This window comes from Centroberyx affinis, unplaced genomic scaffold, assembly GCF_046629955.1.
Source record: "Centroberyx affinis isolate AG114_WGS23_722 - 3 ecotype Tasmania unplaced genomic scaffold, CSIRO-AGI_Caff_v1 ptg001111l_1, whole genome shotgun sequence".
Taxonomy (NCBI): domain Eukaryota; kingdom Metazoa; phylum Chordata; class Actinopteri; order Beryciformes; family Berycidae; genus Centroberyx; species Centroberyx affinis.
In genome coordinates this window covers 1-288,358 of record NW_027279653.1, presented here as the reverse complement: position 1 = coordinate 288,358, position 288,358 = coordinate 1, and the positions used below count along the sequence as shown (strand labels likewise).

At 41.2% G+C, this 288,358-nt stretch overlaps 12 protein-coding genes and 1 long non-coding RNA gene across 19 annotated transcripts; 9 read left to right on the top strand and 4 right to left on the bottom strand.

Annotated features, from left to right (window-relative positions):
• Positions 1-5,036: 5,036 nt before the first annotated feature.
• Positions 5,037-6,197, top strand: htr1d (5-hydroxytryptamine (serotonin) receptor 1D, G protein-coupled). Its single transcript, XM_071523740.1, has one exon. The coding sequence runs from the start codon at positions 5,037-5,039 to the stop codon at positions 6,195-6,197; it is 1,161 nt and encodes a 386-aa protein (XP_071379841.1).
• Positions 6,198-31,730: 25,533 nt separating this feature from the next.
• ppp2r5ca (protein phosphatase 2, regulatory subunit B', gamma a) lies at positions 31,731-56,710 on the top strand. Of its 6 annotated transcripts, none has more exons than XM_071523710.1 (16): positions 31,731-31,757; positions 31,874-31,939; positions 33,614-33,764; positions 45,642-45,841; positions 48,580-48,690; positions 49,087-49,179; positions 49,448-49,578; positions 49,754-49,813; positions 50,125-50,233; positions 50,383-50,436; positions 50,707-50,877; positions 51,084-51,211; positions 52,003-52,104; positions 52,275-52,347; positions 52,985-53,101; positions 53,718-56,710. In XM_071523710.1, the coding sequence occupies exons 1-16, from the start codon at positions 31,731-31,733 to the stop codon at positions 53,850-53,852; spliced, it is 1,728 nt and encodes a 575-aa protein (XP_071379811.1). In that variant the 3' UTR covers positions 53,853-56,710. The 6 variants fall into 6 exon arrangements, with proteins under 6 accessions (XP_071379811.1, XP_071379810.1, XP_071379813.1 ...); XM_071523709.1 differs by having other exon boundaries at positions 31,874-31,954; XM_071523712.1 differs by lacking the exons at positions 31,731-31,757; positions 31,874-31,939; positions 33,614-33,764 and adding an exon at positions 38,738-38,880.
• Positions 56,711-108,323: 51,613 nt separating this feature from the next.
• Positions 108,324-109,711, top strand: dio3a (iodothyronine deiodinase 3a). The gene has a single exon (XM_071523733.1). It carries the CDS (start codon positions 108,358-108,360, stop codon positions 109,141-109,143), a length of 786 nt encoding a protein of 261 aa, XP_071379834.1. The 5' UTR covers positions 108,324-108,357; the 3' UTR covers positions 109,144-109,711.
• A 9,022-nt stretch (positions 109,712-118,733) lies between these two features.
• On the bottom strand, positions 118,734-122,627 carry LOC139647790 (protein delta homolog 1). The gene is made up of 5 exons (XM_071523769.1): positions 122,576-122,627; positions 122,289-122,352; positions 121,602-121,732; positions 120,343-120,484; positions 118,734-119,517 (listed from the first exon to the last, which is right to left on the bottom strand). The coding sequence occupies exons 1-5, from the start codon at positions 122,625-122,627 to the stop codon at positions 118,734-118,736; spliced, it is 1,173 nt and encodes a 390-aa protein (XP_071379870.1).
• Positions 122,628-165,296: 42,669 nt separating this feature from the next.
• Positions 165,297-186,494, top strand: LOC139647783 (brain-enriched guanylate kinase-associated protein-like). The gene is made up of 6 exons (XM_071523763.1): positions 165,297-165,379; positions 167,488-167,649; positions 169,721-169,787; positions 179,098-179,205; positions 182,466-182,549; positions 184,911-186,494. The coding sequence occupies exons 1-6, from the start codon at positions 165,309-165,311 to the stop codon at positions 186,492-186,494; spliced, it is 2,076 nt and encodes a 691-aa protein (XP_071379864.1). The 5' UTR covers positions 165,297-165,308.
• A 3,768-nt stretch (positions 186,495-190,262) lies between these two features.
• Positions 190,263-209,175, bottom strand: wdr25 (WD repeat domain 25). Its single transcript, XM_071523764.1, has 7 exons — positions 209,077-209,175; positions 207,759-208,550; positions 202,329-202,476; positions 195,183-195,313; positions 192,938-193,108; positions 192,244-192,384; positions 190,263-190,521 (listed from the first exon to the last, which is right to left on the bottom strand). Exons 2-7 carry the CDS (start codon positions 208,536-208,538, stop codon positions 190,300-190,302), a joined length of 1,593 nt encoding a protein of 530 aa, XP_071379865.1. The 5' UTR covers positions 208,539-208,550; positions 209,077-209,175; the 3' UTR covers positions 190,263-190,299.
• A 344-nt stretch (positions 209,176-209,519) lies between these two features.
• On the top strand, positions 209,520-214,521 carry LOC139647770 (tryptophan--tRNA ligase, cytoplasmic-like). The gene is made up of 11 exons (XM_071523744.1): positions 209,520-209,582; positions 209,961-210,084; positions 210,237-210,453; positions 210,651-210,759; positions 211,340-211,459; positions 211,610-211,792; positions 212,583-212,683; positions 212,934-213,046; positions 213,193-213,366; positions 213,469-213,609; positions 213,813-214,521. Exons 2-11 carry the CDS (start codon positions 209,971-209,973, stop codon positions 213,969-213,971), a joined length of 1,431 nt encoding a protein of 476 aa, XP_071379845.1. The 5' UTR covers positions 209,520-209,582; positions 209,961-209,970; the 3' UTR covers positions 213,972-214,521.
• An 868-nt stretch (positions 214,522-215,389) lies between these two features.
• Positions 215,390-221,560, top strand: LOC139647771 (tryptophan--tRNA ligase, cytoplasmic-like). Its single transcript, XM_071523745.1, has 10 exons — positions 215,390-215,617; positions 216,865-217,039; positions 217,193-217,301; positions 217,729-217,848; positions 218,099-218,281; positions 218,678-218,778; positions 219,021-219,133; positions 219,942-220,115; positions 220,269-220,409; positions 221,147-221,560. Exons 1-10 carry the CDS (start codon positions 215,537-215,539, stop codon positions 221,303-221,305), a joined length of 1,356 nt encoding a protein of 451 aa, XP_071379846.1. The 5' UTR covers positions 215,390-215,536; the 3' UTR covers positions 221,306-221,560.
• A 133-nt stretch (positions 221,561-221,693) lies between these two features.
• Positions 221,694-226,063, bottom strand: slc25a47b (solute carrier family 25 member 47b). Its single transcript, XM_071523749.1, has 6 exons — positions 225,785-226,063; positions 225,519-225,562; positions 225,341-225,412; positions 224,915-225,094; positions 224,068-224,335; positions 221,694-223,346 (listed from the first exon to the last, which is right to left on the bottom strand). The coding sequence occupies exons 1-6, from the start codon at positions 225,819-225,821 to the stop codon at positions 223,069-223,071; spliced, it is 879 nt and encodes a 292-aa protein (XP_071379850.1). The 5' UTR covers positions 225,822-226,063; the 3' UTR covers positions 221,694-223,068.
• A 2,821-nt stretch (positions 226,064-228,884) lies between these two features.
• Positions 228,885-237,506, top strand: slc25a29l (solute carrier family 25 member 29-like). 2 transcript variants are annotated; one of them, XM_071523748.1, is made up of 5 exons: positions 228,885-229,267; positions 231,194-232,012; positions 232,911-232,954; positions 233,243-233,326; positions 234,447-237,504. In XM_071523748.1, the coding sequence occupies exon 5, from the start codon at positions 234,447-234,449 to the stop codon at positions 235,215-235,217; it is 771 nt and encodes a 256-aa protein (XP_071379849.1). In that variant the 5' UTR covers positions 228,885-229,267; positions 231,194-232,012; positions 232,911-232,954; positions 233,243-233,326; the 3' UTR covers positions 235,218-237,504. The 2 variants fall into 2 exon arrangements, with proteins under 2 accessions (XP_071379849.1, XP_071379848.1); XM_071523747.1 differs by lacking the exon at positions 232,911-232,954 and having other exon boundaries at positions 231,194-231,237; positions 234,447-237,506.
• Positions 237,507-237,930: 424 nt separating this feature from the next.
• On the bottom strand, positions 237,931-285,057 carry fancm (FA complementation group M). The gene is made up of 25 exons (XM_071523755.1): positions 284,358-285,057; positions 284,104-284,276; positions 283,925-284,002; positions 283,298-283,456; positions 260,278-260,409; positions 259,054-259,186; positions 258,681-258,773; positions 258,329-258,433; positions 257,494-257,654; positions 255,850-256,056; positions 255,470-255,710; positions 255,072-255,220; positions 254,218-254,382; positions 244,928-245,638; positions 243,319-244,879; positions 243,113-243,195; positions 242,516-242,584; positions 242,181-242,304; positions 241,597-241,749; positions 241,207-241,313; positions 240,476-240,978; positions 240,294-240,387; positions 239,744-240,110; positions 238,968-239,262; positions 237,931-238,543 (listed from the first exon to the last, which is right to left on the bottom strand). Exons 1-25 carry the CDS (start codon positions 285,055-285,057, stop codon positions 238,417-238,419), a joined length of 6,690 nt encoding a protein of 2,229 aa, XP_071379856.1. The 3' UTR covers positions 237,931-238,416.
• On the top strand, positions 268,820-280,439 carry soul3 (heme-binding protein soul3). Its single transcript, XM_071523737.1, has 6 exons — positions 268,820-269,257; positions 269,296-269,364; positions 275,543-275,637; positions 277,008-277,149; positions 277,340-277,523; positions 277,753-280,439. Exons 1-6 carry the CDS (start codon positions 269,131-269,133, stop codon positions 277,922-277,924), a joined length of 789 nt encoding a protein of 262 aa, XP_071379838.1. The 5' UTR covers positions 268,820-269,130; the 3' UTR covers positions 277,925-280,439.
• Positions 285,058-285,402: 345 nt separating the features above from the next.
• On the top strand, positions 285,403-286,132 carry LOC139647744 (uncharacterized). Its single transcript, XR_011695539.1, has 3 exons — positions 285,403-285,458; positions 285,736-285,879; positions 285,965-286,132. It is a non-coding gene; the product is annotated as an uncharacterized lncRNA (long non-coding RNA).
• The last annotated feature ends 2,226 nt before the right edge of the window (positions 286,133-288,358 follow it).

Below are 288,358 nucleotides of genomic sequence, written 5' to 3'. Positions count from 1 at the left end.
TATTACATCCCGACACATCCAACTGGCCCACACGATTCTTCCCAGTTCTCTCGATAAGTCATGTAGGCCTATGCGTTTTGACAACAGCACAAAGAAATTCTGTGCCCTCGAGGCTACTTAAATCCCCCTTCACTCAACTGCTGTTATTGGTTCTTGCTGTCGGTCAGGGCCTTAAGGCTCTCTTCCACCTCAATAAATGACTGTGGAATCTCATCTGTGAACCTCTAAGTCACACCTTACCTTTGCTACCGTCAGATGGGGCTTTATTCAATTTAACAAAGTAATTGAGGAGAACAGAGAGCTTCTGCCTCCCCCTAAATGTTCTATATGATGAGATGTCGACACATGGGCCTCCTCTCTATCTCTCTTACACCCTTTCTCTCGGTCTCTCTCTCTCGTTCTGCCTCTGTCCCCTCTCTCTCTCTGGGACAATAGCTTCTATAGTACTTGAGTCAACAGTTTTCTCCTCTTGGAAAATACACAGAGGACAAACATATATGAAGCTGGATTGGAAATAAATTGAGTGTGGGCACCCTGAGAGACTGGTGTATACAAAACAAAAGATGAAAAAAAAGATTTATTGCGCTCCTGAAAACTGTGAATTGTGTTTTGCTGTTGGACAAAGGTGGAAACAATAGTGAAATATTTTATTCAAGTGAAAGCACTGCCACGAGTCACATGAGTTTAGTAATATTTTGTTACTTGTGAAGAAGTGAAATCATTATAATTTTGTGCACATTCCAAAAAACTCAAATTAACTCCCCTCTGCAAATTAAAACCCCTCAAATAAATTGATTATAACCCTTTCTAGGGAGGTGAGAGTGCAGGGTCTGCCAGTTGAAACCACTAACCACTAGGTTACATTGCTGCCGACATGTCTCTATGTTTGCCAATGGTTCCTTTTAACTCATACATTTATGAACAACCAATAGTATCACCCAGCAAGTCTTTGAAGGATGGCGACGGCCAAGTTCAACGGTCAAGTTCAATGTCAACCCAAGCAAGCACAACATGTTCCCAATATGATGTTATGGCACAGTAAAAATGTATGTTAAAACAGCTTTAGAAACTGTTTTGATCTGACAGCATAAAGAAATTTAGTTCCTGATTTCACAAAACAATGCAGGTAGCAGCTACAAACATCTTCTCAACGGGCTTTCAACGTTGGTGCAGGCCGTCATATCAACATCTACTCAACGTTAAAATGTTTGCTGAACAGTTATGTGAGGTTACATATAGAATTACTTTTTGCTCTTAATATCCACTCAAGTGTAGTACTACAGTAGAGCAGTTGTAACTAGTTACTCTCCACCTCTGCCGTTAGGTTAGGGGTTGTTTCAGTCATGTTATTTCATGCATAGAAAAGCCAATATTTTTATAGACATCGCAAACATGCAATTTTGCCACGTGTTATTGTTCAGATTTGTTCGATTCACAAACTCATGTTCATCCTATAAGTCTGTAAAAACGTATCTATTTTTCGTGCATGCCCCCCTCGCCCTCCTCACATAAAAAAAGCAAAAAACTTTCTCTAACTTTCTCCCTTCCTGAATCTCAGACAGCATCTCCATGGAGAGTTAAGCTGTATTGGACATAAATAATAGACAACGCTCCAAGACGATCAAGATAGATTTGGCTAGATATTCTGGCTCACCTAGGCATCTACAAATAAATGCATTAAAAAGACTGGGCAGTTTTCATCTGCCTCTCATGCCCGTTTATTGTCACAGCCGGAGCACGATAATCCCCCTCAAGAGCCCAGCTGTCAATCAACACTTCAGTTAATGGAGGTGATTTGCAGAGTTGTATCAGGAACAAACACGCACTCGGAAATCAGTCTTGACTCTCATAATTGCCAGCAGATGGATGTGTAAGTGTGAAAAGACAAACATTTGTGTAGCGTAACTGCGGTTCCTCTAATTTAGCAAACTGTTAGGGACTAAATCACTGTGACAAATGCCACTGCTTGTTTTTTCAGCAGCTTTGTTCCTTAATATTCCAACATCACTTCAAAGCTTGTTGATGTGTGAAAACATGAAATGGTCCTATGGAAACAACTTCCATTTTTATAAACCCTGTTCCAATAACCTAATCTTGTACAAGTCTCTCCCTAATCCAAGCCTGGTTTGATGTTGCAAAATCTTCCCTTGTGCACACTTCAATCACTTTGGCTTTTGCAAGGCTTAAAAGATTTTACAGTGTACATACATTACATTATAAAAAATATTATTTTTTGAACAACAGATAAGTGTTGATTTAGGCATAGTCCTATATTTCTATCTGGTCTTTGTCAGCAGCATTTGCGATGCTCATTCCCCATTTTAGCTGCAATTAAAAATGACAAATGTCAACTACTGTATGTTTTCTTTCCATATCCTCTGTTTTGTAAATGGCAAGTGAACATGCTGCAAACGCTGGTGTTTATTAATGAACTTAGAGCTAACCCTATCAATCAAAGCTAATACATAGCGAGGGAGGGGAAGACGAGGGAAAGGGAGGTTCAAGAAAAGCCAACTTTGTTCCTTTCACCATTTTTCCAAACATGACTGTAATGGGACTTCACATGACAGATCCTGGTTAAATGTCTTCAGCACCTTGTCACTTCTAATTGGACACTGGAGTGGACAGGACAGAACAACACCTTTCAGCTGGTGGGCTTCTGTTGATTCACAGTCATTTGCCGTCCTCATCGCCAAAGGGACACAACACCACATTGTGCTCTTTCCAATTTCTATTTTTTCATTTGACTTTTCCCAGTGGAAAAAAAGTATTTTCAGCCAGCAGCTCTGTGATAATTTACTACACCTGGGGGAGCATTTACTATACCTGGTTCTCTTTTCAAAAATCCTATTTTGGATGAGTGGCAAGAATAAATTACTAAATCCTGATGGTACATTGGATATGAATACAGAGGAAATCAGACAGAAATGGGAAAAGTATGAGCATGCTCTAAGATTTCTTAGTGAATTAGTGTTTTTGTCAGGAAAAAACACCACCAACTAGATGGCACTCAGTAGAGCACATACCTCCGCCAACGCTACGCAATTGTCAAGCTATGCCAGTTTGGATTTTCATCAAAAGCTAATAATTTCTTACATGCCACATTACCAACTTGTTTCACATCAGGAGATGCTCACATTTTCATGACTGATCCTGAAATGGGACATGAGATAAGCCTGTTTATATTCTAGCCACTTCTAAGCATTTTGGATGATTATCGCAACACCACATGTCCAATCAGCTCTATATGTGTTCAGTGGCCATTAGGGCTGCTCTTCTAACACTGGACCAAGTTTGGGAAAAATTGGCAGGGCGGTTATTTCTGAACCGGAAATTATCTATCCAGAGACCCCATGTTGTTTGATTGGGCCAATAATGGAGCGTTTGCCTCTTCTTCTGTCTGCTGATAGGCACACAAAGTTTGATGGTGTTACATGAATCCATTCAGAAGTTATATGCTCATGACCAACCTTTCCAAAAAAGTTTTGTGCAAATTCATTCATAACTTTTTGAGATATCCTGCTAGATAAACAGATGGAATGGGGCGAAAACACATCCCCCATCCAGTCATTGCAATTATTTGTGTGGCTTTACATTAGAGCACCTCTGTTGTGATCAGTTTTATAATAATATTAACAACAATGCAGTTGCATGTTACAATTTACTTAATGTGAAAACTGTTTGGTTCTGCTTCTTTAGTGGAGTCTCTCAGTCTTACTGTAAATGTAATAAATGAACGTGACAGGATGAGGTGTGTAGGTGTTAAGTCTATGTTTTATGCCATAATGCTCCATTTGCAGAGAGAGGTTGAGTTTACAGATTGTTTATGCCTACTTGTGTGCCCCTTATGTGTGGGCTATGTCACGCATGTGTTTCTATGTGTGTGTGTGTGTGTGTGTGTGTGTGTGCATGTGTATGGGGGAGGGGGGTGGTGGTAAAATGGTGTTACATTACTTGAATATAACTCACACTTTGTTTTCTTTTTCCATTCTTCTCTCCCGTCTGTCTCAACTAGGGTGAACATGCTGCAGAAGAAGCTGGATCAAAGTTTGACTTACTGGACTAAACCTTGGCAGCTTTCCAATCTCTATGGACACCACAGCTGAATGTTTATCTGACAAATAAAGCTGTGAGAGAAGAAAAAAGCTAATACAGATTAAGCATTTAGCACGTACTAAATATCTACTCTGGCACGTGGGCTACTTGAGACCACTGGGGACCTGAACACAGCTTTGCTGATCACTGCATTTCAGTGACTGGCAAAGTTCTACACAACTGCCAAAAGCACCGATGGGTATTGAGGAGTTATCTGTGAGCAGACTGGATAAAAAGGATTCTTGCGCTGACATGGATTGTGTTACCTTAACATTCTAGCTTTCCTTTATCATCAAAGACACTAGGGCCACCCAAGTTTCAGCACCAATCTCAATTTAGAAGGCCTTATATGTTGGCTTCAAATTAAATGAAAGAGAGAGAGACAGCAGGCAAACCTGTGTATCTGTTGTCATCATCTTCCTACATGGATTGCAGCTCTCCGCTTACGGTTATTGAAAAGGAGGAGCCCATTAAAGCATTTGATAGATAGGAAGACTTGGTCTGAAGGTGTTGTTGCTGGCTGGCTGCTGGTTGGAGATGAGATAAGAGCATTGGGAAGAAAGAAAAGCAGTGCCTGCCTGACAAGAGCTGAATACAAATTAGGATTCAGCACTCCTTCAGCTAGACTACTGAGGCGAATCAATATTAGTGAACAGAAATGGACGAATGAGTCAGCTTCAATTACAGCACCATTAGTTGAGCACTGAAATGGTGAAATTAGGAATGGAATCATATTGCAATACAGGGGATAGGAAATGAAGAAAAACATTATCTCTAAAGAGATAAAAGAGGACCTTCTGCATTTTCCAGACCTAAAACCAGTGGCGTCACCCCTCCTCAAGTGCAATGACCGGACTGATCCATGTACAGTTTGAGATGGTGGCGATGAGGCTCGTCTAAACCTTGTACATAGGAGGGCTGAAGGGGGCGGAGGAGGCGAGATGGAACTGGATAACAGCTCACTGGAGCTCTACTTCACCAGCAACACCACAGAGATTCCTGAGGCCGTTACCACTGCACCCTGGGATGAGGCCACGCTATTGGGCCTCCAGATCTCCCTGTCTGCACTATTGGCCGTCGTCACCCTGGCAACTGTGCTGTCCAACGCCTTTGTCATCGCCACCATCTTTCTGACCAGGAAGCTCCACACACCTGCCAACTTCCTGATTGGCTCACTGGCTGTCACAGACCTGCTGGTGTCCATCTTAGTCATGCCAATAAGTATTGTCTACACCGTAAGCAAGACCTGGTCACTGGGGCAGATCGTTTGTGACATCTGGCTGTCGTCCGATATCACTTTCTGCACGGCCTCCATCTTGCACCTGTGTGTGATCGCATTAGACCGCTACTGGGCCATCACGGATGCACTGGAGTACTCCAAGCGCCGCACTATGCGTCGGGCTGGGATCATGGTTGGGGTGGTGTGGGTGATCTCCATATCGATCTCCATGCCTCCGCTTTTCTGGCGGCAGGCCAAAGCCCACGAGGAACTGACAGAGTGCATGGTGAACACAGATCAGATCTCCTATACCCTTTACTCCACCTTCGGCGCCTTCTACGTTCCCACAGTCCTCCTCATCATCCTCTATGGGCGGATCTACGTGGCCGCTCGTTCCCGCATCTTTAAGACACCGGCGTCGTCTGGGAAACGCTTCACCACGGCGCAGCTCATCCAGACCTCTGCAGGCTCCTCTCTCTGTTCTCTCAACTCTGCCTCCAACCAGGAACCACACCTACACTCTGGCATGGGGAGCGCTGGAGGCGGAGGAGGGGGAGGATCGCCTCTATTCATGAATAGTGTGAAAGTGAAGCTGGCAGACAGTGTGCTGGAGAGGAAACGTCTGTGTGCAGCGCGGGAAAGGAAAGCAACCAAGACCTTGGGGATCATCCTGGGTGCGTTCATTGTCTGTTGGCTCCCATTCTTCGTGGGTACGCTGGTCATGGCCATCTGTAAAGACTGTTGGTTTGATCCAGTGCTTTTTGACGTCTTCACCTGGCTGGGATACCTGAACTCCCTCATCAATCCTGTTATCTACACCGTATTCAACGATGAGTTCAAACAGGCCTTTCAAAAACTCATGAAATTCAAAAGGTGCTCTTGAAAACCTTTAGGATGAACTGAACGAAACAAACAGACACAGAGGACAAAGAATATATATACAGAGATATATATAGATATACAGTATGAATGGGGAGAGAGAGAGGGAGAGAGAGATATTTTACACAATAGAAATTATTGGGCTTACTAATAGATAATACTGTACACTGACATGTTCATGCTGTAAACACGTATGCTAATTGTAATATGTTTTTGAACTCTTTATTTTTTACATTGAACCTTTATCAGACAGCTCCGTGCCATAGCTCTATAGATATATCCTCCATATAGAATTATGCATGCATGTTAAAAAAAAGAGAATATGATTATCCCCAGGGATTATGGATCTCGCCTTCTAAAGGAAGGGTATTTGAAGTCTATTTCATGCCAAAGTGAGATAGTTGTTATGTCTTGGACAAAGGAAGGACTCACAGCATATAAGGACTGGTTCATCTATATAGAAAGAGGAAACTCAAAGAATGACTGGATTTAATCCAATGGAAATGAAAAGCCATGAAATATATGTTGTCTCAAACTGTGTGTGTGTGTCATATACTGCTACTTCCATATAATGTTTCTGTAGTAAAGTATTTAGAAAGACTACACACTGTAAAGATTCAGTAAAACTGTCTGTCTCACTACTATGTAATTATACTTGAAAGTGTGAGTGTGTGTGTATACACAAGTGTATGTTTGTTTGTGAGCTTGTGTGTGTGTGTGTGTGTGTGTGTATGTGTGTTTGTGTGTGTGTGTGCAAAGGCTGTCACTTTATTCTAATATATGCGTGTTTGAGGTAAGGAGGATACGTGTTTGACATTTATTCATGCTATTCACCAGTGTGGCTTGTCTTCTCATCAGAGAGACTGAATTGGAAACAGCATTCCCAATCCGCCTCCAAATAATAAATACCCATTGCCATAGCAACAAATTAATTCTTCCAAAAACCTGAAATGACATACATGAGATGACATACTCAATTAAAAAGGAGCAGGTAAGGGTAAATGTTCAGTGGCCTTGCGAGTAAGAGCAAATTGAGAATGCTTAATTTTGTGAGATTTTTTTTCTTTGTATCTTTATATGAAAACATGTTCATTGGCAGATGTATGTACGCTGCATGAAAACAGATTCACTGATGTTAAAAATGCCTCATAATGATAATGACAATGGCAGTGTCAGTGTTGTGACAGGTGCATCCCATGTTGTTGCTTTCATCAGATTTAAAACCTCAGACCGTTGTTCATCGTTTTCTTCCACTATTCAGTTATTCCTGTTGATTCATGACAGCCATGGGCTTACATTGGATCTGAAAATGTACCGTATTCTACGCTAAACATCTTGAAAACCCTAGAAATCAATGGCATGTTTAATCTCTATCACTTTCTTTTTCTGAAAATGTGCTCCATTATTTATTACACATACATTTAAAGTGGATCCACTTTACATGTTATTACACAAACATTTGAATCAGATCTACTTTAAATGTATGTGTACAGTAATAATAAATAATGAAGCACCTGAATATAAGGCTTTTCAGTGGCTTTTCAGTGGCTGTAGTATGCAATTCCTTCATGGAAAAATCAATACCACCCAAGTTAAGACAATGTTTTTTATCAAACGTGGTTTTCAAGAGTTTTACTGATGTGTAAGGGACCTTATCAGGTACACTGGGAGCCTTTGTCAGACACAAATGCACAAGAGTACTGTCCAATATCTCAATAATGGAAAAGTACAAACAATGCCCAGAGCTTTTAACATGTTTTTAGGCAAGAATGACAAAAGACTGACTTATCGGAAACCCCGGTGTCATTGTTTCAGTCCGACAAGGCGGGTTAATCCCCAGTTTCTCTCTCCTTGCAATGCGCTCATTTGTGCTTCTCCATTTTTGACCAGCCATGTTCACTTGCACTGCCATGACACAATCATGGTGTCATGCTAAAAGGGAAAGACATTTTATACAATGTACAGCAGTGTTCATCATATGACCCTTCAGTTAAGTGTAGGAATGCATATAGAGGGCATGTCAAAAGGCTAAATCCATGTTTGTATCACATATATAACTCCCAACACCCACGTGCTGATCACTTGGACTGAAAATGTCAGATGAGAAACTGCTGCACTGAGTAAGAAAAGGTCAGAACCACATGAATCTAGTTTATGATGGGTCACATGCACCGTATTTGATTGTGGGTAATATGGTTACGATGAAAGCTGGGGTCATGTTACCAAAGCTAAGTGTTTTTATGTGTAGGGAAATTCCATCAAATCATGGAACAAAAATAAGGTGATAAGAAAGAGAGAGTTGATGGATGGATGGATGGATGGATAGATAGACAAGAGTATAGAAAAGGAAGAAATTAAAAAGAACAAAATGAAATCACAACTGAAAAGATAGCCTACTCAGATTATATCATACATGACCTTGTCTTGACAGAGAAAATAACAAAAGACCTCACTAGTGATGAGTGGGAAATGTGTGGCCTGAACCGCTATTATAATTGCTGCAGGTGGATCTAGTCATTCACCTATGGAGTCATCAAAACATTTCTGTCTCTTACACAATCACAACAAAACTGGAAACTGAAAACTGGAAAAAAAAATTGCCTAATCTCTTTAAAAGCCTGATATTCATCCCTAATTAACTTAACTTTGCCTTTGACTTTATTTAAAATGAGACTTTAATCTCTGATCTAGTTTTCTACAATGACAAGACACAAGTGAAAGTTCAAAGTGAATTCAGTAATAATTGGATCTTGCTGAACCAATTACAGAATATTAGATGTTGGACAACCTTCATGAGTTTGTCCAAGTCATTTTTCTGGAAGGACAGTTGGAATAGTCAGAGTTCAGCTTGACTGTGCCAGCTGCCTTTAATGTGCCGTGGGTAGCAGTTCAAAGGCCTGGTCCCAGGAAACGGACTTACATCTGAGGTGAGTCAACGACCGTGAACTTTTGAAGGTATTTGAAGGTAATGTTTCTTTGTTCAGTTAGTTCAGTTCAGCAGGATGTGGAGTTTATGATGATGCCACTATAACATATTATTTTGTTTCTCAGGTTTTGTTTGGCCCTAAATGTTTGCATGTGTGTGCATGAATGGATGCACAGTACAGGCCCAGTGTGCCTGTGTCTGTGCACCACTAACCTCAGTCTACAGACCGTCAGACCAGACCAACCACTGCCCCCTCTGAAGCAAGAACTCAGGCTGACCTAATGGAGCTCCATCTGTTTCTGCCATCAATTCTTCATGGCCCTCTTTCAAAGTGCCTCCTATATATACATCTCCATGTTAACATAACCTGCAGCGCTCTCTTTCTCTCCACTGGTCTGAAAACGACTGGCTGGCCCAATGTGAAGTGGACAGTCGTCAGGATAGTCAATGCAATCATGCTGGACCGGTCCACTACTGGTCCACAAGGGAAGAAGAGTGAAGAACATGTGAGCCACTCACTATCCATTTATTATTAATGTGCAATTTATTCTGTTTACATTGTCAAAGAATGTTGCGGCTGAACCCGCAGGAAATCTGCAGCTCACCCATGTTCACGTTTCTAAAGAGAAATCAAATCAATGGGAAAACATATTGAAAATAGTACAATCCTTCACAAAATAAATAAGATATCGATTAAGTATTATTTGTTGACATTTTGTTTGAATTCTGCAAAAATAAGCCCCATGCTGGTTGAACATAAATTAGTAACATAATATGTCAGAATCTCCCCATTGCTCTCTTATTTTCTTTCAATATACATTTTTGAAGCTCAGGCATCTGACCAATTGAGGTTAACAGGCAGATAACACGAGGGCTTCGCTGCATTCATCTTCCTGGTTCCCTTCAAATTTACCTACTGCCTCTTTAAATAGTCAATTACCATGGAAGCTAATACCCAACATGACCTTCACAGAGTCAAATTAATTACACTGTGAATATACAAAGCTCAGGGAGGAGAGGCCAAATTCCCCTTGCAGTGTAACACAAAATGAGTATTCTCCGAATTTTAAGGTGGGTCACCTTTGCCAGTGTTAGATAAATAAAACCCAATTATTCAGGGAACAGCATTAAAGATAGCACAATTAGCTCAACAGCCATTGATTTCTGCATTTGGGAATCACCGGGGCATGCAAGTTTGTCTTAATTAATTACTAGATAGAGACGAAGAGGAAACAAATTACAATTAAGAAACATCTCTTTAATCCGAGATTAGAAAGTAAAGGGGCATCTTTATGGCTCAGTACGCTAAAGTGCAAATCATGTAACTGCAACATCCTGGGTTTGAATCCTCTCTCTCTCTCCCAAGCCTTCTGTCTCTCTCCGCTGTGATCAAATAGAGGCTAAAATACACAAAAAAGAAAATTTGAAAAAGAAAGCAAGCCCAACCCAAAGTAGTTCTGTCACTCTGATACAGAATGGATAGGAGATGGCTTCAGATAATGTTAGGCTGTCTAGAGCAGCGAAACCGAAAGGTCAGGGTGCACTTAACCTCATGGGATGGGGAATGTCAGTTCTCGATTTGTGTAAGGAGCAGAGCAGAAAGGGAGCACAGAGCAGAAGAGTTGGAGGAGGGAAATGATAAGGAAAGAGAATGACAGCACTGCAAACAAACAGAATTAGCCCCCTGAGACACGGCGCTGTCTGGGGTCAGGTCAAGTCCAACAAGCACTGTTAACCAAGTCAGGCCAGAGAGGAACAGAGAGCGCCTGTTATATTAAAACCAAAACACATTTGAGGATGTTAATTAAATTAGCTAGTCCAAAATATATATATCTAAAGTCCAAAATATACAGTATATGAAGCCCACATATAGGCTATATTGTATGTATATCTGGGTTGCAATTCATACAATTTTCCACATTATCAGTTTTCTTGTAAATGTTTCTCTCTTATTAAATTACCATATGTTTTGCTGCATGAATTTAAGCTGTTATTTATGGATAAATGGTGCATTCTGTGCTTGAGCCAGACATCATATCGCTTATGTCTCGCTCCAGTCTGTCATTTTTATCACAACGTCCATATGTTGCCTTCCTTATATATGCTTGTATTCAACTTTCCCCATCTCTCTCTACTCGTTCGCAATCCTGAACACTCACAGAAATTATTCAAATGGTATGAGCACCATAAAGTCTATCTATTCTGTGTCACACTGCACATTTCCTTATCCAATTATTGGAGCGATTTCTATAGGGCCTAAACTTTATTTGAACCAATAGATCACATTAGCACTAATCTAGAGCCCCACTCAATGGCAGGCCATGCAGCACTAATCACCATGCCTTCCATGGTCAATCAGCACACGGTCATGGTGTCTGCTACGCCTTTCACTCTTCCTCGTGTATGGTCTATAAGTAGGCAGAAAGAGGTTGCTGCTTTCTCACAATGGCTGTTAAACCCGACTAAAATTTGATCAAATATCCAAATCATCTCAAATCCTAATCAGACAAATGTTTAGAGAGCAATGATATCACACCTCCCAAGTGTGAACATACTGTGAGAAATAAACTGTGAAACGCTGCTGTCTCTAGTGTGAGGAAAAGCTCGCAGAAGAGGGCGGGGATATATAAATCATAAATGATGCAATCAGTCCCAACATGAGACAGAGTGCACTCACACCTTCATTAACGAGCACGTATGCAATCTGACAAACTCTCCCCACACACACACATAGGCACATTCACTCAGATTGCACTCTGCACACGCTTACATCTAGAAACACATGCAGGCACATATAGCCTATAGGCTTTCACTCAACCATCCCCCACATACACACACGCACACAAACACACACTTTCTTAGACACCTGCGCCCGCTTTAGACATAAGCACATGCACTCTAACATACATGATCACAAATATGGGAGATTAAAGATTGAAGAAGTCCAATGAATATTTTACATTTCATGTCTTCTAAAAGACAGTCAGTCCAAATCCCTTAACACAAACTGTCAAGGCACAAACAAAATAGCATGGGATGGTAATAGAATGGAAAGGCAGGCTGGATCCAATTTCCTGCCATAACAATACATTTCACTATAATAGAAATGAAATATAGCGATACCACACCAACACTGCCAGAAAATATATAATTCATCCTTCATACAGAAACAAATATGGTACTGTACAGAGGCAGTGGAGGTTATTCAACAAAGAATCAAAGTCCCATACAGTAAGCTGAAACAATTAATGTTGCCCCACCTCAAATCCCACCCACAGGTAAACTGAGATACTTGAATGATAGCTGAGATACAAATGAATAAAACACGTCAATAATGAGCTCAATCCTGAGCCGATGTATCCTCATACCTATTGTGCAGTAATATAAATGAATAAGTTATGATCATAGTTTGTTTCCAGGATTACTCTGTTCTTTTACCTCTCCAGTGTGTGTACATACACAGCCACATGGTTTCCACACAAGCCAAGAATTCATCTTTTATGTATGGAGCCAGAGGAGCAAGATTGCATAAAAAACATTTGTTTAAAACATGTATGAGCTTAAGACACATTTCTCTAGACCCCTGTCATATTTCATGAAATTGGTTTGTGCTTTTTTTTTTTAAGGTGTCATTTTGTATCTCAACATCTATGCTTTGAATAGGTGATCTGAAGTTTATAGCAAGGCCATCACTACTGTAAGTGTACTGGCCACCTTTACAAGACCTGACAGCTATAGAAAATACAACTTTTTAGAGGCATGAGCATGGGGAAAGCATAGGCTATTTGCTAATTCCACAAGAAGCTACAGATTGGACTGAAGGTTAACCATGCAAGGAAATGGACTCATATAGTTTGAAGAAACTAACACAGAAATGTAGCGCAGCAGGAGCAGGCTGGTTGGCAGGCTGTAGGAGTAAACATGACAAATAGCTGTAAGGGCAGCATATGTATCTCTCTCTCTCTCTCTCTTTGTGTGTTGTTTTCCTCTGTTATCTTCTAACTTTTTCTATCCCAGCTGTGCCAGCCTGAAGGGCTATCTTAAGCATGCACAACGGTATAGTATATAGTATAGTATAGTGGAGAATAGGGTTAGACCGATAAATCAGTTGCCGATATATCAGGCTGATATTAATTGGCCTTTTATTAAAAATCACATATGACCCAATGTCATCAATGTCATCCATCTCTGATATGATGAATATGATACAGTTGAATATATGTATGATTCCAGATTTCTTGTATAATTGAGTATATATTCATGTGTTATTAGTATTATTATCAAGGGTTTCAATGGAGAGTTCTAGTGTCTTATGGTCTATATTCTGTTTCAGAGGCTTTTGCACCATGCCAACAATTAAAATTCTGGGGGTAACTCTGAATACTTGTAGATTTTGGATCTTTTTTGGCATGAAAATTGTCAAATTTAAAGATCTGGAATGTCAGCGCAAAATATTGGCTCCTGGCAGCAATCCAAACCAGCCTTGAAAAACCCATACTGGTGGATCCCTGGTGGAGAGTTGCACCCAGCTGTCACATCGGGAACTTGAACATGCTCCTCTGTGATTGCTGCTGTGTAGAAGTTTTGAAGGCAAAGTAATATCCCTGTAATTACATCTTCGGTGCTGCCGTCTCCCTGTGACACTTGTTCTCTGTGCAAACCTCTCCGCAGGATAAGCACCAAGGTTAGAGACTAACTACAGCGATGGCAGTACGTGTTAATACCCACAAGGATAACATGTGTAAATCACACCGAAGCCTGTCTGAGACAAAGATCCAGCTAAATCCAAACTGGTGGAAAACTCAAATCTTGTGTCCTGCCTACGCTGCAGCCAAATTGCACTCCACCTTACTAAATGATAATACAGCTTTCCTACTTCAGATGATTGATTAATAATAAGAGAATGAAAGGAAGATTGTTCTCAATGCTTTTAGTTTCAATTTGTATCTGCAATATGAAACCAGTCCATTAAAAAACAACAATTGATGAACACTGACTTCTTAAATTAACAGCTTGACCTCAATCATATGAGCAGAGTGCTATCTAAAAATACAGCATTGTGTAGGGCACTGTTACACTGAAGAGGCACTACTCTGCTAAGAGGCTTGTCATCACTTGTAACCAATCTCTGACCCAGAATAAACCTTTACCAAAACTTTCCAGACCCATTTGCAATCATTGTTGACCTATTATCCTTTGAAAATGGTTCCTTAAAAGCAGCAAATCTGTATGGCTTAGAGTAAATATTCAGTGAGCAATCCCTAAGAGCTTTGAGAGCTTTTTATCCCCCTTTTGCCTCTTTCTCCTCCTTCCAAAAGATCTATGATACAGCGGTTTAATCTTGTGTACTTTACACAGTCAGAGAGAAGCCTTATGATGGAGGTTATAAATTATGTATTGGTTTAAGGTTTAAAGGAGGAGGAGAGGATATAGAAACGGAGAGAGATAAGTGAGACAAATGAAAGAAAAAAGCAGATCGTCTTAAGAAATAGATTTTGTGAAGAATCACAAAAAATCCACGAAATTCTCACCAACTGTCTCGTTTAATCTCATTTAGAAACAAGACAGTTATTAGTATGGCTGAGTGTGTTTGCTCATGAGAGTTAGATGAGAACTAGCAGAATAGAGAAACTTTTCTAACCTGATGCCAATTATTTTTGCATGCTCTATAAGTCTTTTTAACTGTGTAATACTATATCTTCCCCCTCATTCAAATGTGCTTGAGGTCCCTGGAAGAGGATTAGGATGTGATCACACCTACTCACCTTCGTTTTCTTTGATCCAAACCATTGTTGAATAGTTTACTTTGTAGCATTTTTCTATTTGGTTTGTTTAGGTTCACAATTACAAGCAAACCAGGGCTTGTAAACAGAGGTCACATGGACTCACAAGTAGCTTGCTTACTGGATTTATTGGAGTTTTGGTAACCCGTCAGATTTTGGCAGCCAGGGAGCGGGGGAGTCAAAACAAATTCAAATCCAGTTCCTGTAACTCAAACTATGGTCTTGCCTGTGCTCTTTGACGTAATTTACCATCTCTGGTCTTCATACCGGGTAAGAACACATTAAGAACAAGTACAGATCCTGTCCAGGCCCACGGCGCGTGTGATGAATTCCACTAGGTGTGGCCACACTGATCCGTCAGAAATCTATCCGTCCAATTATAGACGGATATATTGCTGTCCATTGGGCTGTTTTGGAATGTCACCATGGTGGGAGAGGCAACAATACAGTATCCTAGCTTTGCTCACAACGGTGCTACTTCACAGAAAAAAAGGGGAAACAGACTAGATAAATTAAATAAGAAACTGACCTGGAAAACCTCCAGTCATTCCAACATTTTCATTCCAACAACATTCCAACACAGCTTTCTCTGTTTTATCGTTGTTTTGGTGGTACCGTTGTGTCTGTGATCACCACTATTTCTTCCAAAACAAACATAGGAATGCCTTATCAGTGACGCATCATCAGTTCTGTCCAGACAACAGACAGCTTTTAAATGAACTGAAATTAATGGAGACGGACAGACACAACAAATCAGTGTCGCCATGGCTAATGTAACTTAAATACCACAGGTAATAATGTTACCTGCCATTAAAGTTTGTAGGGCAGCAGAACACGTGGATGTCTGTAAATTAATGACGGAGAGTGTGGCTCTGCGTGTGGGAACAATGGTCAGCTAGCGCAACACGGCTATCGGTTAAATTACCTATTCCACTAATGTCACTTCAATACCACAATAATGTTACCTACCGTTAAGGTTTGCAGGACAGCAGAAGACGTGGATGTCTGTAAATCGGCAGGTAAATCAGCGGAGAGTGGGGCTTACTGTGGGGGATCCAATGTGGCATTTATCAGTGTGTGGGACTGAATATGGCTTTTAGCGAGAGGCCAGTCAAAGACTCCCTCTACAGGCCATCTCATGAAGTGACATCTAACGAAGCGACAGGTGCATGACTGACCAGAATTTGCCTCCTGATGCCCTCGGCTGCGCTCTGGTAAAAAGCTGAATATGAGCATCAGTCCAGGCTGCAGGTTGCTCTCAGTTCATTTAGTTAGGCTTGGCTTTCCAAGCATGAGTAACTGCTGGCTATCAGATGTCAACATCCATCTCCTTATACCCTTAAAACCATATGGAACAGCAGTCAAAAAATGAACAACATACTCATAAAGCCATATGTTTTGGGGTTGTTTCCTGTAGTTGGTATGATTACGTTCTCACTTCTAATGGACTGCACCACAGTCCACTTGGAAAACGTCTTGGTGCAGTAATTCAGTGCACACCCGAGTTCGAATGGCACTGTTTTCACCTGGCCAAATGAAACAAACTAACGGAGTAAACACTCCAGAGTTCGACTGAACCAGTCCAAACTTGCTTGGTATTAATGCGCCCTTAATATTAATGCTATAGAGATACGGCCATACAGACACATTGTGAATAATATCCTAAGAACCCTAAAGTTCAAAGCACAAAAAGAGCGGCTTTGGGTACTGACGTTTATATAGTTGTCAATCCAGCTGTTGAGCAACCTGTTGCTTAAATGAAATTAAGGCAAAATCTCCAGAACTACTACTGTATGTCCATATACTTTTGCCTTGATGGGTCCAATATCTTGAGATGCAACTTTTTGGTCTTTGGTTTTGGCCTACATGAGGTGACAGGAATGCATGCATACTTTTTACAGGCATATGTAAAAAGAAAGGCAGCAGGACTCGGGTTATATCTGCTTACGACTTCAGATTACCTTGGTACAATTAGTCTCTGATATTCTTTTCTTTGGGTGACTGTGACATAGTGGTTGGGAAAAGGTCAGGAAGTTAAAGGTGGATAAAGGTCCACATAACATTTTGGTCACTATGGCAGAACAGCTGAACCTTATAAACCCTCTGTAAATACATCCACCTGTTTACATAGTAAGGGCAGGTGGGGGATTGGAAAAATCCTTAACAATAATGTTGGCTACCATAACAACAGGGTAGTGAAAGGTAGTGAAAGTGAATACACGTACACCTACGCACGTGCACACGTGCTTACATGCACGCAGACACAATAACACAAGCTGAACACACAGGTCAATGAGCATGCACAGATAGACACATGCACACACACACACACACACACACACACACACACACACACACACACACACAAAGGACACACATGCACACACATGCAAATGGCTGTTATAACAACTCCATAGTGACAGTGAATACTAATCACAATAATGTTAATCATGCTGAGGAGATCCAGGCAGAGAGAATGTGAGGAGAACAGAGAGATTTTGAAAGGAGGGGGGTGAGGGAAAGTCATGACACACACTACTCGCGCACACGCACAGATGTGCATACGCCATGTCCACAAACACACACACACACACACACACACAAACACAAATGCTCACACAAATGTGAGGTCTTCTGTTCCAGTCAGTGATCCATCTAGTTTAGAGCAGATGAACCATAGTTGATGGAAAAAGGTTTTCTTATTTGACCATGACTAAAACCTTACCCGACCTTAACCAAATTGTCTTGGTTGCCTAAACTTAATCAAAGTTAAACCTAACCCTAAAATTAACCCTTACCTTAACCAAAGTTACTGTTGTTACTTGCCTAAACTTGAGTGTTAGCGAACCTTTTCACATTGCAAACAGGTGAAAATAATGTGTCCAGTTTGTGGCATTGTCACATAATCCTTTTGGGTTTTTTTTACTCTGATTACTAATTTACCTACTTTATATTTACTCATTTGCTGAAAGAGAAATCCCTGTTCCTTGTCTTATTTGTATTCTAGTTAATATATAATTTATTGATATTTGAAATAGCTACATTGATTAATCCTCAAATGCATTTGTGTCTTTTCTACGGAGTACTAATGCAAAGTAATGGACAACTAACTTCAGGAGCCAGACCATCGTAGCTGTTATGACTGCAGTTTGTATTCAGCTCCAATAGGGCTTAAGCCATCGGTGGCTACTGCTGCACTAGATCCTGAGTGGACGTCCCGACCGCAGAGATCCTCCTACGCTGTGGCGTCCACTGACAGCTCCAATGAATACTTCATAGCTCCTGCTCCTTCAGGCAGCTCTTCCAGGGATATGGAAATGTCTTGTTTTTCTTCAGACTTGCCATATACAACATTTTTACAGCAAGACTGTCAGTGAAAAATAAGTATAGAGGTTGTTTTTTTTTTTTTTTTTTTTTTTTCAGTAAACAGCATCCCTGCCTGTATATGCCATCCTCCACTATTGTTATATCCTATAGATCTTTGCCATACATTTTTAAGTTAACAAGTTGGCTATCAGGCACAATCAGGCTAGAACTAAGTAAGGTGTGTGATGAGGCATGGTCATAGTTAGTAAAAATAGTAAAAAATGACATTTAATTTAAAATGCATTCATAAACATGTACTTAAAACACATGTAATCTGTCATTTTAGAAATACACAAATGGTGGTAGTAAAAATGAGAATATGTTTCTTAAGGAGAACTATGATCTCATGCAACCATTTTTTCCACCTAAAGCTTTTGGACTGAAATATCCTAAATAATCCTTAAAAGCTACAGTTCTTTTCCAGCCAAGTTACGCTTATAGTTAGGCAGGCCAGCATATGTGTGTATGTGCACACACACTCAAACACACACACACACACACACACACACACACACACACACACACACACACACACACACACACACACACACACACACACACACACACACACACACAGACTGAGCAGCAATGGCCTGAGCAGCAGAGCATAATACTGGAGATGAGCCTTGCAGTTGCCCAGAGGGAGAGACAAAGTTTAACAGAGACAAAGAGAGTGAGAGAGAGAGTAAGAGAGAGAGAGAGAGAGAGAGAGATTCAGAAACAAAGTCAGAGAGAGAAAGAGGTAGGTGAACAAGCACACACATTCACACATAGATGTATAGACGTGCTGAGACTGATAATGAGTGAATCTTTATGCAGTAAAGTTTCTATAAATGCTTCATTGTACTACAGAAATATCACATGGAAGATGAGCAACAGTATGACACACGCAGTTTGAGACAATATACATTTCTTAGCTTTTCATTCCCAATGGATTAAATCCAATCATCTGTTGATTTTCCTCTTTCCATATGGATGAACTAGTTCTTAAATAATGTAAAAATCCCTCCTTTGTCCAAGACATTAACTGTCTCCCCTTAGCATGACACACACACGCACACATACACACATACACTCTCACAAACCAGGCATCGGGACAATGCTGTACCTAAAGGGCACCAGAAATCCTCCAAGAATTTTCTCTCTGTCTAACTTTGCCAGAATAATAATTTCATCCCAATTTCCTATCTTTGCAAGCTGTTGTTACAATTTTACAACCATGGGGCAAGATATAATGGCTAAGTAATTTCCATAATTGCTATGATGCCTGCAAACTAACAGAGGGACTAATTAGAACAGACTGGCAAAACTAAAGTCTGGTTTGCTGCACGCTTTGAAATACCCCATTAACTTGCTATCTTTAACTGCTGATGGCTATGGCTCATTATGCGAATCCATACCTGGCAGGAGTCACATTTTACAATTATGAATCTCTGCCTTTAGCTGATGCAGAACCCACAAAATTTTCATTGCAGCGGTGGAAGGTTTTTAAAACATTAAGCAACAAAGCACTCATTAGCAATCTACAACTCCCACACACAGCATGCTGTTATGTAATAGTATGTAATTGCCATTTACAAAACAATTCATTTACACAGAGATGATTGATGTAAAAATGCTTCATGTAATTATTGCCCTGCTGATGGTTATTATTTTTGTCAGTTTCATCCTCACAAGGCCCAGTAACCAGCATCGTCTCCTCCGTCCCTCTGAGGATGTCCTCCTGACAGATTGAAATTTCTACTTTTCCTGGACGTCTTTGAACTACCTGGCTGGTGATGGAACCTCTCCAGACGTGAAGCCACATCGGTACGCTTTTTCTGTGGCGTTCTAGTACATTTATAGGTCAAGTTGGATGGTATCTGATTCGAGACACAAGCACAACCTTTTATCTATGTGGAAAAGCTGGCCTTTCTGTCAACCTCTGTCTCGGTCTCCAGCCGCCTGTATTCCCCAGATTAGCCGAGGCAGCTGGCTCACTTTCTGACCCGAGCAACTCGGCAGTAGAGAGGAACTGAGCTCAGGCTGGGAGGAGGAGAGCGAGAATGGCAGAGGAGAGAACGAAGTAAAGATAGGATGAAGAAGGGTGAATAGGACAGAGTGAGAGAAAAGGAGGTGCGGAGATAGCCGGTAGTGCGGAAGAGAGGAGTCAGAAGAAGAACCACTGACTGACAGACTGGCAGGGCCTTAATTTCAAAACATGTTTTTCACCAGAATTTTATCTCTAATGAGAAGTGGTATATCTGTAAAAACACCAGGGGCTAGATGTATAAATGATGCGTATGCACAAAAAGAATGCTTATGCCACTTTCCACACCGAAATTGGTATATATTTATAAAAAAAGAAGGCTTTACAACATGCGTACACAGACTTTTATAAGTCAGCTGAACGGAGTCTGATATAGCAATGTGGCAAAGAGAAGGATAACGCTAAAAGGGAATTTGGGCAACATTTTATTTGGAGATCTCATCTTCTCAGCACACCATAGCCTATTAGATCTCAATAGAGTTTCATATAATGATAACATTTATAGATGCATGTGTTAACATCCTATTTTCTACAAGCAATACAATGGCTGCTTTGGCACTGTTAGATGGCGTTGGAGACAACGGGTCTAATTTTCTGGCCTATGATGATGATCAGTGTCTAAATCAAGTTAAATAAGGATGTGTCAACATCCATTTATGGGTAACTGTGGGAGTGGGCATTAGGCTTGTGAATGTGCACACAGTTTCATGATGATTGAGCTTTATAAAACAGAACAATGTGTGAACACCACCTACGTAAGCAGGGCTTTATAAATCTGAAGAAAAGACTGTGTATGCATGATTCCAATTTTGTGCATACACAGATGTTTTGTCTTGAATCTACACAGAGATTTATACATCTAGAGAAGATTGGGGTGTTCCTTCAAGGCTTTTTATTCCCACCCACTCACAATACAGAGGACTCTTGTAAACCAAATAAACCAACAGTAAATGCTGTTGTGGATTTTAGTTGAAAACACAGAGGACACTTCCCTAGAAACCTTACTCCTCAAGCTCCAGTTTTTCTCTCCACATCTGAAGAAAAGAGAAAGGAAAATATTCTCATGTACACTGCAGAAAAAGTATCGACCATTTTCTTATTCAGTCTTTTCTCTCTCTCTCTCTCTCTCTCTCTCTCTCTCTCTCTCTCTCTCTCTCCCTCTCTCTTTTACTCATCAGCTGCAGCTGTGACAGGCCTTTGCATCCCTTTTTCCTACTTTCACTTGATAGAGAAAGGGGGGTGTAAAACGGAAAATAGAGGTCTGAACCCTATGCAGAGGGGATTCAGTCACATTGTTGATAACTCCCACCATGGTGTTGGAGGAGCCTGCACATTTCATCCAAGCTGATAAGAGTGATCCCTTCTCCTGCTGCAGCAGGAGAAATAAGTCTTCGCTACAGCAAACTGACCTCCTGGACCAAAGGCAATTCAACTCGCCTCCATCATTAGAAACCAAAGACCGACAAACCAGTAACAAGCGTCACAATGAGATGACAGTTGCAGCTGCACACTGTCAATCCTTTCGAGTACGAAGAGCTAGTTACAGGCAGATGAGTGCAGAAGTTAGCTTATAGAGGGGAGAGTCTACTCTGACCTTGTAAATAATGCACTGTAGGCCTTGTCAGAGAGGTGTGTGTGCCTTTGAGTGTGTGTGTGTGTGTGTGTGTGTGTGTGTGTGTGTGTGTGTGTGTGCAGCATGCATGGATCTGTGTGTGTCCATGCGTGCATGGGTGGGTGAGCAGAGGCCATTGTAAAAGCAGGTGCAGCCAAGACTATATATCCAAAGATATTTTATGTATTTTTCAAGACTCTGGAAAAATACATCTACTCCTAACATATTTCAAACTATTCATGTTGAAATTATTCAGGTTGTTCTTGTTGATGATGAGGAGGTCAGAGAGGTTTACATTTGAATATAGCCCAAAAGAAGAGCTGTTGAAAGAGCTGTTGAAATAGCAACTACTGGCTCAAATTGTCTCGCAACAAGGTTATGGGTTATTTTTTGCTTTATTTTTCTTTTAACTTCGACCTCATTCGTCAGCGTGGGTTAGAGGCGAGATCCACTTCGAAGCACAGAGCTGCTGAGAAAGCCAAGCAGCTCGCATCAGAGGCAGACTGGGATAAAAAACGACGCTGGAAATTTGACCCAAACTGGCCCACCGCAACTGACCCACACACACACTCCACCCACCACCCTGCCTCTCACAACATGGACACAAGTAGAACAAAGTACTATTAACAAAAGATTATGATAGCCTAGGCACGTGTGTGATGGCTTAGTTCCTTTTCATGTTTGACGACTCTGATAGATACAGAGCTCTCAGCTCTCACATGCTTTTTCTTAATTCCTGTGAGCACAGAGACAGATAAGCCTTGGAGACAGAAAGCAAAAGATATCTGCGGTAAAATAATATTAGCACCTCAATGTCAGTTCGAAGCTCAAGGGGAAACACTAAACTCTCAGCTTCCATCACGAATATTTTAACAGCAAGGATTCAGCCAAAGCATACAATTTTATCTATCATAGTCCACCTATTTAGCATGGGCCTGATTTAGACCGTGACTTATGCCTTACCTGGCATGCCCAAAATCATCAGTGTGCATATCAAATAGTCCAGATTTTAAGTGAACCAGCTCCAATGTGCAGATCTCAATCCGCGTAAGACTCACATAACTTCACGCATTCTCAATTGGGCCCTATGTGTGTATGTACAGTATATGTGTGTATGTGCATGTGTGTGTGTGTGTGTGTGTGTGTGCATATACAGTATATGCAAGTGTCTGAGCTGATGCCTTCTCTCTCTCAGAACAAAAAAGAACAAATAATATTGTTGCCCCGGGTCTAATAAATAATACCCCAGTTGGAATAAACATCAATTTGGAATTTCTCTAAATAATTACAGAGTTAGGATTGGGATGTTTTGACTGTGGAAAATACACCATCCACATAATCTGTCAGTCTGGACCAGTCCATCTACCTTCTCTGAATCGCAAAAGCCAGTTTTCTGAGTGTTAGATCTCCTATTCATGGCTTCTGACACCTTGTTGAATCTAAAACCACTGGTATTTAATCATCGATATTTAATTTACTGCCTGTTGATATCTAAATACAGGCTACACCAATCTGAGTTGTACTTTTATTGTCATTTGTGCATCAACATCTATCTTTGCTCTTCATTTGGCACACGCTCTCTTGGGAGGCCTATAGAAAGTAGCCTCAATATGACTTTCTTGCTTCTTATATTTGCGGGTTTGCATTCCTGATTTAACTATCCATGCCTGTGTTCATTTGCATGCCAACCTTAGTTAATATTGTGCCTCGCCCACGGCTTGCCATCTACTTCTGCTCCTGCACTTACATGAACTGTCCCAATTTCTCTCATTTAGTCCTTGAAGAAGGCCTTGAGGAATAATGCATGGAAATTTATACTAGGACAAGATGTTTTCCCCCAGCAGTTCACTAGCCTACATATGATACATCACATGGCATTGACTTTTATGGTAACATACATTCTTAGTTTACCCTTTTAATTTAATTTTGAAGCAATCTAGAACTTGATTTAATTTCAAACTTAAAACACAAACTGCATAGACTGCAACAGTTTATGCATTATAAATAGACCTTTTTGTATTTATAGCGAACCTCTAATACCTAAACTGCCACTAACTTTTAATTTTGTTCTCCAATGAATGAGTGGTGCCATCTAATGTGATACACTATTATAAAGTTAAGGATCTATGTGTGACTTTTATATGGATTGGACCCCCAATGTAGCATTCTTTTGAATACTTCAATTATGTACATGTACACATACAGTAGATTTTTGAAGGGCAGGACTTGCTGGTTCGAATATTCTCTTTACTACTTTCAGATTGCAAAGTAACTCAAAGTACAGGCCCATTTTTCTCCAGTGTTTGCACACATAACCAACCCCTCAATCTCGTCTTCAAAATACATTTAAAACTCGATAGCCATCACACACTGTCAGTCCTGGTATGAAGGGCTCAGAGAATCGCTTCGACTGAGTTTTCCGTCTGCTGAAATTTATAACAAAGCCAGGATGCTGGCGCCAAAGGGGATATATGATCTGAATCTGGAATGGCCTTTAATTGCTACAGCGAGACAGAGGTGAGTATGGTAGCATGAGTCTATTGAAATCAAGTGTAACAAGTCAGCCAGTCAATAGCCATTATGTCTCTTTCAGAGCTGAATGGTTGGTGTAATTGTTCTTAATGAAGTTCTGGATTAGAAGAGACTTGTCTGGCATCTACCATAATGATGTATAATGGATGGAACATAAAAACAACACTTCCTCCCTGAGGATCTTACCTCAGAGCTTTCTCTGTTGTCTCTGTTGTTCTCACTATGGAGGCAACTACCTAGAAATCAAGGACGAAACATGAATTAATGTATTTGTCAAACGTCACTTATGTCTTTTTGTTGTTGTTTTATCGGTTTGTTGTGGAGTACAGGGTATTATTGGTATTATTTCACATCCAACTCACAATCCTTTAGCTAAGCACATACTGTATTAGAAAGGAAATAAAAATATACACATCTGCAATACTACATAGGTTTAATTTCCCACATTTCAGAAAAGGCAAGGTCATGAAATCCCTGTAGTCACAGTGTATTTGTATGCCATGGGGTCATAAATATTTAATATCAAATCCATAATTATACCTTTTAAATTATTTAATACACACATGATGAAATCAATACTTTTCTACTAAAATGTATCCAGTTTTAACAAAAATATTTAAAATATTTTCACTACACTATTGATTTTTGTCTAGGTTGTGGTATGTGATTAAAAGTTTTGCTTTGTCATATATCAGTGTCATCTCCACAAGCCTATAGAAAGAAGGCTTGAAATGAAATCCCTGTAGTCACAGTGTATTTGTATGCCATAGGATCATAAATATTTAATATCAAATCCATAACTATACCTTTTAAATTATTTAATTACACACATGATGAAATGAAACCAATACTGTTCTACAAAACTTTCTACAGTTATAACAAAAACATTTCAAATATTTTCATTCAACATTTCAATATTTTTCACTACAGTATATTTTTTTGTCTAAGTTGTGGTTAAAAGTTTTGTTTTGTCATAAGAATTTGAAAATGAAGCCTTTGGAACAGTACATGTCAGTTTTATTTATTTATTCATTTATTTTTTCTGAACAGTAAATGTACTATCAGAAGTAAAGTCTACCTGAATAATTTCAAGTTGAATGATATACATTTTCTGAAAGTACGCTATCTCTGCAAGAGCCAAAAACCAGGCTGCAGCACAAAAGCCCAGGGAAGAGCCAGTCTGGGGAGCATACCAACTCCCCAGGGAAAGGAAAAGAGGTTGGAGTTGGTGCAGGAGGAGCTGCAGAACAAGAGGAGAGAGTAGTGCTGTCACCATAAAACAGCAAGGTGACTGAAGAAAGTGGCAACAGGCAATGGAGTATAAGGTCACCTGTATGATGTTCTCCCAAACCCATCCAACCTAATCTGCTGGGGAAAAGTGAAGACATCAATATGGTATCTTTGCTCGCAGAGAGTTTCCCTGGTTACTCTATAAGACATGAATGGACTTCCAGTGACTTGTTGATCGTGTTGCTTGCAGTGCGGATGCACGTTCAGGAGAAGAGAGCATAGTTGCCAACCGAGAAAGCATCAGATGGAGACTTGGTTGACAAGAATGAATGGGAAGCCCCAAGATTTGTTGCAAGAATTATGCATCCTGTCTGAATAGTGCTATTAGTCTATAGTAAAACGCTGGTTGAAACAGCTGGGCAAATGAACACCTGTGTGTCTTGCTTTTCTGTCCTCATGTTCTTGAGAAGTTTGTTCTCTCCAAGACAACTTGGTAAGAATGAATGAAGAGTGAAGAAGAAGAAAAGTGAGTAAAAACACTATTTTTGTTTGTGTGTGATCATTGGCAAACTTGCACTCGTGACACAACATGGTGATTACAGTCAACCAAGCCATCTCACCCCTCCTACCCGCAGTGACTCCCTTGTTCTCCCTTTGTCTCTCCAGCCATCTCCTTCCATTATAACAGGTCCTCCATTTCTCTGCCTCTCGTTCTCTCTCATTCCCCCTTTCTCTTCCTCTCTCTTGGAAAAGTAAACAAGCTTTTGTTGTGCGCCCCCACTCATCACCCCGATTGGCTTGACAGCTTGCTCATAAAACCAGCTGGTGTTATGGCAACTCACACTTCACTGACTGGGCTACACAATGTTGGTGTACATGTGTTGTAGCAGCGGTAACGGTTGAAGGACTTACACCAGGTAATTCCAGAAAGCTAAAAATTCAAGGCAATGCTGAGTCACAAAAAGAGAAAATAAATATTTGAGAAAGAAGATTATTCTCAGCCTAATATTATGAATAGGAATAGACTATTGGACAGATTCATGTGACAAAATATTTGATTCAACTATTGGACGATGGTGAGAATGCAAATCCTCCTTCAAACCATTGATATTCTTCATTACACCAGCTGGCCGTGACATACTAGTTCCTTTATTGCATTTCTTTTGTGAAGATAAGACATATTGTGCTGCTTCACGCAGTCATCCTTCCACACACCCATGCACAGACACACACTTGCACACACAAAAACCTTTTTTCCAATATTGTTGCATTCACCCCTGTTGCTGAGACAGGAAATGAAGGAAGCCGTATCACCCAGTAATAACACCATGTTGGTGATGAGCCTCTGACTACGGACAGAGGGAGAGATGGAAACACAATGATTCAGCGGACAGAGAACAGAACATCCTCACAACCTAATCAATAGGCACCAATGCACTGCAGCGACACCCACAATAGCAAATTTGTAGCCCACACTTGCATTCATTGCTCACGTCAATCTGTAGTTTCTTCTCCAATCACTCATGATAACAAACTATATGTTTGCCCTAGCCTATAGATGTGAAAACAAGTATCCTGTAGGTAAAGCAGTCTGTAGATTAAGTAGCAGTTCAACATGTTTTTTCAACCAACAGGAGGGGGTGAAAAAAGGCACACCAAGGGTGGGTAAATGCAAATGAATGTTAAATTGTCTCAATTGAAGTGGCTTTGAATAGGCTAATTAACCACATAGGCTATGTGATGGTGTGATTGTCACTCACTATCTATCCATCCATCCATCCATCCATCCATGCTCTAGCTGCAGGGTCACGGTGGCAACAGGGTGAGCAGAGCAGCCCAGATGTCCATAGCAATTTCCTCCAGCTCTACCTGGAGGATCTCCAGGTGCTCCCAGGCCAGCTGGGAGATATAAACCCTCCAGTGTGTCCTGGGTCTGCTGTGGGGTCTCCTCCCAGTCGGTCCAGCCCGGTAGGCTATACCTCCAAAGGGAGGCGGCCTTCCCAGGTACCTGAACCACCTAAACTGGCTCCTCCTCAATGTGCAGGAGCAACGGCTCAGCATCAGCCACCCTGCAGAGAAACCTCAGCAAGACCTAAGAGAACCTGGTCCAAAATAGGGACAGCGGGGCCCACTTCCGGAGCCAAAAACTAAAAACAGTGCAGGGCCATGAGTGACCATGTGTGGTGAGTGTTGACCACCTGCAAGGCGAAGGGTAGGGGTCAGGTGCAGTACCTGTTGGGCAAAAGGCAGGGACGGAGCAGACCAAGGCATAGTGGACCACGGCAACGGAAAGCGGCTCGGAAAGAGATCGTCACTCTGCTCTTCAAATACATTTGTGTTTTGTCTTTGTTGTCTTATTCTTCCTTGAAAACTTCAAACATGCCTGGCCTGTACACAGTACTCTCACAGTATATTATTGATTTAACCTAATTGATTGTATCACTATTGATATTTTAATTTACAAATATATATTATATATATAGCTTCATTTGAGGTAACAATCTCTCATTAGGTAGCCTACATGCAAAACAAAATGAATAGAGGCCACACTAATAGTTCAAAAGCATGCAACACTGCCACCCTATGGACATAGACATATAATACAACAGCTAATGATGCAGGTAGAAACAGAAGAGAAGGGAAAGAAGGGGATGGACAACCATGTGCCATTGAGGGCCGGGAGTCTGCAGGTTTCCATTCCAACCAAAGTCTACACCATGTGATTTCACTGGTTAGTCGCCTCTCTCTGGTTGAAGGTGTAATCATCAATTAACCAGTGAAATCACCTGGTGTAGTCTTCAGTTGGAATGAAAACCTGCAGACTCTCAGCCCTCCATGGCATGGTTGCCTATCCCTGCCATATAAGACTTCCCACTAATGCCAGTGCTAAAATTCACATTTTCTGCCGCTTCTTTCTGAAGCTGTCATAACTTTTCCTGTATTCCAACAATAAATACAACATCGTTGTCTTGTCCTCCATCACATTTTGTTGTAATTTTTTCAGAAATAATTGAATGACCATTAAAATCTGTGTTGTAAAGTAGGCTACTAAAATGCTAACTGGCTCACTGCAGCTGATGAAAAGTGGTTGCATGTGACCTAAGCATGTTTCCATGCAGTTTTTAGATAGATTTGGTGTATTTGTACAGTGGAAATGTGCATAGCAACTGTGGCGTTTTCTAAACTGGCTGAGGAAAGACCAAGCGTCACAGGTTGTTACTGGATGCTAATGTTAGCTTGTAAGCTAAAGTTTAATGTTTTTAAAGTCACTATGCGACATAATTCCTGGCCTGTTAACACATTGTGAAGATGCAGCGCTTATGTTCAGAAAGGTCAATGCAGTTTTAGTTCATTTAAGGCCCTCTCTGGGAAGTTAGATCAGTCATTATATATGACTGATATAATATAGTCATTTGAACATTTTCCAAGAAAATGTGCTTTCGTGGCAGTCTAAATGACAATAGAGTAGGATTGAAAGATGAGTCTGTACCTTGTTCCAACCAGCTGAATCCAGAATAATAACACACTGTGAAGATGCTGCTCTTTATGTCCTGAAAGGTCAATACAGTTTGTCCTCATTCAAGGCCCTCTCCGGCCAGTATGTCAGTTTTATCAAACTAGAAAATCTTCTCAAAAAATTTGCTTTCCTGGCAGTCTAAATCACAATAGATAGTGGGAAGATAAATCTGTATCTTATTCCAACCTGCTCAAACCAGGATAGGCCTAATATCACTTTGAGAATATGCAGCTTTATGTTCTGAAAGATCAATGCAGTTTTAGCTCATTTAACATTTACTTTTTGGCCCGTCAGACTACTTTTTACCTCAGAAGCAAGGGGAAACAAGAAATTCAGACACTTCACTGGAACACTATGAAACTTTGTCATTGTGTTGTAAAAATTGTTTTGTACAAGTCAAGTCTTTTACTTTTTGAGCAGTATCTAATATACAAATGAAGCAAAAGTTGTACTATAGTCAAAATCTAACCTAACTACAAATCATGTTTTAGTTGTGATTTGAATCTTGCATAATATCGCATAATAAGTAACCTAACAATACTACAATCATAAAATACATGTTAATAGTCTCCTCTTCATCTTTACAAAATGACCATGCATCTTCAATATCTAAGAATTTAGATGTGTAGAATTTCGACGTAGGTTTCTTTAACTTTGTGATACAAAATTTGTAGGGAATGTTTTTTTCTAGTTAACATCTTCAGTAGGCCTACATGCATTCCCGACAAATTTACCTCTGGGTATAATCTTCTTTCTGCTTGAACGGCATTGAAGCATGACTTTATTATTCAATTTTTCCTCAAGAATAGGAGGCGTAAGGCAGGCATAATAATTGTTTTTATTGTCTGCATAATTTAAGTTACTTTTAATGAGATGCAGTGACCCAGAGGGAACAGCTCTACAGACAAGATCATACTCTTGAAAGAGAATAGGAACGTTATGCAATTACATAAAATGTTCATAGCTTAGTATGTTACCATCTTTATCAACCATATCAAATAATCTCCCATAATCCTCTTCATGTGCAAATTAGTTTTAAAGTAGGCGTAGATACTTCTGGGTGCTTCATCTTTTAATGTGTTTGGACTGCTGCTGTAGGCCTACAGTTATGTTTGGCAATATATAGTTAGGCTAAATCTGTTTATGATCGTGAGACAAGATGGGGTAACTTACTCTGGAATTTTATAATAAATCACACTGTTGTATCAGCAGTGCTTCTATGTATACATGTAATATGATATAAGCTATGCTAATGTTACTATATTCTCCATCTAATGGAGCTGACCAACTAATAACACTGAAAAAAAATCAATACTTAATGGGACTTTATATCATTGCCACAATGTACAGGATCTGGAGTTGTTTATGGAGGTTTCTGATGACAGAAGCATAAAGATACTTGCATTATTTTATAACTTAGTTGAAATTCAAAATAAGTAAGGACAGTCGGAGATGACAGGGTGTCTATAGGATAATGTGGGTGGGTTTTTCTTTTTTAAGTTCAAGCTAGTCCTCTAGTTGCCTCTGCACACAGTCAGCATAGTTGATAAGATATCAGGACTCCTTTAACTTTTCCTACCTCCAGAAGAAGCCGTTTGCTGCCACTCATTCTTGCACAGTATGAAAAACAACTTCCACACACTTGCAAAATTGCCCGAGCGAGATATTCCATCACAGTAAACACGAAGCCTTAATTTGTTTTCGTCAAAGTTTCTGTTATCTTAACGTCATCGTGCCGAATTGAGTGTTTTCATATCAGTGCGCGCATCACCTTTCTGTCACCTGACACCCACTGGAGGAAATGTAAGACTCCGCCAGGAAATAATCATCACCTTCTTCTTCTTTAGTGTTGAGGCGGTTGACATCCAGCTGAAAGGTGCATTAAAATAATCGTCAAAAAACATGTCGCCTCCACAGACTGTAAAAAGAAACTTTATTGTCACATCCATGTCGTTTTGGTTAGGGAGTCTTTGTCAGCCAGGGCAGCAGTTAATTTCAAGCTAGGTTTGCCACCGTACATTGTGTATTGAAATGAGTAAATGTTAGGCAAAACGCATGAATTGTAAACTAGATGTCGACAGTAGTAGGCTAAATGGGATATGACTAAATATCACTGGCATTCTGCATTACAGGTGAACCCCACTTCATTTCTAGGTGCAACACTGCCCTCATGCGGCAGTTAACACACATTGCAACCGGTAATTGACACAACTCTCGCCTGGAAATTGTAAGGACACCGCGGGCACCACAAAGTGCAGCCACGGCAGCGGTAAGTTGCTCACAGCGGACATAATCCCCGTTTTCTTCAATAAGGAGCCATGTCTCTTACACCAAAGCGTGGCTTGTGATATTCAGCCACCGCGGAACCGGGAGAAATCGGATGAGATCGCCTGGAGGCTCAATATAAATGGACTCTGTCACATGGTGTGTGGATGGTCAGTCGTGAAGCCCACATCAGTGGACAGACGCGTCAACGAGGCTCCCGCTGTGTGACAACAATTTCACTGAGACCTGCACTGACACTGGGGGGTCCCGCCTCAGTATGCCTCACAAGAGCAAAAAAGAGAAGGTAAAGTGGCTTTTGGAGGCACTTAGCCTACTTCATGAAATATTAGCATAATAGGCTATACTAGCTGTTTTGTGTTGAAATGTGTTTAATTTCTCATTTAATTTATCGTTGTTCAGGAATCCTCCAAATCTGGAAAATCGAACAAATCTGGAAATAAAAATGGGCCTGCAAATGGCCAAGAGGTAAGTCATTTTGCTGTCTAGAAGTGCTGCAAAGACCAGGCTGACTACACTATAGCAATGCATTAATACATTTTAGAAAGATACTATACAGACATTACAGTAAAACTATAAACTATACTGTATATAATATCTAAAGAAAAAAGGTATCCATAAAGTATAAGGTCACCATAAACTAACAGTAGTACAGTATATAACTTATATATGTATATATATAAGTCCCTATGTTATTACAGTAATTTGTCTTAATGAAAGACAGACAGGGATATCTAATGTGGTGACCCACTGACAAGCTTTTGCACAAGTTTCCACAGGTCACCCTCTCTCACCTGCATAAACTACTGTGTGTGCATTAGAGGGGTTGGCTTTAGATTTACTTTTAGGATTAATTGGCGTTAGCGTAATGAGCAAACAGGCTTAATGAAAACTGACGGTTCACTGGAACCTTCTTTAGGTATGTTTAGATCCTCCTCAGAAGCTTTGCTGTGACTCTAAATACTGTCTGTCCTCCTGTCCTCTATGTCTCCAACACACTCACACACCACATGCACACACAAGGATTGCATTCCCAAAATTCCTAACCCTAGCCTTAACTTTACCAATTACATGGTGAAAACTGACCCTGAGTTTATAATCATCCTAATTCTAACCCTTACTCCTGATATAACCCCCTGCCACAGTGTGGTCAGGTTTATTTATCCTTTTGGGGGCATTTTGACCGCATAATAAAGTGAAACATAGTGTAGCTTACACATGTACTCATACACACTTGCACAGGCACGCACACAGCTCTAGCTCTCTAGAGACCAATTAATTAATATTGATTTATCTGAGATGACATGTTCCCTAGAGAATCACAGATCAGCCATTTGTTTCCGAGTTTTAGCATGATTTTTAATTATAAATCAGCTGTTTTTTAAGAGCATGCTGTGTGAAATAGCAGGATAAGTTGCTCATGTGACATTACAACACGATCTTATGACTTATTTTCTCTGAAAATAACGTGGGTGCAGGCAGTATCTTAGTTTTCTATATCACAGTGCTGTGCGGCCTCTTGAGTATAATACTCGGCATTGTTGGTGCTATTTTAGTGCTCAGTGCTTGTGACGTGCATCACATCTTCACTGATGTTGTGTACAGCGCATTGAGCTGGGAAGAGACTGATTGAGTTGACTGCTGGACTGCTGCCCGCTGCCATTGACAGCTTTATCAGCTCTATCTGTGCTCAATTATTCTGTCCACTGAAGCCCATCAAACCCCCTGTCAACAGATGCAGTACAGTACACCGCCTGCTGCGATCAGGTTCCCTCACCGGGAATCACCTGATCTGATTCGGAAAGGAACGTGACCCTTAACCACATCTCTAACACCCCCTGCCCCCCCATACCCCCCTCTCTCTTCTCTTCTCTTCTCTTCTCTTCTCTTCTCTTCTCTTCTCTTCTCTTCTCTCTTCTTCTCTTCTCTTCTCTTCTCTATCTCTTCTTTATCTCTTCTCTTCCTCTTTATCTTCCTCTTCCTCCTCTTCTCCCTTCCTCTCCTTTCCTCTCTTTTCCTCCTCTGGACTCCACAGTGAAATTTGAGTGATCGTGGATCCCGTGCAGCTTCCTTTGGGGCAGGAACTGCCTTGCCCCCGCTCCAGTAACGGGAACCCTTCCTCTGCGACTCTTATTTCCGCAGGGCTCCAACAAGAAGGTGCCGCCCACAGCTCAGCTGATGAGGGTGAAGCAGCCGGGTTCAAACTCGGCAGTGAAGAGGGAGAAGAGGTTCAGCACCTCCTGTTTCCCCCTCAGCACTAACAGAGAGCTGCAGAAACTACTGGCACTAGCAGGTACACCTCCCCACATACATACACATTACTTCCCCCCTCTTTTCTTTTCTTTTCTTTTCTTTTCTTTTCCTTCATGCTTTCATAACATACCTCCACTCCATTTGCCTCTCTCCTGTCTCTTGAAAACTGATCCACCTCTACACACATAATGCATTTCACCAAGTACAAACATAAACACTCAACTCCGCCCACTGCTACAACTTGCCCTCTCAAGAACAAACCACTTATAATAACTTATATGGATAAGCGTTTACTTTCCTTCTAGAAAATGCTACATGACCTTTACATGAGTCTGCATGTTTGGCCTGTATGGATGAAGGGAATCATATTAACAATTCATAGCCTTGGTGGATCCTCATAACCGTCTTTTTAACCTTGAGGTCTTTGCACGGTACATAATTTATAGCTCAGCAGACTGCCCATCAGGTTTATCTGTAATGCTAATGATGTGCATTCAGCCACATCCCCAGCCTTAGCGGCAAGAAACAGATATTACCAGCGGAGGGCTTACCCATGTAAGATAAACCTGACTCAGACAGAAAGGGACTGGAGAGTGGAAGACACCGGCGGAATCTGGGCCATCAAATCGTAACTCGAAACGCAAACGCGAATCAAAACGTAAACAGCGAACCCTGACATCTTGTAACATTCATAAACTTGGAAACTTTGTCATTTTAAGTCCTATGCTGTCCCGAAACAAGTCTACCTATATACTTAACAATAGCGTACGATAATTACATACATATTTATATTACAGTTTGAGCAAGTAATATGAATAACTACAAGATTTGGAATGTGTTTTAAAGTTATTTAGTTAATCCATAACAATTGAATAGGCTTATTCCTTCAGGTTTTGACATTAAGTTGCCTAAATCTTCTTTTATGCATTCCTGTGGCCACTGATGAACAATCTACCACCAATCAACACACTAACCATAATTATTCTACTAGATGTTCATATTACCAGTGTTTTAATTAATTATTATACACCACATGTTGTTATCCTATCCTACCCATCATAACAAATCCCTAGATAGTTCAGCAGATACAGATTGAGATGATACCAGTTTCTGTTGGTATTTAACCATGTCGATACTGGAACAAGACAGTGAGGTTGAGGTTTGCACATTTACATCAATCTTTCATGGCTTCTTTGTTTACACGCTGCATTACAGGCAGGATCTGGCCTAAGTGGTTTCCTGTAAACTATACTAGGCTACGCTTTGTTCTCATACCCGGATGAGCTGGATGACACTACAGAGAAACAATTGTGCTGATAGGGGATTGACATGTCAGAGGGAGACACGGCCATATGATGATTGAGAAAAAAAAAAGAATCCATGCTCTTTAGTTTCTACTTGGTGGTATATTGCAAACATGCTCTTTTTCTGTGTGTTTTGAGAAGAGGGTGGGAGGAGAAGGACGGGATGCATCAAAAAACAACATTTGAGTTTTAAAAAATGGTGTCCATGATCTCTCTGACCCCTTAGCTGGCAGCAGCGGTCTGAGTGAACATGCATGAACCGGCCCGGCCTTGAATATCGTCACAAATTACACTGCTGACAGTTCAAGGGCTGCGTGCGCTGTGGTTTTAGGTCCTGCACACAGGTCAGATGCAATCAAGTTAACCACTCACTCACTCACTCACTCACTCACTCACTCACTCACTCACGCAAAACAGTTACTAGTAAGGATAATACATCTTTGGGCAATATTTCAGTGACCAGTATTGGGAGACCTGATTCAGGACACAGACATAGAAAAGAGAAGTCAGGACACCTGTAAATGGATTTGGGTCTTAGCTACAAGAGCTACCCATTTTTAGAAGGCACTCCACTCTCAAAATGGCCCTTCAATGCCACAGGCCTTAAAGGTTTGTGTTTGTCCTCTCTCTATCTGTGTGTGTGCGTGTGTGTGTGTGTGTGTGTGACAGAGAGAGAAAGAGAGAGAGTTAAAGCATGTTCCTGTAGGAATTTGTCATTGACAGTGGCTAAATGTTATAAAAATGTTGACTGGGGAACAACTTTGTGACATTTTGGCTCAATATTGGCCTTTCAAAACAAGTGAACAGTGACTACATAAGCGTATTGGCAACTTGCAAGTGTGGACAAAATGTTGATTCTCAGTAGTGAAGTCTGCATGTCTGATGAAGGAGAGTATACAGTATGTTAGTGAAACATTTAGTGATGAGCTTGTGTTACCGACAGCTCTCACACTTCAGCCTGTGCTGCCATCTTCTGGCTGAATAATGGAAGTGCTATTGATTCCTTGACTGTCTCTCAACAATTCAGTCAGCTTTTAAAATCTTTAGATGTTTTGTGGTATTATAATATAATGTGTAGACTTTTTATTCAAATAAAGCTATTTCTTAGACTAACTCTAGCAAGACAAATTAGGTTTTTGAGTGAATAATGATAAAAATCCAGAGGGTGTCTTCTGGTTTCTGAAGCTATAGACACGCCTACCAGACCCCTCCACCCAATAGGAAGACAGTGGCAGCCTTCAGAAAATACCGGCGACCTTCTTTAGGGCGTCTGTGTAGTTGTCATGGCTGTGGAATGTAATGGCACCTCTTGGAGAAGGCTTGGCCCCTCAGTGAGAGAAAGAGTAGAGTGTGAACCGTTCAGTGATAAACTTGGCCTTGCTGTCCTCTCCTCTCCTCCTCTCCTTCTCCTCTCCTCTCCTCTCCTCTCCTCTCCTCTCCTCTCCTCTCCTCTCCTCTCCTCTCCTCTCCTCTCCTCTCCTCCCCTCTCCTCTCCTCTATATGTGTATGGATACCACAGGCAGTGGTGGAATGTAACTAAGTGCATTTACTCAAGTACTGTACTTAAGTACAATTCAGAGGTACTTGTACTTTACTTGAATATTTCCATTTCCAATAACATGATATATATGATTCTGAAATGGGCCATTCTGCATAATGACTACTTTTACTTTTACTATTTTAAGTATATTTTGATGCTAATACTTTTGTACTTTGACTTAAGTAAGATTTTGAATGCAGGACTTTTACTTGTAACAAAGTATTTTTACACTGTGGTATTGTTACTTTTACTTAAGTCAAAGATCTGAATACTTCTTCCACCACTGACCACAGGCTAGCAGAAACTGGCCCCTTCGGTGAGAAATGACTGTTAGCCACCTTCACCCTCAAGGTTATGAGAAAGTTGGTTGGCCTTGTGGTGTGAGTGTGGTTCCCCTCTACGTGTGTTCTCCTGTAAATCACATCAACCAAGAGGAAGCTGCTTAAATATGTAAAGAACAAGTGCAGCTTACATTCTGGGCGTCTTGGTTTAGCACATTGTGTTCCTGCTGTTTACAGGTGTACAGATTCCTTAGTTAATTATTCACAAAAAATCTTTAACATTTAGTATGTAATGAATTACAATCACTAATTAAATATGCACCATATAGAATTTAAAGTGTGGCATACTGTGATATTCATGTTGTAGTATACCAAAATTGCTATAAATCTTCAAAACAGTCTTGTTAAGCAGTGATTCTCCACCTTTTTCATATCAAGGACCCTAATTTAGCACACATTTGACCCACAGACCCCCATTTGATGAGATTTTGTCTCTCTGACCCAAATCTGAGAATATTTTTATTGTTAGATATGATTTTGTCCTGAATTCCATGACTATCTCTATTGTAGGTAGAGAGATAACAGTGAAGCTATGATCAAAATAATCATTCTTCTACATTCGATAATTGTGTTAACTTCTAGTAAAGGAAATAATGGTGAAGTTAACAATTCATCAATTTGCTGTGGACCCCCTGGAACACCCTCAAGGACCCCTGGTGGTCCCCGGACCCCACATTGAGAACCACTGCTTTAAACCACTGGATGATTTATCAGACAGGCTGAGAACACTGCTTGAGCTGCAGCAGTTTCCTGCACCCGGTACTTGTGCATGTATTTTTCTTTTCTCTCGCTTTCTTTCATTTCCTGTTTACAGTTACATTTTGCCGAGGACATGCAAGTCACTCACAACAACATAATGCAGCTAATTATTTTATTGTCCTGAATAGTGTTTCAGTCATAAAAGCTTCTTACAAGATGCATTATATTTTTCAGCTTGTAGATTTTATGTAGGACTTTGCGGTCCAAAAATTGGATAGTACTTTTTTCTTCCAGTGTGTGTAGGAGTTGAACAGTACCTCAGGAATTGACTGGGTGTGAGCAAACTGCTGATAGACTAATGGGAAATTCTGGGAAAGATTATTCCATTCATCCAATCCTAAATTTCTAAAATCCTAAATCCCTTTTCTCCATAGCTCCATCAGCATTATACTAAACTGTAGATTGACATGGTCTTTCACCCTATATAGTGAAAAGTCACACTGTGGTTTAAAGTCCACTGGATTCTCTAGGCTCTTGTCATTGGAGAGCAGAGGGGGCTGAGTCCCACAAGTCCTGTCCTCAGCCCCTCATGTTGTTTCTCCTTGTCTCCTTCTGTTCCTTATTGAAGCCAAAGATTCAAGGCCCCTCCCTTCTGACCTTCTCCTCCACCTCCTTTTGAAAAAGAACCAAGCAGAGAGGACAGGAGGAAACAATGAAAGACTTTGAAGATTCAGCCAGGGCTTCTCTCTAAGCTCACCCAGAGTAAGTTATTTCCCAGCCTCTTATCCTAGGTCAGATTATGTTTAAAACCCTGCTAATGGTTAAACTGTGGAACAGCCTTAAGTAAATCTGATCTAAGATCTGTAGCAGGGGCCTGCCTTGAAGAGCGTCACCAGAGCCCAGTGAGTGGGGAGGAGGAGCCGGACCAAAATTCCACTGCATGTCCCGCCCCCTCTGCGCCCTCTCAGCCAATCACCCCCCCTCTCTCCCAGCAGCCTTTGCCTGTGCTGCTCCAGAGCAGCCTGAGCTCAGCCAACCGGCTGGCTCCTTCACTGCTTACATCACTAACTAGCCAGTTCCCTCCAGCAGCAGAGAGCTTCATTTTCTGATCTGCTTTTGTGCTAAAATGGAGGCTGGCCTCTCGCCCTGAGTGGATCGCCTTCCTGGTTGAGGTTTAGATGTTGAAATGCAATAAAGCTGGAGACAGGATGGTTGTGGATGCACCTAATTCCAATGGGCCTTTTCAGCCGGTGGCTCTTATGCACTTCAGAGGTACGTAAGGACAAATTATTCTTCCTGTATTGTCCTAGGGAATTAAGGGAGAGAGAGAGAGCTGTGTGCTGCTCTGCTCCTGTTCCCCTCCACTGGTTACTGCTTGGTTAGTCAGCATTCAGACGTTTGAGATAAGATTCTTTGTTTCTTTAGATAGGCAGTTTGGAAAGGAGTGCTATTGTGTTTGAAAGGGGACTGAGGAGTGGTTATTTGTAAGGCTTGTGTGCATAGCTGCGAGACAAGGGAGCTGCATAAAAAGCTGGTTTTACTAGCTAGCTACCCTCTCTCTGCCCATCCCCCCGCCAGCCTAGTGATGTCAAAGGAAGTGAGGTCATAGCCTAGGGAAGGGTTTTCTCCCTAGTTCTTCATGTGTATGATTGTATTTGTGTGTCTCTCCATTTCTGTGTGTGATTTATGAATGTAGCCCTTGAGGAAAACCTAGAGAGAAATCAAATATTTGGTATTTTCTTCGCTGGCTCATCTTCCCCATCTCGCTCTCGTCTCACTGTACTGGCCCAGGGTTTTTGTCACACTCCAGTTCATCTGGGCACAAATTGGCCAGAGTGTGTAGGCTGTAGACAGCCACCGCTCTGCAGCAGGCAGCAGCCCCCTTCCACCTCCCCACCCTTTTCCCTCGTTACCCTCCTCACTGTGGACGACATGCCACTGCTTAAAAAAAGCCTTGGGCGCTTTCAGAAGGCATAAAACAAGACTTTTCTGTGTCTTCCACAAAACACAACATGGGGAATGAATAACAAACAATCTGAATGTGTCTCATAAGTCAATGCATTCATTTATCAGCAAAACACTGCTGTCAAAATGACCCAGCCATCTTTGACAGAATGAACAGTAATGTCTTAGGATTACACCAGCAGGCTCGGCCTCTTAATGTGTGTACAATGTACGCTGTCGTGTTTGAAAGGCCAGGCCTGTTACCACTGTATTCTGGTGCAGCCCAGCATCAGATGAAGCCATGGGCAATTATTGATTACACTCTTTTGGAGCCACACGGGCGACTGCATTGAATGACAACTCAGTTGGTGAACACTCAAACTCTCCCTCTCACCCTCTCTCTCTTCTCTCTTCATTTGTCTCTATCTCTCTGGCTCTCTCTGTGTGTTTGTTTGAGACACAAGATATAATCTCAATAATAAGGATTGCAAAGGACTACTTCTCACCAATCTTAGTCACAATGAATGGTCCAAATTGTAGCTGTGAACGTGTCTGCAAGTATTTACTTGTGGCAATGATGCATATCTTCACCTATTTATAATCAACACCTTCTTGCAAACAACACTGATATCCTGCAGCCTACAGTTTCTGTATGTTCTGGATGTGTTCAGCTCCTTGCCTACAATGCAAACAGTTGTTTTTACTGAATAGAAAGGAATAGCCAGACTAAGGTTACAGTTATTTGCTCATATGCCTTTAACATTTCATTACATTGTTCTTCTACATAGCTATTAATAGTAATCAGTTGATTTTTACATTGATCATAGCACACAATAAAGTCGATAAAGTACTTTTGCCAAACCAATACTAACTCCAGTCTGGCGGCTGTTTTGGACTCACTGTTCATTTGACCCATGTACAGACAGAAGTAGAGACTGCGGTCCCAATGTGACTCCAATTATTTATTATCTTCGATTCTTAACCGGGGCATGAAGTTAAATCTTGCCTCTGTCCTCTAAGACACCACACTCACATGCGTGCACACACACGCTTGCTTACCCTCGAAGGCTTCTATGAGTTACATTAATAGGAGTCACATTATGGTTAACATCAATATCACAACACTGGGCCTTTTATCTGTTACACAACAACCCACTGGGTATTTTGGGCCTGTACAGAAACTTTATAACACATGCAGACAGACTTATGTAATCTGAGCAATGCAAGTCTGACATGGTCAAGGTGGGCAAGGCATGGGAACACATTCCAGTCCAGGTCCAGGTCCCAGTGCAATGTCCCAGGACAAATTACAAAATGCCTTACCCCCCACAAGCCTTACGCTAGAGAAAGACGGCTCAGTGAAAGAGTTTGGTGTTCAAACACAGTGAACACTGATCTAATCATCCTGTTGCTGTGTTCCAGTTGTCTCTACCAGTCCAGGTTTAAACTGCTGCACTTCAGTTGCCCTGGAGAACTGCACTTCATGAGCAATATAACATTGAAGGGTCTCATGTGTCCACTTTGGAAAACAACTGTTGTTCATGACTCAATATTTACAAAAACACGAACATCAATATTTTCGCGAAACACGCGATTCTGTTCCAAGCTGAAAACTTCAGTTGTTTTCCATAATGTGGTTTCCTTTGGCACCAATGACGCTTTTGTAGAGAATATGACACTTTTTTTCAGGCGGCGGATCTCCCATTTTGTCCCACTACTCTTCAAGTAGAATAATACAGCATTAGAATGAGAATCACATTTGCTTACACCATGTGATCTTCACCTGGAAGGCATGTGTTTGACTTGGCCTGTGTCTTGGGTGAAGCTCGCTCTCACTCTCACACGCGTTGTTAAACAGCAGTGCCGGCGCTCGTAGTGTTTTGCTGTTGTGACAGTGACATCACCCTTGGCTGTCAAATCTTTATGGAAATGACCAATAATGGCAGCTCACACACATTAGCCTCTCTCCTCTGGAATTCCCAACCTCTCACTGTCATCAAGATAAATTGGCCGACTTGAAACTGACACTGCATTAGTGTGTGTGTGTGTGTGTGTGTGTGTGTGTGTGTGTGTCTTAGCCAAGTCTCCATTATGTCTGAATAGGATATCTCTCCTCTTACCTAGAATCTGCCCATTTGCAAGATTGAAGGAGTGTGTGTGTGTGTGTGTGTGTGTGTGTGTGTGTGTGTGTGTGTGTGTGTGTGTCCTCTATCTTATGCCGTTTGTCCCTCTTTGTGTTTGTTCTCTGAAATTAGGGCATGTGCGGCTAGGACTAGTTGGACCCATTATTTCCCAAACAGTGTCTATATATCAAGTTCTTCTCTACAGTGTGTTTTCCTTCTCATTATTATCAACACTGGGGTTTCTTTCCTTTTTAAATCGGTAAAATAAATTCAAGCCAGGTTTGTCTATTTGCTCATTCACTTCACTCTCACTGTATCAAGCTGGGGAGCAGCCTACCATGCCATGATTATTATTAGAGGCCAAATTTATTTCTCTCAGGAATAATAGGATTAGAATAATGTTAATTACAGTGATAGTATAGTTTTTATGTACATTTTAGATTAATGTAGTATGTTTGTGATGAGTAAATGTTTCATTTCTCATCATAAATTGCCTATTATTTGTGCTCTTTCCTCAGCTGAACTCTGTCCCATTGTCATAACTCATAATTTGTCTCATAACCTAATTTGATTATCTTTCTAATTGGTAATGACCGGCCCACAGGTCACCGCACAATCAGAATAGTTGCATGAAAGGGGATTCATCTTTTTTATCTTTGCCGTATATGGCAGGTAGGTACATCTGATCTGATTTGGCTCTGGCGTCAAGATCCTCAGCATGATCAGACAGCCTGAGGGCCTCAGTGGAAAGCCCAGTTTCAAAGCCACGCCCTTTACTGATTTCTTGTTACGGGTTGAGGTTTGATACCAAAGACCTCCACAGACCTCTTTAAAGTGGCACTAAAGATTAGTGTGGATTTTTTTTTTTTTTTTATGTAAGGGTGATGCAATTTTACCCCATTGCATGGCTACATGCCCTTTTATTGTTGACTGTGGATATCTATAGATGTTTAGACGACATTATGGATGGTAAAATTAATGCTTTGGTGGATATCTGCTCATAGGAGGCAGTTCTGGCTGCAGAGATATGGCAATTTACATCCCAATGTAAAGCTAGGTGTCAAACATATGCAGGCAGAGCTTGTCAGGCAAACCAACCAGCAGTTTTAAGGCTGTTGGTGCATTGTGAATCACACATAAACATTTAACCACTGACCAAGTGAGAGCATGTTGATTTGATGGACCTCTTATGTGCGTCATATGCAGCTGCTTCTGTCTGCCAAATATACCTCCCCGCCTCCCTCTGTCACCCACACCTGAGTTTAGAGAAGGAATACCTTCACATTATGAATTTTCCTATTTTTATCACGGCTCCAGCCAGGGAGGCAAGAGGCAAATTCAGGTCACTCAGTCAGGAAGGACACACTTCACTTCATGCTATCAAATTTCATAACAGTGTGCAGCACTTGAGAAAATAATTTTCTAATAACCACCTCTGTTCTTTACTGAGCAATATCTAATTAATGAAGGGAAGTAAAAGTTCTGTTTATGTGAAAATGTGACTAACTATGAATTTTAACATCATAGTTGCAAATTTTCACACAACTCCACAAACTCTTTTGTGTATTCAGAAAGAATAATATGTTACCTCCACAAGTGCAACCTGGGAATGTAGAGAATTTGTGCTAGTCTTTACAAGGCACTATGTGTCAAAATGTGCTAGAAAGTTTCTACATTGGCACTCATTTAACGGAATAAAAGGCATGATTGCATTTTTAGCATTTCCTATTGAAATCAAAATTACAACCAGCTGGAGCCAAGGTCTTCAGCATGCCACTAGCAGTACTCATTGGTTTCAATGAGGTAACAGCAATAGTAGCTAGTAGACCTGCACAATATGGGAAAAAATATATTGTAATTTTGAATTGCAATATGATAAACATTTAGTTAACAGTTCCTTGTTTTAAGGCTAAAATCTTTGGCAAAAAGTAACTGGCTGAAGCTGACAGGCATGAGTAAATATGAGTAGTGGAAAATCAACACCATATAAAATACCAAGAAATAAATGAACAGTAATACTTCAAAATATATATGAAACAAATCAGATACTGTTTCACAAGCCATTGGTGTTGAATCTGAGCTTGGGGTGCACTTTTATTGGTTTGTTGGTACTTGGTCACTATATGCATTCATCATCCAGCTCTATGGCATTGTTTGAGGTGTTGAATATGTTGGTTGTTTCACCTCATGTTGTCTCTACAACTGTCTGACAGTTTTTGCTCAGCACCTGAGAGTTTGCAGTGCATCCGCTCTCCTGATTCCAAAATACTGTCAAAGGACTGATGTTGAATTCTCCTTTGGGGCCAACTCGTCCTCAATCACTATAACATGGTTACCAACAACAACGTCCTCCTTAGTGCTTTTCATTTGTCCCAGTTGGCTTCTCTCCTCCACTCTTCCCTCTATCTCGCTTCCTGTGCAGTGTGTGATGCCTAGTGGTGCACAGCTCCCAAATTTCTGTAGTCTGTTCTAACTGTGGGAGTCGCTGAACTTTATTCCTTGACTCCTATAGATGAAACCATAGGAAGCTATACATGAGACCGCTGTGTATGCAGCACCCAAAATACTAAGCTGTGGTAACTCTATCGTGAGGGAATAGCCTGAAGCTAATTCATGCAAATTAGTAAATCTGAATAATGTTTGCACCAGTGTACCTTAAATAAAGGTAGCCATAGTATACACAGGTATTCACAGGCATAACAGAGCAGTGAGTGAGCACTAGACTACATATGCAGTGCCCACTCCCTTTTGAAGTAAAGAGAGAAGCCTTTATGTTGAGCAGGTGGTTAAGAGTTCTGCACCTTGACCAATTAGCTATTTCATGTTTACAGGCCAAAAAAATCATTGGTTGAAAAAGTGGAATCAGCAGACACCAAGACTCCACTCTCTTCAGTTTCAACCACCTCTCTTTCCATAGGGAAGCAGTGGCTCAACCAGTATAAATCTATTTTCCTGGTGATCATGTGTGTACTGGCCATAACAAGTTTGCTCAATCGGTAGCATTTTAAAAAATAATAATTAAAATAAAATCACAGCCTTGTGTGCTTTAGATATTGCATGTTCAGATCATGATTACATTTTTAATTAAATTAATCATGCAGTCCTAATAGACATTTTCAGGGTAGCTGAGAACACAGAATTGTTCCTCAAATGTGACTTGCAAAGAAAGATAACAGACTAAAATTCAAAAGGGAGAGAGACACAAGCTACATCGAAGTTGTGTCCTATAACTATATAATTATGGTGTCACTATGTGCCATTACTGTGCCACTTGAACATAACAGATACAAATTTAGAGTAACGGCAATGGTTATTTCCTCTGTGTGTTGTCATGTGTGAAGTGTTGACTCTGGCATAGATTGTTTGTTTACAAGACTCTACTCTTGAGCGCTCTGGTGGAAACCAAGGGAAACAGGAAGTCTTCAAACCACTATGGACAAACATAACGACAGACTTCTATAGCTGTGTTTTGTTTAGAAGAATATCTTTTTTTAGTGTGTGTGTCCAATGGCGGTGACTATCCCAAACGCTACACTGTGACCGTTCACCTAGTTCCCAAATCCCTCATCTCCCTCTCCCTTTCCATCTTGTCTTTTCTCCCGCACACTGCTCTGTTGTTATCATCTGCCCGCGCTCTCAGCCACTGCACCTCCTTTATCCCCATCTACCAGTCTTTATTACTCATTTTCTCCTTTCCGCCTGTCTTATCGCCCCATATTTCATTTTCTATCGCATCGCTATTTTCATCCTTGACACCGCCTCCTGGTCTCTTGTGTTCTCCCTCCCTTCTTGACGCCTCGCCCTTCGAACATGGCTCCATTCTCCTGTATTCTCAACCCCCTTATTTCGTCACTACCGTGCCCACCTTGCGCTTTCAACCCCCTTTCAATTGTCCCTCGACTCGATTCTCTCTGTTTTGTTTTTCCCCCCTCAACCCACCTGACTCTCTGCTCTCTGCCTCCTCAGATGTGGCCCCGGCGGAGCAGGAGAAGCTGTTCATCCAGAAGCTACGGCAGTGCTGCGTTCTCTTCGACTTCCTCTCCGACCCGCTGAGTGACCTGAAATGGAAGGAGGTGAAGCGGGCGGCGCTGAGCGAAATGGTGGAGTACATCACCCACAACAGGAACGTCATCACAGAGCCCATCTATCCAGAGGTGGTGCACATGGTCAGTAGAGCTGGAGGCTGGAGGCTGATCTGAGGGTGCAACTCAATCATGGATTACACCGGGATAGATTGGTTTAAAATGGAGTGGAGGTTTAGATGAGGCCTTCTGGTTAGGGCGGAAGAGCTGGAGGTGTTAGCAGCATTGTCACCACTGCAGATTGTCTGTGCACGAGATTTCTTCAGCTTTCCTGAACTGATTTGTTCAAATAATTAAGCCTACTGTTGCTATTCCAGACATTTTTCTAGATTGAAGTGTAGCAAAAGCCTCTGAGGAAAGGAAAAAAAAAATCAAAACAATAATTTTCACTCCAATTTTTTCTTGGAAGTGGTTAAAGTAATAATCCACAACATTTTCATGTAAATAAATGGCTGTTTTGCTACTCTCTATTGCCCATTGACATAACACAATTGTGATTCAACCCATATCCTGTTCATTTGCTATTATAAACATCCACCGGAAGTGATGAGTTTTACATTTCCCGCAGCAGCAACAGTAGTTTGTTTGGAATAAATAGAAGGAATACCTTACCTTTACCTACAGTGACTCAAACTTCATCAACAGAAAATCCAAGGAAACAGACGTCACAGTATTGGCAACACTGTTTGATTGCAAAGTGATTTCTGGGAAGTGCAGTGCAGAAACACCACAGCAATGAGCGCTTAGCACCAAAGACGTCTCCAAACTCAGAGCTTGTGGATTACCATCTCATCAAATTCTGTACTGTTCAAAGTTTGGAGTTATAAGCATAATGAAAACACTATGGTCTAGTAAGATATTCTTCCTCCCCACAAATACTGACATTGAAGATCTTTATCTATTCTATTATTCACCATGAAAGCCTAAATAACAGAATTGCTACTGAGAGGGTTATGAGGTTTTCTTGTATAATTTCCCTTGTTGAATTAATGCATAGTCATCTCCACAGCCTATTCAGGTTTGTAGCACATCATAACCCAAACAGTCTATGTACCTTGTAGCCCTTCTTTTCAAACAAGGCTCCCAGTGTTTTGCTAGGCCACCTGCACTGTCCCATGATCTGTCTGGCAGGGAACAGCAGCCCACAGGGGAGTCAGTTGACACTCTGAGACCAGAAACACAACACACTTGGATTATTGTGGGACAAACCCATAAAAACCAAAGGCCGGTTGCAAGGACATAGCTAAGATTAACCCAGAAATAGAATTTGATTTGGAATACCGAAGATAGAACGTTTAAGTGCCTTTCATGAACACAGCTAAAAAAATAAAATAAAATACATGAAATTGTTTTAGGCAGGCACGTATATTGTGTTATTCTGTGGAACTGGAGTGAGGAATCAAAACCAACCACAGAGATTTAAAAAACAAATAACTTTAGATTTTGTAGCTAAACTTACTTGACACTAACAATTGCTCGCTCGTGATTAAATGCCTTTTTAACACAAGGGCTTGGAGCTGATCAATTTGGCCTTAACCCTCTCATAAAGTCCTGCCCTTTATCAACTTCATAAGCAAACTTTAAGCTTGAAGCTGCAGGATCTATCGCATGGCCTCCTTTCATCCTGGCAGGCAGTGCACTCCTGTACTTGAGACTGGGTAGATGCTCGTCCTGAAAGGAGCCTGTAGACCTTGCTAGCATAAATAACATTGGTGCTGTGACTTGGATTGCATTGATTGCTCTGAAATGGTGCATGGTGTGAGTTAAGTGGAGTGAATATAACAGAGTTTATGAGAAGTAGGTTAAACTCTCTTGTCAAAAATGCTATCCTTCACCAAATGCAAGAGCAGGCTTTTCAGTTGAGTTAATTGTTGGCTCGGCCATCTATTACGCTGGCAAGCAGGAGACTCATTAATTCCAGAATGGGAAGAGTCTCACCCTGCGAGGAAGTTACTGTATTAGCTATATATTATCAAGAAACATTTGTAGCCTATTCTGGGTAGAGCTATTGGTAGGACTTTGTAAATTTGCCTTTCCTTATAAAACTAAATCCATCTTTACACAGAGCATTTATACCAGATTATTGATGGATTTGAGCCAGGTTTGATTTCTGTGTAAAGATGTCAAGCCGGGGAAAAGAGAGGTTAGCCTCACAACCTAGAGGAAAAGCAGGAGAGAAGCCAGACCTGACCCGGTTTTTGTTCTGTGTAAAGTAAAGCTGGAGAAATGCCTGTGCATGTCATGGTAACCATGGTAACCATCTTGCACCACAACAAGTGCCCCATCACCTGTGCGTAAGGTGACATGGAAGGTGAAGTGAGGTGAGGTAGAACAGCAAAAACAATCAATGCCAGGTTAATAGAGACTTGATTTTGATTCAAGTAGGTTAGCTAGCAAAACTAGAAATGTTAACGGAAACATCTTGAATCTGCTGGATGGGTAAATGGCCTAGTTTGAAAACAATATATGGCATTTTTAGCTGGGTCAGCTGTGTAAAGATGGCTTAAGAGGGGTCTGTTGTGTAGAAAGGGACTACTAGTCACTCAAGATGTTTTTTTATAACCTGATCAAGCTGCACTCTATGGTGAAAACCATACAAAAAATGGAAATCAACTTTAAACGCAAACTTGGGATGAGATAGCACACTGTCCAGTGGAATAAACATTAACCTTTAATAAATAGATATTTTTTAAAAGTGGTACAAACAAAATATGCCATCACTCCTGTCTCTGTATATCCCCTACGGCACAGAACAGTAGCTTACATTTGTCAAGAAAATGCTCACATTGTTCTAAACATTATTTTCATTTCTCTTCTTCCAGTTTGCGGTGAATATGTTCAGAACACTGCCTCCATCGTCCAACCCCACTGGAGCGGAGTTCGACCCAGAAGAGGATGAGCCCACACTCGAGGCTGCGTGGCCACACCTCCAGGTTGAGTATTTTAAACTCCAATAATCTCCTACATTGATCTTCAATCTATATCACACTGTGGTACAAGCAACCTAGCAGTAGAAAAGCTCATAGAATCATAGAATTAGACTTCTATAGCATTCTATATAGTTCTGTCCATATAATTGCATATGATTAGAAAAAGAATGAAGAACAAATGAACAGTTCTCATATGGATAGACACCTGCACACCCATAGTGGCAGAAAGGAGTGAAAATAGATGTATACAAAACAGCATTTTCTGAACTGACCCCATCATCAATGAGCAATAACTCTACATCAAGCATACTGACTCACACTTTGCATGAATTCTTCATAAATGTGGCTCCTTCCCAGTATTCATCTCTTTGTGTTTTTTCTTGTTTCTTTCTGTTCCAGCTCGTCTATGAATTTTTCCTTAGATTTTTAGAATCCCCTGACTTTCAGCCTAACATAGCGAAGAAATACATTGACCAGAAATTTGTAATGCAGGTAAGAAAAGAATATTGTAACACCACTCTTGCCAATTAGCTGAAAAATGTGCACTCCCTCATATATCAACCACAAACCAACTTCAAGCAACACGATGAAAAAACGTGGCAATGGCAGCAATGCATTTTTGCAAAAAAGCCTTCATCAGAGCATGCTGCCACTCCCATGTTTTTTCCTTGCCAGTTAGCTCTTTTCATTCAATAGCAAACAATATTTTTTCACATTATGTTAAAATCTAATTTGATGAATCACTTTTGTTGCGCTCTAGCTCCTAGAACTATTTGACAGCGAGGATCCCAGAGAGAGAGACTTCCTCAAAACCACCCTCCACAGGATCTACGGAAAGTTCCTGGGGCTGAGGGCGTACATCAGAAAACAGATCAATAACATTTTCTATAGGTGAGTGCCGTCCCTCCTGCTGCTCTGCCCGTGTTTTATAAAACATAAATGCTGCATGAACCGACTTCCAAACAATTACATAAGATAGATGGATCATTTCTGAGTCATTTGCTTTGCTGACAAATAAGGAATCTGTGTATTGCTGCTGAAAAAACGTCCCTGTCTGTTTCTATAGGTTTATCTATGAGACAGAGCACCATAACGGTATAGCTGAACTACTGGAAATACTTGGAAGGTATGGCTCTCAACTAAAGGCACAAGGTTTAATACTCTGTCATGAAGAATGAAGCTTTAATGTCCCTATGGGTTTTGTGCAGCTATTCAGTTATATTCAATAGTTCTGTCTTTCATTTCTACTTATGTGACCATCATGATTACAGAAAGGAATAAACCATGAAATAGCATTTGACTTTTTTTTTTTACTTTAGTTTGTTTTGAACGTGATAGCCTCCTAATTGCCAGCTGTTGTTTTCCTTCTCAGCTATTTCACTGTGGTAAACAATTCTTCAAATTATATCCTCATGGTTATTTTTGTTTATCTGACAGTATAATCAACGGATTTGCCTTACCACTAAAAGAGGAGCACAAGATTTTCCTGTTGAAGGTTCTATTGCCTCTGCACAAAGTCAAGTCACTCAGTGTCTACCATCCACAGGTAACATCAGTGTGTGTGTGTGTGTGTGTGTGTGTAAGTCTTGTTTGAAGTCTTACCCTGTGTTACCTTGAGTTTGCTTGTGTGTGATATCAAATGCATGCTCCTTCTGAAGGTTTTCCTAATTGAATGTATGTGTACGTGTTTTGCAGCTGGCCTATTGCGTGGTGCAGTTTTTGGAGAAGGACAGCACTCTAACCGAGCCGGTAGGTCAGATCAAATATGGTAGAATATTTTTAATTTCTTTGCATATTCAGTCATTCTAAACTCTGGCTGAAATTTTGACAGTCACTTTGATTGAAAGAACTTTGTGTAGGGACATTATTTGTTTTTTCTTGAAGATTAGAGGATGCTAAATCCATTTGTTGGCCAGTACAGCTGATTGATAGTTTACTCCCATTTACCCCATAAGCCGCCTCTTTATTAACTGATTAGTTGTTCAACACCATCATCTTCTTATTCTGCCATCTCAACAGGTAGTGATGGCTCTGCTGAAGTACTGGCCAAAGACCCACAGTCCCAAGGAGGTGATGTTCCTCAACGAGCTGGAGGAGATCCTGGACGTCATCGAGCCATCTGAGTTTGTCAAGGTGCAGGAGCCGCTCTTCAGACAGCTGGCCAAGTGCGTGTCCAGCCCGCACTTCCAGGTAACCGACGGCCCGGATGAGTCATCGTCACGTCACGGGACACATTCACACTTCAAAAGTTACTTCTTATCTTGAGCTGCAGCTTTGCCAGTTTGTCACATTTTTAAAATGTAAAAAGATTTGGCTGGTCGATAGATACCCTGTAGTGGCTCGAGCATTAGCCTGAGGTGTGTGTGTGTGTGTGTATGTGTGTGTGTTCTCTGTAGGTGGCAGAGAGAGCTCTGTACTACTGGAATAACGAGTACATCATGAGTCTAATCAGCGACAACGCAGCAAAGATCCTGCCAATCATGTTCCCTGCCCTCTACCGCAACTCCAAGACCCACTGGAACAAGTAAGATGCCCAGCTGTAGCCTCAGTAGAGACGCTGTCAAAATGTCCTTGCATACAATACAGCACATTGCACACTGTGGTTTGTTCTGCTGCATCTCACAGGACTGATTTCAACCAGTCAGACACAATGCCTTGTAACAAAATACATCTCTTTAATCATAACTCACATAGTGATCTGTCTAGTGTGTGTAGATATTTGAGCGTTGCCACACAGTGCATTGTCCTGCAACATCAATAAAATAGTTCCCTAGAAATTTTTATCCTAATTTGTAATTTAGATCGGAATTTCTTAGAGGCCTTTTATCATAATTCCTTCTGTTCTCTATTGCTCCAGATCACAGATCCAGCGTCCATTTTATATGTGTGATTTGATTTTACTGCCTTTGGTGCTCAGTATTAGGCTTGCATGGGGAATAAAGGAGCACATAGCCATTCAGTCACTTCAGGAAATAATTTTCAACTCTCTGGAGGCACAGATATACTGTCTGAAGCTGCTTTACTTTAAACATAAATTAATAAAAGCACAGAGAAATGACATAAAAAATGCATTTCAAAGTAAAAATGAATGAATAGCATTTACTACATCCAAAATTTCATAGCTTCATATTTATAGTTATTAAGAAAGTTGAAAGAGCTCTAGCTATGTGCCAAAAGTGGAATATTATCTTTAAACCCACATGAGTGTCATTCTCAAGACTCAAGTTTTATGCTGGAGGACAACACTGGCATTTGCAGTAATGCTTATGTTTGTTGGAATTAGACTTATATGTGTGTGTGTGTGTGTGTTCACAGGACCATCCACGGCCTCATCTACAACGCTCTGAAGCTCTTCATGGAGATGAATCAGAAGCTCTTTGATGACTGCACACAGCAGTTCAGGGCTGAGAAAAATAAGTACGCACCATAGACTGCTCTCCCACTCAATACATATTTTTACAAATGATTGTGGCGACACACGATTGAAAGGCAATTCAATTTGCATTAGTGCTAGGTTTTCAATTCATCAGTGACCTCCTGGACACGGTGTATTATAGTGACTGTGGGCTTGCTGCTTTGTTCAACAGAGAGAAGGCCAAGTCAAAAGAACGGGAAGAGGCTTGGATCAAGATCGAGAACCTTGCCAAATCAAATCCACAGGTGAGCAGAGACTCAAATCATTCAGACACATCTTTTTTTTTCCTTCCTTACCACCAAGTGTGTGTGTGTGTGTGTGTGTTTGTGCATGTACATAATTATGTGTCTTGTGTTCCCCTCTGGAAGCCAGTTTTGTCGCTGGAATGCAGTGGCCTTTCCGTCTTACCTTGTTTAGGTTTGCTTAGACCGCCTTGTGTATAGTCTGAGTAGATATTTCATGTTATCCATCAGCTTAGTCAGACACTGCTGGTAAAGATGGAAAGATCTGGTTGAGTGATCCTGCTCTAAAGTGCTTAGTTGTGGTGAATAGCATAACCTGAGACCTCTAACAATCTTTGACTAATTTAATTCCTATACCAGTATCCCCAACACTTTATGATCTGGTAACGCCATTTGATGTAATGAGTGGCTTTTGAATAATCAACGCATAATACAACTTCCAATAAATCAGTGGAAGTATTTAAAAACATTTTCAATCCCTACACCTCAACTAAGGCTTATCAAATTGATAACTGCAGCACATCAGAGTTGCTTATTTTCATTTGTCTAAAGCTTCTTGATTCATTCTTCTTTGCATGCGACTGAAAGTCTTTTCTCCATCCTTTTGTGTTCTGTTTTTGTTCCTTTCTTTTCAACATAGTTCCTTATGTATGTTGATTCCTCTGACCTCAATAGTCCTGTAGCAATGGAGACGGATGTTCCGTTGATAGAAGATGTTCAGAGGTTAAAAAAGACAGTTGAGGAAGGAGCCACTCAGGTAAACCTGACTTCTCTCTGTCTCTATACATCTCTTCTCACAGTAACTAATGTTTATCTACATTACCAGAGCTTGCAAATTCTTCTAATCAAAGCCACTTTGAGTAAAATGATTATTATAGTTGTATACTTTCTGTATACATTTTAGAGTGTCTTAGCAGGATCTGTACTAGTCCACAAAAGACCCATAGATAGCAGGAACAAGTCTGGTTAGGGCTGAACACTGGAATCAAGAGCTTTCTTTGTTGTTGTGCGTCTGCTTCCCCTTGCATGTTTAAGTTGTACAGGACCTGTGTTGTTCTGTATGTAATTGAAGGCTGTTGTTTTACACAAACATTACTATTTTTATCCAGGTGTATGGCTGGCTTAGTATGCGTTGCTTTAACTCAATTAGGGTAGAGTGCCTAATTAGTTTTCCCTCTGTAGATTAGATTTTGATGTATATAACTGAGTTGAGTTCAAGCTGTTGTGTAATATCTGTAAATATATGATAAGAACAGGGATAATTTGACATGTAGTATATTCATAAATATGATGACATGAAAGATATGTTATAATTAAGTATCCCCTCTCTTCTTTCCCTCCCTCTGCCCCCTACCCTGCCCCCCACCTGACAGTTGCAGCGAGACCAGCGGAAAGAGCGGCCTATGGTGCGACGCAAATCTGAGTTGCCTCAGGATATCTACACCGCGAAAGCCTTGGAGTCCCACCGCAGAGCCGAAGACATGTTGACCACCCACGATGGACTCTAGGTCCTGTGACCTGCCGGCTCTTGGCTCAACTGCCCCCCCCGCCCCCCCCACTCTCTCTCCCCCTCCGTCACTCTTCCCAGAATCCTTAGTTTCTCTCCACGTCCCTGCTGCCGCCCGTCCCCTCCTGGCCCTCGCCGATCAACGCAGCACATTCAGCACACTGGGCCTTTGACCAGTGCAGAAGCCCTGTATCCACCTCCCTCAGATTTCTGCTTTCTCAGGTGTTTTTATTTGGAGAGGAGTGGGAGCGTGTTTGTGTGTCTTTTAGCCCTCGCCGCAATTCAGTTTGTTCTCAGTTTATTTTCTCCATAAGCTCCCCCCGCTGAAGATTGTGTTATGATTCCCTCCCCGGCTTCCTTTCTCCCTCCCTCTCCCCCCCCCCTCCATTCCCCCCCTTTCGCTCACTGTAAATGTGGAACCTGGGAGTTACGGACGCCGCAACGTTGGTTCCTTCATTCCTTCTTGCTAACGTGTCCACAACGGATTGGACATGGAAACATAGGGACTGACTGACTCACTGTCTAAGGATCCTCTTTTGGTCTCTATATGGTTTTCTTTTCTGTCAAAGGGAACAACAAACTGCGAAGAGAGACTGTTGGGTAAATGAAAGACGAGACTCTTTCCTTTCATCTGTTGTGTATTTTTTCTTCTTTTTTTTTTGCTCAATCCCAGGGACATCTTGTCAGTGCCAAGACTGTTGTGTTCTTTATGTTTGTTTGTTTCATGGGTATGTTTTTATCTGTGTGACTTCAACAGGGACACTCTGGCTAAATAACGGTGTCTGTTGATTGCCTTTTTGTTTTTGGTCGCTGATGTTTCAAAGACGCTTTTGTAGTTTAGCACACTCAAGACCAACATGAGGCCTGTCCGTAGCCTTGCAATGTCCAGGAAGATAGTGAGGAAGGGGGAAGTTGTCCCGTGGACATCTGACACTTTCCATTTTATTGTTTTGTGCCATATGCAGCTCTTTTATATGCTTACTTCCTTAAGTCCATTGGCAATATTTGCGAACCAGAACATAGTGAGGCATCGACAGTTCAAACAATGGTACTTTAAGATTACTAGATGGGGATGAAGCTTGAGATTTGCCTGCCGCTTGCCCTCTCATGCGTGGTTCACTTGTTTTTGAGTTCCTTCTTCACCAAATGACCAGGAAGACACGCATGGTTAATGCGATTGGATAGGTAGCGTCCAAGTGGAGGTAGCAACGAGACGTCAGCCATCACCTGTAGATAAAGGTTGTATACTGAATAGAAACTGATGCTGAGGGAGGAGAAGAGGTGGTGGTAGTGAGATGTTCAAGGTGTGTTGAAAAAAGAGAAGAGAGTGATGGCTTGTGTATATCGAATGGGGGATGATTCACTTGGTAAATGGGTTACTGTCGAATTCAGGTTTTACTTTTCTGGTGAATGGAAGAGGAGTATATAGAGCTGACCTTTGTACTGGTATCAACACATGTAAAAATTCCATTCACTGTTGCTTTTTAGAACTCTTTAGTTAGTTAGGACCTCTACTGATTCACATTTCTTTCTAAAGGCATGGAGGCATATTGGTGCCATTTGCTATACAGATTTTTTTAATTCACATATATTAATAAATGAAAATAAATATGAAATATCCTTGATGAGAACTATTTACCTCAGTAACCATTAACAGAGTACATGGGTTTATCAGATTCTCAAAATGGAATCATCCAAACAACAAATGATAAGAAATGATTAGATTAGAAATTATTGATACACACAATTAAAACAAAGTCACAAATTTAACTGAAAGAGATCGACCTAAAAGCACTTCCTCTAACCTTGAAGGACGTGGCATGTTTGTGTTGCTACCAATCCTAATTTCAGTCGTCTGGTTTCCAGCATGTTTGTTATATTCGATCCTTCCCACTTAGGAAGTTCTTTCGGGTTGGAGAATGTAATCTATCAATCAGTACCATTGTTTGAACTAAGGAGATCTGCTAGGTTTCTTCATATTTGATGTGTTGTAGTTCTTCTCTGTCTTGTCCCTGGAGGTTAGTAGCCTGGATGTCAGTTTTGGGGATTTTTTTTAGCCATTCAGAAAGCCCAATGCTGAAACACACTGGCATCAAATGGCTGGAAAAAATGCCAGATGCTGAAAATAAACTGACATGATGACTCGGCTTGTTAACTGTATTAATACTGTATTTGCTTGAATGCAAAAAGATGTAAATTAAAACTACCATGTTAAACATGTACCTTTTCCCCTGGAGGAATGACATTCACCAAACTGATTTATTTCTGTTGTCAAGGTCATTGCATTTATAAAAGAGTCCTGCTTGCTAGGAAAGATGTTTTATGGATTTTATGAGTTTTATGAGTCAGAACTGTTTGAGGTTTATTTTAGTGTTGAAAAATAAATCACCCATGATTACAAGAGAGGATTTAAAAATGATTTGGTGGCTTTTTCTGATTCTGCAGGATCTTTGCAGCTCTTCTAGTTTTAACATATTATTTCCAAAATATGATAACTTAAAGTGTCCTTTTGTATGTGACCTGTACTATATGACTTCATTTAATATTGTATATATGATTTACTTTGTTTCATGTAGTGTTATATATCTAGATTAATTTTGTACAAATTGTCCCTCTGTACAGAATAAAACATCAATAGCAAGTGAAAGAAGTCAATCTGGCACATACCTTCTTGTTTTCCCTTTTTGGCTGTACTTTCTGCAACATTAGGAAATGTTCTGGTATATATGTTGCATCCATATTTCTTTTTCTATTAAAATCTGCAAAGTTTCCTCCCTCCTCTAAATAACTGACAAATGTTCATACCCATTGTGTGCTCCTATCACTGTCTTTAGTGGTGTACAACTATATAGAATGAATAAAGAGATTATTTGAATTTATATTTTCAACCATGCATCCATTTTGGCTTTACTTGACCGAAAGGGCACACAAAATAAATGTCTATTAGGAAACACTTTTACAGTCAGCCTATAAGCTAGTATTAGCAATTAGGATATTGCATGAAAAATATAAAATGCAACTGTCAAAATCATGTAACACTGATTATGTGTGTCTTTCTAACTTGGTTCAATTCATTGATGATGTCACTATAGCAGGTAGCAGCTCAGGCACTTGGCAGTTTTGAACACAAGGGGGCGGTAGATAACAGGGAATGGGAATTTCACAAACAGTCGCCTATTATAAAAATATCTGCAACTCACTTGTTACTTGTACAGATCTGGATGTAGCGTTATTCATCTCATCATCCTTCCAGAACTATGGATAGGTTTGCATTAATAGCCGATCTGTTGACAGCCCAACAGTATAGTTTAGTTGTTGTTTTTTTCCCCACTGACTTTCTTGCAGCAACCTAACATGAGCTTAAAGTGAAATATTACTATTTTTAAGAGCTTACGTGCTATTCTCTGGTTAAAGACAGAGTTCAGAGTTTGTGAACATGAGCAACTCTTTCCCAACACTAGAAACCACAAAACTGAAATTCTAATCTGTGATCAACCTATATACTACTCCATTGACAATAAATGGGGCGCTGACAAAGTGATCCTGAAGAATTTTTGTTTGACATTTCACAACCAAACAACCATTTTTAGTAGCAATAACCAGTGCACCACATCATGTTCTCATCTTTTTCAATGAATTCACTCTGTATTTGCACAGTTGATACCACTGTACATCTTATTTTGAATATAGGTGGCAGTATTGAATGTTCACTAATATATATTGGAACTGTAACAGCACAATTTTAACACTGAAATTCAGTGGCATTCCATTAATTAGTTTAAGAAATCTTTTAGTATGCATCCAAGAACTTGTAGCAAGCACTTGTTATCAAGATTTTTGGGGGGGATTTCGCTAGTTTGTTTGTTTTTGTGGATACAAAACAAATACATGATAAGTAAACAACATTGCAGTAAAAATAGTTCTAGGCAACAGCAAATGTTGAATCTATTTTTCAATGGTAACTAATGAAATGACAAACGAAGCATAATTATACACACTAACATGAGGAAGAGAGCTGTTCCATTTAATCATTACTGGAATTCCATTTGCTCAAGATGGATTGGTGAAAGCTGTTGTTTTTATTCACATGAATGCAGAACAAAACCACCTCATTACTCTCCTGCATTTGCCAGATTATTTGAAGGAGTAACATGAGTGCAAACTGTAGGGAGTGACATTATGAGAAGCTGGGAAAAAAGGAAACCGTTTTTCATTACGACACGTGCTTCATGGATTACTTCCTGTTCCAGTGATTATAATGAGAGGTTTTTTGTTGTTGTTGGTATTGTTGTTGTTGTATTTATGTAACAGTTGGCTGTAGTAGCTTATCTCTCAGTACAGAGAGAGTATTAAATCTTGATAGTACACAAGGTGAAGGTGAAGCCATGAGTCACAAAGGATTGGTGATTGTAAACGTGTTTATTTTCAAAAGGGGATGACATAAGGGTAACCATACATCCCCCTTTTCCAGTGACATTCCCTAGATGTGGTTCCTTTTCCCTGGCTGACACAGAATATACAGTAGGGTGAATCCCAGTATTGTAAACTCACTCCTCCTTTGCTCTATGAACAAAGGTAAATAAAGAAGAGAGCTGATCGGATTTCAAGGCTCTTTCTGCATTTCTACTTGAAATGCACAGCTGTATGTCAGGGTCAGGGTCGACTGTATACAAAATCAGAGTAAATTATTTATGATTTTCCCTGCCAACTTGATGCATATGTATGCATATGCATCAAGTGCATATGTCAAGTATGCACTTACATACTTGACATATGGCTGTATGCACTTGCATACTTGACATATGCATCAATGTATGCATATATGCATCAAGTGCTTATGCATATGCTTTGGGCTGACAAGTGAATTCCCAGAAGCACAGCTCACATCATCTCACAGTCACACATAATATAATATATGAGAATACAAGTAGACCAAGGAAGGTATATGTGCATGTCATGAATACTGCTTTTCAACATACAGTAGCATCAGCCTACTTATTCTACTTATTTCTACAATATTGTAACTCAAATGGAAGTTATGCTTGCTAGTCTTAACCTTGTGTTAGTCTACTAACATGAGCTGAGCTCTCTTTTTGACAAATGACTGGCTTTTCCTTTGAGTAAAGATAGTCATGCATTTCATTGACGGTCACTGTGGAAAGCAAAAAATGAATCGCCCCCTGGATCATAGGAACAAACCTCTATGTACCCTACAGGGTCATATTTACAAGAACGACACCTCTGTAATATCCTCAGACGACCGAGCCTTTCAGTACTTACTTGCTCTAAACCATGGCTACGAACAAAACAAATGATTTAGTGAAAGGCAACAGAGAAAAGGAATGTTTTGAGCCTGCTTTTAAAAGAAGTGACAGTGGGAGCACATCTCACAGCATCTGGAAGTTCTTACAGACCAGTCCCAGACGACCTAAGAGGTATAGGTGGCTCATTTCCTAAAAGCAGGTCAGAGATGTATTTTTGCTTTGTCTGAGAGACAAGGAATCAAAGTGAGCCCTAATTTTCTGCCTCTTTTCCTTATAGCACCAAAGACAATTACCTCAGTTTTGTCCTTATTTAGCTGAAGAACATTTTGGCAAAACCATTAATTTCCTCAATGCACTGAATCAGTGATACAGGCACAAAGTCACAAAGAGAAAGTGATATATAGAGCTGAGTGTCATCTGCATAATTATGGTAAAGAATGTTATTTTTCAGTATGAGTGGAAGCATGCAGAGGATGAATAAAAGAGAGAAAGAGAAAGATTTATTTGGTTGAGGACAGACTCAAGGTTCCTCCTGTGAGAAATATGAGCATCATGTCATTACTCTCTACAGATGGAAAAAAAAGTCTGCATTCTCCTCTCCTTCATCATCTTGGCCTTTATTGGAAAGGTCAAGGAAGAAAAAAGGATAACGATAAAATTATTTCTTCTTCTTTTTTTGTTCTGTTCTTGCATTCTTCTACTTTAATTTGATATCAGGGCTTTGTTAAGCCCTGGACAGATAGGAAGCGTTGGTGTCAAAAGACGTCAAAAGACGCCAGTCCACTGACGCTTACTATCTGTTTTTTTCTGTCTGCAAGTATATCTGATGATTCTGAATTAATGTCAACAAAATGAAAAAGTCACCCAGTGGATTCCTTGTTCACAGTGAGCAGCAAGCAATATTTGCCCCCTGACCCAGGATAATAATTTGTTGCGATAGATGTGGTGACAAGAGGATTCACAGATGCAGAGGTAGCAAACTGTGGCCTGGTCACATCCTGTCATGCTGTGGCAGCATGGTTTTTAGTATCCTTTACGGCAAACTCACACCTTGTAGTTATGAAAACCTTTTACTTCCAAATTTGTGGTGGCAAGTGGATCCAGTGGAGCAAAGGTGTTACATTTTGCAGTGGAGCTGGGTCTGCTTTGTGGACTCCTCCTCTGCAGTCTCTAAGAAACATATGCACATGAATGTTATTTCGCAGGTGCCGGGTAGTAAAGATGAACACAAAAAAGAAGAGAATACCCGCACACTGCTTTTGTGTTCCCAAGTGTGATTTCTTTTTTATTCTTACATGCTGTGAGCATGACAACATTTCGACCGAGACCGGTTTTCGTCAGGTAAAGGTGGTAATTGTTAATTTTCACAAAACATTCAAGTTAAATCAGACAAAACAGCAATGTACAGTCTTAATCAAATCAAAGTGATCACATGGGTGCACCTATTAGCAATTGATGATAAAATGGCATACATGTCATTATTTCATAGATAACTGAATCAGGGATCAAACACAATTCACAGTCTGGTCTTCATCAAGTGAAGATGGTCATATGAGTGAACCTGTATCAGGTAGGCAATTAGTGATAGTATACATGTGTCATTATTTCAATGTTAGACAATTAGATACACCCAATGTTTGTATTAGTTAATCTGTTGTTAAAATGTATGTGCTAGGCACACAAGATCCACTTAAATTCACAATTACTGTAAATACCCTAAGCTAATATGCAAAGCTAACACAAACCAGAGCGCAATAGCATGTGTTATTAGTGTCAATATTGACATGTCTCAAACTAGTTTGAAAAGTCTGTACAATATTTTCAACAGTGCACCTTTGTAGCTCACATGTCATAAATCACACAGTGTCTGATATCATGCCCAGCACAATATGCCGATGTTTCCTCAAAATGTTTTGAAATTCAATTCCCAAAGGAGAATACTGGGCAAGTACCGGACTGGTGATTTTGATTTTGGATCTCTTTCTGTTTGGAGACATTCTACCTGAGAAATGTATTTGAATCTATCAATTGCCGTTTCCATCCCACTCTCTGGGTATAGGCCCTCTCCTTAAACCTCCTTCGTAGGTCTTGTGCTTGGTTAGCATAGTGTCTATCTGTAGCCTACTACAAATTCTTCTGAGTCTACTGAATTGACTAGTAGGGAGACTCTTTTTAGGGGTGTAGGGTGAAAACTGTCCCCCCTTAGGAGTGTGTTCCTGTCAACTGGTTGCTGGTAGAGAACAGTGGTTATTGTTTTCTTAATAGTGCGTTCGTGTGCTGGTGGGAAAGTCCGACATCCAAGAGTTCAAAGTCGGCTGCTAAACAGTTCATTTATGTGGTATTTTGTCTGAAAATCAAAGACAAACGATAAACGAGCATGGATGCCCTGCAGCTTAACAAACTAATTGAAGAACTTCATTTGACTGACAGAAATCATCAATCAATCAACAAAGGTGGAAATCTTTTCTGTTAGTGATCCAGTCCCTGAAACAATAGGTCTGCCTTTGGGCTGATCCCCAAAAGGTTTATTACCTTAGGTAAGGTATAAGACACAGGCATCATAGGGAAATCCACCTTCATGAAATAATATTTTTTATCTTTTTGTCTCCTCCTCTGCAGCCACAGTTTTTGTCCATAGAAGCCAACCTGAGCTGGCTTGTTGAATTGCTGTGGTAGCCATCTCAGTGACAACCTCCGAAGCCAGGTGGCTAAAAAAACATATTTGGGAGCTGTGCAGTCATAGATGTGATGGCTAGACAACCCAGATGAGCACAAGTGGGACGTTTTTCAGAATCATCTCGGTCTGCTGGGTATCTTGCTTGAAGTTAGCATCTGGGTGCTGCTCACACAAAGCAGAGAGAAGCTGAGAAGCTTGATTTTGAAGTTATATTTTCTCAGTCTCAGCAGACTTATCGTCTTCATTCTTAAGCAGAACACAAAGTTTAAAACTTTCTCTTCTCATTCATAACATGCTGTGGTACAGTTGACTGAGTGGTAGTTATTTTTTGCTTGTTTCCTATGCTTACCATCTCAAGTGGATACAGGGTTTCGTGTCAGCCATTCCACTGCAAATACATGTGAAAATCAAAATGTTTTGTAGTTCTGCAAAAATGCAATATATTTTACTGTATATTACTTCTTTTTTTTTGGTTACGTTTCTCAAGCAACTAGTTCCATTCTTAGATAAATTGCTGGATAATCCAAAAGATTGGAAATAGGATAAATGCTAATAGTTTTTGAGCTGTCTTGGAAGGAGGTGATACCCGTGTTTTCTGGTCCTTTACATAGACTGATAACTGTTTTCCAGGCCTCACAACTAAAATGACTGAAAAATCATTGCCTAGTAAGTAAATGTACACAGGATATTTAGTAACACTTTATTTGGATAGTTCAATGTTGATACTCAGTGAACTATCAGGTGATGAAAAAAAGAGGTTCAACAAAGTGTCACTTGCCTGTTTGCTGCCTCTCCACAGACTGTGTAACCTGAACCCTGACCTTAGCCTAACCCCTGACCTGACCCAAATTAACATTAACCCCAACCCCAAGATTAACCCTGACCCAGACAGTGAATATCTATTACTTTTCACATAATTATGAGTATCATTTGAAAGTCAATAGAGTTTTTAGTGACACATTATAGTCACTTGATAGGAAGTTGAGTATCAACATTGGCCTGTCCATATAAAGTGTGATTTCATGTAATCATCTGCCAAACAGTTTAAAAGGCTGTGTTGCCTTAGAAGAAGTGGTTTGTTTGATAAAACATATTGGCAAATTAAAGGTCATGTTTGGCCAGTTAAATGTATGTATGTATGTACAGTATGTATGTAAATAAATACATTTTAAAGCATAAATATGCCCCATTTCCCGTTGTGCATAATCCTAATCTGTGGCCAATCCACTCTGAGTTCTGGAAAGACTGCAGTGGAACAGAAGTTGAAGCATTAGGCAAAACAGCAAGATTACAAATCCAGACCATGCAGAGACAAGTGCCTACGCATGGGGATTTTCTGTTGGCATTATATTCAACGTAATACCATTAAGTGAAATAAAAGCTAGTGTGACGCTGGATGTGTACCAGATAAAATGTGAACATTGTTTGTGAATTTTTTAATGTTCCTTATGTTCTCTTAGCCTTAATGCAGCTGCCAATCTGCTCCAAGTAGAATGCATGTTTTAATGTGCTCTGACCTCAGTAATAATGAAAGTCACAGATTATCAAAGCAATTTATCCCTCTCAGTCTTTCCACACATTAACGTTTCCCCGAAGAGAGCTCGCAGCCAGGGTCCCATTCTGTTCTCTTATCGAGCTTCACAGATTGGGAGTGTTGATGTAGGATCACTGACAGGTCGCTTAAAGGGAATTATCACTGCAGGGCTTCAACATGAGCAGAGCAGTGAAAGAATGGAGTACACTGACAATTATATCTCAAGACATTGAATGAAATTACAGCATGAGCCAGTTTCCCTTGAATCAAGAAGTACAAATAAGCGTGAATTTAGGATCACAGTTGCTTTTCAACAGCACAAGAAATAATCTCAGATAAAGCCATTTACTTTATTCAATGACCTCAGGTGCAATTACCCCCTTCCCTGTAGGCAGGGAAGGGGGTAATTGAAACTGCCCTCCACTTTAGATTCAAACAAGTAAAGATGGGTGGATGCAGTGTAAACGTTTCCACCCCAAGTGGCACGCTTTGTTGCCATAGAAGCCTGATTCAATGTGTAATTGTTAATGGGTGCATTAGTGAGGGGGAGAGGTGTTAAGAGGGGAAGGGGAGGTGTCCAATGTTGTGATGCGCCTTCTTTATATGTTAACTGTGTTGTGTCAGTGTGGATAGGTGCTCTAGCACCCTCCTCAAGGCTCTTGATACATGTATTGTGTGTTGCATTCTCTTTATGGAGCTCCTCGATAGCCTTGGCTAATTCCAAACGAACAGTGTTAGTTTCAGTATGCAGTTCACTTGAAAGACTGTCTATACTCTTGTGAAGCTCCCTTGACAGTGAAGCTATGATTGAGTCAGTTTTGGCCAACACTCTCTGTTTAGAGTTTTTGATAGCCGTCATGTTGAAGTCAGTCGACTCTTGCGGGTCTTTCTCAGGCGAGTCTGATGCTTCAGGTTTGGCCCGGAGGTTCTGAGACATTTCTTTAACTCATGCATGTTGAACAGTGATGGTTGGCCAGTAAGGATGGCACCCCACCTGATCTTGCAAAAAAACAAAAAAAAGATTTTCAGAAATATTTGATTAAACTTATTACCAGGTAAATCATATGCAAGAAAGCATTCTTTTTGAAAATAAAAACATTTGATAAAAATGTATTTTTCATCTTTCAGTTCAGCAATTCTGGCTGGGCAAGCTGGGCAAGGCTGTTACTTCCTATTCAACATGATCTCATAAAAAGTTGTGAAATGAGCACAAACTGTGAAATGTAGATTTACGTCCTGTGGACCTGTGGACACGAATGTGAAATTCAAATTGGATTCTGTGACAATAACACAAATTGGATTCTATGGCAACAGCACAAATTGGACACAGCATTTTCAGCTAAAGGTTGGCTAACTTGTAAGTTCAGGCAACTAAAACAACTTTGATAAAGGTTTGGGTTAACGTTATGGTTAGGCAACTAAAACAACTTGGTTAAGGTTAGGGAAAGGCTTTGGTCATAGTTAAATAAGAAAAACATTAGCTAAAAATTTAAATTTCACTCACGGTACAAGTTTCCATCGTACAACCTAGGAATTGAACCCCAACGTACACGCCCATCCCCCACCCAACTTTCCACTGCACAACTTCAATGTGACACTACTTCCTGTTTGTTCGTTAATTAGGTGTTAACAAGTCGTGTTCATTTCATGTATTTGTGTGAGATCAGGTCGTTCGTGTCCAGGGCCTTTTGGCTGAGAATATAATTCTTCCATGGGCTGAACACCCGAAGGCTCTATATACATTGAACATCTGGCACGCCTATGATGTACTCTTTCAAGCCAAACACATGGGAGCTTGGTGTCACGGCTCCAGCCGTAGTTTTTTCCTTGTGTTTCTCTGTGTTCCCTTCCTCCCTTTTGTCTCCACCTCCCTGGTCTGTCTCTCTGTGTAAGTCTGTGTCTGTTAGTGTGTGTGTGGTGTGGGTGTGGCTCCCTCTCTCCCCTAGCTCGCGGGCTCTTGCTTCACCTACACACCTGTACCTCATCACTCATCACCGCTAGTATATCAACCCCGGCTCTCCATCCACTCACCGCCAGATTGTTCCTCCTTGCTCATGGTAATCACGCTCTCGGATGCTCACTATCAAGTATACCTGAGTTAATGCCTGTGTTTCCTCGTGCCTGTTTGCTAACAGTGTTCCTCCTGTGTTCAGGATTCCTCGTGCCCTCTCCTCAGTGTGTCAACTTGCCTGCCCACACCATTCCAACCAGCCAGTCTGCTCGTCTGTTTGTCTGCCTGCCTGCCAGCTCAGCCCGGATCAACCACACCACTCAGCCCCGCTGCCTTCTGCCTCAACCCATCTCTCCGTTCCATTCCCAAATCAACCATCAGCCTTACAATAAACCTTTTTTCCATCTCCATCCATCGTTGTCTGTCTGCATTTGGGTCCAAGAAACTAACCGTAACACTTGGGGGCTAGGCGGCCATTAACGCCTGTGGCCAATCCATTGTTATTCATATCTCTTATCCAACCACTTGCCAACCAGTGACAATGCGCTGACAAGAGGCTATCTCACTTCCTGCTTTAGAATATTGTATATTCAACAAGTAAATGCTAATGGCAAGCTTTAATCAACAGAAGTTTGCCTTCCTAAACAGGTTAGGTGCCCTACCTACATAAACTGGCAACAGCTGCCACTTTTCTAGAATAAAGGAATACAGTCTGCTAAGCTATGATAACCCAGCAAACAAATTGTGAGTGACAGGATCAACAAGCCGCTGGAAGTGCGTTCATTTCCTCCTATAGTGCTGAGCAACCAGGTAAACTCGGCTGATGTGTTGACGGTCAACATTGTCGGTCAAGAAAAGTTGGCCGAAAGTTGCTCGACTTTCCGCCGTCATCAGCTATCAACAGCCAATCAGATTTCTGTGCTCCCTTGTTCCCCTACCAATGTGATTTAATTTCATGAACAATAGTTTCACCTGCAAATGCACAAGGCTACAGGAATAAACATTTCAAAAACTGTAACAGGACTGTCCTACACAAGCAAATGGCACCATTGCGCACAAGTATTATCAGCAAGAGCAGTGACCGCTCTCTCATGAAGGAATTCTGTCTTTCTGAGCAATACTGCAGCTCATAGGGTAGATCTCCATGCTATTTGAATGGTGTGATGGTGCCATTTGACTGAGTTTTGTCACTGATTTGCCACCATAAAAAACTATGCTTGAAGAATGGTTGCATCCATCGTTGGGGTTTATGGTGAGCTCTGTAATGTAAGTAATGTTTATTTCTGTTTATTTTTTATTAATGCTATCTAATTATTTGCCAGCTGACCATTCTAATTCATCAAAATGATGACGTTATAAAAGGCAAAACAGCAAAAATTACATGATTTGACTGTTCAGAACTTTGGATTGGAGCGTCCCGCACCACCAACAATATAGTGATCCATCAACCAAGTCACTTGCAGTGTTAATGCAATGGTAAGCACGTTTTTGACTGATTCTAGGACAGCTGATTAGAAAGACAGTGTAAAGTTATACCCATAGGCTGCAACCACAATTTGGTCTGGTATGCATAGTCTAATTCCTGCATAGTAAGTCTGCTTCTTCAGGCCATTTTGTTCATTATAGTCCTAACATATCCATGTCTTTCGGCCTCTTATCAGTTATTGCGTGTTTGTGTGCATTTGCATATCTGCCATTGTGGCAATGTTGGTGGCCTAGTGTTGAATATTCACAATCCAACACTGTTTCAGGAAATCAAATTTGGACAATAGGGAAATTGCAATGTGGGACTCTTCCAGCAATGAATGCTTTGCAATGATGGAATACCAATGCAGACAAAAAGACTCTTGAGGGTGTTTAAGAGTCACTTTTTTGACACAAACTGTATTGAAGTTAATGGGAGCTGACAAGTTAGTACAACTCGATACTTACAGTACTTACATGGAAATCAGCTGGAAAGGAAAAGGGGTTTACAAAAGAAGCAAGGCAGACATGATGAGGTAAAGAAAACACATCATAACACTGGTATGCTCCTTTAACCTTTAAGGATTTTCACTTTACACTAGTCAAATTCATTGTACATGTAATGTGTTTGAGAAGTATTACACACATTACTACATACATTTGAACAGGTCAGGGACTAGCCTGCTCTCCCAAATCCTGTAGCATCTCCTGGGTGGTTTATTATGGTGTGCTGGTGCCAAGTTATCCTCACCTGCCCTACCTGACTCATGGGTGGCCCAGAGCCAAGACTGACAGACTGTTGGAAGAGAAACCTGCCACCCTCTTGGAACATCACAGGCTGCCAATAACAGCCAGAGCCAACTCGTATACAAAATGTTATGTATACAAATGTTTATCCCTTCGCTATTGTGTATAGACCTGTATCCCATGGGTGTCTTTCTTGGAAGAGATAAAGCTCGGGCCTGCTGCAAAATGCAACACCTTCAATATATTTTGAAAGTGGCATCAAGTTTTATCGAGAGGACCGTAGTCCGGGCAAACAATACTGAACATAACTTGTTAGTGTTTTTTTAAAATTTTTTTATAAAATGCTAGATTCCTCATTCATCATAACTACATCTCGTTTGAGTTAAGTATACAATTACTGTCTTGACAGTGAGCATACAATGAGCTACTGTGTCATAGCTATTGTTTTGGCAGTGATGATGGCTGTGGTATAATTCAACAAACAAACCCCACAGTGGGGCCTCATAGGATCCAGTTACACAGTACACAGATTTATCTGAATGCGCTGCCCTTCACAATCAAGGAGATTTGGGAAAATGTCCATAAATGGATCACCTCTGATCAGCTCAACTTCTTTCTTCCTAACTACTTTCCAACTGTTGCCATGAATTATTCAAATAAAATAATGCAGCTCTTTAAAGGTGTTTGAAACGTAACACATCTGAACTCAATTTTTGCCCTACCTTGGTTGTAATTAATTCACCCAGACAGACTTTGGTCTATGGGCTTTACTTGTTTTTCATTACATATTTACTTGCAATGATTTGAATTTTGAAATATGGAATAATGCGTTAAACATGTATTTTTCTTCTTAATTAGGAAATGTTTTCTATGCGGCTTAGGGGGAACAATTTATTTATTTATGTATTTATTATCTACATTAATTCATTCAACATTGTTTAGGACAATGATTCATTGTCCTCAGATGACATCACTTCGACATTCTAACTCATCAACTCCAAATAATTCTCTAAGCAAACGGAATTGTGCAAGACTGTTAACAGCTTTAGAATAAATATGTGCATGTATTTTGATCTTAATGTCCATGGTAAATCAGCTCTGTTTTTTGGTGATGTATCCCATTTAATTAGCAATCACTTCCAAATGTTTTTGCAAGCAGGTGCTCCAGCAAAAGAGGATGATTATCCCTTGATGTCACGTCTACTCATTGGCTAAATCCTGTGTGCGCGCGCGCACACACACACACACACACACACAAAAAGGAATTTTGTGCTTTGGAAGAACATTGTACTACAACTAATTACAGACTGCTGGTCTATTGCCAGTCAAGTTTTTTTTTTTTTTTCAAAGTTCTTTTCAATGTGAAATCAAAGCAATTAGAATGACACAATTTGTACATTGTGACCAGAAGATGTAACAGAAGAAACTGTTCACATAACATGGCATAGTAATTTAAGGTCATGGTACATAATTCTACTCTTATGCACCTAAAGGACTGTACTGGCTTTCTTGATTATTTGGCCAAAGTTACTAAGTTTGTAGTCCAATTCACCCTAATTTGCATATTTCAAAACCATCATTTAACATGCAATTCAAAGGTCATGATGAAATAGCTGCTGCTGTCATTCTAATCATGTATGAATTAAAAGTTTATATCTATCAATTCAAGCGCAAAGCATATTATTTCTGCTGTGCTCATTAATTAAAATGTTGGAACTTATGACCAGTCAGTCAGTCAGTCAGTCAGTCAACTTACTACACGAAAGGACCAGCTATAAGCTATAAACAAACACTGAAACAATTACAAGTTATAATGATGGCTGTAGATTGATGAGGATTTTCATCAGTGGAACATTTGTTGAGGTGTAAAATGGAATAAGAGCCCATGAATAGCAGATAATATTGCAACTTTTCATTTCACAACAGACTCTTTGCATAGAACCAGTTTAGGAAAGTTTGAAGTAGTGTCTACGTAGTATGTTTTTGGGAGACCCAGCAATGTCTCCTGGCCTCAGCAAGTTTGGCAGACAGTGAGAGAGAAAAATGTGTATGAGACAGAGAGACGGAAGGAGAGAGAGAGAGAGAGCGAGAGAGAGAGCGGGAGAGAGAGAGAGAGAGAGAGAGAGAGAGAGAGAGCAAGTGATGTGAGAGACTGAAGGAGAGATTGTTTTCATTGAAAATTTCATTCTAAAGCCAAATATGCCTTTCCCATATGAAAATACATACATGGATAGTATGAGAAAGAATTTCCCTCCACATTTTCGTGATTACTTGGAAAAGCATGCTGAAATTATGTCTGAAACGATATAGCAAAACCTAAGAATGAGCTAGTTCTGTGTGTCTTGTTGATTGAGCGATTAAACAAGTATCAATTTTAAATCTGGACTCTCCTGCACTGTTGTTTCTGGCGTGCTTAATGGCACATTAAGGGACTGCATGTGTCAGACTGACGGATTAGTTCAGTTCTTGACATCTATTGGCAGTGAAGCTAATGAGGCCTGTGCTCCCAAGGTTTGGCCATTTGGCTACTGTAGACCTTCTTGCGTCAGCCATTGCCACAGCGCTCAGCACACACTGTCCACCAATTACTCATCATTATCATCAAGCACTCTGTTGCAACAAACTTTAATTTTTCAAACAAAATGTAATTTCCTTTGTTGGCTCTCATGCAGCCACCACAAAAGAATATGATATTTCTAATAGGGTAAGTAAGGTGAAACAGAAAGTGTCTGATAATGAGGTTGAAGTCAGTGAGAGGGTTTACAGCAACTGGGTTATCTTTACCCGACCCAAATGAAGTCAGAAAGTTGCATCAGATAAACTGTTTAATATGCATGAAAAATTACACTCTGACTGACAGCAGACATGCTAAGCAGATAGCCTTAGACATGCTTTGTCTCTTCTTATCTCTTAAAGCTTTTAATTCTAATGGGAAATGCATGTGTTTTGAGAAATAGGCCGAAGGTGTGAGGGTTCCCTATGCAGGAACCCTCACACAATACAAAATGCTAAATAAATTATGTTGCAGTTATTTTTTTTAAGGCTGTGTGTAACATTTTGTTTGCAACAATTGGTCAACCAGCATTGATTTAGGATGTCTTGCTTCAATGCACATGACATAAATAAACTTTTATCATGTGAATAACTGTAAAATGGGATAAGGAAAATGCACAGTCCATCTCATGTGTTCTCTCTGACCCACGGCAAAAAAGAACACCTACAGTGAGAACTGGAGCTGGCCTTTTCTCATGGAGTGAGGGAAAGTTAATAATTAATCATGCATGACATTACCGTCACCTGAGAAGCCTTCACGAGACTGAATTGTGGAACCCTCTGGGAGAGAAGCAGTGGAGGTTTTTTAGGTTGAAGTCCTAACTGCAGCCTACAGGGGGAGGTGTTGCTCCGCCGGGTTTGGACCGTGAGGCGGAGACAGAGGGAAGAAGAGGGATGGAGGAGAGGGCAGCTGAGGTGAACGGCAGGGTGGCAGCCGCAGCCTAAAGCCTCACCACAGCCCCAGCAGGGTAATCTAATCAGCTGTTTCAGAGAGGCCCTGGCAAGCTCTGGGCCTCTCTCACTTCTCCGAAAATGGAGAAGAGCTCATTCCTCATTTTGAATTGAGGTGCCACATCTCATTACCTTCGATCAGGTATGTAGAGGTTTGGAAACACTGCCTGTTTTTCTCTGCAGGAAAACAAGGTTTAGTGTGTTTGGGTAGTTTGGTTTTTGGTGGGGTTTTTTTAAGAGGCCTTCTTTTGTTCAAGGTGATGTGAGGGATAGTTGTGAGAATGCCATAAAAACCCTTTTACCTACTTGAGATGATTATCCTGCTGTGTTGTAATGAAACATTTCTTCACACCTCCTAAACCACTTAAATCGCAGATTAGTGCATAGTGTGTGTTATTAGGGTATGCTATTCAAAGTTGCATTTCCTTCCAATACAATTCAATTTGAACCTCCACTCAGTTTTGCACCGACAGCCCCACATCTACTCGAACCACTAGGGGTTTGGTGGTGTCAGACAGGCAAGAGCTTCCTTGTGTTTTTCAGGCAATAACTTTGATAACTGGCAGTGAGTTCTCATACAAGTAGTCTTTCAATTTAAGTGCACAGCAGGAATAATTCAGTTCAAATGGGAAGTCACACCCGAAGTATATCAACTAAACACTATTCAGCTAGCCAGCACTTACCTTTGCCATTACAGTCTCATACCAAAAGAGGAAATGATGTTTCAAAGTGTAAAACTCAAAGGGACATTATTAAAAAAAACATTAAGCCATGCCACAGCTCATACAACACAGCGATGCGATCAAGGAGATGAGCCAGAGAGTGGACAATGCCAGTAGTTTTTCTTGAAGTGCCTGTGCCTGGCCAACAAAAGAAGCAATCACATGACTCTCAAACATTTAATAAAAACACCAGTATCTAATTATAATCCTGTTAATTTTAAGAGGTGTCTTTCCTGTCTGAGCTGCGTAGCATCAAAGAGACTTCAACTTCCCTTGTTGACTCATGCAGCCGTCAAAATGAGTAATGACAATATTTCCAGCAGTGTAAGTCAGCTGGAACAGAAAACATCCCTTAATGAGGATGGAAATCACATGAACAGACTGGATAGTCAAACAACAACACACCGTGTTTAATTATCTGCACGCTAACTCTTTTACGTCATCAATAAAGGTGAAAATCCTCCAGAATGCATCAAATTCAAGGGTCAACCAATCTACTCTGATTGAATTGTGATGGATTCCCTTCTTGGATGATCTAAAATATTAAGTAATTTGCTACAGAATCATTTATCCCTTCTGATTGTCACACAGAACAAAACATGCATCTTCAACACAGTGAAGGCATTGGTGTCATGGAGAAATAGCCAGACATTTATTTGGAAGCTATATCTAAAAATAAATACTGTCAGGAGTGCATTCAGGACTAATGTCTACCCAGAAATGTCCATATAAACAAATTTTGAAGTTTTGGTGGCAACTATGCTTGATGCAGGGATTATGCAACATCTTAGGGTTTGGTGAACTGACACCCTTGAGTGAAGAATGCAAAAAAGCTTCTGTTGCAGAGACCTTTCAACATTTCTCCAATGCGGGAGACAGGTGGTAGCTTAGATACACTTGATTTTGGGCACCCATGGGTGTAGATGTCAATTTATTACCCTAAGACTGGGTCAAAAAGTTAGAAGCTGTGTCAACAAGGATGTTCAGATTTCAGCCTCTATTATTTCATACAATGTAGATTATATCTTAAAAGTCTGTCTGGAAAATGAGGGTTACAAAAGAGAGCGGGGAGTTTTTTCAGCTTCTTGTTATGCTCCTGAAAGACATCTGACCTATGATCTACACATACAGTACAAGTTCAAAATGGATCCTTTTAGTTGGGTAGTTCAGTCTAGAACTTTTTTGGGATGGCACCCTGGGGTTTAACATATTGCCACTGCCAGTTTAACATTTTGAAGTGTGCGTGCCTGGAGGTGTGGCAGAACGGCCCAGCCATCACCAGGGACACCTTGTTCCCATTTGTTTTTGGTTTCTGTTTTTGGTCTGCAAACACCTAGTAAAGACAGGTCAAACAAGGACTTTGAAGGTAAAAACGGATTGTAAAGGAGCATTTTCCTTTAATCTGTTTTATTACATCTTTAAGTGTTTTTACAACTATTTACTTCTGTTTCATTTTAGTGATTTAGTGAAGTCTCAGAGACTAGGCAATCCTCATAACAGATGCAGGAAATGTACTGTTTGATTAGTTCTTCAAAACATGAAGTAAACAAGACGTAGCAATGCTAAATCATCCATCATCATTCCTCCTGCATGCTGCTCAGCCCAGCAGGTTCATGCACCACAGTGGCAACCAGGAGGTGCAGTGTTCAAATCAGAGCAGAGCAAATTAAAAACATGCATATTTCTAGATGGTATGGGTCCCTCTGCACCAGAAGATCTTTAGGATCTTTCTACAGTGTATACAGGTGACTTTTTAAATTTCTGTTCTCTTGTGCATAAATGGAACTAGCTAGAACCACACACACAAAACCTATAAAAATGGTTAAATGTAAGCGTAGTGATACAGTATATGCAGCAAACTTGTGAAACTAAGACATAACTCAAAATGATTCACAAACCATGGTACAATTGTTTTAAACAGAGAAAACAGGGCTGTTATATACTGAAAAAATCCTTTGGTTTGTAAATTATTTTTTGTAAAAAGAAAAAAACATGTTTAGGTTGCAGTCATTTGAATAATGTCAAGCCGTTCAATTTAATTTTGTTTCCTCCATCAAGCAATTTATAAAATGCAGCTTTTATATGCAAGAACTAGAACAATTCTCAAGGTCTGTTGATCCACTTAAGGATAATTATCTTGTCGCCCCTAGCCAATAGGAGACTACACACAATATCCACTATATTAGGTACACCTAGCTAGTAGCAGGTAGGACTCCCTTTTTCCTCCAGAACAGCTTGAATTCTTCAAGGCCTGGATTCAACAAGGTGCTGGAATTGTTCCACAGACATCTCGGTCCATGCTGCAGCATTCTACCTCTTCCCAAATTTGCTCTATTGGGTTGAGATCTGGACTGTCACTGTCATCGCTATCCTGCTGGAAGTTTCCACTTGAGGGGTTGACTGTGTCCATAAAGGTATTGCACCTGGTCAACATCAACGTTTAGGTACACTGTGGCATTCAAATGATGCTCTGTTGGTACTAAGGGGCGAAATGTGTGCCAAGAAAACATTCCCCACACCATGACACCACCACCAGCCTGTACTGTTGACACCAGGCAGGATGGATCTATGTATATATGCTGTTCATGCTAAATTCTGACCCTGCCATCAGCACATCACAACAGAAATCGAGATTCATCAGACCAGGAGATTCAACGGTCCACTTTTGGTGATCACATGCCCACTGTAGCCTCATCTTCTTGAGGTTCTGAGAATCCCTTCTACACATCACTGTTGTACTGACTGAGCTGGTATTTGTTATCAGCTTGAACCGATCTTGTCATTTTCCTCACATGAATGAGGCATTCTGGCTGAGCGGATGGTTATTTGGTTATAGCCCCATTCTTGGTAAAACTCTAGACACTGTAGTGCCAAAATCCCAGGGGGCACCAACCGTCACACTGCGTTCACAGTGGCTTAGATCACATCTTGCCCATTCTAATGTTTAGTCGAACAGTAACTGAACCTCTTTACCCCGCCTGCAATCTTAATACTTATGCTTTATTTATAGGTGACTCACTGTCTGGAGGAGTGAGCTGTTTGCAGAAACTGCGAGCTGCACCTAATAAAGTGGCCACTGAGTGTCTCAGAAACAGCTTAATACTGACATTATTTGGATTAGTTACAGTGCTATTTGTCCTTAAACATATTAAATATTTAACTAATGGCCGAATATTTGTCTTTGTTTGGCCCACCACCCTGGTGCATGTTGTCACAGTGGCGTCTGTCTGTCTGTCTGTCTGTCTGTCTGTCTGTGTGTGTGTGTGTACACACACATTCTTGTGAACACAATAACTCAAGAACAATACATGATAGAAATGATGATCATATTACATTTTGGAGCATATTAATGGGGAAGAACACAGAGTTCATATTAATACCGCCCATGTGTTATGTGAGGACAAGTATGTTGACTGAGAAATATTTACTAATTAATGCATTAATTAGAATAATTAATGACCTCATTAGCATAACTGGTAATGCTTGATATATCATGGTGATTGCCTCTTGCTAGAGTAGTGAGGCCAAAACTCTTGGACCATCCTGGCACTGATTCAAAGTGTTGGAGATGTTGCATTTTATGAAATTGCCCTGAGTTACAGTTATTTTGGTTTGTAATAAATATTCACACCATTGTCAAAATGTTGGCTTTAGTGGGTCATCTGATCTTTTGGTTATCTGATCAAATGTTTTTACTTGTTGCTTTGATAGTTTCCTACCATCTATTTTTTTTTTCAGCACTGAAAAGAAAAGGAAATGCTTGACGAAACTACTGCATGCCATTCTGCCATGTCAGGACTTATTGAATTATATGATACATGATAAATATCATATGACATATTTTGACTTTTTTTTTGTTGGTCAAAATCAATAAAATATTAACCAAATGAAGAACACGGGTTTATTGAGAATATTGGCAGATAGCAGTAAGCAGTGCATTCATTACCAGAGTGCATCCCAAGTTTTGTTATGAGAAAATTGTTCTGTGTATTTGTGCGTCATTAGCTGCCAATGACGCCAATGGTTCTAGGCTTTTCCCTAATACTTCTCATTTCTGAGCTACGTCACGGGAATAGTGTTTTTATAATGCATGTGATGCGCTTTCCATTCCAAATGTTATTATAGGCAGCGTGCATTTAATTGATTAACTAATGATTGATTAATTAATTGAGTAACTAGATTTTTTTTCTAACCTCTCTCAAATCGTTTTTTTTTCCAGAATGAGTTATCAAATAGAAAAAATAAGCTTATCAGTTTACTTTTTCTGCAGATGTATTTGGTAGTGATAGGGAAAATGTTCAACATAATGACTAATGATTATCTGGTGTGCACTCCTCCCACACACAAGCTGTTTTTCTGACATGTCCTCCTTTCTTACTCACGTCTCCTACTGATCTCTCCATATGGTTTACATGTTTGAGTTACTGTTACTGAGTTCTGTACATTTTGTCCCCTCACACATCCCCTCCGACACTTACCAACCTGAGATAAAGCAGAGCCTTGCAGGAGAACATATTTGAAAATTACTGAAAGCTCCACACACTGATCAAAAGATGTTTGAACAAATCTTGAGGGAAAAATACCTAATCACGTAGAAGTTGATCATCTGACCTACATCTGCACTGCAGACTCATGAGAAATAAACCAAGGCTTCTAGGTGACAAACATCTGAAGGAGTGCATTGGTTTATGAATGTTGGCTGAATGTGGGAGGTCAATGCTGTAAGTTCTTATTATAACAGCAATGTAAAATAGGCAAGAGATTCATGTTGACATCTCAGTAATGACTATGCTATTAGTATTATCCACCCCACCTGACTTGAAATACTGACAATCTAGGTTTGGGTATGAGTGACAGTTAAAGGACTGAAAGCCAGTATTGGAAAATGAAGTGTGAGGATGTGAGTGAATCATTTGGTTATGAACACAATATACCTGAAAGTTAACTTGAATTGTTAGGTGTAAAACGCTGTCATTTACTTTTCTAAGCCATTTTTCATCAAATGTGAGGCAGCTAATGGTCGATACAGATTGTTGATGTAAAGGATGGAAAATGAATGAGCAAAATTAATCATTAATTAGTCATCAACTGTATTACAGTTTTTCTCGGTCGCTTACACACTATAAGTGGGCCTACTAACTAAACATCCCAAACCATGATGCCATCTACCAAAAGACAAACCCATTTCCCAAAACTATAAACACTATTCCCCTGTTTTCACACATTATTCAGATTTGTTGAACTTTTTGTGAAAAACTCTACACACAAATCCCTTCATATATCACTGGCTGCACCATGTGCTCATTTAGAAAGTACTGGCATTCAATATCATTAACTCAAGTCATCACAGCTCAAACCCAATTAACACACAATTCCCCAGGTGCAAACACTAAGAGTCAAAATTGTTCACACACCAATCAGAACCTCAGGATAAATAGATAGATAGATAGATAGATAGATAGATAGATAGATAGATAGATAGATAGATAGATAGATAAAAGGGTCATGGGTCAGTTCACTTGTTTTGGAACAATGGATCCACAAAGACCTGAAGGTAGAGGAAGAGGACACAGGAGAGGAGGTGGAAGAGGAAGGGCAAGGGCAAGGAGACAAATAGTTTCTGATGAGATTCTCAAATTGGGATGCTGAGGCAGAATAAATGTGACTGTTTTTTTTAAATTGGTTTATATTGGTAAATACATGGAAATTATTTTACTGTATTCTACGTTGTTTATCAGTTGCATATTTTTGCAGTACATTTACTTCACTCAATTTCAGTTTATTTTACTACAGTACATAGCGGAATTAAAAATGTTGAAAATGTATACATGTGTTATGTCTTTATATTGTGTTCATCATGTAAAGAGGTTGTTCTGGGGGAAAACCATAAGTGCCATTATTCATTGCAGTAACAGGTTTTTTACAGTAGTGTTTTGAATTGATCTCACCAGTGTGTAATGGCTACTTTGTAGTGTATGTGTATTTGATGGCTTTTGTGTGATGTCTGAAGGCAAAGTTTGGTTTAGATGTAAGATTACATGGTTTTGAGTGGAGAGTTTGGTTTTGACATGGAAGTTTGAAGTTTGTGAAGATGAGTGTGCAGTTATGCATTTGTGTTTAGAGTTTTGAGAAATGGAGCATAATTTCAAGAAATGTGTCTTAGCAATCAAGAAAAACTGTATTTTCTCCTGTTTGCCTCCTTGAAGAAAACCTTTTAGGCAGCTCACATTATGGGTACTTCAGTGATGCTGAGTATTGCATCACTGCCATGCCCATAATAACAGTAGAGAACAGGATCTTGGGTGTTATTGCTGTATTGAAGTCTTGCCCCAACAGGAACAGGAACATAAACTATGATGACTACTAAACTATGACTGGCAGTTTACACTTGGAACTCATTCAGAAAAAGACTGCATGCAACAGGCAAACAAGCTTCTTGGGTAGTAAATAGACTGAAAGAATTCATGCAAGCATAGTTTCTCTATCAACATAACACACACTTTCTCCTGTGGTCATATGTCTGTATGCTAATATCAAACTTATGAGTAATTGCCAAGCAGAAATGAAGCTACGATAACAGAGAGATGGGAAGTCTAAGAGTAAACAACATAAAAAGAGCACAAATGAAAATCACAGGGCAATTAGAAAAGACAAATTTGAACGGGGGTTGAAGAGCAAAAGTGCCCTGCAGCAACAAACGATGAAGCAAACTCTAATCAACAAACAATGAACCTTTTCTCAAGCGAAAACTAGAACCGTACCACGCACAATACCATGCATGCCAGTGGCTACAGAGAAATATGGCAATGACAGTTGCTCAAGTTGCTTTTTATTGGTGGTGGTGGTGGTGGGGGGTATAACATTCAGGCACATAGACTCCATTACTGAACATTTCTGAGACATTATCTTACACTCAGAGACTAGTCGGAGGTCTCATGTTGCCATTGGCATCCCTGAAATCTGTTTTGCCCACTCGTCCAGAAGTCTTAGCTTAAAATTGAGTGTCCTTAATGGATAACTTTGGAAATTTTGGACCTATATATATAATTTGTCCAAAAAAAAGCCATTTTAAAAATGGTATCAATCAGTTGAAAGAGACACTTGTCACTTAATTCACAACTATCCTTTTTTTTTCATTCAGTAATGGCAATTCCCACTGAATTCCTCCAAGACCCATGAGTTTGCTTAATGTAATGTTCCTCTGTGGACATAGGAAACGCTGATATATCCAAAAAACACAAGTAACAGGGGCTTGAGGAGAGTCGTGCATGTGCAGATTGGCCTATTCTGGACTCAGAAATGTTGTCATGAGCTGATGGAGACTTTAAAAGCTTACTATTTCACAAAATCACTGTTTTTTTAGAATAAGACAGGGGCATCTTGTGGAACAGGATACATTTCAACCAATTTAAAGTAACTGGATTGCTGATGCTATTATTGCTGCAAGGAGCCAATTTGAAATTATGACTTGTTTTAGCTTGTAGTTTGTTCTGTGGTTTTATATAAATCTGTGAATTGTGCTATCCAATTAAAATCCTTTCAAACCAGTTTGTTTGTTGATTGTTGATATTTGATAAGGCTTTCAGGATATGGTACAATGCAATACAAAAAACTAAAACCTTTATCAAAGTCTTGATTATCTCAGCCATGCAAGGCTATCCGTAAATGCTAGAAGATGTGCCGTGCTTCAGAATTCAAATTAAGTTCACAGCAGCAAGGCTGCCTCTCTATGCAATGGAGCCATCACCAGAACAGCAGGGGTATTGAACAGACATTCACTCTAATTATAAATCACCCTCTCACTGCTCAGCCTGTTCAGCCTGCTCAGATTGCTCACACTGCTCTCTGACTCTGACTCGCTCTTTCTCTCTCTCTCTCTCTCTCTCTCTCTCTCTCTCTCTCTCTCTCTCTCTCTCTCTTTCAATCCCTTTCTCTCTTTCGCCCACGTCTACCCGCAGCCAAATACTTTGGTTCATCCAAGGTAAATCTGCGCTGGGTAAATAATCACAACCATTGGGGATACAATTTAGATCAGGATTCTAAAAAGTTCTTGGAAATGAACAAATTGTCTCCCGTCTAAAGATGGGCAGTTTATCTAACATTTAATGAAATTGTGGCTAGAGCAGGTACACCCAAAGTGCTTTATCTCAGCACATGCATTATTGAAATGTGAAAGTGCACACAATTTGTGTGTGATAGAGTAAATGGCTGCTGGTCTTAACATTAATCTATACATTCAAGTTGTGATTTCAGTTTTTTCCAATATTTATAGAGACTTACTAGTGGCTCATTTTCATTTAATCCGGGAACATCAGTTGTGATGGTATGAGAGGGGCACTGTGGCACTTTCTGAAGTGATTCCAGCTAATGCAATTGTCCTCTGAACTGAAGGTCCACATCCCTAACAAGGTCAATCCCCTTGTTACCTTGGCGATCATGCTTGGCGACTTGGCCTGGCTGAAGCCACAGTCCAGTGAAATCTGCCTACCATCCTGAGCACATCTATACTTCTTTGCAACAAGCATCAACAGTGCAGTGTGGTATCAGGGATCCCATTTAAAATACTTTAAAAACAAAATGTTAAAATTATCATTAAGTTAAATATCAGATTTTGACACAAGTTTAAAATCATCTATGTTGTTCAACAGTGTGTGTCGCTGCGGCAGCGGGGCACGCCAGTCACTTCCTGTGATCCTTAGATGGAGATAGGAGGTTCATGTGTGTGTGTGTGTGTGTGTGTGTGACTGTGTGTGCACGTGCATATGCCTTAACCTTCCCCTTTGCCTTTCCAATTGTCCAGACCACACCCTGAGGCGAAATGAGTCCAGAGGAGCGAGGAGGGCCTTGCATTGTGGTGGCTGAGCTTAGGAAGGATTTAAACACTACTACTTAGCGGCTCTTAACCTCACTGACCCTTTTGGGACTGATACAAATCCTGTTGTGCCAGAGAATTACATTAAGCCCTGGCTTTGAAACTCGGCCCCAGTGAGCACATGGATTGGAACATTTGCGGCAGATTTTTCAGCTCTCTTACACTCGCTAACTTGGTTGGCTAGCTTTTAACCTCATGTGTTACATAGGCAGAGGATGTGATGACTAGATTACGTCCTGATGCTACACGTGCTGCTGGGGTGGAGATGGACAACACAGATTTTCTTTGTTTTTGGATAAAAGTTTTGATAACAGTTTTTCCGATTTATGTTTACTGCCAGTCTACAAATGTTTAAATGACCATGACAAGCGGTCGCTGAATTGCCAGCTCCAGGGGAGTCAAATTTGAAAACTACAAAAAAAAAAATCCTTTATGTAAGCTCAGAATATAGTTGTCTGTCTGCCTATTTCTCTATGTCTCTCTATTTCACTCTAATAAGTCATAATCTAAACAGATAACCTCTGTATGATTAAGTTGTCTTTTAGAGGTTCTGGAGCATGGAAGCAATTTCCTTTCACTCACATCACAAAGGAGATGTAATTTATGTTTTGGAGAGTGGGTAGTCCACTCACTTTTAGTATTTTTGTATAAAGAGACAGAATAGTGGAGACAAAGGAGATGAAGCTCTGGCGGGATTTGATCCCAGTGCCAGTGGAGGAACATGCAGGTCCAGAAGTGGAGGACTAAAAACTTGACTATCTCTGGACACTCGCTGCACTTATGACCCGCTTTTACCTGCTTTGTTCATTTTCTTCCCTTTTAAAAGGGGTGAAAAGTTAGATTTTTACTACTGCATAGTACAAACCACAATTTATCTGCAGGTATTGATAAGGTTATTGATCAACACCAGTGACTCAACAATTACTTTACTTCAAAGCTCCCAGTCCTCCCCTCCAACCCACTCACAATTTAAACTATTCCAAAGAACTCTGATCCACGTAAACACTGGCCAAGAGACACAAATTAAGTTGACAGCAAAGATGCGCAATGAGCAATGCAAGTTCAGGCAGGAAACTCTAGCTGGCTGTCTTCAGCTGAGTGGACTAACTCAGCAGCGTGCCTTTTTGTTTAAGTGATTCAGTCAACATACACACACCCTATGTCAAACCGTTTAAATAACACGTATTCACTCACTGTCAAGCTCACCATGCAGACTGCCCTCTGCTGCTGTTGTCTGCTGTCATGACGTCTTGCTTTTGCTTAGATCTGCCGTTATGTAGTATATAGGGGGTTATGTACTCCATGAATAAAGTCTAAAAAGCAGATCTATTCCGCCAAAACAAAACGTATTGCTATGTCATAACCATTTATAAATGTATTAATATCAATATGTGAGTTGTCCTGACTGAAGCTAACATTTAATGCTAGAATAATCAAATTCAGATATATATTTGCTAAAATGGCTCCAAAGTGTGTCAGATGATCACATTTGATCATCCTCTTTTATAATATTGCTGTGAGGACAAAGTGGCAATTTTGCAAATTGAGCATCTCAGGCATCTGTGTATGTTTGGCCCTTGGGCTTCAACCCCACTAATGGCCGCTTGCAACTATATTTATTACGGTAGTTTGCATCATGATGTATTACCTCTTCACTAGACCTTTCTGTTGGAGCTCTGCTCTAATTAGCTATCTTACTCTATTTTCTGCGAAGCACATTGAATTTTCCCTGTGTGTGAAATATGCGATATAAATAAAGTTTGCCTTACCTTGCCTGTTGTGACTTTATTGTGTGTCAATTACAGGCCATAATTCAAGGGGACAGGAGGAGTGGGGATTGTGCCAGAGAATTATGTATGTAAAGCATTTGAATTAAGTAAGATAAATCAAGAGCACATCAAGTAGTTAAAATATGTCAAAACATATACAGTCATTTTTGTCTTGTACAGTATGTGGGTAAGCCTATTTCTGATGCTTTTGGAATAAATAATGTGTATTTTTGGCATGTGGTGCAAACATTGTTTTGCTAATTTATCATAATTCCTATGCTTACTTATAGCCTAAGTAGTGATTAGCAAGTTTTGTATAAACAAGTTTACTAGGCAAGCCTAGTTTAGCCGGACCACGAATGCAGCCATTTGACCCATGACATTCTGTCCATAAATGGTACTGGAGCCCCTTTTCATGTAGGTTCCAGAAGATATTATCCTCCTTACTGAAAGTCAATGACACATAGGACAACATTTCCAGGCTATTGGGTAATGTCCTGTGCCCTAAAACAGCTGCTGTGCCCAGAAAATGTAGCATGGAAAATGGACTGGAGTTCTCGGACTCTACACATATAGTAGACTCAGTGCAGTTAATTTCAATAGGATTAATTATTTATGCTTACCTACAGTGACAGCAGTGTCCAGTGAAATCCAATGGTGAAACAATGGTGAAACAATGGTGACTGGCAAGACTGGCAATATGCCCGTCTTTGCACTGCATTCATGTTAAAACGTGTTACTGTTTACAAATCCTGTTACTAACAGTTTGGAGCAAATTGTGGAATTTTAAGTTTCACTTTCGTTTTCACAACGGGAGACTCTGTTGGACTGAATACAATGCTGCTGTTTGTGCATCACCAAATGATAAACATGACATCATGTGCGCAAATTAGACGCATTATAGATGGATTTAGATACATTTCTATACATTGACCAACTTTTGATTTTGTGGCAGCTGTGGTGGTGCTCCACAGCGAGATGGAAAAGTCGTTAATGCATGTTTCACTAATGGGGAGTCAGTCAGTTAGGGACAAATACTATTATTGGCCAGCCCTGCTCCGCGGTCTGGCAAAAAGCACTATCTTGTAACTGTATGAATTTCTATAATGGTGTAATACTGCACTCTCATCTCATTATTTCTTGATTGCCTCACTTTGTAATAGCCTAACAAGTAAAGTTCCTCTTTCTTGCCGACCATCCTGCATCTTCCTCACCCCAGAAACAAACACGTGAAAACAAAGTCAAATGAGTTGTGGGACGGACTGAGTAGTCAGCTGCATTTGATTTACAGAAAGAAAATGTAAATTTCATGGATACATTTTGGCTGGGTGATTTTGGCTGCTAGCCAGACATTCAAATCATATGTTCTAAGCTGGCCACGGACCATGGGGGTTAAGATGAACTTTAGTAACTCCATGGTTAAAGAATAAATAATAAGTTGCAATTTAATAAACTTCTTTAGAGCAGACTCACGTCTTATAGAATGTGTGTTTTGGCATCTGGGCTGCTCTGTCTGAACTAGTCTCAGTGCATTTCAACTCAGCTTTGAGTGAGTCACCTTACTATCAACCGTTCTTTGATTATTCCAGTAAAAGTATCTTGACTAGTCCCAAGTCTCTACTGGAACTGGACTGCATCATTTCTTTTAAAATGCAAGTTTAACCATAACTAAGAGCCCAGCTGAGCAACAGCAAATCACAAAAGCATGCCCCTTTTTGAGAAAACCTCACTGTCTCTTGGCAAATCCTCAGTTTTCTCCAAACATTAGTCATGAGTTAGCCTTTTATGTGAAAACTGTTACTGTAAGTAATTCAGAGTAGATGAAAGAGACGTGTCACACAAGTGAACTCTGGATAAGAAAGGAAGATGCCCATTCAGCATTTTTAGTTCCAAATGATTGCTAACTTCTCTGTAAACTTTAATCAAGTAGGTCATTGTATTCATGCTGCACTCCTTTGCCAACTATGCAAGTGAATTTGCATAGTTCTTTAGTTCTTCTCCCTCTCCTTTGATAGCAATCTAACTAGTTTTTAAAAGCTTTAAAAAGACATTCACACAAATATTTGCAACAGCATAAATTGGCCTCGCATTGTTTTCTGAACTCACCACACAACTGAAAAACTGATCATTTATGGGTGAAAGGCCAACATAGAAATCAACCATGCGCTCTCATTCACTCAAGCTATTTCCTGGCTATTTCAAGGGCAAGCTGTTGGGCTGACATTCAACAGTTCTTTTTCTGGAAAGGCAAAGCTGTTTTAGGTTAACAGCCCCCCGATTCCTGGAAAGCTCCATACTGTAGGCTATAGAAAGAGGGCCTCACTTCTCAGCTTAGTTTATGGAAACCTCAGGGATTTCTGCATAGTAAATGCAAGAAACAATATAGAACGGGATTCTTCTCAAACTGTCCATTTGCATAAAGTCGCTACATGTATAGGACATTGAGTAAAATGCTTTTTTAACAGTGCTTTTTAGCATAATCTGGTAACCACAAAAAGATTAATCAAGAGTCTAATCTCTTGGAAGTCTGTGGGGTATGGGAACATTGGTGAGAGCTCACATGAGCCGGTTAACAAATATGCTAGCCCACGTGCATGCAGAGCACGTAGGAGCCCTCCGCATACATTCTGCTTCTCATTATGCTCACTTACATGCTTCTCATTATGTTCAGGCCATCCTTCCCCCAGGTCTATAGCCTTTTAGCCATTTATGTGTCAACAGAATTACCACGGAGAAGCATCTCTGTCTCAGATGAACGTTTTCTCCTTCTTTAGCCCCTTGTTCTGCTCTGATCTGTAACACTGTATGTGATCCTTCCCCGATCCGTAGAGTAAATGTAGCCTTATGGTGCTCACATATTCATGTTGTTTTTACAGTAATAAGACTATGATTTGAGCTTGTTATGACCTTAAATACATCACAGGAACAAATAGTCTTTATAGAAGTCAGTAAACATTAGGTTTGGATTTTTGTTGGAATTATAAAGAGTTATGTACTGTGTAATCACATAAAAATTGCAAAATTTGCTTGATATTATTGATAAGATGCAGTCAGTGTGGTTGAATCCAACCGTTTCCTCCTGTCCGCTGCCTTCCAAAATACTGTGGCTAATCTCAAGGCAGTGAGTGTACAAGTCTGTCCTCATCTGAACTTTGGGCGGGGGAAACAGCAAATCCACAGCTGAGTCCTGCCGCTGCTTAGCCTCGCTCTCTTTCTCTCTCTCCCTCTCTCCGCACAGCATCAGCTTGCTTTGCTCCGTTGCTCCATGCCGGCTCGCAGCATGTCAACAAGTAAGATCTGAGATGCAACTGTGTCAAGCTGGACTCATATCAGGTCTAAATATGTGAGAGGAATGTCATTTGGAATTCACAGCAGAGGAGAGAGAGAGAGACAGAGAGACAGATACAGTCATTCAAGACAGGAGATACATGCATGCGTGCAGACACACACACACACACACACAAATTGTATAAACAGTAGGCAAAGCTATCCGTTCATCTCCCTCCTAATGAAAAGTGCACTGAGGACATGGATGTAAAAAAGGGGCTTTATTTCCGTGGCAACCAATGCACCTGAAGGAGCAAGAACACAAAAAAGACTGCATTGCGTCATAGCATAAATCCCGTTGACTTGTACTTGCAGTGCCAGAGTTAAGTTCAATCTTCATTCTACTTCTGAACGAAGCCCTATAAAGCTGCTCATGTTCCACAACAGTGATTTAGCCAGTGATAGTTTAAGCCGCCAACAAAGTCAAAATAATCTGTTCACAAACCCAAAAGGCCATACCAACACATTACAGCAGAGGATGTCATTGTCGGTCCTCAGTGATTTGTAGTTTTTGCTGTGTAATTCTTGAGGAACAAACTGATTGAGGTCCAGATGTTCTTTATGTACAGTATGAAACCAGCGGGGCAGAAGGGCGTCTCTACACCATCTGCCCATAAAGAAAAGTTTGAAAGTGATCAAAGAGATGCTATATTTATCGACTGTCTTCTGGAAAAATTAATTTAAAATAGCAGCTAGATTGGATGTGTGCTCAGATGACCATAATGCCTTGCTCACATCTTTAAACATCAAGTTGACCAGACAGACACCAGTTATTCATTCCAATGGGAGATGATTGGCAAACAATAATGGATTAGTAGTCTTTGTGGCCAAAGGATGACACTTGGGTTGGGTAAAGTAAGAACATGAATGTCAGTGCTGGTTTTATATAATTAAGTATCTCTCCAATAAATGAATTACTGCTATATTTATAACAGGAAATTTCATATTGGGTGATAGCAATGGTGATCATTTTTATAATTTATGACAAGGTTATGTTGAAAACTCAACCCTGATTGGCCCATGAATGCCTTCTCAGGTCTGTTATTTCTGAATGACAGACTGCCGATGGGAGCGGATGGTGCTGAAGTCCTTCAGTGAAGCTGAGTGGATGGCAAACTTCAGAGTGATTCATGACGTTTTTACCCTGTGGGAGAAACCTTATCTCATGTGAGAAACACTCTGTACGGATTGCATTTGCAGCTGGCTGACTGTGGCTGAGATCCGATCACAATGCGAACCAGGTCACATCCGGAGGTGGTCTGGCAGGTCTGATCGCATTCTGGACGCAATGCTTTCTGTGTGCGTTTACACCCTGGTTTAACATGCACTTTTACCTATCCAGATTAAGTTATCCAGGTACAGATCACATGGTAATACCAGGTGTAAATGTGGTCAAGAAGTCAGGCCGATTCTGTCGATTCCTCTCCTTTGAGTCAGAATCTCTCATTATTTCAATTGTCAAAAAGATGCTTTCAAAATGTATTGATTTCATTTTGGAGGTGTTTTCCTTCTCGCTGTAACATAAATATTCAAGTTGCTTTGGGCAAAATAGCAGGTATAGAAGCAGGGGAGTGAGAGGTTGAATCGTAATGCATGCTCAGGGCATCAATGCACCAAAACAAAACTCAATCCATAGAGCGTAGTGCAGAAAAAATAGAGACAGTTTATTTCTGCTCCATATATACATATATATATATCCACAATTGATTTAACTTTCAGAGTATTGACTGAACTAACTTAAAAACCTTACTGACGCTTTCAATACAACACCCTGCCTACATGCACCCTCTCTTAAAGATAGAGTTCAGTTAAGTAAATTCAAATGGTCCGTATGGTTAATGTTATTAATTAACATTAACGTTCACATTCTGTGAGCACAAGTACATTGTTGTAATGCTCATCGAGTGGAAATTGTGTTGAGGACGACAGCAAATCAAAAAGCAACTAATTAGGTTAGGAACAAGGTGTAACAAGATTTGTATTTTGGACAAACAGCTTTTGCCATAAACAGCTAGGTCAAAATCAGATTATGCCTAAATCCCAAATTCACTAAACCTGAATTTTGAGGTCTGTGTTCAGCAGTCTGTAGTTCAAACTTCTTAGCTTGCATCTTTCCTTATGGCTCTCTTTTTTCTCCCAGACAGCTCTAACACGTTGGCTGGTACGTAGGTAGGTGTTTACTCCTTAAAAAACCTCTCACCACCCCCACAAACACATTAAATATGGAATCACAAATTGAAAGTGGACTTGTGTTGACTCCTTATGTAACCAGGCTGTCAGGATGTGATGATTTGAACAAAAAGTTTCTCAGTACTGTGTAGGAGGGACAACAGCTTTTGCCAGACTAAAACTCATGTTTGGAAAAGGTTTTTTTAACACACACTGTGGAGTGAAGTCCTATTGGAGAGATACTCATAGGAGTCTTCAGCCCTATCTAATAGACTGTTGGGCCGAGTCAGTCACCTGTCTGGGCTCCTCTACAAACTACAAACCTGTGGGAGAAAAGTGGGGGAAACAGAGGCATGGGTTATACTCAAATATAGATACAATTTAGAAGCAGCACATACACAACAACACCCAATGTTGACGTGACATGGACTCAGATCTCACTTGTGCTCTTTGCTGCTTGTCCTCACTCTCTCCCTTCCTTTCCGTTACTCTCCAGTGTATGCAGTCTAATGAAGCCGGTGCCATAAGGTAATCTTAATAAACAAACTCACAGTGTGTACAGTAAATCAATACTTTAATACCCGTAATTAAATGTGTATAGTGATACTTTCTACTTAAGATCCCCAGGCTAATTCCACTCTGGGTTTTGTGTGCAGTGTTGGCTACCTTCCCTCTAGCCTAGACAAGCATCCTTTTGTAGTGTCTTTGCCAGTTTCTTTCCCAGTTATCTCCCACACCGGTGTTTTTGCATGTTTTAGCCAATTTAAAACACTGCATGCATACCTTACATTACTACTGGGAATTTTTCAAAGCTTTTAGATTTTTAATATTTACTCAATTTCTAATTTTATTTTATTTTTTTAATTCAAACCTTCAGGTGATGCACCTACCTTAAAATTTGTTGCTGCTCTGGCTAACATTTGTGCACATTTGGGTTTTGAAGTCATGGACGTTTGAATTTAATTTGTAAAACAATATTTTCTTCAGGAACTACTTTCTGGCGGAGACATACATTCTGTTGTGTGGGTGTTGCTGCATGGGAGGTGTTTCCGAATTTCCCGAGTGCAACTGAGAGGATTGATGCATTCATGTACTATCGATTAAAACAGAAAAATAAATTTCCTTCTTGGTAGTTAATAATTTTTTCTCCTAGGTTTGATTGTCCGACCAAATAGCATGTGCATTCAACTCCCAGATGTCGGAGCTTCCCACCAGTATATGAACATACCAGAAGAGGTGTAGACTTTTCAAATCAATGCATTAAACTAAATTACCACACAACAATTAAGCAACTTTGACAAATATAAACCCAGGCGGGATGTTCACTGTGATTGATACCTATCTCAAGCAAGTTCCAAGTTCATACTGAAATGAATGGCTGTCTGGAACGCATGCAAACATCTAATGTCAAGTATATGTGAATTGTAGTAAATGGGCTAAAACATGCAAAAACACCGGTATGGTCCTTTAAAGGCCTGGGCTAAGCATGGGATGGGTCCTCCTACCCTCCTGTGTTTTTTATTGCCCCAAAGGCCTTGTCCAAAACACCTCACCCTTTGCCTTGTTTGTAATTTACTACTCAAACAAAAGTGTTGTATTGCACTGCCGTTGCCCAGGGTCTTAAACCACATTGTTCTAATAAATTGTTCTGTATTTTTGATGAATCAGCCTCCAGTCCCGTTCATTCTGGACATTTACCAATTTGGGAGCTGAGCCCTTATTAACTTGCGGAGGGCCCTTCACCCCCACATGTAAAAGGCGGCGTAATCCAGAAGTTTTACATCGTTTTATTACGCGGTGTGTTCTGTGGTGTTTATTTCTGTGGGGTCTGTTTTTATGGTTAGTTTTATGGTACGTATGGTATTTCATAGCATTAGGCTATTGTAGGCTTAATCACACATGGATATTTTATTACTTAACGTAATATTAGTGCACTAGCTCTTAGTCTGTTCTCTCTCTGCCAATGAGGCATATGAAGTGTTAGAAAAGACTTCCTTTGAACTTCAGTTGTCCAACCACGCATCTCAATACATCTTGCATGCTGTGTACCTCTGTGTGTTACTATTCCTGTATCCTGTGCTTGGATGGACAACTCCACCCCCACCACAGCCCCCCCCCGCCCCTCTTCCCCTCCCCTTAGCAGAGTGGTAAGTGGATCGGACACCTAATTACGGCACATGGTGTCCTTAAAAAACAAGGACACCGAAGCAACAGACACGGTGTCCTCAAAAACAGGCCACATGCTCTCTCTCTTTCTGTCTCTAACTTCTCTGTCTGTCTGTCACTCTCTCTTCCCACTCACGCTTTCTTTCTGACTTGCTCTCTCTCTCTCTCTCCTCCACTCCTCTGTGCACAGAAACGGGACCTGAAATGACCAGCACACGTTCCCACCGGGGGGCTTAGACTGATTCATGTGGGAGCTGCTGCAGAGCTTCGTATTTCTTGTCTTAATATGTCCAGGCAGATGAAAGGGAGGACAGAGCAAACTGATGGTGCAGGCCAGTGCTGCATTTTCATTCCTTTGAAACGAGAGTGTGATGCCAGGATTCACCAGGGGGTCTTACAAAGCCAAGGCAATAATGAAGAGGAGAGGAGGGTTATGGGGGAAGGGGGGGGGCACATGGCTGCAGACAGGAAAGAGAGAGGGGAAAGAGCAAGAGAGAGAAAAGGGAAGAAGAGGGAAAGACAAGAGGGAGTGAGAGATGGAGAGAAAGTGAAACAAACTGTGGATGAGTGTAAATGAAGTACTGAGTAACAGTAGTGTGTAATGTGCAATTCCTTTAATTCTTAGCTTTATATAACAACCTTTAAAAAGGATCCTGTGATAATTCCTCCAAACTGAGGATAAATCACAGTGTTTCCCATCTGCGATCGATTAACTAGTGGACAACATCCCCTCCTCTACCCCTCCAGGGTTTCCCACACATAGAAAACTTTGTGGCGGGCCGCCACAGTATCAGCACTGACCACCACAAATTTTTTTTCACTATTTAATTGTAGAACTGCATGTAGCGCATTGATTCGCTCAGCCCCTAATTGCTCCACGCGATCTCTCTCTCGCTTGCTCTCTCTGTTGCGGTCTCTGTCTCTCTATATTATTATTTTTTTTCCAGGCCAAGAAGACGGCTGACTAACAGTTAACGTTACACGGAATACAGTTGAGTTTCCGAGATTAGCACGCTGTATAGCCTAGCTGCTAGTCAGTATCCACTGAGTGAACTGATAATGTTAATATTATTTTTTTTAACTCTGAATGTTTGCTCCCTCAATCCAGATTAATATTGAAAAATATTTTCAAAGAAGGAAAATGACTCGTCCTGAGGAGGAGCAGGGACAGTCTGGACCAGAGGAGCTGCTGAGCAGTGCAGGTGAAACTGACAGCACAGAGAGATGTAGCAGGGCAGAGGGACAGAAAAACAGATTTCTCTGTAAAAGTAATTTCTATTCTTCACCTTGTAGACAAAAGCAAGCAACAAACAAAACAGTGTGGCGCTGTTTATATTTTTAAGTTACGTTATCTTTGACACAAAGTTGTTGACATGAAAAAATATGCTATCAATTGGAAATTAATCTTTATTTTGTATTGTCACATAGGCAAACTTAATGAGAAAATGCAGGTACTGAATGATGGACAATGATAACAGCCAATAAGATGCGTGAAATTAACATGTGATATGCGTGTATCATTGGGCATGCGTCATCAAAAATAAATACTCTTTGAGAGTGAGTTCCAGTTGAGCAGAACTGATGCACCACTGTTTTTATTCCTCCGCAATTATTTCCGGTCTAGCACTGGGTATGCACGCCAGAATCACTGCACAACCATCCTCTGCTAACAGGTTATGGGCCCAGAGTTACCCAGAGACAGTTATCTAGCGCTTTGCCACCGAGAGAAATGTTGCAACGTACAGCATGTCTGGTGAGAGTTAGCATACTATGCTAGCACCATGAGTAGACGGGTAGCCGAGTCGAGCAGCCGTTGGTCTCGGCTAGTTTTTGAAAAGAACTATGAACTGGGAGACGATTTTTGGGCCATCTTCGATTGCAAGGGCTAAAGGACACTATTTTAAATGAGCCTACCGATGAAGATGACCCGGCAGAAGACGGGTCAAAAAAAAAAAAAAAAAAAAAAAAAGCAGAGCTAATCCAGTTCCTGGATGATAAAAGTTTGTTGCTGGTAATGTGAGAAGCAGCAGACAATGGGCAGAAAGCGCTAAAGATTTTCAGAGACTATTATGCATGTAAAGGAAAGCCACATATAATAAGCCTGTATACAGAACTGACTTCACCTCCAAAGTCGAGCAGTGAGAGTGACTGAATACGTTATATGCGCAGAGACAGCCATCACAGCATTGAGAAATGCTGGTGAGACATTGAGTGACGGGCTGTTAGTAGCAGTGATTTTGAAGGGACTGCCAGAATCATTCAAACCGTTTGCTATTCATGTCACAAAGTGAGGCGTCAATGCCTTTTGCTGAATTCAAAACTAAATTACTGAGCTACGAGGACACTGAGAAAATGCACACAGCAGCATCCAACGACAACATCATGAAGGCACAAGTGCAGCCGAGTGCAAGACCCGCCACGGCAAGTGCGAGTGACCGGGGAGCCGAGAGCGTGGACATAGTGTGCTTCAGATGTGGCTTGAAAGGACATACAGCCAGAGCATGTCAACGCAAGCAGTGGTGTAGTCACTGTAAAAGCACCACACATCGAGACGCAACCTGCAGACGGAAACAGCGGCGAGACGAGGCGCGAAAAGTTTCCAAGGAGACAAGCAACAAGGAGTATGCATTCCGGACAAGTGATGGGGACGCAGAGATCCAGCCAGGGCATGGTGTCCAGAAGAGAGGCCTGATGGTCGACGTGGGGGCAACTTCGCATATCATCACACATATAGCAAAGTTCAAGAAGTTTGACGACACGTTCCAGGCCGAGACACTGCGTGGAGTTGGCTGATGGTACAAGGTGCAATGGAATCGCGGAGTGCAGAGGAGATGCGGAGGTTTGCTTGGTCGACGCCACAACACGATGCTGAGAAAGGCATTGTACATCCCCTCATACCCGCAGAAGTAAAAGCAGTTACTGCCAGCGGCGCAACCGTAATCTTCAAGCAAGGGGAAGACGTTCTACAACATAGTGACGGTACCAAATTCCACATTCATGAGTTTAACAGACTATACTACTTACACACAGTAAATGATGAATGTGATGACCAATGTAAGGGTGTTATGATATGTAGATGTGACCAGGTCTAGGTAACCAACAACGCCACCTGGGAGTTTCACCCAAAGAAATACCATGTCGGCTTAATGCCAACAGATACACAACACAGATTCTTTAAAATTGTAGGAGACAAATGAGGAGCAGAGACGTGGTGTTCCAAGTAAAAAGGGGTGAGTTTATTAGAAAAACCTAAGATTCTAAGATGGCAATTGTAAATCATTTATTTCAAATACATTTAATAATAAAAACAGCCAAATTACTTAAAATATTGGAATAAATGAGGAAAACAACTTTAAAATGCCCAAACTGCAAAGGAAGGGGGGGGGGGAACTACCACAAGCAAGGGCACTGGTACCAAGGGAGCAGAGGGATTGATCACTGGGGGGGCAATGCTAAAGGGGCCTAAAGACCAGAAGTACTTACCACCACACCAGGCGTGTACATCACACACAGTACACACGTTCAAAAAGTGCTTAGAAACAACATCGGGTGCAAGGCACACTCACATGCAGTGAAGAAAGAGGTAAGTAAGGAGTGCCCGTCAGCTCACACCACCATAGTGCAACCACCAGCAACTCCAACAATGGTCAGGCCTATGCAGGGGCAGAGGGAAAATAAATATTACACCACTGGACAGTTAGTCTACATTCAGATACAGATTCCCTTTACTAAATCTATACCACAGCGTAAACCAAGAGAAGGGCAGAACAGCAGCTACTGTCGACTGTCCTTGAAAGAAGGGAAGAGGAATTAGCCAATGACAAATTGGGTTATTTAAGATACTTTTTAAGGTGAACGCTACACTTACCCAATGCAGGTAGCATGCGAATATTTGACACCTTGTTTGTACCCAGACCCAAGAGCCTACACCAGTAGCCTGCCTGCAGGACTAAACAGCTTGATAAAACACAGGGGAATATGTAAAGATTTACTGATCAAAGTTAACGGGTTGCTACATACCTTCCTCCAATGCTGAACTGTAGGGTTTGGAGGAGATACCAAACAGCCTTACTCCATTGCCTACATGCAGGCTATTTATAGGGGAAGGCCAAATGATGCAACCTATAACACCTGGTGTGTGTAAATTAGTGGGCGGGGACCATAGGGGTAGGTCTCCCTGCTACACAGACATGGCATGAGATCCTAAGACACTGTAACTATGATGATATTCAGAAATTACAGAGTGTTGTTGATGGTATGAAAATCAAGGGTAAAACAGACAAGCCTGCCCTACATTGCGAAGTGTGCACTCAGGGAAAGTTTATCCAAACTAGGAACAGGGACCCTGATGTAAGAGCCAAAGCAGCTCTAGAGTTGGTACACACAGATCTAGCGGGACCAATAGACCCAGAGTCCAGAGACGGGTATAGGTTTGCACTATCATTCACTGATGATTATTCCAGTGCAGTGTTTGTGTATTTTCTAAAAAGTAAGAGTGACACAGTGCAAGCAACAGAGAAGTTTCTCGCTGACACTGCCCCATACGGGAAGATTAAATGTATCAGGTCTGACGATGGTACAGAATTAATGGGAAAGAATTACCAGGCACTACTCAGCAGAAATGGAATTAGACATGAAACCTCAGCGCCATACTCACCACACCAAAATGGTACTGCTGAGCGAAATTGGCACACCCTGTTTGACATGGCTAGGTGTATGCTAATAGAGAGCGAGTTACCAAAAGAGTTATGGACCTATGCAGTGCAGACAGCAGCTGTAGTGAGGAACAGATGCTTTAACAAGCGCACAAAACAGACTACTTAATGCTGACAGGAAGACGGCCTAACCTTTCCAGGATGCAAAAGTTTGGGTCAGTGTGTTATGCCTATAAACAGGACAAGAGAAAACTGGACTCAAGGTGTGAGGAGGGAATCTTTGTCGAGTACAACAAGAATAGCCCAGCCTACATGATCTACTATCCTGACAATGGGAAAGTGCAGAAGCACAGACTGGTGAAGTTTGTGACCAAAACAACTGTAGAGTGGCAGACACAGACTGACGTGACGCCTGATGACAATGACTTTGAGGTGCAGAATAGGGCAAGCAAGACCAGGCAAAATACGGATGTGAGTCCAGGACATACAGGGCCAAGGTCCAGTAACTATGCCTGAGGTGAACAACCAAGCACAGACAGGTGAGACCAACCATGAGCCTGCGCGATACCCTTCTAGAGTGAGGAAGAAACCAGGTTATTTAAGTGAATATGTATCTGGCGAGGAGAATGATGATCAGGTACTGACTAACATAGATTATTGTTACAGATTGATGTGTAACGCCCCCCTAACATTCAGGGAAGCTGTAACCTCAACTAACTCGAAGGAATGGGTTAATGCGATGGATGACAAAATGCAATCGCTGAGAGAAAATGACACATTTACCCTAACCAACTTGCCTGAGGGTAAGAAAGCAGTGGGGGGTAGATGGGTATATGCGATTAAGAACAATGTTGATGGATCTGACAAATACAAGGCACGATATGTAGCCAAAGGATACAGTCAAAAGATGGGTGTAGACTATGAGGAGACATTTTCTCCTACAGCTAACCTGACCAGTATCAGACTGTTAATGCAAATAGCAGCACAGGAAAACCTGATTTTACATCAGATGGATGTCAAAACTGCCAACCTACATGCACCAATTAGACTGTGAGATTTTCATGGAAAACCAAAAAGCAGCCCACTGTTGCACTGTCCACTTGTGAGGCTGAGTATATGGCGTTAGCTGTAACCACACATGAGTGTACAATAGCGTTAGCAAAGAATCCTGTAAGTAGACAGAGGTGTAAACATGTTGACATAAAGTATCACTTCGTAAGGTCTACTGTGAATGATGGAAAAATTAATTTGGAGTATTGCCCAACAGACCAGATGGTAGCAGATGTGATGACGAAAACTGCAACAAAATTTAAGTTGATTAAGTTTGCAAAGTTTATGTTTGGAGATTAACCATGTATGTGAAAGTTTACATGATGCAAGGTAGAAAACCTTATGAAGTGTTTTTGTTTGTTGTTGAGAAGATAACAATGTGAGATCAAGTGGGGGTGTTGACATATATGAAAAATGTGCTCTCAATTGTAAAAATGAATCTTTATTTTGTATTGTCACATAGGCAAACGTAATGAGAAAATGCAGGTACTGAATGATGGACAATGATAACAGCCAATGAGATGCGTTGAAATTAACATGTGATATGTGTGTATCATTGGGCATGGGTCATCAAAAGTAAATACTCTTTGAGAGTGAGTTCCAGCTGAGCAGAACTGATGCCCCACTGTGTTTTTATTCCTCCGCAATTATTTTCGGTCTAGCACTGGGTATGCACGCCAGAATCGCTGCACAACCATCCTCTGCTAACAAAAGTACTTTAGATATGTACAGGTTAGTTATTTGTTTGACAAATGGAACTATTTAAAATGGAGTACATTAGATTAATTCAGCCATCCAGTTAATGGGATCCTTTATTGATATTAGCCTATATATTGACAATATAAGAGAATACAAGAATTAAAAGGCACTCAACCCCCCCAACCCACCTACCACCACAAATACATTCGAATTCTGTGGGAAACACTGAATCACATGTGGGTTAATTGTTGCATGCCTAAAATAAAGTGTGCTTGGGCAATTGGATATAAATTGCCATCACAGGAAAAGAGTAATTTAAATTACTCTTGGGGGTGAAGGTATATGAGAATTGACAAAAGAGCCAACATCATTTGAGTTTGCTTAGGCAAGGCAAACTTTATTTATATATAGCACATTTTATACACAAGGCAATTCAATGTGCTTCACATAAAACACAAAAAAGTAGAATGACATTAAAAAGAAAAAAATATGTATACTTTTATCATGCTCCAGTATAGGAACGAATCTCTATACCTATGATTTATCACATTCCTATACCTTCTGCATGCCTATATGATTTATCAATCGCTGTCTTGGAACATAGGAACGAACCTCTATGTGCCCTAATGCCTTATATTTGCAGGAACGCCAACTCTGTCAGCATGTCCTCAGACGACCTAAATCTGTCCTCAGACGACCTGGCCTTGCTTGGGGTTGTTATGTATTACCTGCAGCTTGGCAATGTCTCTCACTTTGCGCTTAGGTGTGTATCATTTCTGTTTCAGTGAACTGAGCATCAGGAAAACACCAAAAAGCCGACTGAGGAGTCCAAACATTTGCACCCCTCTCATTACCCGTTGAGCATTTAAACACACCCTTTTCAATCCCTCCAGCCAGTCTCTGTCATGTTACGGCAAGCCCTAATTGTAGTAAACCTCGAACGTGTCATTATCCCATGCATGCTTACATTCAAAAGAGCCTTTTAGATTAGATTAGAGCTATATTTGTCTTCTAGGAGGAAATTAATTTCCGCAACCAGTGAGACACAGATACACCATACAAGACCATTATCACTCGGACACATGACTTAATCTTACATCGACACACTTGTTGTTCACACCAAGAAGTCTGGACAAGCTCTAACAAAACAGTTGGTTATAGAAGGCTATTGGTGTTATCAAAATGCTATTGATTATTGACATTGATTATTTCTCTTGGGCAGAGCTCTGCACTGGCGCTTACTTGTTTAATATCATAGAGATAATCAAAACAGGTTGGTACAGTTCACCAGCTTACAAAACAAAACAGGCTGCAAACAGTGGACGATGAAAGATGACGAACGGTGCGATCAAGGATAACAAATACAGATCCTGTACAGGCCCACAGCACGTAATTCAGTTGAATGCATTGAAGCATTGCGACACGGTTATCAGTTAAATGACCCAATTCCACTAACGTCACTTAAATACCACAAGGTAATAACAATACCTACCTTAGAGTCTGTGGGGCAGAAGAAGTGGAGTTATCAAAACAACATATGCAAGTTTGATGCAAATTGTGGAATTTTAAGTTTCACTTTCATTTTCATCCTGGGAGACAGACAAGACATGACAAGGTGCATTAGAGATCGATTTAGATCAATTTCTACACATTGACCAACTTTGGTTTCATAAGTTATTAATCTAGAGGCCATAGAATAAAAACAAATACCAATTTTGGATTACTAAAAGGTCTATCTTCATACTTTGGATAATGCTAATCGCTGATGACGAGTTGCTCTGTACTCTGCTTGATCAGTGATTTTCAAATTTGAAGTTTCAAAACATTGCAAAATGACCCCTTTACAAAAACTATTTACCAATGATCACTACATATTGGTGAATTTTGATTGTAAATACAATTGGCCATAGATCTATTCATAATTTTCTAAGAAATTATTAATAAAACACAAAAGCTACATGACTAATTGAGAAGTTTTTACAGAGAATCTTCATTCATGATGTTGTTTCTCAGTCTGTTAACCTAACCTGCCCCCGCTTCGCCTGAAGATCTCAGCCATTGGTGTTTTGCTTCACCTTCCTGTCCAGCATCACAAATGCTGCCAGTTGATGTTTGTCCCATTGCTTTAGCGGTATCCCACAGAGACAACTCAGGGCAGAAAACACATCCTATTAAACACTGTTGAGTGCACAATGACCTTATGAGGACAGCCGTGCTTTTATTCTCTTGCTGGGGATTGGGTTTTTGGTAAGCACATAAACCTCATATTTACCTTTTATCCACTTTAAACATGTACACAGATGAATCTTGTAAAATTCTGGATTGATTTGAAAAAAAAGTAGCATGTTCACTTCTAACAGTTATAGATTACTGGCAAACAAACTATGAATTTGTGTAAACATGTATGTCCAGGCTAAATGTATTTAGACTTTGCTGTAGCTACACACTATTCCTGTATAACAGATTTATATCAGAAAAACAAGCTGAAACAGTTAAAGATCCCAAAATTTGACAACTGCTGAAAAGAACCTAACAGCTTTGCTATATTCATAAGAAATTCAAAGTAATAAATTATATAGAATTCACAATATTTACGATAACCTTTAGCAAATAGTCAAATCCTGATGATGAGTGCAGACAAAATGTACTTCTGAAAACATCGACCATTTCCTCATATCACGACTTTCGAGTCAACAAACATCACTTACCGAAAACACAATACCAGGTAGGAAAATAAACAAAATAGATTGATATAGCAAATTGTTCAGTTGTTGCAGTTGTGGAGGATTCAACAAGAGAGACAGAGTGAGGGAGAGAATGATAGAGAGAGAAAGAGAGACTGTCGGTGGTTGTCTCACTCACCCTGTCCTGCTACCATCTGTCCTGAGGACTGGCATCAATGAGTGTGCAGACGGGCACTCACTAATAAGCTCAAATAGACAGCAGTAAACCAGCAGTGAACAAAGCCACATGAGGACATTTCTCTGACACGCTCACCATCATCATTACTCGATGTGTGCAAATAAGGTAAATCCAACTGAGACCCTATAATGTGTGAAAACTCGCCAGGACCCTCTTGGATAGTGCCCAGACTAGACAGAATATATCTCAGAAACCAAGATGATTTTTTGCAACTTAGACTTTTGGTTCGAATTTTGGAATTTACTAAATCTAGTAATTCTATTTGTGATGGCATTTACTAGATTTTACAGCCAATAGTCAGAATAAGTCTTTCTTTACTTGATGAGAACGTGATGAGTTTTCTTGAGTTCAGAAGGTTATGCTTGTTTGGAACTTGGTCAAAATGCAGTGATTGAAGTTACTCTAACTATGGACAGTATCTTGGCAAACGTAACTGATTATGGACAACAAATTTGAAAGGGAGTCAAATTGTATTTTTGACCCCCGTACATTGATAATATTTCACTTCTGTCCGAGACACAAACTGGCTTCTGCTTTTCGATTGTGTTATACCTTGTCGTACCTCGTCATTAAACATGCACAGCAGGCTATGTGACATTTTCAAAGGTCATTCGTTCAACTGAAAAATTTGTTAGCAAATTAATTTGTTACAAGATGAAATGTTGACCTCTGTCATGCTTTAAATGTCAAATGTCAATGTGTCAATCTCAGAAATAGATATGCTAAACTCATCTTAAATTTTTCCCGAATTAAACTAATATCATCTGGATGCCTAAATTTCAACAGATCGGTTGATGTTTTGTAACACTACAGATACACCACAGGGAGCTTCATTCTCAGAATTCTGAATTCCGACTTCATTCTCAGAATTCTGAGATTAATCTCAGAAATCGAATACATTTTCCCATGTGGCCCGAATCCTCTTCCGTACCTATGACACGTTGCCCCAAGATAACTTTTTGTAGAATCTCATGCAGTCAGTTTTGCCTTTGCATTTAACAGATTGATATACAGCTCCCCATACAGTTCAATCAGTCAGGTCTTAATAGGTTGTACTTGTTAATATGGATATGGTCTGTTAGTAAAAGAATGTTCAAACTAAGATGCTGCTTTGCATCCCCTTGAAAGTGATGTAACTAGCAAGATGAAACAGATTATTATAACTTGTTAGGCCATTCCTCATTGGCTTGCCAGTTGCTGAGATACTAACAGCCCACAGGGCAGGCAACAGCAGTTCATTCAAGTTGAGCTGGAACACTAGTGCTCTTTGATTTGGAAGAGGTCATGGAAGGGGAAGGGGAGGAGGGGGAAGAGGTGAAGATCTTTTCCTTTATTCAATTCAGTACAAGGAGAGAGATATCAGTGACTTGAAAGAGAAGGAGCCAGCATTGATGCTTATCATAAAACTGTTTTGTGGGCTTGTCTTTATGATATTCCATCAGTTGTGGTTTCTGGAGCCCTGCCATCTCAATAAGTAAGCGGGAGAAAAGGGCTGTTTTCCCAGATCTGCATTGTCCTCAGATGAACCTGGCACCTCTGCCAAGAATCCAGCAAAGTTTATAGAAGGTAAGCGTAAGCAGGTTAGAATACATCTCTGTTTTTCAGCCGCAACAACAAAAGATTAATTCCTCACAGTAAATTTAGACACAGCAGGTAAGCATTTTTTTCATCAAAACATATCTTTCTGTGGGAAAGCGAAGAGGATTTAGACAATAAAGTGTTAATACAGTTTCAGTGAGGGTGGGGCTGAAGGGAGGGATGGAGGAATGGAAGGAGGGAGGGGGAGAGAGAACTGCCTCAATGTGAAAGAAGACACAGAAATGTACACCAAAAACGAGAATGGCAGTATGAGGAAGGGAGACAGACAACAAAGTAGATGGTGGAGGAAGGAAATGTTCCAGTGGATGAGTCAACCGTCTAGCTCATTCCAATGAAAGAACACTGTCATCATTCTGTTACTCATCCAAATGAGCTGCCCACATAAAGAAATCAGTCCACCATCAAGTGCAGCAATGACATTACTGAAGCATCCCTGACACATTATTTGTAAAAAGAAAAAATCTATTGGATTTCATCATACAGTGACCAGTAAGCTTTATTTACACTGTATAGGTGATATTTGATCAATAACATAAGTTCTTCATAGAATTATACACTGTATTAGGCAAACCTTCCCGTCTATGCAAGCAACTTGTATAAGGTAAGTATAAAGCATGCAGACAAGGTTGTGAGATTCAGTTGCTTTGACTAAACTTTACAATGGGCAAGACACATGATTTACAGTAAGCGACTTTGACTTTCCGTGACACACTCGCGAGAATAAGTAAGGCCCTGAACATGAGCAACAGGACTGCATGCGCAAGGAAATGACACCGCTGTACGCACAACTTCCAGCGAATGCAGTGACATCTCTCGTACAAGAGGAAACATCGTATTTGTGAGCAATAGTGCAGCTTGGAAGAAGAAAACCATACTTGAGTGCACACATAACCTGAAGGAGCGAGCAAAGTTCACACCCCACCCACAATTACTATGTGTCCTCCAAGCCCTTTTTCTGCACTCAAGTTTCATTTAGTTTTGGCGGTCGGGGACGGGCTCAGCGCCGGTCCACTGTGTCCATAAAGTTTATTTATTACTGGAAAAGCTTTCAGACAGTGGCACCACAATTGGACAAGTCACACTCACACTGAAATTTAAGGCTGGCTTGGACACTGCCCTTTACTACATGAAGGCGGTAGCTAGTGTTTTTCTGCCACACACCCAGTAGAGACTTTCGCGCCGCTGCACCCCTGGGTCTCACTAAGTAAGTTAGCCGTTCTGCCTTGCAGTTCGGATCAGTGGAGTCTATTGCCACTGCAGCACGCACATCGTCTCTTGCTTGTTTCAACACACTGCGGCTCCAGTAAGGCTCCCGTCAGCAGGATGCACAGCCCTCATGAATAACATTTGCGCCACCACCTCCACCAGTCAGAGACAGACACATTCTCACAAGGGGAATAGTGGAATATTAGGGACGAGGGGACACTTCAATAACAGCCCCTTCTTCACCACCCATGACATTAACATCTCATAAACGGCCACCCTCCTGGGATTTTTTGCGCACAGTGTCAAGAGTTTACAAAGAATAGTGTGATAAACAAAAAATCTGATAATTTTCATCATTAGATGTCAGGCTTCATACAGATTTGGGTTTCGTGTTTAGTTACTCTTTAAACCTGCAATAAGCGATATCAGACCTTATAACGTATTCTGGAACTAATGTGTGCTATGTGTAGATTTCAAAATGATATAAACCAATATCTACACCCGCACCTCTTTTCTAAAGCTTGTTGTCAAATTCTTGTCCGGAACGAAGCTCCTCCCAGGCCATTCAGTAGCTTTCCTTTTTTTTTTTAAACAAGCTCGGCACCTCCCTTGCTGTTTAAAAGCAGCCCTCACCCCCTCCCATTCCTGAATTTTGAATGGCCGAATTGATGAAGCAAGCGAGTAAACATAGTAAACTAGTAAACTTGCTACCCACCTCTTCACTTGTCACGTAACCTTCGGTGGGATGAAGGTCCAGCAAAGCGAGACTAGTAACCCGCGAGACTCCATGGGTATGTTTAGCTTAGCTATTAGCATTTATGTAGGGTGCTTTGCAATGTTTGTCCTTGGTAGGCCCCTGTAGTGCAGTGGCTTTGCTGTGCATTATTTACAAATTTCTTGTGGTTTCTGTCAGCCTCTACTGGTCAGAAAATGTTGCTTATTGCAGTTTTAAAGAAGCAAGACCAAATGTTACATGCATGGAATTTTGTGACAACTTGAAAAAAATAAATAAACACATACAAGACGTTGATGATCAGAGGTGATAATGTTTTAATATTTGCTCGTATGTTTTTCACATGCAGTATCTCAGACACCACTGACACCACTGGGATTTCAACGAAACTTGAGGGAATGATGCCATTTTCTAAAATGACACTGATTGGCCCAAGGGAGGCAGTATAATTACAACTCAAAACCAGGTGACATGATTGTTACTGACTGGCCCAGAGAGGATCTGCATCAGTTGTGGGGAAGACATTTTTACTGTTGCCTTATTGTATTGATAATAATGGCTGTGTCATTGGTCTACAAAACACAAAAAAAATGGTCTTTCATATGGAACTATATGGTACTACACTCATTACATATGTGTAGTGTTATTCTCTTTAAGTAAGAAAAAAGTGACACACATATTAAATCACCACTATATAATACATTACATCCTTTCTGACTCACCAAAGTAGACTTAGCATTCTTAGCCTAAATCTTAACTACTTTAGAATAGACTGAGAAACTGCATCACATAGTTTTGACCGAGAATGATTTTTAAATTGCATCAACTTACAGTTAGACTCCCATGGACTGTTTTCTGAGTCATAAAGAAGAGTTGGAGCTGCCGACAAATGACATCCTGTCTATATGTCTGGTTTACAGCTATGCTGCGGTCAAATATGACGCATGGATTTACAGTAACAGGAGATTAGGGCTTAACCAATATACCATGTGTTCACTAGACCTTGAATGCCATTGTTGAATAAGCACGATAAGCCATAAAATGACATTTGGTGAATATGTGTGGCCAGATGTTAAATCGCAGTGCGGAGCAGACACAGACATCTAACCTGAACATTACACTGACTTATTACACAATTCATAGAAATGATTTATGTAGATGTAAATGTTCAGTATGTTACAGCGTATATGTATGACATAATGTATGTGTAATCATTACAGTATCACATTGTGGATAAACAAGGACACACAGTGTCATAGATGCGAAGCAGCCTACACAGCAGTATTGCAGAGAAGTGGCGAGTGAACGGTCCTGAGTTCCTCAGGAGTCGATATGTTGTGTATCCCCAAAACTCCCTTGGTTCCTAAGTGGGACCCGGAGGTGGTACTAGGAGCTCTTTGCAAGCCTGCCTTTGAGGCCTTGGAATCTATATACTACATGAAATACTGCATTTCTGGTGGACATTAACTATTCTAAGAGGCTGAGTGAGAGACATTTCTTATCAGTCCGTGATGACTGCCATCGTATGAGGCCGGATAAGGTGAGCATAGTTCTCAGGCCTAATCCGTCCTTTCTACCGAAGAGTTTAGCTCCAGGTCATGTGAACGTGGAGATGGTCCCAACAGCTTTCTCCCCTTCTTTCTCTTCTGGCACACATTTGTACTAAAGTGTGGCTGTACATAAGTGGGAGGAGAGGTACAGTAGAGGGGGTGACTGCAATTTTGGTGTCAGGGTTATGGGGATTCACGCATGTGCAGCCTGCCTGCTCTGTCCACTTCAAAAGTGCATGACGCAAAGCACAGGCATGTTGTATGATATTTTTGTGGCTTTACCAAGTGATACACACATGCACAGATCCTATTAAAAAAGTTTACCAACCCTTTTTGTGGATGATATGCTGCCCAGTGTGACAATGTGGCTGGGATGTGAATGATTGTCATCCAACATAGAACTGTCAGTATGCGCCATGACGCATGGAGAACAACACTTAAGGTAATGTCCCTCCAAAACCTTCAGTAGAGATTGTGGAAGCAGCCACATCTTCTGTAGATATCAGGGACTGGCAGGTGGAAGACCCCCTCCTGTAGACAAACTGTCCCTGCGGTTCGCCACCAACTTCTGTTTGGCTCTTTACCTAATGTCATTGAACTGTTTCCTACATTGGGCAATGGTTCCTCTAGGGCCAGAGAAACACATGTTAACCAAATGTCTTATCTCCTCCCAAGCTAATTTAACATCATCTGCCCTCAGTGGTTTATTTATTCACTCGTGGCGATTCTGCTTATCACGTGCAAAGACATCAGTTTCCTCTTAGTGAAAGATCTTGTGTTGTGTCTCTTTCATCACAAAATTTTCAGATCACTGTGGCAGAGAACGCACTGCTTTTAAATGAAGGAAAAGAGGTGACTTTATCGGTCATGATTCAAGGCTAATTCTTTGATTACACTTTGCGTCATGCACCATTGATTCCCAGAAAAGGGCCCTTAGTGTGTACACTACTAGTGATAGCTAACATTACTCCTGACAGGCTAACATTGATGTTAGAGGTAACAACAATGTCCAGTGTCTGCAAATAAATGTGATTGGTTATATTCAATTCATCATCATTTTTGTTTTTTCCAGTAAGTATAAAGAAAAGTCAAATAAACAAGTATATGGTATACGTGTGTATACCTTCACTATACCACAGGTTCCTTATATGAGCAGAGCGCTATATATATATGGAATTACATTAAAGTCCTGTTTTGTGATAAGAGAAGATAAGATAAACAGAACTTGCCACAGCAGCAATTGGCGGACAATGCCAAAGAAGTAAAGTATGTGTCAAGTATAAGGTAATTAAAGACATAAAAGGAAATAGCTACTGGTCCAGGGTCCAAGTTGTTGTGCAGGTTGGATGGGTAGGGTGGGCGCAGGCACTGAAGGGTCCAGCATTGTACAGTGTGTCAAAATAGTGTGAACTGGCTGTCTGACATGAGCCAAAGGAGAAACCTTTATTAGAAGCACTGTAGCATGATGTAGAATTGACCTGCCCAAACCAAAGAAATGTTTTTTCTTGTTTTGCTGCTGTTCACAAACAACACAGACAAAACCATAACACTGCTTTGGAAAACAAAAGGCCTTCATAACACATGAAGAGTTGAAACCGATTAAGGAAAACTTAAAATGTGTCAAAGTTGTCCTTATTTGTGTGTGGATTTGACTTTGACACCAAAGAAATGCATCATCCCATGACCAAAAGAAGACAGAAGCTATATGATGGTTAAAAATCTCTCAGTAACCAGGATATAATGATGAAAGACAATCTGCATTCAATAATGATAATGCCTGCCTTCCAAACAACATTACAACAGAATAATATGAATTAATTTTGTATTCATTTAGTGCTTGTGCATTAAGGAATGTGCCACATCTGGATACATCTGGAAACAAGCACTGTTATGGGAATAAGAATGCATGTGTGTGTGATGCATTTGGAAACGTGGAAATGTTTTTTGTAGTTATAAAGATCTATATGAAAATTTGCAAACAAATACATTAGATATTAAGAGCTATAATCAATATTTCCTTTTGTGAATCATTTAAAAAACATTTGCTGCTATCTTGGCAGTGTCCTCCCGCAGAAAATCACATCACAAGCTGTTGTACTTGTATTATAAGATGCTTGAAGCTCTAACATGAGAGCAAAATGTGTGTGTGTGCACCGTGTGCTGTCAGGTTGTGACACAATCTGCAAACTTGTGATAAATTTTGTAGCTGTGAACAAGTATTTGCAAATGTGTAAAACATTTTTTTGGAGTAGACATTTGTGCATTTGTGCTACAAATTTTGCAAGTATTGTTACAATCTCACGCTTCTCACAAGACAGTTTCTTATTCCCATACACTGTTTCTAAATGATGTCACAGTGGTTGTCCAATCAGTCCAAAAAGAGGAAGGCATTTTTCAGAAGACAGCATTTTAAACACAGAGACTCAGCTTTCAACATTCTTGGAGAGTTGCAAACCCTCCCACATCAGCCAGGAGACTTTTCGAACGACCCTAGTCTCGCATACTGAAAGATTGAAATCTTGGAGTTTTCTGACCAAATGAGATGTTGTTGTGTTTCCTTAGATCTCCTAAAATCCATGTGAAGTGATTCCTGTCATCTTAACTCATAAACCAGTCATGTTTGTGCGTTGTCAGAATGTCTGATTCATATCCTGAGGCGTTTTTTGGCAGAGTGCCTGTGTATGTAAGCCATGGTGCCAGTTAGGTGCTCTCTCCTCACAGACCCAAAGGAAGCTTAGTAATTGGTCTGTCTGTGTGTTTGTGTGTGTGTGTGTGTGTGTGTGTGTGTATGCAGTCATGACTAGTTTGACATTGCTCAATCAGCTCATTGTTGTTAGCTATAATCATGTGTTCATATGAAAAATCCCCCTCCCTCCATCTCCCCATTTTACCCAACTTTACCCAAGAGTTAAACACCATAATTCCTATTCATCAAGCTTATTTAGTGTTTCAGTGATCAACTGTGTTTTAATGGCATTTGGAGTATAAGCACACACAGGTAATTGGTTTACCTTAAATGCCCCTGCAAACACCACTTCTCAATTACCGCTTTTCTTGGTTTTAGAATACCAAAAGTGTTTTGAGACACTCCTATAATAGGTATAATAGGCTAACGATCCATATGGGCTGAAGTATTGCATCACGACAAGCAGCCGACTCCCGACTGTTCACATTCCCAATGTTGGGTGACTGTACAAGGAAATTGTATAGGCAATACAATACTACGTGTTGGGTTTTGCAGGCCTTTCGCGAATCAGGAAATAATATAATTGGATAAGAGCTAAGGATAAGAGCTAATAGCGGCATAGTGGTTATAGAGTCTGTCCTTCAACTGGAGTCCAACCGGGTCAGCGTCCGCCCTGCTGAAGTGTCCTTGAGCAAAACAGTAAATCCCTCGCAGCATTGCTGCAATCAGTGAAATGTAATTTAATTGAATTCAACAATCTATGTCATGGAAATATGAAATAAGCCGGCCAGCATTATCTTTGCTATCACGCAGGACTTCTAGGTCAGACAAATAATTTCTTTGATTACACAACATGGGCGTCTGGATTTAAAAGCCTGCCTATATGTGCCTATATAGCAGCCTAGTAAAAATAAAAAAAATACATTATGATCAACACTATCATCAATGGTTATGTGAATTTCAGGCTTTCCTATAATGGCCGCCTCACTCGCCAAATAACGCACTCCTGTGGCGCTCCCTTTCCTACTATCCTTGGCTTTTGGCTGTAAGTCAAAGTTGTGGAGTTGACAGAAGGTAATCCCCACCATGTGAGGCCTCGGCCCCAGTTTGGAGGCGGGGTGTTATTCATTCAAATCTGCCGGTGCTATAAAAAGAGGGGAAGTTGCAAGTAACCCAACTTCAACCCGCAGGATCGTAGCGCAGCGCAAGACCGGTCGAGAGGTTATTATTATAAGTCATAATGAATACTGTCAAGGCTATTAAAAATGCAATAGTTTGTCTTGTCCTGCTGCCCCGTTTTCTAATGGCAGCTGTAATGTTTTGGCTGCTTGACTTTTTATGCATAAGGAAAAGGGTGTTCTTCAGGATGAGGGAGCAAGAGGGCGATGCCATCGATCCCCCGCTGTGCATATCCGATTCCAATCGCATGTTCAGCGTGGAGTCCCTCAAGGCGGTCTGGCACGGGCATAAACTGGACTTTCTGAAAGCAGCGCATCTCGGACACGGAGCGCCCAACACCGAAGTTGTTCAGCTGGAGGATCAGAGGCGCAGTCGGATCCTCGATTACGCAAAGGACAAGAGACCGCTCATCCTCAACTTTGGCAGCTGCACCTGACCGCCGTTCATGGCGCGTCTGAAGGCTTTCCAGGGAGTTGTGCAACAGTACGCAGACATAGCAGACTCTGTAGTTGTGTACATAGAGGAAGCGCACCCCTCCGACGGCTGGATGAGCTCTGACGCGCCCTACCAGATTCCCAAACACCGGTGTCTAGAGGACAGGCTGAACGCTGCGCAGCTGATGCACTTGGAGGTCCCCGGCTGCCTGGTTGTCGTCGACAGCATGGAAAACTCCTCCAACGCTGCGTACGGAGCTTATTTCGACAGACTATATATACTTCAAGACGGGAAAATAGTTTACCAGGGAGGCAGAGGACCAGAAGGGTATCGAATCTCAGAGCTGAAAGACTGGCTTGATCAATACAGGCAAAAGCTGGGGAAATCTAGCAATGTAGTTGTTAATGTGTAGAAGAATTTTGATTGTTTAGAGCTGCTATAAAAATTTAAAATAAAAAACATTGATGCTGCAAATTTTCAGTATTACAACTCCAGTTAGATAAACATTTCTACGTCAGGAATACGCTGTCAGTGGTTTCAGTTTATTTATTTCTTTTTTATGGCTGCATCAAAGTCATTTGGTCAAGGTGGTAGGATGTACTACAGTAGGCTACTTCATTTCATATTGGACATCTAATTGAGTTACATAGGCACCCTGTTCCACCCACAAAAGGTTAGTTTGTTATTTCGTTTGTACCTTTGTTTGTGAACAAGAGTATTTTTTGTGACAACTTTTTTGTTCTTATTTCTTATCCTAGTGTGAATGCGCCTCGGGAATAAATCAGGATAGTATGTGCGCGTCTGTGGCATCACCATGCTCGTCAGTATTGTTGTGAAGTTCGGTTTTTAAACGGATTCAAACCAGAGAACCGATACTGATGTCTTTCATACTGGAGATCATGGCGAACATCCTGTCTTTTACCCTGGGCTCAACTGTTTTGTAAATATTGTTCACTTTTATGGATATATTTTTCATATAATAAAATGCTTTGATCTACTTCTCTGTTGTATTCTTTTACCAAAATACTTTTATTTTGTAGCCTAACTTGTGTTGTGGCTTGCATTCAAGGTAGTGGAGCTGGTTAGGTTTTTTTGCGCAATAAAATAATTGTATAGTTATGTATAGGTTTTAATTTGGTCTCAGTTCTATTGGAATAGCCAAGAAAAAAAACTAACGTATGTAAATGTAGAATTTCTTGCGCATCCTAAATAATGCACATCAGACTTCTGATGGATGCCACTCGAAATATTCCTTATGCGGCAACATCATTCAAACTGGACTGGAGAGGCAGAAAATATGAAACCACTTTTATTTGAGAAGGAGCTGGATAAGTTTTCAACAAATCCCCCCTGACATTTTATCTTTGAATCGCAGCAAAACCGTGGGAGCATCTAACATTAGAAGGTTAGGGTAACCTAAGGTGAAGTGAAGAGATGACGAGAATCAGGGATGATGCAGCACTTCCATTTGATGCTAATTACTTAACATCTGAGCTCAAATGGTCCGCGCATCAAAACAACCAGCACAACAAGTGTTGCTTTGAATGCTGCAGACAAGCTATTTTATTTCTAAATTGTTATAATGTCTATTTTAATGGTTTTGACCAAGTTAATATAGCCTACACGTGCCATTGACTCAACATGACATACTTTACCAATAATAATAATAGCAATAACAATAACAATAGTAATACTAAAAAGAATATCAATAACATATTATTACAAGATTAAATTGACCATTTTGACTAAAGTGGCATTTCAACAATAATTCATCTAGATAGATAGATAGATAGATAGATAGATAGATAGATAGATAGATAGATAGATAGATAGATTCTTTATTGTCCTCTTAGAGGAAATTCGTTTCCACAGCCTGTACATATACAAAAACAGAAAACAACATCCAACAAATACAAAGGCACAAAGCTCTTACTGAAGCGTGCCTTTTTATAAATCAGGGATCTGTATCTGCGGCCAGATGGGAGTAGGGTGAAGCATGAGTTTAGGGGGTGGCTGGGGTCGTGTGCTATGAGAAGTGCTTTACAGGTGATGGCAGTGTCAATGAGAGATGGGAGGTTGGGAGTAGGGAGACTGATGGTCTTAGAGGCAATGTGTGTGATTTCGAGGAGTTTGTTTCTGTTGTTGACAGTGAGCATGGTGAAATAGCACAACATGAACAGTATGAGGAGAATGAGCTCAAAGATCCTGCTCCTGTACAGGAGGAGCGGGGGGAGGGGGGGGGAGGCTGCAAGTGCCCCGAGTTGCCGGATGGCGGGGGTGGGGGACTGTAAGTGCCATGAGTTTCCGGATGGCGGAGAGCCTCTGTTGACAGCGTTTATGGATGTCGGTGGTATGTTAGTCGCAACTGAGTTTATTATTTTATTATCTCAATACATTTTTATCTAATGCTTGTCTTAGGTGTAATTTATTCCTTCATTAAGATATTCACTATAGTCTTCATTTAATTAGCAATAACTAAGTTATGTTGTAATAATATTTTGCATAGTTTCATTTGGATTCTTGTGAAACCCTACTTATTCTTCAAAGTGAAGGCTAAAAAAATTTGCCTAAAAACTAATTTTTCTATTTATTTGTTTTAATCTAATTTGTTTTCTTTGAGCTTGAATGAATGTATCAAAGGTTCCCTATCCTCTGAATGACTCAATGGACAGTCTGTGGACAATTTCACACTCTAAAACTCAGTAATTCCTACACTGAACCCTGTTCTGCAGATAGTTTACAGCATATAAAATATCATCTTTAATTTCTGAAGTACCCTTTAAAATTGTATATTGATTCAAATATAAGCAGGTCTTTGGTTAATGTGGTGATTTTTTTCCTTCTGCACAGCAGAGCACAGCACAGCACACCTTCGAACCCTGCTAATTAGATAAGGATAATCACACTTCATCCCATTATGCTGAGTGATACATCCACAGTATTTTGGAGTCTTAGCACGCCAGTCCCAGGCTTGAAACTTTGGTAAGAGTAAGGGGGTTAAACTGCATACTTATTTCATCCATGGTTAATGTATCAAAAATAAAGTATTAACATACTTAAAACATTTGTAAGTCTCTGTGAGTCTTTGTAGGTGATTTAAATGGAATTATTCATGTTTTTGACATTTGGGTCCCATGCCATTCTTGAGTAGCAGACATCTCAGGCTGTTTTTGAGGATGCCTTTTTCAATATTTGGTAGCAATTTTATACTGAATCATCATTCTCATGAGCTTCCAGTGTATCTGAAAATATACCTGAAACACTATGAAAATCACCATCTTAATCAAAATGCCATGCTAGTCTAAGTTGTGTAATTTCCTAATTGCTAGTCTAAGTTGTGTAATTTCCTTGAAAAATTATTTCATTGAGCCTTACAGTTCACCGTCTGCAGCTGAAGAAGAGGCTGCATTAAGACACAATGGCGATGTAATGAGGCAATGCCCCAGACAAAAATGACTCAGGAAATGAGATCGTAACACTGACATAACTTGCATTGCATATAGAGTAAAATCTCATCAGATGGGTCGGTTCCATGCAGTAAACAACTCCAGCTTTCTAAGTGCCATTATTCATGGGCAGCTTTGGAATGAAGCCAATACCTCCAGCAAGGAAAGAGAGAAGACAAAGTCATTGTAGGTAATATAATGGGTTTTAAGAAACAGAAATTTAATGACAACATAAGGATACTCATTGTTCTTAGTTGGAAATGTTGCCACATAATGTTGCTTATGTATCATGCCATTTTATATCTGTCTCTGCTGTTTTTTTCAGGTTCTTTTTTCACTTCTAACCATGTGTTTCCCCCTTTGTTGCTGTTGCTGTGTTCTCCATGTGACAAGACTTTTGCATGAGATACAGAAATTTTCCACTTCAGAAGTTTTGGTATAACAATATTATGCTGAATCTAAATTGTTAATGTAGTGTTCTTTAATTAAACTTTAGGTTTCTTATGACTGCTCTTATTGTACGTTAAAGTACGTTAAAGTTTTCATTTTAACACTTAATATTTGTTTTAACACTTAATATTCGAGGACTATTGCTAATAAAACTCTTATAACGACCTCTCAGTTAGTTCAACCTTTGAGATCTTTAGCCATCCATCCAGTTCTGTTCTTTTCTACTTTTTCTTTTAATGGTACAGCAACTGCAACCAAGCCAAAATATTAAGTTTTCAAATTTATTGAGATTCTTTTTAAAGAGAGTTCCTCTTGTCCTGCCATAACTATACCTTTTATACCAGTGAACACTTTCAAATAAAGTTGAGTCAGCACATCCACTTGGCTATTGGTTCTCAACCTTAAAGCATTTTCCTGTAATGATCATTTAACGTTTGAAATCAATGTAAGGTATGTAATGAATTTGACCAAAATAACATCAATGTTTTTGTGATGTTTAAGGAAAGTAGGAAGTCTTTTTTTCTTCTGATCAGAGTTGGAGATCATGTTGTTGCAGTTTTCCATCCCAGGCCAGCAAGAGTGTGTGTGTGTGTGTGTGTGTGTGTGGGTGTGTGTGATCCCAATGGTGGAGAGTCTTAACTCCTCCAGACAATTCACTGCTTTGGTCCATATTTGTCCTTGACACATAAAGCCCCCCCACAAAGAAATATGTTGCTTTGGGCTTCAACAATATTGTTCCCCACAGAACCCTTTGGAGATGTAGGTTCCAGTGAAAAAAACGTTTGCATATTTCTTGGACATTGAGATATAGTAATTTCCAGTACCTTAAACCCAAGATACAAGAGGTTTTTTTTTCTCCAATGGCAGAAAAGAGATTAAGTCCACTGCCATCAGAGAAGGTGCTGCTGTCCTATTGATATCTGACTGAAGGCATTTTGGACAGTGACCTCCCTTCAGTGCTCATCTGGAACACATCTGACACACACACAGTATTTATGTGCAGATGACAGCAGACACAAGGATTCCTGTTTGGATGAAATATTACATGTACTGTAGCCATGTTCACCCCCTGAAAACAAAAACATAAGCGGAAAGCTTTGAATCTGGCTTGTTGCCACGGCAATTCTCCATGGATGTTGGGTTTCATCTGTTAGTGGAGAGAACTGGGGTTCAAAGGTGACAGCCAAGGGGAGGGGGGTTTAACTTTTTGCTGTTCTGTTTTGTTTTATGACTAGGAGGGAACACCCTGGAATGTCATGGATCTGCTGCGGAGGTATTTCAGCTTCTCTGGTCAGCTTTGAAGGAGAGGGCCCCTCTCTCCCCAGGGTCATAACTCCGCAAATGAATATCTGGTGGTGGTGAGCCTGGGCCTCAGCAGGTCTGTCACACAGGACTCATAAAGTTTTTGGATAAACCTGTGAGATTCTAGTTCAAAGCCTTAATCATGTCCTAACTAAAAGTCTGATTATATTGTTGTCCTTCTGGCTCAGCAGCCAAGTTGCAAAGCTTAAGAGGCTGACTTCAACATCGTGACCCAGAACCCACAGTGATTTTCCAGGGATATATAGGCACACTTTCTATTGCACAAGGGTTAGCTTTGCTATGAATGAGAGTTCATGCGGGAGCAAAATGGGATGACATCACCAGATTATGTCTCGGCCCTCTGGTTCCAGCTTTGGGAGAGACCACAGCATGTTCACAAGCATTGATTGAATTAGCCATGGTCAGAAGAGAAGCATGTGAATTTTGTTTTGGAGCAGATTTTCTTTTCATGACAAGAAAGTATAAAGCCAGGTTGTGCAAGGCAGGTAGCATGTCTTCCAGGAAAGCTTGTAACCGCTGCTGGTTAGATAACTTACAGCCTTGTAGAGCTATTGTCTTAGCCACTCAGCCTTCACTGCTCATACGTTTATATAACCGCTACCTGATATGTAAATCTCCAGGACTGGCAGAGATTTCAAGGCTGCTCTTTGTAGGTCAGGGATACGGTGTAACACTGCAGACGTCTGTGAGCCATTTTCCAATAAAGCTCTGTCAGTATTTCAAGTGGCATCCTTAGTGAGAAATGTTTGGATTTAATATAGTTTAGTACAAAGTGTGGATCGATTATGTGGGGAATGCAACTCTCATCCCTGACTCCTGTAATGTTCTGTATTGTTACTAAACAGCAGAGCAGTGAAATGAAAACCAAGAAACATTACCTGCAGTAACACCATAATAGAACAATGAACAGCGACCATTGTTTCTTTTCATATCACTGCAATGTCCTATTTTTATTTTCAATCATTTAAAAAAAAATATTGTGTGGATCTGAGAAAAAGTGAAGTTTTGAGTGTAATTTTCTTATATTAACAAATAAAACAGGACCAGAGTTTTCTGTGTACAGGCTCTATTTTTCATTCATGTTTTTTATTCTGCCGCACATTGGGGATGTGTGTGTGTGTGTGTGTGTGTGTGTTTCTTCCTAATATGTGAAAACATTCAGCTATTAACGATTAGCTGTTATAAACCCAAGGTTCTTTCAGTGCAAAGCTATGCATCGCGCCATACTAAACCCTCCTGTCTCCTTTTAGATGGGTGACACCTGGTGGTCAAACTCTGACACTGTTCAGGGGCTGCAGTCACTGTTACTGTCTTTCTAGGGGTTAAATTCAAACATTACCAAGAGCTACAAAAACTCTCTGTTGTCTTTTGTCACTGATTTCAAAACTTCCAGCAGTGCTTCATGAACAAATGACAGGTTGATAAAGGTGTAAAGGTGCTTTAATAGCCAACATTAAATATAATATAATATAATATGTTTTCCATAAACAGACACGCGTAATATAGACAAGGGATAAATTAACAAGTGGTATTGTTTTTCAGATAAGAATAGTTAAAGCTACATGAGGCAACTTTGCATGATGGCGGCTCCGAAGGGCAGCGAGACATAACTGTTTTTTCAAAAATTTTAACTTGAATATCCAGAAATCAATCCAGCCGGACTGTGATCACTTTGAAACCCTCAAAGGATACCAAAGGGAACGAGAGAGGCAAAAGATCTACTGCCCTTAAGTTTAGATTCGTCAGATCCTGTGAGCGGAGAAGTGTTCATACCTGACACCAGAATTTCATTTAGGGGGGGATGATTTAGGCTTCACTTTGTGATTAAGGCTGATAAGACAGGTGTTTTTTTTTACATCAAAATCCTGCCTAGCGTGGTAGCTTTAATGCTGGATCCAGTGGTGTAGGTAGTAGGCAATTGGCACCACAAGATGGAGGCAGAGACTGCTCTCTGAAATAGATCTGCCTTCAGGGACAGCTTGCGGAGTACAAGTGCTGATAAAATCACTTTTATCTTTCAGTCGATAATGAACGAGTTGGCTCCGGGGAGATATTTATTAAGCATCACAGAGTAGAAGAGCAGATGCTTTACCTCTCACATAATTATGAAGTGGGGTGGCATACTAGAATAGGCAGGTGGTGCTGTGTGTGTGTGTGTGTGTTGGCATTGCTTGTAATTCATATTGTGAAACGCCTGATGTAGTAGTCTCTGCCTCGCCCAGAGTCTGATCTTGTCTTACCCTCTCATGTCAGGCACACAGCAGCTGAAAGAGGTGTAGACAATGGAAACCTGGTGATTTTTGTGAAGTTTTGAATTGGGAAAGAGGCCGGGGATTTTAGGTATTTGAACCCAATTAGTGTGGGGAAGTGTGGGGAAGATATAGGGCTTAGATGTTTGGGAGTCCTGGGGAATCCTTGTGATTTGTTTACAATACCTAGGGACTGAGCAGAGGGGTTCTATATTTACTATATACTGTACTACTCTATATTTGAAAACCTAGCATATTCTGTGAATCACTGTAGCTCTATAAATCCTATGGGATCAAGGCACTCACTAAAAATTGTGATTCTGATAAACATGACCCTAATTAATGTGATTGTGCCCATGCGTATAAACCTAAATGCTGCAAAAGACTCTGGAGATTCATGAGTGGCCAGTTGTGCAAGCTTTTAAATCACTCCACTTACTCAAACAAGCAATGCTGAAAATTTGTGTTGGTTGATAGCTGTTGTATAAAGAGCATGTGATCGGCCAAAAATAGATTAGAAAAAAAAAAATTGAGGATGAGTCAGATTCACCATGATAATCATTTCTAATTGGATGCAGTGCAGTTTCCATTCGAGCATCAAAACTGGCAAAGCTGTTAACTTTTACAGTAGCAGCACCACTGTGTACTTTAGAAAGCAGACGATGGAGAATCAAGGACTGAGGCTGCAGATAGATACCACTGCATGTAACCTTTTCAGGTGTACAGTTTTAGATTTTTTTTTATTAAAAGCAATGAAAACACAAGCAATATTTGTCCAAAGCAATGCACAATAGTGAAGATCCCAAACTGTAACAATACTGATAAGTATTGCATGGTCACAATAACCCACCCCACCCCCCTCCCTTATTTACCTAATCTGTTTATCAATACAAATGTCACTTCCAAACCAATCATTCTATATTCTGCTTCCTCACAAGGTAGTATGTAAAAATGAAATTCAGTGAAGGGTCTTGTGCTTACAACTGACTACAAGCACAAGATAACCACCCATCACCCTGAAATTATGGCAAGAGCTAAACAAAAGCCTTTTACTACAGGCTGAACAGCAGGAGTTGATGGCTCGATTACATTATTAAAAAAGAAATAAGATGTCCCACTCTAAAACGATAGTCATCCTCATATCAGCAGCCAATGAATATGAATATTTTACATGCAATATGTTTTACATGTTCACGTATATCTTCACTGGTTAACAGACATTATGTTTCCTAGTCGGTCTTTTTGGCATCCATTCAGTATTCATGAAATCACTTTATCCTCATGAGTGAGTGGCCATCTTGTGCATGACAAAAGAATCCATTAACCAATATGGATGCTACAGTATTGATTCCAGGGCTCAGAGATGCATGGCACATTACCTTTAAAGTTCAATTACTGGCAGAACAAGTAGCAATGTTGGGGAATAGGAGAAATGCAGGTTGAGCCTGCTTGATTAATGATGGAGGGTAGATATCCATGACATACATGTATAAAGATTGGAGAGATCAGCATTTCTTGAGGAATCATGGCATAGACAGTATTATTACATCAAAATGTACATCTATATAAGTTTAAAACCAACACCTAAACTGAAACAGCTATAGAGAAAGAAACTTGGACCAGATTTGGCAAACAGAAGAACCTCCAGGCACACAGTACCTTTACAGTCCGGGAGCATTTGAAAGCACATCCCTTAATCCTCCTGTTTGGATGGCATGTAACAATATATAATTACACATTTTAAATGCATACACAAACTCACAATATGCAATTTTATGTATTTATTATGATATGGCAAAGTCACAATAGGCATATGATCTTCAGTTATAATAAAATATGACTAACTACATTTGGGTAGCAAATTCAAAGTCAGTATCACAATTCATCTTATCTGTTTAATCACTCATACTGAGGAAGAGACAAGTGATCTAGCTTACACATGTTTTGTTGTTGGCTACTTTTGAATTCAACTTCATTTCTCATATTGTGATATTAATGAATTGTAAACCCATTACGTGTAAGTCGCTTTGGATAAAAGCGTCTGCCAAATGTGAAATTGAAATTGTATACCAAATCAACTTGTGGCTCAGCAATAAACACACAATGAACAGTATTTTACTACAGATCCACGGATCAGTATGGACATCAAAAAGGATCCTTCAAAATTCAAAAATGGGTTGAGGAAATACTGCACTGTGATATCTTCTTACAATCCATCAAGTTGCCATTTGGGAGAATATCTTGTTGATGTTATTTTCTGACACATTCCATGGCTGGTTGTGCAACCATATGATTTGAAGGTACATTTACAATCCGTTGTCATGATTGTCCACTTTGTCCAGTAGACTATATATTCAAATATAATCCATTTAGAGTTGTATGGAAGATTGTGAATGCTGTTCAGTGACATCTCTCACCTCATAAACACAACTGTGAAACAGTCATGGTATTTCGATGTGTTGCCATTTTTAGACATTCATATTAAAGTCCCTGCAGAGCGAGAGAGGGGAGAGGGAGAGAGACACACAATCTAATCAGATGGAGGTGTAGTGTCTTCCAAAGCTGGTGAGCCTAATCTTCTCTGGCAGGATGATGTTTACTGAATGCTCCGGCTCTTCCTGGCTGGTGCCGCCCGCCTCTCTCAGCAGGTGTTCCCTTTGCTGCCGAACAAGCTGGCTGTACTTTGCGTTAGCTAGCCACGTCTCACACCGGCCAAAAAACACGATGCCTGTAGTGCCCAGGATGACCAGGCAGGTGAGCAGGGCCAGCATGCCGAAGCAGAGCAGCTGTCCGTGTGTGACCAGGACGCCGGAGGAGTGCACCGTCTCCTTCAGGGTGATCTTCAGCAGGTCTCTCTCGGGAGGTCGGAGGAGCTTGTGGAAGGCGTGAGCTGGGAGGGAGTAGTGCTGCGGAGTCAGCGAGAACACTCGGTGGTCAGGAGGTCTGGCAGGCTTGGGTTTGCCCCTCGGTCTGTGCTGCAGGGAGCATGTGGGACCTGTAAACCATCTTTGGCAAACGCACCGGAAGGTTCCGTCAGGTTGGCCCACACACGTGCCTCTGTTGGCGCAGGGCCTGCCGGCACAGGGAGAGAGGCTGCTGGTGTCATTGCAGGTGAAGCCGGAGAAGCCGTCGGGGCAGACGCACGTGAAGGCCAGGCCGTGGTTTGTGCAGTTACCACCGTTGAGGCAGGGGTCGGGCTGGCAGCTGTCAACGCTGATCTCACAGAAGTCCCCGGCGAACCCGGGGGGACAGACACAGGAAGAGAAGGCCGCCGAGCCGTCGGCATCAGTACAGGTACCTCCGTTCTGACAAGGAGAGCTAGAGGACAGAGCAGAACGATGTGATTACCGGGAAAACATTCCAACAGAGTCTGTCATCAAGTACACAGCATTATCTGACTACATTTTATCCAGTGTTTTTGTGTTCGTCTTATCTCAGCAGCAAAAGAAAAGCAGTGTTTATCTAATTTTATGCAAATACAAAAATCTGTACCAGTAGCAAGAAACAAAAGGAGTTTTGTCTTTGCCTGGGCAATTACTGCACCCACAAATTTAGCATATCTGATCAATGCTTCACAAAGTGCACTGATGAAAAGCCGGGATAAAAAACAATCAATATCTGTTATAGTAGCCCATGTAAATGCACAAGTCCCTCACTTTCTATCTCTGCTCATCAAATGAATAATAGCTCTGGCAGGCTATTTAGACATCGGTGGTCCCTTATAGAGGAGCTGATTAATGAAAGCTCACGGAAGCCTAATAATGGAGATGAATTCCCCCGGCATACCAGTGAAGCTCCAGCCATCTCATTTCGAAAATTTAAAATAGGACTCAAATGATTATTTATTGAGCAGGAGGAGGAGACAAGCCAATCCACTGACGCTGGGCTGTATTGGATTTAAGGTGTGTCTCTCAAAGTCAATAATGTGGAAATCCTACAACGAGCAAACATGGAGGGGTTCAGAGTCTGGAGGGCTGTGTCAGCCAGCAGTGTCCCCAGAGAGTCTTTTTTATGGATCTGATGGGCAGGAGAATGATTCCTCCGCACATCAGTCCCGCCTGTAATTCAGCACTGGAAAGGCAATTTCGAGGGCTTAATTACATGTATTAATTAAGATAGCTACTCAGACAGATGCGCTGATACCCGTTTGTCAGGCAGAGTCCTTTCTTCAGGTGGCAGTTTTCGCCCATGTAGCCGTGGGGACAGACACAGAGGTATCCCCCCTCTCCCGTCTCAATGCAGGTGGCATTACCAGAACAAGGCCTGGATGAGCACAGGCGCGTATCTGTTAAAAAGAAAAAAATAGTGCATGCTGTTTTTAGATTTGCGGACTCTCTCTCTCTCTCTCTCGCTTGCTCTCCCTTCCGCAGCATCTTATCGCCAAGAACAAAACTGAGAACAAACCAACCACCACAATATATAGGCAAGCAGCTCACATACTTCGCCATGAAAATAGAAAGAGAGATGTACTGTGCTCGATGATAAACAGGTCAAACAGAGACAGAAGCCAGAAAATCTTTTTCTTTTAATCTTCCCTCCTGTGTTTCTTTGCTTGAGGGGAATGAGGTGATTTATATGCACACATTTAAGATCAAATAATGTTTATTTTGGATGCACACCTCCTCACTGTAGTCACAGACTATAAGCATATAACAGCGTGCAGTGCTTTTGACTACAGCATCTGCTGAAATGGAAAGGGGTCATTTTTTTTTTCCACTCAGCCAAAAGGCAGCCACAGTGCAACACCTTTGAGGTTTTGATGAGTTTATGATGATATGTGCCTTGCTCAGTGGCACGAGAGCAGAAGATGCCACTTTATTATCATATGATCTAGGGCTGCAACTAATGATTATTTTCATTGTCAATTAATCTGTTGATTATTTTCTCGATTAATCGATTAGTTGTTTGGTCTATAAAATGTCAGAAAATGGTGAAAAATGTCAATCAGTGTTTCCCAAAGCCCAAGATGACGTCCTCAAATGTCTTGTTTTGTCCACAACCCAAAGATATTCAGTTTAAGATGCTGGAATCAGAGAATTTCTTAAAAATGTACTCAAACCGATTAATCGATTATCAAAATAGTTGACAACTAATCGATTAATCAATTAATCGTTGCAGCTCTAGTATGATCAGCATTTCTACAGTCGCTCTATGCTGTATGTTACACATCGCCTGAGCTTTTATTGTCAGACATGACCCGCTTTTCTCCGTAACTATTTTTTGCCTCTAATCAGATCTTTGCTACAGTATGTTTATCCTTCCCCAAGACACCGGCTTTATTCGGTGGCAACCCAGATCCCTCCAAGCATAGCAGAGGAGGCGCTCCGTTGACTCACCCTAACCTCTGCGTCACCAAGGGCTATGAGGCGCGAGAGTGTCTGGGGGAGCTAAATTAGACTCACCTTGGTCACACTGGCTGCCCACCCAGCCATCCTCACAGATGCACTGCCATGCCTTCTCACATGTGCCGTGCAAACAACCAGGAAAGGGCATGCACTGGTTGCACATCTCCCCCTGCCACCCTGGTTTGCACCTGAAAAACATAAGGGACTATCAGTGTACCTCCCACAGAGCGTTACAGTCTAGCATTGGTGTTTTGGAGTCAAGTCCCCATGATGAGTAGCATGCATGGGAAACAATAGCCTACTGTCCACATGCTATTCCTCTTAAAGTAATAGTAAATGAAAGATCAGAGTTATATTCCATTTCAGTTATATTACATTCCTTCACTAAAACACCAAATACTAATAATAATCATTTTGGCTCCAGAGCAGATAGCCTATGCCAGATAAACCTGTCAAACTGTGATTCTCCAATACTGCAGGCTATGTAACCAAATGCTTTGAGCTATCTGTTGGGAAAACACTAGACTGCAAATAAAAAATGCTTTTCACACTTCAAACAAAGGACTGATTTAGCAGTTGATTTAACACAACAATGCAAGCGCCAAACAAACCCAGAAAAAACGGAATGATCCAGTTGGCCGGATTGTGATTGCAGTTCTCAGAGGGATGAACATTGGCAGCTACTGAGTTATGGAAAATAGGGGTGCAGAGAATTTATACAGGAATCTAACGTCGTTTTAGTACCTGCACTTCCCTGGCTTCTCACAAAACCCATTTTCTGCGTTGCACCCTGCGCTGCATTCCCAACCTTTGGGAGAGAAGCAGAGAACAGCAGCATGTAACATATTTGCATCAAAAAAATCAAACCTATTAAACATTCAGAGCAATAAAATATTCATTCGTTACTTTCTTTCCACGCAGTGAGTCAAGTAGTTCAGAAAAGAGTTTGGGTTTTTTGACTGACATGTCTTTGCGTCGTTGCCAATAAACCTCTGTGCTACCGGATTGTATAAAAAAATGACTCGGATTACCTTTGGCGATGCCTGTCACGACCAGAATTAAGACCACCGCTGTGAGATGCATCGTAATTTCGAGAAAAACCCTCTTCGTCCTGCAAAATGAACACTGGTTAAGTCACAGCGCTCTCTGTCTCTGTGAACAAGCGATACTTTCGCATCTAAAAATGGATCTCACTGCTCAAAAGTTCCCTTACGAAAAACAACTATTGTAATCATAAAATACATTTCAGAGGGACAAACATCACGGCAAAGCTATACTATCCTATAGTATTATTTGGATATGATTGTGATAGCTTATCAGAAAAGCCAAAAAAACAAAACATAAGCACGATAAGCTCACTAAAACCATAAGCACGATAAGCTCACTATTACCACAGCTTACCACAGACCCACTATAGGAATATTATAGGAATATTATAGTGATGTTTTGTTGGGAGCAGACGCAGGTATTGCAATTGGCGCACCTGCGTCTGCTCCCAATATAGCTACCCATTACGCACAGCCATACAGCAAAAGACAAAGAGCGTTAAAAAAAATAGATTTAATGAAATAAAACTGTCAACATTTTGATGATCAAAGTCAAATTAACTTGAACAAATTACCTTGCACCGTCCAGCAAACTGCCTCACCTATGTCGCGCCGGCGCTTTGAATCCAAACGGTTTGGGTCATATTTGATCGATTTGACTGACTTTTTATCCAGGCAGTGTCGCTATTCGGAGTGATACTACAGGTATGGTGGTACGGCTACTGGAGGACCAGAGGTTTTGATGGGACTGCTGCAGCGTGCAGCGTCCCAGTGAAACACGCTCCGCCCACCTTGTAAGGGAAGATCTGTCCAGCAGTCTGACCCCCACAAGGAAAGTGCTGCTTGTATGTAAAAGTATGTGCCTGCCTTTAATAGATGCATTCCTCGATGCCTTTGCGATTAAGTAAAACACTTTTTTTTTTATTTACTTAGTCCTAAAATATGGCAAAGTCCCTGCATCTGATATCATTTTCCACTAAAACTTCAAAAAAGTGGAGCAGTGACTAATGACAATATATTATTTTTTGGTCAGTGTGATAAATCAGTGGTTCTCAATCCTGGTTCTGCACTACCAGCTGATTTTCTATTTTACCTGGTAGTTAATTATATTCACCTGGTGTCTCTGGCTCTCATCCAGCCCCTGATTACACCAGGTGAATGTAATCAACTACTAGGTAAAGAGTAAACCAACAGGGATGTTGTACTCAAGGACCAGGATTGAGACCCATTGTGATAAATCATTAGATGTAGGTTAAAAGCTTTGAGGGATATTCTTCCCTGGTGTAATTTTTTAATATATATGGCGTTATATATGGATAAAATCTATAACATCAAATTTTGACTCTAAAGCTAGGCCTTTGCTGGATGCCCATACATTACCTTGCGATACCAAACTGATGCCCAAATGTTTCCAATGTACATGCTTAACCTTGCAGTTATGCCATCTAAAAGAAACAGACTAATTATTCCACAGCCGTTTTTCAAAATGAGGTATAAATCTAAAACTGGAACCCAGACCACATTTCCATTCGCCATTCTGAAATTATTTGAGTGACTTTCCTTACACAGCGCGTACCTGTTATACATATTAATAACATCCGATTCTATTCTTAGTCCTTCTACTTCTGTCCCCAATTCCCCCTTATCCTTCCCAAGGGCGCCGAACGGTATTTTCCTTCCCGGCAAGCACAAGGCTTAGCCTGAAGGCCTAATTATGAGTTTTTCTTCTTCTCTCAGACATTATTGGATCCGCAGTGGAGATTTGGAAGTTGATGGCCGAGCATCAGGGGAAATCTGCCACTCTGGTTACCATTTTATTTCCTTCCATGATAGATGGTGACCTACATGGTTCCATAGATACACCTATAGCAACAATAAGGTGTAATCTGTGCTGGGTACTGGTGTGCCTGTAAGAGAAAGCCAGGGTGAATATGTCTCCCTGTTGTGTGCATGGTGAATGGGATGGCAACACAGATAAACCTTCATATAACTGTAGACACTGTCAGTTTTTATGCTTTTCTCATGGATTGGATTCTTGCATATAAGAATCAAAATCATCCTGAGCAAGACTTGTGGGTAAAACAGGTGTATGGTTTTGTGCTTTATGCATAAGGCATAAAAATGAATGTAAATAAGCAGCAAATCATAGTTTTTTTTCTCAAAGGGGGGTAAAGAGAATACAGAAAAGCCGCTGTTCTGCTCACACAACAAGGGAAGAGAGAGAGAGAGAGAGAGAGAGAGAGAGAGAGAGAGAGAAAGAAACAGGGACACACGTTATAAACAGACAGGCTAGACAGACAAGCCGATGAGAGTGGTGGAAAAATAGATAACTCTCTGCAGATTTGATATAATCTTTTGAAAGGTCTCCTGTATAGTACCGCCTGCTTCAGTCTGGTTCTAATGTGTTTACTTTCAAACCTACGGAGACAGAGCTCATAGCCAGCTAGGGATAACATGGCAGCGGTGATATGATTCCCTGCCACAGCTACCCACCAGATCCACATCAGCCAGTCCTTTTAATGAAATGTCAGACTTTATATGTGCTTTATTAAAGTGAAGGAGTCATCCATTGATTTTTTTTTTTTTCTTTTCGCCAGCACTGATCTCATCTCACATCTGATCTTTTATCTGATCCTGTCCTGGGTGCTCAATGTTTAAATTGGACATTATGGATCAGTGGATGTGTGCATGTGTGTGTGTGTGTGTGTGTGTGTGTGTGTGTGTGTGTGTACTATGTGTGTGTGTGTGCTCTGGGTGTTATGACAGTCTGACAGTTGAAGGTTAAATTTGGCTCCTTTCACTTCATTCCTTCATTTGGTTGAAGGGGGGAGAGAAAAAGAAGAAACTATGTATTGTGTCCGTGTGTGTGTGTGTGTGTGTGTGTGTGTGTGTGTGTGTGTGTCTGTATGCATTTGGGGGATGGGGAGTGGGGATGGGGGGGGGGGTAGTAAAATTATCTGACAGCTGAAGTTTGAATCTTGTTACCATCTGACCCTTCCCTCATTTCCAGTAATTATGCATCAGCAGGGAATGGGCATTTCATGTGGACTCATACAAGAGTCTTATCTCTAACCTCTATGAAGCTTAGTCCCCCACTGTGCAGTTTTCCCTTTTCCACACGGGCCAGCAATGAGCTCTGTATAAGGAAACATTATATGCAGTAGAGGCACAGTCACATATCCACATTAACAACACCACGTCTATTGGAAATTTTGAATAATTTCATTGGGATTCTTCGCACGCAGTTGCAAAATGGGATTTATCAAGGCACTCTAAGATCTGATTAAAGAAAAACCCCATTCAGTCAACATGTACCAGTCGTGCTGCAGATTTTGACACAGATCATTGCAATTCTCAGATGGAAGACATTGGTAGGAAATTAATCTTGAGCATTGAATTCTAAACACAGTTAGCTGGGTAATAATTATTATATTATTATTATTATATTATATTATAATTATATTGACTGCCCAATTTCTCCCTATCCGGTGGCTTTAGGACGGATCATTAGACAGGAGATCATGCCAGGTGGGGCTTAATGGACCATGTTCAAACACATGATGTACAAGACTAATCTGCTCTGTGTTTTCACTGTATAGAACACACAGACATGCGCACACAGACACACACACACACACACACACACATCTAAAGCAGGCAATTACAGTCTTGTTCACTGGATGTGGGGAAACAGCCTGATGCAGAATATCTATCTGTATTTCAATACTAATATGAAGATCATCCCAGTTGGAAGCGATAGAGATGAATTGTGTGGAAGTGACAAAACTAGTGAGCTGAATCAGAGGGGGATGAGAGGAGCCTCATCGCCTCCGGGGACACAGCATCACACAAGCAAGTGTTCTATAATTGACAGACACAGGCGATCTTTTTTCAGTCAAATTTGGTCTCTTGCCACCAATTTTTTATTGTCATGAAGATTTCATAATGCTCTATGATTGCAAGACAGCATCATTATGCAAGCTTCAGTCTCTGAGGGAGACAGGTGGGGGGGGGGGGGGATATGTCAGCTAATTCTATTTTCCAGCCTCTCAACTTTCAAATCTATAATTAGTCACAGGGGAGAAACCTGGATCTGCCGTTGGGGTTAAGTGCCTCATTTAATGGCATGACTAGGTGTAGGGTTAAAGATGAAACTGTCTAGCCACTGGAATAGACACAAATCCTTAGTGGTTTGACTCCTCATTCCTCTGATTTCTACAGTCTGTGTCCCGCTACATGAGCTTCAACAGCTGGGCTACCTGTGATTACCAGACAGGATATGGGAGTTATTGCATCCTCTTCAATGAGGCCCTTAGTTAGTTTGACAAATGCCCCATCACCCAGAGGTAAAAAATTGCTCAGCTCCAGCAGGAAAACGAATGCCTTTAGCACCAAACAAGAGACAGACAGTGAAAGCACACAATAGCCCAGGTGCACTTGGATAATACATCACTCTCTTTATTCTCAGCATGCTGAGGAGAGAAAAAATACTTTCTCTTTTTTGCCCAAGTGCTCCTGCAGTACTCTAGGATAGTTGTTCAAAACTGAGTGCACATTCACTTTTTCAAGCACACCAATTATATGGCAGATATAGTAGAGAAAACCTGTCTCCTGCTGACTGGCGGAGCATCATGCATTTTCCTGGCCCTATCCAAAGGGCAGACTGCTCGGCAGCCCCAGCCTCCCGGGTATGTTCTCTTGGCAGAACTTCAATCACCTTCCACACTAGCTTTTAAAACAGCCTGCTTGTGTAAAATCTCCACGTTTGCCAGTGGGGAAAAGCCTTGAGAGAAACGGTTAGAAGGCAAAACGACCAGTAGCAACATCATCCGCTGGTCTGTTCCATCCAGGTCCTGCATGAATAAGCAATCAAATAGTCAAACCAGAAGGGCACTCGGAGAGCGCAGACCTCCGCCAAGGTTCGAGCTATTATTGCTTGTTCGTGGGTCGGATCCGCTCCAAAATTTAATGGGTTCTTCCTTGGCCCATGCTACACCCTTCCACGAAGTTTCAGGAAAATCGGGCCAGTAGTTCTTCTGCTAACAGACAAAGAAATGACACTGAAAACATAACCTCCTTGGCGGAGGTAACAACAGACTGAGCACTTGATAGGTGTTGTCAATTCAGTTCTGTGGGAGGCCAACAGCTTGAGGCCACTGAGTCATTTAATTGTTACATATTGACTTCAGGGTTCATACAGACGATGGCTGAAGTCCCTCCAGTCTTTGCCAGCTAGGTTTGTGTTGTTTATGTTAGACATAGTCTCTCTCAAGGTAGGCTAATGGTTATTCCCTTGCAATCAAGAATACACACATACACCGTATCAAAGTATTTCAACCACTCACTCTTGATATACTGTATAAACAGACTTTGGGGTGACACAACTCCCACCTCCTCCACTATCCCTACAGTACATATTGCGCCCTCATACACAGCGTTTTACCATATTGCATTGGTGTTGCATCAACTAAGAACTTTATGCTGTGCAGAAAAGACTGTGATTAGTCTTTTTGAAATGCTATTTTTTTTGTAGTAGCCTCATAGCCTCGCTAAGAACTCCTACCACTCCAGTTCCAAACTTAAAACCGCACAGCCTTTGATTTTCTGCTGCATTACCAAACCCAACTTCTTCCCTTAATCTCAGGCCATTTAAACCCAGAAAGAAATGCGCTGAAGAAATTTGGCAGCCCTTTTCAGAACATATAGATAGCTTTCAAATTATCCCGCCACCTCCCGAGTGAGACCTCTATCTCTCCCCTCTTTAGTATTGACCTTGACCTGCCTACCTATCTGACCTTTGTATATTTACATCACGACCTCTGGTTAACCATAACTTACTTCATAGCCCCCCCCTTTTTTTTCTTTTTTTTTAATATATATTTTCCTCCCCTTCTATGTATTTACTTATTTATTTATTTATTATTTAGTTTGTTCGTTGATATGTTGTTGTTTATTAATCTCTCTTGTTGTTGTAACTGTGAAGCTCCATGTGTTGTATTGAGATGTACCTGTGTTTTGTTTGTGATATGCTGTTTGATTTGTAAACCTGAAAAAACCCATAAATAAATCATAAAAAAAAAAAAAAAGAAGAAATGCGCCGAAATGCATCTTCATACTTCAAATAAGACTGGATGACTTTCAGCTATTCAAGCATCCTTCAAAAGGTTAAGCGAGTAAGTGCACTCCATTGATCGGTTGCCTGTCAGATGACACATTCTGTTGAGATTAACCGCATTGACATGATGTGTCTAATGCAGGGGCTGCAGACAACACTGTTGTTCTGCTCTGTTTGGGTAACATGCATTAACCTCAAGAAAAAAAAAAAGCAATTTGTACCCATCTCCACCACTGCCATTTTAAATTACTGACCTTTTACGAGGGGCAGAAGATTTATTGTTTATGTTTTATTGTTTTGTGGTATCATATATAATTTATTGTTTAGTTATGATGATTGATGGAGATACTTGCAAAAGAACTATGCAAAGACCCAAAATAATGACTTTTACAAATGTCCAATCACAACACAATATTGATCGCTACAGCGAATCAGCACCCGCCCTCTGTGGCTGCAGACGCAGGAGCTACCTACTCCACTGGGAACTGCAAGAACAGTTGATGATATTTGTGGAATTTGCCATCTGCTCGGATGTGAGCCGGTGTGTCGAGATGTTAATTTAATTTCATTAACAGAGATAGCGTGGCCTTTCATCTCCGTAGCAACTGTAGTCCTTCATTGTCGTGAAAGCCCTAATCAAGGGTGTGGGAGCAGATGGAGAAGCCAGATAGTTTGCAAGACAAGAGAGGGGGGGTGAAAGAGAGAGAGAGTGAGACGGAGAAAGGAAGCGAGACAGAGAGGTAGACGGCTGGAGAGAAGAAAGAGAATGAGAAAACAGCGATGTATCGTAATGACTTCACCTGATGCCATCTTCACCTGATGCCAGTGATTCCTGTCTTGTTACCATAGAGACAGGAAGGTGATGCTATCTTCTGGGTGTGTTGCCAGATTAAATCACATTTGTGTTGAATTAATCAGTTTTGGCTTTTCCATCAGTTTTGGCTTTGTTGTTAACAGATGCACCTGTTTGAAATCCTGACAGATGCTGTACTAAGAACTCGGCCCTGTGTTACTTGACATGCTTACTGATGAACTGACTTCCTTTGATGGCAATATGTGCAAAGCCAAATGACTGTTGTTGTTGCTCTACATTTTGTGGATTGACTTTTGTTTCTTTCTCTCACGCTGACACAAACTTTGTCGAGGCTTAGTTGACTCAAAAGCTTGCGTCAAAGTTTTGTAGTGGGTGAAAAGTGTGTGCATGGTCTTTGTGTGTGTGCTGCATGTGTGTGTATGCTTGTCTGTATTTATGTGTATGGTCTGTGAAGGCTCTGTGTAGGAGTGTCTGTGCAAAGGTGCATTAATGTTAAAGTGTTTGTTCGACTGGTCTCCAAGGCCTTTTTCAGGCCTATCAGAAAGCCAAGGCAGTCAGGGAAATTGCACAGGCGCTGGCAAGAGCTGATAGCCTGGCACTGAAGTAAACAAATATCAAAAGTGACGGGCAGAATAGGTAAATAGCCCACAACACTCACTGACTGAGTATGTCTGCAATATAGTGCTTTTCCCCAGGCACAGATTAAACCTAGTCCTTGACCAAAAACATCCCTGGAATGTAGATTTTGTGATTTATGTAACCGATCGGTTGAGGTTTATGAATTTGTTGTTGAATATATTGAAAATCTACTAAACTTTTTATACCTCATGGGTCCAAACAGTGCAAGAACATATAATTCTGCCTCTGACCATAGAGTTGGCCTTTCCAGTGTAACTTCAGTATATTAATGTGAGGGATATTCCATGTACTTGAAGGTGCTCCGTTGCCTTAATAGTGTTGTGTCCATGTGTTTGCCTCTGAATAGGATATAATGGAGATTAATGGTATAGCTATGTTGCTCTGACTGACCCCCCTACTCCATCCACTACCTACCATTGCCTCTGATCTTTCACTGAACTCTGCAACACACACATACTCATAAAATACACACACAAACGCACACTGAGAGCAGAGAGGGAGGAAGACAGACAGAGAGGAGAGACCTGCGCTAAACCAACAATAAGATCAATACAGGAGGCTGAAATGAGACAACAAAGCTTACATCAGTCATCCAACCTGTTCAACTCAATGTTTTCCTGGGTTACTCGGCTAGAATAATGGCACATCTTCACTCAAGCAGACTATAACACTGAAATTTAAAGATTTAAAAAATATATTAAAAAATGTTTTATTAGCTTATATTCCTACATTCAAACCTCATTTTTAAAGCTACAATATGCAACTTCACGCCTTGAGGCAGGAAGAGTATTGTTCATCCCGCCTCCTCCCCCGCAGTCAGTCAAGTTCACACACCAACACTTGTCATTCATCTTGATGAACTGTCTTCTTTGAAACGGCATCTTGCCTGAGGCTGAGGTAACGGCATCCACAAAGCCTCCACAGACACTGAAGAAGCAGTGAACAGTGAACGCAGGCAATCTGCAATAAAACAAAAAAGCAATGCTGATGTTTACTTGTGTTTTTGAACTGGTCTTGCCTGCCGCATGTTTTAGCTCTGCTGTTTTTTTGTTTCTTGCTTTCCACTGTCATAGTTGTTGCTATGACTTCCCTGCACTTGATAGCCACAACCCAGCTCACCACTGACCACGCCCACAGCGAGTAGTATACGCCCAAAAACGTCCTGGATGTCATTTAAAAGACAATTTCAGGCAAACAGGGGATTTAGGCACGAGAACACTGGGTCACAGACAGGCACAGACTATAATAGATCCTCTTTGTTTATTGTTATTGTGATGTCAACAAAGTTGTTATTGTAGTTTTAATGTCTGAATATTGCCTTTTTAGTCTAAACTTCATTGGTGTAATTCCCTAACAGCACTGGTATTTTCACTCATTTCAATTTCATGTTCTGTAGTAAAAGTTGTTAAAAAGTGCATTTAAAATGTGCAAAAATATTCAAGCACTCTGTCTCATACTTGCAGTTAAAAACATTTTATTGAGAAACATGCAATATCTCTCGTATGACCTTCCCTCGTGCCTGCACAGCCTTCTCCTACGCGCCTGCTGTTTTAAGTTTTTAATTGTTATAACTAAAACTAGTGAAACTAGTGATTTATTTTTCTTAAAACAAGTCCAAGTGTAAAGTGAGGAGATCTGTCATAGATGTACAATAATTACACTGTACCTCTATGCTTTAAACAAAATGGAAAATATAAAAAAAATAAGTATTTCAAGTATTTAAATTACAAGATTGTAGCATTTAGATGCATATAGATCAAAAACTTGCAAAAGAGAACAGAGAAAATTTCCTTGAATTTCATCATAATTTTATTACAGCCAAATCATCTGAGTTACTCTACATCCTCCAGCAAAATGCATTCCACATGGAATTGTCTATATTGCCTGTGTGCATGTTATGATAATGTAACTCAATGCATTCATGTTCTCTGATTATCTGCTGACACTAAAAACCATTCTTGCAATTTATGCATGTGCATAGTCGAGCTGTGGTCAAGGAGAGATCAAACAGGGGATATGAGGTGAGATAATACAGTTATGTTCTCCTGTTCTCATCTAATTGGATCTCACCTTTCAGCAGAGACCTGTGGCTGGCGGCCCAAGGTTGAGACACTGTTGATATTACCTGTCTGCTCTCTCACTCACTACGGTCCCTTTGTATGAATTATTCAAGACGCACAGTCACAGCTGAAAAGAACCACACACAAGGGGAGCTAAACCCAATCTGTCAGACCAAGCTATATAAAACAGAGTCATATATTACTCCTTTGGGTGATAGCATTTTGCTTTCATTCAGGTGTTTATGTCTGTCTACCAAACCGAGGCATATTTATGAATGGGATGACGACCGATTCAAACAGCGGCACCATAACTGCTCCCTTTCACTGACATTCAAAGCTCATGACCTTCCTGCAATTTTCTATCAATATCTCCCTCACACAGCGCTGGCACTGGAACCAGATAATGAAAGTGTCTGTGTTCCTCCAACTGTAACCAACATGATGAAGCTAATTTCCTCGGTCGTCTCCTATTTCCCAAGATGCAACAGGACAACCACTCTATCAACCGCCGAGCGAGGTTATTAATCTTAACCAAAACAATGCGTCCGAAGGGAATTCTCCAATAATGTGAACTTATGAACATCTTTTTTTTAACATCATTATTATAAAATGGCTACTTCAAGCACATCCTGCTTGGTCCTGACCATATAAAGAAAGGTAAGAAAGAAGATACAAATTATGGTGGATCCCTAACAGAGAAGCTTCAGCACACCTACGTACAAAGTGTAATGTCATCAAATAAAGAAAAAGACCAAGCTCCCAAATCGAAATTGTGCAGGAGTTTTGTCTTTCTTAATGGAACATCTCTGAAAAATACAATAAAAGTTGAAAACCCCACATGAAAAATAAGAGAACTACACTGAAAGAAACAGAAAGAGAGAGAGAGCGACAGACAGATAGACATTCACAGTAAGTACTGGGTGCAGATACAATATGACCTTGCTTTCCATTTTCTCTCTTTGTCACTTGCTCTCTCTTTCTATCTCTCTCTATTCGTCTCTCTAATGATTTTTTCACCTCAGTTGAAGAGGGAAAAAGGGAGAGGAGAGTGAAAAAAAACCTGATGAATAGAGGGAAGTTGAAAAGGTGAGAATGAACAGAAAGGAGTGGAAGAATAGGAGGGAGAGTGCAGAAAGAGGGGTGGAAAGAGGAGCAGAAGCTGTCACTGTAGCTTGAGTGGAGTGTGGTGAGACTGTATGAATTGCCTTGACAAATCCCCCTGCTAAAACTCAACAAGCAGGGGCAGCAGTGCAGAGCGAACAGCTCAGGGACAATATGGCCATACTGTGAAACAGAAAAACAAGAAGTGAACAGGACAGTATAGATGTGAACAGGACCGTATCGTTGTTGTTGTTTTTTTTAATTTCTGTTGTTTTATTAGTCTTTGTTAGATCATTAAATTGCATTGAGTTGCCTCAGATGACAAGACATTTTTTATGGACCTCATGTTTTTGTAGCAGTACTAAACATTTACTTTATTTCATAATAATAGGTGCTTAATATAGGTAGGGTAACACGACTGTCCATAAGATTTTCTTTCAATAAATTAAATAAAAAGCAATGTCACAGGATTACATTTTGCTTGATTTTGGGACCACAAAAGACAAAAACCCTAAATTCACAGGGAAAAATGTCTACTTTTGCAGAATGACAACATAAAAGTTAGTTTTGATGAAATTCCCATTTCACTAACTCTGTACAATAAAGCCATGCAGAGTCTCTGTACAAATCTTTTAACACTAGTCACAATGATTGATAGGATGATTGATGGGTTTGCTGGCAGATCTGGTCTTTCAGATGATCAAAAATTCAAACAATAAGCTCCGTCTTCAGAGTTGCGAGCTTCTGTCTCTTTGTTGTTACTTGTTATTGCTCAATTTTAATGGTTTCATTACAAAATGTTCTATATCCATTTCAGAAACATTTTGCTACCTGAAAATCAAAAGCACAGATTATTCTATCTTCCAAAAAATGTTTTGAAAGAGCAGAAATCATCTTTTTCAAATGGTGGATGTCTCGCATTGGAAAGAAACCCTTCAGTTTCACCAACGCAAATGTTATGTTTATTTTGCTCTCTTAATACCAGATACTCCAACATGTTCTCATTGTTATGTTTGAAGCAGACTGGGTACTCACACATAGATCCATCAGGTGCATCATGAGCTTGTGTGGTTTTTGTTTTTGAGTCTGTAATCATGTTTACCTCACAGTGAGTGGTGCATATCTTTGGCTCTGCATCCCATTGAGCTGCCTGCAAGTGTTCATACAGTCCTGGCAGTGTAATGCAGAAGGAACACAGACACACTCTGTTTTATGAATAAAAATCAATGTTTAACAAAAAAAAAAACATCGGGCAAGGCATTGAAAACACATTGTCTTGTATATAAATGGCCTGTAAATTTGACTGGAATTCAAGGTGTGTATTCTTGTAGCAAATATAAACATTCATTCATTTTCCTTGGGTCACTGGAACCTATCCCAGCATACATTAGGCAGAAGGCAAGGAAACACTGTCCATCACAGTATTAACACACATAGCAACACACCTTCATACCTATAGACTGACGCATTCATGCCTCTATGGGCAATCTAGAGTCTCCAGTCCACCTGACTCACATATCTTTCCAATATGGGAGGAAACTAACAGGAACAAAGAGAGAACATGCAAACTCACACAGGGAATTGGACCTGGATCCTTCTTGCTGTGAGGCAACCAGCGCTAACCGCTGAGCCACCATGCTGCCGCCAAATGTAATTAAGCATTCACCATATCATCATATACCGGACTATATAATTCCTATAATGAGATTCTCTATGTGATGATTGGGGATGGATGAGAGAGAGCTCATTGCCAAAATTTTAAATGATAATGATCTGTATTGAGCGTGTCAATTCATGTCAGTGTGTTATAACTAGAATGAGAAAAAAACTGATTTGATTGACATGAAACCCAATTATAATCCCTGTAATTGAAGCCTTTTTGCTTTGTTGCTTAGGAACAGCCAGCCCTATGCGCCAAGGACGCCTTATCCATACTAATAATGGTATAGAATCGTACCAATAATTGTGTAGATTGTCAATCACACCAGTATGAAAAGAAAAGTTGTCAAATAAAAGTTAGTGGGTTAGTGAGACTGCAACCTTGGGTCTAATGCTGCAACTTCCCTTTAGTATTACTGGGTATGATAGAGGCCAAGGCTGTGATGTTGTACTTCCTTATAAAAGAGCACTGTTGCTAGTTAGCCAAGTGTTTATGAAGCGCAGTTTCAACTCTGTGTAATTTCTGTAGTGTGAGGATGTGTCATGTCGTGTTTTCTTGTGGGAAGAGGATTTATGGCTGTGCTCATTATAGCTTGCCTATACACAATCCCCGTCCCCTCGGGACAGAAATGCCACCCAACGAACTGAGACCCAAATTAGCCGAGAAACCGTCTGGACTCTAGTATCCATAACAACAGCAGCATCACAAATTCAACTCTAAACAAAAGCAGACAAAATATCACACACTATGAAAATTCATTGTGAGACTAAATGCGAGCTTGCTGCTTTTCCTCCTCCTGTATTAGCTAGACAGTGTTTGTGTAATTAGGGGGTGATCGTGTGATTAGGTGGGTGGGGAAGAGAGGAGAACAGAAAAAAGGCAATATGATATCTAATTAAGCAATGAGCTGCAGCAAAATGATACGTTTGATTAGTGTGTCCACTTGGTCACGGAGGAAATTCAGCAGAATAATGCATGGCAGTGGACTCTGTCACAGGTAATTTTGTTCTGAGCATTAAATTATGCAGGGAATGCTACAAAATGACTCAAATTTTCAGAAGGATTATCAGAGAAAGACACCTTAAAACATTAGCAAATTACCACCATGCTTTGATAGAAGGGTGGAGACTTCACAAACCGAATGTGAATTAACAAGGACAAGGCTTGAAATGAGAAAAACACTATAGCTCTAGCCAGAAACTGTGTTCAGTGTCGATGAGCAGTGGATGTGTATCTGTACTCCGCCGTCTATCATGACATCAGATCAGCATGTCAACAGCCTCTGCTGTGAGAAACACTACACTGAAAGCTTAGACCATTTCAAAGCATTTTCACTCTCACTGGCAAAACAACGCATTGCAAATGGATTTCACTCTCACAGCAACAACATGACTGTGTTGAATGGAAGTGGTGCAAAAGAAAGGTTGCTTAGAAACACGTTGATTAGATTATATCCAAATGTAGCTTTCTTTTCTTCCCCCGGTGCTTTCAGGCTTACTGTCTTTTCTGGTTGCCGAGGTGTTTTATAAAGTCTTATTGATTGTGACATGACATCACTACTTCTCAACTCCAGCTCTGCACCTCGCGCTCGTAATCCTAGGGGTTTGATGTTGGGGGGAAAAGAATTGCCTTCATTCTTTATAGAGGTTTTTCCTGTTTCAGTCCTGTGGCACTGAAAATGTATAGATGTTGTCTATCTGGTGAAAATAGCCAAAATAGCCAATTGAGGTATATATTAAACTTAGAGAATCTATCACAATTATTTCAAAATATGAGTCAAACAGTTTGAGATCAGATAGTCCTAAATATTTACCATCACCATAAGCAGGGGAAAGAGCACAGCTGATGGCCATGGTTTTAAAAGGTTTTAAAGGTGTGTTGTGTGTTTCCAGTCCCCAAATGGATATTTCAGCATTGCCTTTGCTACGTTTTAGAAGTACACAAATTCCTACTTAATGTACATGCTTCGCCTGTTTTGCTGGCTAGACACAGAGAAAGATTTTTTATTTTTTGTAGAAAAGGGCAATTGAATCCGCTCCTGTAAATCTGGTCCTTTCTAAACACCGTCTTTCGTAGTATAGCTGTCAAAATATGATAATGTAATTTCCATCAAATGCCCATTCATTTAATTATGCAGTCATGTTTCTATGCATGTTTCCATTTGCTTTCTATCATGTTGCACCACCCAGTGTGAGTGCAGCACTGGCCTGTCGATGAGTGTCCATTCACAGTGATGGTTCATTTAGATGTTTTCTGTAGTGGAGTGACTTGAAACAAATCACTTAATTGCATCACTGAATGGTCCCATGGGTGATTTTTTTTTTTATCATATGAAACAAGCAAATAAATTCAATTACATTATGCACAGAGAACATTTGAAACAATATTACTTGGGGAGCATCAAAGAGCTATGGTTCACAACTTGTTCCTGATGACAGAAACACATTATGTACCAGTGGGAAATCAATTCGCAAGCCAGTCTTTCTCACTACAAAACCCTCAAGGCTTCTTTCTTACTGTGACAAAGGGGAGTTCCCACTCTTGATTTGAAACTGGATACGTTTGAAATTATAGTAGTTATAGCGGCAATATCAATCTAAATTGTTCATCTCCTTTCTTGTTCAAGTTCTTCCACCAAGGCAATGTAACCATTAAGCATTTGATACAACGCACCAAGGTCATATTTGTGATGAAAACTCAAAACGTATTACAGCATCAAAGCCTTTAATCCTATAGAGTTGTTTGAGACTGGGCTGCTGTTCAAAAAGAGACACAGCAGTGAACATTTGATGGTATTTGTATTTGTATTTGTCAGATGAGGGTTGAACTGTCAACTGCTGTACTTTGAGACTAATCAACCTTTAAAGTGCTTAACATCTTCCACCCACATGAACCTGGCCACTGCAGCATTTAACAGAAGAGACACAGAAAGAAAGTTTGAAGATCAAAATGATTGAATGGGAGTCTGAAGTACAGTGCTGTACTATATCGTATCATACACACTTTGTTTAAGTGATCTACCTGGCTGACTATCTTGTGGCAGTTATAATTTTCTGGATAGATTTTATAGGTACATTGCAGTCTATTCTTTCTCGCACATCAAGCCACGCTTCATGCATCGCTAATACACTGTACATTCACAAGCTCTAATGAGCCTAATTAGCTGAAATCTTTCCTGTGTCAAAATATTATCCCCCATATATTCTCATTATCTTCCACATTCCAAGGATGTTCTCATAATCTGCACAATTACAGCATACTAAAATATGTGAACTTCTCTTTAGATCAATCCCTGTATGCACAGAGGATGCGGTGTCAGTCTCCTTGTTCAGAAAGAGATAATTGGCCCCTCTGCGGCTGCGTACCAGTCATCATACATATGCACTGAGCGGCCCCGCCGTAGCCATGGCAACAGAGAATTGTCATGATACCCCAATTGTATTTGAGCAAACATACATCCATAGTGATTTTAACACTTAAACAACTTTTCACACACACTTTATTAACCGTAAGTTTATCTTAACCCCCGGGTAAGAGATTCACAGTGTCAAAAAAGTTCAATGATTGGACGACACAAATATGACGCACATTTCATTCTAAACTCTTTCGCCGTTTCGAGTTGGGGATAACCCTGTAAAATGGGTTAACCCACTCCAGAGCAGGGCCAGCTAACCCAGGGCCAGGTAAAGTACAAAAAGAAAATATGCAGTGTGAAAAGCCCTCATGAAACCATGAAACAATGCCAATGGCCACCACACTAGTTCTCATTCTCTCTTTCTCTCTCTCTCTCTCTCTCTCCCCCCCCTCTCTCTCCCACCCCCCCTCCCACCACCACCACCACATTGCTTGTTCCCTTCTTAAAATCATCGACAAAGATAGTACCAGTCCATGTGTGCATGGGCAGAACAAGATGGGTTGTATTTCCAAGACATGTAGAAATGTGTAGTGTAAAGACTACTACACAATATGTAAATGAGTCTCCGATGTTACAGTAGATTTTTAGGTATTCAGGATTTGAACTCAGCTATGCAGGTTGTACCAACTACTGCAGCGCTAAAAGCCACTGCCAAGAGAAAGCCTTAAATTCTTCCTGAGGGAAAGCAAGAGAGAGGATACAAAGGGTCGCCTCAGTTACTCAACCCCATTCATTCCAGCATGAAGGTGATTAAAGTTACTGCACTTCATTTGTCACTTCACTTGCTTATTTGTCACCTACTATGTAACCCCGACCTTAGCCTAACTCTAACCCCAACCCTAACCTGACCCCATTTCTAACACTAACCTAATATGAACCCTAACCCAGACATAGAAAATCAATAGACTACTTTTCACACTACTGTGTGTATCAGCTGGAAACTCAGATAGACTCTTTAGTGGCACATTATAGTCACCTGATAGCAAGTTGAGTATCAGTATTGGCCTATCCAAACAGTGTGAGTCAGGTCACTTCAGATAAGTGCTTTGATTTTTAAACACTTTCACTGCTGGGTGGGTGGATTCAATTAATGCAGCATTAATGGGCACAGGAGATGGGCACATTTGCATGTCATGGACACAAGATTTCCATGACAGCAGTTTCATACTGCAGCACTCTCTGCGCATTTTTAATAGCAATACATCAAAGCTGACTGGAGTATTAAACTTGGGCACTGATGAACGCTGATTATAAGGGGAAAATGTAAAATGTTTTTCAAAAGCATCCCGCTGTTTCCTACTCAATTTTCAGTTTGACCTTTATAACTACACAGCGACAATTAGCATGCTGACAACAACTCCAGGTGTTTATTCATCTGGTGACCCACTGGGGACACCATGGGCTAAACACCGGCAGCCCACTGCCATGGTGAGTAATGCCAGCATATAAAAGACATGAAACTGAAAGGAATGTAAAAGGAAAACTGGGCTGGATATCCACTGATGTTTCATTTACTCTTAAAAAAGATACGTCATTGTCAACACTTCCACTTGTTTAATTCGTAATGACGCTCATTTGCGGTGTTTTCAACACAGCATATGTCAGTAGCAATGCACACTGACACAACATGGGTTGTTATTAACATAAGTTGTCTTCAAAAGGAACACAAATGTGCCAAGTGTCTAGTTGTACCAAACTAGACATGTGGATGTCATAATCTCAGCATCAACTTCAACAACAGCCTAACCCCCACTGCAGTTCAGAAACCACATGATAACAAAAACTGAATTACATTTGTTGTCCAGGCTGTTTCAAAGCTCAAAATCAGTTTGCTTCTATGATGGAATTCCAAGATAACAATCATTTTCACACAAGCAATGCAATTTCATACCAGCAGATATACTACTTTTATGCATTCCTTTTGTCTCTTTTGTGCAAATAATGATATTAAAACTAAGCCCCTACAGGTTGTTGTTACTATAATTTGATACTTAATTGGTGATAAACACACTCTTTAGTATTTCCTCTACTCTACTGTGTATTTCACTCTTTGTAGTGGGGCTGAGAGATGATACCAGATCCCCTGGGGCCTCTTTTACAAAAATGTTCTTTGACTTTATTTTTGATTGCATCATACAATCCTTTCAAAGAATAAGATTAAAAAGATAAATAAAAGACATACAGAAAATTATATGTATGGAGATCAGATTGTTGATGATGATAGACATTAGTTTGATCTTTCAACACTAGAAAGGCCAATTTGACAGCTATTTTGAATTTTAACATTGAAATATCTCTGTTATCAAAATGTCCCTTTTTTAAGACTCACTTTCTGTACAAAGTCGTGTTGTTAGATTTTCAAAATCAGGCAAGGAAATAATGGATATAATTACATTTACACACTTCAGTTGACGGCTTGTTGGCGCGCTCTTAGACTCCACAGGCTGTTCTAGTGTTAATATTTCAGAAAAAATTGGAGAAAATCACTGTAATCTTTATATAAACCACAACCTTGGATCTGTTCATATGCACAGACACTAACTGCGGTTACATGAGACATTTTTTTTCATTCTGAATGAAATCATTCCGAAAGAAGATTGCCACGTAGCCTAAGTCTTTACATGAGTGCTAAATATAACGATCGCATTAACATGTGCGTTTACATGCTCCTGATGTAACCAGGGTTATACCACCCCTCTCAAATGGAATGAAATTTCATTCAGATCGGCCAGTTTATTCTGATTGAGGCGTTTATATGAGGCATTTTTATTCTGATTGGGCTACTATTCTGATTAAACGGCTCCATGTAAACGTGGACAAGAGGCTCATATAAATGAGGCCCTGGTATGCATGATTAGATTATGCAGACAAACGACTGAAAACATTCTAAATCTCAATGTTATGCATTCAGCCTGAACGCTGTTGCCATGCAAAAACAATATGTGTCTTCTTAAGATTCCTGTCACTGCATTCCCATTTCCATTTCGTCTCTGCCATTCTCATTTTTCTCTTGTGGATATGTGTGACTTTCACTGATGGCTTATTGATATTTATGAATCCCATTCAGAGGTGTGAATGATGCCATTATAAGCTATATATGATAGTACTACATACTGATGGCAGCTATTGCAGCTGTTGCCATCTATCTCAATCCTTTGTAGGTTGCATTACTGGGTATAGTGTGCATCTGTGTGTCTGCATACATCTCTTTCTTTGTTTATCTGTGTTTCTTTTTGCTTTCCTCCTTTTGTAGTTTATCGCAGGGAAGATGCATGTGTGTTTCTTTGTTCACCTCTGAGCCTCTATTGATATAAAATTACAGTGGGACTTGCAAACTAATGCTGAATATATTGTACTGTCTGACATATTTACACGGCGAGAACCACTGATGGAGGAAGAGAGAGAGAGAGAGAGAGAGAGAGAGAGAGAGAGAGAGAGAAAGAGAGAACTGATGTACAGAGAGGAGGACAGAGAGAAGATGCACAAAGAGAGACTGAGGGGTACTGGAGCTTCCCAAACTGTCACTGCAGCACTTTCATCCTCCCACCTATCAACAAATAAACTCACACACACAGAGACACACACACACACACACACACACACACACACACACACACACACGCTCGTGCACACACACCCACATACACACACGCATGCATGCACACACACAAGAAGAACTACAATTGTTGCTTAGGCCTGCACTGTGTAGCTTCCTAGTGTCACTGCACCATTTACATCTTCCCACACATGAACAAATAAACACACACACACACACAGACACACACCTGCAGAGAAGTATAAATACATGTCAGATTTTCCCATGTTTTAAGTTATGCTTGCATCGTGTTAAATCAGACAACTACATTATACAGGCTACCAATAACATTAGAATAATTCTTTCTTTCTCTCATGTATCATTACCAAAAATAGATTTGCACCTTTTTCTGCCTCAATGTGACTGTGTCTCTGTCAACAAGCAGTGGTACAGGTGGATGGGCAGAGAGATGCTTCAGGAAAACATAGCTGGTAATAGATCTAATGATTCAAAGAGTTTTACCACCTGTGACCACTGGAGAGCGCTGTTGCATACACAAACAATGGTCATTTGGTTAAGTTATTGCAATGGAGGTGCTGTGACTTTGCGTGTGCGTATGCATGTGCATGTGTGTGTGCGAGCATGTGCGTATGTGTGTATGTGTCTTGCGTGTGCATGTGCATATACGTGTCTGTATGCAAGTGTGTGCAATAGTTTGATAAGTCTTAATTATGTTAATTCGAGCAGTAATCCTCATATCCAGAGCTTTCAGTGTACGGCGGTGTTATTTTTTTCAATTTGGTGTTACTTACTGTCTGTCTTTCCCTTAAATGAAAAAGATGTGCCAGTGCAGAGCTTCCCGTGACATGGGAATGAAAAACATTGCTTGTCACGGCTGTCAAACTCCATATCCTCGGTCGGACTGTGCTACTGACATTTCCTATAGGTGTCTGTTGTATTGCCTTGGCATTTAGAGTGAAAGGTATACAACTCTCTGCTCCCCATGGGCACATAGCTAGACAGAAAAAAAAGAGGATGGATCCAGATCACAATCGCTGTTTCCATGACAACATCAATGTTGACACCAGGGGGAATGGAGGTCTGCCATTTGTTTGAGTGCTCATTAATAAGATGAGAAGAAAACAAAACACGAGAGTGGGACTGAATGGAAGTGGTTTAAAACGATATTAAAGTTGAATGGGTGAGTTATTGCTGCGCCCTCAGTTGGTTCTTTTTCTTCAGCTCAACAGCAATTGGTAGGCAATAGTCTTGTCATGAGTTGAGCAGCCAGGCTTGCAAATATTAATGCACACAGGCGGAGGTAGTTTATATTTGCCAGTGGAAAGCTCACAATGGGCCCCAATGCATATTACAGTCTGCATGCGTGAACCCACAGCAAATAGCTATCGCTTGATTATAGATGATTATAGAATTATAGATTATAGACACAGGCTGCCTTGTGTGTATTGAGGGCAGAGAGCTCCTGAGGATAGAAAAACACTTCCTGACACAACATACATTTCCAGGTCATTTTCATGCTTTAAAATAGGATTGATTGTTAATTAACCTGTAGGGAATTTGTCTTACATATTGATTGATTTGTGTTGATTGGCAATCAACAAGACAAAAAGTGCACAACACACACAGTATACTAAACAGCATGTCTCAGTTTACAAATCTAAAAGTGTCCCAGCATGCCTCTGCAGAGTTCAGCAGCCAGATGCTTGAAGGGATGAAATGAGGCATCTGATCTTTTTGTTTCAGCTGTGGAAGCTTTGGGGAATCATGATGTACTCAGAGGGTATGATGAGTCGGCACAGATCTTATTAGCCAGAATCAGTGTGTTATTCAAAGAGCTCAGGGATGCTCATGTTATCTAACCTAATTATTGTTATCCTGTTGAATTTGATTTTATTTTTGACAGCCAGAGCCTCTCTTCAGCACTGGAAGCTAAATGTCAGGACACAACATGAGAAGGAAGTGGAGGAGACAGAAGTCTTATCAGAACAGTGGTTCTCAACCTTTTTGGCATGTGACTCCTTAAAATGCAGCCATGCCTACATTTTTCCTATCCCATAAATCATCTCACAAACCCCTACAATTATCTCGCGACCCCCTGGGGGATCCCAACCCCAAGGTAGAGAACCACTGTTATAATAGATCACCTCAGCCTCAAAGGTCTGACAGCTCCTACGAGCAAAAAATTTGCCTGTGTTTGGATTCCAGTTTACTTGAACATTTATTGAGATATTTGTATTCTGGGAGAATGTCTAGACTACAGTCATAAAAAATCACAGGGTTAAGCGCTGTGTCCTGGGCTTTAGGTCTATAACCATTTCTTTTAACTTTTAGTCTTTAGTATATGACCTGTGTGAGGATGTGTGAATTGAATGCGGGATGTGTAAATTGCATGCTTCTATTTGGGCTCATTATTACAAGGCCAAATAATACTGCATTATCCACAAAACTGCTGAATGTGTCGTAGTTTGTGTGGAGTGTGAGTGAATATTTGGGGAGAGGATGATTCCCTGAGGAACCACTCTGCATATTGGTGATGGAGGAGAAACTGCTCCTTGCCTATGCAAGTTGTAATTAAAGCTGCTACCAGTACAATTTGAAATTTGATTATGCGACCCCTTGAGTCCCTTAGTATTAGTGTCTTACTGTTGCAAAGACAACTTGTTCTTACTTGACATTAAATAAAATGTCATTGTATCTGTATTCTATTCCTCCGTTGCTTATTGTGCCTGGTTTTTGTTTCATGGTGGAAACCTACGGAGCCCCTAAAGTCCTGATAGGTGATATTTTTTTATCTTGTGCGCACAAGATAAAAAAATATCGCAGGAAACCTGTTCCCATGTGGTTAATGTTAAGCTAACACTAGCTAACAAGGCTCGGCATGACTATTAAACTTATTAGCGCTTTGTTACACTGATGGAGTAACACATCATCTCTCCAATAAACAAAAAAAAACAGTTAATGTAAAATAATTGTATTAGTTATGTTCACCCAATTATTGGAATTGGTTCAGTTCAAGTAGCTATCGTTGGCATTACCGTGCCGAATAATGAAGCTAATTAGACTACTGCAGGTAGTTAGTGTAGTAGCTGTCCGGGTAACTACAATGTTAGGAAATAACACCACTGTGCACAAACTAGAAACCCGCAGATCAGTCACAACGTTCTGGAAAGAGCAGATTAAATTGATTTTGATAGCTGTATTGTTACATAGGTTGTCCAATAGAAAGAAAGCCATGCAGCTCAGTGTTGGTTTTGAACCCTTCATCTGGTGGAGCTCTCTCAGCGAGTGAACGCCCGGCTGAGGTTCACTCTGGTCTTCCCCCAGGCACTGTCACTCTCCTTCACTCTTTTTTCAAAGGATTCTTTTTGCATTTTATTGAAGAGGGCACAGCTGTTGGGAGTGGTGTTTTTTCAATGGTTCCACCATCTGCCATTTTGAGCAGCTTCACGCCGTTCATTCAAAGTGAGGTAGTCCTCTTCCTGTTTTGGTTGAGGCACCTAGGCTACTTTGTGCTGTAAGCAGTTTATGCTTATGAGGAGGAGTTGCATTTTGCAGATGTGTTAGGCTGAGTAAGCAGGTAGAGAGTGGATGACAGTTTTATTTTATTTGGCTTTTATTTTGTGTGTGTGTGTGTGTGTGTGTGTGTGGCTGGGTTGGTTTAATGTACTGCTTGGTTGATGTAAAGGAAAGAGAACTGGCCATAACCCGGTACACTTCTGTTATTTGGTCAATAAAGGGATGTTAAAACTCAAAATCCTTTGTGCTTTAAGTCAGTCCTGCACAATACCCAGGGACACATGGAAGCTATTATACTATGCTATCAAAATTCATTTGAGAATGATAGGCTATATTGAGGTAAATATTCCCCACGTTGCAGCTTAAAATAAAATAATTGCCTTTTTTAAAGCCCCTAGGTGTTGAATATTAACTTCAATATATCATACTCAAATTAATTTTGATAGCATAGTGTAATGGCTGTAAAAAAAAAAAAATAAATAAAAAAAAAAAGGAGACCATCACGGTAAAAACTGGTTTATTCTATGTGTTGCTTTCTATGTGTTTACTCTGTGTTCTAGGTATGATTTGGTGTGAAATGTGCAGGACTGACTTATGGAACAAATAGGAAGAGGACTGCCTCACTGTCCTTTTTTCTAGCATGTAGCATGTAGTATCATGTAGTTGGTAGTATTATATTATATTATAGGCAAACAAATACACAGACAAGTAGAGATGCTGTCCAGTCCCAGCTAGCCCTGCACACTTAGCTAGTCCTAAGTGTGCAGCAGCAATGTTCGTATCGTTGAAGTCACTACAGTCCTGGAATAATCAGGATAACCACATCATTCACCAATGTATTTTCAAGAAGAGTGGACCCACTTGTTGTTTTTCATTATTATAGTAGGCTGTTAGCCAAAATGGTTCATTAGCTGCCCAAACTGCACATCTGTAAGGCAAGACTGCTTTGCTAGCTTGAGGAGTTGCCAAAAACAACAAGTTTCAAATTCTACTGGCAGAAGCTTTAACATCTGAAACATCCATGCCTTTCAGAACTACTGTAAGCAGATGAGGCATCTTGTACATCTACTGTCAGATCTCCTCAGCTAGGGTGGGATGGTGATGGGTGAGTAGTGCAGTTTACTTATTTATCCATTTTAGATGCTAGTGTGACTGTCATACATTATGCCCTCCCAGCAACATTATTTCTATCTGATGCTCCAGTCACTTTACACCTTAGCCCACTTTTAACGCGTCACTTTATCAACCTCTATTACAGCTATAGTACTTGAATTCTATGTAGCTATACATGTCATACTGTAATACTTGGACTTAATGCAACAGTCACTTTATACACACTACATCCTGTATAGTACTTGGACTTTATACAACAGTGACATTCACACTAGTGTATTCCATACACTTTGTAATCCCGACAGATTAATAGGCTACTTGAACACTGTGATTCCACTAATGCTGGAATATTTGAATTACTTTGCAGCAGTTACTTATACTTGCACTCTTTTGTCTTGTCCATGCTTTTGTTTATCTATTGTCTGTGCTGCTGTCATTTTTACTTACATGACCCCAAGAAAAAGTTTTTTTTTTTGGTTCATTGTTCACTTGTAGAATGTGGAATTGATCTTGAACTAAATTCTTCAAAACCTTTACTAGTTTTGAAGGAAGGGATTCAGATCGATGTAAATGTAACAATGAGTCCATCCTCCACCCATTTGCATGTGTTTAATGGGTTAGATTTTAATCCTGATCTTTCCATTGAGAGACACTAAGTGACACAGGCAAGGTTTCAGCTCAGCACCAACTATGCAATTAATTGCTCTGTGGTTACCCAAGGCTGGATCAATGCTTAGGATGCTATTGATGTCCCACTGCCAAAAGCCTGCATGTGGTCGCTTTGCACACGTGGAGTCAGAGAAGCCAGAGAGACCCCGGGGCTCTGCCTGATTCTGCCAATTATTCTCTTCTCTTCTCTTCTCTTCTCTTCTCTTCTCTTCTCTTCTCTTCTCTTCTCTTCTCTTCTCTTCTCTTCTCTTCTCATAAGTTACCACCACCACATTTACTTTAACGTGTCCCTCAAGACATCCACAGTATAGGCATACTTAATATCATTAAGTCCTCAATGTCTCACTATGTATGGAAATGTATTTTATCTTATGTCAGAGCATCTCTGTGGAGGTGCTGTGCAGAGGCAGCATCTGTTGCCTCCAGCAAGGATGAAAAGGAGGCTCCCCAGCAGATGTTACCTTGTCCAGACACCTGGACATTAAAGATGCAACCTCTATCAGAGGCATCAGCTCTCAAGCTGAAAAGATAATACCGGCTGGCAGTACTTCAAAGTACTACAATTTCTTTCCATTGACACATCACTCCCTGGTGTCTTTTACAACTATCTAGTTTTGGGGTGTATAATAACAACTGAGTTAAATTATGTAATGTTATATATTCATCTTATAAAAAAATAATTTCCTGAAGTTCATCATTCAATTTCACTAAAATATTGAGATATGCTAAAAGTTTCATTTTGTCAACCAAGGTTTCCTACTATCCGTATATATCACTTATTTAATCTATCAGCTACAATCAGTATTATGTCATACTAGCCTACTACTTTGTTGATACACAAATGTGTGATATTGTATGCTAATTAAGCATGATGCATAAATCAATAACACTTTTTTACTTTATATGCTTCTCACCAGGTGGTCACTGTAGAGTCAAACTCATCATATCTAACACCATTAAGGTAATTTGACATATATTGTGCAAGCTCAACCACTTTTAAAAACATTTTGTAGAAGTTTTGCAAAGTTAATGGTGTTAGTCCTCCATGTTCATCTCAGTGTCCCACAGCGAGATAAACACAGTAACAAACCACTAAAATACAAAGTGTGAGCGATTGATTTGTGGCCACTCTGCCTTCCTGTTGCCCACAAAGCAGATTTCACGTGGTATCTGTGGTCAATATCTCTGACCTGGATATCCAGCCGCTTTCATACAGCTTCCCTATCAATACACATATTCATTACAGATAACACCCACAGACAATGCACTGGTGATGCAGTTGTTGATCTATAATGCTATTTTAAAAAGGAAAAAAAAAATACAATGGACAATGTCACTGTTGAATGTTGAGTGAAAGTAGGTTGGTTGACGTCCAAATGACTACCAGACTCTAACCTCTTTGGGACATCATTGTGTCCTGAGCTGGAGCATTGAAAGTGTGTCACCTAGACCCACTGCAACAGCCTGAGTGCACCGTGGGTGGCCTAAACAACTAGGGCAGACAATTGGGATAGGGCAAAGCCAGGGGACAGAAAACCATTTGAAATCTGTTCCACCCAGCTTGCCATGGTTCACTTGTGTGTGTCCATTTCTGACGATGGTCCCAGGCTCGAGTCTGTACAGAAAGAGTCACCAAAGCCTGTGCGAGGCAGGACGAAGAAGGCTATCGATATGGCTACTCTGCGGCGCCAGCCAAGATCCAGAACGGCCACAACCCGACAGGATCGTGGCTCCTGCTCTTCCACTGCGTCCTGTCCTGTCTTCTCTGGGCCATACAGTGACCAGGAAGATGACCCTCCACTGCGCCGACAATCCTCTCCTATACTGAAAGGCTCTCTTTCCAGTCTCCACAACTCTACCACTTCCAGCCCCAACGGTTCCCTCTCCAGCCTCCAGGGGTCTGTCCCCTGCCTGCAAGGATCTCTCCCTGTCCTTCAAGGATCTCTACCTAGCCTCCAAAGATGTCTGCCCAGCTTCCAAGGCTCCTTACCCAACCTGAGGGGATTGATCTCTGGATTTAATCAGCGGTCGCTGGACAGCCTGGACAACCCCAACCCCAGCCCCAACCCCAGTGAGCGGAGTGCCAGCCCCAGCCTGCAGAGTGGCAACGGCAGCTCTAGTGAGGATGATGGCAGCTGGGACACTAACAGCTGGAGCTCAGGGGCCACCTGCCTCCTGCGGACCTCTATTAAACAGCACAGCAATGAAGCATCGCCAGGCCACTCTGGTTCAGGCAGAAAAAACAGCACCACTGACCAGACATCCACTTCTGCCAAAGCTGAGCCTGAAATTATTTACCAGAATCTTATCTTCTCACGCCCTGCTGTAAAAGCCGAGAGCAAAGGAGACTGTGGCATGCAGAGTGCCCCCACACCGCTAAGGAAAGACACTGGAGCCCGGAGTGTGTCTTTGTCTTGCCTGAGCAAAAGCGTTGCAACAGCCTCATCCCATCAGAGAGATCAGAAGACGGAGGACAGGCTCAAGTTCTCTCAGTTTCTGAATGAAGTGACCTGCAGGGTGCTGAAATCTAACGGAGGTCCTCCGCAGCAGTTGTCCACCCTCCGACACCATTTCCCGTCTCCCCCACCACCGCCACCATCAACCCCACCACAACCATCACCACCACCTCCACCAACACCAGGCTTGTGGTGCAGCCCAACCAGCTCAAACCTCAAGACCATCCAGGAGTACGATTCAAAGGACTTTACCAGCTCCATCCAAGAGTGGAGCAAGACATTACCCAGCTGTAAGGTCTTGGAGCCCGGGGATGTGTTGAGGAAGGTGGTGGTAGAGAGCGGTTCTCACCCAGAGCGTGACCTGGAACGGTGTACGAAGATCCAGGCGCAGCCCTCCACTGGGAGACTTTATCTGGAGACAGACATTGACAGAGTGAGACGGCTTGATGAACTGGTAGCTAATGGCACCCTGGGGAAAGAGAGGAAGGAGACAGGGACAGAAAAGAGTATGGGGAGAGGAAAGGAGAGGGAAAACAGGAAAGAGAGTCCATGGGAGAGAGACGGAGGCATGGGAGTTGAGAGGGGCAAGGAGAGGGAGAGGAGAAAAGAAAGCCACTGGGAGAAAGACAGAGGAATGCAGAACGGAAAGGAAAAGGATAAAGGGAGAGAAAGGCCCTGGGAGAGAGACAGAAGGATGGAAAGAGGGAGGGAGAAGGAGAAGAGAGCGACAATTGCCAGTTCTGAGCCTTCTCTTCCTCCTCCTCCTCCTCCTCCTGCTCCTCAAGCAGGGTCCAGTGAGAGGAGTAAGCCCTGTCCTGTCTTCAGTTGGCCGGAGGGATTTCCCAGAATGTCCTACAGGTCTACCTCACTACCCAGACCTGTCATTAACACTGTGAGTATACCATCACATTTAAAGGCATATTGACGTGGTTTATTTGTGTATGCAAGGCCTGGCCAAGTCTTGGAACTCCATATATAAAAAAAAAAAAAAAAAAAAAAAGATGAGAAGGATTTCAAATTTAATAATTAGTAGTGAAAATGTCCTGGTTCAAATCTTCTTTTTTTTTTTTTTTTTTTACACAATTTGTAAAAACTGTAATCAATTGTAAAACAGTAATCAATGGGAAAAAGTAAGTAAACCTTTATTTATACAGCACCTTTCAAAACAATGAGTTACAAAGTGCTTTACAAAATTAAAAGCGTAGAAAACATAAAACAAAACAAAGTGCATCAGTATAAAACATGGACTAAAACAATGTGCAGTGGAACCACAAATAAATTTATAATGACATAATACACAAATAAAAATATATTAAAAGTATAATAATTCAAAACAGCAAAGCACAGCAAACATTTGCAACAGTGATTTAATGATGGTAAGCACACTTTCTACCATAGGCTAAGACTAAATGGAAATCATATCAGGTGTTTGTCACGTAATTCACGCTGCCGCACATACTCGGCTCTTGCTTCAATATCATTGCTGTGATAATTACAGTAAATTATATCAAAGGGAAACATGTTTCTTCATCAAGCAGATGTAAGAGTAGATGTACATTGCTGGAAACCAGGAACCAAATGAAAAGATTACGCTAGCCACTGATGATTTCACTTGATCCCCATTCAAAGCTTTGATATATTACATCACATGCCCCCTTGTTAGATGAATATTACACTTCACTGATGTAGGAGATTTGAATCTTTTACATTTGGTCTTTTGCTTAATTGCATCTGACAGATTACCCACTTGCCATGTACAAAACAGAATCTGCCAAACATGATTATTCATTAACTTGATGTGCATGGGGGAAATATGTTTCTATATTATTTTGTATACACATGGGCAGCAATGTACTGTATTTTAGACCATACTCTCTCTCTCTCTCTCTCACACACACACACACACACACACACTCAGACTCACACTCACACACACACACACACACACACACACACACACAATCAGACCATAACCCACGGTATGAATGAATCTTTTCTCACTATGTATGCATTTTCATAGCCAGGATTTACATGTTCTCGAAGGAATGCTACGGTAAAGATCTATATTCCTTCTCATTTAAATGCATTAGCATCTTCCTACCCTTTAAGCATCCAACAGAGAGAGATAGCAAAAAGAAAGTATTGGTCCCTTTGGCATATGATATAATACATCCGCTCTTATTTACTGCTTATTTACGTAGTGCCTAGAGTAAAAGAGAGAAAGATAGCTTGCGTTTTAAACAAATTTCACTATCCTGCTTGGCTGCCTGTGTGAAGGTAGCTTATACATTAATAATTTAAACACTTTCCTCCATCTATTTTTGTGCTTTTGAGCCTCGGGCTTAGAAATGTCACTCAATACCATGGCCTCTCACACCCTGTTGCACTGTGGTACTAATATGCCGCTGCTAAATGGGTGGACCTTGACCAAATATCAGACAGTAAGGAAACACTGTAACTCTGGGATGTAGCTACTAGCTTCCTGATTAAAATTCATTCAGTGGCTGGCAGCTCCCTAGCAACTGTTCAGTCCACGAGTGGGCGTATGCACTGAAGGAATACATTTTTTATCAACAGAGAAAATTGCACGTACAGTAGATTTTCACACAATTGAAGACTTGAGACTGGACTAGCGGACTGACAAAGAGGGTTGGTGCTTAAATGGAGGAAGGAAGGAAGGAAGGAAGAGAGGGAGGAGGGAAGGGAGGGAGGGAGGAAAGAAGGAAGGAAGGGAAGTGTCCACGCAGTGTCTCAGTGTGTGGGCAGACAAATACTGGGAGAGTAGGCAGCAGCATGTGTTTCCTCTACAATGTGTGTTTACACTGACTGCCACTAATGTATCTATCATAAGCACAAGAATGGCATGTAATAAAATGAGTATTGCCCATTCAATAATGATGTTGAATTAAGGTTAATTTAGCAACAAAACATAAGGTCAATATATGATGTATATCCATGAATGAGCCTGTATCCACGTTAACTCGGGCTGCAGATCATCATTCACTGCTGCCTTCCAGGAATGCCCTTCCACTCCTCCTCCCTCTCTCCAGGCTCGCCCTCCCCACACAGAGGGATGGTGGGATGGAGGGATGGAGAGAGGGGATTACTGAGCGTTGTCTCATTCAGTAGCTGGTATGAGTCATCCTGCTGTATCACTCGCACTGTTTGTAACACCCACGCAACGCCAAGCCCGGCATGCACGTGCTCACACACATACACACACACACACTCACACACACTGCACTGTCACAAACCATATGTTGAATCTGCGTACCTGACATTCGTTATACCTCATTGAATCCTTGATTATACACCCTGAGGCTAGCTGGATCTACATGCAGCTTTATAGTCTTGTTCTTCATTCCACCCCCCCCCATACACACACACTCCCCCTCCCTCTACACACACACACACACACACACATCCCCCCTCCTCGCCCTCCCCGCCTCCAGTCCAATCCCAACTTCCCAACTTCTACTGTACTCATAAAGATTATGATTACGGACATAAATTTGAGAGGGTTGTAGCGCTGCAGCTGCAGTAATATTTAAAGTCTAAATTATGGTGACACAAGTGTGTACTGACTTTGTTGCGTACCTTGGCACACAACAGCACATATATGCTTTGCCCCCATGTGTAGAATCTGATCCAGGGGATCCATTGAGTAATTGGTTCTGCACCAAGAACTCAGCCCAAGTGAAAATGTAAATGGTACTCTTGTGTAATCCACATAATGCATAATGCATGTGTAAGAAACAGATGTGTGCAAACAAAGACCCGTTTTCGCATTCAGCTCCATTCAAGTTTAGACTTATGAAGACACCTAGTAAAATAGTGTGGAGGTGGCATGTCAGCTCCATCATGTATGATATTTTAAAACATGTTGCATCTCACCTTGACTTTCCATCTCACTCAGGTTCATTTACGCTCCTACTTTTTCCTCCTAAAACTTTCCCTCTATTTCTCTCTCTTTTTCTCTCTATTCCACAACTACATAAGTCTGTCTCCCACCCTTGGGCACTTTCTCTCCATTTCTGCAGCACACAGCATTTTTCTTTCACACCGTTAATCTGTCATTCCTCGCCCTGTCTCTCTCCCTCCTCCCTCTTGCTCTTAATGCTCTCAATACCGACATAATATGTGTGGCGAGAGAGAGAGACAATGGATATATTTGTTTTCAGAGACATAGCCACTCAGACAGCTCGTTAAACACCAGATAAGAGGCACTTCACAGCGTGCAGTGGCAGCAGCAGCGCCTATGATATATCTGCTTCATAAATAAATCTAATCATTTCATTCTCTCTTCTCTTCTTACCAGGAATCGGATGGAGAGATGCAGTATGACACGAGGTTAGCCACTTTCACTTTTACCTCTTTTCCTCCCGGTGTTGACACCACACCTCCTTCTCCTTCTTCTCTCTCTCTCACTCCCCTCACACTCTCGCTCGCTCCATCACTCTCATAACCCCTCCTCTTCCCACATACCTCCTCCTGTTTCATTCAGTTCTCAGCTCCCTCTCTCTCTCTCTCCCTCTCTCTCTCTCTCTCTCTCTCCCTGCCTACCAGCCTGTCTCCAGTCAGAATTAGAGGATGGCTTTTTCTAAATGCATGCCGCTCTGAGGGGGATGCACAGGCACATGAATATTGTGATCTTATCTGCTGAAAATGAGGCGAAAAGCATATAAACGGTAAGGCAGGAGAGAATGGGCAGGGGGAAGTGCATGTCTGGCTTTTACTAGGTGCTCAGAGATAAGTGTGTATAGATGCCTTGCCACACTTGAGAATATAACGATTGTTTGTGAGTGCTCTTATGTGGCTTTAGCTGTTGTGCCATTCTGTCCATGTGTTGCATAGCTTGAGTGGTTTGACATGATGTGGACAAATTAGGGGTGTGGATAGACTGCCATGCATTCAGCAGTATGTACAGTATGGAGAATATGAAATACATGTTGTGCAGTGTGTTTGGAGTAAACTGTATTTGCCAGTGTGATCTCTACGTCACAGGAATGGATGTTAGGATCCTCATGACTGTTGGATATAGTTATAGTAAAAATGCGCTTTTGCACAGTCGATTCAGCTGTCATTTGGATTTTATTGGCGTGAGAATAATGAGGCGCCAAATGTTTTCACAGCCCTCAATTAACTCTCATATTCATTCACTGGGCGAGATGATACCACAGAGAGGCAATTATGGATGAACAAGCGCATCATGAGAGAGAAAGTTGTTCTCATTAAACCAAACTCTCCACTTTGTATAGATAGAGAGGGGGGGGGGGGATCCAAAATTGTTATATTTTACTTGGTGAGCGAAGAAAAGACAGATGATTTATTAGTTTAGAGAGGAACGTGAAGCATTATTTCCATATGTTGCCTTTAGATGACTTTATAATAAGCATGTCGGCATAACGTGACCATTACAGCCAGGAGTTAATTGCTTTCACCTCCAGTCTTAACCTGCAGGTAGTGGGGAGAAATTGATTTTGGAGATGATCCCTGTTTCCTGTTACTTAATTAAAGCAAACAGCACCTCAGATAAGGTGCTGTCCAGAGGGAAACTTTAGGTCTTTGAAGTGGGTTTCAAACTTCTTATATAAGAGGGAAGAGTTTTTAATTAATCTAGCCTATAAACATAGAGAAATTGAGCCTTATGTGTACTAACCCCTTAGGCACTGCAATGTTATTATTTTTGAGCTCATGTTAGTCTGTAATTGATGTATTATTAGTCCAAAGTTAATGAAAACACATAGATCATTTTGTTCTCATTGGAAAATAAGCTTTACTAGGGGAAGCAGAAGTAGCGATGTGGGTGTGACAGACAGAGTTAGAATAGATTACTGACACTAGATTTATTCAATCTGTCTTGAAAATACACAGTAGCAAGTCCATTTAGAAGCTTGGTTTTTCTTTTTATGTGTAATTGCAGTGTTACGTCCTCCGGTGATACAACTAAAACATTCAAATGTACAGAAATATTTCCCCATTTTCATGGCCGAAAACTGTTAAATAGATCCAGAGATGAGGATTGATTTTTAAGTGAGGATGATTTATAAGTTCTGATGCTTGTCTAAACAACTTATCATCCCCACCAGCCCCACAGCCTACACTCGAGTCTCTGAGATGATTCTTGTATCTTTCAGAGGCCAAAGCTTATTACCAAAGGATGTTACGTTCCTTAATTGCAAGCTAAATTAGATCAATGCTAACTAACTTGAGATCATCATGCACAAAACTCATAACAGTCTTTTCCTGCAATATGAGAACTATGAACTTCAGAGCACATGATGAGAATATTGGACAAAGGAAAAGCAGAATTTGGCAAGACTGTACTTGTCTCAACTTTTTTAAGTAAATACTTATCTGTGCAATATTAGATTACTGTAATATCTTTCCATGCTCTTGTGTTAATTTTACAAGCCCAGTGTAATGTAGATTGCCATAGCTGTTGTTGTTGTTCTTTGTTTGCAGTTTTAGATCAGAATCATCCCGTTTATGAGCTGATTTGTTGAGCCTGTTCAATATTGCTCCAGAAGTCAGATAGAGATAATGCTCAACCCTCTAATGCAGTTTAACACAAATGTCACTGTCAAACCGAAAATGAAAACTGAAATGGTGGCACCCAGAGGAGCACATTATGCACTAGAAAAGGGGCACTGTGCCCCTACTGTATAAGTAAAAAAACACAAAACAACTAATCCCTGCTGTCAGATGAAAACCTTGTATCTCTAAAAGTCAAACTTTGTGGAACTGAGAAAACCTCAATGAGTTTTGAGTAAGTTTCCTGGATCCAAAGGTTATGAAAGTGTCTCCAGTTATAAAGGACCATATAAAATTACAATTCAGCAACACAAACAAATATTTAAATCGGAGATTGTGATAGCAGTTAAGATTGTTGGTGAATAAACCAAGGACAGAAAAAGGAGATTAAAACAGTATGAACGACCAATTACAGCTGATAATCCGCTTAGCAGATGCAACAGAAAGCATGGAGAAAAAAGTTGCATTGGCTTCTCTTTACTTGCCATGACTTCTAATTAGGTTACTACAAATGTTTCAGCTTACCTTCATCAGCTGTATCTACCCATGATCCACTTTGCCTCCAGCACCAATCCCTGTGAGACATCACTACCCCACTCTACTTCACTCAGACTTTGAGGAATATGCCTGAAGAGGCTTTGTTTGTTCATCTCTCATCCCTCCCTAAGCTAGGCACGTAGCATCCAAAAGCAGATGCTATACGAATGCTCCCTTCAGGTCCGCCTGTAGCAGTTTACCACCTCCCCACACTCTCTCGCACATTCTTCTGTCTAATTATTTCCAAGACGGTGAGATCTGAGATTTATGGAAAAGCCATTTGTGAGGGTGGACTACTGTAGCATCTGGAAGTGGTTGATGAGGGATCTGCCTCAGAGCATACTCAAGGGGTTGGCTGTGTGCGTGTGTAGGAGTGTGTGTGTGCGTGTATGCATGTTTTGTGTGCGTATCTATTCATGCGTGCGTGCCGCTCTCTGTGAAGCACCTGTCTTAGTCTTAAGTCTCTCTCATTGACCCCCCACCCCACCCCCCCACCGCCCTTATCGGTCCCTGGACTATTGGAAACATGCCTGTCTGCCACCGGCCATTTATACTGCTCTGTCAGAGCCCGCAGGACAGGGGCAGCAGAGCAACATGAGCCTCTGGAGCACAAAGACTGGGCTTGGACTTTGGTGTCTTCCCTGCACAAAGACTGTGTATGCCCAAAGAAACTCACAAGGATAAAATATAGAGGAGGAGGCTCAACAAGACAGTTTTTCACTTGGTCTAGCTGTGTCAACATACTGAGTATTTTAGTACTGATGAATTAATGAAGTCCTTTCCCTTATGACAGTTTGTTCTTTCAGCTCATTTAAGGCATTAGCTTTGCTCCTGTTCTTTCTTCTTAATAGAATTAAGCACAACAGTGACATGGTTCAGGAACTGCTTGCTTCTGTTATATCAACAATAGTGTGTTGACACAGTGTGTGATAACTTGATGAAAAGGCTGGCAGCAGAGCACATTGCTTGTGCCGGACAAGAGTCTTTTGTCATACACGTACAAACACACATATACACATACACAGATGCAGTGTATGTGCACACATACAGGAAAACACACACACACACGGCTGGACTCTCACAAGCTGGATGTCGAACAAATTGTGTAACTATTGCACCCATTACGCCTCATTGAGTACTTCTATACACCCTGGAGGGCCGTACATGCAGCTGTATGTTCAGCCTACATGAACACAATCCCACCAACCCCTTGCAACCCCTGGTAACCGTCCTCCAGTGTAAAGCATGGTGGATTTCCAGATGTTCAGTCTGGGTTGGGATGATAAAGAGAAAAGGCTTGAAGGTGAAAAGCAGAGGATTCTGTCTTCAAAGGCTAAATTTGGTCGGTATGGCCCTTTGTACCTTTCTGTGCGGTGTTACGCTGTTCTGTGCTCTACAGGACGGACAAGCCCCTATAGACTGTGAATGCACTAGATCCTGTTACCTCTAAATTCAGTAGAATTCATTTATAAGTTGTGGTTAGTATTAACTTTTACAAATGATGCAATCAACTATTTATTTGACCATCTAATTCTTGGAGATATTCACATTTCGCTGTTTGGTGATTTTCATGTTTTAACTTCACTTCTAGAAAATTCTAGCATTGAAAATCATTTCAAAATCCATTGGATGAACTCAGAAATGCATGGTCCTTAGGCTGAAAACAAGGCTGTTTTTAGTTCCTGAAAAGCTGACATTGGGAAAATACAAAGTTTTCACCTGACAGCGATGATATGCTCTTAAAGATTTTGACTTGTACATAGAAAATAAGCTTTTTGGGACTTTCTGAATTATATAATATATTGTAACTGAAAATGCAGATATATTCTCCTCCAGTTTTTTGCAAACATTACTAAAGCCAGCAAACCTTTTCCAGACATTATCTCATATTCACATACTGTCAATCCTTGTATCAAAAGCTCAACCAATACATTTCACAGTGGAAAATATGTCTCAAATCCATTAAATCACTATGTAAATAAGGCCGGCTGTGGGGCGACTGCATTTGAACAGGGGCAGCGTAGTGCCGTTACAGCTTAGGCCTTTAAAACGCCACAATGCCTACATAGTGTTGTACTTTACAATATAGTGAGGCGATCGCTCCTCTTTGTTCTTTGCCGGGTTGTGAGCGCAGGTATGTCACGACTGTGTTGTCGTGGCAACCTCAGTGAGGACTGAACTCACTCTCTATCAGAGGAGATTTTTCTACAATGGAGAAATAGAGAAATCTTAACTCAGACAACAATCTAACTCACTTTAAACCATGATGTATAAATTGTAGGAATCATCCTTTCTGCCCATTGCCTCTCCCCCTTTTCTCTTTGTTTCTCCTTCTTTCTTTCTCATTTTTGTGGTTTGTTTCAAGGGTTGTGAATGGGGTGAAGAGGGTAGAGGGTAGAAGACAATGAACTACTGGAGCTCTATATTGGCCTCTTTAACAGCATCCAGGTGGAAAAAGTCCCTTTATGTCAGGAGAGATAGAGAGTGTGATGTAGAAAGAAAGACAGAAAGAAAGAAAGAAAGAAAGAAAGAAAGAAAGAAAGAAAGAAAGAAAGATGAGAGTTGAGGTTTGGAGTTGGGTTTAGAGAGTTGAGGCACTAAGATGCTCCCCATCAATACCTGTCCAGGTATGATAAGACATTTTGCCACTGAATTTGAGCAAATCTTCTCTTTTTTACTATCACTCTTTTACCACAGGGCCTCTATAGTAAAAATGAGTGTAAAAACTTAAAAGAGATCTCACAGTTTTGCCCTTAGCTGATAAGGTATTGAATTTGTTCCTGGCATACTTGGCCCAACCTGGCTTTCTTTACTTTGCTGATGCAATCTTCACACTTCTACAAAGCAAAATGGGAAACTCTTTGTTTTTTTTTAACCGTACATGTCCAATGAATGTCCACCAACAATGTGGTGACTGCAAAGATTCAGACAATTAGTGACAATTAGTGCAGACAAGTGACAGTCCTTTAGGTAGGCAGAAGTTCTGTTTTTTTGTTTTTTACCAGTGGCGAGAGACTGGAGAGTAAACATCACTGGAACTAGGTGACTTGAACTTAATTTGCACCAATGAATCGGGCATTTGAATTGATACTCTATGATCTGATACATATTCTATAATGCTGTTCAAGCTGTTGCCCTGAAAGTTATTCAGACACATTTTCAAATACATTTTCAGTCAAGGTCTATTCTGCAGCTTTGGAGATTTTCAACAAACCTTGGAGCATCTTTTTATCCTTCATCCATAAAAAAAAACCATACCCAGTGAGAATCAAGAGAAACCTGCAAACAGGAACAGTCTTTATTAAATGCAGCATTATAACCTCTCTGTTATATAAAGTTAAAAGTGAACTTCAGGGCATCCGGGTGGCTCAGCTGGCTAAAGTGCATACCATGCAACATCCTGGGTTCAAATCCAGCCCGGGACCTTTGTCGCATGTCATCCCCTGCTCTTTCCTGTCTCTCTTTTCTGTTCTCTGCCCAATAAAGCAGACATGCCATAAAAACAGTCTGCTAAAAAAGTGAAGTTCAGATGAAAATCTCAAAACGCTTGTTAAATTGAAAGGGAATTGTAATTCAGAGCTTTCCTCTGGGCCATACAGTCTTTCCAAAAACATCTCTGGTAGCTTTTATTTTATACTTTGACATTAAATTCATCAAAAGTGTTGAACAGAGCAGAGGAAAATGAAGATGGTATTGTAGGCAAAAGCCAATCTCATGCTCTGTGCACAAGTACTTAGTATGTACAGTGGCTTGCAACGATAGAAATGGAAGTTGAATCAATTTCATTTGTTAGCTTAATTAGTCTAGTTGATCTGATGTATGTGTCCATTAAATAAAATCAAAGTAGAACAGTAAAGACTGCAGTGTCAAGAATAACTTATAACTTTAACTCGCACGACTACCTCTCTCTATTTCTTGGTAATGACTTGGAAATGATTTCTCTGGATATTCAGTAGAGAAGACGTGATATTAACCATTTATAAACATAAAATTAATTCACATAGGTATCGGTTTACAATAATGCAATCTCACAAAGTATTTATAACCTATACATTTATAGGTTACAAATACTGTATAATGCATTGTAAAAGGTTCATAAATGTGTATTTTTCTTTATTATGTCATAAATGCTTTAATCACCAAATGTACTATTCCTGGGAAGACTTTGTCCAAGGGCACATATAGTGTGTATTTCACTCATTTGCATCCAATGTTTCATATGGATTTCATATGGGATTCCTACTTTTCTATTCCATCAGTTCCAGTCTGCTATGTTTCATTGTCTGTTTTGTAATCCAGAATGTCTACAAATGAACCAAATAAACAATTTGACGACTAGTTAAAACCGTTCAGTGAATTTAGATCGGTATACCGCAGATGCCATATTCCTTAGGCAACGTTTTTATAGGAACAATAGCATTGCTAAGCCACAGCTGCTGCCTTACCAAGCTGTGAAAGTGTCTGCCAATTATCTGTAAAGTATGTGTGGACAGCTCCTGATGGAGAACAAAGTATGGCTACCAATGTAGATTTTACTTTATTTTATTGTATATATATTTATATTGTTACTGAAAAAATACGTGGAAATGAAGTGTCACCACAGCTGAAACTTAAGTTGTTTGGCTTCTGTCATGATTGACCAATCAGATCCAGCTCCTTATCCTGTGCTGTGACAGATGGCCATCCATCCAATGCAAAGATATATTCCTGGCTACACAGCATGACAGAGTAGGTTTAAATTGGACTATGAGGGGCCCAGAGCTGCCAGTGCCACACCACACTAACTGTGCTTTGGCAGGAGTGAATTAGAGAGGGGACTGCAATTTACACCGCATTTAAAGGTGCAGCGCATTGCCTAAAGCCTCTCTGTTGCTCAGCTGTGACCAGCCGCATGAAGACTGTCCATCATGGCAGGGTGGTTATTATGTCACGGCATAGCTTGGAGACACTCTAACCTCGATGGTCTGACTGCATTGACTCACTTCTTTGGGGACTGTCAAGTTAAAGGAGCTTCTGGAGCAAACCTATCATTGACTACAGGCTTTTGTTTTGTTGGTAGAGGACACAAAAAAGCACAGAGAGCGCAATGCACCTCGGCACTGAACTGCACAACGCACACGCAACAACATAATGTAGAAAGGATTCCCTGTGGTGAATCCTGCTGTGATCTGATCTGATCAGGAATGGTGTGAAACCTGCCTTCAAATTGGCACAATTGATTGAATCCTTACTATTTCCTCTGAAGACTGTTATGTTACACACACACACACACACACACACACACACACACGGCCAGGCTCACGCACATATAAAACTTTTACTGTTGTGACTGACATGCTGTTTAAGGATACATGAGAGGGCTGGGGAGCGTATGGTGAGTCATCGGGGGAAACTATTCATTATCAGTTAATTTATCCCCGGGAGTTTTTCGAGTCGGGAAAAGAGCATTATGGCTGCATACATCTAAAGTAAATTCAAGGCTAAGCTGTTTGGCTGTGAACTGTATCTGACCTCACTCGAGTGAACAGGGTCAGGCTTTGACTCAAATAGTTTTGGCTATTATTGTATGTTGAGTTCCTAATAAATTCTAATCACAACCACAGTCAATCAATCCATCTGTAATCATATCTAAGAAGTTGTGACATTGTAATACATTTTAAAAGAATCCCATTCAAGCTCTAAGTTTTAGTGGCTCAAGTGAGACTGATACTACAGTTAGACTGAAAGCAACATTTCTGAATTTCAAGGCCAAAGACTTCTTCATCTTACCCACTTAAGCCTGGCTTGTGTCTCTTCTGATATAGACACACATTAAGGGAGATATAAACAGTGTGAAGATCCCTCCTCAGTTGCAGTTCTTTTCTCCAGGCTGAATAATGTGTCGACTAGTCATCATCATTACTCTGGTGACTTAATCCACAGAGCTGTTTTCTGGCCGCTGGTGGTGGAGCGTGCACAGGAGACTGTTGTATTTCTGGAGTCTTGCATCAGAAGATATACACAACTCGTGGCTCTACAGTAACGCTTTAACCACTCTGGTAAATAATACCATGGGACAAAAAGTTAGAAATCTTAAGTAATGTTGCTAATTATCACTACCTCTGCTCATATGTGGTTGCTTCTGGCTTTTAGATGAGTTTGAATCCGTTCCTTTTTGATAAGCTACCATGAGTTATAAAGCCGTGGAGATGCGGCTGAGCTGTTTCGTGAAGAGCCACTGTTTACAATAGATGAGGTGCATGTTTCTATCAGCTGTTCACATAATAGCAGATGTCAGGAGGATTACATTGTGGCATTAAAGTTTAATGTCCTCATTTGGTCACTGTGAATAGTATATCAGGCAGGCAGGCAGTAGCTCTACCTTGCTTATCTCCCATGGCTCATTGCTACTAAATCAAGCTGCGGGCGCCATAAGGACTCCCCATCGCAGATCCAAGATGGATGCTGGCTGGCGGTGACCTTTAGTATGTGTTGAGCTGCATTAAAGACCATTTATCTGGAATTACACCAGAGACACTTGCTATGAGAGCCATTCTCAGGAAACAGAGGCAGGCTGGCTGACTGGGAGGCGGAAACTGTCTACTTGAAGTAGGCTACCGACTACAGCATTACATTAATCTGTTGTACTCCCTGTAGTGTGCATTGTCTCATAATTATGACAAGCTGTAACACTTGTGGAAAGTACTTCAGGTAAACGCAAGAGTTTATGTTCCTATCCTCGCTGCAGAAGCCGCTTAATAATGATGAGGGAAAGCTGTGGAGAAGGACTTATGCTTGTTTTACATATCTTTTGCTATTTTGCGAGTCTTGAGTCTCCCTGCCAGTGCAGAAACAGCAGTAAGCCTCTCATGAGGTTCTCTGAGGACACAGATTGGTACCATCTTGTGGATAATGTTTACCTTGCCAAGCAACACCTGAGGCATCAAGCTCTGCTGTTTATCCCCCTGGGAGTGGTATTCTCATACATGAAGTGTACAATACATCATATACACTGTAGGGAGGTGCCTGCATGTATGTGTATGTATGTGTGTGTGTGTGTGTATGTATGAGTGTGTGTGCATGGGGAGGGACTCACCATTCAGCAACTATTTCGGTCTTCTTTCTCTCTCTCCCTCTGCGACTCACAGATAAGAAAACGGCTATAGCAACCATATTAACAGTGTTTCCAGAAACTCCCATTGTTTCCTGTGCCAGTGTCGAAGGGAGATTAAAAAATAATAAGTAGTGGTGCCATTAGAAATGGAGGCAGGCGACAAAACATTAATTCCAGTTGCTGTTGAACTGCTATCCTGCCACTGTGCAGGGACCGATAAAAGTCATGCTGCTGGCAACCCCTGTTTGTATTTATGCACTGCCTTGACTCTTAAGTATAAAGACATAGTGCTTTTCAAAAGGCAAATATATGGACCCATTGAAATGTTTGGGCTCCAGTTAATAGCTGCCCATGGTTAGCGGAGATGTTTTGTTGAGGTAAATTCATACTCAATGCATCTTCCATTTGCGTCAGGAATATTTTTGACACTTTTGACAGATTGCTTTTGAAAATGTTATGGTATCATATTAATCACAAATGGGTATGCTGCATAGATATCTGCAAGACTGATCAAACACACTGGTGTAAAAAGAGACATAAGATTGGATGGATTTACATTGGCTAGCAAACTAATAGCAGGCTATTAAGGTCTTATGTCACAGGAGACCTGAGTTCAGGCTCTCTACCTGAGAGCAATGAGTAAGGATGGAAATGGAAACACACACACACACACACACACACACACACACACACACACACACACACACACACACACAACTGGTCAAACACACATACCTTTCATCATAACACTGATTTATTGAGGAATAACCTTTGTGGTCAGCTGGTCAATAACTCAATATCCCATAGGGTCCAGCAGTTTGTGGTGGCTGCATTAAATTGTTCACAACAAGAGAGAGAAGCAGATGATGAAAAGGCAACTCAAGTGACCGCTGGGGACAGAATGGATGGAAGTGTTCATCTTTCTGCATGACTTTAACTATATAACCAGCGGTGGATCTGTTACATTATGGAAATTCAAGAGGTGCTTGTGCTTTTTAAATTAGAAAATGAAGCGTAAACAAAATAGATTCTAAACTCTTTGTGCATTGCTCACTCAACTGGAAGAGCAATAATTCAAAGTATTGCATTACTATTTCAGTTTGTTTACCAAATTGATTTAATTGATCTCCCAGCTCTGCTCCATCGTACCAAACTGGCTCATTTTCCAAATCCACAGAGAATCTCTGTTTTCCTCTGGAGTCAACAGAGCTAAATGTGCTGCTAAATCTGTGGGACTTCAAAGCTGTTTTTCTCTGCTCTCTTGCCAGGGTCATCACAGATAGCCAACTCCTATCTGCCTCCCCAGGCAAGACTTAGAGCTTTGACTGTTGGTTTGTGGTTAGAGTTCAAACTTGGCTTCAACATTCTGCCGACCAGCAACAGCAGCAGAGGCAACAGCAGCAGCTACACACACATGCGAGCCGAGGCAGAGAGAAAAATATGAAAAAGATATATATTGGCAAAACTGCCCTCAAAACCCAGAGAAATGGTTGCAAACATCAGAAAAGAAGGTAAGAGGAGGCAGTCTGGAGTAATGTTTTAAATTCGAAACATCATTGTATTTTTCCAATGTGGAATCCATTTCATTCATTTTGACCAATGGAAGTAGATTCTCAGTGAGCGGTCATTACCATAAGTCATTAAAAAGATTGTGTGGCCTCCATTCTTTTTCATCAGTCATCTTCAGATCCCTTTCATGTGTCAACTGACAGACATATCTGAGGCAAAATGCCTTATTCAACAGTCTAGATCCAAGTTAATGTTGCATTGCATTTCTTTGCAGCTCATTTTACCAACAACAGTCTTAGACTTATGTATCTGGATGCCAACGAGAAACCTAATACCCTAAAAAAAATCAATGACTATGTGCTCAGACTTAATTAAACTGGCATTACTTAGTGATAAGAGCCCACAGCAATTTTCACACATGTGCTTAGTTGTCTGGCGCAATGCCATGTAATTTACAGCATCACTTGCAGCTGTTAGACAGTGGAGAGGTTGTGAAGATTTTGTTTTTTTATAATGTCAAAGAAGCAGAATGGGCTCTGAACCCTCAAGCCTCAGCATGTTAAGTACCTCAAATCTTTCATTTACACTCTATCATGATGTGGATTTGTTTCATCTATCTATCTATCTATCTATCTATCTATCTATCTTAGGGCTGCAACTAACGATTAACAAACTAACAACAAAGTATTCATTTTATAATGATATGAAACAGAGAAAAGCAGCAAATCTTAGTATTTGTGAAGCTGTAATCAGCAAATGTTTGGTGTTTTTACTTGATAAACCAACTAAAAGACTAAAACGATTAATAGATTATCAAACTTATAATAGATTAATTTTGACTAATTGTTTCAGCACTTATCTATATACCTATTCATCTTTTTCAAACATTTGTGGCACAACATGCAGGTGCAGTAGGTGCACAGGGCCAGATGAATCTATACAGGTTCACATAGAGATGACAAAGCATGGGTGATCTGCTATACCAGCGACAGTGTCCACCAGCATGGACTTATTGTTGCGTGTACATAAGGTAACTACTTGAAGTTAGTTGCGATATTCATTAGTTCCGATATTCTCTCAGGAAATAAATTAGGCATGTGCACAGGTAAACAGGGTAGTCCATTGCCCCACATATTCGGACAACACAGTCAATAAGTCTCTCTGCGGACATCATTTTCTCCTCCTCTACTGCCAGGTTCCTAATTGAGGCTGTGGGCTGAGGTGAACTTCGAGGTGCTCTTATTGCCTGGCGGTTGGCAGCGCAGAGGCATTGAACCTCTCCAGGAGCCAAGTATCCATCAGTCTGGCAAAATGCTAAATCCCCCTGAGCGCCCACTGCTCCTGCCCCCCATCTCTAGCCTCTCATTACCTCATCCATTCCCTCCGTCACTCCTGTCAGTGTGTTTTCATCCCCGCACTCACACCTGCATCGAATGTATCACCGAAACATTGTTCTCTGTCTAGTAGGTTGGTGATGGTGTTGAAATGGTGCTATTCTGGCCTCTCTCTCTCTTTCTCTCACTCTCTTTCACACCCTTTCTCTCTCTCTCACACACACACACACACACACACACAAAGCCTAGGTTCATTCGGTATTTTTCCCACTACATATATGAATCACCCATGGCCCTGTGTCTGGGGTAAAAAAAAAATCCCTCCCTATTCTTTCAGGGATTGGATAGAGAGGGGTGTAATGGAATTCGGCATTAAAGCGATGGGAGCTCCTTTCCCAGCTCTGCTCCCTCCCTGTGAATGGGAAATGATTAGTATTCCTCCCTCATCCGTCTCCTCTTCCCCATCGGCCTGACTGCCTTCCCCCTGCCTGGGACAAGACCTTCCTCACTCCATACTGAATTACACTCCAGCTACACTTCTTCCTCTCTCTCTCTCTCTCACACACACATATACACACAAGCACACACTTTTGCTCTACTGCTTTCTCTCTCTGGCTCTTTCTCTATTTTCTTTCTGTCTCTCTTCTCTCTCTCTCTCTCTCTGCTTGGCTGTACTCTGATTAAGCTGAAAAACTTTGATAGCAATGAAAGTCTTTCGGTGTTGTGGCCGTGTCTTTTTCAACCCTGTCCTAAACTTCTCTCTGCTGCCTGTCCAGTTCTTTCCACGACCACAAGGACGACCTCCGTAAGCGTCTGTCGTACACCACCCACAAACTAGAGATGGTGGAGACGGAGTTCGACTCCACTCGGCAGTACCTGGAGACAGAGCTGCGCCGCGCCCAGGAGGAACTGGAGAAATTTACAGAAAAACTACGCAGGTGTGTGTGTATGTGTGACGTGAGTGTGTGTATGCCTTGGTGTAGGTTTTCTGCATTCATACTGTCAAGATTATTGAATGTACGACTCCCCCACCAGGAAGTATCCTACCAGTTGAATATCCCCCCCAGTCAAGGAAATTGTGATTCTAGACGGTACATTTATGGAGGGCTTTCAGGTGCTGCACCCTCTGTCGGCCATAGTGGAGGAGGGCCTCGAGCTTGCAACAATAGCTGTGAACAGCATAGTTGCATTTCTTAATGTACAACTTGTCCATCTCAACAGAATTGAATAGACATTGTTTTGACTGGGAACTGATAATCTCGCCACTGATACGATCTGATCGACTTCATGTTTGTCAGCTTGTTAGCTAGCAAACCTAGTATCTGGTAAGCTAACGTACCAGTGGCCACTTCTGGACACACTCTCTCTGATGCAGTTTACAGTCTTTTCATGCATGCATATTTCAGATCACACTTTCTTTGCGGTACTTCGCTAAATTAGCCTGCTGGCTAGTTAGTTAGCTAACAAAACCAAAAACCAACAGTTTGTTGAACTGAGTTCTTCTCAAGCTACAACTCAGAGTGTAGAGAATAGGGCTAAGACATTTTACTATGTCACAGGAACCTGAAACAAATCTACCATATCACTTTAACATTACTGAATTGACCTACACCTACAGCCATTATTTGCATATAGCTAATTCCAACTCCATGAAGGCGCCACCATGGCTGCTAGAAGATAAGTGACACATCTGCAAAGCCTCTATTGGTCAATTGAATATATGATATGCAATTGAATAGTAGCCTATAACTGCTTGCTTAAAACATGATCAATCACATGTGTCTCTTTTCCTCCCCATACTAGTAACAGCTCTGTAGATGTGAAAGAAATGAGCAGCCAGATGTAAATCAGATGTTGCATCACCTCCATGTTTGCTTTTATTTCTGACATAAAAGCACACAAACACACAAGTCAGGTGTCCTACTTCACAACTTGGAGAAAGTACCCCTGAAAGTACATCAGTGTAAAACTGATAGATCCCGATGTGAACCACTCTTTTATACAGTGCCACTTCTTCATTTACATTTCACGCTTTCTTTACCTGACTCACATCTCTCTCAGGTCTTTGTTTTATGATTGCTCTTTGTTTTATGTCTCCACTGCCTTCTCTCCATATCTGTCTAGTTAATGGGACCGTAAATGCCAGAGTTTATCCACACCCTCTGAGGCCTGAGAAGAGTGATAATGCCACACTGAAAAGAGCTGGAAAGACAGAATGCCTGTAATAATTTAACAAATAGAAAGTCGAGGTGCAAGAACAGCTCATTCCATTAAGCTCCCTAATGCACTGCAAGTCTACCAGAGAGAGCAATGGTGGAGAGAGAAAGAGAGAGGGAGAGAGAGAGAGAGAAAGAGAAAGAGAGAGAGAGAGAGAGAGAGAGAGGGAAGAAGAAGATGAAGAAGAAGAAATAGTAGTAAGGGGAGAAGAAAAGCAAGGAAGGGAATTTGAAGAGAATTTGAGAACAAGAAAGAAAGAAAGAAAGAAAAGAAAGAAAGAAAGAAAGTAAGAAAGAAAGGATGAAAGAAAGAGGACAGTTTACTGCTCAAAATGCCTCAACAGTCTCTTCAGCTCTGTTCAGTGATGCATCACAAGCTCACGCCACAGGTCTGACGATGCATGTTTAGTGTTATCTCATCATATGAAGAAAACCTTAAAGGACCTTAAATTCAAATTTTGTATGATCACATTATATGCTTCTTTAGTTCCTGGTAACTCCTGCCGTGGGGCTTAAGCATATCAAAAACCCTTAAGTCTATTTTAGCAGACCAGATTTATCTCCTCAATGATCTTCAAATCTGAGTCAATACTTAAAATATCCTGCAAATCCCCTCTGAGATTCTCAGTCAGTGCCCTGGTTTATTTATTTATTTATTTCCATTTCTATACTTATGTGGAGATTACTCATGCTTATTCAGGTTTATGTACAGTATGACACTCTTAGTCATTATACCTCTTCATTTGCAGGATTCAGAGCATTTTCAAAGGGTATCATTCCTCTTTTCTTGTAGGATCCAGAGCAGCTATGCGGCTCTTCAGAGGATCAACCAGGATTTGGAGGACAAGATGCACAGGACGGTAAGAGTCACCTGCTGAGCGCTTTACAGTCTCAATCCTATATAATTCTCTGTGAACTGTCACACCAGTGTCAAACAAGTTATTTCTAACAAACTGGAAAGAAGAACAACAGATGAGGAACAAAGAAGTCAGATGAGAAATTGTCTTCATTGTGGTCAAAAGCCTTCCTGATGCACATTTAATTAGCTGCAAAGCAGTATAGCCTGTTAGTAATCAAATTGACAAGACGTAAAATTATGGATGATTTTCACCAAATCAACAAATGATTACATAAAACATAAAAGACACAATGAAAAAACTAATTTAAAAAAGGACTTTATTTTTTATTTTATGTTTTATGTGCAGCTCCCTGTTTCACATTTGTACAGTTCCACACAGTACAACCAATCTTCTCCTGCTGGCCGCTCAGGAGCCACTGGAGCAGTTGGGGTTTAATGATACTGGTGTTTTATGTATGTGCCAAGCGTCTAGGTTGCTCCTCACCTTTACTATTCCTGGTGGTATCTGCTCATTGTCTGCATAGTTGGAGATATCAAGGCTCGTTTTCCTTCCTTCAGTGAAGTCACCTGCTGCCATTCATTCTTGTACAGTATGAAAAACAACTTCCACAGACTTGCAAATTGCCCAAGCAAGATAATCCATTACAGTGAACATGAACCCTTAATTTGGTTTTGTCAAACTTTCTGTTTTATCTGTTTTTCATTCTGCCCGGGTTGAGTGTTACTTCCATATCAATGTGTGCATTACGTTACGCTCTGCTTACTGTCAATCACCTGACACCCAAAGGAAGAAATGGAAGTCTCCGCCAGCAAATAAACCTTCAAAACATGTCGTCTTTACAATCTGCTCTATTCTATTTTTTTAAGGTGCCTTTGGTAACTGGGATAGCAGTTAATTTCAAGATGAAGACCATAAAGGTTGTATTTTAAAAATGATGAAAAAGTTTAAAAGTTAAAGTTAAAGTTTAAAAAAAGCAGTAAATGGGCAATAACTCTAACTGACACCAGTCTTCTCCTTTAAGTGCCTTTCTCTAGGGTACCTAGACTGTAGACTGCTGTTGAAAAAGGGGTTAGAGAGAGTTACTCACTTCATTTTCCCCACCCACATTTCCCCTATCGATCCCAAGATTTGAACCAGCAACTTTCTAGTCACAGACCTGCCTCTCTAACCTTTAGGCTGCTGCTGTTGCTTGTCCAGGCTCCAACCCCTTGGCAACACCCCCGGCCCTACCTTCACCCCCTGTCGTCAGCTGTTAACTGTGCATATTGTATGACCGACTTCAGTTACACAGCATTACATCACACTAGCACCGCGTACCATTATCACCTCAACCTCTCTTGCTCTCTTTTCCCCCATCTCTGCCCTTTCTTTACACTATCTGACCGCGAAGGTGAAGGGAGTTCATGCTGCTTGTATCGTCTCGTATTTGTATTGACATAAGCAGGAACTGTAGAATCCTAATAGTGTCTGTAAGTACTACGGTGCTCTCACCAGGGCTCCCATAAAAGATGTATGAGGGTGATGGGGGTTGGTGAACACACGCACGCACACGCTCATGCACGTATCCACATGCATGCTGGTTTGCACACGCACACACACACACACAGCTGTACAGCACATAAGCCATTGCTTGACCTGGAATCAGTTATTTGAGAACATGAAGTACTGTAGTTACTAGGAAACCGCTGCTTACAGTTTCAGCCGGTTGCTTTGCTTTTGTATGAAGCTCTCTCTTTCTCTGTCTTGCTTAGATTACACCATTTGAAAAAAGACAGCCGAGGAACCTTTGTGTTTCTGTACCCCATATTACTATTACACAGTGCCCACTTACCCCCGAAAAAATAATCTTGACAGTAATTGTTTCCTCTGCTCGGCACTCTGCTGTGCTTTTGACATGTGTGCATTTGCGAGTTTGTTATCTTTTCCAGTCAATTCCGGGAGAAAAACGCATTAAAAATGGATTCTTAAAAAGCATAGCAGGTTAGGCTGACTTGTTGGAAAAGCTTGTAAAATGTTGCATGGCAGAGGAACTTCTAGGCGTGTACATGTACATCGATACGTTCATATGCACACACTTAAGAGTATGCGTGCATGCGATCACACAAAACACACACACATACACACATATATGCCTGTATACATGCACACAAATATGCACCCACATACTCAAACATAAATCGATGATCTTATTAAGTGTTTGGAACCAAGCTAAGACCCTTGGCCCCTGTTGAAAGGGAATGTAACTGGACTCGTGCCAGGCTGGAGTCAGAAGCTGAGAGGGAGGAAGAAAGACAAAATATCGATAAACACACAAGCTTCATATCCTCAAATACAGTGATAATAATAAATGGCATAATGATTCAAGTTGGTCTAATAATACCAACAGATAATAGAAGGGTGATGACTCTCTCTTCCTCCCTTCCTCCTTCCTTCCCCCTCTCTCTCTCTGTCTCTCTCTCGCTCTCTCTCTCTCTATCTCTCTCTCGCTCTCTCTCTCTCTCTGTGTCTCGCTTCCCATCCACAATGTGGTCTGGTCTAAGAAATGAGAAATCTAGTATAATCGATTTGAACACGCCCGTTTAGCAGCAGAACCACTCTCACCTCTCTCTCAAAGCAATTACATGATCAAAGACAGGGAGCACAATCAATGTCCAAAGTGATTGGTCTTACCTGCCATGCAACCTTGTTAGAAAACTATTATAGCCAACTGCTGCTCTGGCCACCTCAGCAGCAGCAGCCGTCCAATCACATCAGGTTGAGAGGTCCCCGAGCGCTTTAGCCCCTCATACTCTCCGCTTTGGACGTTATCAGCCAGCATCGCTGCAGAGGATGAGCCGGCTCTGCAGCGAGGTCCATAGTTAGGACTTATCTTGATTAAACTGGATTCTAATCTCATCAGAGGTTTGATCCACGGGGCTTGTCTCCCCAGTACCCACGCTAATGGAAGAAGACTGTGTGAAATTATTACTGAACTAGCAGCTAGTTCCTAGATTATTGACCCTTAGCTCACAAAATCGCTTACTAATGTTGTGAGTTTGTGTCTGACGGTCAGCTGGTTTGCGACCCACTCTCACGCTCCTGTCCATTCCTACTTCTGTCCTTTTACACTATATCCAAAATAACAGTAAAAATGCTCTTTTTAAAGTACCTGACTGAGGCAAGTGAAAACTACTGATGATTTGTGGTAGATAATAGCTTATGGAGCTTTGCGGGATGGATTTTTTATGTGGATTTACGCATGCTGGCGGACAAACAAGGCTTGAAAAGTGGAATAATTCAACACAAGCATCCAATGTAATCCCGCTTGGTTTGTCATACCATGAATAGACAGTGAGCCTAAAATGTGTTCTCATCATGGATCATTCCTTTCACATGCACACAGACACACACAGACACACACACGTCAATAATGTATTCCAGTCATGTGAAATGATTTTGAAAACTGTTGGCTTTTCAAAGGGTTTGTCTGTCTAGCAGAGAGCCTTGGTGTAGCAAATCGGTCTTCATGGCAGGAGACAGTATGGGATTTTTTTTTTTTTAGAGGCATGCCTCATTGGGATTGCCATTTCTTTTGATGTCATGTCATGCAATGGCATTTCAAGGGGGAAATATGTTCCTTTGTAGAAGACAGCCTAGGCAGGCAGTCAGTGACAAAGGCAGCTCCAATCAAATCAGACACGTAATTAAAAGTTCTGAGAGGCCTGAACTGGCAAGGTCAGCTGAAAAACACAGAAGAATAAAACTATTTCATAAGCAACAAAGTGAGAGATTAACACCTGGAAGAACTGGAAACTGTACAGCGCGGTGACATTGGTGTAGTTGTATTCGATGTAGATCAAGAGGAGACTGACTACATTATGATCTGCGGTTTGATTTACAGTGCTGGAGATTAAGCTGTTTGGATTTGTACGGTTGGATGAATATCTGTCTTTACCTAAGAATCAACCTTTGCTGAAATGTAATTTTGGGAGTGCCAGCTTTGGACTAGTTATAGCTCAGTGCCTGTCAGAGGGTTCAGTGCGGGCTCAGATTAATCTTGGAGCATCTTCCATGACACTGCTGGAGCAGGCAGAAAATAAATATTTGCATACAATTGTAACCAGGTAGACTTTTTGTCTAATGTCTAATTGTCTAATGTACACAAAATATATGTTAGATTACAATAGATTAGATGAAGCTTTAATGATCCCCATGGAGAAATTGGGCCATTGCAGCTGCATGTAGTAATAGGATACATCAAAGAATAATAGGATATGAATACAGCAAATACATTTACCAATTGTATGTTGTTGTTTTACATGGTGCACAAATACTGCTCCAAGATGCTGTGCTGCGGTGCTCAAGCAGCAAAAGGAGCTGTCCATGGTGCTGAAAATCATTGTGTGTGTGTGTGTGTATACTCTATTGAGATACTTTATTGATCCACATAGGGAAATACTCGATTAGCTTGCCCCTTCCTACAGAGAGGTCAGAGTGCACCAAACTGCCGCCCTAATGGAGGTGATGTTTTTGCTGATGAGTGCTTTACTCAAAACGCACTGCATCAGTGGATGCCATACAATAGCCTTTTGTGTTCCAAGTCTTTATTGTAATGCTGTATATGCGTACTGGAGAGAATACACAGCTTTTCTGCATCATCCAGTGGTTTCCGTCCCCACCTTTATTTTTGGGCAATGTCCCCTCCATCAGGAAATGTTAGCACTGTACTTTGTCTTCCCATGAAGCACTTACGTATGAATGTTAATGACTTACTGTTTGGTTATCCACATGTTATTTTATTTAAATAAAAAGAGTAGGGTAAGTTTAAAGTTTATTGATCTCTACGGAGAAATCGGGTCGGTGCAGCAGCAAAATAATGGGAAACAGCAGCAATAAAAACAATAAGAAGCAATAAATATATAGGATAACCACAACAGAGCCAGACTCTTTCACCGGTTTAGGAAACAGGAAAGGTGACAGTACAGTTCCTGGGGCCCCCATGCTATTCTGTAGCATATCTGACACACCGCTCTGGTGGTGGACGAATGATCTGAGCTTCTCCCCAAGTAGAAGTGCAGTATACCTTCCTACATGGAATACATTACTATCTCGATGTATTAATCATGCCATAACTAATCAGATTCATCCATGGTCCTGAAACCCAAAGGCTCAGCCTGATCCCAGGAGTCTGGGATCAGATCACCCTAACCCCAGTCCTCTACAAATAAACATTAACACGATCGATAATATTTGATTCAGGATCAATGCACTTCAGCTGCATAGTTTATCATGCAGGACACGGGACAATATCAGACCAATAACTGTTTGTGCAGCTGACATCTAAATCTAAAGAAGCGTTTCATAAAGTGGTCCAACAGGTTAAACGTGAAATATGGCACAATAACAATAGAATAGAATAGAATAGAATAGAATAGAATAGAAAATGAAAGAGTTATAGATTGTCTTGGTTCTGTGAGGACTGTGTGGTTGGCTTGCTTCCTAGTGGCACCAGTGAACAGAGTAATTATGGCGACCTGAGGCCCTGAAGCATTTATTATTGTTGTTTTGAAGTCACAGATTCCCACAAGGACGGCCAAATGGCAGATAATGACTTTCTCATGTATGGCTACCAGTGTGAAAGGTGCTAGACAGAAAATAGCCCTGGTGAGTGAGGGACATGTGTTGGGAAGCGTGTTGTCATTACGTCTGTCTGTGTGTGTGTGTGTGTGTGTGTGTGTGTGTGTGTGTGTGTGTGTGTGTGTGTGTGTGTGTGTGTGTGCGTATACGTGCTCATCTCTGTGTGTGTGTGTCGCTCTGTGCTTTTCAATGAGCAGCACCGAGACCTGTCTGCTGCGGTACACTAATTAGTGACATTTGCAGTACAGTCGTTAGTCAAAGCTCTTTAATGAAAAGTGCAAATTACACTTGGGAGAGCGGCGTCATAGTGAAACCCAACAGATGTGATGAACGTCATCGTTCACTCCCGCTTCTCTCTGAAAAACAGACTGTGTGTTGGAGCCTTCGCTTCTGCTGCTGTTGTGCATGTTGGAGATGATTTGATGATTTATTGGAAAATTCGGTGTTCAGTGATTTACACTCGTGTTCAGTTGTTAAAGCTTGATTTTTCTGTCAGGCTCAACCTAAGGCCTACATGCTGCACTGAATATTGTTAGCGTCACATGGGGATTTTATCTGAACAATAATCAATATGGGTTTGTAAGAGATCTTGCTCTCCTGCCTACGTTCTATGGAAGTGCAGTTTAAGGGAAATGCATTAAAAAGAGAGAGAGGTTGTGACTCACTTGTAGACTATAAAGGGTTTAAGTTAGGGTCTCATGGCCGGCTGTTTCAGAAAACTAGTATACATCTCACAAGGTTTAGACTCGGCTTTGTACAGGAAGTTGGTGATCTCTGGAGTGTTGAGTTTAAAATCTTCTATAATGAGGTTAGAAAATCTAATGCGTTTTTTGTTTTTTTCTCCACCAGAATACTGTATAAACTGAAGTGGAGTTTTCTGCTCTCCTCTGTGAACCACAGTCTTCAGTAATTGCATCTCATGGGATTTAGGCTTCATTTGTTGTCCAGTGAAGAGGCAGAATCTCCAGCAGACTACATGAAATGAATTGGTGTTTCTTAGAAATACTCTCACATATTTTTCACATTTTATACACTGCTCACACAACTCAACAAGTCTCCCCCAAATCAATAACTGAAACAAGCTCAACAAGTTTTTGTTTTTTTTCAGTTTTATTCCATTACACTTCTGCATAATGGAATGAGAGGATCGATCAAGCCTTTGCTGGCTCAGTCAGAATACAAATACCTGATACAAATACCTTAGGTCATGGTTACCTATGTTTCCCAGTAATTAGAGGAAACTTCTAATTGTCTTGTAGACTATAAATAATACATTGATGGAAAAACAGACAGACAGGCAGGCTGAGAGGCTTCCAGATATTTGAATTGGCACATAGAGAAGCCTAACTGCCATGTTGTGAAAAAATAATATCCCTCCTCATCCACTGGATCAATCTCCTTAAGATGTGGTGATAAAAGCTTTGCATATTAATTTTCCCTGCTGCTGTTTCAATATGTGTGTGGCACCAACTGATAACAATGTCGTGGTGACAGCCTGTGTATCCAGTACAGTATGACTAGAGGAGATAGCGAAAATCAGTGAGCACAGCTATGACTCATCCCCTGGCCATAACCCTGTAATTAAAACTAGACTTCTTCCCTCTCTCCAAAACACAGAACAAGATCATGTTCATCATGCTAATCCTATTACGATTGCTCTCTGTTCATTTTAATCTATAGGTGCTCCAGAGTGTGTTTCCAATTTTGCCTCTAACCACGTCCAAGTGAAGCATCAATATGTTGGAAGATGCAAGAGATTACTGGATAGATGAGCGTTATCAAAGTCAGCAGCTACAGTGGGGACAAAAAGAAAAAAAAAGATGAAGCTTACTTTTAAGTCGCATCTTATTTTGAAAACACACAACATCGTTTTCAGGCTTTTACACCTCACTTGGGTCTCTTAAGACTTCAGCTGGAAGTATGACATGTGGCACTCCAGTTCTGAAACACATTTATCATAAGATTTCAGAAATTGAAAATCCCTCATGAAAAAAGGCTGAACCTGGTCCTTGCATGCTTTGGGATTGCAGTCTTGTTCTCTGTATCTTTAACACAACTGAACTGAACTGAAACAAGTCAAACCACTCTCTAAGTCAAACACACTGTTCATCACAACCTCCAAGTTTGAGTTTCCATGTAAATGAGCGACTATAAATGATCTTCTGCCTTATTAAACGTCTGTAGTTAATGAAACTGAAGAAAATGAAGATCCACAACAGGTTAAGGTATTGAACCAGAAAGAGACAGTGGTGGGCTTGTTACTTGAATTAATATTAAATATTACAAATTTAAAAAGTAATACTATTGCTTTGCGTATAACTCCCAGGAGCATTCATTTGTTATACTAGCCTGTTTGTTATATTACATTTGCCTTCAAATTCTGGGATCACTCAATTGACTGTGAATGATCAGGGGAACCAAACCGCATTGATGTCCAATGTTCTTGTTATCATTTCATAAAATATCAAAGTAGTGTTAATACTTGCACACCGAGAAAGCTGAGTGTGAGAGGACAACGACTAAAAACAACTCAATGTTATTTTAATCAACTTATGATATTTAGAGTGGATAATAACGAAAGTAACAACTTATTTCGTGATTGGTAACTGTAATGATATTACTTATATTAATTTCAGGGTGAAAAAATGTCTTTGATCCAATAATTCATCATATAAAGAAAGCCATTAGAGGGGGCAATGTTGTTTCAACAGGAGACATAATTACAAATTGCAATTACAGATTTGGGCTTTAACATGCTCTAATGTGGCCAAACCCATGGTCAGCACTGCAAAATATGACTAGAAAATTCAGAGTAATGAGCCAGAGACAGAGTGCCAGGGAGCTGCATGTCCCGACAGCTGATTAATGAGACCCTAACAGAATTGGATTTGAATATCAATGCTGGCCTATTGCTTAAACTGACATTAATTGCCACCTATTAGATTGGCTCTGCACCCCCTGTATTTCAAAACAATCACCGCCATTGAGAGATTAGAGGAGAGAGGGGTGGGAGGCCGAGCGAGGCCTCAAAGCTGAAGCATTTGTCAGCTGGTGCTGTGTGGCAGAGGGTTGACAATTACTGTCGTGTGTGTGTGTGTGTGTGTGTGTGTGTGTGCATGAGAGAGAGAGAGAGAGAGAGAGAGAGAGAGAGAGAGAGAGAGAGAGAGAGAAAGAGACACACACACACACACACAGAAATGAGACAGAGAGAGAGAGAAACAGAAATGAAGAAATCACTATTTCTTTCTGACTGTCACTCCAGCACAGTCATCTTGCATTTCTTTCACTGAAGATGGAATGTCTCTCTCTTTCTCTCTCTCTCTTCTCTCTCTCTCTCTCTCTCTCTCTCTCTCTCTCTCTGTCCCAGAGTAATTGATTTGATATGAGCTCTGGCAAGTGTAATCTTCTTTTAATTAAGACCTGCTGCTGGCACAGGCTTCAGACTGATAGTGACTACGGCTCTCTTCCTCTCATTTCTCTTCCCCTTTTCTATCATCTTACTTTCCTCTTTTGCTCCTCCAACTTTTGCCTCTCTCTCATCTTTCTCTTTTTATCTCAACACTCACCCTGTACCTTCTACCCCTCTTCTTATCATCCACTCTGTCTTCCGCCGTCATCCTTTTTTTTTTTTGCAATTCTCTCCCCTCTTCCCTTCGATTCTCTCTCTTCCTCCACTCCAATTCCTGAACTGCAGTCCCAGCACCATGAGGAGGAGAAGAGAGCCCTCAGCCGAGAGATCATCGTCCTCAACAACCACCTGATGGAGGCTAAAATCACCATCGATAAGCTCAGAGAGGACAATGTGAGTACAGCTCAGTGCCTTACAACCAGTACATCAGTCGGCTTGTAGGGACGGGACAAAATATCGAAATTCAATACATCGCAATGCAATAATGTGACAATACGTATCGTGGGGCAGCAAAATGAAACGTGATATTAGCTCCATTTTATTCTGCTGTAGAGATCACAGTTGACTTGGATCGGCCATCACAATTTCACAAGCTCGCCATTGAAATTATATTATTTGCACTTGGTAATGACAGCATTATTAAGTATGCCATTGCTAGAAAGATTTGTGGCTCAAAAATAAGCATAATTCTGCAGTCACTTTGTTGACATTGAACTTTCATTCATTACATCGTATCGTGGTTGTATCGAATTGTGAACCCCATATCACCGCACCAAGCAAAGAACCTCACACTTCACGCCACCACAATGTCTATCCTCCACCTAATACACCTTATACCTCCCACCATCTTACACATCAGAAAGGCCCTTCCTGCAGAGAAGCTTGTGGAAATTTACTGTACATCATATGACTCCATGGCCCTTTGTCACACACTTCTTGTATTCATGAAAAAGCTGCATTCCCACACATTCCCTTGCCGTTTACACAACCTTCTCCATTGAGCCACTCTTGCTAAAAATCTGATGTCCACTGTGGTTGTGCAACATCTGGGATATTGGAGCTCCAAGGTGCCACAGCAGATAGAGAAACTACCTCTAAGCCAGCGGGTGTTTTGCAGTGATTATTTTGAAATCAATGGGCATCCTCGGGGCTGCTAGGAGTTTGAGATGGGGCCGTGTGGATCTGAGCTCAGGGCCATGTGGCAATCTGGTGCCTCGCTCTCTTTGAAGTGATTTTACTGGTATATCTACTCGGGGCCTCTACCCGGTAGGTTAGGCTTTCTCTCTTTGGGCTACGGTAGTTTGACCGCTTCTGAACCATGGAGTATTCTCACAATCCCTCCAGATCCAGCCAGGCTGATTGGGGTCAAGGTTTGTTCTGAGTGGGAGGGGAGTTTGCCCCATCGGAGCCAGCAGTAAGGCAGCCGGGTCCTCCAGAGAGCAAGCTTTGAATTTACTGCTTATAACATGGAATAAATCAAATCACCTGCTAAATGTGTGACGCCTCAGAGGAAAAATGAACAGGTCAGACTAAATAAGGTGTATTAAATCTGTGTTGCTTTACATGACAAATCCGACAAATCTAAAATAAGTAATAGGTATCATTAGATTGTGTGACAACCCCAGTGTGATACAAGGCCACAAGGAACTGTCACCACTCATCTGTTCAAATATTCACAAGCGAGACAGAAATTCCATTACTTGACATTTTGCCCTCACTTCAAATATAGAGCTACAATATATTAAGACGTTGTCATAAGACCGCACACAGCCTAAGTTTGGCTCTGAACCAGCTGGAAGCACATCGCTCCGGCTGACACTCCCGGCAGAAACGGCACATAACCAGCAGTGACTAAGACATCACCGAGGTCTCAGAGGTCCATTTGCACCAGCCGCAAGAAACACCAGGGATCCCAAATGTCCCGTGGCGACAAAATGAAAAGAAATAGTGATTCGAAAAGCGGTCAGTGTTAACTAGTGGGGGGAGTTGAACCTGTCAGAGAGCAGGCTTTGATGTTAGTGAAAGTCCTGTCAGGGAGGTGGTGCTATAAATGAACTGGGAGAAATAACCTCAAAGAAAGAAAGAAAGAAGGAAGGAAGGAAGGAAAGAAAGAAAGGTGTTTACTGCTTAAAAACCTACTAACCACCCACCCACACATTCACACGCCCACATACATGCATCCAAAGACACAGAAACACAGACAACAACAGCAAAGCTGAGCACAATAAAATTTACAGTGGCAGTTGCCCATGCAAGTAAGAAAGAAAGACAGAAAGACAGAAAGAAAGAAAGAAAGAAAGACAGAAAGACAGAAAGAAAGAAAGAAAGACAGAAACACAGAAAGAAAGAAAGAAAGAAAGAAAGACAGAAAGAAAGAAAGAAAGAAAGAAAGAAAGAAAGAAAGAAAGAAAGAAAGAAAGAAAGAAAGGAGCACAGAGAAAGAGACAAATAAAGCAACATGAGCTTATTAGACTAGAGGGTGCAGATAAGTGGAAGGCCTATTTCAGACAACTCTAATGAAATTAGCATAGACTGTGCTAGGCGGATAGGAGATGTATTACAAGTGAAAAAGTTCTGTGGAGTTAATAAGATCCTGCAGACCCTTAATGTCGTCTCCCGTGGCCCCAGGGAGCTTAAAGGGTGAAAAAAAGCTGGATTCCTACCGACTTCAGCAGATGAGTTTGTTCCTTTGATTATCTGGACCAGGCTGTCCGTGGCGTTGACCTCATGTGGCACACAAACTCACACACAAACTTACACATGCTCCAATAAAAAGACCACTTCCAAACCAGTAAACCTTTGCTGTTGTCACAAAAGGAAAGATTTAAAAATGAAAAAAACTAAATCAGCTGGAGGGTGCAGCTTTCAAACTGCTTATTTGGTGAGGCTGTTCTGTATTTTTCCTTATCAAACACTGGCAGGTGTGTATAATATGCGACAAGATGATTGATCAGTATGGTGTTTTGAAACCATAACTGAAATTAAACCTTTTGGAATTACAACTGCAATTTTTAATGATTATTTATTCTTACCCATGGAAGATTTCCTGAGCATATATGCTCTTTTCAAGGGAGGAAGTAACTAATTACATTTGCTCACGTTACTGTAATTGCGTAGCTTTTTTGAATATTAAGTCAGTAATTTTACTTTTACTTTTGTATGTTTTTACTGAAGTATTGTACTTCGCTACATTTTAAATAACATCCATTACAGAGTACACATTTTGTGGCTCTCCATAAGCAACAGAAACTAGACAATCATAAATTGGCCAATTTTGGAGCTGTTCACAGTGAACGGTCAGGTGGCAAAGAAGAGAAGAGCAATCTGGCTTTACTTTGTTATGCACTTTATTTTGTAATTTCCAATTTTTCCAGTTAAAAGAATCCAGCATGAACTCGAGTTTGAATTGCATGGAAAAGATCACATGTAACAATGTTCTCTTTTCCAAAAGTAACTGAGTAGCTTTTACTCTGAGTACATTTTAATTGAGCTACATTTTACTTTTACATAAGTAGGTGGCAACTGAACTGGTCACAAGCTTGCTTCTTGAACCATTAGGCTACCACCACCACCCCCCTCCCACCACCACCACTTTGACAAACAAGATTTTAAAGTGTGAATTTAATGACAGATAATCTTTCTGCCACTTTCAGGACTTGTACAGGAAAGACTGCAACCTGGCAGCCCAGCTGCTGCAGTGCTCCAAGTCTCACTACAGAGCCCACAAGATGTCTGAGGTGAGTTCTCCAGCACTGCTGCAACGAATGCATGAATATAATGTGGTATAAATAGCAATGGCAGGGTGTCAATTCAAATTTGTGTTGCAACGAACCCAGTTCCTCTTCAAAACTATGCTGACATGGGCATTCGAATGAAAAAAATATTGAATTGCAAATTTACGTTAAAAATTTTGATTTACATTGAATAGAATTTTTAGTGTTCCACAGTAGCAGGATGCTGAAGATAGTTAAAATTCAATAATTCATCAGATAAAACAGAATCAGATCCTGTGCCGTTTATAATCTGTTAACTATTGAAGTTGGTATTCTGGATGCATTCTTCTTGTAATGCAGAGAGGTTGCGCTTACTAGTGAGTCCTCAAAGAGGACGGCTGCACAGTAAGTCAGAGTCACAGTGCTCACAGCCTCTTCACTCAGGCTGATGACGGTCTGCTGTCTGAAGTACCGTCTGTCTGGATTCTCATCGTGTCTGTGCACAATGAATGGATGAGAGGCTGGAGTAAGACGACAGCTGATTCACAAAAGTTAAGAACAAAAGTTATACTCTCAGGGTTGATAATTGACTGAAGTACACAAATACATTTTTTTAGCATTAAATACACATTCATCATTGTCAACTATATTATGAAAGAAAGAGGGCAGCTAAGAATGTATCTTAATTGTCTATATTTTGTGAGCTATATAGTTATATTTTACATTTCTATTGTAATTTGAATGAACATAGTGAGACATGCGGGCTAGGAACGGTGGTAAACTGGTCTAGCTTCGTTTTTTTAAGTCGTTATAATAAATGGAAATGTTAAACCTCTTACAAGCAATTTGAATTGAACTATTGGCACTTATTTTAAACGAATATTGGAGAGACTCAAAAAGGCATTGAATTGCTGGAATGCCTCAAACAATGATGATCAATGTCAGTAATAGTATATGTGAAATCCATCATAACTCAGCCAAGCATTGATTTCAGTAATGAACAATGGGACCGGCATATCTGTATGCTGTCACATTAATATCAATACTGTAGAGCTATACAGTATGACTGTTAATTAAGATTTGCTTCAGATATCAATTGGTGCTGAGCTAGCTTATAGGAAGTGCATAGTTGGCTATATTGTCATGTGTTTCCCCCGCAACCTCACCTGCCTTCCCTCTCTATTCCCTCTGGGAGAGGCAGCGGTTACTAAAAATAGCTCGGACTTAAAACATGCTGGTTTTTTGCCGAGCAGAGCTTCTATTTCTTAACAAAGCCAAGTCAGTATTTTATCTTTTTTTCTATTCCCAGCTGGAGAACCAGAGCACTGGTTTAATTTGAATCTAAGCTGTTCCCTGCGGAACTGATATGTGTTTGATGGTAGACAGAAGAAAGAAAGAGGAGAGACAGAAGAAAGAAGGAGAAAGAGAGAGATAGGATGAGGGCGTTTTGGTCGAGAAAACAGAGGAGCGAGAGGAAAAAGATGAAAGGAAAAAGAAAGGGTGGAGGAAATAAAAGAGAAAACTCAGCGTGACAGGAACAGTTCCTCCTGACCCTGACCTGCTTTTAACAGGCAGAGAGAGTCGGTCTGTAATTGACAGGAACAGTTTTCTCAGACACAAGCCAATCAAACATGGACAGATTCTGTGTGTGGGTGTGTGTGTGTGTATGTGAGAGAGAGAGAGAGAGAGAGAGAGAAAAGGCGAGAGAGAGAGACCAAGAGACACAGAGAACGAGAGAGGGAATGTTTGGGAAGAAATGTCAAAGAAATAATTAAGTCAAATAGAGAAATGTAAGCACGGTCCAATATATTATTCATGTTCCTCTTTGTCCATCTTTATTGAATGAGAACCAAACAAATAAACGTTCTGAGAGAAGTAAACAACAGAGGAATTAGTTGAAAGAAGAAAATAAGATCAATGAGTTGGAACCAAAGCAAAACAAAAACAAACAAAAAAAAAACCTTGTGTTCAGCAAATTTCTGACATGTTCATTAGGAGGGCCGAGTAGTGCAAGTCCCATGGGGTACATGAACTGGTCTGGACTGTGTGAGCGCTGGAAGGATGAATTACTTTCTAAACCAGAACTATAGATTCGAATCCTTGAGGAACAGCGCTAAAAATACCACCAGTGCAGACACAGAAAGCATAGAAAAGAATATGTTTGAGGAAAAGATTCGAGTTGTAGAAATAATTAACGAAAGACTTGTCAGAAATTCATCACTCTAGGGACAGCTTTACTGACTAAATCTGGAGAATGTCTCACAAAACATCTATAAAACATCTGTTTAGACTGTTTTAAGGAATTCCCATCCTCATCAATCTCCTTTTGTCTCTTTGTGTGTCTGTTTTTTTTTGTCTGTGTGTGTCAATCTCTCTCTCGCTCAGCTGCCGCTGGATTTCCAGGAACGTGTCAGTTCCCACATCGAGAAACATAATCGTGGTAGTGGAGCCACCATGGCGATGTGCCACTCCACTTACTCAGATGTCGTGCCCACAGCCATAATCGCCAAGGTCCTGGAAAAACCCGAACCGGGAAGCAGTTGCCCGGTAACGCGTTCTCCCAGCCCGCAGCCCCAGGACGGAGAATTTCTGACCGGAACAGGAAGCACGGATCACCTGAACCGCCGCATCTCATACAAGTCCTCCGACCTGTACTGCAGCGACACCGCCCTCTACTGCCCCGAGCGGTGGCAAGACACGGAGCGCAGGCAGAGCGTCGACCTCCACGGCACCGGGCTGCTCCAACTCCACGGCCAGAACTCCACTGATAGCAACCCAGACGAAGAGGCCTACCACTCGGGAAGTTTCTCGCACCACGAGCCCCCGTCCTCCTTCAGCCAACACGATGACTTCGGCACCGGCTCCCTCCCCGCCTCCAGCTCCTACTCCAGCTTCAGCATCGCATCGGACGAGAAGGGGGGGATCGGCGGAGGTTGCGGGCGCACTGCCAGCAGCACCTTATCCTCTTCTCACCAGGCTCTCTATATGGACTGGCGAGACGGTGGTAGCGGGGAATACGAGCGCAAAAGCATGTCCTCTTACGATAAAGACAGCCCGAGCTTTCCCAAGTCCCGCAGCATCCAGCACATGGTGTCCCCCAGGAGCCCGCAGAAGGGCAGCTCACCAGCGTACACGCGGACGGCGTCATGCTTCAGTGAGCCGTACCATTCCAGCACCCCTCGCCTGGCCTCCTCACACAGCATGGGGTCGACCTCGGGGTTAGGCCAAGCGCGCGGCGGAGGCGCGGACAGCAGAGGCGCGGACAGCAGAGGCGACGTCCAGGTCTCCGAGGACGAGCTGAGCAGCCGTTGGAGGCAGCTCAGCGTGGAAGACATCAACACTTTCTCGTCTTCCTATCGCAACATCACAGGTCGCGTCTCTCCGTACAGCTTCTCCGAGCGCCACTTCGCCATGGGCCCCTCCAGTAAGGTCAAAGTGGGGCCCCTCTACAGCAGCTTCCAAGAAGGAGATGACGTCTTCCACAGCCGTGTGCTGGACCAGTGTTTTGCTGTGGGTCCCCCTTCGCCCAGCCGCAGTCCCAGTCCCAGTCCCAGTTCCAAGCATCCGGGTCTGGGGCATCGTAAGCAAGAGAAACCCCCTGCGCTGTACAGGGCCAAGGACGACAGCCAAGACTCGGAGTGTAGTCTGTTCCTCTCAGGGAGCTCAAAGGAGAAGGAGAGCGGTGGGGGGGCAACAGCAGCAGGTAGCACCAAGAAGGACTATGTGAATCTGAGCGCCGACAGCTCAGCTGAGTCCTTACACCAAAGCTCCCTAGAGGCCTCGAGTCTTCAGCACTACCCCTGCCCCAGGCCGATGTCCCGGCCCCGCCCCAGCTCCAGCTCTGCTCTCAGTGTCGGCCCTGCACTCCCAAAGAAGACCTCTCCAAGATACCAAAAATTTGGTAGCACGGGATTGACGAGGAAGGACAGTTTGACCAAGGCACAGCTGTATGGTACACTGCTGAACTGAGTGGAAAACACAAAGCTCTTCATTTTATGCATGATGATAATGATTCCTAACTTACTGTACTGTACTGTACCGTATGTCTCCAAAGTTCCCTGCAGCAAACACATACTTGGCGTGCTGGGGTGTTGAGATGTTGTTGTTTTATGTATCTTAGCCAAGGCACGTTTCCTGCAGTCTGCAACACATTTTTTTTTTTTCTATTGAGATATGTATGTCATGATACAGTGTAGCTATCTGAGACCAGCTATTCAATATGTTTTTGTTTCAATATGATGTTAATTTAGACAGTTTAGAGCCATTGGGATGAACCCATGATCCCTAAGAAGTATAACCACATGAACAAAGAACAGCAACAGAGACACAGCGACAGGAACGTACTGCGCTATCTGCTGTATCTTTGGTTGTCAGTCAAACCAGCAAAAGACCATTAATTCCTGCTCTAATGTATACAATATGGATAATGGAATAGGTTTAATGTTTAATGGCGTGGCACAGAAACTCCCAAGCAAGTTCCCTTTCCACACCTTCCACTATCTAGACTTAATTAACATCATGTTTGGGAAAGGGAAGGTTATCCATTATGTATAGAGGACCCTGCTGACTGCAGGCTGTTAAATAGTCATTTCCATTCTCTATTTTCTCTTGAACAAAATGCATGCTGTGTAATGCATATATGAATAAGCTGGAAAAACAGATTTTCAGCTAAATTGTTTCTCAAAGGGACAATATTTGCAAGCACCACTCATTGAAGGGAATGTTTTTCTAAGCATTTCCAAAATTGGTTGAAAATATAGAAAATATGTATTTTATTTAAATACAATAAAATATCCTTGATAGCAAAATACACCATTTATAACAGGATTCCTTCCTGATGCTAGATTTCACATTGGTTACTCTGGCAAATTAAAAAGCTTAGAGATAGGCAGTTGGAGCAATGCTATGGAAACAAATATTAGTCAATATAATCATTACAATACATAGCCAGATGAAATGCTATATACAAATGAAACAATATATACATTCAGTCTTTAGATGATTAATCAGACATAAACAAACAAATTATTTACATACAATAATACCATGAGGATTTAACTATGAGCTGCAAGATGTTAACTTGCAGCAACTGTTACTCAGTTGGAGTTTTTCTTATTTTTGTATGAAAATTAGTACAGATCATGTAATCTGGGGCTGTATTGCGCAGTAGTTACCTTCATACCAGGACACTCGTGAATTTGCCTTAATTCTGTTCAGTGAATGGAATGGTCTTCTTTTCAGCATCTGACAATGGTGTACATACTGTATATTTCTGTGTTACTGTTTGTATACACTACTGTTACAGTATATGTTCTTCCTGTCAGACATAACACACACATAGAGATAACTACCAGCCAAATTTCTATCCTGATATAAACCCTTAAACATTGTTGGCACTAGCTACACCGCTGTAACAAACCAAAACTAAAGCGCTTGTTCTTCTAGTCTTTAGGAAAAGATTAATTGGACAATTCTCTGGGCAAGCTGGCAGTTCTGCAATGTATGCACGTTAGGGTCAATAGGAAAGTGTATTCAAAAGGTACGACTCACAGTAAGAAATGAGTGATGAAAAGAAAAAGATGTACATTCAGCGTGGTTTACTAAACCAGCATGCTCACTTAGTCTATTTGAGATAAAACACTCCGAGAATAGAGACAGAGCGTTTATATATAGAATGAGGCAAAGACATCCTGTCCTGTTGGTGAGTCAGGTGAGCGAAACAGGACCCCGCCTTATGCTAAATGAAGAGCACCTCTTCTCTCATTGTGGTTGGCCTCTGCAATGAGGCTGTCCCGCTGCCCCGACCTCAGGCTATTGTTGCTGTGTGGGCCATCTGGAGACACTGGAGCACCTGCCACTGCTGCTGGCACAGAGGACAGAGCTGCAGTGCTTTAACTGTATGCCCTTTGGCGTGATTTGAGCTAGATGGATGGGATTTGAAGGATGTCTCGCTGCCTGCGTAGCTCTATAGATCTGAGAGGAATGGCAACAGGGATAAGCTAAATAAAAGTAACACAGCTTTGCCCTCTAGTAGTCGGAGATAGATTTTTGGAACGTCATGCTTCTACCTCTCCCCGTTCATGCAGATCTGGGCGATGGCTTACAGCTGTTTTAAAGATGTTGAAACTGCATCTCTTCCATTCAACCTTGTCATGTTTATGAAGGTGATACTGTGTCCCACAGGCCACAGTAAAGGTCCCCGATGATATGCGTAGGCATTACAATGTATAGTTATCTAAAAGGTAGAGATGGCTTGAAATTAAACTAACCCACTGTACAGGGGGATTGAGAGAATATACGGTCTAAGTTGACAAAGTATTTTTGTTGTGGATGTATTGTATAAAAAGAGATATAGTATATACATACATGATTGTTATTACAGTATGACTATTTTCTATCCAGTTTCAGTTGATGTTCTATTTATCTAATGTTTTGACCCTGAATGAGGAGGCTGAAGTTGTTCTGTCCTGTTCTACCTCCAGCCCTATTCCAGGAGCAACAGGCCAGCTGTCGAAATGTCAACATGTTTGTCTGTCTGATGCATGGTTATATATTTTTGCTGTATGTTTATTTACTTAATAAAGATGAGTGTCGGGCAATACATCACAGCCTGCTATGGATATTATTCTCCGTTACTTATTTCTACAGTCTTTTTTAAAGACAAATGGGACAACATTTTAACTATGAACAACTACAGTATAAACAACTCGGAGTACTTGATGTGAAAAAAAGGGCATCGATTAAAAAAACACTGAACCAGTAGAATTTCCCTCGGCAGCAAACAGCAAAGTGTATTTTTAAGGACTGTTATACTGGATATTCAATGAAAGATGTTTTAATGATCACAAGCATTTATCTGCCCCTCAATGCTCTCTTGTTGACAGACAGAATTTAGAGAGAAGTTGGCAATACTTTGACAGATGTTTTTTTCTGTTTCACAGTTTATGTTTCTCTGTGATGTAGTTGGAGCTGTCATTGTCACAGGATATATCATGTTAGGAACAGAAAGGACAAAAAGTCACGGAGCAAAGATGTGCATACAAAATATGGAATTAAAAGCACCCTTGATTAGAAAAGATGCTTTTGCGTTTGATGAAAACTTAGCTTCAAGAGCGGGATGATGACCAAGTAAACACAAAAAGTATCAGCTGTATTTGGAGTGCAAAGCAGACTATAAAAGCAATGAGGTCGTGTGTGTGTGTGTGTGTGTGTGTGTGTGTGTGTGTGTGTGTGCGTGTGTGTAGCTGACAAGGCAGACTGCTTGCCGACCGCCTACCACTTTAGATGATAAAACCCAGAACAACATTTACTCTTTGAAATGTTAATTATGAAGAAACCTCTTTTGATCTTTGCAATGTAACGTGCCCTGACTGCATCTCACCCACCAGGATTACAGGATGTCAAAACAATGCAAGACGAGCCAAATGGAAGTAACACACTTACAGTAAAAATGTACACAATGCCGTCTTTGTAATGTTGTCCTCATGCCACTGCCTTTAAGTATGGATTCATATAAATGGGAATGAAATGAAGACGTGGGCGGTTGAAATGATTTGAAACCAGACATACAGCGAAAAAATGTTTTTCAGTAGACTCGCTGACTGCCAGCAGTTTTTGCCAAGTTCTTATAAAGCCATGACACGTGATTATGGGAGATAAAGTCTCCAAAGATGGAAGGACCTGTGAGCTTCCAGTCTGTCTCGTTCTCTCAGCCAGCCCGCCACTACCTCTCCTCGTTTTTTTTAGTCCGTATTCACTTGTCCATTCACAGTCCTCAATGCCAGACCTTGATCTCCCCACCCCAGTCACAAGTGGCCACAGTGGCGGGCAGAACGGGATGCTGGGACACACACAGGCAGGGCTGGCTGTGGGCCTGCAGAGTGTGTAACATGCGGGCGTTGTGGTAGTCGTAGAAGTGTGCAGAGCCGGCGGAGCTGCCCGAGGCCAGGAGCGTTCCATCCAGAGAAAACTCACACCGCACCGCGTATCCCTCCACCTAGAACAAGACTGTAGCCATTAGTCATGCTGCATAGCGCAACCTCCCACCAAGGGCCATAATAATATTAGCATCAGCATAATATACTGTACTGTAAGCACTGTGAGCCAGTGAAGTATAGATTTCAGGGCAGTAACACTGTCAAATCAGTAAATGAAAGTGCAAGTGCTTAACCTCATTGGCCAATCTGCGTATTAATCTCAACCAAGTGGTGAGTACCTGTTGTTTAGTAGAGAAATAAAGAAGATCTTTACTGTGATTAGGGGTACAATGGTGATTTAATACACTGGCTGCACAGACAAAAAGCCAAACCTCAAGACTGAATTAGATGCCTACCACCGTATCTAGAATGAAAATCTTAGAAAAAGAAAAATGTAATTTCCAACATCTCCTTTGATTCCTCTAATTGATACAATCTAGTCTGATTTTACAGCTTTAATCCCTAATATTTTGCCTTGATTCATGAAAGTATCTCATATAATCTATCTCTGTTTGTTGTTTGAATGTTTTTGGAACGTGTCATTTTTTTATGCCTGTTTTTATTGTGCTCAGGTCTCTCTTCAAAAAGAGATGTCAATCTCTACCTGATTAAATAAAAGATTCTATCTACTGCGATTTACATATTTTTAAATATTCTTTGATTGCAAGCGAGTGTCAATCATCTTGTAGTGTTAGAAGCCTTTTTTTTCTAAGATTTTTGGGCAGCACAACAGTATGTATAATCACAGTAACGGATGTCCTGCGTTTCCTATGTTTTATGTTTATCTTTTATACACTGGTTACTAACACCAGTGCACTGCCTGAAATGTTTTCTTCAAAGTAGTATACATGCATAAGCATAAAAAACAGGAGAAAACAGGATCAATCGCTAACTAGGTCACTGATGACCACAAGCGTTGGCAACGCAACCAGTAGCTGTGCATCATGGGAAATATTGCCACAGGTGGAACACATCTTTGACCAATCAGACTGCTTGGCTCAAACTACACACTGTATTAATAGCAGGAGACAGGGCTACGACTGTGGAAATTGTCAATGTTCTCTTTTCAGACTTTTGAAAAATGATAATTTACACAGTTGTCATTAGTGATTTTTACAATGGTGGACAGTGACAAAAAAAGAGAAGGAAAATAAATGTGCCAGCTTGTTTACTGGGCTTGTTTTCCAACAAAATCAACAATACAGACACCGCAGTAGCTTTTCAATAAGCCTTGAGTCGTATCGGACGGACACATCCTGCCTGTTTGCCTTGCTCAGTGGAATTATTGTATTGTATTTAGTATATTTGTTCTGGGGCTGGGTGCTGCAGAGGGAACTGTAGAAGCAGAGTAGGGGTTTCTGGCACAACTTCACCTACTTCCAAGGTGCATGGAGAAGGGAAAAAGGTCTAAAAAGGTCAAAACTCCAGCAACACTTGTAGTATATAGAACAACTTTATTGTTAGACCAACGCGTTTCGGCTTGTGGCCTTCATCAGGGTCTGCAGAGGGTGCTGCAGAGGGAACATCACAGGCGATGGACATATAGAGTGCTATACATCTGTGTGGGTTATGTTTATGATGCATACTTGATCTGTGTGCATGCTTTCACGTGACTGCCTTCGCACAGATACGCATGCATGTGTGAAGCCGTTGAACATGTGTGTCTCTGTGCTTGTGTATAGACCAGAATGTGACGCTTTTCCATATTGATTAGAAAAGCTCAGGGCACGTTCTTTACTGACCTTGTGTCCTTCATACCGCCGCCTCTTGTTCATCCTGTAGGGCTGCTGGGAGGAGAACACCGCCATGTAGTTCCCATTGGTCTGGGCGACGAAGGACTCCTCCAGCGGGTGGAGAGCCAGGCTGGGGCACGTGTAGCGCTCCTACGGGCCGAACGAGTGGAGGGAAACAACAGAAGAAGGGACATTATTCACTCCATTTGACTGTCAAAAAGAAAGATTAAAAAGAGCAAGTATACTCGCATACTTTCATATACTTGCTTTTTTTTAACTCGGATTTTGCATGTATGTATATACTCTTATCTTGGTTTTTTGTTTCTCCTGTTTTATTGTGAAGTACTCTGGGTCGCCCTGTGTATGAAGAGTGCTATACAAATATAATTTGACTTCACTTGACTTCACTTTGGTGCTGACTACACAGAGAGTACACGTACACATAGTAGTAAGAAAGATGTATGGAAATCAGTCTTGTACACAGTATACTTAAAGTGCGATAAATGCTCAATTCAACTACAATAACACCAACTAAGGAATGAGAATTCAATGCAAGAAAACTGAAAAAAGGTTCTTAAATCCAACCTATAAAAAAATGAATCTTCTATCTCTAGTTGCAGCAGGTCAGGCCTTGCACACAGACACAAATATGCATGCAGGCACTCTCTCTGTATTATATTATAATATATATCTGTTTCCTTACATGGTAAATCTGGTTGGAGACCTTGGCTGTGGTCTGGTAGTCCCAGGCAATGAGTGTGCGTTCAGCAGAGTCCCTGCTCACAGAGTCGGTGCTCGTTATGAACTCCACACCGCCTCTCAGAAACAGGATGTCCAAGGTCTGCTGGATCCCGGCTTTGTACACTTTCACCACCTGCAAAAAATAAGACACACAAATAGACATTACACCCTTTAAACCACATCAAAATATACATATATACTGTATATATATAAAAACATAGAGCTCCCTAATTGACTACTACTGCTGCTCTTTGCCTTATCTACATGCACACAGTGTATTGGGAAACATTTAGGCTACAGTGTGACACTTAGAAAAGTAACACAAGTGAACCAAAGCCTTGGAAAGTGTTACTATGTGTGAAAAATCTCAAGTAGCTATATACACCATTTAGTATATTTAGCACTATTTACTTTAGTCAGAATTAGTGAATTTAATGTTGCAGAAACCAGATACAGTGCTTTTACAGTGCAGCACCTTTCTAGCCTGATTAGACGATGTTCAGGGAACTGCACTCAGAAGGGCAATTAGCAGGAAGGAGGGAGTCATCTGGACTGCTGTGCAGGTAAGATGACAACTGCAGTCTGTCAATAGTCCTTACTCATAATGAGTCATAATCAGTCACTTGCCCAGCTGTCTCTTAAAGAGGCAGCATGCATGTTTTTATGTAAGTGCAGAATCCGGTGGCGGTTATTTTGGGCATGATGCCTCCAACATTGTTGCTAGCTAGAATTTAGTCACCATATTTACCTCCGCCAACCGAGTTGGACAGGCGTTATGTTTTCGCCCCATTCCATCTGTTGTCTGTTTGTCTGTTAGCAGGATATCTCGAAAAGTTATAAATCGATTTGCACGAAACTTTGTGGAAAGGTTGGTGATGGGGTAATAATGGACTGATTAACTTACACACTGATAGGCCAAAGGGGGGATTCTCACTAAAAGGCATATAACGTACAAACGGATTCACCAAACACCGTCAAACTTTGTGGCCTAGCAGCAGACAGAAGAAGAGGCAAGCCCTCCATTATTGACCCAAACAAACAACATGGCGGCACTGGAGAGCTCATTTGCAGTTTTAATCATTGATCACTGACAGTTGGTTAATAAATCCTAAAACAAAAAAAGCAAAAAAAACAGTAGCTCAAGCAATATCAATCAATATAACTAGACCAGTTAGGATGCACTGGAAGCATATCTTATCTTCTGAAAAGACAAATAAGAGAGCTACAGTTTCACGCTCCTTTGATAGTCCAGTCTTATCAGATGAGATTTACACAGTGAGTTTTCTGGGGTTAGTTTGGATTTCAGGTCTAGCATGAGAGGACGAGTCTAATAGATGCCGATCAGATCAACAGCTAGAGTCGGACAGTTGAGACAACCTAACCTTTGATAGGCTAACCCAACTGCGACTCCCTTCTTCCCCTATTTAAACTTAGACCAAACTTTAACTCTTGCGTCATCAATCACCGACTTTCAACATAACACGGTAGAGCAATCTCATACATCCGATACAACCTCATGAGTCCGTTTGGCATGACTTCACACTAATGGCTTAATGTTGAGCTTGAGGGTGGGTGAGCTGCTCTCAGTCCTTTTATCTGGTGGGGTAATTTCACCCCGGAGCAAGAAACACACAGCCCAGGGCTAAGACTGACAGGCAGCCAGGATGCCATTAACAGCCTATTTGCTGAAGACTGGTTTACGCGCTCTCGCAACCCACATTGACACCTACTGGCAGAACCAATCCCTGCTGTATTAAAGCTAAACCCCTGGGGGGTGGGGGTGGGGGGCATTCAGATTCGAAGGTAGTGAATAGGATTATCATATAAAGCAGTCTATTAAGTTTAATAGCTTAATATTAGGGTTCAAGCCTTAGAGGAGCAATTTATGAGCCTCAAATTAATTGAAAATGTGCTTTGAACAATTAGTGATAAATTGGAGTTTTGCTCCTGAGTATACGACAACATTATCCTTTCAATAAAATATAATGGATGCGTCATCGTGCACAGCCAAAAAATACAGAAGACTGGTTCTACTGGTGTGACTGTGCGTAACAGTGAGTAGGCGTGTAGCAGGGAGTTGCTGAAGAAAAAGCACTACCTTTCCTAGATAAATAATGGTTATACGTAAGTCTCAGTGACTTATGTATATCCTATGACCAAAGTCAATAAAAATGATATATCAACAGTGAGGAGGTTATTAATTTGACCTTGCAGATGCGAGAGTCCCAGGCCTTGACCACTGAACTGTATCCTCCGCACAGGAATACCTCTCTGTCGCCGGGATGGGAGGCCACACACATTATCTTGAACTGGTTGTCCACCTTCACAATCTGCTGCCCTATGGATGTGAACAGACAACAAGGAAACAGAGAGAGGGGGAGAGAGAGAGAGAGAGAGAGAGAGAGAGAGAGAGAGAGAGAGAGAGAGAGAGAGAGAGAGAGAGAGAGAGAGAGAGAGAGAGAGAGACAGAGACAGAGACAGAGACAGAGAACGAGTGAGTTTGATGCCTCTTACTGAATTTTAAATCTTCAGATGTCATATTGTGTCAGTAATGAAGTCCTGGAACACGAGCCATTGTGCAGAAGCATCTTGAAAATCCTGAAGTGTCTGTCTGTGCGGTAATGTCAAATGTGACGATTCTTTCGGAAAGAGCAACTTGCCACATCTTGCACTCATTAACTGAATGCTGTCACCTTCATTCCCGATACTGCATGAAAAGACATTTCTTTCATAATCCTCAGGATGCATGAAAGGATGCCCTGTCCTTGCAGAAGATTAGCTATCTCGTACAGGCAGACATGTTGACCATTAAAGACTCTAATGCTGAGCCTTTCATGTGGAGATAACCAGTCACCAGTGTGATACAAAGCGCTCTCTCATTCGTGATGCACCTAGTAGAGAAACAGTACCACTTGTGTGTGTGTGTGTTGTGTATGCACCTGTGTGTGTGTCCTGCTCAGCTGTAGAGAACTTGTTCCCAGCTCAACCCCGATCCCCTGGCTCGATTCTGCCCTCCTTCGTCCCCAACGTCCCCAGAGCCGCCAGGGCCGGATAAGCAATTACCCTATTGCTGTTCCATCTCTGCCTAGGGAATATCACCGCCTGCTGCTGTTACATCTACCTGAACAAACCAACAGACCAAATACACTCTGCATGCATGGGTTTGTGTGTGTGTGTGTGTGTGTGTGTGTGTGTGTGTGTGTTTGTGTGTGTTTGTGTGTGTTTGTGTGTGTGTTGTTAAGCTTCTTTGATTTATCTACTATCCATTCAAAATGCCCTGTTTCTACGTGAAACAAAGCAGCAGACCAAATACACTCTGGATGTGTGAGTGTGTGTGTGTGTGTGTGTGTGTGTGTGTGTGTCGTTAAGCTTCTTTGATTTATCTACTATCCATTCAAAAATGCCCTGTTTCTACCACCACTCCACCACACCAAGTTTTGTGTGTGTGTGTGTGTGTGTGTGTGTGTGTGTGTGTGTGTGTGTGTACGTGCGCAATTTATTCACCATTCATTCAAATTGCTATTCCGTCATACCTAGCTTGAGCCAGTACTGTGAGAATAAGGCTAGAATAGGACAAAAAAGTTCAGCCTCTCAAATGAATTAATTAAGACATATGTTGTTGCAGTCTGTGCTGCACTGAAAGCCGGATTGGAGATTTTGTCTCTGCCGTCAAGACTTATGGAGGACAACATAAATTTAAATTAGATTTTCCCCTCGGAGATGCAAATTTTGCTGAAACCATCTCTTTGGTTTATTAAAGCGAGTGCACCGTGTGGACCCAATCCTCTTTGTGTAGGGACCATTAGAGTTCTGTGCAGTAAATATTGTTGTGCAATTAAATCATGTTGAGCCATTGCCTTTGCTGACGAACAGAGTGATTTGAAAACAAGCTGACTAATAAAAAGATAAATGTAGCTGTTAGTTACTGCCAAAGATATTATTCCCAACTTGGGGTAGCTTTTGAAATTTATGAAGCAAAGATGTGATTTATAATTCTACAAAACTGAAAAAAAAAGAGAAGCTATCCTTAATGGCTTCTGTGATCATTTCAGGTCAGAAGCAGAGTCTATGGGTGCAGCCATCGCCCACTGATCACTGTCTTTCTGACACAGTGCTAAAAAAAGCTTTACATCATCTCACAAAACAAGATCATGGAGATCTTCTTCTGATAAAATCAAACTTGTTTTTTATCACTGGGCGCCCCTGGACAGCTCAACGAATGCACTGAGAGAGTGCATTCTCTCTGTCACAATGTGATGATGGCGGGTGATGGGCGTGCGATCTGAGGGGGCGCTGGCTAACCATCTGTGAACGCAAAATCATGGCTTTTGTTGTTTAGTGTGCGGGACGCAGCGTGTTTGCCGCAGCGTGTCTGGGATATGCTTCGGACTGAGGCGCATGTCATACAAATGAGTCTTTGACGAGCTGCTTTGATGAAAACATCAGTCAAGACAAAAAGATCATCTAAGCTGACAAAGGAGTAGTGATGTAGAGGAGAGAAAACAGAGGAGAAAAAAAGCCCAATGTTTTGGCTAGGGGCTGTCTACAGTCAGCTTTATCTAAATCAATTAAAAGAAGGTTGTGCTTAAAAACAAAACAAAAACATTGAGGGGCTTAAATATAATTAAGCCTGAAAGGGTGCGACCAAAAATTAGTTCCCTGGGAAACGCTAGAGAAGGCTACATAAGGGTCCTGCTAGGAACCGAGCCAGACTAAAAGCCAGCAGCTCTGTCAAAGGCTATGCAAAACAGAACACCTCAGGGTTCAGTGGCTGCTCATTAATTCATCTAACAAACAACAAAGACCCCATCCCCATCCAAAACAGTCTTAGCCAGTTAGCCCAAAACAAAAAAAAGCACTTCATTACACACTCGTTCCAGGAAATTCCTACCAACTCTTTTAGAAAGGGGAATGAGTCACAGCTAATAAACTGCAGCAAAAATGGACCTTCTTTCATTTAATGGTGGACTAGCTTGCTCCCAAATTCGATCACATTGATCCAAAGTTTTAACAGGCAATTTCGTCGGGCTTGTGCTTGCCTGGCGGGGAGCCTTCTTGCTTAATTGGCTTACCCGTGGTGATACTGAGAAGATCTGTCATCTAGATTTAAAGCTCATGTTTGGAGAGAAGATGAGAAATCAACATTCTTCCTATAATAAATAGGGCCTCGTCATGTTTTAATTAAACTAGATTAATTAGCTTGCTTGAGAGGGAAGATAAGGGAAGACTACAGTGATCAGTCCCTCTCTTGCTATAGTTGTCTTTGTGGTTCTTGTAAAGGAGCTGTGTGATGTTCCTGTCGAGTTGGCATAGATGACTACAGAGCAGAGGACATTAGGGATGATTGTGATGGCCGGGACGAGCCCCTCAGAGCGGAGGAGGACGGGGATGAAATAGATATTCTGCCTCATTACTGGATCTACCAAAGCACGGCGCTTTGATCTGGAGATGTTTCTGTCACTGCACATAGGCAAAGGTTGGAAACACCTGTCAAAAATGTGGGAAAACTGGGGTGAATATCCCCGGTTTTGCATTACCTTGGTTCAAAAATGTCTGTAATAGTAAGTGTGTTCTTAGTCCAACCTGTTGTGAGAAATCTTCATGAAGTTTAGTCATGTGCTTCCATCCACACTGTAGGTTTCATAAAGCAAGAAAGCTTAAGGATTTAGAGCTTATGGGTTCTAGGGCTAGACTGTGTTTCTGTGTAGCTCAAGATGACACTAATGCTGCCAGGGTTAAGGCTTCGATTTCCACTGTGGCCAGCTGTACTTAATATGTATGCACTCACAGTACTGTAAGGCACTTTCGATAACGGCATCTATTGAACGGGATATATTGTATCACAAAATGATGCATCGCTTTGCTATAGCTTACTGTGAAACTCCATCTTAGGAATGAAATATTGTTGGAGCCTTTAGCTATATTCATTAAACATCCATCTGCAAAGCCGAAGTGAACGGGGAGGGGACTGCACATCCCGCTACACCAATGCTGGCACTCTCTTTGTTTACTATTGGTTTTTGGACAGCAAGGACAATCTACATTCTGCCAGTGCCTGCAGGGATCTGGACAGGAGACTCAAGTCCTGTCATACACACATGCACGCACTGACATGTCAACCTGTGGCAGCCTGTGACTATGTGGGCATGTTTTTCTAAGCCAACCTCCGCCAATCAACGTGGCCAAGGACAGCCATGAAAGCGTTGGACAACAGATGCCACTTCACACTAATGCCCTCCAGATGAAATTCATTTATTCCACTCCCCAGCTCTCCCTCTCTCTCTGTTTCTCCCTCCCTGAATTTATTCTGCCTCTTTCGATTTCTTTCTCTCGCAATCTTCCTCCTCATCTCCCTTTCTCTTTCTGCATTATACCCCTTAACCTGTTCTCTCTCTCCATATCCTTCTCTCCCTCTACTATTGCTATTCAGCTGTGACAGCCTGCCTGAGGCCCAACGGGAATGGATATAGGATTCTACAAATTAAATTGGACACAGGAACTACTGCAGATGGAGAAAACACTTAAGATGGCCAAGGAAAATGGGAACACACACCATTCTGAATGCATAGCTTTCCCAATAATTCCATTTCTCACTAAACATACCAATAGCTGCAGCATTTGTTTAGGTACGCTGCGGTGAAATGAGGGGTCAGGGGTCATAGAAAGCAAGAGCAAGACTCTCACAGATCATTAAAGAGCCTGCCCACCTCTCCAAAAAGAGCCCATTTGAACAGAATAGGCCCAGCTGCCTTCTTTGTTGTAGCTGAGAGGCTCTGCATTACTATGAAGAGCATAAAGATCACATTCAGTCTGATTATAGCCTGACGTTCCAAACACTCCCTACTCAGCTCCCTCACCATCCCATCACTCATGGTAGAGCTACAGTGCTAATCTATAAAGTGTATGAATGCGGGACTGGCTGGGAACTTCATTAATTCTGCAGATATGGCTATCATAATTATCCCAGCACCTGGGTCTAGCCCTGCTGTAAGTGTGTCATGGGCAGAAATATAAATCCCCTGGGAGTATGGGAGCCACTGGAGGAGCCTGTCATGGCTTACCATGCTGCCAAGAAGTCCAAACCACAATTATGTCAGTCTGTATTTAAATGATGAGGCTAATCTTTTATGCAGCTTGGCCCACATATTCTAGTATCTGCTTATACATGATCTGTTATAAAGTGTCTGTGCGTGGGCCAAGCCTTACCCTGTTAAATTGAACGGAAAATGTGCAGCAACAGCTTTGGAATTCCCAACTCCCACATTAATATGCAAAGAAATTGTGCTTTCCTCATCCTGCGCTGCCATAGGAAAGCACGCTTGATGCTCTGTGGTGCCAGTGTCCTTCTGCCATAGCAACCATCTCTTCAAAAAACAAGCACTTAATTCGTGATAAGCTGCGACCAGCTTGGTGCTTGGGGAAGCCAGCATGCATGAAGAAATGGTAGTGCTAAGTTGACTCACTTCTGGCGTGGCTCTACCAACCCGGCTAAACTCATAGTGATGCAGCAATTAGGTTCACAGTGTCTTTATAGCCGTGTCCTGCAATAGCACAGTAAAGTTTTTGGAACATTTTGGAACCGACTGAGTGACTTATACTAGCTGCTAGTCACAGCTAAAAATCCTCAGCACCCATCTGGTTTATTCACTTTCATATTCTACAAAGCCCTATATGACCTTGGCCCAGTGTATATTTCCCAACTTCAATACCCGTACATCCCTGCTAGGTCCCTCAGGCCATCTCACCAGGGACTTTTGGCCGTCCTTCACTCGAGGTTAAGACCGAGCCTCTGCTTCTGTAGCCCCAGTTGCTTGGAATAAAATCTCCCAATATATTAGGTCAGCGGAATCAATTGAAATTTAAAAAAAATAACGGCATAAGATAACATATTTTTTCTCACTGGCTTTTAAACTAAACCTTAGACCACTTTTGTGGGTTTGCTGCCATCCAGAGAGGTCACCTTCTATAGAATGACGTGCATACATACCATAATGTGAGAGCTGGTGGCAACCAAAGTATGAGATCAAAATTAACATTGTTTGTTTATGGTTGTGTTTGGTGACGTCCCAGTATAAGGTCATGTTGGCTCCTCCTGTGGTGATATATCCATTATTGATCCCCTTCCTGGAGCTGCCTGTGTGTTTAATAGGCTGCCCGAGCTATTATCCGTAGGCTTTATTGGCAGAATCGACAGACATGCTGAGAGGGGAAGTGCAAACGGCAGCAAGCCATCATAGGAATATGTTGACCCTAGAGATGTGGATGCCATGGGGGCTTTAAAACAATGTCTATTGAATGTTGGCTCACTCTGTTCAGCCTCATCATTTGCTGTATACATAAACATTCCTATAAAAGGAGGATTCCACTGAATCTTCGGTAATAAAGGATTAAAACGGTCGCTGAGGGGATGTTCTGCAAGTGGAGAGTAGGAAACTAAATAGGGAACATTATTCTTAGTGCCACTTCAATCCGTTCAATTCGCACAGAATATTGAACTTCTCTGTGAATTCTTACTCACATTTTGCATACGAGCCTTCTTGAAATTCATGAATTACTTTGGATCAAGTAAATGAGTGAAATCCATTCAAATTCCAGATGGAGCGGCCTTCCTGTTATGAATTGCCTGTTTGAGTAGTTTTCATCTTTTCTGCCGTGCTTGTCCAAGGCACACTTGAGCGGAAAACAAATTTCCAAAGCAAACCAAATTATCGATTTCTTGTAAATGTCACCTTGAAAATGTCTTGCATGATCATAGAAAAGAGCCAGCAAACACAATGAGCCAGTGGCCCAAATTAGATTACACTGTTGCTGGACAAAAAACACCTGTCTGCAATAAAAGAATGCTTATTTTATTAGAAAGGGAGAGAGGGGGAGAGAGAGGGAGAGAGAGAGAGAGAGAGAGAGAGAGAAGCAGCATTATACAGTGGGTTTTAACAGGTTTTTGGGGCCCAAGGCTGATGAAACTAGCTAATCACACATTCAAATTCAAGTAAGAAAAAGAAAAAAAACCCAAATTGCAGGAGCGTGTTTTTTCCACAACAACAGCGATGTGCTTGGAGAGAAATGTTTGATGAAAGCACATTAAATTGAATTTCAATTCAAGTAAATGTAATGTTGTTTGTTTCTTTTTTCAATATTCGAGGAATATGTCAAGGTATACCGCATCTACAGTCTAAAAGTTCAACTGGCAAGTTCATGGTGACTGTAATTCCACAAGTGTGCCTTCACATCTACCGTACCATAACAGCGCCTGGGAATCATTCTGGGACAATCCTTTGATTAGGAAAGCCAGCGCCTTGTTACCACACATCTTGTTCATGATCAGACCTAAAGAAATGAGTGCTGCTGCTCACCTGTCTGCACATCTGTTACCATAGCCGTGTTGTCAAAGGAGCCGGTGAGGAGGTGTCGCCCGCAGGGGGTCCAACAGGCGTCTCGAACCGCTCCCGAATGATAGGAGTAAACCCTCAGGCATCGCCCGCTCTCCGCTCCATCCCACACCTGCCAGACATGAGCACATCAGGCCGTAGTCAGAAATGACACCTAAACTTTGGCAACAAAAGCCATTTTTTGCTGACTGTCCCCAAAGCTCAAACAGAGTTTGGGAAGAAAGCTTTCATGATCTCTGCCCCAACTACATGGAATAAAATCTCCCCAAATTTCCCCTAGGGGATCAATAAAGTGCATCTTAGTCTTATGGAATAGCCTGCAGAAAGACTTGAAGCTAAAGGAACTGGTGACTCTTGACAAGCAACTGTCAGATCTAGGGAAGATGATTCTATCAGTAACTGTCACCTCTTTTAGTAAGATATTGTCCATGCCTTTTGTTTTTTTTAAGGGCATTTCTGCTTTCGAACCCCTGCCACTGTGTGTAACGGTACACGCTCTACCAATTGAGCCACCGGAGCACCCTTTGCCCATGAATTTACTCCAACTGTCCCGTTATCAGAGGGTATCTTGTTTGATCCCAACAACTGCCATGTCCTGTTGAAGTGTTCTTGAGCAAGACACTGAACTGACACTGAACTGTAGTTTGCTCTGGATGAAAGCATCAACTAAATGACTAAAACTTAATGTAAATTATCCACAGTATTTCTATCACATTTAAATCAGAACTGGAACAAGGGATATGCAGTGTTTATCAATCATAGATCAAATATACCTTACGAATGAACACATTGAGCTTAATATCAGATTTTATTTAATATCCAGAGAATGTCAGTGACAGTAAAGATGACAGCTGCATGGATCCAGCCACAAAACACTCTCCCACCATAACAGACATTATGCCTAATGACTGTTAGCCTACATGGACACTACTGGAGGAAAAAAACAAGACAACCTGGTCCTGGTCTGCTAAAAGGCAGAAAGGTCACACTGACATCCTTCACACCTCAAACAGACACACACTAAAATATAATACAGTGTGAGAGAATGAAGCAATGAAAGCAGACAGACTGTTCTGGCACACTGTGCTCCTCTCTGCACAAACAGGAAGAAAGGGCTTGTATGCCTTTGTGGAGGTTTCAAGGCAATTTACTGAGAATTAAATAGTCTAGGTCTGATTTGGCGACCACCCCTCTCCCAACCAAAAGCACATATTGGAATTTTTCTGTCATGTTTTCTTGACAGATGCATTCAATGCTGTCGTCTAGCACAGAAAATCTCTTTCTTGTCTGAATGAGAACTGGTGAATATTCTCTCTTGCTCTCTCTTGCTCTCTCTCTCATAGGGGAAAGATACAATCTAGGTCTATCTCACCTAAATTCTATTGTAATGAAATGAAATGACTCAGCAAAGTGCTGCTGGAAAAATTTGCTTAATGCATACACAGATCAGGGCTTATTTGGGGGATTTAAAAGCAAAAACAACCTTACTAATTAATTCATCAAACTAATTACCTTTGTGTGAGCCCATAAATCAATTCCCAGTGGGGAATAATAGCTTAATGATTTTGTAATTTGAGAGGTTTCTCTGATCCTAGACAGTGCAGGAGAGAAAAGCACTGAGCCTCTCTCTGCTTGTTGTCACCAGCATGACTGGGCTATCCAACACCTCACTGGTTTGAAAAAGTGATATCATGGGGAGAGGAAAGCGTGGAAAGACGACTGCAAAACAGACACAACGATTTATGAATAAAGGGGTAATCTGCGAGATTCTTGTTTTGTTGATTTCGGTGGCGTCTTTGGTGATAAATGGTCATTGCTGATGTGTTTCTGCGCTGCACAGTGTGTCCAGTGCTGTGCCTTTGTATTTTTTGTTGATGAAGTTTGAGTTTCTGTAGTTTAGTCTGTTCAATCATCGTGGCTATCGCTGCTCACACTAACTACCCAGTTCTTCTTCTATTTATTCTAAACAAACTGTTGCTGCTGCCGGAAACATAAAACGCATCACTTCTTGTGTGCAAGAGAATTTTTCCCTGGAAAGACCTACCAGATGTTTTAGAAGAGTAAATGTAAAAGCTTTCATGAGCTGGCTGTAGGTTGAATCATTACTGTGTTATATGAGTTGGCGATAATAGACATTTACACAGATTATTACTTTACGTATACGCACTGTATATTAGCCTGCATATTAAAATAATTACACAATTATCACCAAATCCAAGAGGGGTTGAATAAATAAACTGTTTGTTTGACAATGAAATGTTATAAGCTTTAGGAATATATATATATATTTTAATAGTATTACCAATCAAGTAACTGAAGTGATAACAAGAGAAAGAGATAATTGTAATAGCTACAATAATAAGAGATCAAAAACGTTAGCCCCATTGAACCAAATATCTGACCTTTATCTTGGGATTAGCTGAGCCTAAAAATTAATCTGCGCCCCCTTTTCTTTTCATGGAGCTATCTGGCTGGGTGGGGTGGGGTTTGGTAGCTCTGGAGGACTTGTCAGACATTTCAAACGAAGAGAGCTTCTCCCACCTCAGTGAACTGCTCTCTCCCTGGGGCCCAGCCTGAAATAGAGTGGGTGGTCTGGTGCCCAGTGAGGTGAGGTATTACACTAATGATGAGAAGTTTCTTCGCTTGCCCCGCATTGCCAGGCCCACATAGGAGCTTTGAAGATCTGTAGGGCACTGTAGATCTCTCTCTGCCTCTCTCTGTTTCATTATTAAAGAAGACGGCTCCGCGCAGCATATGAAACAGCATGGGGAAGTACCACAGAATGAACCCACAGGAGACAGACAGAGGGAGAGAGATGGACGAGAGAGAGTGACATATCAATCCAGCAGCCAGTCCTTTACCAAACAGAATCCCAGAGATGCCTAGAGGGCGGGAAAAAGTAACTGACAGAGAGAGAAAGAGAGACAGAGAGAGGGGGGGGCACACTTAATTACAAAATGGTAAAGATACATATTTAAGCAGTACATCAATAAAGAATATTTCCAAATATATACAAAAGGAAGAACCTCTTTATAAGATTCTCTTCATGATCTTTGTCTTAAGGGAAACACTGCCATCTCAAGGTGACATGAAAACCTGTTTAAACGGCAAGTTAAACTTCTGATAGGATCTATAGGGCATCAATATGGTAAGTCACAAAGGCTGAATAAACTAAATATCCAACTAAACATATACTACTACATAACAAATCTGACAAATAGGCGAGCTGCTTGAGCTCTGCTCCTAGGTGGCTTTCTTTGAATGACAGCGTTAATGACATGCACCATGTAACAACATCATTCAATGTGCAGACAATAGCAAAAATCCCATACAATGTGAGACCTATGCATGGATGAAAATGAGCACTTGTTTATTTGCACCCCCTTTAATTTCACCGGCCACTTAACAGACATGCAGAGCGGATCCCTGCAAATGACTCATTCGGTAATCTGCTTCCTAAATGACTCTTGGTAATTAAAACTAAATTGGTATTCGTGTTATCAACTTAAAACTGCTGCCTTACACCTGCCGTAGCCATGGTGACAACAGCTGCAAACAGGCTGGAATAATAATAGTCTGACTCCGTCTCTGAGGAACTGACAACCAGAATGGAGGAAGGGGAGTTGGGAGCCTGAAGGGTGTTGATGTAGAAACAGAACAGACTTCACATCCCCCCTTTGACTTAAGCTCTTGGTTGCTGCAACCAGGTGCACGATAGAATAGAATAGAATAGAATAGAATAGAATAGAATAGAATAGAATAGAATAGAATAGAATAGAACTGACTCAGTTATGGCTGAAAGACATCACATTTTTGCTCTGCAATTTTGGTCTACAGCCTGTCTGGTTCCAGCAATTTGAAGCAGGATGTCACTATAATGTATGGCACTATAGTGACTATATATACACTATAATGTCAATAGCTAGGCTAACTAAAATTATGTGGAAGCTGAGGATCTCTGAGCACAGAACCAACTTTGGGGAGCAAAAAAAAAGTTAAGACTCACTGGAAAGCCGCCATTCAAAAGCCCTAAGTGAGCAAAATGACTCACAAGATATGTGCATGGGGGAAAAAAAAGAACATTTCACATTTCCCTTTTATAATTGGTCAGAAAAAAACACCTGGATGGGCTGCCTAAGAGGAAGAGAAAACCTCGCATACAAATTCACTACAACCAAGCCTTCTCCTCCCCTTCTCCCCTAAGTCTCCACCATCTGCTCTGAGCAGCCCTTCCAGGTGCCAAAAGAGGTGGCTGCCATAGAGCTGCACTTGTGTGATTATGCAAATGAATTCATGAATATTTAAATTATTAATTATTCCGAGTCCTCATAGGATATTGGGCCAATGGATCCTGGTGCGGCGGGGTACACAATTTCGCACTGGGATAGAAATATTTAGTCATCGGCGGGCACCTGCATTAGTTGACCTTTATGGTAGGGAAATGAGGGATTGTTTTCCCGGTGTGAGGTAGAGAGAAAGAGAGAGAGGGAGAGGATGGAAAACAGAGAGAGAGAGGTGGGAAGCCTCATGGGTCCTGACATACATTCCTCTGACAGTGACAGATATGATTCTAAAGAAAGTGGCTGGTGGTACATTTATAAACTGTAAAGCAGCGGGGCAGATATCATCTCTCTGTCTATAACACTACAACACTACCACTATAACACTGTGCCAATTACACTGAATGTCAGGTAAGTGATTATCCACTTACACCTCCCCAATGCACTTGATACCTGTCTGAACCCATACTGATAAATGGATCACAACACATTTCGCATTCTCAAAAGTGTGCTAGACTATATGGAGCTTTCAACTGTAAGTGGGTCTGAGCATCCGGAAAATTTCCCTGATGACAAATTGTACCACATAGCAAAAAAAAAAATGTCAGCATGAGAAATAAAATCTTCCCTTTGCAAGAGTCAATCTGAATAAACAGCAGAGTCGAATGAACTGCACCAGGGAATCACAATATCACAAAACTAGTGCATAGTGTTCATATGTGTTCATGTAGTTCATATGTGACACACACACACACACACACTTGTGACATACTGTATGTAACAATTTTTACATATACTGTACAACATGCTGCTTTGCACATTTAGGCTACATTTGCACATATATGTTAGTTTATTCTTCCATTGGTATTTATTCTTTATTTTCTATTCTCCTAATTATGTACCTGATTTGTGCTTTGTTTTATCTGTGTGGTGTCTTAAGTGTCTTAATGCTGTAACAATTTGAATTTTCCTCTGGGATTAATAACATTCTTATCTATCTATCTATCTATCTATCTATCTATCTATCTATCTATCTATCTATCTATGTCAAGGCTAAGCATCAACATGCATCATTTAGGGCAGGAAATGATCATCTTATTCTAACCATCATTACCTTCACAGTCTTGTCCATGGAGGCAGACAGCAGCAGATGACTGAGGTGAGGCACTGGACACCACTGGACGGTGTTGACCGGGCCTTGGTGGCCTCCCAGGCTCATCACAAGCCTCCTTGGTATCTCTGCCCTGCCAGGCTTCTGCACAAGATACGGCTTCACTCTCTCACACACTTCTGTGAGCATTTGGCTTGCTCTGGCCTGATCCTCTGGGACTTGCTCCGCTGAGGGCTTTGGGTCCACTTTCTCTGCTGCAGTGGCCAGTCTCTGTCTCTTAGGGATGTACGGTCTGATACCAGATGGGGCCGTCTGGTGTCTTTTGGCTGCGCTCCATCCGGCGCCGTAGCTTTGCGGCGTGTGAGGAAGAAGGGTCTGTTGTGCTGAGATCTTCTCTAGTGAAGCCAGAGGAGCTGCAGGTTCTCTAAAAGGCTCATCCTGTACTGTCCCACCTCTACAGTATTGTCTGTCCCTGTCAAAACGCCTCTGTGGCTGTGGAGATGGATGCAGTGAAGACCTGCTTCTTTCTACAGCTGAGGTACCATGAGAAGGACGAATCGAGGTATTTGCATGACACTCCAACTTTGTCCTATCAGTGTCAGGTGAGATGGAGTGAGGACTGGGTATTAGCCCATAGGAATTACACACCCTGACTTCCTGGTTTTGTTCTGCCTGTCTACTAGCTTCAGTGGTGCTTTTGACAGAAGCTCCTTCCCCAGAAGATCCTTCCCCTTCATCCTCTGAATCAGAATCCTCATAGGCCACTAATGAAGCCATTTTCATATGAAATCCTGTCTGGAAATGAAGACACAACAGGTGAGGTGGCTGTACAGTTAATACATTAGAGGCTCAAGAGTGCCATCTGGTGGTCACTTGGAGTATTGCACATATAACTAGCATTCACTGTAGCTATCTTCAGACTAATAGGAGTTTCTTTACAATAGCTGCTGCAACTTTTAAAGGGTTTTGTTGGCTACTGACAGAGTCTTCTTGTTTTATGTGCTGACGGTATATAAATGGGTGGGTTTTCTTAACTGCCAAATACTATCCAAAGCAGACACACAGACTATGTGCAGACCAAAATAACCGGAGCACTCAACGTCTGCTACTGTAAAGACAGACTGAGGTAACTAAAGTTAACCTCACATAAGTCCCAAAGTTTTCATGTAACGCCATTAACCGCCACCACGAGTTAGTTACGTTATCCTCAAATCATTAACAGTTAATTTAGCTATTAAGTTTGCATCTCTGACTCAGAGCCTAGGCTAGCATACATAGCTACGAGATACCCAATGAAAGATATCCAATGAATGTAAGGTACCTTAAAATGTTGGCCCTGCAATCTGCATGAGAGACAGCAATTAATTCGATGGTTGATACCGGTTCAAACAGTCAGTAATCATCAGTCAGTAAAAATCCCACACTATCGCTGGATGAATGTGACATTTTCAAAATAAAAGTAATGTTTCGCTTTGTCCAGAGAACTCGCCGGTTGTTCAGGCGTATAAACTTTTATTTTGAAAACAAACGGTAGGAACAGAAATTATGTTCCGCTCCTCGAACAAATATCGTATTAGATGTATTTACATCAAACTTAGTGGGTTTCATATGGCATTATTCTGATAAAAAAAAAAATACAGAAAAAACGTAGTATTAAAAGCTGTCTAGCATAGTTATCAAGATGGTATATTTGTATTAGTGAATCCATAGCGGAACTGTTGACCAAGCTTGTTTGCCTGGGAAGAATTTGATCCAAACAGCAGCACCTCACTCAGGCTGATGCAAGTTGAATGAGTGAGCTGCCAGCTGTGTGAAGAATATTGTACGGTATGCTGGCTAGCCACTAAATCTATATATCAGCTATTCCATTTAGTTATGGAAAATTCAATAATTCAGTAACTGTTTCATATGAAATCCTGTGGCATGGCGTAAATCAGGATAGTAATATAATATCAGACGCTTACTTACTAGCTATAGCTAGCTACGGCTATGGTATGTTCACATATGGGAGTCTTCTCAAGAAACCTAACTGAACAGTGGATGGGGTTGATGTGTATACTTTAATGCTAAAACAGTTAGGGCCTCAATAATACTATTAAATCCATTCTAGTTACTATTTTCGTGACGTTATTTTTCATTTTTCAGATGTGTATTCACTCTCAAATCCTTTGCTTTCCTCCCTCTTCTTCACTGTGTCTCGGTCAGTGTGAAGAAGATGACAGACTGTCAGGGAGACGGGTCAGGGGCCGTGAGTCCGTTGGAGCTGTATGAGAAACTGACAGCGCAAGGAGACCAAGTCAGAGCCTTGAAAACAGCTAAGGCTGATAAAGTAAGCACCTGTCATTATATGGTAAAAATAGTGAATTGACTATATGGGTTTGTTGTTTAAGTATAATGAAATCAGCCCTTACAGTGCCATTAAATGTTCTTGCAATTTGGATGCCAGTCTCTCTTTTCTTACAGCTGTGTTTTGATTCCCAGGCAGACATTGATGCTGCTGTCCAGTTGCTGCTAAAGTTGAAAGTGGACTACAAACAGATGACAGGTCAGGATTACAAAGCAGGATGTCCGCCCTCAGAAAACTCTGTTGTCAGTGACAACGGGCCAGCAGCAGACGGTGCTGATGACGAAGACACAGTTGACCCCTGGAACGTTTCCACCACAAATGCCAAGGGAGTGGACTATGACAAACTCATAGGTAAGAGACAAATGAACTTCAAGTGTGGATTGCACTGGAAGAGTTCTAGTTCTATGGAAAAAAATGTTTCAACTGCAACCTTAATGTCAATGCTGCAGTATTAAGCATGAATAAAGCACTGTATGACATATAAAGGCAACATATCATTTATATAACAGTTGAATAAGACACATACCATGTACCATGTCTTTCCCCAGTGAGGTTTGGCAGCAGTAAAATTGACAAGGAGCTGGTGGACAGAGTGGAGAAAGTCTCGGGACAGAAACCTCACCGCTTCCTACGAAGAGGAATCTTCTTCTCCCACAGGTCAGCAGCTGAGGAAATGATGGAGGAAATGATGATTAAAAAAAATTATAAAAAACTCTGATTCTACAAATGCGACTTATTCCTATTAAAAGCTGACGAAGACTGTGATACACAGTTGGTTTCACTACTGTGTATCACAGTCTTCACTACTTCACAAAATGCACTTATTGTAAGTCACTGTGGACAAAAGTGTCTGCTAAATGATGTAATATAATGCAATAATGGCACATATTTCATCAGTCTGACCTCTTCATGACTACTACTTCTTATCAATGGGTGTTGTTCCAGTAGTTGTGTGACACATTGTCTACATCACCATTAGTCATGTTGAAACTGAAATTTGGCGAGCAGTGGGGTATGATCATAAAAATATCCACAGTGAAACTTTGTTTTAGATTTCATCATTTGAATTTCCTTATTCAGTTGAAAGGATGTGATATGCTTTTCTTGAAATGAAGACTGCTTTATTTAAGTACAGTTTTAGAGTGTGTGTGTGATGAAACTTCATATTATATTCTGTGCATTTATGTGAAATGGACATCTCTATATGTTACTTTCTTCTTGTTGCTGTGTCTGGCAGAGATATGCATCAGGTGCTGGATGCGTATGAGAAGCACAAGTCCTTCTACCTTTACACTGGCAGAGGGCCGTCCTCAGAGGCCATGCACGTTGGACACCTCATCCCCTTCATCTTCACCAAGTGAGCCTCCTCTCTTAAATTTATGAATATAACCAAGATGTTTAAGTAAAGGCAGGTTTAACTCCCATTCTGATCCCAATCCTTGACCTATATAGCTGACACTAGAGTGTTAGTTGTAAGTTGTAACTGGAACCCACTTCCTTGTCCCAGGTGGCTGCAGGATGTGTTTGACATCCCGCTGGTGATCCAGTTGACGGACGATGAGAAGTACCTGTGGAAGGATTTAACACTAGAGGACTGTCACCGCTTTGCCGTGGAGAACGCCAAGGACATCATCGCCTGCGGCTTTGATGTCAACAAGACTTTCATCTTCTCTGACCTCGACTACATGGGGTAAAACACTTACCCATGGTCACTTAATAATGACAGATTCTTAACAACATTCCCATATTGATGCAAGTATGTTGACAAGGGACACTTTTGACAGGGTTACCCTAAATAAATACTCTCTAAACACTGACTATTCCTTATCCCCCTCTACTAGGCAGACTTGACTACTTTCATATTACATTGGTGTCCTACATTGGTGTATTAGTGTAATCCTGAGATACTTGGATGTCTGACTTTTTACCTCAATGGGGACTGGGTATGGGTTGGGCAGTTGTTTTCAAAGTAGAGCAGTAATTACAAGATCTGAGTTAGTGTCAGTGATTGTTAAGAATATGGAATGATAGTAGGGAGTAGGAAGTGAAGGTAATATTTTAATATCTGTTGTGGTGTCTTTAGCTTAATATGTAAAATGCTTTCAGCAATCCCTTGTCTGTAGTCACTCCTAGTTCACACCATACACTGCTGTAATTCACTCTTAGACCCTGTGTTACATCTCCCATCATGCAGGTTTCCGTGTTTATTCAGCAGTATTTACCTGTAAGTTACAGCCGGGAGTGGCATAGTGTTACGTAATCTACTGATTGCTCTGTCCTGCCCAATTTAGCAAGAAAAGCTCCATCACGTTTTATAGCCTTAGTCAGTGGAGCATTTCCTATTGTGGTATGAATTGTTTTGTTTTTGATGTTTTAATTTCTCTATTTTTTTCTCCTTCCTTGATGCACAACACATCAGTTTAATTGTGAATAATTGATTTTTGTTGAACTTATTTTCTCATGTTTTCTTTTCTCCCCAGTTCATCCCCTGAATTCTATAGGAACGTGGTAAAGATCCAGAAGCATGTGACTTTCAACCAGGTCAAAGGCATCTTTGGCTTTACAGACAGTGACTGCATTGGTAAGACAGATGGAAATAAAGTCATATCATTCTTTAAGCAATTACTTAATTCCACTCTCAACACTTTGGAAAGAGGAAGGAAATGAAAAGTGCAGCAAAGTATTTTTCCCTAATCTTTTGCCTACTCTTCCCTTATAAAAATTGTATGTTTGTGGTTTTATTCCATAATTTTCTGATTCTGAGGAACATGACTAGTTTTTGAGCATCTTTGTTTATGGCTCTCAGTTTGATTTGTCTCTTACCTATCCAGGAAAGATCAGTTTCCCAGCCATCCAGGCAGCTCCGTCCTTCAGCACCTCTTTCCCTCAGATCTTCAGAGGCAGAAAGGATGTCCCCTGTCTCATCCCCTGCGCCATAGACCAGGTCAGGACAACACTACAGTGATACACAACAACTCCACAATACTGTTGGCCCCCAAAATGCAATACTGGTAACCACTTATTCATATCAATATTTGTAATCAAGTGTATGTTGGCTTGCGTCTGTCTCTGTCCCTCCACCTCTCCCAGGACCCCTACTTCAGGATGACCCGTGACGTAGCTCCCAGAATCGGTTACCTCAAGCCGGCCCTGCTGCACTCCACCTTCTTCCCCGCTCTACAGGGGGCTCAGACCAAGATGAGCGCCAGCGACCCCAACTCCTCCATCTTCCTCACCGACACACCCAAGCAGATCAAAAACAAGGTGACGCGTGCTGCCAGGAGAAGATTAGTTGTCACATTTATAGTGTTATAACCTATTACTTCCTATGACTAATTACCCGGTCCATGTTACCGTCACTCTCAGGTGAACAAACATGCGTTCTCGGGAGGAAAAGACACAGTGGAAGAGCACAGGACACACGGTGGTAACGCAGATGTAGACGTCTCCTTCATGTACCTGACCTTCTTCCTGGAGGACGACGAACAGCTGGAGAAGATCAGACAGGTGAGGGTGTGGAGACGAGAGAAAGAAAATTAGATTTTGTTTCAAACAATATCGCTTTTTTACTAATCACACTGTCTTCTCTCTTCATTCTCTTCATTCTCAACCTTTTACTCTGTTCTCCGTTCTGTTCTGTGCTTCCATCCTCCTCTCCATCTTCCCTCCTCCTGCTCACTCCTTCCTCCTGCCTCCGCCGCTCTCTACAGGACTACACCAGTGGAGCTCTGCTAACAGGAGAGCTGAAGAAGATGTTGATTGAGACTCTGCAGCCGATGATTGCCGAGCATCAAGAGAAACGCAAACAAGTGACAGATGAGATGGTCAAACAGTTCATGACCCCCAGGCCTTTAAAGGTCAACTTCTAGCCATTTGAGCTGTCAAAGTTTATCACGCGGTTAATCTCAATGCAAGTACAAACACGAATCCAGCTTTTTCCATTTAAAATCATTGTCATTTGAATTTGTAATGGAGGGATGGAAGCTCTTCTTAGGAGTGCAATTCACATCAGGACTGGAGAAAAATACAAATGTAAATTACAATAGGGTTCCTCGCACTTATGTGCTTGGACCCCTAATTACTGAAGCAGTGATGTGCCCCTCCGTGTCAAACTCAGCATGGCATTGCACACGCCTTCATGCTACTTGTCGCCGGGAAGACTTCTTAACTTACGTGTCAAGCTGCACTTCATGTACGTTTGTTTCCATATGGTGTTGGTCTTTGCAGGGCTGCTGCCATGTTTACTCCTCAGCCTGAGATCGACCCAGGATTAAATGAAGATTAAATAAGAGGAAAAATGTTTAACGCAGAATCTGCTTAATGACTAATGACACAGCCACACATCTACTTCACAAAACATGGGTTAAGAAGGGAGTAATAGCTTTCAGATGAATAAAACAATAACTATCACTTTGTGATTGCACAACTTTTTTATTCAATAATTAAAGCATATAATAACATATTTTTGTTTTACTCTGAACACTGCAGAAATGTCCCTGCTTGTTAAAGTTTATGGTAATACATTCACATTCGCACCACATTTGTAATTCAACTCATTAGGTAGCGTTCTCATTTTTTCCTAAAATGCCACCAAATTACAGGATTATCATTCAAGACACTTCTGTAAATGAGGCATAATTTGAGCACCAGGAATTCTCAAAGGTGACTGCATATGTTATTAAATGGGGTGTAGATATATTTTCTTTATGACTGGGAGCACACAAGGCAGTGTTAAGAAAACTGCTTCAGAAGTAATCATGTTTGACTCCAATAACAAAAAAGATCAATAAATTGGGATATATTATTGAAACACCTATAGAAATTTGAGTTTCACCCCACCTAACTTTGGCTCATCAGATGCATTCTCTAAGTAGTCGATTCTCTAAGCAGTCAGTCCAGTAGTCAATCTAAATACTAAGAACCCTGTAGATATGATTTACAGTCATAAACGGACACTACACATTTCACAAACTATGATAGGAGTAAATATTATTTAAAAGTAAAATCAACAATGGCTCCCTTCAGCAAGATACTTTGAAAGGAGAAGGACAAATCTTTCAAATTCATGATTAAATCACTATCATTATTAAAAACTGAAAAATGTATACTTCATTACGTGTTTACTGGTTCCCTTGTTTGGGGAATTTATTTGGAATTTTATTCGAGCCAATCAGTCCATCCATAGAGGGTAGACTGACGGTGATTGCGTGTGGGTGGGTGGTGATGATGACGGGGCGGGGAGGGGAGGAGGGGCGGGAACTGATGGGCTTCTTCATAAGTTGGCAATGGTAATTGGTTTCATTTTAGTCATAAGGCCACTGAACTTCTCCTGGTACAGATCTGCATAGCAGCCTATTGGTTACTGAAGGAAAGAGGGCATTGCATCATCATCTGGTAAAAACTCAGACTGTCGAGTGGACGAGACAGAGGCTTGATGAGTGTGATGGAGCTTTACCAGAAACTGGAAACCCAAGAGGTCCAAGTCAAAGCTCTGGAAACGGCAAAGGCTGATAAAGTAAGTACTTCTGGAGTCAATATTATAAACTGCGTAGACGTTTTTTTTTTTTTTTTTTAAAGCCACGTAGCCTACAGCAAACAAAAAGATAGTTGAACTGATGGCTCCGGTATGTGCTATTTCACTTTCGATATTACTGCAGGTACAAAAACCTCAGCGAAAAGTGACGCACATCAGAGTGATGTGGTACTCAGTAGTCAGTTGATAGTTTAGTCAAGTGGTCTTATCGTAGGCTACTTTATGATATTTATTGGTATCACCATATGTACATAGTATCCTTCTAATATTTATTCTGGTCACTTGGTTGTTTTCTTCTTTTTTTTCTGTAAAGGAAGTCTGGCTTTTAGCGCAGCCTGCCTCATCCATATGATGCAAGTGTTGACTGATTTGGCTCAGACTCTTCCTCATACACAGATTGTGCTCTGTTCAGGTTCAGAGTTACACGTATATAGCAATATTGTCAGGACCGATTCCAATACTTGTGCATGGCCCTTTGTTAATTTAATGTGCTACTTGCCAAAACTTAAAAAAAAAAATACTTTGAGACCTTTTCTGATGAAACTGTCGAATGGTTTACCTCAGCTTTCAATACATCTTCATCAAGAACAGCAATACTGATAAATAATACATTAAAAATAACGGTAAAGATAGCGGTAAAAAAATAGCGGTAAATATAGCATGATATTTGATACTCGTTTGACATTCAAATTTCACAAGTCCAACCTGGGCTAAATTGTCAGTGAGAGCCTAAAGATTGTTTTAAACCCCTTTCCACGTTTGTGAATCTTTTTTATCTATTTGTTAAATCTGGAAAAGGGTCTTAAATGATCTTTAGGGACTCATTTACAATTTAGCCCAGGTTGGACCAGTCTAAATACAGTAGTTTTTTTTTATTTTTATCTAGACATAGTCTTGTGAAATCCTCTGTTTGAATTTGAATGTCAAACGAATATCAAATATCATGCTATCTTTACCACGGTAAAAAATAACTGAAAAAGAAATAACTTTTACATTTTCCACAAAAGAAAAAGGTAAAGTGACGTGCAATTTAGTTGATAAATATGACTATTTCTCAATTTGCATTTATGAATGACAAAAAAAAGAAACTATGAAAATGAAACTACAAAGGTTTCTGACTGAGGAAAGGAAGTTGGCAACCTGTTCAGCTGTGGCAGCCATTGCTACAGAAACCACTTGAAATGTGATGCAATCCTCCTGATATCTAACAGCAGTGTCTTCCTTTGCAGACGGAAATCGATGCTGCCGTCCAGTTGCTACAAAAGCTGAAGGTGGACTACAAACAGATGACAGGTGAGGACTACAAAGCAGGATGTCCGCCCGCTGCTGATGACGAAGACACAGTTGACCCATGGAACGTTTCCACTAGCAGCGCCAAGGGAGTCGACTATGACAAACTCATAGGTAACAGACAAACAAACTTTTAATGAGAAGCATTTTTTCTTCACCACCAAACATGAAAGATAATTCTTCAGTGTGAAGCATAAATTAAACATCATTTACATCATTTCTACAGCTGGTTATTATTATATCATATGTCTGTGTGTGTCTCCTCAGTGAGGTTTGGAAGCAGTAAAATTGACAAGGAGCTGGTGGACAGAGTGGAGAAAGTCTCGGGACAGAAACCTCACCGCTTCCTTCGAAGAGGAATCTTCTTCTCCCACAGGTCAGCAGCTGAGGAAATGACAGCACATATTTCATCAGTCCCCTTCATGACTTCTTCTTTTTATGAATGGGCAGGGCTCCTCAGTGAGGCTGACCTATGGGTCAGCAGCTGAGGAAAGGATGAGTACAAATGTCATCACTCATGATTCTCATGAAAGTGGGTGTCATTAGGTTTATTTCCTTGAAATGAAAGCAACATTCAGTGCTGCTGGAATTAACAGAGTGTTGTAAAGTGTGTGTGTGTGTGTGTGTGTGTGTGTGTGTACCCATCAGAGCAAATGATTGAGAAAGAGTGAGAGTGTTAGTATGAGTAATGATAAGTAGATCTTCCCTATAACACTTTTATGGGAAATTGCATCTCTCTCTCTCTCTCTCTCTCTCTCTCCCTCTTTCTCTCTCTCTCTCTCTGTTCTTGTTGCTGTCTGCAGAGATGTGCATCAGGTGCTGGATGCGTATGAGAAGGACAAGTGCTTCTACCTTTACACAGGCAGAGGGCCATCCTCAGAGGCCATGCACGTTGGACACCTCATCCCCTTCATCTTCACCAAGTGAGCCTCCTCTCTGAAGTTTATGAGTATTACAGACATGGATAAATAAAAGCCAAATTGATCTTTTGTCAGTCAGATGTTGTAGTGAAACAGAAATAAGCTTGACTTGAAAACGGAATGTAAAATACAGAAAGAAAATGGATGTAGAATTCAAAGTTGCAACAAGAGAGCATGACTTGAAGTTATATGTCTATATGCTTTGTAATCAGAGTGTTTGTGTAGGCTTCATCATGGTTGTGCCTTGTCCCAGGTGGCTGCAGGATGTGTTTGACATCCCCCTGGTGATCCAGATGACGGACGATGAGAAGTACCTGTGGAAGGACCTAACACTAGAGGAGTGCCACCACTACGCTGAGGAGAACGCCAAGGACATCATCGCCTGCGGCTTCGACGTCAACAAGACCTTCATCTTCTCTGACCTCGACTACATGGGGTAAAACACTCATCCTCAGTTTGAACACTGATTCAAACTCATACAGAGCTATTGACTAACCCTGTGTGACACTACTATTATACTATATAGCTTGATTAGATTGATGGTGATGGTGCTATACATTGATAATAGCCCACTACTTAAATACATGGGTGACCCTGACTGCATCTTGAGTGGGATTCCAGCAGTTTGGGACAGAGAACACAGGGTCCTTCTATACTTTTTCCATAGACTTTTCTGTTATATGTCAGTTCACTCATTCCCCACTAAGCGGTGATATAGTACCATCCTCTCTGTGTGGTTGTCACTTATATCCCATATTAAGGTTATTTCTGTTTAATTGTGAATAATTGATTTTTGTTGAACTTATTTTCTCATGTTTTCTTTTCTCCCCAGTTCATCCCGGGATTTCTACAGCAATGTGGTAAAGATCCAGAAGCATGTGACTTTCAACCAAGTCAAAGGCATCTTTGGCTTTACAGACAGTGACAGCATTGGTGAGACAGACAAATACTTAAGGGGTTTATCATTCATTAGTAATTCATTTTCATCCTTAGTGTAAAGAACAGAAGTGCTGGAGAAACAGTTAATAGGAAGCAAAATACTTGGCTGATATTTGGTTTTGGACTGTCGTGTTTGTCTTACATTCTCCATAAAGTTCTGAGGAACATGACAGCAGTTTCTGGGCATCTTTTCAAATGGAAGTCAGTAACAGCTGTTCTCTCTCCTCCTTCTCCAGGAAAGATCAGCTTCCCAGCCATCCAGGCAGCTCCGTCCTTCAGTAACTCTTTCCCTCAGATCTTCAGAGGCAGAACAGACGTCCCCTGTCTCATCCCCTGCGCCATAGACCAGGTCAGGACAACACCGCCATGTTACTATCGAATGATTAACATTCATCCATATTCACTGCAGTCTAGACTCAAATTACTGTGTACCACCAAATGGAGCGGTTCAGAATTCAAGGTTTTTGTATTCAAAGGGTTTCCACATACAATAGATGATGCAGAAGTAATTGTTTTAGCGTCAAAGAGGAAGACAGTACAAAGTGGTCAAGCCATCGGCAGTGTCTAATATTTTAAGATACTACAGCCTTTATATAGTTTCACTATAGTAGTCACTATAGTTTCACTACTATAGTTTCACTACTATACTTTATATAGTTTCACTATATAAAGGAAAATGAGAATTCATAGTTTAACATTCAGTCAATCAATTCAGAATAATCTCAACACTAATCATATGTTTCCTACCTTAAATAATGGAAAAACACTTCATGGATCTGTATATTTTCTAGATCACCCACAGATGTTTTCTTTTTTAGTGAAATTTAACTGAAAGTAGTTCGGGAGTAGCCAAGGCTATTGGATGGCTTGATTACTGAAAAACTTGCACTCTTTTCCTCCTTGCAATTAATTATTTTTGCATAGTCTTTGACTCTGACATCCTTTTGAGTGTGCAAACCCGAAATGTCACCATAATCTCATTAAATTCACAGTATTCAGTTTTTAAGTGCCAGTCCCACTCAGGATTTTATATGAAGGATTTTAGTGTATCCATGGCAATGTCAACCCAGATACTCTTATATTGGTAAGGTAATCCAAGTACAATGAAAATGATGAAAACAGACTCTGACTTGTCTCTGTCCCTCCGCCTCTCCCAGGACCCCTACTTCAGGATGACCCGTGACGTAGCTCCCAGAATCGGTTACCCCAAGCCGGCCCTGCTGCACTCCACCTTCTTCCCCGCCCTGCAGGGGGCTCAGACCAAGATGAGCGCCAGTGACCCCAACTCCTCCATCTTCCTCACCGACACACCCAAGCAGATCAAAGACAAGGTGAAACATGCTTAGAAAAGGACGAAAACACATGCATCCAATCCTCGACAATAGGTGCCGAACAGACTGCAAAACCTGGAAAATGAAAGAGTGGATGTATCTGCTCCCAAGGTGTGTGAAATATTTCTAATGATGTTTTGTCATTGCACCCAGGTGAACTGTCATGCATTCTCCGGAGGGAAGGACACATTGGAAGAGCACAGGAAGCACGGCGGTAACCCGGACATTGACGTCTCCTTCATGTACCTGACCTTCTTCCTGGAGGACGACGAACAGCTGGAGAAGATCAGACAGGTGGGAGAGAGGCGCACTGTGAGACAGGAGGGAAGTTAGAGGAGGGGATGAGGAGACGAGAGGGAAAATGGGAGTGAAATGGGATGAAAATAGAAACTGCCTCGAATGATGGATAAGTGGAGAGGGAGAATGATGGGATGAGATGAGACAGAGTAGAGACAGGGAACACAAATGAACTGGATATAGTTGAGAAGGCCTGGATACCAGGACAGGACAGGAATGACTGTTTATGTGTCGGGGTTCAGGAAAGAGGGTAAACATACAATAGATTGAACATACAAACACATCCTATTTAATTCTCCTGTATGGTAGAAAGTGTTGGGCCAGTCGCAACAAAGTGTGTGCTTTCATTACCTGTGAATGGACTACAAGAACCAGAACAAGAAACTTATGAAACATTAACCACAACATTGCAAACATACAGAATGACTCAGGCACAGATAAAGAATAACTGACCCCAACACAGTGAAGTTAAAGATTATAGAAATTCCTGTCTTTGTGCTGTGAATCTTTGAAGAGGAACAATATTACTGCCATGTCAAATTTCTTAAACATGTCCTACCATGCAGACTCTTTGAAGCGTTATCGTTTCTTTAGAAATCTCTGCCATCCACATTTTGTTTATTCATTTTTCTGGTTCTCTACTCCACTCTATATTCTCTCCCTTTCTGTCTGTCTTTTCCACTATTCTGCCGTCTCATCCTCCTCTCCATCTTTCCCTCCTCCTCTCTCTACAGGACTACACCAGTGGAGCTATGCTGACAGGAGAGCTGAAGAAGATTTTGATTGAGACTCTGCAGCCGATGATTGCCGAGCATCAAGAGAAACGCAAACAAGTCACAGATGAGATGGTGAAACAGTTCATGACCCCCAGGCCTCTAAAGGTCAACTTCTAGCCTGCTTCAGCATTTGAGCTGTCAAAGTTTATCATGCGGTTAGTCTGAATGTAAGTACGATTGTGAGTCAGGCTTTTATCATTTGGATTCAATAAATATAGTTTACAATACGATTTACTTGAGGTTTGGTAAAAATTCAGATGCAATTTCTTCAAACCATGGTTTGCAATTTATTGTTAGGCTAAGCATGGTGTGTTAAATTGTGTGTGCTTATATTTTTGTTACATAAATAAAACGGTGTATGTGTGGGGCCATTTTCTAGATACTGATTAAATCTATTCCTGTGCGGAAAGTGAGAAGTCTTATTCAATTTTAACAAAACTGCACTTGAATAAAAACAAACAAACAACTCTTACCTTGTGATTGCACACATTTTATTCAATAATGAAACCACTAATTCTTTTAATTTACTCTCAATGCTACAGAAATGCCTGTGCAAGTTATAACTTAATATTATATTCCATTCATATTCATACATTCACACAGCAAAGGTGCTAATTTCTCCTAAAATATCACACAAAATGACAAATGACAGGATTGTTATTCAAAATCAATGAGAAAATTATTGCAAAGTCCTCATGAAATGGTTTGCTCATTTGATAATGAAGACAGACAGTGGCCTCATATTCCATTAAACGGGAGATAATATAATGCAGCCGAGTCTCAGGCTGAGATATCTGATTCAGGTGCATTTCAGTGTAAGATATTGAAAATTGAATTGTAAGGCGGTAATAAAGATAAAGAAAAAAAAAGATGTTATTTCATAGAGGTAGGTTGCAAAAATAATACTGAGTTCAGTAACACAAAATGATGTCCAGTTTCAAGTACAGATGGCCCCAAGAGAAGAGAAAACAGTAGTTCTATCTGCTGCCTGACACAAAAAGTGAGTAATGTTAACAGTTTTACAAAACAATACAGAACCCTGAGAGGGAAATGTCTTGCAAAGGCATTTTTGGACAATAATGACAAATAGGCTGTTTCTAAAACATGGAATATAGTTTCACTGCAAAAAAGAAAATTAAAAGACATCACCACTGAAAGAATTTGTTATATTCTATGATTAATACATTGTTAATCCAACCTTTCCACTGACATACAGCATGTTTTACAGAGAACATGTGCTAATCCTGGTCCATTAATGACTTATCAGTACTGTTTTTATGTAATGAGAGGAATGTGACATTATTAGAGAAGAAAGTCTCCCTACAACACTTCTGAACAGATATACTGTAGTACTTTGTGTATTCTGTTAAGAACTCATTTTTTTGGGAGCTCTAAATATATTCACATTTCAAGTAAAGTAATTATTCACATTATTTTAAATACTTTAGCATTATCTGAAACACATAGCAGCATCAGAAAAAAAAAAATCAGTTTCACACGCTGGTCCATAGAGACCGATAACAGTCTTGAAAAAAACTGCGTCAGAAAATATTCTTTAGAATATTCTAAATTCTATTAGAATAAAATTTACTTCCTTAGAAAACTTCATTTTACACACACATACTGTATATTAAAATTTTAAAATGAGCACCACCTCTCAGGACAATACTTTGGGAATGTTCTAAAGCATGCCTCTGCAGATTTTACATAATTTAGGGCTTTGTTTGAATTTTCTCAAACCGTATCCATCCTTTCATGAGAGATTTCCCTCCAGTGAAGGTGGAAAGTGAGATGAACCTAGAGCATATCCAAACAAAAATGATCCACTCGCAGTATAGAGATACAGCATAAGTGGAAAAAAATCTGTACCGTAAGTGAAGTTACGCTGAGGGTTTAAGGAGGCGAATCACTACTTCGTACATGGTGAACACCGCCATGTTGACGGGGAAGGCACGGATGCAGTTGAGAGTCAGTCCCTTGAAGAGGACAGTGGGCCCCTCCGAGCGCACGCTGTCTGTGATGCAGTGAAAAAAGCCTCGGTATCTCCGCTCACCCATCCAGTCCATCTGCAGACGAGCTTTGATCAGGTCCATGGGCGTTCCGATACACCAGCCGCACATCCCCGACAGGCCTCCTGCCAGTAACACCACTTTCCACTCTGTAAGGAGAGGACGTTATTTTTAATATGTAGGATTCAACATGTATTTCATATGAAACGGAAAATTCCACCCTCAAATACACTGTTATATATTATCAATCTGTGACGTTCAATGCATTCCAGGAGTTATTTTGTGATGAAATGGTTGTGATTTACCTTTTTTGTTGCACCCAATTCCCCTTAACTTGCCTTGTCAAGTTCTACTTCTGTTAGTGATTTCCTACATTTCCCAGAATGCCTTTCACACAACCCATGTAGGTGGAGAAAGCAATATCGATAGTTATTGGAGAGGGAGAGTTTCTCTGGTCAAGAAAAAGTGAGATTCACACCCCTTATGCAAAATGCATACTTATGAACACATGTCTTGTGGCTGCATTGCATTCTGGTCTATTGAGGCTACTGTCTGTGGAGAAATTGGCAGCTCTGCCTCCTCTAGTATGGATTTCTCGCTGTATGGTTGTTGAACGTCGGTGCAAAATGGTGAAGCCCTTGCTCTATGATTCTGAGGGGCTGACAACAAAACCTGATGTTTCCGTGGATGTTTTAGATAGTTGAAAAATGTTCAATTATCCACCCCAATTGTCCATGGAAATAAGAAAAATACACAACAAACAACAACAAAATGGACCCAGGCAAGGAAAGTACATTGCCAATAGCTGTTTTTAACAGTGTTTTATGGTGGATTTTTCCTTCAAATCTCATAAGCTGTGTTCAGATTTACCTGGCTGGGTCTGGCCTGGGGTCGACAGCTGTTCACAGATGATATTATAGGTAGTAAAGTAGGTGGCGAAGGAGGGTCCATCTCTCAGTGCCAGGGCCTGGGCTCCCTTGTACAGCCCCAGAACCCCTTCCTCACGGGCGATGGTGAGCAGACAGTGGATGGGGCCACGGTACTTTGGCTTTGGGGCCTCTGCTGACGACCCCTGATAGGGAACCATCTGGCACTGCAGACGCACCTTCACTATGTCAGCTGGGGACATGACTGATACCTGATGAGAAGATGTGGAGGGAGGGAGGGAGAGAGCGAGAGAGATGTTTGAAAATAGAGACTTAATTGACAGTTAAAGATGTGTTGAAAATTGTAACATTGGTGAGCAAATTAGGGGAAGATTGTAAAACCAAGAACACAGAGGTGAGGTAGAACAAATCTTTTGCCTGTGCGAAGGTGTGAATTAGGTCCTCTTGATTTTGGTTGTTTCTACTTGGTGGACAAGCAGCCAACTAAAAACTAGCTTCTGCCATTCAAAGGAGGGAGATGTTGTAAAAATGAAAGTGCATGTGCTTTGCATGAGACAAGTTATGCTGCAAAATTGATGTAAACAATGCAACAGCAAAGACAATTATGTAAATAGACTTTGCAGTGGTTTTATGTGGTAAGAGATTTATTCAGCTTGTACATTAGACATTTTTTTGTGAAAATTAAAAAAAAACAAGAAACTGTGCCATTCTCAGGTAAACTCCTTTGAATAACTGCATTGCTCTAATATCAGCTACTACTAAATATAAGTCATCAGGGTGCCAGTGTTTGTGTGACAGTGTTATCCTACTCAGCAGAAGTTAAACTATACCTGTGCAACTCCTCCAGCCAGGCCTGAGAGGAAGATGTCCAGCTTGGCAGGCTTGGCGTCAGGACTCCCATGTCGTTGACGGAGGCACTGAAGGACATTCCTGTAGGTCCCAAACACCACAGAGGAGCTGAGGGACACTGTTGTGACCGGCATTGACATGCCCTTGTAGAAGCCATTCACCTAAGGGAGGACAGGGTTAGGCACAGTGGACTCACAAAGAATAAGATATTAGCGTTGGAGACTAGGCTTCCTTAGTCTCCAACGCTAATATCTTATTCTGTGTGTGTATTTTTGAGGGGGGTATTCAGGGCACACAGAGATAAGCACAATGATGACTATTGACCAATACTGCAGAGACACACAAAGTCCAAACTATGCCACAAAGGTGAAAAATCAGGTGATGCTGACCATGTGTGAGACACTCACCCCTTCATTCTTGCAGGTAGAGCGGATACAGTGCCAAACTCCCCTGTACTTGCTCTGGGTTTGAATCCTCACCTATAAAGGTTATTGAGGGGAGAAACCGTTGGTGACTGAAATTTCCAGGATCTATGACTCATCAGGCTGCTCACTGCAGGGACATACTGTACATACTGTACCATACCTTCACTGTGTCCAAAGGGTACCCGACAGCCACACCACAGGCCCCTGCAAACACACGGATCAGATCAGATGAGCTGAGCGTCAGATGAAAAAACAATACTAACCCACAGAGGACAGAGGGGAGAGGGAAGGCTCCCCAAAAAACAGCGACAGTACAGTTGTGAATGGTGAATAATACTCTAATATGGCTACCGGTAAAATGAAAAACTATGATTTTTTTCTATAACTGGCCACCATTTTTATAACACAAATGTAAAAGTCGTTTACCTCCTACAGAACCAGCAACGAAATCCGCGAAATGCATACTTTCCTCTTCTGATTTGGAGCATGCGTTAGTAATTCATTCAGCCGGTAGGAAGGTGCTAGCCTGACATTAACTAGCGAGCTAGCAAGCCAGCCAGTGTTGCTGAACAGCTCAAATTCCGACCTCATAAACATTAACCAATACAATCCATGTATTTGCACAGAAAATAACCGTCAATATATCATTTGTTTAGTTAGAAAATATCTACTAAAGGTTATTCCAGAGGTTAAAATGAACGTGAATGACCCACAGCACCGCCGCTCTCCGGCTGTGTTACGTGACAGAAATTCCTCTCTGACGTAATCTGTCAAACATCAAAACGTGCATGAACGTGCACACGGTGTTGTGTTACGCTATTTTTGGTTCGTGGTGAAACAACAGTCATTGGAGTGAGTTAACGTTATCTATCTCAATTTATTGTTGTCCCAAACAATAACCAAAATGTGGAAGTTAATGGAAATGCACATTAAAACAAATGTGCGCAAATATACGAGACTACGAGAGGTCACATGTCATGTTTAACATGTCACACGCTCCTCTCTCTCTCTTTGTCACTCTCTCTCTCTCTCTCTCTCTCTCTCACACACACACACACACACACAGACAGACAGGCCTAAACACGAAGAGGGCAAGCTATGCATATCAGTATTCAAAAGAAATATGGACTATATGCATGCTTGCATAGTCCATATTAGTCCATAGTCCATTTGTATGAAATAATGCAACCATTAAGAAAATTAAGTACTTGTTGATATATGCAGAGTACTACAAAAAAGAGAGACAAGTGAAACCTGAAGAAGCTAGTATGTGAATTAACAGTAATATACATGATGTGCAAATCTGAATATTCACATTAACAAGTCGACAGAAGGCCATACAGAAACTGGCGTGTAGACTAACACAAAAAAAATCTAAACCTTATGATATTCACTTTACAGATAATATATATAATATATGTACAGAAGGTGCCATTCAGATATGTACATTACTAGCTGTTCCCTTTTACAAAAGCTCCAGGACAGAGGTACCATACTGAATGTACAGGAAAATGGCAGATTGCAAAAATGCATGTTAATTATTTATATGTTCACGGTACCACTCTATTGTCAGGACATGGAACAGGAAAATTGTCATAATGTGCTGACTCATGTGCAATGAAATATACGGAAATGTGTAATGACTTAATATGTGTAGATTAGTTCTAGGAATGCAGAGAGCAATCCAGGATAGTTTGTTTGGAGAGGAAGCATTGTACAGTCTAACGGCTGTCAGTCACTATGTTTTGCCTTGGTAGGATGAGATGGAGGCTGAAGATGATCGGTAGCTGCATCAGCTCACCACAGAGGGGGTGGGAGGTGTCTAGGATAGAGTTGCCTCCCCAGCCCACTACCGCATAATAGTGCACTGCTGCTGGCCACCAGTGATTGGTAGAACTTGTTGAGTCGTCTGTTGCATATGTTGAAAGACCTGAGCCTCCTCAAGGAGAACAGTCTACTCTTGTACCTCTGTGTTATCAGTCCAGTTCAGTTTGCTGATGTGAACCCAGCCTTGTTTTTAGCTTAATGACAGTGCATTTCTGACATTATCCAATGGGTTTTGAAAGCGTTTTATCATCCCAAGAGGCTGGAGAATCGCATGAAAATCACAAATGCTGGAGTTATGAGGTTTTCACAGATAACACATTAAATAATCGAATCATTCATCAATAGTCCCTAATTTGTTTCAGATCTCATTTTGTGAGAGCTTTTAATTAGTATTTGCTGTTTATGATTAATTTAGGCAACAGAATCGCATATCACACTAATTCAATATCATTATTTCATCATGTGATTCTATTGAAAGATGATAAACAATAATATTGAATATTGCCCAGCTCTAGTAGGCTACAGTCCCCCGGGGCACCCCCATGTGCTCTGCAGCATGTCTGACACACTGAAGACAAACTGCATCCTGTCAGTTAAATAGATCATAATCCAGGAAACCATGGCATTGTCCACATGTTTCTACCCAAGTAGGAGGGGCTGGATGGTGTTGAAACTACTAGAGAAGTCAAAAAAATGGATGCAAATTTGAGGTGTTCCAGAGAGTCCTTCACCAGGGGTCTGAGGTGCTGCAGGACCTGCTTCTGAAGAGGAGCTGGAAAACCTCCGCTAGCTGACTGGCACAGGCTCTGAGCACCCTGGGGCTGATGCTGCTCTAACTCCTCACCTGGGTGGCAGTGATGGAGCAGCAGGGTAGTGGGACGGGCTGGTGGTGCTGGGGTGCAGGGAGGATAAGGCACAATCACTGGCTGAGCAGATTAGCAAGCCACAGTGCCACATGGCTTGTGGCGGGCTAAGTGAAGAGTGGGGCGGGCCCAAAGTTGTCAGACTTGGAGGAGGTGGCTTCCTTCCAGTCACACTCGAGGAGCACAAGTCACTTGTGCCTGGATGTGTGTCTCAGGAAGCTCAATCTGAACTAAAAAAATAAAAACAAACAATCTGAAATTATAGTGAATAGTTAAAATCAATCATAATCACATTCAATGTAAAGCCATTGCATTCACGTTCAAATTAAGCCTTACTAATTCAATTTTTGAATTAATTTAGTCATATTTTGTAATTCAATGGTTCAATTACAGCATGAGAAATTCATATTTAGGCAATTCGCATGCAATATTTGCTGGTACTAATCTCTTTCATGTCAGACAGTCCTAAACCTACTTCACTACTTTAGCCTACATGTATTCTTAAATTGACTGCTATTCCCCTTTAAATCCCCGCTGTTTTTAGATTAAATATCTCAGTTGGAGAGTCGTGCAAGGTGATGATACTGTTGATTTTGATGATGAGGAGGCATAGCTGTGAGGAACTTTGAATGCCACTCTCATGCATGGGAGTAATGTAGTATAACCTTATACTCTCATGCTCTATCCGGGAGCCAATGAGTGAGAGGGGCGGACAGTACCAGCTGGGGGAGTTGTCTAGTCCCAAGTGATCCGATTGGGCTTCCTCTAAAAGGGCAAACACACTTCTTTTTCACTTTGAACTCCCTACTCCCCTCCTCCTCCTCTGGCGGCACAGAAATAGAAAGGTTTGGGGTAAAGAACAGATCTAGTGTAGAACCGAGGACACATCAGCAAAATAAAGCGTCTTATCTGTCCGGTTCACTTCGCCAGCTACGAGTCCGTGCGATTACCATTTAGTCTTGGGGGAGTTATCTTACGTTAGCACAGCATCAGCAAGTTGTAAAGCCCTAAGGAGGATACTGAAAAGACCAGCTTGGCTCAACACCAAGCCGGGTTTTTATGTAAATATTTTAGACAGACTCCGAGCCAGAATTTAAAGCAAAGTAATCGCTGAGAGCTTGTGAATAACGTTGGCTGGCCTTCAAGTTAGCTTGGCAAATTTAAACCGCTAGATTTTTTGAGGGAATGGCATTGGACTTCGCTGCGGGGTGCGTGGGAGGTAAGTAGTTGGTATTGATGTTAGCTAGCCAAGTTAGCCAGGTTAACCGAGCTAAACTTAATGCAAGAAACTAGCAACCAACTAGCATTAGCATTAGCCGGTTTGTATTTTTTCATTCTCGAGCAACGCGTGGCTAGAGTGATTTGTCGGCTGCACACACGCCCGGTGCCACGTCTCAGTATTTACCAACAAGTCAGGGTGGGGGAAAAAAAAGAAGTTTGTGAATTTGCACACTTACTTACTTCACTATTTGTAAATCCTAGATCTAGCCTCGAGGTGTGTGAAGTTACATTCCATACCTTATGCTCATACTGGGGAGTGGTGCCTCTTTTGTGTTGTGTGGGTATTATTAGCATTCATCAACATGCACAACTGAATCATATTCCTAAACCTAATATTATAGTTTTGTTTTACAGAGTCAGTATCACCAGGATAAAGCATAATCTTTTTTCAGTTATTTAGCTAACTTTCTAAACCTGCTTTGTGGAAAAAAACAACAACCCACGCCTATTGTAGTCATCATCACGCTTATTGTGGTCATCATTACACATTTGAGAGTATCATGTGGACTGACTCATTAAAGTATAATCAGATAAGTTCATGCATTCATGTTTGAACAAGGGCAGTAGTCAGTCAAGGTCTGCTGAAGCCTAACCCTTGGGAATCTTGTCAGCTGTTTTGTCTGTGCACTAAGCCAGGTATTCCCAAACTTTATCATGTCAAGGACCCAGACACACTTTAAACCACATGACCTCAAGGTTTTGTCTGAGAGATCCCCATGTAAGGAGATTTTTCTAGTAATTTGTCATTCCCACGATATAAGGGCCACAGAGATGGAGCTGGGTTTGTCCACATGCTTATATTACAATATAAGCATGTGGACATATAAGCTAAGCACCAGTAGGCTAAAACCTGCATTATTTTTTAGATGGAGACTATTTCATTATAACTCATTGATTCATGCATGCCCATGGCTTCCCCAATGCATGCTGGTCACACTGCAGTAATACTAGGAGGAGTACTTAAAGTCTGGTTGTGATTCTCAGTCATAAGCTGCAGGCTAGTACACTATTATGATAAGAGTATGCAATAGTGCTACATCATCCTTAAAATAACTTTGTTGAAAAGCTTTTTGTATGGTATTGTTTTCATACATTACTATATCAGTAATGATAAAGACTGAGTGGGCAAACGTGGTGTTTTTTTGTATATTTTTTTGTTTATTACCATATGGCATTCGATAGATGCTTTAATCCAAAGCACCTAACACCACCATGAGAGCATACATTTTTAATGCCATGCTCTACCCATGGAGCTACAGAATCTGCTTTTTTTCACCTGCAGAACTGGGAAATATAGATATTTTACTTGGACAGAATATGTTCACCTTTTAGTACACACACCTCCACAGAGAAATTCAGCAGCCGTCAACCTCCAACATTATGCCCTGTCCTGTATATCCGCTGCTACCGCTGGTATTCAGGGTTTTTTTCCCCTCTTGGCTCATAACATTACTTGCTTGGTCAGAAGTTAGTTGTTGTATAATGCTTTTCCCTCTTGCTGGCGTAGGTCAAGGACAGGACACTGTTAGGCTTTCGTCACTGGGCACAGTGCAGTGACCAGCTGATTACTCTGTCAGCCTCGGGGTGGGTGGGCTGTTTGTTCTTGCATGATGAAGCACTTTATCTTAAATCATCCTCTCACCAGGTGCACGTTCAAATAGCGTTTCCAACATATCACCGCAATGGATGAATATTTAGGATATCTAATGTATGTAGGCTTATATGGCTGTATATCCAAGGCTTATTCCATCAGGACTACACCACATTTTTTAGCTGAACAAATTAATGTAATTGAGATTAGTTCATTAATCAGATTTTTAAACCCTGCTTCTGTCACATCTGACATTTCTAACTTCTTTTTCAGGTGCTGCTGGTGTTTTGGTTGGACACCCTTTTGACACTGTAAAGGTGGGTTTCTGCACCATCATCATTATTTACTCATGTTGGGCAACGAGATTAGTCAGTGCTTAGCTATCAGATTTTGTAAGTCGGACCACCGGGTTGGCAGCCTGAGTTTGAATTCAGATGACCTAGAGAGGTATGAACCAGATAATTGAGCAAGAGGCATGAGCCCCCTCTCTTTACTATATGATTGTTAGGCTAAGTTGTTTGTGAAACTGTTACAACCATATATTTTTGTTTTAACCCCAGTAGATTATGAGTCATACTTTCTGTTGGACATTTAGTGTATTCTATTTTGGTAACGTGGTATAATTGAGATCATTTCAAAATTTGTCATCACCATGCCCCTTAAATGTCAGTATCTGTCAGCACAGTATGATAACTAAATAGAAAAATTAACATATATAGAGTAGATGATTAACACCTCTTACGGATTGCACAAGGGATAGCTTCAGCTTCTTAATAATGTTGGCCATTACCAAACAGGTTAGGAATGTTTGCAGGCTAATTAGTTAGTTGCTTGTATGTTTTTCTTGTTAGCAGCGCACATTGAAGTTCAGAAAAACGCCATGCATGTATTCACAACCTCTGGTTTTCAATGAATTTGTCACTTATAATAGGCTATATTGGGGCATTGGCTTCAGTTATTACCCCTTTGCCACGCAACATGTGGTAGTCAGTTGTTCTACATTTCACTTACATTCTCATTTTGACTAACAGCAGAGTTACAGGAAGTGTGGTAAGCACTAAGCAGGTTGTGGAAACTCAACTATGTATTGAGGTAGAGTCTATGTTGTTTTACTCCATTGGCTAATATTTGTGTCCTAAGTAATTAGACCTGCTTGTTAAAGCTGCACTAGGCAGGATTTTATGTAAACATACACCCGTCTTATCAGTCCAAGGCAATATTTTATGTAAACCTACACCAGTCTTATAAGTCTAAATCATGAAGTGGCACAGCGACAATCCCCATCCCTACTAATTGAGCCACCATAGATTCACCCTATTTGCCCAAACTATTATTAATATATTGTCGAGTATGGTAACTGGTGGGACATCTTCTCTGCACACTGGAAGTGACGAATTGAAACTTACCAGCGGAATTCAAAACCTGCTTCTAAACAGCAGCGAGCGAGCGCTCCATAGAAGGAAAATTGCGCCCATCACTTAGATTTTCTTCACCAAATTCACCCTCACCAGCCACTAGGAACTAAGAAAATTAGGTTTGAGGAGTGGGCAGTGCACTCACATCACATTACATGATTTATGGCAAATTGAAACGTGACTCAAAATTGAAACGGTTACCCCTCGCCCCCTCGCTGCCATTCACGACCACGAATGTGTGAAATTGCCTAGTGCAGCTTTAAGTTATCTTGTACCTTGTAGCTCAGGTTAAAGGAGAGAATCACAAGTTACGTTCTTGTAATATTATTTCATCTTGCAGTTAATACACACCTTAGATATTTTGCATTAATTTTGCCCTCATAAATCATTCACTTCATTTGTTTGAATAGGCCAGATCGGTTTTAAATATTGTGTGAAATGGCAGCATTCGCTTTGGAGCAATTTTGGTTGAAGCTCTTTTCTACCTTGCTTTCAATGTCATTTCTCCCTGAGCTGGTGTGTGTTGGGGGCTGGGGGAGGCTGTCTTTAACAGCAACAGTGTCACTTTGTTGTAGATGGGAGAGAGAAATATACAACCTCTCCACGGATATGTGACCTAGTAAGTACGGTCCAGGTCTTCTTTCTCTCACCCAATGTCCTGTCTTGAGCTATAGAAATATAAAGCACCGAAGACGATTTGTCTTGTTACCATTTCATTTTTCCTCCTTCTGTGTTGCACCCCTAACACCCTTTCTCCTCAAAGAGCCCATTTCAAAGCACTGATGCTTGTTTGTTTGCTTTTTACCTGTATTACAATATGTGGTTTGTAGTTGTTGTAGTCCTCTTTGGTCTTGTAGGAATGTCTATTACTCTTGTAAAGGACTAACATGAAGACTTTCACCCTCAGGTGAGACTTCAAGTTCAGAATGTGGACAAACCTCTATACCGTGGGACATTCCACTGCTTCCAGTCCATTGTACGCCAGGAGTCGGTAAGCAAATATGTCTTCTCAGGCCTAGGCCTCTGTGTTTCTTGTGTATGGCTGTTCATGTTGTGCTGGTTTGAATATAAAGCAAATGAGTATTTATTTGGTTACCATTTAAAAAATATCTGCGCTGTGAAGCAAGTAACATGTACCATGTAGTTTTCGCCACGTGTGTCTTGGCATGAACATTGAGCAGAATGGACTGTGCGCTAATTAAAGTGTTCAGTTACATTCCCGTCTTTTAACACAGGCGTCAGCCTAAGATCAGCCAGCCTGTTCCTAACATGGGGGGCTGGGGGGACATATCAGCTTGCCAGGGTCACCCGGTACCTTTTTCCTGCGTGGGCTAAATTAAGCTTTGGACATTTTGCCATTTGAGCCGAGTGGAGCATGGTCTCTGGGAGTGAATTTATTGAGGCTCTTTCACATAGAGGTATAGGATGATATTGAATCCCACAGTACAGTGTTGAAGTGTTGAGTGATTTCTGTGTGAGTGAGGCTAGAGAAAAATATCTCTACATGTTATACTTGAGTTTGAGCATTCCACTGCTGCCTCTGATAGCTTTAAGGCCATAGAAAGTAATTTGACTTCATTCCACCTTCAAGATAAACGTGAAATACCATTCCATTCATACTTTTCACATCTTCTAACTTTCTCTCTGGTCTGCTTCTCTTGTAACTGTGATTGCATGGTGAGCACACTACAATTACACTACTACACTACTATTTTGGACAGTTTTTTGTCACCGCATCCTCCTGCAGTTTTTATGTTACATAGAAGTGTGCTATCACTTTTGTAGGCCTTCCTTTTTTACAGTTTTTGAGATGTTTAAGTTTTACGTTTTCCAACACACACTAATGACAAGAGTATTTAGATGGGATGATGTCATCAACTGCTGTGGACACACTGCACATTGTTAGAACACAAATATATACATGCATACACACACACACACACACACAAACCTAATCTAGTATTCTTACTGTCTGTCTCTCATTTGAACTCCCCTCTTCTTTTTTAGTTGATTGAAGTACTTTGTATCTATTTACTTGTCCCCACGCTGAGTATGTGTGTCTGAACATGCCCTCACCCATCCTGCTAATACATGTCTTTCTGTTTCCATAGATGCTTGGTCTGTACAAAGGCATCGGCTCTCCAATGATGGGGCTGACCTTCATCAACGCCATAGTGTTTGGCGTTCAGGGCAACGCCATGCGCATGCTGGGCCGTGACACACCGCTCAACCAGTTCCTTGCCGGAGCCTCCGCTGGAACCATCCAGTGCGTCATCTGCTGCCCCATGGAGCTGGCCAAGACGCGCATGCAGATGCAAGGAACCGGGGAAAAGAAGTCCAAGAGGAAGCTGTATAAGAACTCCCTGGACTGTCTGGTGAGAATCTACAAGAAGGAGGGAATCCGAGGTATCAATCGCGGCATGGTGACCACGCTGATCCGCGAGACGCCGGGTTTCGGCGTGTACTTCCTGGCTTACGACACTTTGACACGCTCGTTGGGCTGCGAGCCAGAGGACCCTTACATGATCCCCAAGCTGTTGTTTGCCGGTGGAATGTCCGGTATCGCTTCCTGGCTCTCCACCTATCCCGTGGATGTGATCAAGTCCCGTCTCCAGGCGGACGGGGTCGGCGGGGTCAATCAGTACAGCGGCATCATGGACTGTGTCAGGCAGAGCTTACAGAAGGAAGGGTGGAGGGTGTTCACGCGTGGGCTGACGTCCACTTTGCTCCGCGCATTCCCGGTGAATGCCACCACATTTGCCACCGTGACTCTGTTCTTACTGTACATGCGGGAGGGGGAAGGGAGCGGCATGCAGGACTGTGAGCCACAGGCCGTCCCGCTGCAGCCTCTGCAGCCACAGGCACAGCCAACCAGCATGTAACCTGGTTTAGGATCCCATGTTAGTGGTGGAGTCCTCTGCGCGGCAGTGAGCAGTAATGCAGCCATCAGCAGATCGGTTTTGCCTCGCATGGCTTTGACGGCTGTGAGGAAGTATAGAGGGAAGTTGCAGCTTCATGCAGATCTATGATCTGTTTATCGGTTTCCACAGTATGGGAAAGGTGAACTGATTCTAGGTATCTGTCCAAGGAGACTCGATCCTTGGAGCTTCTGCCAAGTGACCACTTGTAGTAGCTTCAGTCCATTAGGAAGCTATTATTTAAATAATATATATTTTTAGATGAAAGCTGCACTTGTAAATATGGTCTCTTTTAAAAGTCATTGGTTTTGTACAGAGCAGGTTTTTTTTTTGTTTGTTTAGTTTTAAGTCATTTAGGAAAATTGACGGTTACCACAACATTTACTGTACCTGTTACAGTAACGGATAAAATTACACTGCCTGGCTAACCCCTAAGAGTTAAAAGTCAAAGGAACACTTGGTCTTTAATGCTGTGTTCATGCCATGAAGGAGTATTTGTCCAGAATTCATAAAGATGCCTGTTTTTATTACCAAGAGGAAGAGTACAAACCTTCAGTGTTGTGAATGCTGAAACATTTGTACTTTTCCTCTTTGCAAACTTCAATGCGAGGTTAAGATTAACATTGTTCTTTGACATGAGTTTGAAGCAGTTGAACGCTCCATTATATTTTCTCCAAGGTGCCTCGTCCAGGTCAAGTCGTCTTCCTACCATTTACCACTGCATAGTGTGAACACAGCATGTCAAAGTCTTCATCGTAATGGTTACAAAGGCAGCCTTATACATGTACAGTACATGTATGTAGATATTGTTGTATTTATATGTATTTATGGCTTTTTCTGAGGTTACACACTGTATGTAGTGAAATGAAACTTTCCTATGAAAAGTCATGTTACTGCAGAGTCCCAGGGATTCTTCAAACTAGTGATCCAAGAAAATACTATGATCTTCTAGCGTGGATCCTGTTGAGAGGTGTGTGAGTTTTTAATCAAGTGAAAGGTTATGCTTGGCTTTCTCGTTTTTCTTTTTGTCCTTGGTCAAGTTTAATTATCTGCCATTCTGCAATTTATGGGAAAAATTTACAGGGTTAGACATGGGCTGTTGCAGTCTCCACACTGACTGCAGCTCAGCCTGGATGTAGGCCAAGCAAGCAGATGCTTCATCCAGATATAATTTGGATCACACGTGAAAAAATGAATTGTTGACTAGATGCTGCGTTTTTCCCTGCAACGTTTAATCAACATTCCTTTGACACAGTCATTGTCCAAAACCAAATCTGAGACACTGTTCTGTATGTTGTACTGTGTCCAAAGAAAGCACCTTATGGTAATCATTAGAATACTTGTATCCAATTAGCACTTGTAAGGTTAAAAAGAAAAATGCTTGGGGATTTCATTTTTCACTTTACAGTTACTTTAAGTTAATGTAATTCTTTATATTTTAAATTCCCACCCATTTCAGATTCTGTTACAGTGTAGAGGAAATGGTTAGCTTGTTAAACTGGATGGGCTCCAAGATAAACTCCCTATTCATTGACGTAAAGGAGATGAACTGTGAAATGCAGCATGACCTTCATCTAATGCCCTAAATGATGAGCCTTCATCTCAGTCTAGTAACCTAAATGGTGAGTTGTACAAAGACATACGAAGTCTACACTGCAAATTTGTCCCTGTGTTTTGCCTGTATATGTGTCATGTGTCTCTATTTCATCCTCTTCTCTTTTGCAAGTGTAAAGTTATGAAATCTCAGTTGGCTGCTGTATTAGCTTAATACAATCCTGTACTTTCCCTGTTTGTCGCTGTTACATATATTCAAGCCTTCAAACAGTTGTGCATTTTCTAAATTCGTCTAGCTTGGTCTGACTGTACTGGTTGGATGATACATGATTGCTGACGTCTTTGTAAAAGGGCTGCTGATAATGTTGCTTGTGTGTTCTGTACTTGTTTATATACAGAATTTTGCATCAAAGCAGCATGTAGAGTATGTAGTTCTTTCAAAGAATGGTAAAATAAAAGTATTTTTTTGTCATACTTTTCTGAAAGATGCGCTTCTTGGTAATGGTGCTACTACAACAGTAGGTTCTGCATTTGTTATGAGATTTAAAATTTAATATCAGCCACCCAGCAGATAAATGAATTATGTTTCCATGATATTTTCCAGATCATTCAAGTGGCCCTGGAGAACTCCAGTAATCCAGCAACATGATTTGATTTTTTGTACTAAGAGGTGATCCCTGATGCTTAATTAACACAATACTAATAACCCTGTGACATGGTTTGATTACTGGTATGAACACTAGCATGATCCCTCTGACCCTCTCTGCTGTTATACTAAAGAAATCTTTTCCCTCCTCTCACCAAATGGGTGCAAAATACACCGTAACACCAGAGCTTTATCAATCAGGCCCTCCCCTTTCCATTACAGTTTTACTCTGACTAGCAGATAACAGTAAATGATGTGGTTCTGTCATTGTGTGATGTATGAGATGAAAGGCTGTCCTCTAGTGGTGATAGGTTGATATCACAGGTTGGGGACTGTAGAACAGGTTCGCTCAAATTTACCAAGGTGGGACACAAGACTTCAGAATACAATCAAATACAAAAATAGTACTGTTTTATTAAAGGAATTTGACATTACACATTTAGTCTTTTATTCAAGGATAGCAAACATATGGATCCATTATTTTAACAAAAACAGTAATAAGTTATTCAAGTGTCAATCAAAAAATTGATCGATTTCTTATAAGGATTTTCATTAAATCATATTGCCTTAACACTATCTGGCAGGATTAGTGCCAGTACATCAAGTTTTAAGGGAAACACTACTCACTTTAGAAATTCCTACATGTTATAAAATACAACATAAAACAAATGTTATATAGGAACAACCCTTGGTATAACATGGTATCGTGGTATTCCCCTTTAACTTATTGTGCAAGAAAATTGAGCCATTATACTGAGTCCCCTTTCATTCAGGTACAACATCAGATAAAGCCACTTTGTAGGATGCCTATGACTATGGAAGTGCAAAGGAATGGATAGTGAAAGAAGACTGAGGGCAGGAGGAGGGCAGGGGAAAAAAGGGAGTATAAGGAATACAAGGCATGAATGGGAGAAATGTAACTGAGACTTGTAGAATTCACATAGTGGCTTTTCATTCACGCCGCTAGCTGCTCTTCCTTGCTACAGATGTGTTCAAGAGGAAGGAGTCGCAGGAGTAGCGCAGGCAGCGGTAGATCTCCTCCGCTCTGAACCGACTCATACACCCTCCCTTCTGCAGGGCTTCAATGGAGCTGCAGGGGGAGGAGGAGGACAGGTTGTAAATACAGGAGGGGAAAGAATGGAGTGAAATCTCCAAACAGATTTTCTTTTGGGCCACATGTTATTAAAACAAACCAGATTCTAACTTTAGCTAAGCATGATGTTCTTGTCTGCACTCTTTGCTGTAGTATACCTTCTCTGGTGTTCAGTTAAGAACACATGAAGAAATAGCTGATAGTGTGAATCAGCGATTTGGGGTCATGTCCTGTAGTTGGTTTGGATTATGTTCTCACTAACAAACTGCACTACAGTTTGCTTTGAGGACTGAGACCCACGTTTTCAGGAGGTCTTGTTGCTGTTATTTGGTACGCAACTAAAGGAGTAAACGCTTCAGAGGTTGAATAAACCGCTCCAAACATGCTTGGTGTGAACGCACCCTGAAAACATTTCCCTTACCTGTTTATGAGGTGGGCAACTGAGCTGAAGTTGTGGCTCATGTTGAGGGCGTGGACGTAGCTGACTGAGGGCAGGGTCAGGTAGAACTGCAGTGCCTGCTGCCTGTGCTGCCCTTTGACCTCCAGGGGAACAGCGATGCCCTGGCCTTTCCGCTGCTCCAGCCGTGCCAGGTCTGCCAGCAGGGAGGCGGTCTCTTCAGGGCTGTCGCTCCACAGCAGACGCACCCCTGTCCGCACCAGCGCAGCCACCGTGCTGTCGTAGTAACGTGTTCGCTGGAACGGACGTGACGCCTCACCTGGGACAGCATGACAATTATCAGAAAATTAACACATAGATCTCAGACTAAACCAAACTGACTGCCTTACTATGTTCACATTTGTGCACTAAAAATACATGATAGTATGGTTTAAATTAAGGTTATGGTTATTAAGCATGTACTTTGTCACTAATGATGTGTAAACTCATGGAATTAGCTACTGAGAGGAAATCAACATGAGAGAGAATTCCTGTGATGCAGAGCTTCACAGATCATTTGGAACATCATATCCAATATGCTATACCTGTATTCACACTAGTCTATTCATAATGTGGTAAATTTATGCAATTCACACTACAAATTCACCATATGTCACAGGATTTGCAAACATAAACCTGACGGAAATACCTTCAAAATATACAGTATGAGACCCACAAATAAATGGTGACAGTTTTGACAATTATGAAGGAAATATGACTTAAAATTTGTCATGAAAAGCTTCATCAGCAGGTTGACACACCTGGCTTGGTGCGGTCCTTCTCCACCACCAGGCAGACGCGCTCAAACAGGCCCTGCAAGCTGTTCACCCTCTCCGCCAATCGCTTCCGGTTCTGCATTGCGGCCAAATCTGACTGGCTGTGCCTCTCCACCGCCATGCGGTTGCTGACGATGAAGTAGCTGCCGTCCAGTGAGCAGACGTGGACAGTGGCGGCGTGGCGCTGACGCAGACTGGTCATCAGCTCCACTCCGCTACTGAGGCAACGACTATCCACCAAAATAGAAACGGGCCCAGATGGAGCAGGGGACTCGCCTATAGACGAATCTTGTCCCACGGCCTTCTGAGGCTGATGCACTGAGGAGGAGGAGGAGGAGGTTGAAGGTTGTGCCTGGAAAAAGTAAAACAAACGTAAATCTGGATAATTTTGAGTTTTCATGACACCACTTAAGTATCTGGCTTAATAACACAACCGATAACAATATCTATGTGCCTTCATAATACCTCTTACTTCTGGAGATAGTGTATGACTCTACAGACAAGTGTGTATATGTCTTATCTTGTTTCCTTTTACCTGTGGTGGTTTCCTGGAGGTCAGCAAAGACTCAGACTCCTCAAAGTCCAGCTCATCAGACAGCAGAGCCTGGTTTTCTAACCTCTGGCGACACCTGCAGGAGAGAGTAAACAATGCACTAGTTGATGAGCATGAGTGTGTGTGTTTGTGTGTGTGTGTGTGCATATGTGAATTTCATTTACCTCTCATTTTGCTGGTCCGCATTTGCTGATCCTCTCTGCCCCCTACTCAGCAGTGAGACCTTTGCTGCAATTGTCGAAGAGGAGGAGGGAGCTTTCTGCTGCTGTGGGTCCTGCTGTACCACCTTTGGCCTGACGGGGGCAGCAACATCCTCTTTGGTCATCACACCGCTCTGTTTAACAAATTCCTCCGTCTCCTCCTCACTGGAATCATTTATGCGTATGATCCGGGAGCGCTTGGTTTTCACCCCAGCTGTATGTTGGGGAGCTCTCTGCTCTGTCGGGGATTCAGCGCCAGCTCTAGCCCCGGCTCCGGCTTTTGCCCTGGCTTTGTGTAGAAAAGCTCTGCGTCTGGTGGCGTACTGCCTCCTGCCATCCACATACGAGTCCTCGGGGATAAGTTCAATGACATCTTCTTCGACCTCTTCCTCGCTGCTCCCCAGCTCCTCCACCTCACTGCCCACCACAAAGCTGTCCTCTGCATAGGTTTCATCCATCTCAGGCACCTGGGACCAAAGGTTCAGGTTAGGGACATAAATCGGAACTTAAGTCAAGATTTAGACCATAGCTTGACTAAATCGCTTGATATTGTGTCTCTTTGTAAGTTTATTTACATCATCTGTAAATACGTAAGAGTTGTAAACAAAATGAATCAGACAAAATCAACTCTGAGAGGCTTTTTCATATTCGGCTAAGCGAAGAGTAACAGCGAAAATATAGATCGTTCCATGTACCTGGGAGAAGATGTCCATGTTGTGGTGCTTTTTGTAGACCATTTTGAACTTGCCAGCGAGTGCAGGGCTTCTCACTGACTTCATGTACACCCCATGCATCTCTGAGTCTGGTAGAGAGAGGAACAGACAGGAAGACAAAGTGGCAGGATTCCCTCTGCCTCAAAATGAAATACTTAAAGCCCTACATCTAATTCATTAAAGTCTAAGATAACGTCACAGGTTTTGTTGCATGTGTGAGTCAGAGTCACTCAGAGCCATAGATAAACATCTCATAAATGAATAAGAAGTGCATACTGTATCATACAACACTATGTAACAAATTTAATGTTAACTAAACTTGATGATGCTGGGTATGGTGGAGAAAAACCCATGTTAAGCTCGGTGCTCTACCGTTGAGTCCCTGGGATAAGTGTGTGTTGTCCACCACAAAGCCTTCCAGAGAGCGGTTCTGGTCTTCCCCATCCTCTTCATCAGACGACACCTCTGCACCCTCCTCCTCCTCCTCCTCCGACAGCTCCGCTTCGTCATCCAGGAAGTGACGGCCTCCTCGGCATATGGCACGCTGACAAAGGAACAATGGGAAAATGTCAATGGATACTGAACGCGCGTCCATGCAGCTGACAGACATTTATACAAAATTGACATTTTCATATAAGCAGGAAGATGTCATTTCTTTGGTAAATGTTAAATATGTCTGACGTGTGGTGAAGACTATTAAATGATATACATTCCACTTCTGTACCTGCCACGCTCTTGTCGTGGCAGAAGATAAATACTGACACAGTTACCGCTCTCTGGCTTAAGTGAAAAATATCTAGGCCAAGCAGGGAAATTTCAGTGGAATCGGAAACAAACAATAACCTGAGCTGTACACGTTTTCCTTAATTGTGTTCAGTGAAATGAAAAAGCGAAGAAATAAATCAGATCAATCAGATTCAGCACACAGCATCCAGCAGGGCCACCTGTTGCCAGACAGACCTTGGCTTTGCCCTGGAGGACTCGCTGCCTCACAGGTCTGTGTGCTGCGGGTTTGCATATGGACACCGAGTCATTCTGGAAGTCATCATCAGACACAGCCTCCCCCTCCGTTTCATCAGACTGGAAAACAATCACAAACACAAATCAGTCGAATACTCTACACACTTATGATGGTTTATGGTACTGCATATTATTATATTATGAGGATTTATGGAAATCATCACAAGTAATCATCACAAGTAATGCAGAGAATAACAATATCAACCATATCAACTGTGCTGATTAAGTTAAATCATATGACATGCTATAATGTGAATGAAGCAAATCTTACTATATTAAGAGCAGCTGGATTTTTCCTGTTCACTAGCAGAGGAGAGTCCACATCACTGAAGATCTTGGACTAGCGAAGACAAAACATATTATATGTGTACAGTATATACACACATATATTTTGTGTCTGTACACAGTACCTGCGAACCGTGTGAGATGTCAATGTGTTGGTCTGCTGTCTAATAGATGTTAGAGAGACTGTATCAAAAAATATTTATAATCTTTTAAAGCTAAAATATTTAGACAAAAGCTCCTGTCTTAAAAGCAGGCATAGACAGGGACAGAAAAAACAATACATCATTGATCTGCTGAACAGTGCAAGCTGGTTGTCATGACAACTGCAGGTACCCAGGAAATGATGGACAGAGGCATACTGAACCGTCTGTATCAGATATCTCCCGTCTTGATAGGTTACACCGCACCACAACACAGAGATGAACTGATCATTCATAGCTCAGATTAATTAAATAAGTGAGTATCTTTTGTATGCATCTCATTCACCATCATTCAACAATAAAAGTCAGTCAGAGAATAACAAATCTTTGGTTAGCATACGTGTAATTTTGTGTGATAAGGTGGAACTGTGAGTGTGACTCACTGCTTCTGGAGAAGCCAAGGGGTTGGCCTTTGTATGGTGTCTTCTTTTCTGAACCACAACTTCATCTTCACTGTCACTGTCACCTGAGAAGGGCGGAGAGACATGCAGGGATCTTGACAGCTAGTTCAGATGTGAGTGGGGCAAAATAAACTGATCCAACATAAAACTTAAGGCTGAAAAATCTTATATTTTCAGAGTAAACCAACCTGGATGAGGCGGAGGGTCGAGCACTGAGACAGATTCCAGACGCAAACTGTCTTCCACGCCCAGCGTCTTCTGCCTGGCCGTGACCCGTCTCTCGGCCTCAGCGGCGCCACCCTCCTGTTTTCTCCTCTTCAAGCTGAAGAGCGAAGAGGGGGTGCGAGGCCCTGAGGGACCGGGCATGAGAGTCCGCCTCACACCCAGTGATGTGATTGGAGATGGGAGAACCCCGCCCTTAGAGGTCAAAGGTGAAGCCAGAGGATAGGTCATTTCTCTCTTCCCGTGCTCTGACAGGGTCAGGGGTGTAGACAACTTGGATTCACTGGAGCGTTTACTCTGTCTGTGGAAGCTATGACAGGGAGTGGAAGAGCCAGAGATGGCCGGCAGAGACACTGTGGAGGCAGCCGCTACTTCCTGCTTTTTAGCCTGGGGAGAAGCTGCCATTGATGGGGCAGGAACATCTTCTTCTTCTACATCCTCCTCAGAGTCCTCCAGTGAGTAGCCCAGGTCAAAGTTCACTGAGAAGAAGTCATGGGAGCTGTCAAACGACTCAGGGTTTTGTTGCAATATGGGAGATACACAGTGGTTTGTATTTACGTTGTCTGTTGTGGAATTGTCTGTTACATGTTTACTTGATGCTGCTGTGTGTGTCTCTAATATATCAGCTTCTGTTGTGTTATCTTGTTTTATGTCTGGACAATGCTTAGTGTTATGGGTGGTTGTACCCCTGGGTGTGAGTGTGGTATGCAAGGTGTGAGTAATGCGTGCTGTGTTGGCTGTCTCATGCATGTGTATTGCGTTTAATCTATGTGTGCTATCAGTTAAGTGTGTAGTGCCAAGTGTGTTCATGGGGATATGTGTGTGTGGAGTGTCTGGTGTCCTTTTTGCGCTGTTAGCGATATGCTCGGTGCCGGGCGATGTATTGGGCGTGATGCAGTCTTCAGGTGTGGGGATGTCTGGGATGGTCATCTGCAGGAAGGCTTCGTCATCCCCAAACAAATCCATGCTCTCATCCTGCAGATGATCTGGAGGCTGAGGATGAGGCGGGCCACAGAGGTGAGGAGGGTGCGAGTCCGTTTCCTCATCCATACCATCATCCGTCAAGTCTGGCATTTCCTCATTCCTAACATCGTCCCAAATGTTGTTCTCCTCCTCATCCCTGCCGTCAAACTTATTTTCCATTTCCTTGTTCTTCTCAGAAGCCCCATCAACCAGTTCCTCCAAGGACTCACTGTCAATGTCATCGTCCATCTTCTCGGTGATGCTGTCATCCCTGATGTCGTGATCATTATTTAGTGCTTCGTCCCCAAAGACCTCATCCCAACTCGGACTGACGGCCGCTACACCGCCCCTGTCGACCGGAGGTTCTGAGACTGCAGGTGAGTGGGAGGAGAGCTGCTGCTGACGAGGTGAATCATGACGGACTTTATTGTCCTCTACATCCACTGGAGCCACATCTGACTCGGCCCTGGGGGAGGCATCGTCATCGTCATTCATCATCAAGTCGTCGTCGTCGTCCACATCCAGAGCAAAGTTGACCTGGAATGGCTGATGAGGCCCCTCGTCCTCCTCCGCTCGTTCAGGAGAAGGAGGAATTGATGTAGCGGCGGCGGCGGATGGCCCAGGGTCATAAAGTGAATCCTCTAAGTCGAAGGTCAGTGATGGTGGAGACCTGGACAGGAGCTCCGCCACGTTGGCCAGGATGACCCTCAGACTCTCCTCTCTCTGTCTCCCTGGGAGGAGTGTGGCGGGGGAGGGAGCAGCAGAATCCCATTTAGGAAGATAGAACATGGCCTGAAGTTCAATGTCTTCATCTAGGCCAGACTCACTATTGTCAATTTTAGTGATCAGCTGTGAAATACGATTTAAATTTAATGGATCGCTGACTGGACTCTCTGTTTTTTCAATATCCTCGCCTGGAGATTGGCTCTTTGGACTGTCAATCTCCTCAGTAACCATGACACAGTCATCATCCATGTCAGCGACTGGACGGTCATTGTTTGAGGGAAAGGGACAAACTGCCTCAGGTTCTGAGTGATCTCTGATGTCATCAAAAGGTGCCTCAGTATCATGCTCTACAGGAAGCTTGTCCTTTATCATAGTCAATGGAGAAACTAACCCCATTCCTCGTGTATTCTCCCTCTCTCCTTCCTCATTGATACATTCCAGGTCAGATACAGAGGGGTGAGGGGGCTTGGGTTTGCTCTTTGTGCTCTTCTGTCTCTTCCTGTAAGAGGTCTTGTCCATCTGTCCTTCCTCTGTGTGGGCAACAGTATCAGCTTTGTGGAGGTGAGGAAGAAGCTCCTGTTCGTAACTGCACTCTCCCTGCAACACAGACACACACACACACACACACACACACACAAAGACACAGACACATAATAGTCAAATAAGAAAATGTCCCACTGCAAGAGAACCAAGGTCAGGCAGCTAAATCAGTGGACAATCAATGGACTTGCTAACCCTTGAGATAATCAGGGAAGCCAATTTACCAATCAAAGAGCTTGTCATGTCCAAGATGAATCCTGTCCAAGATGTAATCAGGAAAAACTCACATGGGAATATCTTGTGGCAATTACAGTGGGTTGTGTCACCCACCTGTTGTACAACAATCTGAGTCAACCATCTGACATAAGAGACATGTCTCACTTGCCAGTTCACATGGAAATTCAAAATTGACAAAGAGCAAAAAAACAACAACGAAAATGGGATTACACAAGTTCTCGCTATTGAATCATCAAAATAATTCACTGATCTGACCACTCTGAAACCCCCTCCCCTCCCCTCTCTCTCTCTCTCTCTCTCTCTCTGACATACACACACACACACACCCATCATCATCCTCCACCACCTGTCATTTCCATTTGTGCAAACCATATGACCTGGAAATGATCTATCTGGAGTGGTTCCCTGCTTGGGCCGGCAGGGAGCCATGGAACCTGTTGCCTAGCAGGAGGATGCGAGGCAAGGAGGAGATGATGCTTGATGGGCATAAGGAGCGAAGAAAAGGGCAAGATGGTATACTGGAGAGAGAGAGAGAGGGTAGAATAGGGAGTGTGGAGGGAGAGATACTGCCTATACTGCCAAGGTACAGGCAGATGAGCTTAGAAACAAGGCACTAAATCTAGAGGAGAAGATGGGCACAGATGTTATGTCACTGTATTAAATGAAGATTCACATTAAATGGAGAGTGGGAATGATTTTCACCCCTAGCACCATTAAAATGCATAATGGTAAATTGTGCATGAAAGGTATTCTGTGGGTGGGGAAGTTAGTGGTTGGCCAGACGAACAGCCGGTTCCAGCCTTTATTCTGCTAGACACCGAGGCATTAGTGCAGACACACACGCTGCATGCATGCACTGCACGCGCACACAAGCCTTTTGATGTTGATGGGGTTGGCAAAACCCTGCTGTCTTTTCACTAACGGGTCACTAAGCATGGCTGTACGGTCTCACCTACCTGCTGTACAGCCATTTCAACTCAATAAGCCATACAGTGAGGACGGAGTAAACGACGACTATGTCTGTGCAGCAGTTTCCTTATCCATCATTCCCAATTATCGCTGCTGTAGGGTGAAAACCTCATAACTCACTTTTGGTGATTTTCATGTTTTAACTTAAACTGGATTAAAAGTTCCTCTGTGGGTGGATAAAATTCAGCAACCATTGGGTTTATGAAACCTTTTCAAAACCCATTGGATAAACTCAAAAATGAATGGTTGTCAAGCTGAAAACAAGACTATAAAGTTTTCACCCAGCAACAGCTTTATATTAATGTGATTGATAAAATACTCAATACAATGGACTACTATAGCCTATTGGTAACAAAATCAATTATTAATTGCATGGTACACACAGTAATAGAAGAGCAATTTCCTCTTTTAATATGAAGAATTTCCTCTGATGTGCAACTTCATTTCTAAGCCAGGGATTCAGCACAACACCAAAAAACCTTGTATAGAAGCTCATTTGAAGCATCTTTCCCTTTGATAAAAATAAAATAAATAAATTGCTGCCTTGTGAGATTTGGAAAATGTAGTTGCCAGTATTGTGATTTAAATGATTTTTTTATTCATTTATTTTTGATTAATTGTGAAACTGAACTGGTATTATCAGGTGGGTAAGTAACATCATATTAACGCAGAAGACGTGCTCCTGTTGAGATTATGAGGAAAGAACTTGTGAAGTGATTCTCTTTGGTCTTAAATGCTTTACTGTTCATAAACCTCTCTGCCACATCTATCCAGCACTGCGTCATATTGATGTGTTTGCCGATATTCCTCACTAACGACATCTTATGTGAGTGTCCAGCTGGTTACAGACAGGTACACAACTGAACTATACCGTTCAATAAACACTATATTAGTTTTACAGCCTGTGACTCACTCAGAGCAGGCACGCATCCTCCCACAGGAAGCCATGTACAGTAGCAGTGACCCTTTGTGCCGGCTGCAGAACAGAATGTACTGGAAACGCTTTGTGTTTGCATACATATGTAAACTACGGGACCACTTCAAAACATGTCTTATATCCCCCTTTAACATCTATAAAAACACTGGTGATTACAAGTAGGTTCCATTATCTTTGACAACAAGCACTGCATTTTATGAGTTTGAGTTGTTAAATGTTGTTAGCAAATAAAAGCCTAATGGACAACAGCAAAGCTCTTATTCTTTCTCACATTATACATTCTCTGATACAACATTACGTCTAAAAAACAGAATCAAATGTCACAATGAATCTGGCTCTGGCACAGTATGGGTTTACCTCTATTCAAATCTTTAAATTAGAGCAAAAAAACCCAGAGGCAAACAACAAACAGGTTGCAGGAGTCACATACTGTACTGCAAAACGGTGTTAACTGCAGTTATCACTTCAACACTCAGCAATTTTCAATGGGGGACGGAATACCTGACACAGGCATTTCTCTCTCCACACGCACTTTCTTAAATAATGAATACAACTTGATTCACGCAGGATTAACCTCCAACCCCTGGCAGACAATTAATTAATGAGCAGATTAAGTCTCTGGATTGGAGACGCCACGGACCGAAATAAACTTGACGATGAGGATGGATGGACGGAGCGGTGCAGAGGCTGGATGGGTCACAGGGTTTGTGTTGTTTAGACTGCATGAGGGGGGAATGGCAGTAAGGTGGAAACTCATCTCTGCTGTTCATCTTTTTCCCACAACAGTTTCCAAGCCATTTGGTGATCCTCTTATGACCGCAAACAAAGCAAATAGAGCTTGGTGTGGTCAGAGGCTGCGTGCCCATCAGTGTACATACATGTACACACAAAAGAAAGGAAGAGAGAGAGAGGATGAATAGAAGCGTGAAAGAGAAGCCCCTCGACTCTTAAGGGTCCCGTATTATTCAGTTTTGATTATTTGGTTTTGAAAAACACTATGGCTCAGGATAACAATAATGTTTTCCAGCAGTGTAGTATGAGGCTATAGGGGGTTTTGCAATTTTACATTAAATGTGGCTAGAGAGGTTGTGCAATAATTTGTCAGTAATAGGCTCTAGGGGTTGTGTCTTCAGTAATTGCACAGTATGATGCCATGGGGTTGTGCAATGCGTTCTTTTATTGGTATGTAGGATGATATGTATGTTACATTGTACGTTTTTTTGCATGATTGTATGTATGATGTGAAGTATGCTGTGTATGGAACTGATACTTTTATTCAGTGATACAGTAATGGGATATTTGCCATCTTATCTTATCTTTAAATTTAAATGCTGCAAACTGGCCTGACTGAAAGGATTTTAGCAATAGTTTTAGGGGAGCCAGTCAAGACCAAGTCCAGTTGTGATGAATATTAACTAGAACTAGAAAATCTGATCACATTTCATCCATTTTGACCTCCCTTCATCAACCACATCTGACTTTAAGATGCTTCTACTAACATATAATTCATTACACAGGCTTTCATCATCTGATTTATCTGACCTCATTGCCCCTTATGTTCCTCTTTGTGCCCTCCGTTCACAAGACGCTGGTTACCTGCTCTCCCCAGAATCAAGAAAAAGTCCGGCAGCAGAATTTTTTTCTGTTGAGCTCCCTATGTCTGGAATCAACTTCCTCTTGCGAATAAGGAAGCTAAGTCTTTGGAAATCCTCAAATCCAAACTCAAAACCTATCTGTTTTCACTGTAATATGATCAATCCTGGCCCTGTCTAGTTCAGGACCGGCACAGTCTGTTCTCCTACTTTAGCTGAGACCGTGTCAATACAGGAATCGGCCTTAGGGAACTGAGTCTAGGTGCCTCTTGGTCTGTAGGCATTATTACACTCACTGCCTGTCTGCTGTCTGTATGAGTGTGTATGTGGCTGATTATGCCTGCTCCAAGTGTGTGGGGTATGCCAATTACAGCTTTGTGTGTGTGTGGCTGTCTATTTGTCTTTCCTCTCTTTCAGACACCTGTCGCACGCAGTGATTTTACCTGGATCGCTCTGTGACCAACATGCTATTTTGTGTATTGTGCTTTGTTTTGCTTCCTTAAGTCTTATTTTGTTGCATACTGTATTACACGATTTTGTTTAGTGATTGATTGTTGATCAGTTACATCTTGGTAGGCTTGTTCTCTGTAAAGTCCACTGAGACATGCTTGTGATGTGAAGGGCTATAGAAATAAACTTGACTTGACGTGTTGATGGAGTCTCTGCCTGTAAAAAAGGATGGAATTTCCAAAATGCAATAACTTGAAATGTAACAACTCCACAATAACCGCATTAAACATCTATGATCATATACGTAAATAAATAGAGGAAAAGTTGAATTTCTATAATAGTGTGCCTTTAATTTTCACCAGTTATTTCCTATCTGGCTTCTCTCCACCTTTTCTTCACCTCTGTTGTTTTAATCTCTTTCCCTCCTTTCTTGCTCCAGTTCCTAACATACATTTTCCCCGATACATTTTTCTCGTCTCCTCTCCTCGGCCCAGTAGCTGTGTGTGTGTGTGTACATCTAGTTCATCATGGCCTGGCCTACTTTCTGCTTCCTGGCTTTATGTAACAGTTCAGAGAATCGTTATATAATCAGGGGAGAAGAGACCTGCCTGCCCTGTGTGTCTTTGTCATAAAGAGAAAGGAGAGGCAGAGTGATGAAAAACACAGCATGGTTTTTGTACACCCAGACTGACAATGGCCTCCAATGAAGACAAGGGTTGGTGGAGTGGAAGGCAGTTAAGGGGTGGAGGGCATGTGGGGGCAGGATTTATAGGAAAAATAAAGTTTGGTTTCACATTGGGGCGCTTTGTTATTTGTTCCCCTCCGTTGTTTAAGAGCTAAGGCCGGGGACTAAGAGTCAGAAGGCCTCGGCAAATTCAGGCCAAGCAAGTAAGCCGTGGCTAACGTCATCGCTCACAGAGTAAGACGAGAGTCGCTCAGCCTCAACAAAACTGGGTGAAGAGGTTGTGTGTTTATGTGTGTGTCTGCGTACGAGAGTGGGCATGTCTAATTGTCTATGTGGTGCGGAATAAATGAAAATAAACAGCACTAAATAGAGTGGTACTGTTCATCAAACTGTGAAAATGAATAAAAAATTTTTGGAGGGTGAGGATTTGTCAATTTAAGAGGAATAAAAACTAGAAGCTGCTGGAGTAGACAGATCTGCTTCAAAATCTGATTTAATTGAAGACAAAAAAGTGATTTGCGTTCAACAATGACAGGCTTATTATTTTTGTATTTATTTATTTATTTATTTTTAATTTATCTATTTTCTTTTCTTTCCCCTCAACAAATTCAATATCCTTCAACATGCCTGCTCAATACCCCTTATTACAATGACACCCCCTGTCCGTTGTCTTGTCTTAGGTTGTTTGCTTTGTAACTGACCCTTATTGCATACAGTTCTGTAATTGTCAAACTACCATGTCCCATACTGTCCTGTACTTGTTTAATGTTTGTTCAATGTGTGCATAAATGTTCAATAAAAAAAAAACAAAAAAAACAAAAAAAAAAACAATGACAGGCTGAACTTGTCCCGGTACTCCCTGCCACATGTGTAGTTCAGATAGCAACAATAAGTGACAAGATTTGTGAAATATGCAGAGAACAAAGCAGGCTTGTTCATTTAATCTAAAGACATCTAGAATTAGTGTTTGCTGTTCATGATATGCTACAGTACTATGGGATAGCATACATCAAATAAAGCTAACACGCCTTTGTTGGCTTCACCTGTGGGAACCATGGAAACTGAACTGAAATACCATGAAGGAAACACAAATAGTCTGGATAATGGAACCTGCCTAGTGTTGATCACACACAATCAAACCTATGTACAGCACTTGCAAGGAACAAGAGGGGGGTTGCTTTATGATTCAAGTTTAGGTATTAATTATGTATAATTATGCTTTATATACTGTATATACACTTTATCCTCTTTTCGAATTTGTAGAGTAAATGCAAACTGCTGATATACTAACTTCTTAGTTATTGTCTATGGCGTCCCAAGGCTTTTTTTTTTAGATTTGTAGATTTCCCAGCAGATCTTTCCACATATTTTGGTAGAATATTCTTGGAAGCTGAAACACTCTTTGTTGATAAATTCAGTGAAAAGCATGACGCCTCACTTCAAAAGGCTTTCCCAGCTCTCACAGACTCTGCTGTTCTCACTCCACACGTATCAGCAGCCAACACTTCTTCTCGGCGCCTGCTAAAGTCAAGTAAACAGGAATCAGACGTTTTATCTGAGGGCCCGATCAATCGAATTACTTTCTCGAACGATAGGTTTCATGTGACTCATTATCTGAACCCAACCCAGAGAGCAGTTCTACAATAGCCGCCTTTACCCTGCAGATAAATTCATTGATTCTCTCCCCAACGTATTTTGATGGTGTGGAGGAACTCAAATTCTATTGTTTAGGAAACCCTTGACTACAAAATTCCCTTCTACTAGGAGAAGGATGGACACACCTTAAATTGAAGACCTCCAAACGGACTATTTTTTTTACATTTGACACAAATTTTACAAGCACACACATATGAAAAACCGACGCAAAACACACAAGAAACATTAATTCATGCATACCTTATAATCACTCATTCCTGCATAACCATGCCTATTTTCTTGTGTATACTTGACATATTTAAACTAATCATTCACTTTTGGTCACCTGTTTCTTTGCAAATTACTTCTGCTTTGTATGATCAAATGTTTGAATATGAATTCTGCTCCATTTGCTGGCTCTATGAATTTAATATATCCATGGAGGTGCGTGAGATATTACCTGCCATCTGGCCCATTGAGCCTGTTGTGTTTTTACAGGTGGACTAGTTCTCTTCTTTCCTAGCATGGTCACAATGACCCAAGGCAACAAAAAAAAAAGAAAACGAAAAAGAAAAATGAACCCTCTGGCTTGTTCAGCCAATAGCCAGTTTCATCATAATCTTTGACCCAATTACCAGGATTTGCGCAATTTTGGAGTCCTTATCCATGGCACAATGGTATCCTGATGGTGAGATTAAGGCAGAATTACCTGGAATTGGGACATTCTTTGAAAACCACATCGATCTTCCAGTGCTGGGTGAGCTGAACTGGAAATTTAGAAGTGATAGTGTCTGATGTTTTACTAATGGAAGAGAGTCACGTGGGTAAATTTCCCTTCTGATCTTGCTTATCAAGTTTAGAATGCATTAATACACGTCAGACGTCATAACAACACTGCAGTTTAACAGTCTTTATCAAAACCTAGAGTTTCCTATTGAAATCCAATTTCAGCCAGAGAGATTGCGTAGATGCAGTAAACCAACCTCTGTTCCAACAGGCGGTAGAGATCTGATGGCCTGGTTGATACAACCGATCTATTCAAGATGCCAGAAAAACAAGATTACTATCAACCACCAGCTAAGACCACAAAACACCCAAACACTACGTCAGCAGAGAGCATAAACAGATGCATTATGAGCTAAATGATTTTGTAAACATTCCACTTTATCCTTTGAGCAGCTTTGTTTACTGAGAAAAACTACAGCTAACCTCTCCATCAAAGTATTTTGGTATAGGTCAATAAAAGTACAATCTCAACCGTTAATGTAGATACACTTGCATTCAACTTGGTCATGAATCAAACAAATGCAAGAGCATAAACATTTTCAATGTTGAGAGGTCAATGTGTTCAGTTGAGGTTTCTCAGTGCTGTGTGAAAATGGAGACTGGTATGTTTGATGTGTTTTGTTAAGTCCCAGTTGAAAAGAGAAACAGACAGTCGGATATAAATGGATTATTATTACCAAAGGAGAAACAGACAGTCGGATATAAATGGATTATTGTTACCAAAACCATAATTATGCCATGGAGCCTGCTTATCATGCCACTTATCTGCCCTCCAGTTCAAAATAATAGATGTAGCAAATCACTGTGACACAAATCACCGCCGTACGTTCACATGCAACTCAGCTGACTCCTTTCAGCCTGTTTTTGTCTGACTCTTTTCCCCTCTCCTAAATGTAGCCTACTTTTTCATCTGTTATGGAACTGGCCGTTTATGCAGTAGCCAAACTTTCACACGGCCTCAACCACTTTTTAAGAAGTGTGTAGCCATTTTGTGTAACCTTTTGTCCAACATTAGGGAACTTTGATTAATGGATGAATACTTTGAATAAATGTCTACACGGTTACCTGATTGACTAAACTGTGCAGTTACTTGTCTTCATGCTAAATGATAGATTGGCTAGTAGCTTGACAATAAAATCACTAAATCTTCCATTCATTCACTGATCACCAAAAGATGTAAGATGCTTTGCTGTTTTGATTTTCCAAGACCCAAGGCCAAGCAGAATTTTTCTATTGCTGATATGTATCAGTGCTCATTTTTGGTGGGGGCGCACACATTCCCTAGACACTGAGGTGGGTATACAGCCTACAGATGCCACTTCACCAGTGACTGTCCTGTTCTCACCTCGTCTTCCTCCCTCATGCAGTCGATGAGCTCCATCACCTTGATGAAGTGCTGGCAGCGGGGGGAATGGTCCACAGAATGGGTCGGCAGCGCTCTGTTCTGCCAGTGTCTCCATTCCCACAGAGACAGCTCTCTGGAGGCTGGGCCACTTGTGGAAACTTCCTCCTTTGGGTCAAATAACATCAAATGATGCAAGGTACAAACAACATCACATTAAAGAAAGGAACAAAAGAAAGAAAGGAAGGAAGATAACAGAGTTCTTGCATATATCCAATTTTTTTTTAAATTCCAGTCTTTTCCAGACCTAATTTTTCAGTCTTTGCAAAGACTTGTTTTCTCATCTAAGGCTATGATAAACATACCAGTTTTTGTATATTGAAGACCAAAAGTATTTTTTTAAGTAAAGGTTCTTAGAGAAAACCTCAAAGTCGAGTTCATGTGTATGGACGTGTATGCTAGCCTGAAAATGGGCTCCGACAACGCTTCCTCCTCGCTTCCAGCATCAAAGTGGACGATATCAGTTGACCAGTCATTACTTTTTAATCACAAAATGTACAAATGGGTTGTCTTGCTAATATATAGTGTACAACATAGATAAGATTTTCTTGGAATTTCCATACACATTCAGGAAATTATGAAAATCATGTTCCATACTTTACAGACCTGTGCAAGAGAAGACAGGAAGGAAGGAAGGAAGGAAGGAAGGAAGGAAGGGAGCAATAAAGATAAAACACACAAAAAGACAATACAGATAAGGAGAAATAAATAGAGAAATGGAGAAATAGAGAAATAGTGAAAGAAAGAAAGAAAGAAAGAAAGAAAGAAGTGTACAAACAGAAGAAAGGAGAGTTTACCTGAGGTGGCAGGTCACTGGGCAGGGACAGGAAGTGTGATTGTCTCAGGGTCGGCTGAGCCTGATCCTCCTCCAGCCTCATGGTGGACGCCCACAGAGAAAACTCTGTGGGGCTCAGGAACCCATCTGACTTCACTCTGCCCTGCCGGACTACCACAACACACACACACACACACACACACACACACACACACACACACACACACACACACACACACACACACACACACACACACACACACACACACACACACACACACACACACACACACACACACACACACACACACACACACACACACACACACACACAGAGAGACACGTGTTCACATTATCCCTCCTTTACAGAATATCCCTCCTTTACAGAATAACCACAAGCTCCCCTGCCTAACCACTCACCCAGGTTTTGCGGGTGGATGAGCGAGCCTCGTCCCTCAGCGTGGGACCGTCTGCCCCGGACGGACCGCCTGCCGCTCTCCCAGTGGTCAAACTGCCCGCAGGTAATGTGCATCTTATGCAGGGCGGGGTTCAGCCCCTCGGGCAGCATGCGGGGACTGCTGGGATACATGTGGAAGCTGTTCTTGTTGCCGATGATGGACTTGTACACACTGCGCTTGTTGCTCTGGCTCTGGTTGTAGGTCTGAGAAAAAACAAAAGATAAAAACATGGTGTATGAAGTTTTATTGAAGTGGTTGACATGCTTGTTTGGGGATTAATTACTGGTTTGGGGATTCATTTCTAGTTGCATTTGTAGCCGTGCGTCCCCGACAAACTCTCACCCTCTCCTCGCGTCCCTCAGCCAGGATGACGACGATGCGTCCCTGCCTCTTGCGTCCGGTGCGGCCCATTCGCTGCACCAGGCGGATGGGGCTCTTCTGTGCGTCGAAGCAAACGATGAGGTCCACCTCCCCGATATCCAGCCCCTCCTCCCCCACACAGGTCGACACCAGGGTGTTGAAGCCTCCCTGGCGGAACCGATGCACCACCTGGAGAAGAAGTGAACAGTTAAAAACAACTTTAAATACAACTTTTAGACGTCTGTCCATCTCATGCTGTTATCCTGAGCCCTTATCAGCTATTCACTCAACATAAAGATATCTGGAAGGGAAGAGTTCAACAAACATGTCAACTCAGTCACTGTCTGAAGTGGTAGGTGTAAAACATATAGATTATTACATTACATATTAATACTTTATTGGAAGAATCAGTGTTTATGTATCAAGCAAAAATGCCTCTCATATAACAGATTAAAGATCTGGTCTATTTCTAGCATACGACATGCCTACAGCAACCCAAAGGAGATAGACCAGGGTAAAATGTGGAGTTATGCACTGGTAGCATCCCTGTATTATTCATTAAGAAGGAATAGTACAGACTATCTGCAGAGACAAACAGCAACACTAAGCAACCAGCAGTGAAATCAATGCAAACACTGTTAGAGTTGGAGAGTTCATTTTGTGTAGCTTCCTCCAAAACAACCAAATTTCTTAAAAGAAAATGGACAGGCTATTAGCCACAGTAGGTGTGTAACTACTTTGAATTACTGGAGGTTTGAAAATGCTGCGTGTTTTACAAGATACACTTAAGATACAGCTCTTGTATGAGATGAGACCACTCAACTTGAAAACGGACCTGATCTCCAATAAGGAGAAGCAAAGAAAAGCTTTGATTATTAATTCCTAGATGAAGGGTGGATGGTGATAGTTGTTTTCCAAAAAGACAGGGTAGCAAACAATCTTATTCCTTTGAATCGCTACATAAAAGATGAGATACATAGGAATAGTGAGATCCATAGGGATAGTGAGAATGAATTTCCTTTGAATACATCAAGCTCCATAGAGAGAATTTTATTTTCATTTCTCTTCTATTTCTCCTGACAACAGCATGCTACTGGGCATCCTGCCCTGCCCGACATATGGCTGAGCAAGCTGTGCAGGCTATCTAGCTATGTAAACAGTCTGAATCCTAGGACTAAAAGATTTCAGGGAAAAAGCTGTATAATGGAAATGTTGCTTTACATGCACTGAAGAGACAACAAACCATACACACTACTATGGAGAACATGTAGCCTTTTTGCCTTTCCCCGGTACACATAACCAGACAGACATTCTCTCGTATTTGCTTTCTTCAGCTCAGTTTTCTGGGCTTTTCAGCTTTTTTAATGAACTTAGGTGACTTAAATTGCAGAATTTATGTTTCATTCATGAGTCACTGCTAGTTTTTGCACTTTTCCACCTACTGAGCTTGAATACAGACTTATTTCTGTAAGTTGTTCTTGATAAGAGCATCCATAAAATTCAAAATAACAAAATACAAATATCAAATTTAACATTAACATCACATTATGTTTTTATATATCTTTAATTATATGTAACACCACACCCTAAAGCTGTCTTTGATAAATTGAGGCATAGAGTCTCTACCTCCAGCTGTTCCTTCTGGGTGAACCCTTTAACCCCCTTCCCCGCTGAGGCTTGGCCCATGAAGGTCATGACCCTGATCAGCGGTGTATGGCGGTTCAACATGGCCGCAATCTCCTGTACGCTCTCACGGAACGATGAAAAGATCATCACGCGTGTGCTGACTTCCTGCGGTCTGCTGACGGCAGCAGGCCCCGACCCTGGAAACCAACGGGATAGAAGAGAGAGAGAGAGAGATTGGTTGAAATAATTATGAGAAAATTCCATGAGCAATTAAACAAGCCCTGATCAAAATTAATCTTTGTCTCAAGTATTAGCTACTGACGTAGGTTGAATTATGCCTGCAACAAATGGTGTGGTTTGGATCCTTTCATTTCGTCTTTGAGATAGTTACTATTTTCGCCTATTCTAGTGGATGATTTGCCTCTGGTGTAGTGCTTGCGTGTTGTGGCACTATGGATTTACCGCCAAATTTGGAGATAAATGCAACAGGATAAAGCTCCAACGTTGCATCTTTGATGTCAAGAAAATAATTGTAAAGCATTCCAAGCATTACTCCTAAGTGTACTGTTCAGCTGGTACATTTCTAGCACAAACCCCAGGGAGCTGTTCCAGTGAACCGCTCTGAATTTGTGAAAGCACCCTTAGACACAGTCTTTGTCTCGACAAGTGGCTCCAAAATCTGTACAGCAAACTATTATACTGAATCAGCTGACAGAAAAACAATACTTCAACTCTTTCACAGTTCCAGTGTGTCATTCATACAATGGCGGTAACTCAGAATAAGCACTCTAAGTGAATGAGTCACAACAAAGAACTGCTATAATAAGCAACTCACCACTGTCGAGTGCTGAGTTCTCAGCCCACGATCTAAAGTGCTGCAGCACCACCTCCTCCAGCTTCTGCAGTTTGGGGTGACTGTAAATGAAAGGCTCATCTGGACCTGGAGGTATTAATGGTACAGGATGTTGATGTGAATAGGTTCACAGGTATGTTTTAAAGCAGTAGCACCTGTAGTAATTAGACACACATTTGTTTCTGAGGTGGAGAAGGGAGGAACCCAGATGGCTCTGCAAACCAGATTATGAACCATTCCATCAAAATGCCTCCCCCAGCTGTATAAAATACATTCAGGCCATAGATAGAGGGTAGAAATCAGACTGATATGCTATGAATGAGTGCTCCCGTACCAGCAGATGGCTTCACAAACACTGCTTCCATCTCCTGGTAAAGGTCCATGAAGGTGGGAGTCCTCTGCAGCTCATTCCTTGCCCTGGACATCTCTGAACACAAACACAGAACCATATCAAACTCGTATCAAACAGCTGTTTATAAATGTATTCACAGTATATTATTGAGGAAGTGTATACCCAGGGGAAACTGAGAAAGGCAGAGAGTTAGTGGGAACCGGAAGAGATCAGGTCAGACATGTAAAGATCCTGCACACATGTAAGGAAAAGATACTTCCTATAGCCCAGCCAGTCACGTGGGTAAAGATGATGGATGTTCTGCTGCGTTTAAGTGTGATTTATGCACTAAAAGCCTGGAGGTGAGGGAGCGCACCTCTGGATCCGTCCATGATGCCCTGGATGTAGAAGAAGAGCGATCGGAGCCCCATCTGCAGCAGCAGTTCGTAGCCATGGTACAGACTGATGCAAATGGCAAAGTCGCCCTCCAACATGCCCTGCTGTGGACCCTGTGGACAGCAGGAGGGAGACGGACATGAGTCACTGCAGTGTCTCACAAAACCTGGAAATGTGGCAAGAGGGACTAGAGCCAGGCAAATATTACTGGGACCAAATCTCATGTGTGTTGACTGTACCAACTCTATTCAAATGACAGACAGATACAAAAATTCCTTGTACAGAAACAACTTGATGACTATTAATGATTCTGATACACACTCAACAAAAATGAAATTGATTATATACATATGTACATGTGTAAACAGGCAGTTACAACATGACGATAAACATATCATGTCATATTATCATGACATCACACAGTGTTCTCTATAATTGTTGGCACCATTGATAATTTTATAAAAACTTCAAATAAATAAACTACACAAATTATGAGCTTTATGTTTAATTAATAATTATAACTTTTACCCTGCTTTTACCCACTGTGCCTAAAAATGCATTTGAGTACTTCAATGTGGTTCTCGTTTGCAGTTTCCCCCTAGAGGTCAAAAGAAGAATAACCACAAGAAATCTTTCCCTGAAATGTGGCACATTTAGCTTGATGCAAGATGGAGTTTAAATTGTAGCTCCAGCTAACATGCTCTCTCAAAGTCCAAATACTTTGATACTTCATTAGCCAACCATGTTATCTGTAATATACCAGAGAAAATAACAGCTAACCCTGGTCATACCAGAAAAATACTTCAAGATTCATTCAACTGCAAGACAATGCTGTTAAGGCTTTAAAGAGCATTCTAAAGAAAATTAACTATGATTCTAGTGATCTATAGATGGGTCATATTTGAAAAAGCTACACACAATCTATTTGAAACTTACTCTGTAACAAACCTGGGTTTACAACAAGGGTGCACATGATTGTGACAGCTTTTAAAATAAAGATGATCCACACATTAAAAACAAACTAATTTCCTCCTTCGAGTAGAAGAGAATTTGACATTTTAACACAGGATAAAGCTCATTGCTTGTGTTATTTATTTTCTACAGCCTTTTTGGCATATCTTTATCAGGGGTGCCAATAATTCTGGAGGGCTGTGCATAAAGAGAATATAGTAAACTGTGTGTGTGTAGAGTGTAGAGTCTGTGCCTTGAGGTGTGGCGGCGGGTTCTTGCGGAACTGTTCCCTGGCCAGGATGATCTGGTATTTGGTGAGGGTCCGCAGGTCTTTGTGGCCCATCACCCGGTTCTGGACAAGACGAGACATAAACTTCTCCAGCACCTGGCAGGGAAAGTAACACACAAACAGCTTAGAGACCACTTACATACAAACCATTATCAACAAAAGACCATCACCTGTGTTAAGGGGTCATGCAGCAAACTCACCAGCATCCTAGGTCCTAGGTACTATTACTGTAGATAAATAGACTGGCACAGATTGAAGGACAGTCTTACTTCAACTGCAGACACACAATAAAACCAAAAATGTGACGGATTATTTTATTCTTCCTGTCCTCATTTCCTTGTAATAATGGGAAGGGAGTTGGAGGCAGTCTGCCAGACAGACAAATGTACCATTAATATCTATTCATCCTCAGACAACCGCAGACAATGTGAGGCTGGATCAACACAATTTCAATTTTCTTTATATGGAACTGCTGCTTTGGAAACAGAAAAGAATAAGGGGCTGCTGTGAAAGGATGACTGGGCTGTGTTTGTACAGACATCAGTGAAAAGATGATATTTTTAACAATTGACATATAATTGAAGCAAATTTGCTTTTCTGTAATTTGCAAATGGTATGTCTGCGTTATGAAGTGGGCAACCCAGCTAAATCAAGTACTATGTGCCAAGTAGGCCATATACTGTATTTGATGTTCTTCAGATTAGTTAGAATAAGGTACGTAAAGGCATAGCTTTCCAATATCCAAACAATGTTGAGAGAGTCAACACTCAAAATTTGAAGACAGAATAGAGAGCATAATTCTGCTGTTGTATGTTGTGGAAAACTAATGGATGATGTTTTCCTCTGGGATAGAAACCTAAACTGGTCTGCTGAATCTCTGCCTGCTGCTGGTGAAGACAGAGCTTGTGAAGACAAAAGCAAAGGGTTAAATATCAACCCTTAATTCCACTGACCTTTTAGAAAACATCAACAGCAATGTCACCCAGCACTGAAAGTTCTCTTATGGCAGCGTAAGGAGGCCAGCCCATCTGGTCAGGAGTGTGCCTCATCATTTAATAGGTTTAGATTTGAAAATAGATCACTTTACATACGGTCTATTGGATTAAAGCCTGATCAAATAAACTACAACAAACCCTGAGATAACTAAAGACATTATGAGTAAAATAATCAAGTTTTCATGTTAGGTTCTATCCTGTGTGATTTAAAGATTTTTACAGATTTTTAGGTACAAATAGGTCTACATCTCTGATCTTTTAAGCCTATGACACTGAGAGCCTCAAGAAGGGAAAGTACTATCTCAACATAGTTTATTACTATTAGTTTATTATTGTTATTATTACTACAGGGTTCCCACACCTTTTCACTGAAGAAATTACAAAACTTTTCCATGACTTCTCCATGACCCCTTTTCAGATTCTCATGAGCAAATTTGAATGAGACTGAATTAAAAGATAACCATCAACTACACTAAGAATCTGTTTGTTTTTCACTTTACCAGGGTTTGTTTGTTCTCCAACAGAGAGGTCTAGACCAGTGATTCTCAATCTTTTTCATATCAAGGACCCCTAATTTAGTCCACATTAGGGCCACAGACCCCCATTTGATGAGATTTTGTCTCTCTGACCCAAATCTGACAATATTTTTATTGTTTGATATGATTTTGTCCAGAATTCCACGACGATCTGTATTGTAGGTAGAGAGATAACAGTGAAACTATGATCACAACAGTCATTCTTCTCCATTCTATAATTGTGTCAACTTCTTGTAAATGAAATAATGGTAAAGTTTAACAATTCATCAATTTGCTGGGGACCCCCTGGAACCCCCTCAAGGACCCCTGGTGGTCCTCGGACCCCATGTTGAGAATCACTGGTCTAGACTGTTTCAGTGCCAGCCACAGCTTTTTGTGACATTTGACAGTATTCAAGAAAAAAACCCCATCAATTTCACAAATAAAATGTAATGACTTTGCCAAAAGAATTCTCCCTAATGATTTTTTCATAACTTCTCCAGGCCTGAAAAATTTAATTTTTAAATTCCTTGACTTTTCCAGGTTTGCCAGGAGTGTGTGAACCCTGTCATTATGCATTATGTGAGCTACTATTTTAGATCAATCAAGGGGCTCAATAATAACATGGATTTAATCAAAGCTGTCGGAGGTGCGGCAGCTAATGGAGACCGCTCATGGAGATGAGATGACAGGAGGTTTTAGTTTGGAAGGCTTCTCACGGTGCAGGTTTACTGTAGCAGGCACTGGAGAACGTGGGCCAGATGGGACAGGAATAGTCTTTTCTACAAATCATTATGTAAGAGGATTAGAAAAAGGACAGAGACTCAAATTAAATCAAGCCTTAGGTGACGAAGCTAAACGCCGACTCCAACCTTCTCCATGACTGTCAGGGCCAGACTTCAGCGACAGTGATTATTGTTGGAAGTCAACAGTGAACTAAGTTGCTCTCACTGAGGGGGTTTACATGCAGCACATGTGCTACACTTAAATGGCATGTCTTGGTTCATCACAGTCCTGATGTGAACTTACAGATGCCATCTGCTTTAGCACTTCTCATGACATGAAGATAAAGCAAGCCAGCAAAAGAAAAATAGTTAAACACCCCATGAAATTAACTCCCACACAATATCTTTCATGGTGACCTCATTCTGCACTAGTAGGTGTAAATCTAAATTTCTAACCAATAAAACCATCCAATTTTTGAACAATCCAGGCCCTCCACACCCCTCCCTTCAAATAAAATTGTCTTTCTCTCATATTCCATTGGTTTAGACTTTTGAATGATCCCTCACTGCATTATGTCCCGCCCCAACATCCTGTTTCAACATGAAATGCATTAAATCAGAGATCAAAGATGTCATTTCATGGGGTATTTAATTATGATCATGATAGATATATGATGCAATGTATGAGTGTATCATAGTAGACATAATATTAACAACCACAATACTATTACTACTACTATCAACAACAACAACAACAACAATAATAATAATATAGACTTTTTACAAAGTCTACATGCTTTATCATGCTTTGACTTTATACGACATGTCATACTTTGACTGCAGCAGAATTTCGCATGTGGAATGGTTCAGCTCATAGTTTTTTACAGCTATAGTGGGAGCAAAGGCATCTCCATCTTACTAAACAGAACACAGTGAAGAGACTGGAAAGATGGGAGAGAGGGAGGGAATGACATGTGGCAGCAGTCTTGAGCTGGATTTGGCAGCTGGACCCTTGGCAGCAGAGCTATGACCTCAATTTGTAATAGCAATTGGCTAATAGCAAAGTGTTCGGCCATATTTTCCGGCGCTAAAAGCATGCATATTTCACAGGCTCTTCGTCACTGATTCATCAAAGTGATAAATGACATCGTCTGTACTGTGATGAGCAGAATGTAGGTTAGCTGGATGAATCGCTCCAGAGTTAGTTTGATTCCACCGCTTTCAGACTCAGCACTTCTTCAGGCAAAGGAGTGAAAAATGACATGCTCATTCTATTTCTCAGATCATTAAATCGGTTCCTTTTTTGTTCTCTTAGTAAGTTAGAAGAAATGGGCTTGTAATTTCACAAACATGACACATAGACTCTTAGGACCATCACTGTTTTTCTACCGACACATGGCAATGAAGTAGTCATGTTGAAGTGAGGAATTATTTTGTCCATATTAAAGTAAGTGAGAATGTATGCAAGGAGAAAGAGTGCCCATTTTGAGAATCAATGCTAAGTAGGCTGCAAAATTAATAAAAAAAAAATGAAAATTGCAATATGAACTACTATGAACTACTACAAGAGGCTGCAAATATTTTATCAGAGTGGTGGCTGCTCAAGATGGACTCCTCCTGGTCTTCTGTTCCTGAGTCTATAAATTTAATTGCACATTGGAAAAAACAATTCATTGTAGATTTGTTCAGACAGAACAAAGCAACATCATCTCAGTTTTTTATTTAAAAAAAATTGTTTGCTGAAAAATCTGAAATATCGAAAAATCTATGTCTGTAAATCGTATTGCAGTTTATACCGCAATTGCAATATTCAACAAAATAATCTCAATATAGGATTATTTGTCAATATCGTGCAGCCCTAACGCTAGCTTTAATTAGACCACCTGGTCAGATGTGATGTTGGAGAGTCAGCCTAAGGTTCAGGGGTCAGGAATATGACAATGATTTACTGTGGGACCAGTTTATTTGGGGCAACAGGACGCCGAGTCAAAGGGTTGACTCATTAGCCTCATTTAATGTGAAGCATGCTTCAAAACGCTGCTGTAATTGAGGTTAGGAGAGCAATGCTAATTAGCCTATTCTTCACAGCAACCCAAAACCACTAGGCTCCATTTAATTACTTCACACCATTATTTCTTAAAATTAGCATTAGCATAGCTGGGACGGTTGGGAATCGACGTAGTGGATGTGAAGCTGACTTTGCTCCTCCTGGTGACGGCATAACTTATCCAAGTGGTTCAAATACATACACAAATACAAAGAGAGAGATTATTACATTATATCATTCATGTTAATATATTCATAGTATTAGTTATGTATTAGGGTGTTTATATCAAAAATCAAATTACAAAAAAACAAAAACAAAATACAAACATTAGTGAAAAGCCAATTTACACAGAATTGAAATCCAGAATGGTCAACGTTATCTCTCTATCAAATTTGGATGTTTTAAACCCTGCCAAAATAAATATTTTACACATGGCTATAATGTGTATGGAATTATAAAATAAAAGATAGAGGGGAAATTGATCAAACAATCCCTTTAGATACCAGAGTACAAGCTCTGCAGCAGCAAGACATCGCTTCAGCAAACATAACAGCGCAAACAAAATATGGGAAGCAGAGATAGCAGAGAGAAAAGGCCACAAGGCAATATCTCCATCTAGTTAATTGACAGGTGGACCTCCATGAGGGGCTGCGCACCCGATGGTCAACTCCAGATTATGAGATTACAGAGAGACAGATTAGTGGGGTCCCTTTTTCCTCTGAATGACAGAATGTGCAGAAAGAAAACTGTTGGGTGCGTGAAAGGACATAAGGGGGAAAGAAATAAAATAGGAAGAAGACTCTACTGAAAAATTACTGGGACTACATGCAATAAATAATGATACAGACACATTGATGTAAAGAAAAAGGAAAGGTTCACACACACACACACACACATATATCTTAAATCTTCTATACAATAGTGGTAAGAGGATGAGTGGTGACAAATAATAGTGGAAAACTGAATTTAGTAAAGAAGCTGATATGACTATTCCCTTGTAATTTTTGTGAAAACGCAAATAATGCAAATGCACCTATCATTACAAATCATCTGTAACTATGTATGCTTTTCTACACAACAAGGATGGATACATTTTCTGAAGGGAATATGAATGTTCAAGGTAGATAAAGGCCCCAAGAATTATTGCATGTGTGTGTGTGTGCATATTCTTTTACTTTTAAATCCTTGTAAGAACCAGTTTGAGTTCTGAATCCCAGACTGAGTACATTTTTGTGAAGTGACGCCATTTTGTCAAGTTCACACTTCTTCAAGGGTCTAGTTTAGGGATTTGGGTTTAGGGTTAAAGTAGAATTAGGATTAGGACAGGGCTAGGGTATGGGTTAAATGTGCTACATATAGCATTTTAGCATCAATAAATCATTACCATATACCTTTGAGAAATTATTATAGCCTAATTACCATAAACAAACGAGACCATCACTGAGAAGGCTGGCAGCTTCTACAGGCTTCTAAACTACATTTTACATTTTATGACACCAGGCTGGATTTTGGATGGATTTTCTGGAAAACAGCTTTATGACACAAAACAGAAAGAGGGCCGCTGTACTTCCAGTGCAAAAGGAGCTAAAGCTTTCAGTTTGTCGCAATGGCAGGTGTTGGAAAGAGTGAAAGGCTGATGGAAAAATTACTTCCAAAATGTTTTATCCTCTTCAGTAAAGAAAGAGAAAACAAATCCACATGGAGCGATGCCAGGGAGGGGGAGGGGGGGCGGCAAGTAGTAACATCCTCTTAGTGCCAGGAAGCAACAGGGTTTATGGGAAATGTGGTCTTAATTTTGAGAAACAGTAGCACAAAAAATACCTCTGAGATAGTGGTTATCAATCGGCTCGACCATGGTTTCATTTATATACTGTAATTATAGCAAGGTATGACAATTAATTTGACAGTGAAATATTGATGTTTAAAAATACTTAGCACTACATGCCTAACCTTTCAAGGTTAGGCATGTAGTGGTGAGAGTTGAGGTTAGAGGTTAAGAATGAATGTAGTCAATAGAAGGTCCTCACAAGTATAGTAAAACAAACATAGGTGTGTTTTTAGAATGTTAGATTAAGATTATTGAGAGGAGAGGAGAGGAGAGGAGAGGAGAAGAGAAGAGAGGAGAGGAGAGGAGAGGAGAGTGCCAAATGACAACATTGCCAACAGTAGTCTCACAGAGCATGCTCAGTGGGAGGGCTAAAGCTGATTGGCCGAGGAGCATGGAGCTAGGTGACGTGGGGAATCAGTCGAAAAGCCAGTATCTGTCTGCAGGCAGCTATTAATAACAGAACCTACAGAACAGCTTACTCCCAACCCCTGCATGTCAACACTGGGAGCGACTTATTGGCATCTGTGTGTGTGTGTGTGTGTGTGTGTGCATGTCTGTGCACACATACATTAAGCACATGGTAAATCTTGGCGTAGGTGACATCACTGCTACGTCTGAGAGGATTCAAGTATGGAGAGAAAAAACAGGTCAATCTGCTCAAATGAGTTGTGGGAACATTCCAGCATGCTTTGTCAAGTCAACTGGTGAAACCCAACTGTTGCAGCAAAGGTGCTTATTTGAATTAGAGGGCTGCCTGTCATCAATCAAAAGGCAATCGCTGTCTGGCAAGGTTAATCTACTCAGCACAGAGACAGACACAAAGACAGACAAACACACAATGGTGGTGTATGAAGTCTTGTTGTGCTCTAGGCCTGTAGCATGCTGTGTGTGTATTGAAGACAGATAGACTCTGCTGAGCCATGCAGCCAGGCAGGGGGCCTATTAAATGCCCTCCATGCAGAATATTGTAGTGTGTGTGTGTGTGTGCGTGTGTGTATCAGTGTATGTGTGTACATGTGTATGCGTGTGCCTCTGTGTGTGTTTGCATGGAGTTCTCCACCACACAGACTACAGAGGATTATATAATGTCCTCTCTCTACGTGCTTATTGAAGGGTGCAACATGGTGGTTAGACATCGCAGCAACATGGATCAGAGCAAATCCTGCCTGGTCTGTCCCCAAGCACTCAAGTTCAAGTCCTCTTTTATTATTCCCAGTCAGGAAATTGTGTTGGCCATGCAGCATCCACGGCAAAGGAAAAGAAATGTAATAATGAAATGTGAAGACAACAGTAACACAGTATACAAGTAACAGTTCTTAAAAATGCATTATCATATGCAAAGGCATTGACAGAGTGCATATGTAAAGAGGGATTCGGGGCTTCAGGTGATTGTCATGTATTATTATTTATTGTGTATTTTATGTTGCTGGCGTCTGCTCCCTCTACAAAGCCAGGGGTGGCTGTCAGAGACACACGCACACACACACACACACACGTGCTCTCTCCATCTCTCCCTCCCACCCTCTACCAGTGTGGTGTCCTGTTGACAAAGCACTCATCAATTTCTAAAATGGTCGGTGCATATAATCAGACATAGTGCAGTATAGAAGCAGTCTCAGACAGTGATTGAACTAAAATGCATCCTATACAGAATATAAATAATGTAGTGTGTATTTACATTCTTTATGTAAATACACCAACAGATAGGAAGTTGATTATTGTCTGGACATATTTTTTTTTATACTGGGAGAGGATACATTTCAGAAAAAATATCTTAAGCTGAATTTGGGTGCATGAGCTTGCCCAGACTTATCTGTTTTAATTCATTCTGCCATAAAAGTACAACTGCCAAACTAAAGGAGTGAATTCAAGGGGGGCAAATGCATCAACTATGGTTTATAAAAGGGATTGTTCAGGTGTTCCTAAACGCTTGACGCCGCTGCAAAATCACCTGTGATCAAATAACAGTTTAATTTACATCTCATACTGCTACCAACGTGTCAGTTAAACTACTGATGAAGAGCTACATTGACTGGCAGACGAATGCCATTTAGTTATTGTTATGATTTTATCGTGGTCTATAATCACGGCATCTCCTTGCTTCTTGCTTGATTAAATGCCTGGACCGGACTCGGTATTTATCCTGCTGTACAGAGCGCTAGCTACAGATCGAACCTGTAATCCCGCCCATTGGTGATTTCATTGGTTCAGGGGTCGACTTCATTGGTTTAGCGGTCGACCTGTAGCCCCGCCCCGTTCTGCAAGCTGCAGCTGCACGGACCTCTCGGAGGAGGCAGGGCTGGCAGCAGGCCACAGGGTCACATGGCCCGCCTTCATCTCCTATAAACATCACGTTCATCCCCGGTCGTGGCAAGCGGCAGCACCGCACGGACGGTCGAGGCGGTTCGTTTCTTTACATTAACGAATACCAGCGAAAGAATATGACTCATTTTATTCACATATAAAACAGCATATTCATATTCGTGTATGAACATGGATAAATACGTCGGGGAAAGCCGCGTCCTGCCTGGTTTATTGACCATGAAGTAACGGTAGTCCCAATCCGGACTAGGTACCGAGGTCCAAAAAAGAAATAGATTGGCACAAAAACAAAGCGTAAATTCGGGGGTTATTCGTAACTGATTTTTAAAACCAAAAGCTTTGCGGTCGGTCGCTTCGGTTAGTTCCTAGTCCCACAAACAGAGAAATGGACCGAGGTGGCTGCCAGTTAAATGGCGGCGGCGGCGGTAACGGGCCCGAATCTGGAGCAGGACAAGGGATGATCACCCTGGAAGACCTGGAGTCCTTCTCGGAGGACCAGCTGCCGGACTCGGGCAACGGGAGCCTCGAAGAGGGGGGTGAGACGATGGAGAAGACGAAGACCGACTGCTGCACTACTGGCAGGACGTAGCGAGGGGACACCAAGTGGAAGTTTCTCAAGGTAAAAAAAAACAACATACAGTAAGGAAAACCACGGCGATAGAAAACACACGGTATATAAAGACATACACATTCTAACGTTAGGCTCCGATACCTCCATCTGTGGTCCAGCCTTCTTATTTGATGTATAATAAAGTTATAATTTCATGTGACCTCTATAGGCAACGCTATAACAACAACTGCAGACATGTTCTAGCTAGTAAGGGTTGTTGTTTTTCAACTTCCTATAGGTCCGCCGCCATATAGAGCGACCTAGTTTGCATTGAGCAAGATCGGCGAGTTCGAGCTATAGCTATGCAGTCTGTCAAAACAAACTGTATTCACACATCAAATGTAGAGGAAAAACGTCGGAACACACAGACAAACAAGTGAAACTCACCATTCAATTTAAAGATCGAATATGTTATGATATGCATACAGTCGTGGTCCCAAAGTGTGGTCCAGGGACCCCAAAGGGTCGCTGAAGAGGTTCCAGCGGGTCCCCAGAAAAATGTGGAATAGTCAAATTTCGCCATTTCACTCACTAGAAGTTTGCACAATAAGAGAATGTATAAATAGTTACACAGTGTTGTGCTGTAATTGTATCCAGCTGTGGTGCTTGGGAGGGGGATAATTCTAGTTTTGTCCCATAATCCGTTGCTGTTTGGGTCTAAGGTATGTTTCAAGTTGAGGTTGTAGTGCTAAAAGTGTTCTTTAATCATAACATTTGGACTACATTTTCCTATTTTTCGTTTTAATAAGACTAAATTCGAATGCTTATTTTATTTTTCACATTTCCTCTAGCAGTGGTGGTGATTTCCTTGCTGCTGCTGTGCACCACTGCTGAGTATTTGCAGGGGAAACATTTGGGAAAGCCTGGCATATCAGTATCTAAGAGTAGTGGGTGTGTCTTCTGTCATGCTTAACACTGTTGCAGAGGAGAGAGAGAGGGAGCACAAATGAAATAATGTATTTGGGATAAGGCATGTATTTTAACATGTAAGCTAGTATTTCTGATACTTATGTCAGGAAAACAATGACAGTGATTATAAGGCACAGTTTTCACTCAGATCCAGTCCATAAAAATCATGGCCTTAAGCATGCAATATTATTACAGTGAACACAGTTTCCTAAATATTTAGCCACTTGTGGTAAGGTAAAAGTAGTGAAGATGTTAATCTGACATTTTGTTTGGTATACAAAGTGTCTGCTTACCAAACAAAGGAGAAACAAAGTGTGGAGAGACAACTGAGCATGTGAGACTAATCAGCCACTTTTTGTCAGGCACATTGCCCCTAATGAAGTGAATGATCCTACACAGTGCAGGTAATTTTCTCTTATCTATATCTCAGTCATTTGGCATTGGCTTTTGAATTCATTCGAGGAGTTGGAGCTTAATTTCGAGCTCATAAAACTAAGAAGAAATGAGCAAAAAAGAGCCTTTTCACAGTCAAAGCACTGTTAAAGCAGTAATAGATGAAATACTGCTTTAGTTGGTTAGGAAATGCATTGGAGGAACATAGAGAGTTAATCTAACTGTTGCTCTTTGAGGATGGATGAATTTGCTGTTTACAAACAATCGAGGACCAACTGTTTTGTGATGACAGTTGATGCAATAAAAACACTTTAGTACAAACGAGAGGTGTGTTTTTCACATTGGTAGAAATAATTTGAGGCATGGTGACTAGTATATTGACACTGGATTACTTGGGTTAAAAAAAATAAAATGTGAACTTAATTGTATAAACACTTATGCTGCCACTTTATGAGCTCAGTACTGCATATTTACACTGTTGGTGTAAGACTAAACCAGTATTTCTTAAGTAAAGCTGCCTGAAAGAACATGAGTCTGTTATCAGCTGCCCAGGTTGACTTCTCTCTTGATGACATTCTCTGTTGGGGTCAGACTGTTCAGCTCCGCAGGGCTGGAGAGGAGGGGCTTGTGTTGCATTTTTAAAAATCGACTGGATTTGCAACTTGTGCCTGAGGTTAAAGGCTGTCCTCAGAACATTGTGACCCAGCCCCGCCCCTACCTTCTCCTCCCTTCCCCTCTCTTGAAAGCATAGTAGACGACTGTGGTTGAAGTCAAATAAAAGGGAAACCAATCTTCTCCTTTTTCCTGCTCGGTCAAGTCAGTCAGTGGGTGGGTGGGTGGGTAGCAGAGGGACCGCTAATGAATACAAACTACCAGATATCATCCAGAAGTACGCCCTGTCCTCGCCCCAGGGGCAGAGGTGGTCATGTGTGTGTGTCCATATGTTCGTGTGTTTGTATGTATATATGTGTGTGTGTATGCATGACCTACTTGCAAAGTGTTTGGAATGTGGACGGGGCACACAGGGTTGAACTGCTCAACATCCCCTGGCCTCCCTCAGACCACTCCGGTGTCTGACTGACTATAGCATGCAGCTGTCCATAAGGCAGAGCTTTCGAAGCATGAAATGTGCATACACACACATTCTAAAATAGCCTGTACCATCTAATTTTCCATTTGCAGTCTATGCGTTTATGTCAACATGGTCATTCGAACGATTTCATTTCATTCATTATCATCATTATATGTATTTTGCATTTGATCCTCACCAAATATCTATCGATATATTTAAGAAAAATAACATTACCTGATGTTCATCATTCAAACTTTCCACTCTATAAAAGTGTTATATACTATCTGTAAAAAAAAAAATACCTTAATTTATTTCAGTTATTTTGTGCTATCAATCAACAATCATTTCGTAAGGGGAGGTGACACTTTCTCATAAAAAAAATCATCAAGCCCATTCTGTAGACCTGTAGGGTCAGCAGTTTGATGTTTACTGTAGTTGTGTTCAGCAGGAGACAACAACAACAACAACAATTGTTTGAAGTCTGGAACATTCCAAGTCGCTGCTAATCACTGATCTAGGACACACAAAGCTGAACAATAGGCCACATTGAGATAAACTTAACTTGTACATTTTAATTCCTGCTTCACAGCATTAAACAGTTATTAAACAACAGTGTAATTATGCAGTACTAAGCTCATAAAGTGGCAGCATAAGTGTTTATTGCTTTTGACAAAAGCGTCTGCTAAATGACGTAATGTAATGTAAACTATCATTTTTAAAACACCAAAAATATGTAACTTGCCCTCTTAGAGTGCAAAGATTTTCAGCAAAAGGAATATCAAAGTCCTCTTTATTAGTTCATCCTGTGAGATCCAGTAACACAGACAGCCACGTCCCTCTGCCTTCACATTGCAGCACTAATTGAGGACTTAGCATGAAATCACTAGCTGGGGCTTTTTGACTCAGAGGGATTAGCTACCTTGCCTGTACTGGTACTGAGGTTCTAGCTGCTAAATCCTGCACTGCAATACTGGAGCTAAAGACTCAGGGGATCAGGGGCCAAGCCCAAGGTAAAAGTCTTTGCTCTAATTGGGGTGGATTGGGGTTGTGTGGGAGGAACACATGTCCTGCCCAAGGTTTCTTTTTGGCTCATTTCAAGTCATAGACCTAAGTTCAACAGACTCAGAGCCGTCTGCATGACTGTCTACTTGGAGGCTAAATTGAGGCATTACTACCAAAAAGAAGAGACAACAGGCTCTTTTGCCTTAAGATTCGCCAGCCCTCGCAGTACAATCTAGCACTGTAAGAAGCCCTTCACCCGCTTAATCAAGTTCTTGGACTGCTGGAAACAAAGATTACATTGTTATTTGCAGTGGATGTTTACAGTGGCTCATTGCAAAATTAAAGGAGGTCAGAGGAGCTGATACCATCAATTGAACCATCAAGCCTGTAAACAAAATGGAATTTATTGTCCCAAATATTCAGGCCATGATTCTTTTAACTTTGGGATTTGCTTACACTACTACTGAATGAACTGAATGCCCCCTCCCTAGATACTGACAATACAATAGCGAGTACCCTAGCAAGCCCACGAAACAACAAAAAAACAAAGCAGCAGTATCCTTGCTACAAATAAGATAAACCCGCTCATTGAGACTTACTGGCATACTGATTTTGCTACCACACTGATCTATTGTGACAATGCTGGCATTTCTCCATTTTAAAAGTGTATTTGAAGTTGATTGGTTGCAAACAACAAGTACAACCCTGTTTCTGCGGTCTGTTCCCATAAACCTACTTTATCTCTGACTGTGTTTTCTCAAGAGTCTTACGGCAAAGTATTAACTAAATAGGTTAGTCAACACATCAAGCTTTGCATGCAGTGGTAGGCATAGACTACTCTGGGAATGCATGCAAATGTACATAACCCACATTGTCTTCTAAGCAAAGTGGCTTTGGGTTAAACTCAGTGAACAAACATTCCCAGCCTTGACAAATTCATCACATCTTCAATAGTCAACTCACGCTGTCTTCTACTGAGCTACGCCACCTTGTAAAGGACTTAAGGTTATTGAAATGAAGATGAATGAAGATGAATGAAGATGGGCTGCCCTCTCTCCTGGACTTAAGTGTAGACTGGGAACCAGGGTACAAAAACAAGTGTGTGTGTGTTGACTGTTCTGCGTCAACACCGGGTGGCTAGAGGTGCTGCTATAGAGCATGTGTGTCTGTTTGCATGTGTATTGGACCATGAACTAGTTAAGACTGTTCTGTGAACAGTGCATCAGTTTTTTTCTCTCCCCCTCGCTCTCTCTCAATGAACTCGTGTACACAAACAGGCAGGTATCTTTTTCTCTCAACCATAGTAGTAGGTCTTTTCTGCTGCTACTTATCATACTGTATTATCCACCCGAGCCGTTCCCCTGATCAATGATTTACAATGTAACCCTTACTTAATGAAAAGACCTGCTAATTGGGTACACACACACACACACACACACACACACACACACACACCCCTCTCAACCCACAGCTTTGTTTGTAGACACATGATTGATTAGCTAAATACCAGAGATCAGTCTTACCCAGTTACCCCATGGTATTGACTGACAAAATGCATTTGTGAATGCTCACAGTTCCACAAAGTAGCATCATTCTATTATATAATCTGACTATGAAGGCATCATTCTTCTAGAGAGTGAGTTGCGTGATGCAGTTTGTGTTTGCCTCAGTGAGAGCTTTGTGGATAAGTAGCAGCAGAAAAGACCAAACACACTATAGAACCAAAGATGAGCCTGTATCACCCACTCAGTTTCATTCAGTATGGTTAAGGCCCACACTATCTTCATTTATAGTATCAGTGGGGGAAAGTACCATGGCTACCACAGAGAAGAATAAGAGCACAAGCTAGCCACAAGACAACATTTGAATTTCCTTTTGTTTGATAAAAAGATGCGTTAAAATATTTTTACACTTTGTAACTACTATTTTAGCCTTTACATAACAATTTTTAACAACCTACTGCGTTGTCGCTAGACCTAGGTCACTGACTAATAGTTAGCCAATTAGCTGTATTAGGCATATGAGATAGTGACCACTGTACCTTGTATGTTAAACAACACAATTCATTTTGGTTAGTGTAAATACAGGAGTAAGCTACATTGTTGATACACAAAAAGCCACATGTTTAGTGGATGAAAGAGAAGAGTGGGCTGTGTGTAAAGTACAGTGCAGTATTTCAGAAGCACTGACAACCTGCTGTAGTCCCTCTCTGTTAATACCAGTCTATACCTGGCCCTGGGCAACTTTATCCAGTTGTCTCTCCATCAGCTCTAATGAACATCACTCTCTGTGGCATCCTGGCACAGTGCTATGCCTGTCTGCCAGGCTTTTCCTCACACAGACTACCAACACCGCCTGCCAGCAGATTACTGTACATGAGGAAGTGTAGATATTACGTGAATGGAATAAAGTTGTACTGAAGTGTATAGTGTATTGCTGTAGGTTTGTAAACAGGGTATCAGGGTGAGAGATAAGTTCTGCTCTGATATGTTTTCATCAATGTACCATTCAGGCCTGGAATGAGCAGTGTGAAGTAAGACACAGACATGATTGGACATTTTTGGTCTTGTACAAGAAGCGCTTTGTCCACTCGTTGACTAACACACAGCCAAAGTCGAGAACTTGATTAGAACAAGGATGTTTGGCTGCCAGTACAAACATAGCTTTAGGAAACAGACATATATGGGCAAACAACAAGCACCACACTATTTGTTTGCTCTTATCAGAACCTTGTAAATAATGTAAATAAAAGACTTTTTTTTTGGAGCATGGCTCGAATCGACCAAGTATTGTTTGTTTCTTTGTTGACAGATATGGCAGAGCCCATCCAACTGCTAACCACCAACAACCAGGGACGCAGTAACAGAGAACCAGTCCCTTTCACCCTCATGGCACGCAAAGAAAAGGTACGTCTGTCTGACTCAAACTATCTCTACCACCACAGACCTCTCTTTTCTCATTCTATTGTCATTTTTTTTTTCAAGTTCTACATGAAACAGTAAGACCTGGCAAATCCATTAGCGACAACCTAGTATAAGTTCGGTGTAGTGAGGCGTGTCTGCACCAGGGACTAGACCTGGAAATCAATACCTTGCATGACAACACAAGCCAGAAAAGGGGAGTAGTTGAGATTGAGAAGCCTAGTTTACTCTACAGGACTGCTAGGATAGTTAACTGAGGCAGACAATTTTGACCCCAATGAATCAATTAGGAATTTAGAATCCATGATGAAATTAAATGTTCTCTTTGAGGAACAGACTGTTCCAGAACTCGCTTTTCCTGCTGTTCCGGGTAAATTTGATAATTTTAGTTCATATCAGGATAGTTGTTGACTGTGTGTGTGTGTGTGTGTGTGTGTGTGTGTGTGTGTGTGTGCGTGTGTGTGTGCGTGTGTGTGTGCGTGTGTGTGCAACATTGTAGGTCATGATGTCCAACTTGAAGGGCCTGGGAAATAACCTTTATTTAGTTCACTGGTGAATGTTGTCAGTTCAGACACACGTACAACATACAGAAACATTTAAAGCCATGGACCGCACATACACTCGATGTATCTGTTGCTTGAAGAACACAACCAGCCCCTCAGTCAGCCTACGATCACATACAAATATTGCGTGTGAATACAGGTCAGCTATATTTTTTCGACAAGACAAGGACGATCCCGTCACCCAATACAATAAGCCGCTTAAACTCCTTAGGGGAGCATATAAATAAAAAGGGCTAATTGGTTTAACTTGAGTTAATTAGTTCATTAAAACTTTGCCAGAAACTCAGGTTAAACAAAGAAGAATACTTGGCACCCTATTCTTAGAGCACCGTCTATACCGCATGTCGTTTCAATGCCTTGTAAAGACAGAACACTTTGACAGCAATTAGCAAACAGTAAGTCCTTTGGTGTCAACATGCGTAGGAGAAGACCTGGTAGCCTTAACAGAAACATGTGGAAAAACTCCCACACACTGTTTGACTTGAGCTTAACAAGGTACTGTATGTCATAGCTGAGAAATATCATACGACCAAAACATTGTATCTCTTAAATGTTTTAATTACAAGTAGCAGACAGTGTGCAGGAGTGATTTTTCACACATTTCTTAGTAAGGCTTCTATCACTCTGAGCATTGATTTGCTGGCATTCTCGATCCCATTCTCAAGTTACAATAGAGAATGTTGCAGCATCCAATGTTATAACAGTTAACTCAATTTAAAAATATAATCAAAAGATAAGTCCTAACTCAGTCCTCTCCTGTCTCTCTCATCATCTTTGTGTATGCTTTTCCAGTGTGGGGAGTTGCTATATGAGAAGCGCCAGTATGAAAAAGGCCACTGGGCTTGCATCACAGTGCGTGAGGAGACCTATGAACAGAGCATCTGCTATGGCTTTATGAGGATAATGAAATACATCTGCCAGCAAAACTCTTCAGGTGAGTCCACAAACAACACAAAATTTGACATACATTCAATGTCTGGCCTAATCACAATTTCATTTGCTCTAAATCATCTCCAAACAGAATAAAACTGGATATCACAGAAGGAGGACCTCATCTCTCCAATAATTTTTCAAGTAGGCCTGTAAGTAACAATGAAAGGTTTTCTTTCCTTCGACCTCTTTAGGTGGCTACCTGGGCATGACGCTGCCTATCGTGACGGTGGTGCGCACCAATGAGAATCACTCTGTGATCTCTCATGAAGTCACTGTGGCCTACTACCTTCCCATCAACCACCAGGCCCAGCCCCCACAGCCTAATGACAGCGACATCGTCATAGAGGTCTGGCCTGCCACCGTTGTGTACGCAAGGTCAGTAGAGAATAAAAGAAACATTAGCACTTCTACTACCACTGCTTCAGATGAACTGCCTCCCCTGTTTAGCACTGATATCCAACAATGATTTTCTGATCAATGAGGGAACAAATTAAGAGAATCTAGCAGCACACAGATGAATTAATGATTGGCCTGTTTTGTCTACTTGGCATGGCCATGGAAATTTGATGCCTCTTGCTCTTGCATCATCCCTTCCTTCTCCCAGGGCCTTTGGCGGAGCCACCAACGAAGTGACCATCATTAATCAGATCAATGCCATGGCCGAGGTGCTAGACTCCCCTGCTGTGTGCGTCAATGATTCCTTCATCGTGGCGGGCTACACCAACCCCGCTCACAGCAACCGTCAGAATGAGATGTGGTTCCTAGAGCGACGCTGAGGGAGGATAGGATCAAGCAGCAACCTATCTGTGACCCTTGAACCCCATAAGACTCCCTTAACTTTGCCCCTCCCTCCTCAGCTCTGCTTAGCTACAGCCTAAAGTGTAACGTCCTCTATAGTCGCTACTTCTACTCCAAATCACCACCAGCCTGGCACACTCCAGACCAGTTAGGGGTTGCAACAGTCAGCACTTAATCTAGCCTATAAGTAAGTTCTCATATGGATGTTAATTTTAATAGAACTATACTTAGGCTATTTGACCCATAAGAACTAAACTAAACCACAGCCCTATTCTCATGGACTCACCCCCATAGAGAGAGAGGGCTGGAGGACCTTGCTTTCTAAAAACAATTTTAGTCCCTGGGCACCTTTGTTTCAGCCAGTAGCTCTCAGCAGGTACAGCGGATGAAGCACTGGTTTTCAACTCCTTGTTAAAAGTTGAAATAGTTTTAACTCCTAGTGCTCTGTGAGCACGGCGACCACTCAGCGCTGTCAAGAACATGTAACAACTTGTCTTTTCCCATTGTAAACAATGAGACAAGAAGCCAGCGCTGTAAAGTGCGGTTCCCAGTGGACGCATAGCCGTATTCCCTCCGCTGTCTGTTTGTGGCACAGCTACATTGTTTTGTGACATTGTCATGTGCGGAGTAGGTCCATGAACATCAGATAAACTAGTTCCTCTGTCACTCTCTTGCTAGCTGACGTGATTTTAACTCTGTCATTGTTGATCTGCTGGTCCTGGTACTTTGCACCAGTCACACTGTAAAAACAGCTTTTGTTCCGACTGAACTGGAATATTTACGTCATACCAACTATGAACAAACCAGTTACTACAGAGTTCCTGGGTCTCTAGCCTAGCCCTATCTGTTGGTCTGTCATCAGTTATGGAGGGTGGAGGTGTGGGGAGGGGATCTGCAGCCTGCAAGACAACCAGATAAACAACATCTAGGCCAGAAAGAAGAACTGGTTGCTTGAGAAACCATGAAATAGGCTTCACAAAGTAGGCGACACAAATTTAGAAAAGAAACAACATCAACAACAACAAAAAATAGGCCAATATGCTTTTATAATGAGCCAACAACATGAATGTATAGATACAGGGAGAAAACAAATGTCACATTTCTACAAACCAAATGCTGAAAAACTGACTGATTTTACTGCTGAATGACAATCAAAAGTACTATTTTGCATAGGTCATTTTATCTCAAGAAAATTACACAAGTCAATGCATTCCTCGTGTTTCAAGTCTTGTTCACACACAGGAATACAAACATGTACCTCTTTCTCTTGCTCTTTCTACTTACTCCTCTGTGTCAATGTTAGTGAGTATGTGTGCACTACTGTACCTGCAAATTACCACTGCTGCTGAGTAGAGACAACGCAACCAAGAAAAGATAGAGCACAGAGAATATTACTGTACTGTGATAATACTCAACTGTTGTTGTTTTTTTTGAAAGCTAATTTCTGTTTTAGTTAAAACTGTTGTGATGTTGTATCACCAATCCAAGAAAAATATATAACATATAACGTCTCAGAGTGGAAGATAAGAAAGGAAAGTATTTTTTATCTTCAGTATATTTTGTAATTAAACAAACCAAGGAATGTGACAAAAACAAAGTAATACAGATCATACCAGCTATATTTTTTCAACTATAGTTCACAATAATATGGGAACATTTCTCAGTTTTGTTTGAAACGAGGATATACCTACTGCTCAGCATTGGGCGGTGATAAAGTAGCTATGGGAATGCCAGTCAAATGAATGAAAGATGCATCCACAGAAACTGGAACTGCACTTTGCCAAATCATCACTGTGTGAAGACTTGTCTATAAGTAAAAAAAATAAAAAATAAAACAAATACTTAAAAATAAAAAAACAAACACTATACAACCAGCAATTTCAGCTAGCCCATCCATTTCTATAGTACGTATGCAAACAATGTTGTATTTTCTACTTCAAGTGCAAATAGTCTGTACATTTTTAAAGTTAAGAAAACCTGAAATTCCAGCGATGTCCTGTTAAACGCTGGTAGTCCTTGAGGCCTACTCAGTGCATGTAAAATTAAAGGAAAATCAACCCAAATAATAAAAGTCTATCTTTCCACACATTTCATCAACAAAAAAATGTAAATACAAAAAACTGACAGATATGGATAGTTTCAGGATGCGGGAGTTGCCATGTCAGGTGATATTTCAAATTTCAGGACATTCAAAAACCCAAAGAATTTACTTTGTATTGAATGTAGAATGGATATGATGCTCTATGGCAACTCTAGATGAGCAGACACTTGTAAAATCATGGTAAATTTGGGTTTATTTTCCCTTTAAGAGCCTGGTTATTTGGGAACATCCAGTTTAAGGATTTATTTCCATTTTTTGTTTTTTTGCTTATTTTTCAGTGTTTTGTAAAAGTGTGCTGTACTGTGGAAATTCAATGAAGTCCAAAAACAAAAGCTACTGTGGTTTTCTTTGTTTTGTTCAATAAAAGGTGACGCTTGTTTCCTTTCTTTGAATGATGTGATAATGAATTTCTTTGGGTTTGTCATATTGTGGTGCAGCAGACATTTCAATGTAGTGCAGTTTCAGCTCAATTTTAATTATTTTAAATCCTCCCATTGCTACTTAAAAAAGCAATGACTCAATATAATGCATGCACCTCCATAGCATTTTGGCTTCCACTTCTACGCGTTTTTATGAATATTAAAGTATTAGAATATGAGAATTAGAATTAGAATATAGACTATTTAGAATATAGAATAGAAGGTTAGAAAAATGCTTCAAATGATGCTGTTTGATGATATGGTGGAGAGGGATACATGATGACGTTATGAGTGTAGTTTCGCAAACTGATTCATACCCTCCGTGTCTCTTGCTACAGATTCTCATCCCTTGCAACATGTGCTCTCAATTTGTGGGGAAGGAAACAAAACCCAAACGCCTCACATGCTGTTAATGAAACACCTCCTGTTATGATAAGTGAAGTAGTATTTTTACTAATCCAATAAAACAACAATTTTATATGAATTACAACATTCCACCAGCAGCCTGGAAAACATAATAAAAGTGTGCAAAGGCTAGTAGGCTGTGTTTTGGCTACTGATAAGCTGTGTTGGAGGTGACCAAACAACAACTGTACTTCTAGGCCTTAAGGCTAGTATTTCCTTTCTGAGATCAAAATATGAGGCAAACAAAAGGAGTCACGCCCCAATTTGTTCTGAAACATGTAGCATAGACTAAGGGGAAGAACTGGGGCTCAGTTACTAGGGCATAGTAACATGATGAGCTCTCACAAGAGGGAGACACACACACACACACACACACACACACACACACTGTAATGTATCAGAGTACTGACTACTGAACAATATAGTATATTATTCTCTCATGGGAATATGACACAAGCTGATGGGAGGCCTCTAGTCCCTTATTGAAAGCTGGAAATGATGAATTTGATTTGTGTTAGTAATAATCTTTAGCAAAGGCAAACAGACAGTAAAACTTAGTATAATATAAATGAAAAATGACATTAAAATCAGAACCTGGGTGTTTTGATTCTTACATCTTGTCTTGAGCATATACAAATTATTATGGGCTCAGCTATAAACTTCAGATCAGCACTTCAGATTTAATGAAAAACTGAATTGTTTTTGGACAAAAGAGTGTGGATTCATAGGGAATGCCACTAAAACTAATTTAACACCACCAGGTTCCATTACAGACTGCAACACACTGTCTTCACAGGCCATGTCTCTATAGAGCCTCTGCCTCCCTCTATGATCAAACAAAACCACAACCACAATGCTGAGACATAAGGAGACAGGAGCCTGCTTAACAGGTTATGAAGATCCACACTGATCTATCTCTGATCTATCACTTCATTAAACTGACCATAAACCCTGCTGCCCGGGTAACTGGTTCATTTTTCTTATTTGTCTGACAGTCTGTTCAGCCTGAATGACTGCAGCAGAGCTCAGTTTACACCAGAGTACAAGACCGTCTGAACTCCTGATCCTCTCAAAGCCTCGGGACCGACACAAAGGTCAAAGCACTGACTACGATTCCATTAAACAGCTTCTTTGTGTACGTCTAGTCAAATCAGCTGCTTTTAATGAGGCAATGAGAAATGGAGGTTAATCAGCAGGTTACAGACACTTTCCAGGGGGTAAGGAGAGAAGGAGAAAGAGGAAACTCAATACAATTAGGGAACGAGTGAGAAAAATGACACTAGTATCAACACACAATCCAAATCGATCTCCTCATTTATCTTTTTTGCTATTTTTAGATTCTACCAGACGACTTTCTTGTTAGTTGGTGATTGTTGGTGTCTTGAGGCATCACTGTGATAAAGCACCATAAAAAAAAGTTGAACTTGTATTTATCTAGAGTATGAAGACCCAGCGGGGATAATATACAACAGGCCTAATCTTTCAACCGCAGCTGTGACATTCCAGCGGTCCAGCCAGTTGAGGCAGATTAGTCTGAGGTGAAGCTGCATACCTGCAGTACAGTACAGACACTAATGAACCAACTCATGACACGGAGAGAGTCTGGGGTTCCTCTAATGATCCAGACCCATCTAGTCTGACTAACAACCACACAGACCACAGAGCGCCCTAGGATGCTGTTTTCGTTACACATCAATCCAGCCATTATTAATGGGCCCAGTAAGCATCACACAGCGATGGAAAAAAAAGGTGATATTGAGAAAGGATTCTGACATGAGAAGGGAATTTTGGTACTGAAGAGGCACATATTGACCAGAAGATGGCAGCAAAGCACCAAAAACAAATGTCACACAATATAGGTCATGAGGCAACCAAAGAAGAAGCAGTGGAGGGAAGTTTGAATACAAAACTAAGTTTGTCTGTGTATGTCTGTCGACTTTTTTGTGATTTTATTACTGATATGACTGATATAGGTGGGTCCTTTGACCTTAATAAGACACAAGCTGTGTTAGGGATTACTTGGAATGAAGTGTGTCCTGATTGGTCAGGACATTTTGCTGTTGTCTATACAGGTATGTTGGTAGTGCCTTTTAAAGTAACCTGATGAAGGTTACTTTAAAAGAAATGAAGGTGAATATTAATAAAGTGAGTTCAGTGAGACAGTTTGCAATGAGTCTTGTTCTTTTAAATTACTGATATGATTCAATCTGAATATGAAAATGTTATGGGTAAGAAAAGCTTGATTCAAATAAGAATTAATCTGCATAAAACACTGCAGCTGCCATTAAATTATACAATCAATACACGGACAGAAATCCAGTCTCGGCACCTTTTTCAAATCCCCTCAACTTTGACCTCTGAGTCAAGACCAAACAAAAGTTATAAGGATTCTAGCTAAATATGACACAGCACTGGCGTGAGCCTACCTGCAGGTAGCGTGTCTGGTGAGCAGCAACCATCTCTCCCATAGGAACCACCACCTTCTCCACGCTGCGCTGGTGGGAGTGGGCCCGGATGTCTGGGCTCTCCTCTGAACGCAGCTCGATGTGGGAGATCAGCAGGTTAGAGATCACCTGCTGCACTGACTGCAGGGACAGAGTGAGGGAGAGAGAGATGAGACAGAGGAGCAGTTAGATGGAGAAGTGGTTTTTATGGTCACATTCAATATCGCATCTCGTCACCTTTAAACGAAATCATAAAATACTGAAGGGTCAGCTCCGCATCATTGACTTGTTGTGCAGCTAATATCTGGGATTGTCTCCGAACCAGGAGCCAGAATAATTTTTAATTCTAAACTCTTCCTTTGTTTCTTCTTTTATAAACTCTTTTTTCTTATTAAGGTATTTCGAAGAAAGATATGGGAATCTTTCTTCTAAATACCTTTCTATTCCCACTGCTGCAGAACAGGAATCCTCTGCAAACCTGCAGTTTTGCTGAGTAGGGCCCAAAGTGTTTTAAATAGCTTGTATGGTGTATTAGCCTTTTTTCCTATATAAATTTAAAAAAAAACAGACAGAGAGACAGACATATGAACAGACACACATTGTACCCACCTTGGTGTCTCCACCTGGAGTGGCGCTGAGAGCCAGGATGCGGAACTGCCGTGTCTGACTGCCGAGCTGCCGGACCACCTGAGGAAAGGGGCGAAAAACAAGTCATGAGCCATGAATACACGAGCTTCATGTCAAGACCGTGCATGGAACATACTCAGGAGGAGAAACGGCCCCTGTACCTGACAGTAGGCGTGGTTGCCCAGCGCCTTGTGGGCTTCGTCGATCACCACACACTTGACCTGCAGGGCCGGGCAGGTGTCTCTGGACAGGTCGTTCACCATCACCTGAGGGGTGAGGAAGAAGACGCGCTTCGCCCTCCACAGCTCCTGCCTCTGCCCTGCTGCTGTGCTGCCTGTGGATCAGATAGTCTCGTCAGTTAACAGGTAAAAGCAGAAAAGTGGAATGTCAGAGTTTGTCATTTACAGCATCATACCTGTCAGCTCCGCCATGTGAGTCTGCGGGATCCCCATCACTTTGTAACAGGCCTCAATCTGTTGTGCCACAAGCGGTTTGGTGGGAGCCATAAATACAATCTTCCCCGATGGGTACCAGCGATAGAAGTTGTACATGACCACAGAGGCTATGAATGTCTTTCCCAGCCCGGTGGGAAGACACACCAGGGTGTTCTGAAACAAGGCGGCCTCTGATATCTTCAGCTGGTACTCCCTGATGGGGTAGTTGGAGGGGTAGATCCATACCTTAGCTGACGAGCTGTCAAAGCCAGGGAAGTCTGGGTAGCACTGTCCGCCTGATGGGACGGGGGAGAGGGCAGAGCTCTCTGTTCCTACCGGGTTGTCATCTTGGACAAAGTTTGCATCAAGTTGCAGAGTCCTTTCAGCTTCATAGACAGCGACCACCATCAGGTCATCGTCATCATCATCTTCATTAGCCGATTTAGGGTCCTGTATCCTCACTTGGCACTCTGGTGTGTAGGTGGACCCCTGACCAGTTTCACTCCATAGTGAACTGCGAGGAGGATGTGTTTTAGCTACAGAGCTGCTTGGGGTTGCTCTACACCGTCCAGCGGCTGCTTTCTTGCCCGTATTTTTCGGTTGAACAACGTTGCTTTGAGAAACGGTTGCACCCCAAGTCTGGAACAAAGTCCTTTGATTTGTTCCACTAACGTTACTCATTTTGATTAGTTGTGGTGTTAAACCTGAGCAAACAAGCCCATGTGGCGAGCGGCAACATTACGAAATGAAAAAAAAATATATAAACACACATTTACTTCCGCCCACGTGTTTTTCAAAATAAAACACCATGTAACGATATTTTTTTTTATTCCAGAATCTTTTTTTAGTTTAAATTGGCTTACTACAAGTATATCGTAGCCATAATAATATGTCTGACTAAAAGCTGAACTGATAAAGTTGCATGGTTAGCTATATTTCACACGAACAGGCTTTTATTTCTTTAGTGTAACACCGGAAGAAAATCAAAAGTTCGATTCCCTATCCCGCGACATTTGCAGCATAGCGGCGTTACCATAGCAATGGAGAGAAGTCAGTGGGAGAAGATATTAACCTATTTTCAGGTACTAAATGGCTATTGTTAAAGCGACTCGCACTATTGTTTACTATAAAGTGACATGGGTAGTAGGTATTACAAGCTGTCTTTATGGTTGTGGTGTTTTGGAGCTAATTCGTATTTTGTTTAACCTACTTTAAAATAGCTGTTAGCTGTTAGCAAGCCTTGACGTTAGTTCAATCATAAGGTTAACGTTAGTTTGACCAGTAGGCTCACAGCTGCTACCAGGCAGAAAGCTTGTGTAACTTACCAGTAAGATAGTGTAACTCTCCTCTCTTCGCTAGGCACATGTCCGTGGATACTTGGTGAGAAAAGAAATCTACAGTGCACGGGAAGATTTTGAAGACATCGTGAGAGAAATTGATGGGGACTTGGCCCATTTAGAGTGGAGGGAGACCATCGTCCCCATTCCCCACTTCACAGACACTGTAAGATGACACTATTATGAGAATGTGACCGTGTTGGTTCAGCACATCAGATCTTTTATTCATACTCTTTATCATTCATCACCAGGATGGCCCATTTCTAAGACCGAAACCAAGCTGCTCTGTCAGCAAGGCGTTGAAACCAGCACCAGATGTCAGTGCCTGTCCCCAGAATCCTCCACCAGCGTCTCTGTCGGAGGAGAGAGGAGCAGCTCATTGTCTCCTTCCAGAGAAGATAGCAGCTGAGAGAGATGATTCACACAGCCGGAGACAGGTCTCCCTTTCCGGGGTCTGTTCCCCCAGTATCCCCGCTGGAGGGCATGGAGAGGGGCAGAGAGACAGCAGTTCGGGGGACCAGGTGGGGGATGAAGACGGAGGAGTGATGGAGAGCACAGGAGAAGCTACCACTGTCTGGAGCAGTCTGGGGCTGGAGATGAACTACAATCACTCTCACAAAGGTGAGAGGTGTACATGTAGTACAGGTAGTGTTCACTACCTTTTTTTGAGTGAAGAATCTTGCCAGTGGGGTGAGATAACTTCACCTATTGCACATGCATTACAATTTGCTTCAAGAAGTGAAGTGATATTATCTTGATACTAGTCAAGTGATCTGACTTATTTCAGGATTTAGTCATTTGCTTCAAGAAAATTCTCAAAACAGGAGAAAATTAATTGGAAATAAACTCCAAATGGCAGATTTTTTTAGGTGTTTTACCAAAAACAAGACAATATTATACTAAATTAGTTGGACATTTTTGTGTAACGTGTGTTTCATGTGTCATTCTGAATATGCCATCCCTGCCCCAGGTCCGTGGCAGTACTGTTTGGCCCAGGAGGTGCCCCGTACCCCAGAAGCCCTGCGTCTCCATAGAAACACCCTGGCCATGGAGCTGCTCTGGCTCCAGCAGGCCATTGCCAGCAGGAAAAAGGTGAGAGAAAGAGAGAGAGAGATGTAGTGTTTCCCCTACATTCACTCAGCAGTGGCAGACTCCTGCTGTAAGAAAATTGCTCTCGCTGCAAGATAAAATTTATTGATTGACCTCCAGAAATAAGTAAGTAGGTGCACAGGACCAAGAAGTTGTTTTCCTCAAAATAGTACTCATAATGTAAGAGTCCAATAAGAACCATTGTATATTTGCAGCCATTGCCTGAGACAGGGAATGAGCCTGCACGCAGAACCAGAATCAGTTGCTACTTATTGACTTCACAGTCAACATGCCCCAAAGACTATAAACATCCAGCTGATGCTTATAAACATGGTTCCTAAAGCTACATGTATAAGCCTGTTTTTGTTCCTACAGTGTGACCTCGCAACCAAAACGTGTATAAATCAAGAAACAGCATGGTCAGCTGTAAACTGTCAAAAGCTGTCAAACTGGGTACTGATTGAATCCTCTAATTTATTCATTAACATAATAAATATTTTAATGAATCCCAGACCGCTGTTCCCATGCAGCACCCTGCAGCTCCAGAAAGTGTAAAGGGGCCAAGAAATATAATGAGTAATGAGCACTGAGAAAGCCCTGTGTAAACCCCTCTGAACCCACAGAGAGGATAAGCGGGATGCGCTAACGCACCCTAGCACTCAATTTTCAAGTGTAATTGTGGACGGAAAGTTAATAATTACTTCAGACCTCACTGCCAAGAAAAGCGCCAGGAGAATCACACTGAGACATGTATGCATGTGTCATAATTTCGCCTGCATAATCCATTGCTTTCTGCAGATTTGTTGTCATGCACTGTGAGTGTGCTCACTCAACCATTTGATTACAGGGTATAACTTGGCAGCAAAAAAATGAACTTTTAATGATTTGTTCCCCCTCTCTCTCTTTCCTACAGTATTTGTCACTGAAAGAGACGCTGAGCACATCCTGACAGCAGACGTAACCAAAGTCATCTGAACTGGACTCAATAATACAGGACTGAAGCTCTGACTGAGGACAATAGACTGAACTCACTCTCATGGCATCTTTTAGCAATGACTTTATGAGACAAGTGCACAGAGTATATAAATTACTTTTCAGATAGTTTTCTATCAGATAGTGATTTATCACATGTTTCAAAGATATTATGTGTTTATAAAGCTGTACATTGTTTTTGTTATTTGTTGAAATTGAAAAAAAAAGAATAAACTTTATTTTTCTAATATTTTCTGTATTTTCTAGTATTGTACACATTTTCTTGGGAATGTAACAAGTCCACTGTTCCTACTGCTGTTGTTGCTACTAGAATGGTGCTGACATTGTCTTTATAGCATTATATTGTAGGTGGAGGTAGTGACTATTGTTCAGAAAAAGGATTCATGAAAGAGATTCAAGCGATGGCCTCACAGAAGCTCAAATTTCCCATTTGGCGCACATTGAATGGGCTCTCATCACGTGAAAAGTTCATCCCACAAATATTCACATGACAGCCCACTATAATGCTGCTGTCTTCTAATGATGTCAGTGTCATTTAAAGTGTTAATTGGAAAAAGCAAGAG

Bases quoted from the DNA above. Each gene is read 5' to 3' on its own strand.
- htr1d (XM_071523740.1), top strand. From the start codon at position 5,037: ATGGAACTGGATAACAGCTCACTGGAGCTCTACTTCACCAGCAACACC.
- ppp2r5ca (XM_071523709.1), top strand. From the start codon at position 31,731: ATGCCTCACAAGAGCAAAAAAGAGAAG. The intron at 50,437-50,706 runs GTAGGTCAGATC...CCATCTCAACAG, and splicing joins ACAGCACTCTAACCGAGCCG to GTAGTGATGGCTCTGCTGAA. The intron at 50,878-51,083 runs GTAACCGACGGC...TGTTCTCTGTAG, and splicing joins TGTCCAGCCCGCACTTCCAG to GTGGCAGAGAGAGCTCTGTA.
- LOC139647790 (XM_071523769.1), bottom strand. From the start codon at position 122,627: ATGCATCTCACAGCGGTGGTCTTAATTCTGGTCGTGACAGGCATCGCC. The intron at 122,353-122,575 runs GTAATCCGAGTC...TCTCTCCCAAAG, and splicing joins CGTGACAGGCATCGCCAAAG to GTTGGGAATGCAGCGCAGGG. The intron at 121,733-122,288 runs GTACTAAAACGA...TATGTTTTTCAG, and splicing joins GAGAAGCCAGGGAAGTGCAG to GTGCAAACCAGGGTGGCAGG.
- LOC139647783 (XM_071523763.1), top strand. From the start codon at position 165,309: ATGAAAAAGATATATATTGGCAAAACTGCCCTCAAAACCCAGAGAAAT. The intron at 165,380-167,487 runs GTAAGAGGAGGC...CTGCCTGTCCAG, and splicing joins TGCAAACATCAGAAAAGAAG to TTCTTTCCACGACCACAAGG. The intron at 179,206-182,465 runs GTGAGTACAGCT...TGCCACTTTCAG, and splicing joins ATAAGCTCAGAGAGGACAAT to GACTTGTACAGGAAAGACTG.
- wdr25 (XM_071523764.1), bottom strand. From the start codon at position 208,538: ATGAAAATGGCTTCATTAGTGGCCTATGAGGATTCTGATTCAGAGGAT. The intron at 195,314-202,328 runs GTGAGCAGCAGC...TCACATCCATAG, and splicing joins GGTAACAGATGTGCAGACAG to GGCAGCAGATTGTGAAGGTG. The intron at 192,385-192,937 runs GTAAGGAAACAG...TTCGGCCCGTAG, and splicing joins TCTCCAACCAGATTTACCAT to GAGCGCTACACGTGCCCCAG.
- LOC139647770 (XM_071523744.1), top strand. From the start codon at position 209,971: ATGACAGACTGTCAGGGAGACGGGTCAGGGGCCGTGAGTCCGTTGGAG. The intron at 210,454-210,650 runs GTAAGAGACAAA...GTCTTTCCCCAG, and splicing joins GGACTATGACAAACTCATAG to TGAGGTTTGGCAGCAGTAAA. The intron at 211,793-212,582 runs GTAAAACACTTA...TTTTCTCCCCAG, and splicing joins TCTGACCTCGACTACATGGG to TTCATCCCCTGAATTCTATA.
- LOC139647771 (XM_071523745.1), top strand. From the start codon at position 215,537: ATGAGTGTGATGGAGCTTTACCAGAAACTGGAAACCCAAGAGGTCCAA. The intron at 217,040-217,192 runs GTAACAGACAAA...GTGTCTCCTCAG, and splicing joins CGACTATGACAAACTCATAG to TGAGGTTTGGAAGCAGTAAA. The intron at 220,116-220,268 runs GTGAAACATGCT...CATTGCACCCAG, and splicing joins CCAAGCAGATCAAAGACAAG to GTGAACTGTCATGCATTCTC.
- slc25a47b (XM_071523749.1), bottom strand. From the start codon at position 225,821: ATGCATTTCGCGGATTTCGTTGCTGGTTCTGTAGGAG. The intron at 225,413-225,518 runs GTATGGTACAGT...TAACCTTTATAG, and splicing joins ACCCTTTGGACACAGTGAAG to GTGAGGATTCAAACCCAGAG. The intron at 223,347-224,067 runs GTAAATCTGAAC...CTCTCCTTACAG, and splicing joins CCCAGGCCAGACCCAGCCAG to AGTGGAAAGTGGTGTTACTG.
- slc25a29l (XM_071523747.1), top strand. From the start codon at position 229,234: ATGGCATTGGACTTCGCTGCGGGGTGCGTGGGAG. The intron at 229,268-231,193 runs GTAAGTAGTTGG...CTTCTTTTTCAG, and splicing joins CGCTGCGGGGTGCGTGGGAG to GTGCTGCTGGTGTTTTGGTT. The intron at 231,238-233,242 runs GTGGGTTTCTGC...TTTCACCCTCAG, and splicing joins ACCCTTTTGACACTGTAAAG to GTGAGACTTCAAGTTCAGAA.
- soul3 (XM_071523737.1), top strand. From the start codon at position 269,131: ATGGACCGAGGTGGCTGCCAGTTAAATGGCGGCGGCGGCGGTAACGGG. The intron at 269,258-269,295 runs GCAACGGGAGCC...GAGACGATGGAG, and splicing joins GGACCAGCTGCCGGACTCGG to AAGACGAAGACCGACTGCTG. The intron at 269,365-275,542 runs GTAAAAAAAAAC...CTTTGTTGACAG, and splicing joins CCAAGTGGAAGTTTCTCAAG to ATATGGCAGAGCCCATCCAA.
- fancm (XM_071523755.1), bottom strand. From the start codon at position 285,057: ATGAGTAACGTTAGTGGAACAAATCAAAGGACTTTGTTCCAGACTTGG. The intron at 257,655-258,328 runs GTGAGTTGCTTA...GACCGCAGGAAG, and splicing joins GAACTCAGCACTCGACAGTG to TCAGCACACGCGTGATGATC. The intron at 255,221-255,469 runs GTGAGTGGTTAG...GTGTTGTGGTAG, and splicing joins CATCCACCCGCAAAACCTGG to TCCGGCAGGGCAGAGTGAAG.